This window comes from Hippopotamus amphibius, chromosome 4 (genome assembly GCF_030028045.1).
Source record: "Hippopotamus amphibius kiboko isolate mHipAmp2 chromosome 4, mHipAmp2.hap2, whole genome shotgun sequence".
Taxonomy (NCBI): Eukaryota; Metazoa; Chordata; class Mammalia; order Artiodactyla; family Hippopotamidae; genus Hippopotamus; species Hippopotamus amphibius.
The window spans coordinates 176,211,623-176,497,232 of NC_080189.1; the positions used below are offsets into that span (position 1 = coordinate 176,211,623).

Sequence of the window (285,610 nt, forward strand, 5' to 3'; positions counted from 1 at the left end):
TGTACAGGTGCATTGCTAGTAGCGAGGACTTAGACTGGGCAGCTTGCCAGGGTTTTCCCAAAGAGGGAAAAGCCCATAAAAATTTAAAATACAAAAGCAAAAGGTAGGACTACTCTGGTGGCACAGTGGTTAAGAATCCGCCTGCCAGTGCAGGGGACGAGGGTTTGATCCCTGGTCCGAGAAGATCCCACAGGCCGAGGAGCAACTAAGCCCCTGCGCCACAACTACTGAGCCCATGCACCACAACTACTGAAGCCCAAGGGCCTGGAGCCCATGCTCCGCAACAAGAGAAGCCACTGCAATGAGAAACCCGTGCACCGCAATGAAGAGTAGCCCCTGCTCACCACAACTAGGGAAAGCCCGCGCAGCAACGAAGACCTGATGCAGCCAATAATTAATAAATAAATAAATAAATAAATAAAGCAAAAGGTCACTTGAGGGTTTCGCTGGTCCTAGATGTTCTTAGTGAAGACCTTTAATCATCAGAGAAAATTCAGTCATGTTTAATGACTCTCCCAAAAGACAGGCAAGGCTGCCTTACAGTGGAGAAGACTTCTGAAAGCAATAAGGTATTTAGATTCAATTCTTGAAAGGTCAACAAAGCAACACGTAGATACAATCAGTTTCTTTACTAATGTCTTTACTAATGTCTCTACTCCACTGGACCTCTGCTCTTCACCCGATTAGCTTCTTGCGGTGCTAAACTGAGTTTACACAAAGTATATAATAAGGTTTATGCAAGTAAACTTATCAACTACTGACAATTTGCTTTACCTGATAAATATGGCTTAAGTCAACTGAACTCAAGAACTAATTAAAATAAATGTAATTGGGACTAGAACATGCATTCTCAACAAGGGCTGATACCTTCGAGGTGGTGACAATTGAGTTTTATTTTTTTATTTTGAAATTTTTTTTCTTAGTTGGAAAACCTTATTTATTTATTTTAATTAATTAATTGGCTGCGTTGGGTCTTTGTTGCTGCACACGTGGCAAGCAGGGGCTACTCTTCATTGCAGTGCTCAGGGAAGTTCCAATAATTGATTTTTAGGTGGGGAAAGATATCTTCCTGTTTTTGTATATAAAGCCCAAATATATACTCAGTACATAACCGTATATCTGTGACATTAAGATTTTATTGGGGTGGGGGACTTCCCTGGTAGTAGTACTGTGGTTAAGAATCTGCCTGCCAATGCAGGGGACACGGGTTAGATCCCTGCCCGTGTGCAGCAATTAAGACCCAGTGCAGCCAGCAAATAAATAAATTAATAAATAAATAAATACCTTGTCAAATTAAAAAAAAGATATTATTGGGGTGGGGAGTCATAATGGAAAAAAAAAAGTTGAGAAATACTGGGCTAGAAAGATAAAGCAACCTAGTCCCTGTCCTCGTGGAGCCTACATTCTAACTAAGGAAACTGGTTTTTAACATCACGCATGATCTGCCCTCACTACCTCATGAGCTTCAAGCCACCCTCCACATCTACTACACTCCAGTCCCTTGGACTGTCCTAGTCCATTGCTGTTCCAATTATTCACTGCCCCTTCCTACGGGAGGCTTTTACTTCCTGTCCTGCTGATGTCAGCCTTGGCCGTACAACCTGACTTGCTTTGGCGGGTGAAATGTGAGTGAAAGGGACATGAGCTATTCCCAGGCAGAAGCTTTAAGCATCGTCTTGTGGTTTTGCCCCCTAACTTGTTCCTCCGCTGTGAGCCCAACATGTTCTAGACAGGGGCTGCTCCTGGAACAAAGAGGACATGGAGCAGAGCCAAAACATGGCACACATCCACAATGGACACGTAGCTTGAAAAGTAAAACTATGCTTTCGTGAGCCCCTGAAATTTGGGAGGCTGGTTGTTACTGCATCATAACCCGGTGATAGATGACTAATGGACCCACCAATGCTCCTGCTTTCTCTCCACCAGACCACCCCTCTGCTTAGGACACTTCCCTTCTTGGTTTCTGGCTCCTCCTGCTGTCAGCTTAGATGGCTCTTTCACTATTAAGTCAGAATTCCTCCCTTCCCCTCCCCACCAAAAAAAAAACCAGACACCAGGCTAGGTGTCTCTAGTAGGCAGAATAATGCTCCCCCCCCGCAAAATATGTCCACATCCTAACCCCTGAAACATATATATATATATATATATATATATATATATATGTCATGTCTAAAAGGGACATTGCTGATGTGATTAAGGGTTGTAACAAAAGGAGATTATCCTAAATGAACCAGTTGTGCCCTGTGTAATCATGAGGGTTCTTAAAAGATGGACAAAGAAAGCAGCAGAGTCAGAGATGTCATGACAGAAGCAGAAGTCCGAATGATTGAATTGCTGGCCTTGAAGATGGAGGGAGGGGCCGCAGGCCAAGGAATGCAGGCAGCCTCTAGAAGCTGGAAAAGGCAAGGAAACATTCTCCCTTAGAGTCTCCACAAAGGAATACAGCCCTGCCAAGACCTTGATTTTAACTCAGTGAGACTCATTTCAGACTTCTGACCTCCACAACTGTAAGAGAATAAATTTGTGTTGTTTTTAGGCATGCAGTTTGTGGTAATTTGTTACAGCAGCAATAGGCGACTAATACAGTGTCCTTCCCTGGTTATGAACTACAATAACTCTAAATGTAATATTGATGCTGAATTGAATTGCCTCTTCACTTTCCATCACTCCATCATTCTGAATGAACAAACAACCAGGACTGATGAGGAACAGCGATGGGTGACAAAGTAGTATAAACCTGAGGCTGGATGCTACAACTTTCTGGCTTGCTTAAGCCAGCTGTGGTGCTAGGCAAGTCACTAAACATCTCTGAGCTTCAATTTCCACATCTTTAAGAATGGAGAAGCTAGAAAGAATTACAAAGAATTTCCCCCAGATAAAAAGAGCATTTTCTAAGTAGAAAGTGTTATCTGAATGTTAGTTTTTTATCGGGTGCTATGTTTTTATTTTAAAGCTGGATGGGACTGAGAAAGTGGAAAACGGCCCTTCTGACAACCAGTCAGCCATGTTCCCTGCAGAACATGAACAGTGCTCAGAACGAGACATTGACAAGGTGCTCTTGTGAGCCCCCAGATTACTAAACACCACCCCCTCCTCTGACATGCCTTCCTCCTTTCTGAGCAATTGCTGCTATTTCATCAATAACTCAAGCCCAGTTTTAACTCTCCTTCTAGATGGCAATCATGAAGTACTCAATCACCCAGTTGTCCCTGCTTCTTGACAGCATCCAACCCAGAATAGGCCCCCGATTCTCTAACGCCCCCCACAATCATCCAGTACAAACCCAAACCCTAGAAGAAGCCCTTCTCATCTCCTCTGCTGGGAAGCTCCTGAGGACACCTTCTCCTTGGCTGCAGCAAGCTTGGTAAACCTAAGTTGGAAAGTTTGTGTTTTGTTTATTTGTTCTGACTGCAGGTATGGTCTTTGGTCCAACAGAAGCTCCTCATATTTAATTCTAAATTCACAGACATGCAAACAGGTCAGGAGACCCATCCAGGTCCTCTAATTAGCTATAAAAATGAGATCAAACATGTCTTTTGTTTGTTTTCATTTAGCCATGGGTTTGCACTATTTGCTTACTGAACATGTCAGCTTATCAGTTCTGTTTGGCACCCAGTCTCCTATTTCCCATCTTGGCCAGAACCTTCCAGTAGCTTTTAGTCACTGGAGAAAACCTGCCATATTTTTTCAAATAACGCTTCGTTCTGGGCCAAAGCCACATACATTCTGATGAGAGTTACTTGTTCTTTATCAGCATGAGAGGAAGCAGGTGTGTGTTCCCCGCTGCCATCTGACTTCTTTCTTTGAACTCTAGAAACAGACAGTCCATCAGCCACCCAAGCAGGAAATTGCCTTTCTACCGAAGGTAAACAAGAGGGTTTGCTTTATTTTTAGCCATAATATTGGACCTAAAAAAACATTTCAAATCACTTGTGTTTAAATCTGATTATTAGATTAAAATATTCCTATTGTGAAAAACACAGAAAAGTGTAAAGAAGAAAGCATCATTCATCCACAGACCCACCACTCTAAACTAATAAATCTTCACATTTGGGCCTGTTTCCTTCCAGTCTTTTTTCCCTGTTGTGTATGTACATAGGAAGTTGCAGAAGTGGAGAAAAAACAGCTTACAGTGGAAGTCACACGGTATATTCAATTTTCAATTTTAATTGTATTTCTAAATTACATAATATATGCTGATTATAAAAATTCTAAGCAACACCATATGCAGAGCAAAAAGTTCTAGTGCCCTTTTAGCACCTCCCCATCCAGCCACTTCCCAGCGATAACTCCTCTTACAAATGAGAAAGAAATGAGCTCTAGCGCTCAATTGTAAATACTCAGGAAATAAATATTTAGAGGTGGTTAGGGGTAGGTGTGGACGTTGTAGAGTGGATTCTTCTCCTTTTGTGGCAGGCAGACCTTAAGTTGACCCCCAATGATTTCCTGCCTCCTGGTGTCCATGCCTTTGGGTAATTCCCTCCTCATGAGTGCAGATGGGATTCCATGACTTGCATCTAACTCACAGAATATGACCAATGTAATAGAATGTCAGTCTCTTGATTCAGTGACATTATAAGGCAAAGGCAGTAGGATGGCAGCCTCATGATTACATTATGTAAGAGTTCATCCTTGGGCTTCCCTGGTGGCGCAGTGGTTAAGAATCCACCTGCCAACTTCTTCAGTTCACATCCTCTCAGCTTGACAACCTCAGTGGAAAAGAGTACTGCCTCTTCTCCATAGGTCCAGCAAGAGCCCTGCGTTGATGTCATTGGCTCTGGTTGGACTAACTGAGACTTATGCCCACCAGTGTGGTTGCTGGGCGGCCCGATTGCGGAGAAGAGACGAGGAGTAGCGGGCCACTGAAGAAGCTTACAAAATGATGCCCACACCAGTTATCCTGTTGAAAGAGGGGACTGATAGCTCCCAAGGCATCCCCCAGCTTGTAAGCAACATCAGTGCCTGCCAGGTGACTGCTGACGCTGTGAGAACGACCCTGGGTCCCCGTGGTATGAACAAGCTCACTGTGGATGGCCAAGGCAAAGCAGCACTTTCTAATGACGGGGCCACAATTCTGAAACTCCTTGATGTTGTCCATCCTACAGCAAAGACTTTAGGGCACATTGCCAAATCCCAAGATGCTGAGGTCGGTGATGGCACCGCCTCAGTGACCCTGCTGGCTGCAGAGTTTCTGAAGCAGGTGAAACCCTACGTGGAGGAAAGTTTGCACCCACAGATCATCATCCGAGCTTTCCACACTGCCACTCAGTTGGCCATTAACAAGACCAAAGAAATCGCCATGACTGGAGAGAAGGACGATAAAGTGGATCAGAGGAAGCTACTAGAGAAATGTGCCATGACTGCTCTGAGCTCCAAGCTGATCTCCCAGCAGAAAGCCTTCTTCACAAAGATGGTGGTGGATGCGGTGATGATGCTTAAGGACTTGCTGCAGCTTAAAATTATTGGTATCAAGAAGGTTCAGGGTGGAGCCCTAGAGGAGTCCCAGCTTGTAGCTGGCATCGCATTCAAGAAGACTTTCTCTTATGCTGGGTTTGAAATGCAACCCCAAAAGTACCATCATCCAATGATTGCCCTTTTAAATGTTGAGCTCGAGCTGAAAGCTGAGAAAGATAAGGCAGAAATCAGAGTCCACACTGTTGAGGATTATCAGGCAATTGTTGATGCTGAGTGGAACATTCTTTATGACAAGTTAGAGAGGATCCATCACTCCAGAGCCAAAGTCGTCTTGTCCAAACTCCCCACTGGGGACGTGACCACCCCGTACTTTGCTGACAGGGACATGCTCTGTGCTGGCCGAGGGCTGGAGGAGGATCTGAAGAGGACAGTGATGGCTTTTGGAGGCTCCATCCAGACTAGTGTGATTGCTCTGTCATCAGATGTGCTGGGCCGCTGCCAGGTCTTTGAGGAGATGCGGATTAGAGGCAAGAGGTACAACTTCTTCGCTGGCTGCCCCAAGGCCAAGACTTGCACTATCATCCTCCTTGGTGGTGCTGAGCAGTTTATGGAGGAGACAGAGCGGTCCCTGCACGACACCATCAAGATTGTCAGGAGGGCCATCAAGAATGATTTAGTGGTGGCTGGTGGCAGATGGAGCTCTCCAAGTACCTGCAAGATTACTCAAGGACCATTCCAGGAAAACAGCAGCTATTGATCGGGGCCTATGCCAAGGCCTTGGAAATTATCCCACACCAGCTGTGTGACAATTCTGGCTTTGATGCTGCAAACATCCTCAACAAGCTGCGTGCTCGGCATGCCCAGGGGAACATGTGGTACAGGGTGGACATCAACAATGAGGACATTGCTGACAACTTTGAGGCACTTCGTGTGGGAGCCAGCTATGGTGGGGATCGATGCCCTGACTGCAGCCTCTGAGGCCGCGTGCCTTATTGCATCTGTAGATGAAACCATCAAGAACCCTCGCTCAACACTGGACGCTCCGCCAGCTGCTGGCCGGGACCAAGGTCGTGGCCGCCCTCAATGAGAGGCACCCCAGCTCTCACATGAGTGGCCAGCAGGCTGCCTGCAGGCTGTGCTTACTCTGTCTTGGTCAAATGGTATTACAAGGAAGGGGTAGTATTTGGCCCACTCTGTCCTCACTGGAGGTTATTTAAATAAATAAAACTTAAAAGAAGACTTATGCCCACCAATCCCTGGAGGCAGATGGATGTGAATGGACCCCACATCCAAATTCCATGAACCAAGAGAGGGAGGGTAAGCGTCAAAAGAAAGTAAGGGTGCTGCTAGTTGTAGAAGATGCAGATGGAATGATGACGAACAACAGCTGTCTGCTATGGGTACACGCATATTTGTACATCCAGATGTATGCACAACTTCATATCCTACTTTGATGACGTAATAGTACCCGACAATATTGTAGTATATACCGCCCATATTATTTTTTGCCAATGTTTTTAAAAATAAACATGGAAACTTTATACTCAGAGAAAAGTTGAAAAGATAACACAGTGAATGTCCACATGCCCTTCACCTAGATTCCCCCATTGCTAACATTTTGCACCATCTGTTCTCTTTTTTTCTGTCTCTCTCTCTCTCTGAATGGCCTAAAGTAAATTGCAGACCTCATGGCACTTCATCCCAGGATAGAGCCCAGCTTGGATCTGAGAAGAGAGGCAGTCTCCTATATAATAACAGTACCATTGACACAGCCAATCAATTTAACATTGTGCAAAGATATTACCTAATATCCAGTACATATACACATTTTTCTAATAGTCCAAAAATGTTCTTTGTAAGCTCTTTATTTTTTTTTTTTTTTGGGCACACGGGCTTAGTTGCTCCGCGGCATGTGGGATCTTCCTGGAGCTGGGATCGAACCCGTGACCTCTGCATTGACAGGCGGATTCTTAACCACTGCGCCACCTAGGAAGCCCGTAAGCTCTTTAAAATTGTTTTCTGCCCCAAGATCCAATCCACCTTTGCACTGAATTATCTCATTCCCCCCACCCCAGTCCCTTTAATCTAGAACAGCCCTCCATCCCCCTGCCCTTTTTTGGGTCCTTCTTGCTTTGATTTTTTTTTAAATTTTTTATTGGAGTATAGTTGATTTATGATGTTGTATTAGTTTCAGGTGTACCGCAAAGTGAATCAGTTATACATATACGTATATCCACTCTTTTTTTAAGATTCTTTTTCCATATAGGTCATTACAAAGTATTGAGTAGAGTTCCCTGTGCTATACAGTAGGTCCTTATTAGTTATCTATTTTATGTATAGTAGTGTGTATATGTCAATCCTAATCTCCCAATTTATCCCTCCCTGCCCCGATATTTTGAAGAGTGTGGTCTGGTTATCTTGTAGAAGGACCCACAACATGGATGTCTGTTTCCTCACAATTAGATTTAGGCTTAACATTTTGGGGAGGAATTCTTGTACAAGTGATGTCAGATCAATACATCAATCCAGGAGGCACAAAAATAATCCCACATCACCACGTCAGTGAGGCTAAGTTTGACCACTTAGTTAAAATGGTTCCTGCCAGGTCTCTCCATCATAAAAGCATATTTTTCCTTTTTTCTGTTAACAAGTATTTTGTGGAGTGAGACCATGCAAATATCCTATTCCCCAGCAAACTTTCAGTGGTTTTAGAATGCACTGGCAAAAAGAAAAAAGAAAACAGAAAGGAATGCACTGGTGATCCTTGCCTGAATTATTATGTTGATGGTTACAAAATGGTGATTTTATAAATATATCATCATTTTTTCTACCATTGTTAGCTTGCTTTTTTCTTTACCACCACTCTTTTTTTTAAAAAAATACTATCATTGTGTACTTATGAGTTCTTTTTAAAAAAATTGTTTATGTTAAAATCTAATGTTGTGGGCTTCCTAGGTGGAGGAGTGATTAAGAATCCGCCTGCCAATGCAGTGGACACGGGTTTGAGCCCTGCTCTGGGAAGATCCGCGGAGCCACTAAGCCCATGTGCCACAACTATTGAGCCTGTGCTTTAGAGCCCATGAGCTACAACTATTGAGCCCATGTGCTGCAGCTACTGAAGCCCATGCACTTAGAGCCTGTGCTCTGCAACAAGAGAAGCCACCGCAATGAGAAGCCCGCGCACCACAACAAAGAGCAGCCCCCGCGCACCGCAGCTAGGGAAAGCATGTGTGCAGAAATGAAGACCCAACACAGCTGATAAATAAATAAATAAATAAATAAATTTATTTTTTTAAAAATCCAATGTTGTCATTATTCTTATTGATATTTAAACTGTCCCAGAAGACTTCCCTGGCAGTCCAGTGGTTAAGACTTCACCTTCCAATGCAGGGGGTGTGGGTTCGATCCCTGATCAGGTAGCTAAGATCCCACAAGCCTCATGGCCAGAAAAACAAAACATAAAACAGAAGCAGGGACTTCCCTGGTGGCGCAGTGGTTAAGAATGAAGGGGACATGTGTTTGATCCCTGATCCGGGAAGATCCCACATGCCTCAGAGCAAGTAAGCCCATGCACCACAACTACTGAGCCTGCGCTCTAGAACTCGCGAGCCACAACTACTGAAGCCCATATGCCTAGAGCCCGTGCTGCACAGCAAGAGAAGCCACTCTACAACAAGAAGCCTGAGCACTGCAACAAAGAGTAGCCCCCACTTACCACAACTAGAGAAAGCCAGTGTGCAGCGATGAAGACCCAATGCAGCAAAAAAACAAACAACCCCCCAAAACCCAGAAGTGATATTGTAACAAATTCAATAAAGACTTCAAAAATGGTCCACATCCAAAAAAACAAAAAAAACAAAAACAAAAAAATAAACTGTGCCAGATTTGGCCAGCGGGAGCACTTTCAAGCCTGCTCCGGCATCCTTTCCACCTGTCCCCCTTCATTTTGGAACACATCTTTGTTTTCCAGCATACCAAGATGTTCCAGTCTAATCTGGAACATTCCCTGACCTGGATTTGGAATCAGCCATTTCTGCAAAAAAGGTTCCTTTTCGTGGAGAATGATAGAAACCAAGATCTCGACATTAGGACCTTCCAGAAAATTTTGCAATTTGCTAACCACATAATATTTCCAGTAACTGGTTGGACTACCACTTAACTCTTCCATTAATACTGGGTACTTTGGAGAGAAAGAATCTTTCACTGTTCAAAATAACACTGCGATGAAACTCCTTGCGCATAAACATATTTTTTGAACTGAGAATGAGTGCCTTACAGCACATCCCAGAGGGGAGTCACTGGGTTAAAGGTAGAGGCACTTTTCAGACTCAATTTGCAAATCACCCAACTGCCCTCCAGAGAAACAGTGGCCAGCTTGCCGCCCTTCGTTCCTGCTGAATAGACCTATAAGCCGCAAGTGGCGGCCTTCACCCTGAGCATGTCGTTTGGAGAGGTTAGGGCAACTGTCCGGAGGAAGCAGCATGCCACCTAGGGTTTGACTCACTTCCTTCGATGTACTGATCCACAGTCAACGATAGGGAAGGCTGGAAATCAAGGGAGAGGGCTGGTTAGCAACGTGAGAGGACGCAGTGCCACCATTTGTGGCTGAACGATTAAGTACATAGTCACCCAGCAAGAGGCCAGCTGCTTCCAACCAAGTGTCTGTAGACAGAAAGACTTGAATCATATGCAATCCAGTGGTAAGTTTAATACCACCATTGTTTCAAAGTAGTGAATGAGTGTAAACAGTAATTCAAGATCTCTGCAGCACCTGCAGTGTGATGTCCAAGTATCTGTGACTTCCATCCATTGGAAACAAATTCATAGGTATAAGATTGTCACAAGTACAAAGTTATCTATTTTCATAATTAAAGGAAAATGCTAAATTTTAGTTCAAGAATAAAGAAAATAATGATATAATTTTCCCCACTTAAGTTCATGGGCCCCCCTACAGACCTCTCAAGGGTCCAACAGTGGTTAACAACTTCTGCATGGATGAAAGGACCCTGGGTCCCTGCTAAGAAGGGCACCTGATGTCCACCCACTTGCTCTAACTGAACAATAAATGAACTGTCTTTCTACCAGGCCACTGAGATTTGAAAGCTGTCTGTGACCACAGCTAGCGTTACTTGTTCTACCTAATGTAGAAATTAAGCCTTAGATTCAAGAAGTCTAACAAACCCAGAAGGATGTAGCAGGATGAGAACGAGGCAGTGGTATCCCAGGGCCCATCTCTTACCCCCACGCCCACCCCATTGTCTTCCTGGCCGTGACCCTGGGAGTTTGAGGTCTGAGTGTGTGACTGTGTGTACATCACAATCTCTCTGGGCTTCAGACACTTCAGCCTTTTGTTTACTTAATAAGCGAATATGAGACAGAGACAAAGTAATATTTGGGAATGCTTTGGAGAAAGAAAAAACCACTCACAAGTTCAAGGTTAGAGTAAAAAATAATGTCATTAAGACCATTCCTCCAGGAACAGGTAGTGGGAATTATGGGCCTGCAACTCAGACAGACCTGGCTCTGCCAATGGTTTGGTGAGTCCCCAGGCCTCTCTGAGCCTCTGTTTCCTCATCTGTAAAATGGAGACGCAGCCCCTGCAGTGTTTGCAAAGATTAGTTTGAGATGATATAAGCAACTGTGTCTGATTCTGCCTGGCATACAGCAGGTGTTGGATAAATGCAGGCTCCCTTCTCTAGTGCCTCCTGTTCACTGGGAAAACCCCAGGGGCTTGGAAGGAAGACTTGGAGCGGTTTTGCCAGGCCACCTGATAAAAAGAGGGTGTCTTTGCAAGCTCCGTTTCCTCACTCAGCCTATCAGGATTGCTGTTTCCTGCCAAGGTTTAATTAAATCCTGGAGCAGTGAGCACAGATAATTAACGGTGAGGCTCGTTAGGCGTGACTTTGGTTAATGTCTATGACTGTGGAAGATCCTAGTCACGGGCAATTAGTATTTATTATGTAATTAGGATGCTCAGTTGGCAGGAAGGGGGGTGAGCAGCTTGGCTGTCTGGGGTGGCAGATGGAGGGCTGGCCTTGCCTGGGCATAGCAGGACAGGGGCAGGCATCCTGGGAGGGGTTGTGGCCGAGCTGCCCTCTGTGCCTGGAGGCCGTATGGACATCTCGAACTCTGAGCAGCTCTGCCTTCAGCCAGATGCTTTCAGCTCAGGGAGTCAACAGCAGAAGCCTGGATGGGGCATATATGAACTTTGATTTACAATAAAATGAAAAAAGAAACTATTTAAAATTTCACATTGTACTTATTTACATTCTGAATAGGTAATATAGTCACATAACATCAAAACGTATAAAAACACAAACTGTGGAAATCTTTTTCTGCCCTGACTCCATCTGCCCAGTTCTCACCCATCAGCACCCAAGGGTGAGACTGGTAACTACTGACCCTGGGTTTCTGTGGATCAGATGTGATGCTTCACACGTACAAGCAAAGCCAAATACGTACCCTGTCCCCACTTGGAGAAAAAAGTATTAGGATATAAATATGCTGTTTTGATTCTTGCTTTTTTTTCCCCAAACAATAAAGCTTTTCTCTCGGGCAGTGAAGCTGCTCTCTATGAAACTGTAACTGACGATACACGTTATTATAAACATGTCCAAACCATGGACAAGCGTGAACCCTGATGTGAACTATGGAGTTTGGGTGTTGATGCTGTGTCACTGTAGCTTCATCACCTGCAGCAAATGCACCGCTCTGTGTGAGTGCCGATGGTGGGGGAGGTTGTGCTTGTTGGGGCAGGTGGTATATGGGACATATCTGCCCCTTTGGCTCAATTTTGTTGTGAACCTAAACCTGCTCTAAAAAAACAGTCTATTACATTTTTTTAACTTCATTTTTTAAAAAATAGCTTTATGGCATTCCACTGGACACATGTGTCTCAATTTTTTAAACTATAGCCTCCTAGTGGACATTTAGGTCGTTTCCAGTCTTCTGTAATGACTACTTCAGTCTTTATATGGGGGTGTGTCCCTGTAGGCCAAGTGCTGTGACAGAGAGACCTTGGCTGGCAGGACAGGATGGTCCAGCATCCCTGGGGCCACTGTCCTGTGCTCTGTTTGCAGGAAAGAGAGAGAGAAACCCCAGGTAAACAAGCTCTTTAAAGAGTTGTGTGAATCACTTCTGTCCCCATTCTGCTGGTGAGGACACAGAGGCATGGCTGTAGCTGGCTACTGGTAAGTGTGTCCAGCTGAACGCATGCCCAGAAGAAGGGGGCACAGAACTGGGCAGACCGCCCAGCAGTCAGCCCCAAGGGAAATCCTCAGACCTGTGCAGATGGGCCAAAGGATTGAGACAGGAAAATAATGAGTTCTTGGTAAAACGTGTTTGATAGACAAACATCACTTGAAGCATGAGCTCAAAAGAAAGACATGAAATTTGGGAACCATTTTGACTAGATGATCCCTTCTGGGGCTTAAAAAGAAATCTCAAAAAAACCCCAAAAACCCACAAAAAACAAAAACCAACACCTAAAACCCAGAAAATAACAAGGGTTGGCAAGGATGTAGAGAAATTAGAACACTTTGTGCCCTGTTGGTAGGATCATAAAATGGTCTTACTGCTATGGAAAAACATGGAGGTTTCTCAAAAAATTAAAAATAGATGACCATATGGGGACTTCCTAGGTGGCGCTGTGGTTAAGAATCGCATGTCAATGCAGGGGACATGGGTTCAATCCCTGCTCCAGGAAGATCCCACATGCCATGGAGCAATAAAGCCCGTGCGCCACAACTATTGAGCTTGCACTTTAGAGCCCATGAGCCACAACTGTTGAGCTCATGTGCCACAACTACTGAAACTCACACGCCTAGAGCCCGTGCTCCGCAACAAGAGAAGCCACGGCAATGAGAAGCCCACGCACCACAATGAAGAGTAGCCCCCACTCGCCGCAACTAGAGAAAGCCCATGTGCAGCAACGAAGACCCAACACAGCCAATAAATAAATAAATAGATAAACAAATAAATAAATAAATAAATTTATTTAAAAAATAGATGACCATATGATCTATCAATCCCACTGCTAGACATTTATCCAAAAGAATTGAAAGCAGGGACTCAATTGTATGTTTGTTGCTATATGTTCATAGCAGCATGATTCACAATAGCTAAGAGGTAGAAGAGACCCAGATATGCATCAACACTGAATGGATAAACAAAATATGGTATAAAAATACGAAAGAATATTATTCAGCCTTAAAAAAGAAAGTCTGACACATGCCACAAGTTGGATGGATCTTGAGGATATTATGCTAAGTGAAACAAGCCAGTCACAAAAAAAACAAATACTGTATGATTCCACTTAAATATGGTATCTTAAAGAATCTAATTCTTAGAAACAGAAAGTAGAATGCTGGTTGCCAGAGGCTGAGGTGGGACAGGGGGATGAAGGAGGAATGGTGAGTTGATGTTCAACAGATACAGACTTTGATTTGCAAGATGTAAAAGTTCTGGAGCTCTGTTTCATGGTAATTAAATATGCTTAACAGTACTGAACTATACACTTAAAAGCAGTTAAGATGGGTAAATTTTTTTTTTTAGCTCTTTATTGGAATATAATTGCTTTACACTCTTGTACCAGTTTTTGAGGTACACCAAAGTCAATCAGCTGTATTTATACACATATCCCCAAGATGGGTAAAATTTATATGCTTTTTGCCACTATAAAAAATGCATGGGGCGTCCCTGGTGGCTCAGTGGTTAAGAATCCACCTGCCAACGAAAGGGGACACGGGTTCCATCTCTGGTCTGGGAAGAATGCACATACCACGGAGCAACTAAGCCCGTGCCCCACAACTACTGGGCCTGCGCTCTAGAGCCCTCAACTCACCATTACTGAGTCTGTGCCCCACAACTACTAAAGCCTGCACACCTAGAACCCGTGCTCCCCAACAAAGAGTAGCCCTGGCTCACCACAGCTAGAGAAAGCTGTACACAGCAACGAAGACCCAACACAGCTAAAAATAAGTAAATAAATAAATTTATTTTAAAAAATGCATGAAAGTACACCTGAAACTAATACAACATTGTAATTCGATAAAAAGTTGTTTGTTTTGAAAAAAAATTTAATGCATTTAGACAGAAAGAAAGAAATCTCTGGAATATATTTAAAATGTTCATACTTTCTGACTCAGCTACTCCACTTCTTAGCAAGTGGGGGCAGGGGAACCTATACAATTATTTAAGCATCAACAGTTCAAAGGGAACTTATTTATATTAGCATAAAATTGAAAACAACCCCAATGTCTAGAAATGGAGGCATAAAGAACTGTGACATCCCCAGTCACAGAAGAACGCTGCCGACATTTTAAAAATGCACAAGAAAAAATGCTTACAGAGAATTTGTGAACACGAAGAAAATAAAGCTATAATTAATGAAATTAATGAAAAAAGAGGAATCAAAATGTTATGTACCATGCTATGTCAAACCAAAAAAGATGTTCTTACACATACACACACACACACACACACACACACACACACACACACACACACGAAGGAAATGACAGCAAAATGTTCACAACATAATCTTCAGTCATAAGATTAAGGGGATTGTTTTTCTTCCTTTCCTCTTGGTTTCTCTGTTTCCAAAAGTTAGCATACAATTTTTTATCATGAAAAATCTCCCTATTGGGGATACACCAACTGTGGTACATCCAGACCATGGAATGTTTTTCAGCACTGAAAAGAAATGCCTCTTTAGGTCCTCAAATGACAGGGAGGATTCGGCAAGGCATATGCTAAGTGAAAGAACCCAGCTACAAAGGCCACAGCTTTTTCAGTTGTATGACTCCAACTACATGACATTCTGGAAAAGGCAAACAATGATGGAGACCAGAAAAGAATGAGCGGTTGCCAGGGGTTAGGAGGGAAGCAGGGAGTGAATCGGTGGGGCACAGCGGATGTTTAGGGCAGTGAAACTATTCTGTGTGAGCCTGTGATGGTGGCTACATGTCGATACATTTGTCCGAACCCGCAGAATGTGCAGCACCAGTGAGTCCTGTGCAGAGTCGCTGTTTGACAGGCACGGAGTTTCAGTTTGGGAGACGAACAGTGGTGATGGTTGCACAAGGGTGTGAAAGTACTTTATGCCGCTGAGCTGTACACTTGAAAATGGTTAGAGTGATAAATTCTATGTTATGTGTATTTTACCACAACTAAAAACAGTCGTGAAGATTCAGGAATAATAAATAACCCTAACAACACTGACTCACTGATTGTGACAAACGTGCCACACGAATGCAAGGGGTTCGTAGGGGAAACTGCAGGGTGGGGAGGCAGGGACTCTGTGGGAACTTTCTGTACTTTCTGCTCCATTTTCCTGTAAACTTAAAATTGCTCTAAAAAAATAAAGTCTATTCATTTTTTTAAAATCCTCACTTTGCTTTTCATTAAAAGCAAAGCCTGGATTTTGTCAACAGCCATCTCTCAGGCTGTGTGTCTTCCCGATGGATCTGGATGGGCTCTTGCGCCGGGAGAGCGGGGTCGGCTATGAATCACTCCGTGGGTCAGAGAGGTGATGCGTCTCAGCCTGGCCTTGAGAGCAGCCATTTCTCATCCTGGCGGGACACTGCTCTCTCCAGGGACGCTCACGGGACGGGCGACACTTGTGAGTGTCACCTCCTCTGGGGGAGGTCAGTTCTCAGGCCGTGTCAGAGCAGGGCTGGTGGGGGTGGGGGGTGGGGTGGTGTTCCGGGACATCAGGGGCAGGGCTGGAGGGACAGAGACCATGAACCCCCCTCCCCCCACACTGGGGTTCCAATTCCAGCCCCCGGACCTCAGTCACCTCTTCTGCAAACGGGACAATAACCTTCCTTTGCTCCCCACCCCCGCCAAATCTCCTGGGTCTGTGGGGTGCTTGGAGGGATACAGCCCTGTTCTGGGTGCTGCATACATCCTTGCCCTGCCCCACAGGGGAGAAGGCCAACGATTTGCTTTGGGGCACAGCTCCCTCTGCTGCGGTGGGACTGGGCTTTGGGAGAACCGATGTACTCTGAGGATTGGCTGGAGTTATTTTCGGGGGTTTAAGGTAACCTTGAACCTTTTTCCAGAAAGATCCTGTGCCCAAGGGCCCTGAGATTAAGGCTGCTTTTTTCCTGCTTTGTATTTATTCTTTTCCAATAATTTACCATTGTTTTAAGTAATTGCATTTGTTGTAAATAATTTACTAGAAAACGAATCAATGTTCTGAGTGGAACATTTAGACCATACAGATAGACAGAAAGAAGAAGATTAAGGTTACTGCTCTGGACACGGTGAAGGACACCCTTTTTCTATGGCTCTTTACTCATTCATTAAACTAACTCTTATAAACCCTTCCTGGTTGTCAGGCACTGTCAGGCTCTGGGAACACAGTATGACAAGTAAGATTTGGTTCCTGACCCCAAGGAGGTATAAATGGAGACATACACACACACACACACATACACACACACACACACACACACGCAGCCACACACGCACACGCTCTCTCTCTCTCAGTTGGTTTGGCTTTGCCTGGTACTCAACATAATGATCATCAGGAACAGGATGTCTTGGGACCTTTTCTCCCCCCACTTACTGTATTACAAGCACTTTCCCAGCTGATTAAACATGGTTTCACAGAATCATCTAAATGGCTACACAGTGTTCCGTTCTGCGAAGGTGCCATCTATTTAACGGAGCTATTGTTGAACATTCAGTGCTTCAGTGAAAAGCCTTGTAGCTGCAACTTTGTGAGCAGCAATGGTTCTTTCTTTAGGTAAACTACCTAGAAGAGGAATTGCTGGGGCAAAAGTCATGTTATTATTTATTGCCTAACTCGCCTCCAGAACCCAGAACTGGCTTCCTCTCCCTTCAGCAGGACACGAGTTCTCATGTCCTCCTGCCAGCACTGAGCACTGTCAAGCATTCTAAGCTTTTTTTTTTTTTTCACTTTTTGATATAGTTTCAAATTTACAGAAAGATTGTAAGAATAGTGCAAAGAACTCCCCCCTTACCCAGATTTAAAAAGTGTTAACACTTCTCCCATTTGTTCTTCTTCTCCCTTTTTTTGAACAAGTAGAGAGTATGTTGCAGGTATCATGACCCTTTACCCCCAAATATTTCACTGTGTGTTTCCTAACAACCTCTTACATAACCACTGGACAATGATAAAAATCAGTAATTTAGCCTTGATACAATACTACTATTTTCTAAGCCATATTCAAAATTTACCAATTATTCTAATAATGTCCCTCCTGTCCAGGATTCAAATGCAGGATTGATTAAACATTGGGTTTAGGTGTCATGTCTCTTTGGTCACCTGTAATCTGAAGCATTATACATTTTTAATACCTTTGCCAACATGACAGGTCCAAATAGTATCCTGTTGCGATATTCATGTCTTTGATTTCTGGTGAAGCTGTACTTTTCTTCTGGTGTGAAGTGTCCATTTGTCTATCTCATTTCTCCTGGTGGTATCTCTGTGCCCAGGAGCAGGGGCAGGGGCGGGGGTGGGGGGGGCGGGGATGTTCTCTTTCTCTCATGGATTTGTACCAGTACTTTAGGAATCAGACGTGATCTTTCACAAGCAGCCCCTGGCTTGGAAAAAGGGCTGACCTGTCACCCCCAGATCCTGCCAGCACCCTGTCTCCAGATCGGCCTTTCGCCAGGGTTTTGAAATAGTGCAGTTGTCTGATGGGAGCAAGGACACCCTATCCGTCCTTCCAAACTCTGGGGAGGACGAATGTGATTCCTGTTTGGGTTTGACATTTCCTGTGGGATCTGACCCTCTGCCAAGCCAGGCTCTGTTTCAGAGAGGCCACCTGCTGAGTGTCAGCGGCCCCCAAGGTTGCTATTGATCAATGGTTCCTGGCAACCAAGGCCGGTCTGTGTCGCGAGAGAAGGGATTATGCGCAATGGAAAGCCCCCCAGGGCGCCCCGCAGGGGCTGGACCTGGACCGGCAGGGCGCTGCACCTGCCTAAGATGGACAAGCCCTTAACCCAGCTGAGCCCTTTCCTCTTCCAGGAAGACAGAAAGTGCCAAGGTTCACGGACTCTGAGACACCAGCCGGGTTACAACCGCCAATGCCTGCATCACTCCATGTTATCACTTGTAGGTGTTACTTTGTATATAGATTTTATTAAATCAGTTATCACTCTTTTGTGCAGTCATAAAAAGCAAGATATAAAAACAAGAAGCTTCAATAGTCGCAATCTGACTCTTCTGAATCACATTGTTTTCTTTCTTTCATGTCTTAATTTTTTCTAATAAGGGAAAATTTAAATACACAAAAGTTAGAAGAAATAGGGTTAAGAATCCCCAGATAACTGTCATCTCTGGTCTCATCCACACTCCCCTCCCTCTCTAGTATACAACAGACTTCAAGATATCATACAATTTCCTCTGTGAACACTTCAGTTTTTGTCTGCAAAAGATAAGGTCCTTTCGTTTTCAACATCGTCCTAACATCATATCACACCTAAAAGGTAACAGTGATTTCTTAATACCATGAGAGTATCAAGTCAATGTTAAAAGTCCTTATTTTTCTATACTTGGTTTGTTCAAATCAGGATCCAAAAGACACTTACATCTCCATGTAAGCCTCTATTTTGTTGATATATCGCTTTAGTCTCTCTGTTATCCCTTGCTCATTTTTTCCCAATACAAATTTTTTGTGTGGAAGAAACTGGGTCATTTTTTCTTCAGAGATTTTGCATTTTGGATTTTTCGGATTGCATTTTACAGTGTCATTTGGCATTCCTCTGTCCCCTGTATTTCTTGGGAACTGGTAGTTAGAGGGGATATTTTTGTTTTTTGTTTGTTTTGACAATCGAGAGGGAGACTGTATCCCAGGTGCCTTTCTTGGTCAGTGTGAATTTCCCTTAAAGAGGGTTTGGAAAAGCATTAGAAATGACTGAAGATGTTGGGAGGGTGGATTGGGACCTGCTGGGTAAGGCTGATTCACCTGGTACCAGACAACCTCAGCTTCCTGTGCAGGCACCGTCAGACCCTTGAACACGATGCCCAGGAATGGGGGCTGGAAAGCCAGCCTGTTTGCAGACGTCCCAGTGGTGTGTAGAGCCACCAGCCTCCTGGTCACACTTACTGGAACATTTATTCCCGAGGCCCCCTGAGGGCTGCTCCTTCCTTAAAAAACCCAGAGAGGGCACCAGCGGGCCTCTTGTGCACAAGTCACAGCTAGAAACACTTCCAAAAGTTTCTTCCCTTCTGTTTTCTTTTCTCCCCCCCACCGCCCCCCTTGTCTTCCTTCCTTCTCTCCCCCTACCTCTTTCCTACTCTCTCTGGGTTTTTTTCCCTCACCTTTTTTAAAAATTAATTTTTTTGAAATATAGTTGATTTATATTGTGTTAGTTTCTGCTGTACAGCAGAGTGAGTCAGTTATACACAAATATGCATTCTTTTTTAGATTCTCTTCCCATATAGGCCATTACAGAGTATTGAGTAGAGTTCCCTGTGCTGTACAGTAGGTCCTTGTTCGTTACCCATTTTCTGTACAGTAGTGTGTATAAGGCAATCCCAATCTTCCAATTTATCCCTTCCTCCCCCCTCCCCCTTTTCCCTTCTTTCATAATCAACTCGGTCATTTTTCAGTGCACTAGGGGGAGCTGCTATTTCACAAAACCTGCAGCGGGGCAGGGACGCGTTTCGTGCAGTCGAGTTGCTGGAAGCAGGGCCACCGCATGGAATTGGCCTCAGTACCCACAAAACACAGATGAGGGGTCGGGAGGTCTGGGTTCAAGTCCTGCTTCTGTCGCCAGTGTGGAAGACCTCCCTTCGCTCCTCCTCCAGCGGTCCTACACCCTGACCCTGCCACTTGGCTGCTGTGTGAACTTGGGCAAGGTGCCTGACCTCTCTGAACTTTCTTCACAAGTAATATAAGGCAGATAGGAGATCCCTACATCACAGGATTAAATAAGGTGATGGTCTGAGCACAGAGCCTGGCACATAGTAAACGCTTCATAGCATTATTATTTATAAAGACAAGGTCCAGCTCAGGAATTGCTTTCCCTCTCAGGTCTGAGAGTCTGAGAAATGCTAGTCTATCAATGTTTACAACCTTTGAGCATTCATGGTTGGGGGATGTAGTTTTATCGTGGGTTGAAGTTGTATTTTCCCCCATAAAGTGACCTCCCCCTCCCCAGGTGACGCAGACCTAACTGGCCCCTGCAAGGTGGCTCTGATGTTCTGCTGGAGGCAGGATTATCTCAGGGCCTGCTCCCCACGTGGCTCCACGGGGCCACACTGGGTCACCGGCTGGTCCTTTCAGCAGCAGAGGGAGGCAGTGAGCAGAGTAAGTGATGGTCCCCAAGTCGAGGCCCGACCCCAAGTGTCTCATAGAAACAAGGGGTGGTTTCCAGGCAGCCTCGGAGTTCCTGGCTGTGGGGGTCTTCATGGGCTCCTGTGGGTGGGGGGGCGAGGGCTCGAGTTGGGGCAACAGCAGTGACAGCAAACAGTCCTGCGTGCTGGGGCCTGACTGCAGTAAACTGAGAGGAACCAGTCTGTATGGCAGGGCCTGTGCTTCACTTGGGGTCACGGCTAATTGATTCTGATGTTTCCATCAGTGTAGGAGGAATGGGGCTCAGGTGGCCTTTGTCACACCTCCAGAGGAACATTTCCCCCTGGTCTCCGTTGGGGCTGAGACCTTCTGAGCCCACCCTACAGGCCAGATTTGAGGCAGCTTGGAAGAAGAGTTCTCATCTCCTGCTTCTGGAGTCTTTCTGTGAACCCGGAGCAGCCTGGTGGCAGGATCCAGGCTACTCTGGAGCTGCTGGCGTATCGGGACTGGGCTTGGAGACCTTACCCTGCTTGATGCGGGTGACTGGGGAAGGTAGTTGGGGGCCAGGGAGGATGGTCATCTTCATATATCGAGAATATCTTCTCCATCAGGAAAAGGTGATGATGGGGGAGACATAATATTAGAAGAAATAACAGCTGAGAATTTTCCGTCGTAGAAGAAAGCTATAAATCCTTACGTTGGGGAAGCACCAGGAGTCTTGAGCAGGGTTAAAATAAATGATTCTGTGCAGAGAAACTTCAGGACCCTAAAGTAGAAGGAAAGATCTTAGAAGCTGGGAGAAAAAGACAAACTGCTTACAAAAAAACAGCAGACTGTTAACCACAGCAATGGAATCTAGAAGACAACGACATGCTAACTTAATAATAGTTGGAAATGCTGGGGGAACTATAAGCATCAGTTTAAGAATGAGGGAGATATAGAGACAGAGAGTTATCACTACCCTGTGTTGCAGGTTCCTAAAGAAGGAAGAAAACTCAGTCCCAGAGAAGAGTGGATTATAAGAAGGAATCTTGATCAAATCAGTTAGGAAACATGGACACATTTCTTGTTTGTTTTTGTTTGGTTGGTTTTTTTAAGAACTTTTATTGAGATACAATTGATATACAATAAACTGCATATATTTAAAGTGTACAATTTGATATTCTTTTTCTTATGAGTAATGTATATATGGCAATCTCAATCTCCCAATTCATCTCAACCCAACCCCCACCCCGCTTTCCCCACTTGGTGTCCATATGTTTGTCCTCTACATCTGTGTCTCTATTTCTGCCTTGCAAACTGGTTGATTTGTACCATTTTTCTATATTCCACATATATGTTAATATGCAATATTTGTTTTTCTCTTTCTGACTCACTTCACTCTGTATGACAGTCTCTAGGAAACATGGATACATTTAAACAAATATTCATGGTAGGAAACAACAATCATAAAAATGACTAATTTGAGGAAGCTAAAAAATGGGATACTAATCAATAAAGACACTTAAGGCAACATGTAGGGCAGAATTGGAGAAAAATACTTGAAGGTCTTTTTATTACTTGGGATAAAAGAGAAATTCTGACTCTCCTTAGACTTTATTAAATCAAGTAGGTTAAAAATTTAAGAGTAATCATTAAAGAAGGAAAATGGAATGCATGACTTCACACTGGTAGAAGGGCAAAGGAAAAAAAATCAGATCAATCCAATGAAAGACACTAAAGAAGGAAAAAATATGAAACAGCCAGGTAAATAGAACACTGGAAATAAAGGGTTATATATAGATATCTAAACCATCACTATTTGCAATAAATGTAAATGAGCTAAATTGCCATTTAAAAGATAAGGATTTTCAGACTGTGCTTCAGAAAAATCCACTACCTGCTGGTAATAAGAACTCAGACTCTTTTTAACCTCACAGACTCAGACTGACTCCAAGATATTTGTCATCTGTCATGAGTATTTTTTTCTTTTCCAACATTTAAAGTGTTTTTGTTATCTTCCAACAATCAGATATGACTATACCATTTATATAGATGAGGAAATCAAGGCTGCAATAAATTTCATAACAACCCAGTTTCCTCAGCTAGTGTGTCATAGGATTTCAACCCAGCTCAAGAGGAATCAAGTTTAATGCCCTTTAAAGCCCTAAATCTGTACTTCTTTCTTCTTTCCCCTGTTCGTCTCCCTTGGGTCCCTCATAGCTACAGATCATCCATTAGAGTCACTTTAGTAACATCTGTTCAGGCCATTGATCTGTTTACTCCCATGCACTGGTTCAACATTGTCTTAATTCTTGTCCTTTTATATTTTCATATAAGGTAAGGATCATTTCTCTTTCAACTTTTTAAAACTGTATTTTTATATTTATTTTTCCATGTTAACTTTAAAATAACTATGCCAAAATTTAAAGACACAAAACTCTACTGGTATTTCATTCAGTTTGTTCAATAATCACATTTTCTTTTATTTCCCTCATTCAGCATTCTTAAATGACATTTATTCTCCAGAGATTCTGCAATAACTTTCTAAGGAGGTCCCACCCCCAAAGAGATTCACTGAACTTAGGTTTTCTAAATAATTTAATTATATCTTCTTCAGGTAATGTTACTGTGTCTATTTCTTTCTGGAAGTTATAACTGTTATTACTGTTTTATGTCTTTTTGTATTGGCCAGAACCTCCAAAGCACTATCAAATAATAATGGTGATTGTGGCAGGCCTTGTGAGTTGTCTCCCCTACTGCCATTCTCTCTTTCCTGTTTAATTACAGAATCCTGATTTTTAGCTGGGTACATTGCTACTCGGTGTTCTTTGCAGCTACATGGGGCTATGTGTCTAAATTCTGATCAATGACATGTGTTAGTGTTGTGTTGGACTTCTGCAAAGTCACTGTCTTCTGTTCCCTTCTACCTCCTGCTGGCTGGAAATGTTGATATGATCGTTTTCTAGCTGCCATCTTGGGCCAGTTGGTAGACAGAATAATAACCCTTAAAGATGTCCATGTCCTAATCCTTAGAACTTGTGAATTTGTTAGTTACTTGGCAAAAAGAACTTTGCTGGTGTGATTAAGTTAAAGATCTTGAGATGGGAAGATTATCCTTGTTTATCAAGAGGCACTCAATTGTAATCACCAGGGTGCTTATAAAAGAAAAGAGGAAAGGGACTTCCCTGGGGTACAGTGATTAAGACTCTGTGCTTCCACTGCAGGGGGTGCAGGTTCCATTCCTGGTCAGGGAACTAAGATCTCACATGCGGTGTGGCATGGCCAAAAAAGAAAAAAAAGAAAAAGAAAAAGAAGGCAGGAGAGTCAGAAAGAGAGACAGCAATGAGAAAAAGGCAAGTTGGAATGATGCAGCCATGATCCAAATGCCTCTAGAAGCTGGAAAAGGAAAGGAAATGGATTCTCCCCTAAAGCCTCCAAAGGGAATGCAGCCCTGCTGACACACTGATTTGTGCCAGTGAGACTCTTTAGGACTTCTGACCTCCAGGACCGCAATATCATAAATTTGTATTGATGTAAGCCTCTGAGTTTGTGGCAATTTGTTAAAGCAGCAATAAGAGACTCATACAGACCTAAGGATAGAAGGCAAGCACTAGGATGGTGGGAAAATATACCAGAAATTTGTTCCCTAATGACAAGGGAGTTGCCCTGGATTTCCTACCTCCAGACTTCTTTTACCTGATAGAAAATTTTTTTCATCTGTAAGACATTATTTTTCAGATCTTTGTTAATTCATAAGATTAATACTTGATACAGGGGTAGAGATCACCTCATTTTAATCTTGATTTTAATGAGAACTACTCTAGTCTTCCATCATAAAAGGTGATACAAGCATGTAGGTTGAGATATTTATTGTTTATTGTGTTAAGACAATCTCCTTATACTTTTAACTTTTAGTTTCTAAAATAAAGACTAATTTTTATTGAATGCTTTTGGAGTATCTACTTAGATAATTGTATGATTTTCTTGTATAAATTTAATACCAATACACTTTATTAATATTAATAGATTTCCATTTTTGAGATAAATCCTACTTGGTTGTGTCATAGTATTCTTTTAACATATAATTGAATTCTGATTACTAAGAAATGTAGACATTTATTCCAGACATCAATGTGACCAGCTAGAAATCTATTAGTAAGAGGGGAGGGAAAATGAATACAGTTTTCTCTGTACTCATGACCAGTCTATAGGTTTTGCTCTGTCTACTTCAGATATCATCTAGGGTTGTGTTGGCTTTGTAAAATAAATTGGGTCTCTCTCTCTATTTTTCTATGTCTCCAACAAGTGTAAATATTCCTTGGGATTATTTGTTTCTTGAAACTTTGAAAGAATTCATCTATAAAAACATCTGAGCTGAAAGCATTTTTTTAAAAATAATAACTTGGGGAGAGGCGCCCTTCGCCAGCCCGCGACCCTGCGGGTTTCGGGGGCGCGGTCCGGGTGGGGGGCGCGGGCGGGGTTGGGGACGGAGCCCCAGGCCCGGCCAGGGCGACGCCTGCAGCCCCCCGCAGCCCCTGCCGCCGTCCGCCCAGACCCTTTTTGTTCGCGTCGGGTGAGCTCCGCGGGGCGGGCGGGGTGGGGGGACTGCCGGCGCTGGGTCGTCCCGTCGCGGTGCCGCGTCCCCGGCCGCGCCGAGTCGCCGTCCTCGGGGCCGCGTCGGAACGTCCGGGGCTGGAAGGAGGAAGGAGAAAAATCCTGCAAAAATGTCTCTGTACCCATCTCTTGAAGACTTGAAGGTAGACAAGGTGATTCAGGCACAAACGGCCTTTTCTGCAAACCCTGCGAATCCAGCGATTTTATCTGAAGCTTCTGCTCCCATCTCTCAAGATGGAAATCTCTGTCCTAAACTGTATCCGGAGCTCTCTGAGTACATGGGCCTGAGTTTAAATGAAGAAGAAATATGTGCAAATATGGCCGTGGTCCCCGGAGCACCAAGTCAGGGGCAGTTGGTAGCAAGACCTTCCAGCATGAACTATATGGTGGTTCCTATAACTGGTAATGATGCTGGCATCCACAGAGCAGAAATTAAGCAAGGGATTCGAGAGGTCATTTTGTGTAAGGATCAAGATGGGACGATTGGGCTCAGGCTTAAATCCATAGATAATGGTGTATTTGTTCAGCTAGTCCAGGCCAATTCTCCATCCTCATTGGTGGGTCTGCGATTAGGGGACCAGGTGCTGCAGATCAATGGGGAGAACTGTGCCGGCTGGAGCTCGGACCGGGCACACAAGGTGCTCAAACAGGGTTTCGGAGAGAGGATTACCATGACCATCCGTGACAGGCCCTTTGAACGGACAATTACCATGCATAAGGACAGCACTGGACACGTTGACTTTGTCTTTAAAAATGGGAAAATCACATCCATAGTGAAAGACAGTTCTGCAGCTAGAAACGGTCTTCTCACAGAGCACAACATCTGTGAGGTCAACGGACAGAATGTCATTGGACTGAAGGATTCTCAAATCGCAGACATACTGTCAACAGCTGGGAATGTAGTTACTATCACAATCATGCCTGCTTTTATCTTTGAACATATTATTAAACGGATGGCCCCAAGCATTATGAAGAGCTTGATGGACCATGCCATTCCTGAGGTTTAGAAGTCACGGAACCGTGGAAACTTCGCTGAAGTTCTTCCTTTTACGTCTTCTGCAACTTACCTTTCTCTTAAGCACATGGAGCTTCTTAGGAGCCAGCGAGCATATGCTGCAGGAGGACCTTTCTGTCTTACAGTCGGGATGGAAATCTTACTGTTTGATCTGATGTCTTGTTCAGACTTCAAGATAGTTGTAGCCTTATCCTGGTTTTACAGTTGAAAAGACTTACCCTCATAGACAAGTTTCTTTACTGGAAACCTGATGCTTTTACAAGCTGTGTGATGAGAATAACTGATACAGTAGGCTCAGCTTTCTGTTAGAACCAATCACCTTCATCTTGGGTATCAAGTAGTGCTGTTCATATCACTTTACTTCTATGGTATATTTGCATTTTTACTGTTTTACCATAGTACATTTAGAATTACTTTTTTTTTTCTTTCAGTTGTGTGTGTGTGTGTAAAACACCAATTAAGTAACACTGGTTTCATTCCATGTGAGCATTATTATACAGTGTATGTAGGCTGCAAGGGACTGTATTGATTATCATTACATTTTTAACTGCCTTCACTTAATGTGCTTGAACTGTCGCCTTAACTATGTTAAGCATCTAGAATAAAAGCCAAACTATAACTATTGCTGCCTTTCTAAAAGCCTGAATGCAGTTCTATATTAAACTGAAATGTACACTAGCCCAGAGCAGTGCAGTGGCACACACTGAGCGATAGCACAGCTGCTTAGTTGCATTGAGATTTTCTAGTCCTTGTGTAATGGAAACTTCTTTCCTCTAAAAGTTACTGGTATCACTTTCTGAGAAATGAATCACTATATATTTAATTAAAAATTCTTGTACTAAATAGGATAAACCTTGACTCCTTTTTCATGTGTAGATTAAGTGGGATGATACCTGATTTTGGCATTTACCTGTAACCTAGCTACTTTGGGATGGTCTTAGAATGCTGTCCTGGTAATTTGTTTCATTTCCTGACTCCTCCCTGCAAACAAAATGACAGAGACACGTCATCCTGAGTTTTTCCCCTTCTCTTTGGTTTATGCCTATTCTATTTTAATTAAAAATGTATAAATAAAAGAAAATAAAAAAAATAATAATAACTTGGCCAGTTTCTTTCCTGGCCATTCGTCCACTCAAATTTTCTATTTCTTGAGTGGGAAGAGTTGGGCTTGGAGTCCTGAATTTAAGTACAGGCTTTACTAGTGACTGGTTGTCTCTGTTCATTCATTCATTCCATTACTGCCTAACACTAATGTCAAGTACTGTGCTGAGTGCTGGACATATAATGATTGACAAAAGTTCAGGGTCTCTGCCCTCGAGGCCCTCAAGGTCTTTAAGGGGAAAGAAACCACAAACAGGCAAAGAAACAAGAAAATCAAATGCAGCAGTGAAAGAAAGAAAAAAGAAAGAAAGAAAGAAAGAAAGAAAGAAAGAAAGAAAGAAAGAGAGAAAGAAAAGAGAAAGAGAAAGAAAGAAAGAAAGAAGGGAGAGAGAAAAAAGAAAGAAAGTAAGTAAGAAAGAAAGAAAGTAAGAAAGAGAAAGAAAGAAAAGAAAGAAAGAAAGAAAGAGAGAGAGAAAGAAAGAAAGAGAAAGGAAGGCAGGCAGGCAGGAAGGAAGAAGGAAGGAAGGAAAGAAAGAAAGAAAGAAAGAAAGAAAGAAAGAGAAAGAAAGAAAGAAAGAAAGAAAGAAAGAAAGAAAGAAAGAAAGAAGAAAGAAAGAAAGGAAGGAAGAAAGAAAAGAGAGAGAGAAAGAAAGAAGGGAGAGAGAGAAAAGAGAGAGAGAAAGAAAGAAAGAAGGGAGAGAGAGAAAAGAAAGAAAGAAAGAAAAGAAAGAAAGAAAGAAAGAAAGAAAGAAAGAAAGAAAGAAAGAAAGAAAGAAAGAAAGAAAGAAAGGCAGGAAGGAAGAAGGAAAGAAACAAAGAAAAGGAAGGAAGAAGGAAAGAATCAAAGAAAAGAAAGGAAGAAAGAAAGGAAGGAAGGGAGGGGAAAAGGGGCTGAGACTATGAATAAGGGGAATGCCTCTGTCTGGATGGGTACTGAAGATGACCTCTTGGGCAGACACTGTGTCCAGATGCCCTCAGATCCCATCAGCTGGTTCTGTGGCCCATCCCCTTGCATGGGCTCTGCTTCTCAGTGCTCACACCTACTTTCTTTAGGGAAATGCCCTTGTGTTTTTGGAGTGGAAAGAGTCTGGGGTTTAGGTTTCTCCCCCACCTCCACCCCTGGGGACCCATAGCCACAGTCAACCAATGCAGGAGTACAAAGCCCAGGCCCCTTTCCTGGAGTGAAGGAAAACTCCAAGCAGTAATTTACTCTCCAGGGCTCCCTGTGGGGTCAGGCCTGAGGTCATGCACTTGTTCAGTGTCTCCCCTTTGCCTGTCCTGCATCCCAGCTCCCTTCAGTCTCCCTTCCCCACTCCAGCATCCCTCACCCATGCCTCCCCGTCTCAGGGTTTGCTTTACGTGAACCTGACCTATGGCAACCTCTATGAGATGATCCTGAGGCTGAGACAGAAAGTGTGAGAAGTAGCCAGTTAGGGGAAGAGCCAGAGAGGGTCAGGGTGAGAGAGGCTGGATTTGGGAGAGAAGGGAATAGCAGGTGCAAAGGCCCTGAGGTAATTAGAGGCTTGCTAAATTTGAGGCTTGAGAGTGAGTTTTTTGTTTGGGAAATTGTGAGTGAGTTGGAGAGAAGACAGGGCAGCATCCTGCACCAATGTCCTTAGATTTTATCCTGCAGGAAGTGGGGGCCAAGGGAAAATTCTGAGACAAGGACAGGCAGGATGAGGGCGGTGTGCTATGCTGTGAACCTGGGAACTGAGTAATGCAGCAGAAACGTAGAGGACATCAAGACTGGGGACAGAGAGATGATAGGGGCAGGTGGCAGTGGCAATGATTTTGACACAAAGTTATGCGGGCCTGAACTTGGTGGCTGGGGGATGGGGAGGGGAGAAAACTGCAGAGAGAGATTAGGAGATAAAATGGAAGAGACTCAGTAGGCTAGTAGTATGATGGAAAAAATTTCAATTACAAAAGTAACACGTAAAGAGATAGTTATTAAGAAATGATCCCAATGAATAGGAAGCAAAGGCTTGGGAATAAAGCCTTCTTGGATTTGAACTCAGGCGAGGAAGTTCACCTCTCTGGGCGGCAGTTTCAGCATCTGGGAGATGAAGGTGTACCTAGGCCCCGAGGATTGTTGGAAGGAATAGATGAGAAGCAGAATCCATCATGTTCCTGCTCGCTCATCCCTTCAAAAATGAAAGGGCTGAACCAGAAAGACATTCCCGGAGTTGCCTTTCGGCTCTGACATTCTGTAGTTTTTATCATCCTACAAACCTGGAGCTGAGAGTACAAAAGCCCAGTGTTTGAAGAAGTGTGCTTTCCAGGTGAGCAGAGCACGACTGCAGTCAAAGGCGTTAAGTGGTTTCTGAAGGGCTGCAGTGTGATTAAATTCACCACTTAACCAAATTGCTTTCTGTTGCCTTGATGGATGCAATTGCATGGAGATGAAGGGGCTTAATGTGCAAAGCTCGACTTACCTGCATGACTAATAAATTAACTGTCCTCCCTCCCCAACCCCGGCCCCGCAGCCTCCTGCCTGCTGGCACCCAGACTGCTAGCCTGCTGCTAGCTGGTCCCCTGGACAGAGGTCTCTGGTGTCATAGATCACTGTGTGGATGGCCAGCATGGTGTCCTCATTGCGTGAAGTCCTGGCCCTTGCATTCCACACCCCTCCCCCACAATTAGCATTTTTCTCCTCACAGCTGACAATGGTCAGGGTGGTAGTCTTTCAGGAAAGAGATGGCACGGTAGGGTAAGAAGACTACTTACTCAAAGTTGGGCTCTGGTGCCAGATCCTCCACTTACTAGTGTGGGACCTCCAGCAAGTTACTTAATCATGGAGAGACCTCCAGGTCCTAAGCACTTACTTGCACCAAAAGCCTTGCTGGATGCTTTCCCACACTATCCCTTTACACTTCCGCTTCCTCAAGGCTATCAGCAGCTCCAAGGGTGCATGTTCTGTTGATCTCTGTGGCCCCAGCTCCAAGTCCAGGGTCTGGTGTACAGCAGAGTCTAAGGAAATGATCTGTGTAAAGTAACAAATATAAGAAAGAATGAATAGTTGGGGAAATGGTTGGATGGATAGATGGATGAATGAAGGGATAGAAGATAAACAGATGAGTGGAAAGACGAATGGATTGACAGATGGAAAGAAGAAAGGATGAATGGATAGAGAGTGAAAGGATGGATGGATAAATGGATAGAAGGATGAATGATGGTTGGTTGGAAGGATAGATGGATGGAAGGAAGAATAAAAGGATGGATGGATGCAGAATGAAAGGATGGATGGATGGTTGGAAGAATTAGAGGATGGGTAGAAGGATGAAAGGATTGAAAGATGGTTGGATGCCGGCAGATTGTTCCTCACATGGAGGTACCAATCTGAGAAGTCAGCCCCCAATGTTTTTGTCCAAAGCCATTCAACATGTGCCTAGAAGTGACCAGGAGTCCTGAACTTAAGTATCTCTCATCCTCTTCTATAAAATAATGGGTTAGACTAGCTGATCTCTAAGGTCTTCATTTTAGTTTCTGCCCTTGGGACATTAATTCTTAAGAGAAGAGGAAAAATGATAATAGTCAACATTTACAGTTTGAAAGAACAATCACTCACAAACATCATTTCGTGTGAGCCTCAAAGAACCTGTGAGAACTGCAGGGCAGCTATATTATTATTTTCCCATTTGACAGATGGAGACACTGAGGCTCAGAATAGTAGCACCTGGTATTTAGAATGCATATCCTGGAGTCAAGCAGTCTAGATTCAAATCTCATACCGGAGTCACCATGGATGATTTACTTAACCTCTCTGTGCTTCTGCTTCCTCATCCAAAAAGTAAAGGGGAGGGCTTGGCAGGGATTAATAAAATTATTCATACGCACTTACAAGGAGACTATCACATGCTGTGTCTTGTTCTAGGCACCGAAGATGCAGCAGGGAACAAATTTTTCCAACCTCTACCCTAATGGAGCTAATATTCTAGTGGAGGGAGGAAACAACAAATAAACAGGTGAGTAAGTTATAAAGTGTGGCAGCTGCGGTAAGTGGTATGGAGAACAGTGGCGCAAGGAAGGGGAGGGAGTGTTGTCAGTAGGGCTGAGGCTGCAATTTTAAATTGGGTGACCAGGGAAGCCCTCACTAAGAAGGTGACATTTGAGTCCAGACCTAAGGAGGTGAAGGAATGAGCCAGGCGGGTATCTGGGAGCCCTGCGTTCCAGGCGGAAGGAACAGTGCACGCATGTGATCAGGAGCACAGCTGGCAAGTTTGAGGAGCAGCATGGAGGCAATAAGGGAGGACTAGCTGGGATGAGGTCAGAGAAGAAAGGAGGAAGGTGCATAGATCCCACAAGGCCTTGAGGCCATGGTGGAGACCTCAACCCTCAGAAGCCACTGGAAGGTTTGCACAGAGAAGTGACATGATCTGAATTGTTTTCAGTGGCTCACTCTGGCTGTTGGGTTGAGAATAAGCAGGAGGGGATTAGGGAGATAGTGAGAGGAATTGTTAGAGGGTGAGGGCTGGGGGGAGGGGCTTGAGTCAGAGCGGAAGCTGTGGAGGAGGTGAGAAGGGGCTGGACACTGAACACATGTTGAAGGCAGAGTCAGCGGGATACTGACAAGCTATGTGGGTGAAAAAGAAGTCACGGAGATGGACCTAGAGAAGATTCTGCTTAGTGAAATAAGTCAGACAAAGAGAGACAAATACTGTATGACATCACTTATATGTGGAATCTAAAAAATAATACAAGTGAATGTATATGCAAAACAAAAACAGATTCACAGATATTGTTGTTACCAAAGGGGAGGGGAACAAATTAGTGATACAGGATTAAGAGATACAAACTCTTATGCATAAAATAGATAACAAGGATATATGCATAACAGAGAGAATTATAGCCATTATCTTGTAAAAACTTATAATGGAGTATAATCTGCCAAAATACTGAATCACTATGCTGTACACCTAAAACTAACACAATATTGAAAAACAACTCTGTTTCAATAAAGAAATCTTTGGCCTGAGCACCTTGAAGGAGGCTGTTGCTGTGTTTTCAGATGGGGAGGTTGCAAGAGGATCACGTGTGGTCAGGGAGTTTGCCACGAAACTAATGCGATTATCAAGGGAATTATAGTAGCTGGAGGGGGTCCAAGGCCTGAGGTTGGAGAGATAAGAAGGAGCCAGCGGTGGAGGCTGTGAAGGAGTAGTCAGTGGAGTAAGAGGAAAACCAGGAGAGTAAGGTCCCTGGAAGTGTTTTAAAGAAAGGAGGTGTGTCAAGTGTTGTGAAAGGGCAATAAGCTGATGACTGAGAACTGACTCCTAGATTTAGCAACATGGAGGTCATTGGCAACCGTGTTCAACAGTAGAGCCATGAAAGCCTGATTGGAGTGGGTGCAAGAGAGCATGAGAGGTGAAGAAACAGAGGCTGGTACAGTGCATAAGTCTGAAGGAACTTTGATATAAAAGGAAGGAGGGGTGTGGGATTGAGGGAGGTTTTTGTTTTGTTTAAGATGGGAGAAATTACATGTTCATGTATTGAAAGGAACAATCCTCCATCCACTCATCCATCCATCCATCCAACCACTCATCCATCCATCCATCCACTCATCCATCCACTTATCCATCCATCCACCCACTCATCCATCCACCCACTCATCCATCCATCCATCCATCGTCCATCCATCCATCCATCCATCCATCGTCCATCCATCCATCCATCCAATCATCCACTCCTCCATCCATTCATCCATCCATCCATCCATCCATCCATCCATCCATCCATCCATCCACTCATCCATCCATTCATCCACTCATCCATCCATCCGTCCATCCAACCACTCATCCATCCATCCATTCATCCATCCATCCACCCACTCATCCATCCATCCATCCACTCATCCATCCATCCACTTAACCATCCATCCACCCACTCATCCATCCATCCATCCACTCATCCATCCATCCATCCATCCATCCTTCCATCCATCCATCCACTCATCCACTCATCCATCCATCCACTTAACCATCCATCCACCCACTCATCCATCCATCCATCCACTCATCCATCCATCCATCCATCCATCCATCCATCCATCCATCCACTCATCCATTCATCCATCCATTCATCCATCCATCCACTCACCCATCCATCCACCCTCCACCCACCCATCCATCCATCCACCCTCCACTCACCCATCCATCCCACCAACACTTCCTTAATGCTTCCATGCTCAGGCCCCGAGCTGGGAGCTGGGATAGATGAGCCACTTGCCCTTAAGACCTCAGAAGCTGAGAATGGGGTACAGTCAAAATCCGTAACTGTGGAGTATAACAAATGCTGTGACCAGGACTGTACAAAGGATTATGGGAGCAAAAAATATGGAATGCCTGGAGTATTTAGAAAGCTTCACAGTGGAGGTGATCTTTGGGCTGGGTCTTAAAGGAAAAATAGGAGTTTGTCGTGTAGACAAAGGAAGGGTAGTTTTGTGGACAGACACAGAAAGGAACCCCATGCATGGAAGTGGAGAGGGCTTGGAATGGAGCCAGATTTGAAGGGCCTTGCAGTCCTCCTTTGCAGACACAAGGAAGCCCATGAAAGATCTTGGGCGAGGGAGTGACTTGATGAAACATAGATTTTAGGAAGTGGGGCAGCCTGGAGGGTGGGCTCAGGTGTGGAGAGTACAGCATGGTCCGTGTCCAGGAGGGGGTTAAAGGCATGGGTGTGAATGAGACCACCCAGAAGGGCTTAGGGTGCAAAGCTAAGAGGGACCTAAGGGGATGCCAGCCTGGAGAGAGGAGGAGGAGGAAGAGTAGTCAAAGGAGGCTGGACCCTCTGCTGCCCCCAAACCTGGTCCAGCTCGTCTCAGGTCCATGCCCTGCCTCTCTCTCCCTCTCAGTGAATTGCTTCAATCTCCCCACTTCCTGGAACCCAGGAAGCACCTGGCTCAGCCGCCATCACTGCAGGGAAACCCCCTCCTCAGCATCCAGCTTCAGCCTGGGCCCCCCAGGGGACCAGAAAGGGGAACTCACTACCTGGGAAGGTCTCATTGCCCTGGGGTGGGGGGTGTCAATCCCCTTTCCCCTCTTGCTCCCCTGCTCCGCTCCGGCTCACACTTGCTGACCAAGGAGTCTCAACCCCCTTGGGCCTTCTAGGGCCCCTTGGCCCCAGAATGGGAATTCTTCACTTGTGAAAAGAAATGATATTCATTTTTGGTTTTCAGACTGAAAAACTAACAAATGCTTGTTTTATTTTTAAATCAGATAATCTAGAAAGATGGAAAGGAAATTTAAATTATGCACAATCTTATTCCCTGGAGGAAATCATTGTTACCATTTTGCTGTGTATCCTTCCAGAATGTTTTCATTGAGAGACCCACGTGGGCGCCCACACACACCTTTCTGTGAAAAAATAACAGGCAGCGCACCATACACTCTGTTCTGTCACCTGCTTGTTATTTTTCACTTACATCTTGAGACCCGTCGCCACACCTAGATCTCCATCATGATTTTTTCTTAGCTGAAGAATATTCTGTGGTGAGAAAGGGCCGTGGTTGAATCCCACCCCTCTGACATTTAGGGTCACCCCCTCCAAAACACATTTCCCGTATAAATAATGCTCTGTGTACACTCTTATTCACAAAGCGTTGAGCAATAACACGGAACTGTTCAAACTTGGGGGTTAGCATGGCCCCTCCGACACTGGCGTCATGAAGGAAATTGATTTTTATTTTCAAAGTCGGTGGTGATTAAATGCACAATGGTTGCCAGGCAACCTGTGAGCACAGGAGGGGGGGTGGGGGGTGCGGTGGCTCAGAGTGGAGGCCAGAGCAAACAGCAGCCTCCACCCCTGCCCTGGGGACCCAGAGCCTCTCAGGCTCTGCTTCTAGGTAATAAGCCCCCTCCCACCCTGTCCAGAGCCCCCAGCCCCAGCCATGGCCCCCTCCCCACATTTTCCTCTCCCAAAGCAACTCCAGTAGGTCACCAGACATTTGCTGAGAACATCCCATGCGGGGCTGTGTCGGGTAAGGCTGCTGGGGTGCACGTAGTATCCTATGTCCTGGTCAGAGGTAAACCTCACACACTTTTGAGATGCTTAGGAATTTGGACATGTTATCCTATATAGTCTACAGGGTACACCAGCCATTTTCAAGGTATTTCTTTTTTCTTGTTCTGTCTCAGGTTGCCTAGTGAGTAGGACCCACTCCCATCAGTAAGAAGGTGTCAAAAGGGCAGGTGGTGGGGGTGGGGTGGGGTGGGAAGATCGGTCTCTGAGGGGCCAAGTGGAGTTTGGAAAAGGCCCCTCCCTGACCCCCACCGCTGGCAGATCTGGTGGAGCTTCCCAGGGAAGGGGGCATGCCTTCGACCAGGAGGAGCCATTGAAGGATTTTGTGCAGGGGAGGAACAGAAAAAATTTATAATGTACTTCTCCCTCCATGAGGTAGGATCATTGGTAGGCCTGGAGGCCTGGCCTCCATCAGAAAGAGGGACCCCAAGGCCTGTGGACTCTGGGAGTGCCATGGGAAAGAGAAGAGAGAGCCAGGAGGCTGCAGGGACAGAGGGGGTGGACGGCACCCAGGGAAGGGTGTGGGGTGCTGGGGGAGGAGGAAAGGACCCCCCTGCAGCCTCAGGGGACCGTGTGGGAGAGGGAAGGAAGTGGGTCAGCAGAACCAAGTTCCAATCCTGTCCCTCCTACTCCATCCCTCTCTGCTGTGCAGGAATCCCTGCCTTTTTTTTTGCCCAGACAGAAGCTTAACAACCATCAGTACCAGGAAGTCACCTTCAGTGTCCGATGTGTGCTGGGACTTTACCCACGTTTTCTTATTCAGCACTAGAGTCGGGCACTCTTATTTCCTCCATTTCACAGACGCAGAAACTGAGAATCAGAACATTCGGTTGTCCTGGCCAAGGGAAAAGAGCCAGTGTCAGAACCTGTCTGGTCCACAGTCCCTGCTCCCTCCCACACCACTTTCTTTAGATGATATTTTTTTAAAAAACAGCTCTTGTGCCTGCACATTCGCTGTTAGAAGTAGCTTTGTGTTGAAAAGAGTATCTCTGGCCCACGTCCCATCACATGTGACTGCAACACTGCCCCTTTGGTCTGATACCTGTCATGGCTCGTGACACCCCTGACAGAGAAGAAAACGAAAGAATCCACCGCAGTTGTGGTGTTACCATCAAGTGGGCCATCACTGTGCCTTCTGCACCCAAGGCGGAGGGAGAAGCAGATGAGCCCATTGCCATGCTGTTAACCTTGGGCCTGAGGCTGTTCTCAGGGTCCTACCAGCTGTGGTTCTGGGGGAGGCAGCGACCTACAGGCGTGGGAGAGACGGTGCTACTTTCCTTCTGGATGAGATTCACTTATACAGGGTTGGGTGGGGCAAGCCTTTCTCTCCAGAATGGCAAGGGTGCTCGGAAGGTGCCCTAGTCACAGCCACCAGGTGGCACAGTTCTGCACCCCTGCAAAGTGGCCCCCAATAACCCTCATCTGTATGTGTAGACCTCCCTACACTGAGTAGGGCTGACCTCCGTGAACCACAGATATTGCAGAAGGGACAGTGAGTGGCTTGTGAGGACAGGTCATAATTGGAAGCCAGCTGCATGTCATGAACACATTCGAGCAGCGCTATGAGAAGCCCATGGAGCGAGGAACTGAGGTCTCCTGGCAACAACCAGCATCAATTTTCCATTTGTGCGAAGGGGCCACCTTGGGAGCAGATCCTCCAGCTCCCGTCAAGACTTCGGATGGGACTGCTGCCCTGGTCGCCATCTTGTCTGCAACCTCACGAGAGACCTTGAGCCAGAACCATTCCAGGATTCCTAAGCCTCAGACGCTGTGAGACAGTAAATGTTTGTTTTTTTTAAAATAAATTTATTTATTTATTTATTTATTTATTTATTTATTTATTTTATTGGCTGTGTTGGGTCTTCATTGCTGCACACGGGCTTTCTCTAGTTGCGGTGAGCGGGGGCTACTCTTCATTGTGGTGCGTGGACTTCTCATTGTGGTGGCCTCTCGTTGCAGAGCATGGGCTCTAGGCGCTTGGGCTTCAGTAGTTGCAGCACATGGGCTCAATAGTTGTGGCTCACGGGCTCTAGAGCACAGGCTCAACAGTTGTGGCGCACGGGCTTAGTTGCTCTGTGGCATGTGGTATCTTCCTGGAACAGGGATCGAACCCGTGTCCCCTGCATTGGCAGGTAGATTCTTACCCACTGTGCCACCTAGGAAGTCCCAGTAAATGTTTATTGTTGTTTTAAACCACTGCATGTTGAGATAATTAGTTACACAGTATTAGATGACTAATACTAACAGAATACCTTAGGGAAACTGGTGTAGCCTGAGGACTGTTTGGGTAACTCTGGAAAAAACTTTACTAATTTATTTATTAAAGATTTTATCTATCTATCTATATCTATCTATTTATTTATTTTTATTTTTATTTTTGGCTGTGCCATGTGCCACCAGGGATCGAACCTGTGCCCCTTGCATTGAAAAACTGGAGTCTCAACCACTGGACCGCCAGGGAAGTCCTTGGAAAAACCTTTAAAACAAAGTTTTCACATCAGGATTCAAGAATGGCACCCAAGAGACATTAGCCTTGGTAGATGTATTAGTGAAAATTCTTTCTCTTACAAAAGACAGAAACTTAACTCATGAGCTTAAGCAAATAAAAAAATATTAGGGAGGACTTATCCTATCATTAGATCATATAACTTGGAAGGATGGGGTGAAGTTAGCTGTGGGCATGGTGGGATTTGGATTTACACAATTCCTGGCTCCCAAAAGTGCAAGGGCAGGAGTCGGGAGTGGGCTGGAGAGACGGCTGAAGGTCAGCAGGGCTGGAATCTCCAGCATCCTCTAGACTCTGAATAGGATGGAATGCCGATGTCAGAGGGGCAGCTCCAAGGTCAGGAGAGCAGAGGGTTCCAACATACCTGTGGGCTGTTCCCCGTCTGTCCCTTATATCTCAATATCCTCAAGCTTCCTCTCTCCACCCTCCTGGGCCTCACTCCACTCCTCCTCCTTCAACATCAATACCTCCTGGGTCCAGTACCCCTGGACAGCACCACCTGGCCCAGGGCCACTGGTCCTTACCCTCACCACGGCCAACCCTGCCCTCATGTACCCCAAGCCTTCTGAATTGCAGCAATGGGCAGCACCATCCACCTGACCACCTGAGCCTGAATCCTCACTGCATCCCCTACTCCTTCCTCTCCCTCCATCGCCACCCCCAACACCCTCTAACAAGCCCCCAGATCCTTCCACAACCCTCTGTCCCACTGCCTCCATCCTGCTTCTCCCCCAGATTAGAGTAACCATCTCCCAGTCGGTCTCCGTGCTGCCAGCCTTACCTCCCCGCCTCTCCCCTCTCCCTGCCACCCAACCCTCTGCTGCCCCGCACTTCTACCTCCGGCACTTGGCCGGGGCTGTGCACTCCACTTGAAACTTAACATCCCACTCTCATCTGCCAGCTGAACTCCCCTTCATTCTTTAGATCTCTGCTCTGGTGTCCCCTCCCTCGAGACGTCCTTTTGGATGTCCCAGAGCTCCTCATTCCCTCCTCAGTGCTGTGGTACCTACCACACTCTGGTTTGTAGAGTGGTTATACAGTGTCCTGAGTCACAAACGGGACGTTGGCCCCACCACTCACCAGCTATAGGACAGCCTGGGCGGGGACACAGTGGGGTCAGCAGCCAGGGGAAGCCCTGGCAATAGGAAAAAGAAGGAGTCCCCCCCTTTAGGCAACAGAGAGGGAGAGAAGTGCAGGCAGGGTGTGGTGGAGAGTCAGGCTGGCCCAGAGCCGAAGGGGTGGGGGAGGAAGCTGACATTTGTGGGGCACCTGCCTGTGCCAGGCACTGGGTTGGACTCTACATTTCCTCACAGTCTATGCAATAAGAGGTGAGTATTATTGCCCAGATTCTTACATTTAGAAAGTGAAGCTCAGGAAGTTTGTGACTTGCTCCGTGTCACTTAGCCGTGAAGGATGGCGACAGAATCTGAATTCCAGGTCTGTCAGACTCCAAAGCCTTTCAGCTCTGACACACTGAGTCTGTGTAGGCCTGGCTGGAGGATCCTGGGCTTCTCAAGAGAGGAGCAAAGTGAGGGCTTAGTCAGCCTGGCCCACCGTGGAATATCCCCTCCCTTGGGTTGGGTGTTACAACCAAAGGTAGCCCTGGCTTTGAGGTGTCCGCTTCCCAGTTGTGGAATCATTGCAATCCTGCTTATCTCTACATCAGAATAGGGCAGCTTCCCCTACCCAGAGACTACTCTTCATAGTATACCTTGCAATTATCTTGTAATTGCAAAGTAAGCCCCAGTTTATCCTGCCCCCCGCCACCCCCAGCTGGTACAATATAAGGATTGGTATGGCCAAGAGCTCACAGCTCCTGGTGTTGGCTGAAGGGTGTGAAATGGAGTGGGGGTACTCTTTCCTGTCTGGGAATAATTGCCTTTTGTTTCTCTGCTCTGCTCAGCTCAGCTCGGCAGCCAGTCACCTTCAGCCTCCCCAGCTAATGAATCCCTCACTTTCCATCAGCTCTGTTTAGATTCATCTGAGCTGCCAGTCCGAGCAACAGGAAGTCTGGCTCAGCCTCCAACTCAGAGGGGAAGTGGCTGACTCAAGGAGGCGGAGGGGGTGCAGAGCTATTGGCAGCGGGGGAGGAAAAGAGAAATCAATGGACTCCCTGGAGCTTTCATCCCTTGGAAGCCACACAGGACAAGTTTAATCATTCAATAAATATTTAGTGAGCACCTACTGTGTACCACCTTTGTTCTTGACATGGCGAGGTCCCCACCTGTCCTCATGGAGCTGACGTTTTAGATAAACAAATAGAAAACATTGTTTGTGGTGATAATTGCAGTGATGAAAAATACTGACTGACCCATCGCCCTGTTAGAGTCTCATGGAGTTTTGAAGCCAGCTCTCACCCCTGCTCTGAATTTTTCCAGCAGGCAAAAGCCCCCACCCTTCCCTCTTCCACTCTTCATGTGGCGGGTTCTTTATGATGGCCTGTCACCTGCTTAGCATGGTGCTGGCCCAGGTCTCAACTGTTTGCTGTTATTCTTTTGCAGAAAAGAAAGCTGAGCCATAGAGGAAGAGAACGATGGAACTGAGGTTAGAGACCAGGTCTCCAGACAACTGGTTCCATGCTCTTCACCCTGCCCACGGAGGGGGTGAAACTGACAGCTGAAGGGGAGACTCCATGTTTCATTGACCCATCAGGAGCCACATGGGAATCTGGTGGCTCACACACCTGGGACATACCAGAGAAAATGTCCTCTTTGTACTATTTTCACTGGAGATCTGAGGATGGCTGGGAGTCAGGGATGTGGGCCCTGGAATTTCACATTTGGACACAGTTGGGTGGGAATAGATTAACTCAGGTGTTTACAGGTAAAATGCCCTCCTCTTGAAGTCACAGATCATCCAGCCCGCACTTATCAAACTGCTATCAATGGATCCTCTCTAATGTGAAAACCTCCAAATGCAAAACAGACACCAGAGGAGCTGCTTTGTTTGAAGCAGGAAGACAGAGCATGGCCATCATCCACCAGCCCTGACCCATGACACTTCTGTGCAGCCAGGGACTCTGCAGAGTACAGTATCAGAACTACCGAGCTCATACAACCTCTCCTTTGCAGAAATGGGTAACCCAAGGCCAGATGGTGGATTAGGAACAGAACCCTTAAGGAGCTCACTTGAGATTGGCCAAGTGGAATAGAATGGAAGTTGCTGCCCTTTTGGCCACACTGCCCTGCTTCTAGACCTAGGGAAGTGAGTAGAGACCTCAATCAGGGACAAGAGTTACCTGGAATGAGAAGAAATGCTTGGGTTCCAGGCTCCCAGCCCAGTTTTGAACTTGGTTTGTGTATCAGTCAGGATGACTGCAGGTTATGCTGCAGTAACAAGCATCCCCCCAAATCTCTGCTTGAAACAACAAAAGTTTCTCTCTCTCTCTCTCTCTCTCTCTCTCTCTCTCTCTCTGCCACACACACACACACACACACACACACACACACACACACACATACACACACACAAAATTCACTGCCAGTCTGGGCAACTCCAGGGTCACTGTCCCCTGTGAGGTGACTCAGCAATCAAACTGCTTTAATCTTCTGGCACTTACTTCTCAATACTTCAGGGTTGGCCAGGGCAGGGAAGGGAACAGGGAGTATCTGGCCCCAAACTGCTTTCATCCAGAAGTAAAACACATCACTTCTGCTCACATTTCTGTGGTCAAGGAAAGTCACATGGTCACATTTAATTCAAGAAAAGGGGATGGGATGATTGGAGGGTGACAGTATATGTCCAGAAATGGTTGGTGAACCCTAAACCTTTCCAAATCAGCAAAATAGGCAAAGTAATATCTACCATCATGCCTTCACTCATTCATAGATTTAAGTATTCAACACATTAATTTTTACTGTCCAAGGTGCAGGCGAAACATGATGTAGGACTGGAACTCAAGTCTCCTGGCTCCTAAGCCAGGGCTTCACCCTCTTCCTACTCATGCTCTCTGCCAGCCTGGTTCACATTTTGGTTTTAGTTTGGCTTCTTCCTAAAGCAGAGCCTGAGACAAGGATTTGGGGACAGGGAGGTGAGCCGGGGAGGCTACAGTGAGGGAGCAAAGAAGAGAGAGACAGGCAGGAGGGACACCAGCCACTTGTGCGTGAGTGAGCTGGTCACTGGTATGGGTAACTGGGGCTCCATTCTGCCAGGGGTCCTCTGAGGAACTGTATGAAACACACCTCAGAACTCTCCTGAGTGAGGGGAGGCTGGCGCTTGGAGACCCACTGACCGCCATCCCCCTCTGAGAGAGGGAGGATTGTCCTGGGAAAGTGAACCCCCCTGTTCACTGGGGGCAGTGCTGCTGCTGAAGTTTGATGGGGGCTGTGCGGACCAGGTGCAGGGTGCCAATAGCATCCACTATAGATGCTGACGGAAAAGCCATGCCTCTCATGAAGCCATATGGAAACCCAACACAAACATCCCTGCATTGGCCAAACAATGGGGGCGGTGAGCACATCTCAGACCAGATGCTGAGATAATTTCTTCTAGCCTCCTTTCCCGATTTGGAAGGAGGTAACTCCTCCATATGACAACAAGGGGAAACAACAGCACTGTGGTGCCAACTGACTTGGGTGCAGGGACAGGATGGGGGGCAGCCACAGGTGCCCAGGGGACAGGTTCCATGTTGGCTAGGACACAGCTTGTCCAAAAGTCAGGAAAATGTTAATGGGACACACACAAGGACACAGAAACAGGTGTGTTAGGGCACCTCCTGTGGCCAGCACGTCTGGGAGTTGGAAGACACTACCCCTGTGTTTGGAGCCTCCAGCCTCTTCGAGAACCTCCCGTGGCAAGAGGCTGCATGGTGCAGGTGGAAGAGTTCCAGCCTTGGAAGCAGATGCTCGACACCACCACTAACTGCACACCCACCAAGGCTGAGGGACAGATCAGAAGATTGTGTGTGAAGCACACAGTTGAGAGCAGCAATGGGAGTTGTCACTGACCCTCACGGCCAGAGCAAGGCTCAGTCCCCACTATACAGAGGAGGCAACTGAAATCAGCCCCAGGTCTTGTCCTTCAGAGCATCAGAGCAGGCCCCTCTGAGTCCCTCTGAATCCAAAGCTCTTCTGATCTCACATTTCTGGAATGAACCCAAAGGCAGCTCTCCAAGTAGGGATGCCACAGGAAAACCTCTACACTGGCGATATGACCCCAGGATAAGGTGAGGCAGGAGTGGTGATCACATGACCAGGCCATGTTCCTGGAAAAGTGCAGAAGACTCCTAGGGTCTCAGAAGGAGCCAGAAAGTGAAAATCAGGGCCACAAAAGGCATGAGGAGTTTGTTCCTGAGCTGGTCTTGGTTTTCCCATCAAAGTGGTCTTTAGGGCTCTTTTGGAGTCAATGATCTTATTGTTGACAAGGTCTGACAGGTCAGTGAGGGCGGGAGAGTCAGGGGAGGTTCCAAGGGAGCTGGGGTTGGATGGGTGGGGGGAAGGAAGGCATCCTTGTCCCCAGGGTTCTCGTGAAGCTAGAATAAATGAATAGAGCCCAGGTGCATTTCAGCAGTGGGGACCCACTGGCTCCTTCCTCTCACTTCCATCACATCTGGATGAGAAGTGGGCTTTCCTGGCATCCTGTCCTGCTCACATCCCGCGACCGTCTCATCCAGCTCAGCGTCTACCTTCCATAAGATTGTGTAGGAGGGAAGGGGTGTGGTGGGTGGTGAGATAAGACAGCAGGGGAAAAGAGTCACATGTCCACCTGAATATTTCTCAGAGACCTCCTCCCGTCCGGGGGCTGCTGGGTACATCCCACAATCCCACATACCTTGATCCTGAGCATTTAGTCCAGCTAAATCTGTGCCTTGGAGCCAGCCTAGAGGCCCCGGGCCTATGGGCCCATGCTTGTTTTCATGGACCCTTGTATAAAAAGCACGAGGATGTGAAAGATTGATGCTGGAATCCAGGACCAAGGAGAGGAAGAGGTGACCTGCCCTGGGGAAGGGTCTTACTTCTCAGATCAGATCGTATTTGGATCAGCCAGAGATCTGGTGATGACTGATAGGTGTCCAATTCCACCTTCAGGGCACAAAGTCCTCATCCTTTCTCTGTCTCCGTTTCTTCATCCTGTACAGGGAACAATCACAGTACCTTCCTCAAAAGGCTGTTGTGGGGTGAGTGAACAAGTACATGTGACGTGCTTAGAACAGTGGCTGGCACATAATAAATTCTCGATGAGCGCTAATTATTTTTTGGTGGTGGTTGCTGTAATGATGACTGACTATTCACGCATTCATTCCAGTCCAGAGGCTTATAGGGATTCAGTTTGTGTCGGATGAAGGACTGAAACAAATGCAAGTGGATAAAATGTTGGAAGCAAATGACATCGGAGATTGAAATAGACACTTGATTTGCACTTGATTTGGTCTGATTAGCTATTATGATCTGGTATCCATGGAAACTGCTGAATGGTGAAGCTCAGAATAGAGAGTTTTCCTCTGTACTGAGTACATCAAGGTATACGTGGGGCTTCTGCACTTTGCAACCCACAAAGCGGGCAGGTTCCTTACCTACCTTGCTCATCTCTCTCATTACCAGACAGTAAACGTTTCCAGCGCAGGGACCACGACTTACAGGCACTCTGAAACCAAGTGTCGACACCGTTGCTGGGACACAGCACATGCTTATGTATTTGTGTTGAGTGAATGAATGTTGTCTGATTGACTCAGAAAATGGCAGGACTAAACCTTCAATAAAGGACCACAGAGCCTAGCCCTGGGAGGGGCTGGGGGAGGCAGGGGTTAATTATCACCCCTTGAATTGGATTAGATTAGATGTTAGAATGATTAACGCCATTCACGGAAATCGGATTAGGCTATGTTCAAGTTCAATTCCGAAGTGGTGAAGAGCTTACCTCAGGAGTCTGTCAAATGTGGGAGGAAGTATTGTCTCAGCCATGCCCCAGCTTTATAAACTTAGGCAAATTATTTAATTTCTCTGGGCCTCAGTTTCAGCATCCATAACCCAGGCTTGATGATATTTACTTCTCAGGGATGCTGTGCAAACAAAATGGTCCCGTGTGTGTAAAGTCATTTTCCCCCTGGGACAGGAGCCATATCTCTTTTTTCCCCTTTAAAATTGTTAAATTCAATACAAATTAGGTTGGTAGTATAAGTGGTTAAAAGAAACAAGTTTTGAGTGAATTAGTCAGTTTGTCAAATTGGCTATTTGGCAAAATGATTCTTAGCAAGTTGATTTTCAGCAAAATAGACCTAGTGTTATCATACCTCCATCACCATCTCTGCCAGGGGTGGGGGCACAGAAACTTCATTATAGATTCTACGAAGTGGGGGTAATAGCAGCCCTCTCCTCTCTCAAAGGGTTTGGAACCACTTATGGTGTGATGGAAGAGTTCCTTGTAAACTGTAGAGTGAAGTGCACACATGAGGATCATGACGATGGCTTGAATAACAGAGAGAACCTGAACCTGGAGCCCAGCTGGAGCAAACCTCTCAGCCAGCAGGGACAGGACTCAGAAAAGACCCAGGAACCGAGTGGGGAGATCCATCCACAAGGCCATGGACTCAGGAGTCAGATGGCCCGGGTTCAAGGCCTGTCTCTGCCTCTCTCTACTGTCTGTGACCCTGGGCAGTGACTTAATCTCACAAGGCCTCAATGCCCTTGTTGGTGAGATGGAGTGACAGTAAATACTTCATGGGGCTGGGGTTGGGGTAAGCCTGTGAAGTGCTCAGTCCAGCTACTGGGACACAGTAGCAACCAGTAAATGTGGCTGCTCCCAGTTCTCCACAACCTCAATCTCCCTCCTGCCTCAGCTGGTCCAGTCTTGGGTTTGCACAGTTTGCACAGAAGGACAGCAAAGGAGGCAGAAGCAGGGTGACCCACATTACAGGGGAGGTCACTATTGCAGGAGGCAGGGACCATCGTGAGCCCCATTTCATAGATGGGGTCACTGAGGCCCTGCTGGCACCAGGCTTCACATCCAGGCCTGTTCATGCTCAAAGCTGGTGCTCATTCAACTCAACCAGGATCCTTCTTTGGCTCTGACTCCAAACACTGTGTGGGTCCGCAGGGTTGGAGGAGGACACACGGACAGAAACCAAGTGCGTGCTTGGCCCAGCCTGGTGCCCCCATCCCCACCCCAACTCCTACTCATCCCCTGTAACTTCCACCCCCCTAACTATGACCTCTTGCCCTGGGGTGCTCTCCTGGGCTGGTGTCCCTGTCAGCCTCTCCAGGATGCTGGGACAGGGACAGGAATCACCAGCTTGGCCTGTGTCCTTCTCTGCCACAGATAACAGCATCCTTAGGTAATTGCATTTGTCCCTTATCTCACTCTCACTCTTTATTGCTTCCCTGGGGAGATGCTGTAACCATGGCCTCTCTGCAAATTAAGCCAGTCTCCTGGCTGCAAGCACAAGCTGAGGGACCACTAGTCAAGAAGGAGTGTGTGCTGGAGGGGAGATTACATCTTCGGGTGGCAGGGACACCCTGTCCCTCGGCTCAGAACGTGCCGACAGGCCTTGGATGACTTCTGGGAGCATAGCCAGTGTCCTGCCCAAGAAGTGCCGGGTCCTAGGCTTGCTGTGGGACCTCAGGTCCAGCACTTAACCTCTCTGAGTTCTAGGTTTTTCTTGGGTCAGATGAGGGCAATAACTCTTTCCCCCATGAAAATCAAGCCAGCTTGGAACTGGGAGTATCATCAATCCCATGTATTCTCAGTGTTCTGGATTCTTGTGGGAGCTTCTTTCTTCAACACAGCTTTATGGACATACCTTCGCACATATTTAAAATGTACAATTTGGTAAGTGTTGACATATGTGTACCCTGGGAAGCCACCACCACACTCAAGATAGTGAGTACTTCCTTTCGCTCCCCACATTTCCTCTCGGCCCTCTGTGATCCCTCCTTCCCCTCCCCACCTCCACATCCCAGGCAACCCACCGCTCGTCTGCCTCCTGTCACTATAGATTCATTTGCATGTCCTAGAATTTTATTTAAACGGAATTATACGCTATGTACTTTTTTTGTCTGGCTTCTATTTTGAGATTCATCCATATTGTGTATTTCAACCGTTCATTTCTCTTTAGTGCTAAGTCATAACCCATTAATGGATATGTTACAACATTTTTATTCATTTATCTGTTGATAGATACTTGAGTTGTTTCCAGTTTGGGGTGATTACAAATAAAGCTGCTATGAATATTCATGTACAAGTGTTGAATGCTCTCATTTCTCTCGGGTAAATACCTAGGAGTGGAATGGCTAGTCATATGGTAGGTGTTTGTTTAGTTTTTCAAGAAATGACAAACTGTTTTCCAAAATAGTTGAACCATTTTACATTCCTACCAACAGTGTATGAGTTCGAGTTCCTCCACATCTTCACAAATGCTTGGCACAGTCAGTCTTTTTAATTTTAGATGTTCCAATAGTCACGTGGTTGTATCTCATTGCAGTGCTTCTTCCAGAGAAGCATGTGGGTGTCCACGCCCCCTGCCCAAGGCCAGGTTGTCTTTCTTAGGAGGAGAAGCAGGGTGTGGGGACCCCTGGAGTTCTCTGTGTGCATCTTTCATTCTTCCCTTCTGCTACCAGAGAGGCTGTTGGGGGACACAAGGTGACCTCCCAAGCACCTTTCCGGCCTTGGGATTTTGGGACAAATGCACTTGAGACCAAGCTTCACCTTTGGTAAAAAATCTCTGGCCTCTCAGTATCATTGTCCTGTGTCCACTTGGGCATTTATTATTTATTGACATTCAATGCCTCAGAAATAAGATCTCTCACTGGGATCCCAGGATGAGGTGGTGGATTAGCCTGAACCACCTGGCCTGGCACCTGGAGCCAAGAGTTTGGGTTTGGGGTGAGGCCTGTGGCTTCTTCAGAGCACTCTCATCAGGGGAATGACAGCCCCTGAAGATCTCTGAGGCCCTCCAAGCTGGGAGGCTCCCTGGTTCTGAGGCCAAGTCAGTAGGCTTTTATCCCCCAAACCTCCTGTCCAGGCACAGATCTTCTCTAGAAGAGCTAGCGTGCACGAAAAAAAAAGTCACCATTTACATTTAGGACCAAGTGCTTCTCACCATGTGACTTCCACCAGAGAAAGCTGAGATATTGTTAAAGTCCCCTGGAAATAAGAGCAGAAGAATGGGTGTTTCAAATGTCCTTCTAACATGCAGTGGGTATCACAGGCTGAGTCCTGCCATTATTCTTAGCAATCGGAAGTGAGGCCACCCACAAGAAACTGTCTTGAGTGTCATGTGGGAAATGTCCTAGATTTTCTTGTTTATTTTAAGGAATTTGGGAGGAAGGATTCATGGAGATGTGGGAGACACGGCCAGTGACTCAGGAGCCACCATTTCAGCAAAGAAAGGGATCGCTCAGAAAATCAGGTCCAAAGCCCTCCCTCCATAATTTCAACCATTTCTAAAGGAAAAAATTGAGGCCCAGATAGGTGAACACACCTGGCCAAGGTCATCCACTTGTTATGAGGTAGAGCTGGGGCAATGTCTCTAAAATGAGGCAAAACGAGGGAGTGCACTAGTTCTCATGAAGTAAGGAGGGTCCTTAACCACAAAAATATCATTGGGAGGGGCTTGATAGAGTATGCACGTGACTCCCCTACCACCCAGCTTCTCAGAGGTGGAAAATGTGTATTCAGAAATAAGATAAGACGTCATGAAATAAGCCAACTATGTCAACTGAGAAACAAAACCACGATTCTAATTATTCTATAATTATCAAAAAATTTCAAAAGTTTGAACAAGCTTGGGGGGAGAAAGGATCTTAAAAACTATGATCCGCCCCCGCCCTGGGGACCCGTCAGACAATAATCATTAACCAGTGTCCTGGGTTCCCTGAAGGGAGGTGATGGTTCAGGACCATAGACAGCGGCCCATGAGGCCACCCTTAACCTTGTTTCATCTGTGCCTCTAAGAGAGCATTGCCTTCCCTCCACAGCAGCAGAGTAAATCAGAGAGTTTGTGAAGCATCATTTGAACCCAATTGCCTCTACATGAAGAGCCAGGGAGAGTATATTCACAGGGTGACATAACATCTATGGGGTTCTGAGAGCACCCAGGCCCCCGAGACATCTCCCCAACCAGTATCCCCCCTTGTGAGAAATTCCACCATAGTCCTTGTATTAGGGTTAAGCTATTTTCCTCTCCATGAAAAAACACAGGTCATGTTCCTATGACTATAGGGTTGAGGATGATTTGAAGCAATGTTCTTCTCCTCCAAAGGCTTGAAATCTAGTTGAGCAGATAGAATATTTGCATATGAAGTTAATGCCCAGGCTAATATGGTAGCTGATGATGGTCAAATCATGGTAAGGGCTAAAAGATCTCTGAGGATAGTGAGATCTGAGTGGATTGAGCTGGCCAAAAATCCTACCTGGAGTGGAAGGTGTTGAGAGGAGCTGACCTGAGCCTTAAAGTTTGGGGAAAACAAGCAAGAGCACAAGGCTTTCTTGGCAGAGGAGTATGTAAAAAAGGTGTTTGTGTAGTGGGGGGACTTCCCTGGTGGTGCAGTCGTTAAGAATCCACCTGCCAATGCAGGGGACACGGGTTCGAGTCCTGGTCCGGGAAGATCCCACATGCTATGGAAGAACTAAGCCTGTGTGCCACAACTACTGAGCCTGTGCTCTAGAACCCTCAGGCCATGACTATTGAGCCCCCGTGCCGCAACTACTGAAGCCTGTGTGCCTAGAGCCCGTGCTCCGCAACAAGAGAAGCATTGCAATGAGAAGCTCACGCACCACGACAAAGAGTAGCCCCCACTCGCCACAACTAGAGAAAGTCCATGCAGAGCAACCAAGACCCAACACAGCCAAAATTTTTTTTTTTTAAATCTAAAACAAATTATAGGGGCAGGACTGTGTGTGACAATACATATGACACAGGGGAGGTGGGGAGGCACCAGGACAGTAATGAGAGCAGTGTGGCTGATGGGGGAGGGGAGTGGAATAATAAGAGAGAAAGCCAAAGAAATATGGGGGGGACCATTCTGAGGGTGAAATTCCTCCCTTTTCTGGAAGGTGAACCTGTGGCGCACCCTCGTATGCTTAGTCCCTCTTCCCCCGTGTAATACTTCCTCACCCCCCTGTGCTGGTGCCCCATCACCCCACCTCCATGGGTCCCCCATACTGTAGAGTAAATGCCTGACAGGTCCGAGAGTGTTGCACCTCCTCTTGGGGGTGTAGATGGGGGGAGAAGAGCTTTGACTGCAGGGAAGAAGCATGCAAGCAGAATCCAGTCTGAGAAGGAAGAGACGTGTTTGGGGGCAGGTAACAAAGCTGAGGATGCCAGGGTGGCACCTGGACTTAGGTCTCGGTCAGAAGGAAGGTCCGTGATGAAATCCCACCCGGTCCAGGATTCTCTGATGGCTCCTGCAGGGCGGGCACACAGGAGGAGAAGGGCAGCCCAGACTGCTCTTGGTCTCTGAGCCCAGGGGCTGAGGGAGGTGGGGAGAGAAAAGCCTGCTCTTCAGGGGAGAAGGCTGCTCAGCAAATTGTCTCTGAAATGGCATTTGGCAGCAGAGAAGAGGCTTGAGTGGCCTGCAGGCCCCTGCCGGCTAGGAGCTCTCCGTGTATCCACCCAGGCCAGCGCTCCCCGAAGCCCCTCTGCCTGTGCCCCTGGAGCCCAGCTGGGCTCCTGGGGAGGTGCAGGGCCTGACCCTGGGGAATCCGCTCACCACCTGTCTGTCTGTGGAGAGCAGAATCAGCACCACTCAGATCTCCAGCGCCCCCACCCCCAACATCCCTTTTCTGGGTACCACTTTGCAGGGCACTAGATGCAGCTGTGGGGAGCTTGAATACCAGAGATACTCAGTCACCTGAAGGAAAACCACCTCCTAAAGTTAAAACAATGACAGATAGAGTGACATGGCACTCACCGTGGGCAGACCCTGTGTCAAAACACACGATGCACAGCAACTCCGTGAGCCTCCCAAGAACCCCAGGAGGTAGGTGGTATCATCAATGCTCCCATTTTACAGATGAGGAAATGGAGGCCCTCCCAGACATTGAGCTGCCCAGCGCTGCTGATGTCAAAGAGTGAAGGATGTGGCTCATTTAGTCAGTCCAACGCAAAATGGAACCACACGAGCCAAATGCTCCACCAGGGGACAGAGCCTGAGGGAGAGAGGGAAGGGAGAGAGCTACGACAGCCACCTGGGCCACCCGGGAACTGTGCTGGGGCTTTCCTTCCTGTTATCAGCACCCCCGAGATGCTGTTGACTGAATTCTCTCAGTTCAATTCATAGAAATCATGCAAAAAATTATTTTGGCCATTTTGTGGAATAGGAACAGAGGCTCAGAAAGGTTAAGTGACTTTTGCAAGGCGACACAGTAGTACCAGGCAGAGCCAGGATTCAAACCTAGGCCTATTCCAAAGTGCAGCCCTTTTCACCATCCTAAGCAGCTTTTGCCAGATGGCCAGGGTCTCTGAGGACTAGGATGGCTCCGTAATCACCTGCAGACTCTTCCCCGGGAGACTCTAGAGGCCAGCCTTTTGGGGGGGCGTATAGAATTGAGAAGTTGGGGCCTGGGTGGCAGGGAGAGTCCTGTCTCCCTCAGCGTCATGGCTGCCTGGTCGCATCCTAGAAGCTCCCCTGTGTTACTTTGACCCCGTTGTTAGGGCAGGGGTACCTCCCACCTCCCTCCTTACTGCAATGCCTTGGCCAAGCAGTCCAGCCAACCCCTCTACTGTCCTCTGCCCTGAGCCTCCCCTCACCCATCCTGTCTCCCCGAGACCCCTGGTTTCCTGCGTCTGCTCTACTTGGCGTAACTCTGGGTTTGCACGTCACGAAGCAATTCTCTGTCGAGCCTCTGCAGACCCACCTCTCAGGTTATCTCCCCCTTGGATCCAGAAGTTTCTGACCCAGAGGCATCTCCCTAGAAAAGACATCCTGCTTGGGAGTGAGGCCAAGGCCATGGCCCCATGTGGGAGTATGGGCAGGAAGGATGAAAGGAGGTGGATTACGGAGAAGACCTCTCGTGTCTCAGCTTGCCCTAAGCCGGGTCCTTCTTTCCAACCTGCTGTGCGTCGAGCCCCCAGTGAGCTAGGCTCTGCGTCCAGGGCTTGGCACCCACGGCACCCTCCCCTCACCTCTCCCACCACCCTCCTGGGCCGGGACCCACCGAAGCCCTCATCCACCCGCTGAGGCCTGTAAACCGCTTTATTAGATTAAAACAAACATCTGCCGAAGAAGAAAAGCAAAACCTTAATTGGAGGCCCCTGGGGATGTTTGTGGAGACAGATGGGAGAGGATCTAATGAAATCACCTCGTACCAGCCTCTGTGCAGGCCTCGCAGATAAAACACCATTGCCCAGCAACAAAGCTTTGCTACCTCGAGGCCCGATAAGGGGCTTAGAGGAGCTGTGTGTTTGGAAAACATGATGTTGTAAGCAGGGCCAAGGGCGTGTTGACTCTGCCCAGTGCCCTGGGCTCCCCTCAGATGAGCAGCTGTCACTTTTCCTGGGGTAGAGGCAGAAAGCTGCTCCTAAAGACCCCTGGCAGGGACTCCGCATGTGGAGATGTCCTGAGCCCCAGCCAGAAGAGCCGCCGGTCACTTCCTGGGATCTGGTGCTCCCCAAAGGGGACATTTCAGGGCACCTGGGGCAGTGGTGGCAACGGCTTTCTCTTCTTTCTTTCTCTGCCTCCTGGTTCAGAAGCATCTCTGCAGGTCCCCCCAGAATGAAGTGGGGTGTTAGGGCTGCTGGGAGCCAGCTAGGCCCAATGGGCACATGTATACAGCGCCTTGTAGCCTCTGGGTACCTCCCACCTTCTGCTGCCCATCTTCTCCCAGTGATTCCCATTTTCCTCAAAGTAAAAGCCAAAATCCTCACCACAGCCCACGAGACCCTACGTGATCTGGCCCAATATTGTCTTTCTCTCCCTCACTCACTCTCTTCCAGCCACTTTGGCCTTTCTAATGTGCCTCAAACCTGCTAGGCGTACTCCTGCCCCAGGGCCTTTGCACAGACTGTTCATTCTGCCTGGAATGTTCTCCCAGATGTCCACATGACTCTCTCCCTTAACTCCTTCTCTATGGGGCCTACCCTGACCACCTGTTTAATGAGGCCACACCCTCCCACCCAGCTATTCTCAAGCCCGTTATTCTGCTCTGCTCTTTTTTCCCAACATTGCCACCTTCTAACCTACTGTATAATGTGCTTATTTATTATGTTTTATTGTTTTTTAACCATTTTTTAAATTGAAGTATAGTTAATTTACAATGTTGTGTTAGTTTCAGGCGTACAGCAAAATGATTCAATTATCTATTTTTTAGATTATTTTCCATTATAGGTTATTATAAGATATTGAATATAGTTCCCTGTACTATACAGTAGGTCCTTGTTGTTTATCTATTTTACACATAGTAGTGTGTATATGTAAAACTCCTAATTTATCTCTCCCCACCCCCACTACCTGCTTTGGTAACCGTAAGTTTGTTTTCTGCGTCTTTGAGTCTATTTCTGTTTTGTAAATAAGTTCATTTGTATCATGTTTTTTAGAGTCCACATATAAGTGATACCATGTGATACTTGTCTTTTTCTGTCTCATGTTTTTTTTTTAACCATTCCAGTCTTTTTATTGCAATATAATTGCTTTACACTCTTGTACCAGTTTTTGAGGTACACCAAAGTCAATCATCTGTATTTATACACATATCCCCGTATTCCCTCCCTCCCTCTGTCCTATGTGTTATTGTTTATTGCTTGCTGCTTCAGCCTCCAAGAAGGCAGCGGTCTTGCTTCTTTTCTTCACTAGCATATTCCAAGCATTGAGAACAAAGCCTGGAACACAGCAGGTGCTCAATAAATGTTTGTCGAATGAAGGTCTCCCCTTCCCAGTCCCCTAACAGCATTGGTAGAACTGGTGGAAAGAGGCTGGGTCCAGAGAGACCAGAGTGTGACCATCTCCAGAATGTACCTCCCTAGGTAGCTGTGCACCCCTGGGGAAGGCCTGGGGCAGCCCTCCCCCCACAGCCCCACCACTAGCAACTTTGTGGGGAGGTGAGGGCAGCCTTGTCCAGGAAGAAAAACCCAAAGCTGGGCACCAGGAGCACTTGGCTCCATTGCCTGAGACTCACTGGCTGAGGGCATGTTCTTGAGCGTTCAGCTTCCAGCAAATGCAAGCAGAGCGGCTTTCTGGGTTTCTGTGAAAAGCCTTGGGGCACCGAGATGTAGATCCTGGCCTTGGGAGGTGGCCCAGGACCCTGAGAGGCCCAAGAGACACGGGCAGAGCTCAGACTGCATCTGGTAGAGTTAGGCTCACTGGCTTGTGCTGAGCTGCTGGGTTCCGGCCAGCCCTGAGCCTGTCACTCCCCATGGGCATAGACAGCCCACGGGGTCTCTCTTGGTGTCAGTATTCTTGGGGGCTGCAGGTCTGTGAGGACCACCTCCAAAGACCTAGGAGACCAGCTCTGGTGGGGGCTCTGGTGCCCCTCCCTGGTGGGCACCTGCTGCAGGACTCCCACTCCCCCTGCTTAGAGCCTGGAGCACTTCCAGGGATGCCAGCCGGGTGGCAGCTTCTGCCCCACAGAGAGACTAGAACGCTGATTCTGTCCCTCTGCTCTCACCCTTCAGACCAGGAGGCAGTCACCTTCCTGTAACCAACATCCCTACACAGTAGCAGGCATACAGAGTGCTTTCAAATTTGTTATTGTGGTAAAATACACAGAACATAAAATTTACCACTTTAGCCATTTTTAGGTGCACAGCTCAGTGGCATTAAGTACATTCACACTGTTGCACAACCATCAGCATCTATCCCCATAATTTTTTCATCTTCCCCAATAGAAACACTGTTCCCATTATGCAAAAACTCCCCATCCCCTCCTCCCCCGCCCCTGCTCCTGGCAACCTCCATTCTATTTTCTGAATGAATTTGACTGAAGAGTGAGTTTTAAAAAGCATTTCAATGTAGTTCTTACTGCCCAAATCTGCTTTCTCTTCTCTCCTCCTCCACCCACCCCTAACCCCAGGTTGGCCTTGGACTCTGGAGTCAGGGGGTAGCATTTTGGCCACCAGTCCCATACCTCTTTCATCCATTTCTTCAACCTTTTTTCATTCACTGGAGCAGTGGAACAATTGAGGGCCAGGAGAACCAGTTCTGGCTCTTACAACTTGCTATGTGACCTTTGGTAAGTGCCTTTCCATCTCTGAACCTTAGGAACAGGACTAGAATCTTGGCAATACCAGTGTCGTTTACTGAGTTTCTTATAGATCTAGAAACTGATCACTTTAAAGCATTAATTCAGACAACTGCCCATTAACCAGGAGATTTCTATCCCCATGATCAAACCCTGAAATGTTGACATCCTTTATAAAGTCTGCATGGTTGGAATGAATTTGAATGGTGTTGCCTGGGATACAGAAGTAAATAGTGCCTGGCATTGAGTAGTTCTTTCCTTTTGACATAGTGACAAGGGGTCTATAAACACTCCCACCATCAGCGCTATATTCACCTGAACACCCTCCACCCCAGTGTTGCTGTTTGTTGTCAGAACTGCTCGCTGTTCTTACTGGCTATTTGCTTATTTCAGTTGGGGTTTGGTTGCAGAAAGGAAGATAGTAAATAGCTTACAGAGTCACTGGGAGGACTGAAGAAGTTGACTATAGTGTGTTGCCAGAAACAGCTCACAAAGCCACATCCCAGAACTGAGCTGCCACAGGAGCTGCTGCCCATATCAGGATCATGAAACTGCTTGCCAAGTCAGAACACTGCCACCACCTCTGACATGTCTACAGGAGCAACATATTGGCTCTGCATCTTGTCTCTCTCCACACAGTTCCTGAGCAAGTACCTCTGATTGGTGGAACCTAAATTACATCCAAGTCCTTAGCTGCAAGGAATTCTGGGAAATGTAGTTTTTCGTTTTCCTACTTCTGTCCACCTGGAGAGGGTTGGAATGGAGGTTGAACAATCTCATCCACAGTGTTCTCCATATACTCAAAAGGTAAAGAGCTCTCGACTTTGCTTTGCCCCCTGCCTCCTGCTTTCAGGGAGCTATGTTACAGCTCCCACCATCCACTCATCTCAATGTTTCATCTAACATACAAAATCAAGGCAGTGTATATATATATATACACTTAGCTATAATCCTAACACATTCTGTGCATGGATCAAAATTTGGCAGCAGATCTGGGAAACTGTCATGGGGAGCCATGAGCAATGGGTAGATTGAGAAATACTGGTTCCCTGGTGCTCCAACATGATCCTAAGATGGGTTGGTAAGCCCACCTTCAGAGCAGACCATCCTTCTCTCTGATTTCTCTCACTGCATAATTGATGGAGAGTTAACCACATCTTGGCTTTAGGTTTTTGCATTTCAGCAGGATGATTCACAGCAAGAACATTTGTCTTGGGCAAAAAAAAAAAAAGGACCTGACCATGGGCACTAGATGAAAGGTATTTGCTTTAAGCAGAGGCAGATCCAGAATGTCAAAACAAGAGGAGCTTGGGGGCAGTGACCTGATTAAAAACGGGTGCTAGAGAACTTGTTCGAAGGTTTATATATAAAGCTAGGACATGGCTTTTAATGGAGATTGCATGTATAGACTTGAAGCAATAAATAGAGACTTTCTTCACTCTTCATCCACCTAAAGCTGGAAAAACATCAATTGTCTTTCTTAAAGATGAGAAACCTTAGAAAACCTGAAGGCAGTAGTTTTGGATGAGGGTTACTGGTGGGGACCAGTTAAACATTAGGCTGGTAGAGGGTGTAAGGCATGGGAAAGGGAGGGTGGGATGACATAACACATGTGACTGGTCCCCACACTCCACTATTTCCTAGCTGTGTGACCTTGGAAGAGTTCCTCCATCTCTCTGAGCTTCAGCTTCTGCATATGAGAAGCAGAGATGTTGATAACTTAGCCACAGGTTTATTATAAAGATGAAATAAAATAACATGTATAAAGCCCAGTAGCAGATGTCAGTGTCCCACCTCTGTCCTCTTGCACCATCTTGGAGGTTACCTACAGACAGTTTCCATACATGCCAACAACTTTCAGTGTTTCTCTGTCTGAGGGTATTCTCTGGCAGTGGGTGTTTGCCTGGCCCTTTTGCAGAGCAGACACTAAGTGCCAGCACATCAATGTTTCCAGGAGAGACCCTCAATGAGGGAAAGGAATCAACAGGTAATATCTCAGTGTCCTTGCCCCAGTGGAAAAATCCTGAGGTGTGTCCTACAGTTTCTCAATGAGTCCCAGCTAGATTGAGTCTCCACTGCCCTCAGTGGTAACTCACTTTTCAACACACATTTCATTGGCTTTTTCTTTTCCGTGTCTCACTTTTCTACACCTGTGTTGATGAAATCACTTCCAAATGAAGTACTCCCAAATCCTTGCTTACAGTCTGCTTTTGGGGAAACCCAAACAAGGACAAGCATCAAGCCCAGTGCCTGGCTGCTTAAGAGAGACCCATCAACAGCACCATACAGGGTTGTTGTTGTTTTTTATCAGAACCACAGCACAGAAATTATTTGAGTGACTATTTTCTCCATTCTCCCAAGGATGGTGCGTAATTCATACCATTCTAGATGCATGCAAGAGACACCAATTCATGATGAATACCTTAGGGTATTTGGGCTTCATTTTCTTATAAAACTCCACCTGTAAACAAGTATGATAAAGGTGCCTACCTCATAGGGCTGTCATGTAAAACTCCTTGAACAGTACCTGGTTTTTAGTAAGTTTTCCACATGGGTTAGTTGTTGGCATCACCCCCATGGATTGTGTGGTAGAGAATGCACATTGTCCTCCAGTATCCCATCTTCCTTTAGTAATTAGAACCTCTCCCACGCCCCCCATGGCTGCCCAGCCTTCCTAGGTGTGTCCATGTGCCTGAGTCCTAGTCAATGGGTTGTTAGAAGTGATGCAGGCAAGGTCTGCATCAGAACCTTACGAAGAAGCTGCTTGGTCTCTAACTACCCTCTGCCCCCTTTGAGGTGGTTGAGAAACGGTGGCAACCAGAATAGCTGCCTCGATATCAAACATGGAAAACATATGATGAGGATGACAGAGCCACCCCACAAAGATTTCCCCAAATCTTTGTGGAAAAGATAAATAAAGCCGCATCTTATTTCACTGTATTTTAGGGTCTTTCATTCCAGTGGCTTATCCTCACCTAACCAATTCAGCCCAAAGCCAAAGATGGGATCAACGGAGGTGAGTTTTTTCCTTCTTTCAATTTTCCATTGTGCTGACCACGTGCCCAGCACTGTGCCAGAAACTGAAGTCAAAAGATGAGCAGGATGGAGACCAAATCCCGAGGAGCTCAAAGTGAAATGAGATAGAAGGATGTAGAGGCAAAAAATGCCAACCTTGTATGATAAATGCTCGCACAAATGTTGTGGAGGCAGAGGGGAGGGAGCAAGTACCTCAGGTTCTAAAAAGGATGGAAGCGTTTGCCAGGCTATAGGGGAGGGAGTGGGATGGTAATGGGAGGCATTCCAGGGAGTGGTACCAGCATGTGAGAAATCATGAGATGGGGGGGGAGTTGGGGGAAACATGGACATTTGAGCAAAACAAGCTCTAGGTCCAACTTTACCATTCACTGCCCATGTGGCATCTTGGAAGCTCACGTTAACGTCCTGGGTCTCAGTTTCCAAATCTGCAAAGTAGAATAAAAAAATCCTGCCCTAACGTAGGCTGAAGGGTACAATAAGGGCTCAATGATGGAACATTTTGAAGAGCTATGAAGCATGTTGTCAGTGCTAGTTACTGGCATCGTCACTTATAGAGCCTCGTTTGGGACATTTTTACTGGTGAGTTGCACTCAGCTTCACAGGGCAAAAAGGATCAGGCTCCCGGAGAACCAGTGCTCCTGAACTAGTGCTTCAGATCAGGCTTTCTGAAACTTCCCAGGAGAACAATCCACTCAGCTTGGAAAGTGGTTCGACTTTCTTCGTGGCAATTGGGCAACGCACATCAAAGTGTCCTAAAATGTCCATTTTCTTCGACTAAGGAGTTCACCTACTGTTACAGGAAATGACACGAAAGAATTGCAAATGCTACAGAGATTTGTGTACAAGGTTGCATGTTGCAAACCTTTGCACCATGTTCAGGATAACCCCACATCAGAAGGGCCCTTATGCTTTCAGTATTCAGCTCAAGTTTTTCACTTGGAACTGTCCTTTAAAAAGGGAGCCTAGAGAACATATACTTTAAAATGATCAGTGCTTCTCTCTGGGTCTTGTGAGTACAGGGGATGATGTGTATTTCTGTGCATTTCCAAGTTTTTGAGATGGACTCCGTGTTACTGTTCAGCTCTAGTCTCCAGGCCGTTTCCCCTCTGTCTCCTTGCTATTCCTTGAACACATCAAGCACATTCCTCCCTCTGGGCATTTGTTCTTGCCCTCCAGCTATGGAGCCCTCTGCCCCTGGACACCTGCAACTCCTCCCCCAGCAACTTCAGGACTTTGCTGAAAAGTCACTCCCTTAGTGAGGCCTCCTTAGCTCCACCCTATTTAAAATATAACCCAACCCCTCCCCCCAGCACACCCATCCTCCTTCCCTGCTTCATTTTTTTCTGTAGTACTTGTCCCCACCTGACATACCATGCATACTTACAACAGCTGAGCGCTGTTCTAAGGTGTTCTAAGCACACAGTAGGTGATTAACAAATAGTCATTAAATAAATGAGTAAATGCATGAATAGGACTGTTTTAGTCTCTTCTGAGCTTCTGCCAGGTTCTCCTTTAGGGGCGGGAGTGGGCACAGGTGTGGGGCAGGAGGTAGGAAGTAGCAGCAGCAGATGGGAGGGGAGGGTTACAGGAAGAAGGAGGGGCTCTTGGACGATGCCAGCCAATGCCAAACTGTTGCCCAGATACCAGCTTCACTGTGACAGTGGGGTCAGGTGGCAAAGGGCTCCCAATGTGGCCCGCAGGTTGAAAGCAGTGATGTGGCTGGGGCATAAGGGCTCCAGGGCAGAGAGAAACAAACCAGGAAACCAGCCTTACGCACAGATCATCCAGGTTTTGAGAACACTCAAGAGGAGGTGAGAGCTGTTCTCAAATGCACCAGTGGGTTACCAGCCACAAGAAGGTGATCCTAAGGGGTTGAACGAAGACTAATGAGAAGTTACAATGACTGGTATTTTGGTTTGATGTCAAGAACGGTCCCCTACTCCTCCCTTGCCACCCCACCCACGCCCCCCATGAGCGCTGTCCACCAATGGCCAGAGCCCAGGATTCACTCATCTGTGGGTTGAACTTTCAATCAGTACATTCAAAAGTCATCAATTAAGTGCATTACCTCTGGATCAGGTGCCCTGCTCAGGACTGTGAAAGCAATGAAGACTAAACGTTATTCAAATAAATTAATACATACATATACAACTAGAAATTGTGAAAGCACAAAACTGGGTTGCCAGAGAGGGGCCCGATTCAGACAAGGGGTGGGGAACCTCTCCGAGGCCTCCTAGATATGTGAGGAAACGCTGAATGGTGTGTATGCCTCCAGCCAGTGGGATGGAGGAAGCGAGCCCCTCCCTCCCTCTCCCAGAGGGACCCTCAGGAGCAAGGAGTGGTGCGCTAGAAGTGGCAGGGACCTCAGCGCACTTTCGAGGAACACGAGGTCCAGAGACTGGAAGAGACTTGCCCACGGACACACAGCAAATCGGTGGAGCCGTCGAGGGGTGGAATATCAGCTGAAACCCCCGTGCCACCTCCTGGAAGCCAGATATCCGCCTCACCGCTTCACCCAAGATCTGAGCGCCGCGGTGGCCATCGGCAACAGGGGTGAGGCTGAGGGTGGAGCGAGCTGCCGCCAGACCCCCGGAGGGATGGGAAAAGGGGGTAGGGGCGGGTCCGATGACGTCATTTCCGGGGTCCGGGGTATATAAGTGGGGCGCGAGGGTGCCACTGCTGCAGTGCCCGAGCCCAGTGCCGAGAGGCGGCGGGTGGGTCGACAGGCGGACGCACACAGAGACCTTGCCCCCCACCCCATCCCCGCGCCGGTGTCGCCGCAGCCCTCCCGGAGCGACCAGTCCAGCCACCCCTCGCCCGAGTGCGCGCTGTGCCCGGGCCCAGACCGCCCGCTGCTTGGCGCTCCGGGTTCGCCATGCGCTCCGCCGCGGTCCTGGCGCTTCTGCTCTGCGCCGGGCAAGGTGAGCGAGCGGGGGGCCTTGGGGGAGAGGGTCCCGGGCGCCCCTGCCTGCTCTTGCCCTGAGGTCCAGGCACCGCGCAGCGCCCTCGCCCCTCTATCCCTTCCCTCCGGCGCGGCGAGTTTTCAGCGCCACGGACAGCGCCTCGCCTCCCGCCTGACCCCGCGGAGTGGCCCCGGCGCAGAACCCGCAGACCTGCCTCTTTGACTCCGACTCCCGAAAACCCCCTGACGCCGCCCACCCCATGTCGTCTGGGCTGCTTCAGGGCCGGCGCCGGCTCTGCGCCGTGGCTGGCCAAGGTCACTGGGGGACATGGGAGGACCGCTGCTGGCTCCCCGCTCGCCTCTCTCCCCCTTCATCTTCCCGCTACCACCCCCGTCCCCCGCCCCGCCTCCGCCAGCTGTCTGCCCTTGACTTCTACCTCTCCCACCCCCTCTCACAATCCTCCTCTTCCATCTCTTTCCTTCACCTCACCCCCTTTTCCATCACCTCTGGGGTCTCTCTGCCTCTCCCACATCCTCCCCCAACCCGAATCCCACTCAGCCATTGGCCTGTGTCCATAGCTCTTGCCTTCAGCTCCCACACCCCTCCAGAGCATGAGCTTTCCCAAAGGGAAGTGTTAAGGCTCACAGTGCAGCCTCTGGGAGCCACCCCCATGGGGGCAGCCACCAGGGAAGGGAAATAAAATCAGCTCAGCATCTCATTTGGGTGGGGGTGGCCTTGAGGGGGAGCGCTGGGGTGATCGGGCCCCTGATGAACCCAGTCTGGAAGGACCGGATTCTCCCCTCGGAGCAGAGGAGTGACCCCAGCTCTCTCTTTTTCTTCCTAGTCATTGCCCTCCCTGTAAACAGCCCCATGAATAAAGGGGACACCGAGGTAAGAAGGGGTGCGGGGATGTCTTGGGGGGGGGCAGGAGGCTCCAGTGGACATCTCACAGTCAGTTGTTGGGCAGCTGCAGGAGTGAGTCTGGCATAAAGCCAAGAGCCAGCACTGCGGCTGCTGAACCTGGGGACAGCTTGCAAAAGAAGATATCAAAGTCTGCTAGATTTCCCTGCTCTCCTGCTGTGGGGCCTTCCCCAGTCTCCTCTGAGTTGAGCGTGCAGCCCAACGGGGCCTGTGTCTTACTCGCTGGGCCCAGGTGCCGGGCGTACTGTCTTGAACCCTCCAAATTACGTAGGCCCACCACGGGCTGATGGGGGTGACTCCTCTGAGGTTGTGGTTGCCCACAGACCTGCGAGAACAGGCTTCACCTGCCTGGCTCTGGTCTCCCCCTTTGCTCTTCCCCAAGGCTCTTCCAGCAGCACACCGGCCTCATTCCTTGGGCACTGAAGCCCTGGGTCTTCCAAAGGGCCACAATGAAAACATTCTTGATCATAGCTCCTGTACCCAGGGTCCCAGCCAGCTGGGGCTGCTGGTGGAGGTCACCCAAGAAAGGGCCTTAGAAGACACTGACTGGGGCTTCTGTGGCCAGCAAGAGACACTCCGCGTTGGGCGTATACTCAAAATTGATTCATGTCTGAGTTGGGGCTGTTTTTCCAGTCTCTGATGTTCCTAGATACCTCCACTTGGGAGTCAGAGAAATTTCTACTCCCTGGCTTTTCAGGAGCTGTTTTCTTCTACTCCAGAGAGGCTGTAGTTGAAACCCAAAGCATCAAAGAGATTTCAACCTCAATTTGCTCATGTATATTTCCTATTCATTAGTTACAGACAGGCCTAAATTCAGACCTCTACCACTCATTGTAGCTGTGCGATCTTGGGAAAATTCCTTAACGTCTCTGAGTTTCCCCTTCTCCCATCTATAATCATATTTCCTTTGAGGGGAGTTGTGAGGAATAGGAATCATGTGAAGTGCCTGGCACATAATTGGTCCTCAGTAAATAAGCATTTTTATTCCTAGAGCTTCCTTTCATGACCTCTCCATACCCAATTCCTCTCTCCCAGAATCTGTCCTCATGGACAGATTTTCCCAGGACAAGGTCTGTCATTGCAGGGAGATGCAGGGTGCAGGCTATAAGGCCCTCCTTGCCAGATCTCTTATGGAAGACCCTTTGGCCACCATATTGTGTTCAGCAGCCTGGGGTCAGGGGCACTGGAGCAGCTGCTTAAGACTTGTATGTTCTATCCTAGGATGCCATGCCTACTGTAGAGCCTGTTTGCCAGTTTACCATCCTGGATCCTTGGATGGGTTGCCTTGGCATCCCATAGACACAGCCTTCCACCCCCTCACTCCCGACTAGTGTTGCCTGATGCGTGTCTGACACCTCCTGCTCCTCTGCCCAGCTCTAGGCAGCTGAAGCAGGTTGGGAGCTGTGAAATCCCGCCCTGGATGTATGTGGCACTTCACGCATTAGAGAGTATTTTCCCATCTGTGCCTCATCACTCTGGGAGGGGAGTTGCGAAGGTCTTCTCACTCCCATTTTACAAATGAGGGAATTGAGGCTCAGAGAGGGCAAGTCGCTTGCCCAAGATCACACAGCTAGGATACCACACTACTGTTGGCACCATCTTCAGATATCATCCATTTTTCAGGTGCCGGATTAGCCAGAGCACTTTGCTGGGCACTAGATAAGACTTTCAGAGATAGGGCTGCTGTCGGCCTGGGATGAGCACCGGATGCAGCCGATGTGTTCCCACATCCAGCCCAGGGATTCACCCAGTGGGTGACTATGGAGCCAGACTGGAGGCTGTCACTCCCTGCTTGTGACACACCATGGATACCTAGAGACAGTTTTTCAAGTTTTGTTTCCAGACAGGGTAGAGCCAAGAAAGTTCTTTGTTCTCCTCTGGGTGGTCCAGAAAGGGTTCCTGGAGATAGCTGACCTTTTGGGCATCTGCAGGACTGAAGTACTTTGGCAAGACATACCTCTAATGCCCAGGAACAGCTTCCCCATCTTCAGAGAAACACTTGGGATGAGAGGGTACAGGCTACCCACCCCCACCTTAGAGGGGCTCCTGCTGGCCAGGTGATTGGAGTGCCTGGCACTTGGTAAGCACTGTATAAGGGTTTTTTAAAAAATTATTATTATTGCTGTTATTACCTAGCTAAGAAAGCAGAGCTGTGCCCCTGAGCTAGGTATCCATGGACTCCTAAAGATAAAAGCGAGTGTCCTTATGCCCTTCTTAGAAATTTACCCTGGAACTTGGGGGGACTGAACCCCACGCCCCAACAGCCCCCAACCTGCCCCACTCTCTTCCCAGGTGATGAAGTGCATTGTGGAGGTCATCTCTGACACGCTCTCCAAGCCCAGCCCCATGCCTGTCAGCCAGGAGTGTTTCGAGACACTCCGAGGAGGTAGGCTGGGGGTGAGGGGCTGCTGCCTGCTGGGCTGGGAGGCAAGGACATGGGTGTGTGGCTTTTGATGAAATTCAGTGATTTAATTCAGTCGTCACTGACCAAGTGCCTGCCTTAGCCAGGCCTGTGCTGGGTGGTATAGAGAGATGAAAGGCTCATAGCCCCTGTGCGCCCAGAGCTCACAGAGGAGCCGAAGGGACTGATACGAACACAATTAACTAGAATTCTGGGCAGGATGAAACCAGGGCTGGAACAGCAAGCCACCAGAATGTGAGCTCCCTGTGCACAAAGATTTTGTGTGCTAATCCCCAGTGCCGAGAACAGCTGTAGGCACCTGGTAGATACCCTATAGATGTGTGATGAATACAGAGACACTATGGGCGCACATGGAAGCACAAATCTTTTCCAAGCAGGCAGTCACTGTTGGATAGGTCCATTGGGGTTGGGCTTTAAGGGAAGGGTTGACAATCAATAGGTAGAAAAATGAAAAAAAAAGGGTACCCCAGGTGGCATGGACAACACAAGCAAAGGCATGGAGATGAGAAAACCTGTTGTGTTTAGATCCCTGCATCACCTGTCATCTCTTGGTGGCGGTCTGGATGCAGGGACAATGGCTGACCTTTCTGCTATAATAGCAAACTTGGAAAGGAGGTCATTTCAGAAGTGTCATCTCAAGACCCAATCTTGCTGCTGCCACCAGGTTTTGAGTTTTCCAAAATAAATCCCTAGTGCTCAGCTGAAAATATTGATGGCAATCTCTTTCTGGGCTGTTCTCTGGAAACCACCCATAACAACTCTCCTTCACTGCAGATGAACGGATCCTCTCAATCCTGCGACATCAGAATTTGCTGAAAGAGCTCCAAGACCTCGCTCTCCAAGGTATTTTCCAACCACTGCACACGAATCTGGGTAAATTCCAGTAACTGAGAGTCAGAAAATCATGGTGGAAGGTTGAGCAAGGTCTTGTTTCTGATACTCAGTTATTGCCTTTCCATTATAGGGTGGTAAGGTGGGGTCCTCTGTGCCACCTGGTCCAGTCTCTCATTAATGTAATTAAAGAGATCAAGGCCCAGAGAGGTTGAGCAACTTGTCCAAGGTCACACAGTAAGTTAAGGACATCCCAAGACCAGATGCAGCTCTTCTAATAACCCATGGTCACTGAGTTCAGCCATTTTAGAGGCGGCACTTTCAAGACTAGGCTCCAGAGAGGACCCCTTTCCTCTGTTAACAGAAAAGAAAATTGGTCCCCAGGAGAGAGGAGGGACCCCTTTGCCCTTGTGAGCTTCTGCTTGAGGGGTAGATGGGAGAAGCAGGGTCTTGCTTGCCCCAGAACACAAACCAGACTTTCAGTGTGCTTTCAGAGCAAGGTATGTCTTTCTCCAAGAGGTTAAGAAGATCCACCAATGCTCTTGGGAATGGAGTGATTTTGTGAGGTAGTGAGCTCCTTGTCACTGAGGATATTCAAGCAGAGCCTGGAAAGGATGCTGGGATGGAGGCTTAGGCTGATGTCATCCTACAGAGTCAGCTGTTCTGCCCAGCCCCAGGCTCCTTCCTGGGTTCATGTGAGGCACGAAGGCCTCCCTGGCAAATTGGAAAAAATGGGTTCTGGCCCTGCATCTGCCCCAGGCTGAGTCCCTGTGGGAAGTGGCTGTTTTTGTTTTTTTTTTTTTTGGGGGGGGTACACCAAGTTCAATCATCTGTTTTTATACACATATCCCCGTATTCCCTCCCTTCCTTGACTCCCCCCACTCAAGTCCCTCCCACCCTCCCTGCCCCAGTCCTCTAAGGCATCTTCCATCCTCGAGTTGGACTCCCTTTGTTATACAACTTCCCACTGACTATCTATTTTACAGTTGGTAGTATATATATGTCTGTGCTACTCTCTCGCTTCCTCTCAGTTTCCCCTTCACCCCCCCGCCCCCTCCCATACCTCGAGTTCTCCAGGAAGTGGCTGTTTATTCGGAGGCAGAGCCGCGGGCATCCTTGTGCCTCTCCCTGAGAATGGCCCTCAAGCGTGAATCTCGCATCTCCTTCCAAAGGAAGTGAGGGCCCATCTTCAGGGCTGGGCTTGTGTCTTGCGTGGGGTGGGGTGGAGGGCATGAAGGCTGCTCAGGCTGAGGGAAGGCCCCCACTCTGAGGCCTCTGGGGCAGACTGGGCCACGTGTGAAAATGGGGGGCAATTTGGGGAGGAGGCAAGTGAAAATAACCACAGCAGGAGGGCTCCCTGAGACCCTCTGCAAGTTAGCGTGCTGTTCTTTCTCTCACTCACTTACCTGGTCCTCCTGGAAGGCAAACAGCCACCACATGTGGTTGCTAGGAGTACAATATGATCATTTTTAAATTAAATATTGAATGACTGACTTATTACATTTAAATAATTAAATATAATGTCAACAGAGACTAACAGTAGGAACATGTGTCCTGAAACATCCATTTACACACACACACACTCACACACACACACACACGTGTGTGTGTATCTAATATAAACAGTGTCCAATACACAGGTACATTATTGTTTTCTATTAAAACAGTATGGGATAGATCTGTATGTCTGTCCATCCATCCATCCATCCACATATCTACTCACTCCCGCTTCTGTACTCTCATTATGTCTTCTGCACACTTCTGTCCTAGTGTTTACCATGCAGCAACCTTGTTTTATAGATGAACAGCCAAGTCTTGGATTGCCCGAGTCGCCCAAGGTCACAGAACGAGGAGTTAGTCAGGAGGTGTGAACCCTGGTCGGCCAAGGGCCAGATCTGGGCATACTCCCCCGTCCACGGCTGCCATGTCAGTTTCCTCTGGCCACCCCAGAAATTCTCATCATGGGCAAAAATCACCACCAGCTGCAGAGCTGGCCTGGCCTGGGCCACCACCAAGAACCAGGGACGAGTGGGGACAGTCAGAGGAGACAGCACAGCCTGGGGCTGATGTAGGGAGAAGGGTCTCTGGTGCTGACCCTGGGCTTGGATGCAGACAAGAGCTGTGGGGTCCAGGGGAACAAGGGTGGCCTGAATCAAGAGCCCCCATGAGGGGACAAGCAGTTACCATTACCTCCTGCGGCAGGGTCACCTTGCTGCCAGCCACGTCCCGAAGGCTCCCGGCTCTGTGCTGCTGCCCCTGGGACCCACTGCTCCATCGGAGCCATTATTGCTCCTTGAGGCAGTAGGCAGGGCTTGTTCTTATTTCCTAGGTGACAAATGGAGTCCGGAGAGGTGATGTGGCCACCTGATGGGCCCCGGCTAGGAGGAGGCAGCCAGCCCTCAGCACCCCCCCACCAGTTCCTGCCCCCTCAGTCTCTCACTGGGCAGGCCCAGAACATGATGTGTCCATTTTACAGATGAGCAAACAGAGGCCTTAACTCTCATAGACAAACATGCAGGGCTCAGACCAAATGGGATTTTTTTCTCCTTTTCTCATACAGGAGCCAAGGAGAGGGCACATCAGCAGAAGAAACACAGCAGTTACGAAGATGAACTCTCAGAGGCTCTTGAGAAGCAGAACAACCAGGCTGAGCGGAAGGGTGAGTGCTGACCAGTCTAGCCAGAGACCAGGGGAGGGAGGTTGAAAATAACAGCAGTTATGATAGATCGAGGGTTCCTGGGAGTCAGAAGCCCCTCCTTTAGGCCCTGTAAGGTAGCTCTTAGGTCCTTCTCTTTACAAATGGGGAAACTGAGTCCCAAGGAGGTTGAAGTACCTTTCCAAGGCATAACTGGAGATATGAATCTGGGTCTGTCTCACTCCAAAGCCCTTGATGGGTCTCATCTGCCCACCACAGGGGCTGACACTCTTGGGCAGGAAGTCTCTGGCCTGGCAGGTGGGCAGCTTCGACTCTTCCCAGTGGCCACTGAGGCGGGGCCCCTGCCCCTAGTGCCTGCCCTCCTGGGAACTAGTGGAGCCCTAGCTTAGCCTAGTGGCAGCAAGGTCCCAGAGGGGTAGGTTTGAAACATTCAATGAACCTGGATCATGTTTCTTGAAACCAGAGAGCTTTTCAGGGTCACAGAGATCACGGCTTAGGTCAAGGGGAGGCTCTGTTACCCACCTTTCTGCCTAGAAACAGCCACACACTTGCCCCCGCAGCCCTGTTCTTTGCATGTGGCAGGTGAGTGAATAGGGCTGGCTCCTGGGAGCGGGGATCTCAGTGGTCTTCCGTTGGGGCTGAGAGGGGAAGCCTGCTGGTGTGGCCGAGGTGCCCTCTCGTTGGCCAGGGCCGCCACCCTGGTGGCTGCTTGCGGCACAGCAGGGACTCCCACATTCTGGTTCCATGGAAATGAGAGTCTGGCTGACTCTAGACTGTCTGCCACGGGCTGTAGGAGGGGATAGTGCAGTGTTAACGGGGGAGGCAGCCACATGTCAATGCAAAGGGCACCCTGTACTTGGCATTTGGAGGCTTGGGTTCAAGGTTCAGCTCTGCTGACTGTGAGCACAGACAGGTCACCTTACCTTTCTGAGGATCAGTTTAAGTTTCTGTAAAATGGGCATGGGAGCACTTCCATCTGGAGTCAAATGGTGGCATGTACTTGGTAGTGTCTTGTTCAACAGTAATCATTCTAGCAATGGGAGGGGTTTTTAACTAGTTAAAAGGCTGTCTTCAAAGCAGCTATAAGAAAATATCTTTTAATGAAACCTGACAAATATTGAGGAATTGAGCACTTTCACAGGATGCTCGAGACTGAACGCCTTCACAGAGGGGAGAGTGAAGTTGCAGTAATGGTGCCTCTTAGAGAGGTTAAGGAACTTGCCCAAAATCACTCAGCAATTCAACTGCTGTCTTAATTTTAAATTCAGGGCTCTATCTTCTGGGGTCATTTTCAAGGTCTTTTTTTTTTTTTTTTAAGATTTTTTTTTTTTAATGTGGACCATTTTTAAAGTCTTTACTGAATTTGTTACAATATTGCTTCTGTTTTATGTTTTGGTTTTTTGGCCTCAAGGCATGTGGGATCTTAGCTCCCTGACCAGGGGTCGAACCTGCAGCCCCTGCATTGGAAGGCTAAGTCTTAACCACTGGACCACCAGGGAAGTCCCCTCAAGGTCTTTTTTTTTTTTTAAATCATATCCTGCTTCGAGAGGTAGCATTACAGAGAAATGAACACAATCCAGTTGTGCTCAGGTCAAACCCAGACACAGAGAGGGCAACCCTAATTCTCTCATGGGTGTCTTGGGCTGGGCTTGCTGCAAGCCAAGAGAGAGACAGTGACTAAGATCTGAAATTGGGCTCTGGGGAGATTCCAGGTGCAGCCTGGTCCTCAGGGCCTGACTTTGCTCTGTTGTTTCTGTAGAGGGGACAGACGAGGCGTCCTCCAAGGATGCTACGGAAAAAAGAGGCCATTCTAAAGAGGTGGAGAAGAACGGTGAAGATGCGGATGGAGCCAGGCCTCAGGCCTCCCCAGAGCTTGGGCAGGGGTCGAAGGTTGAGGAGGACAACCAGGCCCCAGGGGAGGAGGAGGCCCCCTCCAACACCCACCCCCTAGCCAGCCTCCCCAGCCAGAAACACCCAGGCCCACAGGCCAAGGAGGAGAGCAAGGGCCCCTCCCAGGGTCCAGTGGGCAGAGAGAAGGGCCTGAGTGCAGAGCAAGGGCAGCAGGCAAAGAGAGAAGAGGAAGAAGAGGAGAAGGAGGAGGAGGAGGCAGAGGCTGGAGAGAAGGCTGTCCCAGAGGAAGAAAGCCCCCCGACCGCAGCATTTAACCCCCACCCGAGCCTCGGCTACAAGGAGATGCAGAGGGGTGAGTATGTATGATGTCTGAGACTTCAACAAATGTGTTGGGGAGAGGGGGATGGGAAGGAGGGGGGTGGGCCTCATCCATCATCTCATTCCACCTTCACAACAACCCTGAAAGGTAGGTTTTATCTCCATTTGCCAGATGGGAAACCAAGGCTCAGAGAGGTTGAGTAATTTGCCCGTGGTCACACAGCTAATTTGTAGTAAAGGCTGAGCTGAGATTCCAGCCCAGGTTTGTCTGACTCCAAAACCCTGCATGTCCCACTATTCCACATGGCCCCTCCCCCCACCCCACCCAGGAGAGGAAGGGGACTTTGCAGGATGGGTGGGCGGGCTTTGGGAACAGAGGGACAGCATGACAGGTGGGAACAGGCTGGTCTGGGGACTCGGTTAGCTTCAGCCAGAGTTTAGGAAAGCTCTAAACCCTGGCTCCTCATGAGGGCCCGGTCAGGGTGTTTCCTCCCTCCCCAGTTGGGTGACCCCTGGGTCAGGGCTTCTGGGGTGAGAGGGCTAAAGGAAGAGGCAGGCTCTGGCCAACCCGCCCCTCGGAGCTTCAGAGGGTCTTATAAAGCATGGTGTCAAGATGGCTTTTCCCTCCAAGCGGAATCTGTTGTGAGGGGCTGAGCTGGACCTCGCATACGGGGTCTGTGGTCCCAACAGTGGCCACAGAGGGGCCCCGGGAGTGGTAGGGGCCACGAGAGTGGCTGTCCCTCCCTCATTCTCCTGCTTTTGTCCGCCTGCTTCAGGTTGGCCCGAGGCTCTGGCCGTGGATGGAGCCGGGAAGACTGGGGCTGAGGAGGCTCAGCCCCCCGAGGGGAAGGGGGAGCAGGAGCACTCCCGGCAGGAGGAGGAGGAGGAGGAGGAGACGGCAGGGGCCCCTCAAGGCCTCTTCCAGGGCTGGAAGAGTAGGGAGCCCGAGCAGCAGGAGGAGGAGGAGGAGCGGCTCTCCAAAGAGTGGGAGGATGCCAAGCGATGGAGCAAGATGGACCAGCTGGCCAAGGAGCTGACGGCCGAGAAGCGGCTGGAGGGGGAGGAGGAGGAGGAAGACCCTGACGGCTCCATGAAGCTCTCCTTCCGGGCCCGCGGCTACGGCTTCAGGGGTCCTGGGCTGCAGCTGCGACGAGGCTGGAGGCCGTCCTTCCGGGAGGAGAGCGTCGAGGCGGGCCTGCCCCTGCAGGTGCGCGGCTACCCGGAGGAGAAGAAAGAGGAGGAGGGCAGCGCCAACCGCAGACCAGAGGTTGGTACGGGCTGGGAGCCAGCCCTGGGCCGGGCCCCGGGAGTGTGGGCCCAGCTAGGGGGCAGCGGCACCCAGACATGTGGCCCCTGCACCACTGAGGGGACACTGTCCCCTTGGAGCCTGGGACTGGAGGGACGCTTGGACGGGGGCTCTCGGGAGACTGGGAAGGGGCAGGAGAAAGGGCGTGTCATGCAGAGGGGCGAGTGAACCCCAGGTCATGGGCGTGGGGGGGCACACAGGAAAACTGGTGGACAGGCAGACGGGAGACAGAAGGAAGCGTTCAGGTCAGCATGGAAGCGGGACAGCTGGTGAGTTAAGCCCATCCCCAGCGGTGCTGGGAGGGGACTTTGTCTTGAAGGCAAAAGGGAGCCTCGGCAGGTTTGGGAGCAGGACAAGGGAGTGACGGGTGGGGCTTGGAGCTTTGGATGGAGAGAGCCTGGAAACTAAAGGACCTGGCAGGGACTGGCCTGGGGAGGGCCTCTTGCTGCCTGGGGGATCCAGGCTCAGGGCACCATTGGCCCTGAGAACTGGGAGGACACGGCAGGAGGGGACACCAAGGGACGAGAGGCACCCTGGGAAGACCCTACCATTGGTCCAGCCGTGTCCTCTCCTGGCCCCCACGCAGCCCAACCAAACCCTCCTCCCAGGTTCAGGACCTGCCTCCTGCCCCGCTGGCAAAGGGGGCAGGGCCTGGTGGTGATGGTGGGGGAGGCAGGGCCCTGTGCCAGAAGGCCTGGCTTCTGCTTCCTCCTGGCTGGGTGACCTTAGGCCAGTCACTCCCCTTCTCTGAGCCTCACCGGCTCCCCCATTTGTGAAGAGGGGGTAAGAAGTCCTTTCTGCTCACCTCATCATCATGATCAGAACGCACACGAGCTTTGAAAACCCAGGGCTACGTCGGAAACTCAGTGGGGTTCAGCGACATGGCCATAGGAGGGGAGGGGATGGGACTTTGGGGCAGGCTGGTGACACCATCTTGGAGCTGGAGGAGGCCCTGGGGGTGTCTCTGGTCCAGGCCTCAGTGCCCAGGTGGGAACTGGGGCCTTAAGGGGGATGGGACACGTCCAAGGCTCTGGCCCCAGCGCTCTTCTTTGCCCACCCAGAAGAAGATGTCGTCCCTTCCTTGGGCCCCCAACCTCTTCTCGGGGTCTGGGACTAGCGTCCCAGCAGCCTGAGAGGAAGACAGCTCCTTCTCGGGGGCTGGCACTGAGAGAGGTCACCTGCCTGTGTCTCCAAGGACTGAGGGGACAGGGCTAAAGGAAGCAGCAGCTTGCCTCCCCACCCCTCCCCAAGGCTGGGCACCTTCGGTCCCTGCCTTCCCAACCCACGGAAGCCCGACAGAGCCAGGCGCCCTGAGGCACCCGCCAGCTTCCCTTCTCCACAGGCAGAGGGAGCCTTGGACCACAGGGTGGAGAAATGGGGACCCCCTGAGTCCTATGGACAGGACAGAGCAGAGTCCCCTCCGCTCAGCCCACAGGTCTTAGAAACGGCCCCAGAACCACAGAACCCCTGTCCGGGGACTGCTCCAAGAGGGGAGCCTCTAGGATCCCTATTTCCATGGCAACCATCGTTCTGACTGGGCCCCAGGTGGGTGCCCTCTGCTTGGCATGAGGCAGGGACCCCAGGAAGACCACCCCTCTCAGGTCAGAGCTGGGGCGTGGCCTTCCCTGACTCCTGCTCTGAGTCTGAGGGGCTGCTCTTGTGGACATCAGTCCCAGAGGGTCCCCTGCTCCCCTGGACCACCCTGGCAGCCAGAGCTTGGGGACCCAGTGACTGGGACCGAGGACACAGGCCCAGCCCTAGGCAGCTCTCACGTCCTGGAGCCTGTGCCGCAGACCCCTGACCCCTCAGGGTGGGAGGCCTGCAGCAGACAGGAAACCCAGGCATGGCCTCACCCAGGAAGCCACTGTCACAATCTAGGCCTTGGGGTCGGGGGACTGGAAGGAGCTCTGAAGGCCAGCAGAGGCTTCGTTTTCCGTGTGCTGCCCAGAGCTGTTCAGGAAGAGGTGGGCTTGCATAAGAGTCCACCAGGGCGGGTGTGGGGTCAGGGCACATGTCTGTACACAGTGCTCCTCAGAGCACCCAGCAGGTGGCATCACTGTCCCCAAGGAACAGATGAGGCCCTTGAGGTTCAGAGAGGCAAAGCCACCTGTCTGAGGCCACACCGCTAATCCAGGCACAATCCGTCTGGCTTCACACTCCACGCTGCTTGCACAGGCTCCTTGGACCAGTCCCTGTGTGACTCTTGACGTTCTCTCCTAGGACCAGGAGCTGGAGAGCCTGTCGGCCATTGAGGCGGAGCTGGAGAAGGTGGCCCACCAGCTGCAGGAGCTGCGGCGGGGCTGAGGCACCGGCTGGCCCCGCCGCCCAGGGCCCCAAGGCACCCTGTGGTCCTGGCTCTGTTGTTTCCTTTGCAGGTCCTGGCCAGACGGCCCGGGCGCTGCTTCCAGTAGGGAGGCCGCCCCCAGCCCGCCCAAGCCCAGGCCCCCCTGTTGCCCCCGTGCGCCTTTCCTCCTGCTCCTGATGCCTGCCCAGTGCGCCCCGCCCCTGCAGGGCGGACCCCGACTTTAAACAACATCCTCTCTCTGAACATGGGCAGCGTTCTCGAAGTTTCCCTTCCACCGTTAGAGCCACTGGGCACAACTGCAATAACTTCTGACCTTTCGGTGAAAGCTGAGAACTCCTGACGATAACATATCCTGTACGAAATTTATCTAAGGAAAAATAAATCTGCTCTGGGCTCTTTCCCGGTTCTTTGAATTCTCCCCTCTCTTGACTCCAAGTGGGGCTGGGATGGATTGGATTCAGGCAAAAGGACAAGGGGAGGTTCAGTCCCCTTGGGGGTGACCCTGGGGCACTTTCCCACCAGGGAATCATGGGCAAGTGACATTGCAGCGCAACGCATCAGTTTCCTCACCTGTAAAATGGGGGTGCTGCCCCAAAGTGCGTGTGAGGTTAAACAACACTCTTCCCCTATCTCCCAGCCACGTGTGAGCTGGGCCGTGCGGGGGCGGGGCCCGTTTGGGAACCAGCCTCTGCTCTCTGCTGGGTAGAGGCCCCGATGGCCCTGGGAGAGTGCCTGTCCCCAAGGCCACAGGCCCCAGCCAGCTTTGGACTTCCCTACCTGGCCTCGGAGCTGCAGCCCCTCCTTGGCATACATCTGTCATTCCCTCTGACCTGATACTTGCACAGGACTCTGGGGCGTCTGACGTTCCTGAACTTCACTGTTCACCACAGCACACAGTCTCGGTTTTGAGGGCGAGGAAACTGAGGCTCAGGTGGTGAGGTGACGCATCAAAATCACAGGCAGGAGTGATGCCCAAAACATTTAACCACAGGGGCTGCAGGATTCTGCAATCAGAACAGACAGGCTGGTGTGCCGGCCCAGCGTGGCCCCGCTGAATACCAGGGCCGATCATTCAGTCATTCATCAAACACGTGTGAGCAGCTGCTTTGGGCCCGGCACGCCTGGGCACACAAAAATGGCCCGGACAAGCCCTAACTTCAAGAAACCCACTGCCCAGAGAACGCGGGTTTTGACATCAGACTGGAGTTGGCATCCCCGGCCTAGCTAGAGAGCTTGGACAAGCATTCCTGGTGCTCCTGGAGCCTCAGTTTCCTCACCTATGAGATGGGGATAATACTTACGATCTCCTCACCAGTTAACAGTGAGGATTCGCGGGGTCTGGACAGCCTGGACCAGAAAACCATCGCAATGGTGATACAAGTTGTCTGAGGGGGTCTCGGCAAGTCTGGGCCTCTCCCGAATCTGGCGAGGGGGCTGCTGCCGACACGTGTCTCTGAAGCACAGAGGGACACCCTCCAAAGGGCTGGCACCATAAGGAGCTCATTCCCATTTCAAAGAGACAGGTTTGCACCCCACCTCCAGCAGCTACCAAAATAACAAACACGGGCTTCCCTGGTGGCACAGTGGTTAAGAATCTGCCTGCCAATGCAGGGGACACAGGTTCGAGCCCTGGTCTTGGAAGATCCCACATGCCGTGGAGCAGCTAAGCCCTTGAGCCACAACTACTTAGCCTGTACTCTAGAGCCCGCAAGCCACAACTATTGAGCCCGTGTGCCACAACTACTGAAGCCCAAGTGCCTAGATCCTGTGCTCTGCAACAAGTCAAGCCACCACAATGAGAAGCCAGCACACTGCAACGAAGAGTACCCCCCACCTTCCGCAACTAGAGAAAGCCCGAGTGCAGCGGTGAAGACCCAACGTAGCCAATAAATAAATGAATAAATTTATAAAAAAAAAAAAAAAAAACAAACACAACACTAACTATATTCCTCTAGTCGGCTATCAAAACATCCACCACCAAGACCAGTTAGCAAATAAAGAGAGCATGGGACACCTCGTGCCTGAAACACCCCACCCCAGAGACAGGCCACCTACGCTGTCATAAACACATGGGGCAAACACGCAACCCAATCAAAAGAGCCAGTGGTTCTTGGTTTCTACAGAAGCTGTGATTTTATATATAGTATATACAGATTCATATAAACATCACATATATGTATGTACACAAATTAAGCACAAGCCAGCTTGGGGTTCTGGCAAATGCGGCTCGTGAACAGGATTGAAACAAACAACATGTGTCACAAAGCGCAGGTGTCAGCACTGAAACTGGAGCTGCCAATGTCTTGGTGAAATCACCGTGGGAGAAGCTTTCCGAAAGAGAAAGCGAGCTTAAAGACGTGGGACGCACAGCCAGCCCCGGAAGCTGAGGTTGGTCCGGCTGTGGGAAAGAGACAGTCCCTCCAAGTCGTCAGGTCATGGGCAGCTCTGGAAGTAGAGGGGAGATGCTGCCAGGTGGTCGGGGTGGGGCCTGGTGGTCAGAAGCAGAAGGACGAGGGCCTGGGTGCTTCCACACTAACAGTTCTCTAGTAAACAGCGCGTGGGTGGAGGGCCATTCCAAGATCAAAGGCTGTGCAGAGAAGGGGCAGAGGCACAGAGCCTTTGTCACAGAGGGTAGGACCGACGGGAGAGCCGCCTGTCTGGCGGCCTTGACTGCAGCATCTCAGACTCAGGCTCAGACACAGGACTGGGCAGGGCGGTGTGTGCAGCATCAGGGCGCGGCCAGGCTCACCGAGGGAGCCAGGACCCTCAAAGGTGGATGCATCTCTCTGCCTCGTGGGGAGGCACCTGCAGGGGCCATGCTCCCGCAGGACAGCCGGCACCCTGCTCGAGCTCAGGGGTCCTGAGCCGTGGCCCGGGAAGGGAGAGGAGCTGAGTGAAGGCTCAGTTTCTAGCGGGGAGAGGACAGGGCAGATGCAAACCCCAGGGACATCAGGGAAGCCATTCAACAGTTCTCTGTGGCCAGCAGCGTGAGTCCCTAAGCCGAGGACCAGTCTCCCCGGCACGGACAGGGCTCGCGGTCCCCCTTCATCTTAGAGGAGCCGCCTGGCAGACAACAGCTGTCCTTCCCAGTTGGTTGAAAACTACAGCTTCCTGCCAGGGTCCTTCAGCCTTCCATAGAGAGCACTTGGCAGTCCTCTGGGTAGAGAGGAATCCTTTCTCAAGGTTGTTTTCTCCCTCATTGATGGGATTAACTTAGACAAAGCCCCCCTGTAACTCCCCAGGGACTCCAGCTGTGTCTGTCTCCTGCAGGTGATGCTGGGGGACCTCTGGCCCAGCCAGACCCAACCCGCGCTGCAAACCCAGGCACCTCCATGCTGCCAACAGCGAGCCCCACCAGGCTCTCTTGGAGAGGACAGACACCCATTGCCTACACTCAGCTGGGGCTTAGGGCTTATGGAACCACATCATGATATAACCTGCAAGCAGAAATTGGCCCATGGCCTCTGCTCCAGGCAGCCCAGGGCAGAGACCTTGCAAGGGACCCTCTGAACCTACCCAAGCGCTCAGGCAAAATGTGGTCCTGCCACCTGCTCTTGGACCTCTTCGGGTCAAGGAGCGCCTTCAGCAGCCCTGGCCAATGGCCACCACCCAGACAGATGCCGCAGGCCCACAGACCCCAACAGGCCTACCAGCCGGCAGACAGAAGTTGGGAGAGTCTCAGCTTCCCCCAGGGATGCCAGCAGGACCGGCTCCAGGTGCCACACGTGCACATCACAGCAGGCCCTTCCCACAGGCCCTTGGAGGTTCTGAGAGTGATCGGAGGAGCAGCACCAAGCTCGGGGAAGAAGAGGCCGCAAAGGCTGATAGGGGTTGCTCGGTGGTGCCTCACTGCTGCCCACAACCCCCCTCTTCGTCTCTGTGCCCTGACACAGCTCCCTCCACCCCTGCAGAGACGGCTGCTGTCTACTGGACGCTGCACGTGCCCTCGAGCGCGGCCAGTCCCTTCCCCAACGCCATGCAGCTCCTGGGCCTTTATGAAGCCAAACCCCAACCCTCGGTCTCCACTCCCGGGAAAAGCAGTCATCCAGCTGGCCACCCGCATCGGGGCTGGTGGAAAGCACCACGTCAAACTGGAAAAGTTACTTGATAGCTGGGCCCTGGACGCTAACATGCGAGACCCCGAGGGGAGGCATCAATGAAACAGGACAGGACATAGCCAGGGGCCCCACCTGGCGCTGGATCACACTGCACTCCTGACCTATCTTAACGTGGACAGCGACTGGAATTTTATTCAAAGAAGTAAAGCTGTTTTATTGAAAGACGGGAAGAGGACATTAACTTTTAGCAACATTTTATAAACACGCACGAAATGCAGTTTGATTTCAGTAGTTTATTTTGGAGACAAAGCAGTGCAAGAGGCCGGTCACGCTTTCCTGCTTCCCCAGGGCTCGGGGTTAGGCTAGGAAAGGCGACGTACAGACATTATAACCAGGGTTCAACACTCAAGTCGTGTAAACACGGTGGTCGGCAGACCCTTGGTTTCTAGGAAAGCCGGGCAGTTCTGACGGTGGCCGCCCCCCACCCCAGCCCTTCCTTTCCCAAAGGTAAGCGACCCCCACGTCCCTGCTGACCAGGCCTAAAGGTGTCTCCGAGCGTCCAGCTCAACAGCCTCTCTCCGTCCATCCTCCCTGGACCACGCAGGATGGCCCAGAGGCCTGTTCCTCTTCTTCTGAATGACTGATGTTTGAAGACACGAGAGCGTGCTAGGGGTCTATGCATCCCGCCAGGTGGTCACACTGTCCGAGGACTGACAAAGCTCCTCACCGGTCCCCTTCTCCACAAACGGGGCTGCCGGCCCGCCTGGACCACAGGAAAGGACTGAACAGCCTGTGGTCTGTCTGCTGCCATCAGGCGCTGCGGTGACTCTAATGGGAGAAGCGGGTAACGTGTTTCCTCACCCCTGGGGCTGCAGCCCCCTCGCACCTGGCTGGCTTAGTGCTTGGGGCTGGCAGTGAACACAGGAGGGGTGGACTGGGCCTTCTGGGCAGATATGGAGAAAATGGGCAGCCTCCTCCTGCCTGGGAAGAGGGCCCCAAGTCGCCTTGATGCCAAGGGGAGGCTCATCTGGGCTGACTTGACGGAGAAACAGGCGGCACCGCAGGGCCTAGGGTGTCAGGCTTGCCCTTGAGATCGTTGGTCGTGACTGCCCAGCAACTCTGCCCAGAGGTCACAGCACAAATCCTCGGCACAGGCAGGATCAGCCCAGAGGCTCCCATCAGGCGCCTCCTGCCGGGTCCGGGGCGCGCGGTCGGGGAGGGAGGCCCCTTTGCAGGGCCGCATGGGACATGTGTTGATGGGCTAGTGGACTCCAGGGAGCTGGACATGGAGAGAGGCAGCCAACCCAAGGCTGTGGCCTTCCCAGGGAAGCCTCCTTCGCTTTCGGCAGCGGGCAGCCGGTGGACCACAGGCCAGGCTCCCTGCGTGGAAGGAAACGGCAGCTGGGGCCTCTCGCCTGCTCTGGCGCGTGCTTTTGGAGGGGCAGCTGCACACCTGACGAGGCTTGAGGCCAGCAGTGAAGGAAACGGGGCCGGGCCCGGGCGTGGGGGCTTGGAGGGAAGACACGGGGAACTGTTCACTCGCTCTGTTCAGCCGCCGCCACCCTGACCAGGGACGGCCTGCTCCCGGGTCCCCGAGGCCTGGTCCACAGCAGCCATGGAGACGAACAGACGCGGACGTGCTCGGGCACTCACACACGCACGGCAACCACACACACGCACACACACGCACGCCCCACCTCACATTCAGACCTAGTGTTGAAAACACAGCGTGTGTAAACTCAGTGAAGAGATCTGCACAGCAGGAATCAGGTGGGATTGTCCCTTCTCCGCGAGGCTGGACCACTTGGGGTTCTTTTCCATCCCCACCCCCACCCCTCATTTCGATCACATCAGAAAATCAGGTTAAAAATTAAAAAAAAAAAAAAAAAAAAGAAGAAGAAGAATCAGACGGTTGGGAATTCTTAGTCGTAGCGTCCCCGTCGGGAGCCGCTCGCCCAGCGGATGTGCTCCGCAGCCCGCGCTGCCCCTCTGGGTCCCGGGCTCCGTGGCTACTGGGAGGAGGCCTTGGTGGCCAGCGAGGCCACGCAATGCTGCTGGAAGCTGGGCGACACGGCGGCGGTGCAGCCGAGTCTCTGGTGAGGCAGCTTGGCGGCGCCGCCCGCGTCGGCCTCGGCCGTCCAGGGCGGCTCCGGGCCCATCACGCTGCTGCAGCAGCCGGGGCTGGTGCTGCACGTCCGCTCGGCCGCCAGGCCGCCCGCCTGCTCCGCCAGGAGCCTGTGGTGCTTCAGCGGGGGCGCGTCCCCCGTGGCCACGCTCTGCGCCTGCAGCACGCTGGCGATGTGGTTCAGCAGGTCCGTGAAGAACTCGCTCACGCCCTCGTAGCCTGGGGTGGGAGAGACAGACGACACGCTTAGCCCGCTGCGCGCTTAGCCAGGAGGGTGCGCCCGGGACCCAAGGGGGGCTGGTCGAGCACCCACGGCCTGGACTCCCAGTCCGGGGTCTGCGGCCCCAAGGGGCCGGTCCTTGAATTCAGCTGCCCCTGGAGTGGGAGAAGCTGTAGAAACGGAGCTGATGAGAAAGCGCCCTGTGCCCTGTCCAGGCCAGAGGTGGCAGGACCGAAGGCCCACTCCTCCAGCTCTGAATCACCCCGCGCCTCCACATGGCCTGGCCCCAGCTTCCCGGTGTGTAGACTGAGGGTGGGGGCCCCGGTGGGCAGGACTGGGAGGGGCTGGGACGTGGGTGAGGCCTGACCCACAGCAGCTGCTCCTGGAACTGAAACCGTTTCCCTCTCACCTGCCGCCCCCCTTCCCCCTCCAGAGTATCAATACCTTCAAGGCGCCACGCCCACCCCTCACCCCGCGCTGCGTGCTCTGAGCAAAGCCAAGGACTAGAGACTGGGCACCCCCAACAAGGCCGCCACGCTGACCCTGCTCCCCCCAACAAGCGGGCCCAGGGCTCCTGAACAGAAACTTCCAGTGCCCGCCTGGGGCCTGCATTTTCCATCACAGACGCAATTTAGAATGTCAGCGAACAGTCCTCGGAGCCACCCATCGAGCAAGTCTTGGGTCTAGAAGGAGGATTTGCTGACTTCCAAAAACTGCTTTGAAAGATATTCAACATGGGGTGGGTGCCCCCTGCACCAGCAACCCCCCCCAGGCCGCCTGCCTGAAACAGTTTGCAGGGATGAGGACAGGGAAAACACCTGCAAGAACAATGATCGGGACAGGAAGCAGGTCCCCCAAAAAGGGACAGTGCACCCAGGTTGGGAGGGGCCCCAGCTGCGCCCACCCTCAGCTGTGACCCCATCGCTGACGCTGGGCCTGGTGCTGAGAGGTACTGACCCCTCACACGTCCTCCAGGATGGTGTTCACAGCTGTCGGCACACGCTGCAGGGGAATGAAGGTTGGGACACGGGCAGGTGCGTTATCTTGTACAGAAAAGGCTGCCCAGGGACCAGGCGAGTGGGGCTGCCTCACTGTCCACGCTCTAATGTGTTCAGTGAACAACGCTGTGGTTCTGAGGGAGCCTGAGGCCCAGAGGAGCAAGCAGAGGTGCCCAGAGTAAACATAAAAATGCATAAGATAGCTGGCATGCACAACCCCCCTGCTCAAACCACTTCCTTAATCACCGCAACCCTCTGTCCCCATTTTACAGATGAGGAAACGGAGGCACAGAGTTAAGTAACCAGCCCCAGACACCAAAAGAGCCATCAGCAGGTGGACACGTGTTCACTGTGAGGGTGAGTATGGGGACCATGTCCATGGCTGGTGCTCCTCCAGGCTCACCAAGCGCTGCCCCGGCTACAAGCTTCACGGTCCTTGCCTGTGGCATCCTTGCAAGGCGATGTCCCCATTTTACAGATGAGGACATGAAGCTCTAAGTGGCAGCACTGGGATCTGAACCAGGCCCTCTGGTGCCACCTGTGCCTTGAATCCACATGGTAGCGGGTGCCCTGCCCTAGGACTGGGCAATTCCTTGGACCTGGAGCTGAGGGTGAAGGGCAGGGCAGTCCCGGGCCATCCACAGACGTGCCGCTGGGTTTCCAGGGTAGAGATGCAAGCGGGGGAGGAGAGCTGAGATCCGCTGATAGGCCATCGGGGAACATAAGCTGTTCCCTCAGCAACAGCTCTGCCATCTCCAGACGAGGCCCGGCCCATAGCTCGCCGCAGCCTGGGGAGGGTGGACGGAGGCGTGAAGGAGGGGAGCACTGCTCCCACTGTGCACAAGCGAACGCTGAGGCGGCCCCGTCAGGAGGCTCGTCGCATCAGACGGCGCGGGCAGCCAGGATCTGAACCCGTGACTCAAGCTGAGAAGCAGGAATCCTCAGGTCAGGGACCTAGGCCCCAGGTCCAGCCCCACTCCTTGGTGGCCACATGACCTTGGACATGTCACCCAGCCCCCTGGCTCCACGTGCCCAGCAGGAAATGGCGATCCTGACGGTCCTTGGCGTGCTTGTGCTGGTGAGGATGAAATGAGGTCCTGGGGGTAAAGGTCCTCAGGCAGGCTGGGCACCCCAGGCGGCCACTGCTGTCACCACCACCCTGAGCCCAGCGCACGGACTGCCTGGTGGGGGTGCTACCAGGCACCCACGGCCCGGGGCACGGGGTGAGGGGGCCCAGCACCCCGAGCACTCTAGATCCAGGCTCGCAAATCAAGCAGGGAGAGAACAGGGCCCCAGGTGGCCATCTCCTGGACACCGTCTCCTCCGGGGCCCCGGCTGCCACGTGCTCCCCGGGGCCTAACTCAGCACCGCGCGCCCTCACACAGTCTCCGCGGGGCTCAACTCCATCACTCAGGCCTGGCCCGCCGGGGGACTCCCTCTTGGCTTCCCTGGAAGAAAACTCCTGCCCTGCTGGCTCCCAGTGACAGTCCCTCCTCTGAACACCTGGGACGCCCTCAGGAGGCCCAGCACCAGTCACACAGGTGCTGGCTGGGCAGGGCCGACTCAGGACCCCGCACAAACCCACAGCTCAGCTGCCGAGTTCCTCTCTCCCCGCTCCTTCTAGAATCTCCACCCCAACAGCCCGCACTGCCCCGCCCTGTCCCCCCAACTGCTGACGCGGCCACCTCTTCGCTGTCGTCCCCTCCATGTCCTCCCTGCTTTAGATCCTCTGATTTATTATAATTGCTCCCCTGACACAGCCTCGGTTCCCTTGTGCTCTCTTGCTCCGTCACCCGTGCTCATTGAAAACACACCTTTCCATCCAGGCTGCACCTAGGGTGACTACAGAAAAATAGGCCATTGTCCCAAAGGGCCTCCATCTCCATTCACGAACACAGACCTCAGAGGGCCGCCCCATCCCGCTCAGAGTGAACGGCCACACGGCGGGCTCCCCTCTGACCTCTGACCTCCGACCTCCCTGCTGCACACGAGGCCTTGGGCCACAGGCCCCTCCACAGGCCCTGCCTGGGACCCTTTAGGGGTGACTCCCTCTCAGTCCCATGCCCGCTTCACAGAGGGGCCCCTGGGCACCCCCATCTGCCAAGGGCAGGGCCCTGGCTGCCGTGTTCGTGCCGCCCCCGGTGTCTGCAGCAGCTGGGACACGCAGTGGGCCTTTGACAAACTGCATGACGGAGGGAGAGGGGCCTCCTCTGAGCCTGCGACTCCCTGGCGGTGACTCACGGTGCTGGCCAGGCCTGACCTGCGCGCTCTCAGCGCAGGGAGCACACATCAAGTTCCCCAAGCACGGGGCCTTCCTGCTTCCTGCCAACGGCCGCTGAGCAGCCCCCTCCTGCAAGCAGGGTTCCCACGGGAGATGCCAGCCTCCCGGAGGGTGGGAATCGCTCCCTGTCTTCATATCCCGAGCAGTGACGCAGGCCCTACCTCCAGGGCAGGTATTGAACAAAGGCAAGAGCCAAGGCCTTGAGACAGAGACGCCCGCTGAGGGTAAGCGCCCAGGCTGCTCCAGGCCAGGGCAGCGAAGCATCTCTCTGTCCCTGACCTGCTGGGAGGACGGCGAGTCGCTTGGCCTCAGCACGTGTCTCTGTGAAGTAGCTCAGCCTAGGTCCACCCTGCTGTGGCCAACGGTCCCACTGAGGGCTCTTTAGGTGATGTCTCTTGCTGAGCCCCTGGGTGACTGGGGATCTGAGGGGTGAGGGGCAGAGCCTGGTGGTGCCAGCAGGCCCAGAGGGCCCGGCAGTGCTTCCGGCCTCAGAGCTGCAGCAGTCGGCAGGGAGCAGATGCCCCAGCTGCGGGAAACTGGCTGGATCTGAGCGTGTCCCCAGCGTGGTGGCTCAGGGCGGGGGGAAGGAGCAAGGCCTTGCCACCACCCTACCGTGTGACCCGGGACAATTTCTCCCTCCCTCCCTCTGTGTAAAATGGGGTTTGCATTCCCTCCAGCGTCCTTTCAGCTCTTTAAATCTACACGGGCCCAAGAGGTCAGCTGAGATTTGGCCAAGAAAGTCTACTGATGGTGGCACCGGGTCAGGAGAGGCAGGTGTTTAGCTGCAGGCCCACTACGTGCCCTGCAAGCCCACTGGCCGGGGTGGGGGGGTGGCTGAGGCTTCGTGCGGGCTGCTCTGACCCCGGGGCCCAGACAGCGAGGGACGGAGCTGGTCAGCCCAACTCTCGCGGCCCCGCCCAAGGCCGCCTGTCCGCAGCCCTGCAGAGGCAGCGCCTGGCCCCGCTCACCTGGGAAGGCGTTGATGTCGATGACGGCGTGCTGCCCGGTCCGGTTGTTGATGATGATGTCGATCCCGAAGAGCGACACGCCCAGCGCCTGCCGCAGGGCCCGGGACAGCTCCCGGATGACCTCGTCGCTCGGCCGCTCGAACACGCCCTCGATCTTGTCCAGCTGCCGGCACACAGACACGGACGCACGGGAGTCAGGCCTCGGGTGCAGAGGCGCCACGCCATACACACAGACCCCCCCCCCCCACCGTGAGGTGCCGTGAGGCCGGGCCTCACCCCCGGGCAAGAGGCAGGACAGCCCCACCAGAGTCAGCACCAGGATGGCCATTTCCAGGTCCTGCCGCGGGCCGGGCAGGTGCTAGGGCAGGCACGGCGCACGTGACCTCTCGTCCTCATGACCACCAGGGAGGCGAGCACCACTGTCAGCATTTATACTCAGGGGAGCTGAAGGTCAGGGAAGGTCAGCGCCGGCCCAAGGCCCCACAGCTCAGGGCTGGATGTGGACCCAGGCATTCTAGTCTGTAAAAGCCAAGCCTCTCAGTGGGGAGGAAGGCGATGGAGAGTCTGTTGTGAACCCAGGAAGACTGTGGTTCAGGAAGCTTATGAGCTGGACCTTGAAGATGGGGAGGATAGGAGGGGGTGGGGTGAGGGAGCCAGGCGAGGGCACAGTGGGAGCAAAGGTGCAGAGGCAACAACCCACAGGAGAGAGCTGGCAGCGGCTGGGACAGTCAGCGCAGAGGCGGGCAGAGGTGGGCAGCGGGGGGATGTATGTCGGCATCACCGCACTGACCCCCCACCAGAGCCTCAAGGCTGGGAGGTGGTGGGTTCTGTGGACCAGCCTTTATTTATTGGCTGGTACTTGGGGGGAAGGGTAGTCAGAGGGCTCCCGAGTGGGGCTCACCATTCTCCCCTTCCGGACGGACGAGCGGCTAACTAGGGTGTTTCCACACTAACTCTCCCTGTGCTTACTGGGCCTCCCCAAAGAGCCTACCCTGCTGCTCCTGCCCAACTCCTGGGTCCGAGTTCAGCTTTTAGCGAAGCTTCCACGGGGTTTCTGGGGCCGTCCCCTGGACTCCCCCTGACACCACTCATTTTCTGCTCTAATCACAGCTGCCCTGGGACAGGCACACAAGTCTCCATGGGCTCAAGCCCGGCCCCTGGCCAGGGCCTCCAAGGAAGCAGAACATCGCCCTGGGCAGGACGGACGTCAGGCGGAGCTGGATTTGCACCCAGACCCTGGCTTCCCAGCTCCGTGGCCTTAGGGAAGATACTTGGCCTCTCTGTGCTTCAGTTGGCTCATCTGCAAAACAGGGCCAATGAGGCCTCCACGCCAGGCTGCTGGGAGGGATCACAGGGTCACTGGTGTGACGGCGACAGCACGTGCCTGGCTGGAGGGGCTGCTGCACTTGCGCTTCAGGGCACGGAGGGCAGCGTGTCACCCCTAACTCAGCCAGAGTAGGGCTCACACGTGGAGTTCAGTAGATCAGAGTCCTACAGATTGTGGGCTCGGGGCCAAAGGGGAAGCACAGGGGCTGATCCGTCAGAAACAAAAGAGGAGCTGGTCCAAAAGTTAAATGTAGAATTACCATGTGACCCAGCAATTCCACGCCAGGTGTGTAACTTGTGTGCCAATGTTCATAGCTGCATGACTCACAACAGGCAAAAGGCAGCAACAACCCAGAAGTCCGTCAACGGATGACTGGATGAACAAAGTGGGTTCCCACACGATGGAACCCTGTTCCGGCACACGGTGCTACAACCTGGGTGAACCCTGACACTCTCAGGCTAGGTGAGAAGAGCCGGACACAACAGGTCACGTACGGCATGAGTCCACTAAAAGGAAAGGTCCAGAACAGGTAATCCATAGAGACGAAAAGCAGATTAGTGGTTGCCGGGGGCTGGGAGGAGGGCGGGTGAGGAGTGACGCTGAGAGGGCACGGGATTCTCTTCCGGGTGATGAAAATGCTCCGGGACTAGACAGGGGTGGCGGCTGCACAACACTGCGATTGTACTTAATGCCACTGAATTGTTCACATCAAAAGAACGAATTGCATATTATGTGAATTTCACCTGGACTTAAAAAAAGAAGTGAGGCTGGGGACAGAGCCCTGGGCACTCAGGACACACAGCCCTCACCCCCACACCCAGCCTGCATGGCCGATGGGGAGCTTCCGGCTACGTGCAGAGCAGGGGACCCACAACTGGGCACCGTCGTGCTCGCCTGTAAAAGCCGCGCCCACCGGCTCTGCGCAGCAGGCAGGGCCCCTCCCGCCCACGACCACGCTGCCTCGGCACCTCACCCGGAGGAGACACTTCCCCAGGGGCAGTGTCAGCCTGGCTGTGACAGGCACCGGCCTGAGCCCGCGCAGACGCCCACCTTCTGGTCACTCTTACCAGTGAGGGGCCAGCAGCCTGGCCGCTGGTCCTGCGGCCCGGGACCCTCACCCAGTCGGATACCCAGGTGGACACCGGGTGCCACCCAGCCCCCGCTGCGTGCCCTGAGCCTAACAGGCCCCGCTGGGTCTTGTTTTCTCGCCCCTGTAAATGGGGGTGATAAAACCCCCCTGCCCCTGCTGCGGGACTGTGGCGAGGACCCACGAGGCCCACCCGTAAGGCCCGTGGTGCAGGCCTGGCCGCAAGGGGACCGACGGCTGCTGCTTTGTTACAAAGCCTGGCAACCCACTGTTTATAAAAGCACTTCCTCAGCTCAGCTAAGGAATCTCAGAAATCCTCCTGAAGCGCTTTGATTGTCTGAAACAAGGAGGCGATGGAGGCGGCGAGAGGTGATCAGGTGGACCCCCAGGGTCCCCAGTCACCAGTCACAGCTGACAATGACTAAGCACACCCAGCACTGCTGCAGGGGCTTTTCATCTAGGGACTCCCTGAATCCCACGACCACTCTACATGGCGAGATGGGGAAACCGAGGCGCAGAGAGGCAACGCGACTAGCCCAAGGCCACACAGCTAGAAGGCTGCACGGCTTGGGTCTGACCCCAGGCAGTCTCGTCAGTGGCATGTTCTTAAGTAATACCCTGTACCCGTGTCTGGGGGGCCTGCCAGCTGGGTGTGGGAGCTGTGCCCACCCTGGGGAGCATCCATCCGGGGAAGGAGGCAGGGCTTCAAGGCCTGGGCAGGGCTCCCTGGACTGGCACGAGGCCGAGATGGGGACTGGAGGGACCCCAGCAGGCAGGAGGATGCTAAGCTGTTCGTCTGGATGCCCGGACCTGGGAATGGACTTGTCTGTGCAGGCCAGCCTGACATCACGAGTGGGAAGGGGACGGCGGACTGCATTTCCCTTTTCTCTTTTCCACGTTGCCAGCCCTGGGGGATCCCTGCACAGCAGTCACGAGCTGAGGGGAAGGGAGAGAGGACGGCGGGGCCTAGAGATGGAGACAGGGCCCCGCAGCGTCTCCACGTGGCAGATGGAGACACAGGCTGAGTGGCAGGTGGGTGATTAGCCAGGAAGGGAACTTTGCTTCTGGCCCTCACAGTGAGCCTTTGGTACCAGTTAACAGCCCAGTGGTGACGAGAGCTGCAGTGTGTCAGGGGAAGGGCAGGGACAGCCTCTCGGCAAGTCCACAAAATGCCAACCCCCCTCCAAGAGTCCCTGGCCGAATAAGGTCTGAGAGCCTCACAGGGAAGATGCCCTGTGGAGCTGGGCCAGCCTGTTTCTGCAGCTTTTATGAGACCAGAACGTTTTCTTGCACAGAACACCTATTTACATCTTATAAGGTGCACAGCCAGGCGCCGAGGGGTTCTGTTGAGAATCTGGTTGTTTTCCAAGCGTCTTTGACCATAGAACTTGTTCCTGGGGAACGTCTATCAACATCTTGAGGGACGCTGGGTTCCCTCCAGGTCCCTCCCACGCCTGTGTGCTGTCAAACCCTCAGCACACAGCTGGCCCCTCAAAGGAACCAGAAACAAACAAGAAAAGGACAGGTGGCCTGGGTCGGGGGACAGGAGGACAGGGGCAAGCCCAGGCCCTAATGTGGAATGGGGGGGGGGGCGGGGTGAGGCCCAGAGGGGAGGGTCTGCTGTGGAGGGGACGGCCAGGAGGGCTGGGACGTAGAGCAGCAGGAGACCTGGCTCATTTCAGGGGTGGTGGCGGCAGAGACCACTGGCTGTCAGAACACGGAGGCAGTGCTGATTTCTAACTGCTCAGCAACTGCAGGGGAGGTAAGAAATCCTAAATTCCTGGAAGACCCAGCTCGGGCATCAGAGTAATCTGGGGTCAGATCTCACCTCTAACCCTGAGTGAGGAGCCCTGTGAATCTGGCCGTGCACAGCCCTCCCCCTCAGGCAAGCGGGGACGTCTGTCCACCCCCTGCAAGGCTGTTTCGGGCCGCAGGGCATCAAGGATGGAGCCTGACACACAGCCCATTCACTGAACCACCCCAGCAGCCCCAGAACGACACAGCAGGCTCTTAACAAATGCATCCTGGACTCACATGGACAAGGAAAGAAAAAGGAAAACTGAGGTGGTGCTGTCTCCTACCCCCTTTCTTTTTAAATCAGGAAAAAGGCAGATTAGAAAGCAGGTCTTCAAATTCTTCACGATTGGGGGGATTTTCTCACGTGGGAGGGGAGTTAGAAAATCGTCCACCTGGAGCAGCCTAGCGGCGTGCGGCCGTGGCTGTGATGGCCGTCGGCACGAAGGCGCAAAGCAAGCAAGGACGAGGGGTCTCTGGAACCGCCCTGGGTCCCTGGCCTGGGGGAAAGGTCCTGCCACCCTGCCCGGCCGGAGAGCCAACAGCACCCCACACCCAGGGCTCGGCGGCAGGGACGTACCGCGGTCAGAACTGATGACGACTCTGGCTTCGACACGTTGTGGCTGTTGAAGAAGATGGACTCGCGGTCTGAAACAGCAAAGACAGGAAGGAGCCAGAGTTAGATGCTCGAGGCAGGGGTGGCGATTCTTCCACCCGACACCAGGGGACAGCACCACCCCAGCCACAGGCCACAGTGGCCTTTGGGCTCAGCTTCCAGCGGCAGCCACCTGGGCCACCACCCCCACCCCACGGAGACACGACACCATCAGGGACACACGGCCAGTCAGGGCTCCTGTTTCACTTTTTCTTCCCGTATAAAAATGAATGGCTTGATGAGCTTACATCCGCCTCTGCTCCTGTCCTGCAGTACCATACCTGGTTTTCCCCAATGCCTGAGGCCCGCTCCCCAAAGCGTGTCTAGAGCATCTTAGGGACGTGGCACCAGAAAGGGGGCTAAGTGCAAAATGCCGCCTGTGCGAATATCAAAGGCCCAGAGTAACCCAGCATTCCCAGCCCCTCCTGGTTCTGCCCAAGGACCCTCGAGAAACGCTAGGCTGCCACTTGGCACGTGAGTGTTTAAAATACAAAGGGTTCTGCTGTTTCCTAACTATTTAGGGAAAAAATAGGAAATCAGAAAGTGGGCTTCTGTAGGATCCATGCAAGCATACAGAGTAATCTGTTTGGCTTTGGAAACTGGCGCAGCCCCCTGAAACACCCTCCACGTCTTTCCACCCCCTCCCTCCCTGCTCCCACTGCCCCCTGGGCCCCCTCAGTCCCATGGGGATACCCGGAGAGGCAGACCCATCCCAAGATTATCGAGCGCGATGAGCAGTTGGTTTGTTCATTCACCCCCCAGAAGGTAAAGGCAGGTCAGTTGGTCAGAAACATGTCCTCCAGCACTTGCACGTGTGGGCACACAGATGCACGAATCACAAAACCATGAGCCTTGGGGCTGAGATCTGGTAAAGGCCATCATTACACTATGATTCTCCCCTTCAACCCCAAGAATGGCACGGGCCATGAGCTCCCACGTGGCCCCAGCAGCCTCTGCTTTAGTCTTTCCGAGTGGGGCGTTGTGCCTCCCGCCCCCAGGACACACCGCTGATCCCTGGGACCCAGGCCCCTATGCACAGGACAGGAAGGGCCCTGGCTGAGCACCACCATGTGCCAGGGGCCAGACTGAGGGGGCACCTGCTCCGGCTACCAACACCCCCCCACCAGCTCCAGGATTACAGCGCCGCAACAATCATGCATGAGGAAGTGATTCGGGCGGAGGCCAAGCAGGCAGGCGCTGAGATGTACCTGGCGTCTTTCCCGCTAGCGGGGCACGCAGGCCCCCTGCCGCCCCGGTGTGCCCGACAGTCCTCCTACTGCTCCGACCAGAGCCAGTCCAGACAGGGGGCACGAGAGACGGTCCTGGGAAGGAGCCTGGGGAAAATAAACACCCTGCAGGACTTGTGCCAAGCAGCCCCACCAACCTCTACTCCTGGGCGCCGACAGCCAAGAAGAGTGAGCCTTCGGGGGTGGCAAGCCCCATGGGCCAGAAGCCAGAGCAGGGCTCAAGCAGCTGGGATGGGTGTTCCGGCCTCTCTGCAGGCGCTGCCCACCTTCTCAGCCTGTAGCCCAGCCTGGCCCAGTCCCACTGAGCTCAGGGTGCCTCCCACCCACCCTGTGGGACCCAAGGGCAATGGCCAGGGTGACAAAAAGTAGGCCTGGGGAGAGAAAGGCCACCCAGAGCAGGTGGACACAGCCAAGTTCAGGGAGGCTGAGAAGCCTGCAGGAGCCACAGGGAACACATGGTTGCTTAGCTATACCAGGACAGGAAGGAACTGGGTGTACCCAGTGCCCATTGAACCGGACAGACTATGTCACCCAACAGCTTCTTGTGGCAAGATCAAAAATGTGGACCATTTCAAAGGGGACTGGTTTCTCCTCCTGGCTAACGCTGACCTGGCAGCTCTGACCAGAGGACTGTTCCGCAGGGCGAGGAAAGCTGCCCTTTGCTCAGATCCTGCCCACGTGTGGCCTGAGCAGGGGCGGGACGGAGTGGGAGCAGCCTCCGGCCATTTGGTGACCCAGGAGACTGTGGAAGCCGAGACAGGTCAGAAAGGGTCAGAGTGTCCCCTTGGCGCCAGCTCCGTGGGCAGCTTCCAGATACTCAGTACCCTCAGGATAAACCTGGCGGGCCCCTGCACCTTCATCACAGGCGCACCCTGGACTGGAGGGCCCATCCCTTCTCTGTTTCCAGACCACTCTCGAGACACATGGAGCCCAGTGAAGAACCACCAAGAACACCCACAGGAGAGGGGAGGCGGTAGGACGTACATGGGTGTTCTTGTCCCCAATTTACAGATGAGAAAAAGAGGTTCAAAAGAAGAAGACTAAGTGACAAGTTTAGCCCCCAAATATTCCAGGGACGCTGCGTTGCAGCTGTGAACTGTGGCCACACCTTCTTCAGCTTCATTTGCTTAACCTTCGCGTCTCTCCTCGGGGGCGGGGGCATGTCCTGACGCTGCAGTCCGTGGCCCGGGTCTCCTCCCAGACGCCACACAAGCATCAGCTCTGCAGACGGGCCCACCCTGGCTGCCCTGCCCGAGTGGCTCCCCTCACCCAGAGGTGCCCCAGGACCCACTGTTTCCTCTGGGGCCCCTCATCTGTGCCGCAATTCATCCTTTCATTACTTCTTCCCCACTGTGCAGTCTCCCCCGCTGGAATGTGAGCACACGTGGGCAGGACACCTGGCTCATCATCTAGTTCTCTACCGGATCCCAGCCCCTGGCACAGGGCTGGGCACGTGGCAGGTTCAAGGAAACGTGGCCTTTGTTACACCTGACAGCCTCTCGATGTGAGATCACCAAATCTGGCCCGCCGCCTGCATTTGCAAATAAAGGTTTACTGGCACGCAGCCACGCCCACTGGTGTACACGTTGTCTACAGCAGCTCTCAGGCAGCAAGGGCAGCATCATACAATTATGATGGAGCTGGAAATACTCACTCTGGGCTTCTGCAGACCAAACCTGCTGACCCCTGCTCTATGTGGTAAGTGGTGTCACTCCTTTATGTACACACCCCTAAGGGAAAAAAGTCCCACATGCAGAGTGTAACAAAGGCTCTGTGCCCGCAGAGGAGAAGAAACAGAAATAAACCCGCTGCACAGAAAGGGGAGCAGAGGAAGATGCCCATTGCAACTCTGAACCTAGGAGAGAGGGGAGCAGTCTCCCCGAGACCATGAACCATAGGCAGAGAACACAGGCCAACCTCAACCCTCTCCGTAAGAATGCGACCTCAGTTCCAGCCGAGGCAACTGCAAGACGCCTGTGGCCGTGAGACACACCCGACCTCACAGACACTAACAGGTGAAAACCAGAAGTACATCTGAGAATCAAAAGAACACAGCAGGAAAGCTGGTGTCCTCATCACCCACCACAGGTCAAAAGAATCCCCCCCGAGGAGCCCCCACCTCCCTGCATGGACAGAGGAGGCCGGGGCCTGCCACAGAGCAATGGGAACCAGAAAGCTGGGAGGGTGCTGGAAAGAAGCCAGAGCCCCAAAGCCTGTTGCTCAACTGGTCCAGCTTAAAGGGCCACTGTCACACTGTGCTTCTCATCCTGAAAGAGAACACGTGTGTGAAAAGAACAAAGCCCACGCCAGCTTGTTGGAGTGATGCCCTGAAGACAGTGGACATGGAATCAGCTTTGCGGATGGAGGGATGGACACACTGAATATCCCTCAGCTTGCCTGAGCATCATAAACATTCCTCTGCTAGCTCTGTTTCTCCACTGACTTACTCGGCCCCGGTCTGCATTTTATGGTAAACTGACAAGCTGGAAACGGCCATGAGAAGATACAGATGCCGAGCCCTTGTCCTTAGACACAGAACAGAGCCCACGCCCTGTCAATAGTGGTTTCCAGACGGAGGCTGGTCCAGTGCTTTGCAACCAGGAGAAAAAGGGGGAAAAGGGGGAACACTTTGTGTGGAAAGGAAGGACACCAGGTGGTAAATTTCTTTTACAGATGGAGTGATTTTTGGTAAAATAAGAAAAAAGGAAGAAGACTAAATAAGGTATACCTACTCTTCCCTTAATACATTTTCCGTCGATTTAAAGAACATAGTTTTAAAAATCAGGAAACCTTATAAAGAGGATTAAAAAGCTATCAGCCTCATCCTGTCCACAACTGATAAGAGTGCCTCTTGCCAGCACACAGTCACATACAAAAAGACCCCTCCTGACATCGGTCCCCCACCCCCAGATCATTCCATCAGCCCAGTGGGTGGGGCAGGGACCAGAGTGAGGATGGGGATGCCCTGAAAGCCCCGCCTGGCTGGGAGAGCTGCCAGCACTCATAAGAGCAGTGCAAGGAGACACACATTTCCAAAGGGTCTGCTCTCTGAGTTGTGTTAACGGGAAGGACGGCTGAGAGAGGACAGGAACAGCTGGACTTCATTCAACAGGAGTGGCTTGAAGCCACGAGGAGCAGAGGGTGACAGGCAGTCCCGGCAGAGGGATTTTAGGAAGACACATCTGTTTACTCAGAGGGAGACAACATAGCCCGGGCATTTCATCTGGTGATGGTGGGTTTCCCATCCAGAGAGAAGCACACAGGGGGCGAGAGCAAACCACGCCAGGGCACCCCGATGTGTTCCGGGGGGTCCTCTTGGAAAACCGTGCTTATTCCACTGATGCTGCCACTGTTCCAAAGGCTTCTGGAACTTGCCTTAGCGGTGCCTCCAGAACCACTAGAACAGTCTTTTAAGTAGCCCCAATACCAGAAAATCCTTATCTTAGTGTCAGTTTTTGAAACGACCAAGGGTCACCTGGAGCCGGTGAGTGGCTGAAGAAAAGCTGACCACGTGGAGCCCCTCAGCGTCCCGAGAGGACCCCCTCGGACGCCCCGATGCTGGCAGCACCCTGCAATGCCACCACTGTGTGATACCTGAGGGACACTTAGGACCACCATCCGCTGCTCCAAAACATGCTCACCAATGTGTTCGTTCCTCACCCCTGTGGGGGGCCCGGCGGGGTGACTGTGCCCACTCGTGCCCTGCCCGGGGTCCCACAGCTGTGAAGTCCTGTGCCCTGTGCACTAACTCCTAAGCAGCTGCAGAAGCAGCAGGTAACTCAGTGTTTCCCAGCTAGAAAAAGGAGACACGATAAAGCAGCCAGAACTCTGGTCTTCAAAATAGGAGCAGCCCCTCCCTCCGCATCCTTCTCTGGCTTCCCTGAAGGGACCATCATCCATCCCAGCATCTTCCTGTGAGCCTCACAATTGCATGGGACCCTGGGAAGCGGCCTGGGTGCAGAAGGCTTTCAGATTCTTCCTGGAGTTTATGGTAGCTGAGACAGACCGAGCCCCTACAATGACCTGGCGGGACAGGAGTCTCTCACTCATGCCCCGAGACTTCTTTACCTACTGGACACAACTCCTCCAACCTTCTGATCACCTCTCCTCCCTCCAGAAATAACACAGGATGACCAGGGTCAGTGCTGAAGACAGGCAGTGGGTGCCAGGTCCCAGCCGTGCCCCTGAGCTCAGGGCATCCAGAGACGGCAGGAGGCTCAGTTACCTGACGTGCCCGCAGAGAAGTTCTTCAGCGAGGGCCTCTGGACCACGGTGTAGGACTCGCCGACCACAAACACCTTGTACAGGACGGCGTTGTGGTTGATGAAATTCTGGACCACGCAGGGTGGCTGGATGGCGCTCAGGCCCTCCTGGTTGAACACGATGGCCATCTGGGGAGACAGGAGGCCAATGGCTCGGTCAGAGTACACTACCTCCTCAGCCTCAGACACGGGGTGCAACACCGGTCCACAGCACTGCCACCTAGGCCCCTCCCTGGTCCTGTGGCATGAGGGCTCCCCAAGAAGAGTCTCATGCCAGGGTGAGAGGAGTGGGACCCGAGAAGAACACCTGGGGATGAATCCACTCTGGCTGTGGGGGTTTGGAAATCCTGCACCATCAGGCCCGCCATGTGAGGTCGAGCTGGCTGTGCACTGCACGATTCCACTACTCACACTGTGCTCAGGGAATGGGACCCCCTTGGCTGTGTACTACTCAACCCTTATGACCTCCTAGAGGTTCCTCTGCAAAGACGTTGGCGGTGGCAGTGCAGTGGGGGGTGGGGGGCAGCCGGGAAGCAGAAGACAATGGATCAGGGGTTGGGAGGCCTTGGGTCAAAGCCTGGAAAATGATGAGCGCTGCCTCCTGAGCGCTCACAACACACCTGGCCCTGTTGTAACCACTTCACGTGTGTCAACTGGTGCCGTCCGCACAACGCACCCCCGAGGTGGGCACTGACACCACGCCCCTTTCACAGATGGGGAAACAGGCCCCGAGACTATGGCTGCTGGAAAGTGACAGAACCCAGAATGGGATGGGACCCAGCAGCCCCCAGCCTTGCCGTCCCACACCAAGTGAGCCACACGAGTGCTTGAGGAATGGGAACATGCCGCTCCCTGTCCCCGACTCCTCTGGGGACAAAGGTGGCCAACAGGAGGGCCTGGCGGGGGACTGAGGTCAAGACAGGAAGAGGGGCGGCTGGAGAAAGCCTCCCACTTTGGCCAAGGCTGGGTCTACCCAAGAGCCCACTGCCCAGTGCCAGGGCCACGGCTAATGCTTCATTCAGTCCCCGGGGCCCCAGGAAGGAGGCACCAGGTGCCCAGGGCTGCTGGGAGGGGATAACAGGGCTGGACAGCCGGCCGCCTGCGCTGGCTGTCGCCTCTCATACCAACTGTCACAGAGCACCACCCCAACATGCCTGTGCCCAGCTGGGTGTGCAGAAGTAGGGACCCAGGCCACGTGGGCAAGTAAAACGTGTGCGTGTGTGCCCCTGCGTGTGTGCGCGCCACGTGAATATCTCCTCAGCCCTCAGATGAAACGTAAGAGAGCCAGACATGGGTTCAAGTCCCAGCCCGGGCACTTGCTCCATAAGCCCTGTTGAAGCTCCATTTTCCTCACCTGTAAAACAGCACCAGTAACCACCATGGGGTAGCCTTGGGGTCCTCTGAGCTTTTGGCTCAGCATTTTTTTTAAAGTGGGGATGGTGTTCCGCTATGGAAGCTCAGTGCTTAACCAGCTCACGTGCTTACAGACTCACGTGCTTACACCAGCTTAAAGCCAAAACAAGAAACCAAACCACTGTGTGAACGTAAAATGGAAACAAACTAGTCCTGATTTCGGGTGACCCAGGGACTGGGGAATCGGAGGCAGGGCTCGGGCAGGCTGGGGTCTGGGTGAGAACCCCAATCAGAAAGCCCCCTTTCCTGCATAAAGTTAATCGCACGCACAGGGGTGTCCTGTGTCCTCGCGGCACTCAGCACCCCTGGACACCCTGAGGTGGGTGAGGCGCCTTGGCCCCCCGGCCCCACGGTCATGCCATGGGGGGCGCCCCGCCAGAGGGGGCAGCACTCTGATGCTCACAGCCTCCCAGGAGGCAGGCAGCCCCCAGCACACACGAGCCCCCCGGGAACCTGCAACACTCTGGATCCCAACCTCAAAGCCCTGCTCCTGACCCCCGCCCAGCAGAGGAGCCCCTCCCGGAACCAGCACACGGTGGGCGGGGGGAGCCCCAGGGCGGGGGTGGGGGCCGGGCACACGGCACACACGTGCACATCTTGGAGCCAGACTTGGACAGCTGCACTGAGGGCTGGAACAGCCTCTCCTGAAGGCATGGACCCCATGGAGTCAAGACGCCTCCTCCGGAGGGAGGTCACCTCGATCTGGAAGCTCTGCCCCCTCTGCAATGACCCAGCGGGCTCCAGGGCCACTGGCTCCATGACAGCGCATCAAACACTCCCTGGGCCAGGCCTCTCGGCAGCACGTGTAGCAACCCCCTCCTCCTCCACAAAAGCCACCACGTCCCCAGTTACAAGTGTGGGACAGAAACTCAGGGAGGCTGAGTAATCCACCCAAAGTCACACAGCTGGCAGTGCACAGAACTAGATCTGGCCCCAGGTCGGCGTGATTCCAAAGTTCTTCTGACAACAGCCGAAGCAGTTCCCTCCTGGTAGGCTGACCTTTTCTGCATTAGGCTGTTCTGATCACACGAATGACTGCAGCTGTCCTTCTGTCCTGAAAACCCCGAGGCACTGACCAACAGAGGAACCGTCTGGGGGTGAAAAGGGCCAGGTGGAAGGTTGGGGAGCAGGTGCTGGTGCCAGCGAGGGGAGTGTGGGTTCCAGGGACATGACTCTGGCTGCTCTGAAGCCTTCCTGCTCCCTCCCGGGGCCCGGCCCAGGAGCACACTCCTGGCACAGAGCCCAGGCAGGCCTGGACAGGGAAGGCTCCACGAGGGCTCCTGACCTTAGGGGACAGCTGACCTGTGCTGCGGGCCAGGATTTCCTGCTCCCATGCTCCTTTCCACAAGCAAAGGGACCCCTTGGCTTTACTGCCCATCACAGCGTGCACCACACCATATGCACACATCTGTTTACAGACATTTCTCCCTAAATACATGCCAGGGATAAAGACACTACATAAATCTTCTACAGGGCTGCTGCCAGGGTTGTCCACGTTTAGTCATAAGGTCTTGGGGGAGCATTTCTGATGGTGGGGCTGCCCGGGACAGGCTCTCCCACAGGGCCTTCTGGGTGGGTCAAATGTCTACCACCCAGTGTGTCCTTCCACGCACCTAACGAGGGGGTCCCCAGGCTGGGCTGTGCCCCTGCAGGCAATGTCCCAGGCACGGTTCCCAAGGACAGCGACACACCCAGCAGAGCCCCTGCCTGGCCATCTGCTCCTCTTGCCCCCAAAAAGCCTCCTCCTCTGCTCAGTCCCCCATGCCACACCCCGCTGGCGCTCTCCCCCTCCGGGACTCTTGTCTTCCCCACTGGGGCAGGACTCATATCTCACGCATCCTTCCCTCTGCACTCGAGATGGGGCCGGGAATGGCCGCTGGGTGAATACAGAAATGAATGCGAGGGCGGGGGAATCACGTACACGGCAGGTAGGGCCCCCCTTCCTCCGCCCACCCCCTTCCCAAATTCACCAGGGCCGGCAGATCCCTGTGGGCAGTGACGGGATCTTTTCAGTGGGACCTAGGCCAGTGCCTGGCGCAGAGAAGGAAGTGACCGACACTTTCGGGCCAGAGGACAGGTCAGGGGGTGGCGTGGCAGGCACAGCCATCCCGGCCTTGGGGACCGGAAGGCACTGGGTGCGGGTGGAGACAGCGCACAAAGCCGCAGTCAGGAGCAGGACACGGAGCGGGATCCAGCAGCAGGCTTGGCGGGCTCCCAGGGAGACACCCAGAGCTGAAAGGATCGGAGGTGGGGGGATGGCGGGGGGGGGACGCGGGGGACGGGGCCATCAAGTCGTCACATCTTCCACTCACCTCGTGAGAGTTGGTGCCATGAGCCACCCTGGTTTTGCAAACTGGATGTGGGAGAGAAACACAGGAGTTAGCAAGGTGATTCACCCACAAAGTCCGGCCGGGCAGATACAGGGAGAAACTCTTAAAAACTCCTGCAGCCCCTGGGGGGATGGGGGGTGCTGGGGAGACGCGCTGCCTCGAGCAGGGCCAGCACCTGCCCTCGGGGGAGCTGGACGGGTGCTGCCAGGCCAGACCCTCAACACCCAGGGACCCAGGGCCACGTCCTCCCTCCACCCTCAGGGAGTTTAAGGCCCATCCAGTCCCTGCCCACCCGCCGTCCCGGTGCGCTCAGGGCCCTGCACGCACTGAATGGGAAGGCCAGGCCGTTCTCCTCCAGGAGCCGCATGGTGTCGTCTCCGCACAGGCTCGTGAGCTCCATGAAGGGCGGCGAGCAGATCCTGTCATCTGGGGGGAGGAGGAGCCCACGTCAGCACTGCCCGCTCCCCGGGGCCCCCTCAGCACCCCCGCCCGCCTCACCTGACACCCCACACTCCACAGTCACCGGGGAGCTTGGGCGTACACACACACACACCCCCGGGAACCAGAGCACAGTCTTTAATTACAGTTTCTAATAGCGATTCTGTAATGATGGAACCAGCACGTGATAATGGCAAAACCTGAAAATCAAAGAAAAGTGAAAACCAGACCCAGTCACAGATACGGCCACGACTCCCTCCCCCTCCTCAGCCTGCACTTGGGCCCGCGGCACTTACACCCACAGAGCTTCACAACACGACACCGTTTTGTGACTCAAATTTTCACTCCATCAACTACGAACACTTTTCTGGGGCAATGAAGCTCTCCCCCTCCATACACTGTACCGGCTTAGCTACAATCGCAGGAACAACACCGGCCTTCGGCCCTTACCCGGGCCTAGCACGGCCGAGGACTTTGCATACATCACCTCTGAAGTCTGCAAATAATGCCGTGGGCAGGATGAGGGTGGGGTGGAGGGATGAAAGAGCGGCTCGCGGTCACACAGGGACCCCCTCGCAGGGAGCCTCTCAGTACGTAACAGAGGCGGCTCCCCTGTCACACTGGTGGGCCACACGCGAGCACACACGCCACCCTCCTCCCGCTGTCACCCTCCAGCCCCAGCCTCGCCCCTGCCCCGGGCCTCTGCTCTCCGGCGTCCCCACTCTCGGATGGGCGCCTGCCTCCTCTGCGTGCCCACTCTGTGGGTTCCAGGCGTGTGTGGTTTTCTGAAAAGCTCTGGGAGCTGGGTGTGCTCGGTTTCTCAGGACGCTTCTGGTGCCATGCACCGAGTGAGGGCAAAACGGGTTATTCACGGGAAAACAAAGTGGATTCTGAATCTCTCTACTGACTGTTAAATGGCACAACGGGTCTGTTACTACTGCTTTGTCTACCTCCAAACCCAGTGAGGGCACCAGCTCCCAGGAGGTAAGACCACCCGGTGCTCCTGGGCATAGGAGCGGGGAAAGGCTGAGCATCTGGTGACCCCACCCCCACCCCCACCCAACCCACAAACTTGGAAACCAAACCAAAAGCAAACAATAAAGCAGCTTGTCTCCAACAGCTTCCAGCTACTTGGCTGGCTAGGAGGTCAGTACGTTAAAACATTAAAACCGAGGTAAGATCCAGCCTCCCATGTCTCATAAACACAAGTGCCAAGAATTACACGGGCTATGTTAAACGTGTTTTAATTTCCCTCCCCGCTCCCCATCAGCAAAGTCCAAACTCCAAGTAGGCGCAGAGTGATGGGAGAGTCTGGGGGCTGCAGAGTTTCTCGGGGACCCTGGGAGGGTTGGAGCCCTGGCAGACGGCGAAGCAGGCCCTCCGCACAGAGCAAGCATATTCCTCATGGATAGGTGCTGAAACAGAGGCCCGAAGTGGCAGTCTTTGCCCAGGTCACTTGACAGCCACATGCAGAGCCAGGACAAGGAGCCAGGCTCACATAGCAGGCCAGGAAAAGAGAAGCCAGGAAAATCCGAGCGGGGAGGTAGGATGGGGGTGGGGTGTCCTGGCTCTCAGCTATAAGCCATTATCTAAACGGGGCCCCATTTCTGCACCCCCTGCGCAGAGTCAGAGCTGGGATGGAAACACTGGTGAGGGGCTGGCAGGCTGGCAGGGGAGGTGGTGGTCTGTGCAAAGGTCCCTGCTGCAGCCCCTCCAAGCCCAGCCCTAACGGGGCATGACGCTCCAGGCCAAACAAACTGGAGAGCGTGGCGGCAGGCAGGCTTGCGGCAGGTGCCCCCCACCCCCGGGCCTGGCAGGGGGCTCACCCTGGACCCAGCCCCGCCATGGGAAGACTCAAAGATCCCCGAAGTCAAACAGACCACCTCCTGTTACAGCTGCTGATTTTTCAGAGCAGGTGAATCTGCCTGGCTTTGAGATTTGCCTTCGATGTCCTTCCCACCCCAGCCCACCAGAGCTTTCACACGTCACGGCTAATGGCCAACAGTCAATAAAGCCCACTTGTTATGTGCCAGACGCCGCTCCACATAGTCTGCAAAGCAATCGTCCACCCTCACAAGAACACCACAAGCAAATGCTGGGTCACCCCCATTTTATTTTATTTTTATTTTTATTATTTTGGGCTGCACCTCGGCTTGCAGGATCTCAGTTCCCCGACTAGGGATTGAACCTGCGCCCTCAGCAGTGAACGTGTCAAGTCCTAACCACTGGACGGCCAGGGAATTCCCAGCCCCATTTTACAAAGAAGGAAAACGGGGCACAGAGAGGTGAAGCTCCCTGTCCAGAGTCACACAGTGAGTAAGAAGGGGCTCATCCCCAGGCAGCTGGCTCCCAAGTCCATGCTACTGACCACGGTCTCCCTAGTGGAAGAAGTGCCCGCTCTACATCAACAGAATAAAGGACAAAACCCACGCAATCCTGTAAATAGATGCAGAAGAAGCATCTGAACTAAAACTATAAAACCCTTAGAAGAACACACAGGTGTAAATCTTTATGACCCTGGATTAGACATGGTTTCTTAGACAAAAGCACAAGCAACCGAAGTAAAAATCGACACATTTGACATCACCAAAACTTAAAACTTGTGTGCCTCAAAGGACACTACCGAGAAAGTGAAAAGACAACCCACTGAAGGGGGGAAAATATTTGCAAATCATATAACTGATATGGGTCTAGTATCCAAAATACGTAAAGAACTATTAACTAAAACACAAAAAGACCAATAACCCAGTTTAAAAACGGGCAAAGGGTCTGAAATGGAGAGTTCTCAAAATATCCAAATGGCCAATAAGCACAGGAAAGGATGCTCAACTTCATCAGTCGTCAGAGAAATGAAGATTAAAACCACACCTACTAGGCTGGCTACAACCAAAGAGACAGACAATGACAAGTGTCCTGACGTTGCCGGTGGGAATGTAAAATGGCCCAGGTGCTCTGAGAAACAGTCTGGCAGTTCTTCAAACAGTTAAACACAGTTCCAGTGTGACCCAGCAGTCCACTCCTAGATATACAACCAAGAGGACGGAAACATACGTCCACACAAAAGCCTGTCCGGGAATGTTCATAGCAGCGTAATTCATAACAGCCAAAAAGTGGCCACAACCCAAATGTCCATCACCTGATGAGCGGGTAAACAAAATGTGATACAGCCACGCAACAGAATATTATTCAGCTGTAAAAAGGAATGAAGCACTGATTCATGCTACAGCAGAGATGAACCTTGAAAATGTTATGCTAAGCGAAGAAAGCCAGTTAGAAAAGCCACAAAATAGATGACTTCATGTATCTGAAATGTCCGGAATAGGCAAATCCACAGAGACAGAAAGGAGACGGGTGGTTGCCAGGGCCTGGGGGGCAGGTGGAATGGGGAGTGACTGCAGATGCGTACATTTCTTTTTGGGGTGAGGAAAAGGTTCTGGGATTAGATCATTGTGATGGTTGCACAACTCTGTGAATATATTCAAAGCTACTGAACTGTAGCTACACTTTAAAAAGGTGGATTTTATGGTATGTGAATTATACCAATTAAAAAAAAAAATAAGGAAAAACCCTGGCAGCGGCAGCTGCCATTCATCGAGCACTTGCTCCCTGTGGGAAACTGGGCTAATAAATGCTTCAGGTACAGTGTCTCTGTCAATCCTCCGGCAAACCTGCAGAGTCCTGCCCCCTCCCCAAGTTCAGGGTGAATCAGAGAAGGACGAGGAGAGTGCTCCCCCAGAGATGTTTGGGGTCCAGGTGAAATGCAGAGACGAGACACTTCCAGTGAACGGGCCACACCCACCATTAGGCCAGACACCCCCACCTTTCCAAAATCTCAGGCCCTGGGGTCTCAGGTGGCAGGTGGCCTGGGTGGTGGCAGGACCCAGCAGAGGTGGCCAACGACTGAGCACGCCAAGAAAAAGGGGCCCACGCACACTGTTGTGCTCGTCTTCCTTTATCCTAACTTCGAGCTTGCCGGCTACACCCTGAGCAGCGGGCACCACCAGTTGCTCACCCCGTGCCCTCTCCAGGGTGGGCCCGGGACTGAGACCGCCCTGATCACGCTGCCTGAAAGGCCCACAGACCAAGCTCGGTCACCAACCGACGGGCCAGCCTTGGGGGAAGGCAGTGCTGTGCCCACAGGGCAGAGGCTGGAAAGGGACCCGTGGCCCTCGCTGGGCTGCAGGCTGCCCCGTGCCCGGGCCCTGTCTGCTGGACTCGGGTACAGTAGAGCACGATGACTCCACTGCTTGACCCAATTTCTGGCTGTCTGTAGCCAAAATCATCCCGCTGCGCCTGTGAAATCAGAGTAAGTGAGAAACTACTACTGCTCCTATTTTGGTTTCAACAACCAGTCACCAACAAAAAAAACGTGCTGTATCCCAGGAACTGGAGATCCTGCAGTGAAGGAACATAGGCGCCCATGGAGCTGACAGTCCAGGTGCAGGGACCAGACGATAAGCCAGATGGATGGTGCTGGCGGGTGACACAGGGAGCACGAGGGGGTGCCAGTGGGGGTGGCGGTGGGATCGGGATGTGCCTCGCTGAGCAGAGCGGTGGGGGGGGGGGGGGGGGGGACGGGACGTGACGGTGGCCTGAGGGCCCAGGCACCAGGCAGGCAGCCTGGAATGTGGGTCGGGATGCCCAGGCACAGGACGGCGAGAGGTCAGCTCAGGCATCTGGGAGAAGCATGCTTCCAGCAGACAGAGCGGCCGGTGCAAAAGTCCTGCTTGGGGACACAATGCCGTCTGCATGCATAAATAGACCCAGCCTCTGAGATGAGGACGGTGACATCAGTCTAGCCCGTGGACACAGAGGTCACCTGGCTCAGTGGGAGGGTCAAGGAAGGAGCCAGGCCCTGCAGCGGCGGAGCCAGCGCCTTGGTGGCAGCAGACGCCGGCCCCGCCCAATGAGAGAGACAGTGACAGCAGAGGCCCCTCCAGCTTCCCCTCTGGGAAAATCACAACAGTGCCAGCAGCTCCTCTCCCCCAAATAGAATAAGCCTCTTCCTACCAGTCAGCACTGGGCGCCCAAGAGGCTATTTCTGGTTCCCGGAAAAAGGCTACTGCTGCTTATTTATCTGTCGTCTTTATTTCTGGATGGGAGTTGGAAAGAGGCTTTATTTAGTTAAATGGTGGGTTGTATTCTTTAAGAGCTGAAACATCAGTCCCTGGGGACCCGAAACACCCACTCTTCCCTCTCTGTCACCCTCATCAGAGAACGTGAAGCCAGAGGTCCTCAGAGATGGCAAGTCCCATCTCGCCCAGAGAAGGGTAGAGAAAAGTTTAAGACCACACACGTGTCACAGGCTGGCCTAGGGTGAGAGTCCAGGCGTCCGAGTCACACCACTGCCCTGTCCACTCTGCCAGGCGGCTGCGCTCCCATGCAAATGGTGGCAGCTGCCACAGAACTAGCAACAGGACAATGACAAACCGGTGCTGTAAGAGGACAACTAGGGGTAGGGGAGGGGAGAAACAGCACTTTGAAGGTGCAGCTCTCAAGCCTGACTTTGAACCTGGGGTAAACTAGCTGTAACCTTTGGCAAATGACTGAACAATGCTGGGCCTTGCTCTTCCCATCTGTAAAATGGGAGCAATGCCTCCCTGGAGGCTTGTTGGGAGGCCTGGCAGCTAGCAGGCACACAGCAGCAGCTGCTATTTCTATTACCACACTGCATGAGGCCACCTGGGCCGCCCACAGGAGAGCGGGTAGATTCTGAATCGTGGCTACCGGTCCACATCTAGTTTCCAGGGACGTCGGGCGCCGGGCCTCACCTTCCTTGGCTTCCTGGCTGTGCCCAACATGGTTCCAGCAGAACAGGCCCTCTGCACACGGCTGCGAAGGAAGCCTTGGCGGGGCCCCAGCGGTGCAGGGCCTGGGGACAGCTGTGGCAAGACTCTGCCTCAGTTCTTTTCTCCTAGACAGGTGTAACTTCTTCACCCAGATGATACACAATGAAAACAAAACCTCGGGCAGGGACTGTCTGCAAGGACACGCAGTGCGGGGAGCCTCTGAAGCTTCTGTGAGAATGACACCCACGAGTGAGGGCTGTGTGAGGCAAAAGGAGCTGAAGACAGACCAGCGAAGGGGCCCCGGGGGCCTGGCGCCCGCCGTGTGCTCCTGGGTAGTGGGGAGGACTCACCTAGAACGTGCCGGGAGGGGGAGTCCCTACAGTCGAGGACTCCGTCTCCCTCTCTAGAACGTTGATTCCACGAGTGCAGGGGCCGGTAGGTTTATTCATCTCTGCGGGCCCAGGGCCTTGAGCACCAGAGGTACACAGTAGGTGCTCAACAAATACTTGCTGAGTGAAGGGACTGAACTTCAACAGCACCCTGTGCAGAAGGCCGGCTGCTCGGGCATCTAGGCCACATCTGGACAGATGTGGAGCCCACGGTCAGTGTGCCTGGGCACCCCGACCCACATTCCAGACTGCCTGTCTGCTGCCTGGGCCCTCAGGCTACTGTTTCGTCCTCATGCTCCGCTCCCCCAACCCCGCCAGGCCTGCCCGCCCCAGTTTGTCCCATCTGAAAACACGACCACTGTCACAGCCGTGCCCTCTCAGCATGGCCATTCGCTTCTCTGGAGGACTTTCCCCTGAAGAAGCATCTTGTTTTTATCTACTTTGCTGTGATTGTGACTGGACTTTCCTTTCTAATCATTTTTATGGAATGCTGTTGCCACCAGTATTTTCCCATGATTTTGCATTTCCTGGTGACCCGACTGGCGACATTTCCCCATAAATGTCTCAGGTCAGACATTTATGTCTGCGCCAGTTTTCCTCCTCCATAGACAGGGCTGAGCATCTCTCACGCGTGATAAGGCTCTGGGCGTGTGAGAAGTTATTTCCACAGGTCATGTTCCCAGGAGGGGGGGTCCATATTCCTGCCACAGAGTCATGCTTCCCAAAGGGACGGCAGGAGTTTCCTGGGGCACCAGCAATGCCTCCCCAGCCCCAGGCAGTCCCATTTTCAGAAACCTGGGCAGCACTTTCATGAGGGAGGATGACGGGTGACATGGAGAATGGTCCCACCCCCACACACAGGGTCACTCTGGGGCCAGCAGGCCTCCCAGCAGAGGGAACGCGGCACGGAGACACCGGCTGGTGTGTGTGTGTGTGGGGGGGCAAGGCCCGTGCCTGACCCAGTGAGCAAACGCCCTGGACGGGGGCCCCGAAACCGGCACACGCGTTCCAGCAGTGCCCCTGGGACCAGGCGAGCCACGTGGCCTTTCAGGTCTTGGGCTCCTGACGGGTAGACTGGGGCTCATAACTAACCGCGCCTGTCTACTCGCTGGAGCTGCAAGGACGAGGGAAAAGCGCTGTGGAACCTGCCAGCTAAAGAAGCCAGCTCCCCTGGGCGGGGGTGGCGGGCGAGGGGCGCGGCGGGCAAGGGCCTGGAGCTGCCATCTGTGCACACCCTCCTTGAACGACACAACAGGGGAGCCTCTGGGCTCCCAGGCGCCACCGTGAGCCGGGTGGCGGCGGAGGGCCCCTCAGCCAGCTGCCAGCAGGACCAGAAGTGGCGTCAGCAGGGGCACCCCAACCCCTGTGTGCTGGAGGCAGGGCCGACGGAGTGTGTGCCTCGGGCACGAGCCGGCAGACCGGGCTCCCCAGCCCCCCGGAGAGGGAGCTGCGCTCGGGAGCAGCCTGGAGACCCCAGGGAGGGCTCCCTGGGGGGAGGCGACATCCCAGTGGCCCTTGCTGAGGGCCAGAAATTTCAGTCCACACAAACCCTGTCTCCTCTGAGAGCGGCTGCCCCCACGTGCGGCTCCACCTTTCAGGCAGAAAGGCGGCTCCGCGAAGGCAGGGGCCTCGTCCACCGCATTCAGGGCCGCGTCCCCAGCGAACGAGTGCGTGAGTGAAGGAACGACACGCGAGCCTGGGCTCCCGCCTCTCCTGGCCGGAGGGAGGAAGCCCGTACCGACAAACAGCTTCCCCACAGCTCGGCCCAGCACCCCCAACGTTGGGGGCACCGCAGATGCTGCTCCTCGGAGCCGGGCTCGGCCCTGCTTCCCCAGCTCACACGCCGTTCCCTGCGGCCGTGCTGTGTGGCAGGAGAAAGCCTTACTCAGGAGGGGACGGAGGCGATCCACGGTGTCGCTGAGAGCAGGCATGGGAGGGGGAGGGGTGGGCAGGGTCCGGCTCTCGCTCCTTCTTCTGAGTTGAGAAGACGAGCACCCCGACTGCACAGGCCCTGGAGCCCCTGCCCACGCCGTTCCCCGGGTCCTGCAAGCCCCTTCTTCCGGCTCCTTCTTGGCCTGGGAAGCTCCTGCTCAACCTCCAAGCCCTGGGTCAGGCCACCTCCCTCCTCTGAGCATCCCCTCCCCCACACCTAGGAGGAGGCCCCTCCTGGGGGTTCACCAGGGCCCTATGTGCCTGGGTTTGAACCCCGACTCCACCTCATATCAACTGCGCAACCTGGGCCAAGTAACTGCACTTCTGCCTCAGCTTCCTCGCTGGAAAGAGGACAACAATAGCACCTTGTCACAGGCTTGTCCCCACTCCCCCACCTTTAGGAAATGTAGTTTAAAATGATGAAATAGCTCCTTAATACAGCTTCCTCTGGAAAGGGCGGCGTCCCCCCAGCATCTGGGTAGCTGCAGGGCCCCCGCCTGCCCAGTACCATCCCGGGCCCAACCTCAGCTGATTCCCCTGGGCCACACAGAACAAGGGCTTCTTCCCAGAAGTTGGAGTCTGTTAACCAAGGAACCCCCTTCTTGGTGCCCTCACCCCAGAACCATCTTCTCTCCACTGCGGCTGCTCCAACCACAAACCACCGGATTCCTGGCGTCCTGCCCACCTCACCTACCATCCAGCCCACACTACACACAGCAGCTGAATCTGGGGTCATTTTCCTAAAGCGCGCACCTCAGCTCAATAAATGTCCAAGGCCGACGTGAGGGAAGGTCCAAAGCCCTTCCGGGCCTCGCAACCTGTTCCTGTTTGCTTCCCTCTTATGGGCTGCACTGTGTGAAGGCCCAACCCTCAGTATCTCAGAATGTGCCTGTTATTTGGAGACAGGGCCTTTAAAGAGGGAATTAAGTGAAAACGAGGTCCTATGGGTGGACCCTAACCCAATCTGATTAATGCCCTTAAAAAGAGAAGACAGGACACAGGGGAGACCATGAGAAGACACAGGGAGGAGACAGTCACCTACAAGCCGAGGAGAAAGGCCTCAGAGGAAACCAGCCCTGGCCACACCTTGATCTTGGACTTCTAGCCTCTGGAAATGCGAGAAAATTAACTTCTGTGATGTAAGCTACCCGGTCTGTGGGGCTTTGTGGTGGCATCCCTGGCAAACTAACGCACTGCCCAGTTCCTCTCAGAACGCAGAACCGAGATCACTCCCAGCCAAACCCCGGCTCCAAGCGGAGTGATCTCATCATCACCCCCGCACACCTCTGGGACTCCCTCCTCCCAGCAGTCAGCAACCTGCTCAGCCGGCATCGCTCACGTTCCCCGAAGCCCTGAAGAACCAGCTGTCTCGTAACAATGGCGCCTCCCGACAGCACCTCTGCGGCATCTTCTACCGACAGTCTCGCCTGTTCCACTACCATCTCTCTCCTGCATCGCTACCTTGTTTGGTTTCTCATCTCTGATACCCTATTAAATTTCTACACGTTTGGGTTCTGACTCTGCAACCAGGTGGTATGTTCCTTGGGGGTCAGGACCTGGCCTGACCTCCGGCCCAGTGTTGCTCAGAGGAGGCAGCCATCCGTAAAAACTCTCTGACAAGTGCACATGTGTGAGATGAACTGAAGAGGAAATAAATGTGAGCTGTGAGCCTGGAAACAAAAGAAGGGGGAGCCGGGAAGAACACAACTGACCAGCACAGGGAAAGAAAGGAGGCTGCCTGCAACTCCTCGACTGGCCACCATGCGGCGCCGTTGGGCTGGCACAGCCCTGGTGACTGTGGCTGTGGGGCTGGCGCGCCGGCCTGACCTGCCAATCTGCAGACTGTTCATGACTCATCTGCCGCCTGACTGTCCAAAGTCACCTTCCCGCCCGCCATTATGCTGTCAGGGGGCAGGAGCCACGTGCTCTCGAATCCTAGACAGGGGAAGATGCTCTGCGCATCCTAGGGGAACCAAGTTTCAGCCTGACAGCAGCTCGGAAGACAACCAAGTGGCTTTTTGGCTCGTGGTGTTGGCAGCCACCCAGTAATTCAGGACAGACAGGTGGGGGAGGGAAGGCAGCCACAGGCCCGGGCCAGGAGGAGGCGGCCAGAAAGGGCCCAGATGACGGGCCAACGGACGACAGGGATGCAAGCGGGGACTGGGCTCTGGCGTGGAGCGGGGCCTGGGCCTGCAGAGGGCACGCCCCGTCCTCACCTCAAGTCTCCTGCTCCCACTACCCGCAGTATGATGTCCCGTGCACTCGGCCTGGCAAGGAAGGGCCCCAGCCTCCAGTCACCGCACACTGTGTGCCCTCCCCAAGGCAGGGCTCCACCCTCACTTCTTCACTCTCCTCAGGAGGCATCCTCCCTGGGGTGCCCCCACGCCACCCCTCAAGATAAACCAATCTCTGCTGATTCCCTCCAGGGACACTCAGGAACTGTCCCCTGCTCTGACCCCTCACGTCCCCCAGCACCTAACTCCAGTTCACTCTGCATCCCTTTCACCAAAGGTGACGCATCTCTCCCTGTGGCCTGAGGGCCCCTTGAGGTGCAGGGACTGGATTTGGGGTGTGGGATTTGTGTCAGACTTCAAAAGGGTGAAAACAATTGGATGACGGTGACATCATCGGGTCTCTTCATACCCATTCACAGCCCCAGATGAGATGAAACTGAAATGATGTTTTGTTTTGTTTAAGACATTGAAGTTAAAGCCCTTGAAGCCACGTGCCCTGGGGACGTCGGGACTGGGGAGCCTGACTCATGGAAACCATTTGGAAATCTGCCAGGGCTTTGGGTAGATCCCAGGAGGAGCCCATCCTCACCCTCGAAGCACCTTGTAGGCTATGGGCGTATGCTGTGGTGGGCTGGGTGCCTGGGTTCTGATCTCAGGTCCACTGTCTCACCCTGGGTTGGCCACCTCTCTGTGCCTGTTTCCACGTTCGCAAGATGGGGGTAACACCGGCATCCACTCCCTAGGCTCCCTGTGAGGACTGGATGAGTCATCCGTGAGTGCCCATGTGGGGGGCACCAGGTAAGGCTCGGCTGCCTTCAGTCGGTATTAGGTCTGCTCCTCCTTGCGCAACAAGCTGCGCGTCCATTCTGAACCCACAATGGGGTCAAGGGCTCCCCAGGAGCAAGGACTGTCTTGTGAGTATCAGGCTTAGGACACAGGTGCCCCTTGAGGTACCCCCTCTGAGAAAAGGGAGGAGAGGAGGCCCTGCCCGCTGGTCAGGCACCGAGGGGCTCAGACGGAGCCAGAGGGTGAGCGAGGCCGACGGTAGACGGTGTCGGGGAGTGGAGTCCTCACCACTGGGCACTCAGTGCTCACCGTCCAGTGCATCTGAGGGGAAGAAGGGCCTGACACCTCAGAAGGTCACGTGAGGATGGTGGGCGTGAGGAGAGGTCAGGGTTCCATCCACCCAGCCCCGGCCGCACAGACCAGGCAGTGACATGGAGGCCTCAGGGCCCAGGAGCCAGCCTGGATCGTGCTCCTCCCCAGGGCCCCCTGAGGGGAGGCAGAAAGAAGTGGCGCTTCCTGAGTGCGGATGGGGCAGAGGGGCAGGGGGTAAGGGAGGGCTCGGCAAGAGTGCCCTGCTTGAAGATGGAGGGGCCCATGAGAAGGCATATGGGGGCTTGCAAGAGCAGAAGGTGGCCACCTGATGACAGCCAGCAGGGAAACCTGGACCTCAGTCCTACAGCCACAAGGAAGTGATTCCTGCCAATAAGCGTGAGCCTAGCAGCAGGTTCTTCTTCAGGACCTTTGGATTAGAACTCAGCCCAGAGACTTCCCTGGTGGTGCAGTGGCTAAGAATCCACCTGCCAATGCAGGGGACATGGGTTCCATCCCTGCTTCAGGAAGATCCCCCATGCTGTGGAGCAACTAAGCCTATGCACCACAACTACTGAGCCCACGCTCTAGAGCCCGTGAGCCACAACTATTGAGCCCGTGTGCCACAACTACTGAAGCCCACGCGCCTAGAGCCCGTGCTCCGCAACAAGAGAAGCCACTGCAGTGAGGAGGCTGCGCACCAAAATGAAGAGTCGCCCCTGCTCTCTGTAACCAGAGAAAGCCTGTGTGCAGCAACGAAGACCCAATGCAGCCAATAAATAAATAAATAAATTTATTTATTTTTTAAAAAAAGAACTCAGCCCAGCTGACACCTTGATTCCCGTCTGTGACACCATGAGATCAGAAACCAGCCACACCAGGTAGACTTCTGACCTACAGAACTGTGAGATAACAACGGGGGGATGTTGAAAATCACTCAGTTTGTAGTTACCTGTTATGCAGCAATAGGAAACTAATTGGCTTGGTTACTGAGTTTTCAAAGGGGGACCCTGACTGTGTTATTTGGAGACACTGGGTAGTGGGGTGGGGGCATTTCAGCCATGGCTACAGCCCCTACCCTGCTCCTGGGAGGCTTCCAAGGGGTCCCCCCAAGGCCCTGCTGCAGCTGCTACCTCCCTGCTACCAGCCCTATCCTTGGCTCACTGGCTACAGGTGTGCTGTCAGGGGAAAGAGCAGAGGGTAGGGAACCAGCCTGAAACTGGGGGAGGGGGTGGCTTCTGGGCAGGGACAGAGAGGAACAAAGGCCACAGGTCTGACAGTCCCCAGGCTGACATAGCCCTGGTCAGCTGCAAGAGCAATTTCCCTCCCACATGACTCAGCTAATGACCTGTTTCATCTCAAGGGGACAGAGTGCTATCCACACCCGGCGTGCTCGGGGCCAGGAGTGGGGAAGACAGACACGGGCCCAGTGGAGACGGGGACATTCCCGAGTTCCGTTCCAGCCTGTGGAAACGGCTGCTGGAAACGCGGATTAACTCTGTGGCAGCTGTTTCCACTGATTTACGGCCACTTTCGGACCCAAAGGCTCGCTGCCCCACTCGGCTCCAACTCCCCAAAGGCAGCCACCATTTTTGGTTTCAAGACATTTTAAAAAAATAATATTTGAAGTGTTCTCTCTGGCTGTACATATTCTAAAAGCAGAATAGAAAACATTAGCTTAACCCAGTGCAAAGATGAAGCTTCCAGCAACAAAACAGTCCACGTTTTTAAACAATGAGACAATGTCCTTAACCCCAAAAGGGGCTCTAACCAATTGATGAGAAAAAGACCAACCACCCAACAGAAAAAAAGGCAACTAACGTGGAAAGATTCATACATGGAAGAAACGCAAAGGGCCAACAGACACATGAAGAAATGTGTAATCTTGTCAATAATGGGAGAGATGCAAAGGAAGGTAAGACAGTTATCATGTCTCCAGTGATGGAGTAAATGAGGAGTAAAATTTGTTCAAACTTTTTGAAGAACAACCCAGCAACATCTGCAAGGTGAGAAATGTTCATAATGATCTTTGGGAAATTCCACTTCTAGGGATTAATTTTATAGAACTGTGCAAAGACCCGTGTTTATTGCAGCTCAGTTTGTTAAAAGAAAAAAGTCCAAATCAAACTGGAATGACTTTATGAGCCCAGTATCACTGAGGAAATAATGGTTTTTTTCTCATTCACATGCTGAAATATTATGGGGCCATCAAAAAGGGCAGATCAGACCTAGTCTTCCTCATCTTCCTGGGTTGACATTAAAGAAGCCAAGATATATATTCAGTGGAGAAAAAGCAAGTTATAGGAGGGACTTCCCTGGTGGTGCAGTGGTTAAGAATCCGCCTGCCGATGCAGGGGACATGGGTTTGATCCCTGGCCTGGGAAGATCCCACATACTGTGGAGCAACTAAGCCTGCGAGCCACAACTACTGAAGCCCATGCACCTAGAGCCCATGCTCTGCAACAAGAGAAGCCACTGCAATGAGAAGTCCACACACTGCAATGAAGAGTAGCCCCGGCTCGCCACAACTAGAGAAAGCCCTCGCATAGCAATGAAGAGCCAACGCAGCCAATAAATAAACAAATAAATAAATAAATCTTTTTTTTTTAAGCAAGTTATAGGAGAACACAAGTAACAGGATGCTCTTTCTTTTCTTTTCTTTTTTTAAGCATACATGTATTTGCACGTCTATGCGAAGGGCCTCCTAGAAGGATGGATGCCACACTTAAGAGTGGCTGCCCCTGGGAAGAGAGGTGGGGGCTAAACAGGTCTGAGTCACTGGCAGTCAGGGCCCCGCCTGCTGACAGAGGGGATTTGAGAGCAGATCTGAGCAGGGCTGGGGGTGAGCCGTCCTCAGGAGGCCTGCAGTCCAGCCATTCCTGAGGTGTGTTGGGTGGACCAGGCCGCTCACCAGAAACGCGACAAAAACGAGGAGAGGGACCCATAGCTGATTAGGTGGAAAAGGCTAAATATTGCTGTATTCTATTGATTCTAGGATGTGGGTTTTGTTTTGCTTTGTTTTCATTTTCCATCTCTAAAGCTGAGATGCGGCTCATCACTAATGGTGTGTCACAATTTAATTAGCACTTTTTTCTTTATTAGTGACTATAAACTATCAGCGCAACTACCACCGGTGGTGAAATTCAGTTTAGCTGCCTCTGAGGGACTGAAGATTCATATTAGCACATTAAAGGCTCTGAAAAGTCCTGTAGCAAAGAAATGTGTCTATTCCCGATTTCTCCAACATAGCTGACACAACTTCCAACTTTTCCTTTTCCTTCTTAATTCTCATCTTTGCCTTTCCCTTTGTTTACAAATGAGATCATGCTGGGGCTCCCCCAGGTGCCTCCACCCCACCCCCACCACGGATGTCTGAGAAGGCAGAGAAGTCCCTGTCACTCTCCAGTGCAATTGGGGCGAAGGGAGGCACACTCACTCTTTAAAATCTGTATAAAGACCGTTTGGCAAAAACCACAACAGCAACAGTCGTCATCAAGAACCATCAATGGATGTTTAAAAAAAAAGGCAAGTAAAAGTCTGACCAAAAGAAAAAAGTCTGACAAAAAACAGGATGACTGCAAAGTATCTCCTTATGAGATAATTGCCAACTACAAAGAGAAAAAGAAATTTGCAGAGGAGAACCATGGCAGATACAACTCTAACCAAATAATCAGTTCGCTGGAGGGAAGGCACAGGGATGTCACTTCCTCCTGATCGGAGGCGAGAACAGCATCGCTGGTGTGGCGCTCCTGCCCCAAATGCAGAACCTCCACCTAAACGGGGAAACATGAGATACAACCAAACTGAGGGACACTCGGCAAAATAAACAGGAACAAGCTGCGGCCCCATCTAGGTGGAGGGAGTCCACAGGTGGCCAACCAGACCGGATCCTGAGCCGGGAACAGGGTAGCAGTGGGACAGCTGGTGAAATTGTTTAATAACCGTATTGCTATTGATGTGAATTTCCTGCCTTAAAGACCTATATTGTGGTCACACACAAGATGTTAACACTGGACACAGCTGTGCAAAGGGATTCTGATCAACCTGACCAACAGGTGTGTTTGAGCATCCGTCTGCCCGACCACATTCCGGGGAAGAGATATTGGGATTTCTCACCTGGGTGCCAGGAGACCGAGCATGAAGGGGGAAGAAGGCTCTGGGGAGGTGTCAAGTCTGCACGGGTCAATCATCTCAGCAAGGGGAAAGGGAGCCAGAGGTCTCAGAGACAGTGTCTGGCTCACCTACTGGCCCAGGCCAGCGTTGCAGAGGCAGGGGATGTAGGGACCGGCCTGCAGGAGCTGTCAGGGCCGGCGGGGTGTGTGTGCGGGGGAGCAGTCGGAAGTGTCCCTTGGGAGGGCGGGTCTGTGGGTTCCCTGCAGGGCCTGTGCGAGGTGCCAGGCCCTGAGCACCTCTGTGTGCCTGCACGTGAGCAGGAGTCTGGCGTCGCATCCACAGCCTCCGTTTTCTCAACTGAAAACAGGGAGCATGACAGCCGCCTCGAGAGGGTTGGCAACAAGGCGGGAGAAGCTGCCCACCCTGGGCCAGGCCGGCCCGACGTGCTCTCCTCACGACTCCCTGGGCGAGGGCGCCTCCTCCTCTGGGCAGGTGACAGACGGGAGACTCAGCAGGGCTCAGGACTTAGCCGGGCCCCGGGGCAGGGCCAGCTTCAGGACCAGCAGCCTCCCATGCTGACACCTCGGCCAGGCCCACAGGCGCGCTCCACCCACCACCCTGCTCTGCAGACCCCGCGCCTCCACCTGAACGCGGGGTCCCCGCCTGGGTGGCTGGAAGAGGCTGACGTAGAAACGAGGACAAGGTTGCTCCCAAATGCCCCAAAGTCCTGGAGGGGAATCAGGCACTGAGCACCCAGCCAACGGCCCCCGCCCCATCAGCCCGTGAGGCCCGTGCCTCTTCGAGGGCCACTGCCTCCGGGAGCTCGTCCGGGCCTGGCCTGGCGCCGTGTGCTCCCTCACACCAGACCCCTGGCCTGTGGGGTGGGCCAGCTGACACTTGGGGAGACAGGGGAGGCAGGTGCCACAGGGACCGACTCCTCACAAGCCCACTCGTTAGGTGTGTGAAGCGTTTTCCTGGCGGGCTGATCCAAAACGCTGGCCTCCTGCACAAAATCAGGGCTGGAAGCTGACCCTGACGCGGGAGCAACAGTCCTTGGTGGGCTACACCCCTCCCCTCTTTGTCCTCATGCCTCCCACCCGAACCCCGGGCGCCCTGTGGGACAAGGAGAGGAGCTGAGAGCGTCCGGGCATCCAACTCGGGGCCACACCTGCTGCGGTGGACAGGGCCAGACCTGCTGCACGTCTCCCCCCAACCCCCAGCCCGAGGTGACGGCAACCCCCCCTCACAGATGAGCAGAGGACTCAGAGAGGGCCAGTGAGTGCCCAGGCCACGGGAGCAGGGCTGAGATTTGAGCCCAGGCTTGTCAGTGCCTAAGCTGCTCTTTTCTACTACAATGTGTCACTGTCCTCAAAAAGGATGGGGCTTTTGTTTCCTTAATAACGGTACAGGGCAGAGAGACTCCACGACTGAAGCAGAGACCTTGTCTGGACAGTGTCATCGCCTGGGCACCAGAGGGCGCCCAGGGGCAGTGCCAGCTGGCAGTGCCAGAGCAGGAGAGCCAGAGCCCCCACTGCATCCATCGTGGGTGTGGGCGGAGGAGGCAGTCCTCACGGGGGCCTGGAGCTGGATTCAGGAGCCACTGGCGAAGAGGATACCCAGATGGTGTGGGTTCAAACCCCAGCTCTGCCCCTAGTAGCTTCAACCAACTAGACCCAATGGACATCAGTATTCTGATCGCTACCGGGTGGTAACAGCAGTGCCTCTCTCCCAGGGTCATTGGGAAGATTAAATTGGCTAATACAGTGCCTGGCATGTAGCTAGTGCTGCCGGGGTACTACCTGAGCGCTGACAAAGTGGCCCCAGAGGAACAGTGACCTGCAGGCTGCACAACACTGGGGACACAGGCAGGCCTCGACTCCAAGGCCCCTCCCGCTCTCTCTTCTCCCACCCACAGTCCTTTGCAGCTCACCAAGGGTGGCCCCCACCTCTGAGTGAGAGCCTCCCGACTCGACCACACATCCCCACCCCGAGGCAGCTGTTCCGCGGGGATCATTTCTCCCAGGCTCTACGGAATGTTATTTCTTCTTTGCTTGGTGTCTAGATGACTCCATTTCAATCCGGCCTCCAAACAGCTTCCAAGATGAGCCCTGATTAAATTCCCATAAAACCACAAGCAGAGATGCTCGATCTGCAGCGTGCAACCCCTCCCCAGGGAGGCTCGGCGTCCGGACGGCCATCTGTCACCCGCACAGCGCGCGTGTGGGAGCTGCCGGGGGAGCCGCACCTCACCGGCAGCCGTCTCGGAAGGGCCTCTGGGCCCTTCACCCTCCTTCGCCCTTCGCCTGAGACCCTCCACCACCTGCCACCCCTGGGGACAAGGACATAAACCCACATCATCCAATCACAGCCCAGCTTTCTCACCCATCACACCGGCCAGTTCAGGAGCAGAAGCCCAGGATCACCAGGCCTGGGGTGGCAGAGTCAGGCCTTGGCCTCGGGGCTTCCACCTCAAAACCCCAGCCCTGTGCGGCAAAGCAGGTGCCCACGAGAGAAGAGGCCTGCAGGTGTGTGTCCAGCAGTCTTGGCTGGTGACACAGCCTCTTCCCCCCCCAAAGCCTGCAGCAGGCAGCGTTCAACGTCTGGGAGCCTCCTGTGCTCGGTCTGAATTGGATCCAGGCTCTCAGTGCCCTCTGTGCCTCTGGCTAAAGGGTGTGGGTGCAGCCCTGACCAGAAGCGATCATCTGTTAGGGAAAGCTGCGGCCCAGGCACTCTGGGGTGGGTCACTCCGTCAGCCTACCGACCTCATGCTGTATGAGCTGTTACGTGGAAGGGGTGTGCTGCTGAGGCCACCCTCCCTGGCCAGCTGGCGGGGGAAGGTCATTCGAAGGGCCATCCACCCATGGATTCCGCAGGCAGGAACCCACTTCCTGGAGGGGAAGGCGGACGACTAGTTTTGCCCCAAAGTCATCCTTCCCGTCCTGCCATGGTGACCAGGCTCCCAAATGTTAGCTGGGCACATGGTTGCCCAGAATAAAGACCACATTCTCCGATCCCCTTGTAGCTCAGTATGTAATTCTGTTCTGGCCACTGAGGTGTGAAAGAGCATCACTGCAGCTTTCAGAACTTCTCCTTAAAAGATACCTAGGGCTGTTTCCCTTTGCCTCCTTTTCCTTAGTCCCCTCTCCAACCTAACGTCTAGAGTGCAGATGTGATGGTTGGAGTTTCAGCATCACCTTGGACCAGGAGGGGCACACCAGAAGAACAATGAGCTGGGGGAAGCTTGGGTCCCCACCGTCAAGCGCCAGCACTGGGCGGCCTTCCTCTGGGCTTTTACGTGAGAGAGAAATGAAGTCCATCTCACTTAACCCGCCATCCCCCAGGACTCTGCTGTGGCAGCAACTTTGTCAGCAGGTTCGAGACTGACAGGTCTGAGGCGGGAAGGACCCTGCTTTCCCTCCAGGCTCTGAATTAGGAAAAGATGAGCTTGCGGACCATGGAACTGAGATGGCGCCAGCGACACGGAGCCGCCCAGGTCCTCAGACAGGTAAGGCTGGGAGCGCTGGGCAGCAGGCCTCACCTGTCCCCCAGAGCTGATGCTCTGCGTGGAGACGGACGGCCCGCCTGGGCGTGGACCCTCAGTCCCAGTGCTGTGCCTGTCACCCCTGGGAGACCCTCCCCACGTGTCACAGCCCACTGGCCCACCCCCACTGCAGAGCAGGGAGCCTTGGTCACCTCCCCGTAGCAGCCTCCCGCACCCCCGCCCAGGCTCTCTGAGGACAGGCAAAGCCACCTTGGCATGGGGGTGGCGGCGACAACTCCAGGAGTCTTTGCCAGGCCCATTCTCCCAACACAACAGCGGTGTCACTTGGACAGCCGTAATTGAGGAACTGAAAGGGTAATTACGGCCCTTTACAGCAGGCCTAACAGGGCTGCGTGCCTCCAGGAATAGCAGGAGTGGGGCGGGGGAACACGAGGGATGCACTTCCCAGAGAAGGTTCTCTGCATCTGCGCCAGCAGCAGCCTCGCCTCCGCCTCCGGGAGGACGGGAGGTGGGAGCCAGCAGTGCTTCTGCATGAACTGCCCCGGGTGGGCAGGAAAAGGCTCCAGGAACTCCCAGCCTCTGCCTGCCCTCCTGGAAGAATACCAGCCCGGCTCGGCGTGCATGATAAGGGAAACCCAGGGTGCAGCGGTCACGGCCCACCCACACAATTCCTGCTGGCCCAGGACCAGGCCAGTCTTGAGAGTTTGGTCAACAAGTTCTTGCTGGGCCCCCTAGCAGGCAGCCCCTGAGCTGACCTCACCTGGGTTTGAGCTGAGTAGGGTCTGTCTGTGTCCCCACTGGGGGCCGGTCACCAGCCCCTCACACCTGTGGCTGGGCGGGGGTCACCCGCACCACAGGATACAGGTAACAGCCATTAGAATCTGTCTCTAGGTCACATCTGCACCGTCCGCCTAAAATGTACCCTCGCCTCCTCACTTAGCTGCTCACACACCTTCAAAGGCTGTTCACGAATGGAGTCCCCAAGTGCCCAAGGTGTTCCACGTCCCCCCTCTGACCAACGGTCTGCAAGTCCACACAGGCAACCCACTTCAGCTCCCCCCCAGCTTTGCTCACACCCCTGTCCTGTCACCCCCTCAGTGCTCACCTGCTTCCTGTGTGCCCTGCAGTCCACCCCCAAACAGCCATGCTCACACTCTAGGGGTGGGCTCACCCTTGAGCCCAGCCCCGAGTCCCTCTACCCATTTAAACGGAGACAGACTCCAAGATCCAGTCCAGATGCCTCACCCCTTTCCAGGGTAACAGGAGCGGGAATAGTGGCTCCCATTCCTGGGTGGCCCCACGGGCTGGGGCCTCTGCTAAGTGCTCTTCAGACATCATCCCAGGTATCCCAACCCCAGACTCTGTGGATAAACCACTTGGTATCCATCTTAGAGAAAACAGGCAAGGCCAGGTCAAGAGACCTGGCCAAGACCTCACGGCAGCAAAATTCAGACAAAACCTCCGTCTGTCTCCCCCAGAAGCCTTTGCATTTTGCTCTGAAAAAGCCCTCTGTAATCCCATCAGAAGGCATCGCTCTTCTAACAGACTTGTTGCGGCTGCTGACCTGCAACTCTGCCCATTAACCAGGCCTCCTTATCTTTTACTATCATCTCCTGTCCCTGCACAAACAGTTGGTATCTAACACACACTCTTCCTGGGAAGAGGCAGATTTCCTTTCCAGAACCAACTGTTCAGCCAAAACATCACTATAGATCCTCCCTCTCATCTGGGGGTTCTGGTTGGACCCAGGGAAGGAAGGCAAAGGGAACAGAGGTTGACACGGTCACTGACCACTCCAGACCCAAGGATGGGAGGATGCTAGCACGCTGAAAATCCCTGCCTGCTTTGGGGCCTCAGGATGTCATGGCCATGTTCTGTGTCTCCTGGTGAAGGCCAGGCCCCCAGGGCAAAAGGCCTCAAGACCTCGTCCAGAAGAGCCAGGTCCAGCAGCCAGCTCTTGCACAGGGCAGGTTCCTTAGAGAACCAGGCACTCACCGATCCTCCTGGCCAGGGCCCACGACTGCACCCATGCCAGGTGCTTGCTAGAGCCAGGGCCCTCTGACTATGGACGTGAAAGTCAAGCTTAGGGGTGAGGAGCTGGGGAACCTGAGTCAGAGAGACCTGGCTAGATTCTGGCTGTGGAGTTTACAGGCTGTGTGATGTTGGCATAGCTGTTAAGCTCTCAGAGCCTCCTCTGCAAAACAGGGAGGATGATCCAGCCCACCTTCACGAGCACCAGAAGAGAGAATGTAAGAAAAAGGCTTAGCTCAGTGCTGGGCACTCAGCATGTACCCAATAAATCCTGCTCTTGTTACTCCCACGCCGGTCCTGTGAGCCAAAGCACCCACTGATCCAACCATCACATGAACAACACCCAGGGCCAAGTCACCACCCAGGGCCGGGTTCAAGACAGCCCCTTTAGGCCTCACACACGTGGCCTGGACGGGTTGGTGGGAACAGGGGCTGATTTTCCTGCCTCCAAGATGAATCCTCATGCAGCCCCAGGGCCCAGGCAAAGCACTGTCTCTTCAAGTTAAACAAGAGCTCTCAGCCGGGACCACGTGGATCAGGTGGAGAACTAGGAGGTAAGTGTTAACATGAATCTTTCCAAAAAGCCCTTCTCACATAAACAAACACCTTGGGAAAGGCAGTCTGACTTCTCTGGAGCTGCCCTGCCCTGGGAGGTGGGGAGGATGAGTCCTCAGGGGCAGGAGCCTGCAGCTGGCAGGAGACGCTCTCGCGGCTAAGAGGCTTCCGCCTGTGAGAACAGAGCGTGCCCCGCGAGGTCCAGCCGCCACATTACAGATCTCCATGCGTTTGATTAAAGATCCTTTAATTTCTCTGTTTGCCTCTTTTGCCTGGCTACATAACGCCACTGGCCCACCTGCCGCTGAGCTAGTCTACACACACGCCTGCTCTCTAACCCCTGTGTTATCTGGATACTTCCTCACCACTCGTGGGTTTAAGACAAAACCATCTTGAAGTGGTTGGAGCCAGTCTCCCAAAGAGTGGCTCTCCCTAAGCCTTTTACTTTCTAACTTTGCTGGCTGTGGTGGGAGAAGGAAAGGCCCTCCCCAGAATGTACAACTGCTTCCTGTGTCAAAGCACACACAATGACCACCTTGTTCCACGAGGTGGGCTGACTGCCACGGATGCCGAGCCACTCGTGTCTGTACCTTTCATGTAGGCCTCGATCTTCCGGATGAGCTCGTAGGACTTGGACCGGTCAAGCAGGGTTCTGATGGCAGGAAGGGGGTCCAGGACAATGGTCTCAGGGTGGGCATCGATGTATTCCTGAAAGGAGAACACTCCTTCCAGTTAGAGAGGGAAGACTGATGCTGAAACAAGGGTGACAAGTAAGATTCCAGCCCGCGTGCCCTCCCCACACCCATCTCTCTGTTCTCCATCCCCCCCACCAGCCCCAACTTCTGGCTGAGGCATCACCTGGTCTCAGGAAACTGCCTCCACCCACTCTGCCCCAGTAGGATCACGTGACTTTCGTCAGACCAATCAGCATGTTCCACCTCCTGGGGCTGCTGGCTCAGGAGAGGACACGTGACCCGAGTCCATCCAATCAGAGGCAGGCTCAGTGCTCTTGTTGGAAATGCTAGGACAGGAGCACTCTCTCTCCCTGAAGACAAGAGGAAGCTGGGAGACTGGACAGCCGGGTGAAGTCATCCTGGGATCTGAAGGAGAGAGGTCTGATGCAGCCCAAACTCAAAATGGAGCCCAAACTGAGAACATGGAGCTGAGAAAAGGAGAACAACTGGGTTCTGGTCAGCTTGTTCAACTCCTGGATAAGGCCTCACCTGAAACCAGATCTGCTCCATGGGCGGATTATGCTCAATGAGAGTGGCCAGCACCCTGCACGGATAAGGGTTCTGAGGCAGGACTGGGGAGAGCAGGTTGCCAGGATTCAGTAGGTCTATGGGAAGGTGATGAGACACTTGCCACGGGGCGGCCACCCGGCCCGCAGGTGCTCACTCCAGTAAGTGCCTATTAATACCCAGCAGCTTCACGGTAGACCATGGAAATGCAAGCATAACTTTGATAAGATTAGTCTTTAAGGAAGTTACAATCTTCTTGGGGAATATGAAATCATTGTTTGCAATGGAATTCAACAGAAGACAGAGCAAGATGTTTCCGGGAAAAGAACTCAGGGATCTTGGCCCTGCCATGAGTCACCCCTGTGACTCCAAGAGCCCCAAGTCACTTCTGTGGGCTAGAGCAGCTTGTCAGGCAAAGTAAATGAGACGATCCCTCTGGCTTTAAAACACTACGATTCTAAGGACAAAAAATGGGGATGCTGGAGTAATAGGAGAGGGGCTCAGAGAGAAGGCTGGGTGTAAGAAAGGCCATTCACCAGATGCTGTTGTTACTGTTGGCTGAAGTGTGCACACCCAACCCCAGATCTGTTTAAGTCCTAACCCCTGGTCCCTGTGAACATGACCTTATTTAGAAATAATGTCTTTATAGATGGAATCGAGTTAACATGCGGTCATACTGGATTAGGATGGACCCTCATCCATTGACTGGTATCTTCAAGATAAGGAAAATTTGGACACGGAGACACACAGGGAGAAGGCCGTGTGAAGATGGAGACAGTGACCGAGGTCAGCTACAAGACAAGGATGGCCAAGGACCACTGGCCACCAGCGGATTCTCCCTCAGAGTCTCCAGAAGGAAGCAATTCTGCAGACACTCGAGTTCAGATGTCCAGCCTCCTTAACTATGATAGGATGAACATCTGTTGTTTTAGGCCACTCAGTTTGTGGCACTTTGTTACGGGAGCCCCAGGAAATAAATACACCAGCTTAATTCACCCCGCCCCCTCCACGGCACAAGATCCGTCTGTGAGATCAGCAGAGGCCAGGAGGAAAAGCCATCATGCTTCTTTTCTAGTAAACCTTATCAGCAAAAAGGACGCTCCATCTGGGATTATACTTTTTTTTTTAGTTTTTTTCAGTGAACCTGGTTTGGTTCCTACTAATCGTTTTTAAGAGTTCTCAACACAAAAGCCAGAGATTCATATCTACCTCTCTGAAATCTGCTCCCACCCTGCGTCTCATACCAGAGTAGCTGGCTATGGGCTCACTGGTGTCTTTTTCTCTGGATATTTTAAAAAAGTCTCTGTCCCTAAGGTGTGGCCAGTGCACACACTGAAGAGGCATTCTTCCCATCCTCACACCCGTGAACTCCACGGGGCCTACACGCTCTCGACCCCGGAAGGTCCTCTCCCAGCACACACATCTGCAGACCCAAATGCAGAACCGAACAGCCTTCAAGGCTTCCTCCTCCTCCAGAGAGCCTGGCCTGCTGCCCTGCTCATACGGAACAAGCCGGCGGCTGAGGCAGGAGGGCCCACGTCTGGCACCCACAGGGGATGTGGGAACGAGCTGAGAGATGTCCTTAAGGAAGGTCTATCCAAGAAACCGTTCTCTCTCCTACAGCCTCAGGCTCACCTGAGTGCCTGCACCTCTGCCGCAGGCTCCCCAGAGGCAACTCTCCCCGTCGGCACTGCTCTTTTACCAAAGCTTGTTCCTTTGAACCAGATCCACCCTGCCACAAGAGCATGTCATTCATGAGACACCAAGATTGACATATACAGTTGAAATCATATTAATGTCCTCATGTTAAAAGGTCATCCACTCAACAAACTTCACATCATCCACAGCGCTCAGGGCCTCGTGCAGGGTGAAAACAGCACTGGACGAATGACAGCCTTCTAGGTTTTCTCCTACCAGATCTGGCTGATGCATTCACGTTCTGGGCCATGAACTGAAAGCACTGTGATGCCCTCATCACCCTCTGCCAGGAAGCAGCCCGGTACAGAGGGAAGAGCAAAGGACCAAGAGTCAAGAAGCCCAGCCTCCCGCTGCGATCACGTCCCACTGTCGCCTTGGGCGAGCCACTTGGCTTCTCTCGTCTCGGTTTCCTGGTCTGTGTATTGCAAGTCTAAGAGGGAGAAACCTAGGAGTAGTGTTTATGAGTTGTGCTTCAAGGTCACACACGGCTGTTCTAGAACAGGACAGGCAACCACTTGGTAGAGGCACTGCAGGTAACATCAGGGACACACACACGCTCACTGCCATCCTTCAAAAGAGAGGCAGCATCAGAGAAGTTGCTTCGATGGGCTGGTCCAACTCTCCCCCAACCACTGAGGTCCAGAAAATCATGACCCCCCCCCCCCCCACAAAATACCCCCACTGCAGTACCAAGAAGAGTGTCTGCATAGTTGCCAGATAACACAAAGCTGGTTCTGGTTCCACTTTTGTGCATTAGGGCAGTGGCCTTTATAGAGAGAACTTGGACTCATTAAGATGTGAATTGAAGCCAAAGAAGCTAGAAGAAACCGAAGGGGGAAAGATCTGACAAGCAGGCACTGACAAGCTTTTGACCCGGGATGAAAGCATCAGAATTAACAGAAGAATTATTCCTAAACACGATCTCTTTCGGGACAAGGACAGAGAGGGCAAAGAAAGAGTTTTTCCAATCGCCCCACTATCCACAAGCGGATTTTCTTCCAAGCCTTTCAGCTTATCTATTGTATCACAGGATTCATGCATTTTTCACAAGTCTCTTAGAATTACCAAACAAATTGCTGGAAGGGCGAACGTCCCGTACGGTTTTATCACTAAGGCCCAAACCGTCTCCATGGCAAATGGTAAGCACGTGCTCTGTTAGAGGGCCTGCCTTGGAACACCTGGAAAGGGATCCTGGAAGTGAACAAGGAGGAGCCTGGCTTTAAGCAGCTACAGCAAGGGAAACGCAGAAATATCCAGCCCAGGGTCAGCAGGGTCAGGAGGAGGTCTAGAGAACACTGACAAAGGGGCACAGACCAGCTCCAAGGCCCATGGGGTGATGACACCAAGAGGGGCATCAGGCCGCCTGCTGGGCTGAGGTGGGGGGTGGGGGGCAGGCAGGGGTCAAGGTTTCCCCACTGAGAACCTGTGCTGAACGAGAAGACCAAGACAAACATGAGAGATACTACTTCCTCTGCAGTTCCATTTAAGGCCAGGAAAGGAGCAGGAGTGAGATACAAAGATTTGCTCTCATCTAATAGAAAATGCACGTGGGAGCCCCGAGTTCAAATCCTGCCTTGGTCACCTTATGTCTGTGAAGAAGGACTTGGAATTAACTTCTGACACTCCAATTTCCTGTGTGTAAATGTACATTTTGAATAAAACCTATCTCAGGAAGCTGCTGTGGACAACGGGGAGGTGACAGATATGAAAAAAGTTGGTGGGGGGGAGTTCCCTGTTGTCCAGTGGTTAGGACTCAGCTCTCTCACTGCCATGGCCTGGGTTCAATCCCTGGTCGGGGAACTGAGATCCCACAAGCCATGCTGCATGACCAAAATAAATTAAAAAGAAAAAAGAAAAGAAAAGAAAGTGGAGAAAAAGAAAGGAAGGAAGGAAGAAAGAAGGAAGGGAGGGAGGGAAGGAAGGAAAGAAGGAAGGAAAAGAGAGAGAAAGAAAAAGGAAGAAAGGGAGAGAGGGAGGGAAGGAGGGGGGAGGGAGGAAGGAAGGAAGGAAAAAAGAAAAAGAAAGAAAAAAAAGAGTTGGTAGATATAAAAGCAAAAAGGATTCTCGTGACTCTGTACCACATGCTCTCCTAGGGCCCCACCCGCCCTGGGGCCTCTGAGCTGGCAGTGCCCTGCCCCGTCCAGCAGACAGAGGGCCAGGCTGGCTCTGCACTAGGGCTGAGCCACTGGGCTGCTCTGCCCCAGGCTGGCCCTGCTGACGCCTACAGCACAACACGACCCCCCACCCACGGCGGCCCAGGCTGCGGGGAGCGACCCTCTGCGGCCAGCTCAGGTCCTGACAGAGCCCAGCTGCAGCCGGCCAGCCTGCTCCTCACAGAGAAGAAGGAGAGGCATACAGTACTCGCCCCCCGGATCCTCAGGAGGTAATGGGGCTCTGGTCCATGCCCCCCAAACACCAAAGGTCTCTTTTTAGAAAGTGGTAGCACGGGGAACTATATTCAATATCCTGTTATATGCCATAATGGAAAAGAATATTAAAAAAGAATGTTTATATATATACATATATACAGAAAACAGAATCGCTGCTGTACAGCAGAAATTAGCGCAACATTGTAAAGCAACTTACTTCAGTTAAGAAAAAAAGTGGTGACTCATTTTTTACAGATGTGTACTAAAACAATTTACAGATTAAACACAACGTCTGGGATTTGCTTCCCAATAACCAGGCGCTGGGGGTGAGGAGAGAAGCAGGTGAGGCACAGGTGAAAGCAAAGCAGCCACAAGCTGCTGACTCGTGAAGCTGGGTCATGTTCCAAGGAGTGCACTGCAGCATCCTCTCAAGCATTTAAAAATTTTCCACAACAAAAAGTTTGGGGGGAAATGGAGGGAGTGGGGGGAGTAATGAGGTCCTCCCTTTCTTCAACTCCCCGCACCCCCAGCTGTGCCAGAAAATGAGTTCAAACAGCAGCATCTTCCAGGAAGGAGAAGGACACTGCCACCCAGGTGGGAAACACAGTGAGAGATTACTCGTGGTAAAGATAATTAATAATAAATACTCATTATTGATAATAATTTAAAATAATAGCAGCTACAACTTACCCAGCACTGGCTACATGCATGTCACTGGATAAAGTGGTTTGCAAGTACTATTTCTTTTAATATAACAATCCTATGAGGTAAGAGCTAAAACTATAAATCTCTTAGAAGAACACACGGGTGTAAATCTTCGTGACCTTGGTGTCTTTAGCTATGATACCAAAAGTACAAGCCAGAAAAGAAAAAACAGATAAACCGGACACCATCTACCTCAGGAGCTTCTGCGGGTGCAGGATGCCACCGCCTGGGGCTTGGTGCTCTGGAGCGGGGGAGGGCCCAGGCACGGCCTCAGCTCATCACGCTCAGGACCCAGCGGCCGGAAGGCTGCTCGCTGGCCACAGCCCGGCCTCTAACCTCAAGGGCAGGACTGGGAATTCAGGCTTCGTGGATGGTTCTGGGGGCAGGGCAGCTAGGATGGAGGAAGGGCCACCACACAGAGTGCTGGGAGCCCCGTCTCCTCTCTAGGCCTGTTTCCTCCTCTCTCAAGCGAAGGCCAATGCTGGGAAGAGGTTACACGCGTGGCAGCTGGAGGCCGCCAGACCCGGGTAAAATCCTGCTTTCCCCACTTGCGACGCTGGGCCTCTGTAAGCCTCAGTCTGCATCTGTCCACAACTCAGTCGGACAGATGTAGAAGAGGAAACAGGGGACCGAAGCCTGGGGCCAGCGGTGGGCGGAGAATGCAGAGGCTAGGAGCTGCCCGGACCTCCCACGAACCAGCAGAATCTTGTCCTGGGTCTCTGGGTGGCCGGCTGTTTGAATGATGACTTCCTGGGCAGTCCACCCCGCAGACGCTCATGCCAGCCCCACAGCGGAGCGAGCCTGGTGCCCTGTTCTCAGGGTGCTCTCGACCTCCAGCCAAGGCAGCACAGGGAACAGCACGGTGCGTGCAGATGAGGTGTGCATGCAGAGCTGGTGAGCTACAGGCCGGCTCCCCTGCCAAGCATTCTGCGTGTTAACCTGCAGCCTGACAGGAAAGGCAGAGAAGCTTTTTAGGAGAATGTCAGAAAAATCCTGCTGGCCAGGACCAGTGGTGGCGGAAGGAGGGGTGGAACCAGGCTGGAAGCCATTCACGGAGCAGGGATTTGACAGCACCCAGTTGGCTGGAGAAAGTCCATCTCTTGGTTTGGTAACCTTTCCCTCCAGAGGCCCTGTCCCCGACCTGGGGAAGAGATGTCATGGGGGAGGATGGGAGCTCACTGCCCAAGGCTGAGGAAGGAGAGGAGAAGGTCAGGGCAGGGCAGAGCCAGGCAGGGCTGGGCTCAGGGGAGCGGCACTGCTCTACTGCTTCATCGGGGGCTAGGCACATGGTGTATCTGTGGGGCAGAAATCCATCGAGCTCCTCTCAATATGTACCCTCCTCTCTGTGTATGTTCTACTTCAATTAAAAGAAAAGGGGGGTGGGGGGGAGGCGGGGGAGAGAGAAAGCAAGCACTGGACTAAACAGCAAGGCCCTGGGTTGCAGTCCCTGCTCTGCCGTGTGGCCTGCCTTGTGCTTTACCTGGTCTGGGGACTCCAGCCTCCCATGTAGAGTGGATCAAAAATGGAAAATGGGGCCCAGTTCCACCATGACCATGCCCACAGCCCTGGGAGCCACCACCACCGATCACGGCAGCAATCACCTGGGAAAGACAACTACCTTTTGTGCTAAATAACCCCAATGGGACTTCAGAATCCAGATTATCACTGGGTTCTAGAAGCAGATAAGCATCGGTACTCAAGGCGAACCCCACATGCCAGGCACAGAAGAAACTCTCCAGGAAGCTTCCCAGGACCCCACGAGTCAGGGTCTGCGTTTCAATTAACACTCAGCCACCAAACGCGTGCTGGGGAAGAACTCAAATGACTTCCTTGTGGCTGTTAAGAATTACTCATGGGGGCTTTTACGGGAAAGGAGGTGACCTTGGGCTTACTCAGCATAATCTCACTCCTTCTGGCTCTTCCTGAGAGCACGATCAGAGCCCAGACCGTCCAGCTGATGGCACAAAGGCTGGCCTTTTAATGAGCTCCTTCCACACCAAGTGGTGGGTGAAGGCCAGGAAGCTTCTGGTTCCTCAAGTCTTGACACAATAACGGGGGTGTCCTGGCAAGATGCTAGGATGTCTTACTGTTGTTGATAATCACAACGGTAGTCATGACAGCAGCTAACTTTTCCCAAACACCCATCAAGTGCAGGACCATGTCCTACACCTGGCAAGAAATGACATGTTTATTCCTCGCAAGAACCCTATTCGAGGTCCTATTAGCAGCCCCATTTGATAGACAGAGAAACTGAGGCTCACAGTACCGCATTACCTGGACCAGGCTCTCCCAGCTAGGAAGTAGCCAAGATGGGATCTGAACCCACACCATCTGGCTCCAGAGCCCTCTAGTTCCTAGTCTGTGAAACAAGGCATGGCAAACCTGGGTAAACAAAAAGCATCTCAGTTCTAGCTATGGCAGGATTACTCAGGTTCATTCGTCAAAAAAATTTTTCTTTAATTTTCCATTATTTATGTATTTACATAAAACAAAAAAGACTGGGCACTTTTACACAAGCACACAGTTACCGTGTGGTGACGGTGAACCTTTCCTTAAGCATCAAGTCATGGAGGTTTAGTGGGATGAAAACTTCGCTGGGAATCAAAAGCCTTAGAATCAGCCTCTTGGTGTCACTAAATAATTTTGTGACGTGAAAAAAATTTACCACATTTTCTCAGATCTAGAAACCTAAGAACCTTCTTTTAAAACTTATGTTAAAAGGAAAAAAGTAAGCCTTTCTTATGTTCTGTCAGGTTATTAGCCTGGGGGCCTCTACCCTGCGGCGGGGTGGGGCGGGGTTCAGGCCGTGAGGCCAGGCACACTGCATCTGGTGTCAGCACAAGGAAAAGCAAAAAAAAAAGAGGAAAGTCTGTGGGCCCCTCCCACCATCTGCTCCTCCCACCACCCCAAGGTCTGCATCCTGGTTCACTCTTCTCCCAAAGACCCTCAAGGACCACCACACTCGGCCAGAGTCTGCATCTGTCCCCAACCCAGGATAAAGACAAACTAACACAACTGAAGACAGACAGTTCACAGGAAAGCAAACACAGGCACCGCGGCCTCTGGGAGGAGGATCCTCACGGCACCAAGGGAAGGACACGCGCCAGACCCACAGGAGGGCTGCTGTGGATGCTGCCGGGAGAAGGAACGGGTCCCGGAGGGCAGACTAGCACTGCAGCAGTGTCGCCAGCAAGCCTACCTTCAGAGGCACAGCATATGCTTCTGCAGAAAGCGAGACCTGTTGCTGGGAGGGAAGCTGCAGGTGAGGATGAGGTCATGGGCCGGGCTGGGCAGAGCTTCCTGGGAGGACAACTAACGAACCCTCTGGGTAGACCACTGAAGCCTGTAATCAGCCGAGGCCAGGGCCCAATGTCCCCAAGGCAAAGCCTTCCTGGAAGGCTTCCACTCAGAATACCTGCCTGTTCATCCGAGCTTCAGAAAACCACATACCATGGACAGGCCTGAAGAATCCACACTAGGCCCCAGTGCCTTGATGTCACACAATGTGCCAGGTAGCCACGGCCCTGGCTAAACCCTAGCACCCATGGCTGTTCAAGAATCATAGGCTGAGGGTCTAAAGAGGAGCCGGATCTGGCACAGGGCTGGGCCTGGAGATTCTTGCAGTTAAAGCTTGAGAGTGGGCTCCCAGGAGGCAAGAAAAGATTGTGGCAGTATCTAGTACATACTAGGGGCAGGACCGCCAAGTCCAGCCTTGCAGGGAGCCACCTGCAGTCTACTTGGCTGTGCAGTGCACAACCTGTGTAACTGTCCCTGACAGTCAGCCAAGGCTTTGCCTTCTAATCACCGGCAGACCACCTCTTTAAGGCCAGCCACGGCACCAGGGCAGTCTGGATCCCAGCACCACACCCTGTGAAAGTTAAGGTAAAGGCAGAATCTAGAAGTCTGTGTTCAAGTCCTGGAATCACCATTAACTTTATGTGTGCATCTGAAAGTCACAACTTATTTGCATCTCAGTTTTCTCCTCTATAAACAAGAGAGTCAGAATAACGTATTTATAACACCCTTTCTGACTTTCAGGTTCTAGGATTCTTTGATTTTTTGATGTGATGAACAAAAAAAGAAAGCTCTTCAGGCCCTGAATGGAGCCAGAATGCTACCCGGGAGCCCAGGGCCTGCTGCCCTCGAGCACGTGCACAGCAGTGACTGCACAGGACAACTTCGGCAGGGCGGTGGGACACAGCAGAGGGAAGAAGGTGAGCAGGACGTGCACACAAGCAACAGACAGATAATGGCTCTGTGTCAGGGACAGATGCCCACTCACCAGCTCAACCAAGCCCATACACACCCTGAGACCATCCTGTGCGGTCACCAGATGACTCTCCACCCCTCCCAGGCTCAGCCTGGCATGTAGACGGCATGTCCTCACCTACCACCACTTCTCTAACTCTTCTCAAATGGCAACCAGGGAGAGCTGAGCTTCCCCATCAGCAGACGCCTCGGTCTTAATCAACCCTCGTTTGTATTCCAGAGAGATCTCAAGTGTCTGAGCGCGCAGTCTGAGGCCTCCCAGGCAGCACGAGACCAGGGAGAGAGAGAACCCCCGGGGGTGGGGGGGTGCATGTGTGTGTGTGTGTGGGGGGGTGTGTGTGTGTCTGGGGGAGAAGGGGGGTCACCTCTTCAGCCACAGAGCAGCCACATCCCCCCCACCCTCACTGGGGGCTCGTAAGTGCACAGAGACTGGGGGGTGACTGGTGATAACAGAGTAGGGCAGTGTTGTCACAGGGGGGTGCAGCTGTGGGGGAGGGAACGAGGGGAGGAGAGGGGGTTTCTGGAAACCAGTGACGCTGAGCCACAAAGGCTCACAGGCATGGGACACATGAAAAGACATTCCAAGCAGAGGGGACAGCAAAAGCAGAGGCATGGGGTGAGGGGACCCATGTGGCGGGGGGACGGAGGTCTCAAAAGGGAGGTTACATGAAGACAGGCGGGAGAGGCAGCTGGAGACAGACCAGCCAAGAGGTTTGGACTTGATCCCAAAGCAACAGGGCCCTGAGCCGGGGAGTGACGAGCCAGCTTTGAGTCTGGTGGTGATCCGTTCAGCGGTGTGCAAGGTCAAGGGCCGAGCTCAGAGGGGACGAGGCCTGGGCAGCGTGTCAGGCACAGTGCTGGCCTTAGAAGCACATGCGTTGGGCTTCGCCGTTCAGGAAGGACTGAGATGCTGCCTGACCTTCGGCACAATATTGTGTCTGACCTGGCAGAGCTGCTGAAAGGCAAGCGACGATGTGATCTGCCCCTCAGCCTACCTTGCTCTTCAGACTCGTTATTTAAACCCACGAGCTCAGGCCCGGTGGTCAAGGCCTTCCAGCACAGGGGGTACAGAGCAGAAAGGCAGGCTGAGCACCAGGCAGGAGGAAGATAACCAGGTTCAAGGTCCAGACAGGCTGAGTGAGGCTGGCACAGACACTACCCTTCCCAGGGCCCGGAGTGCCTGGTGGCAAAAAACAGGATGAGGAGGTGATTGCCAGGGCTCAGTGCACTCCGATTCTCTGCAACTTGGTGCCAAATTAAACTGATTAGAAACACCTCCCAATGTGCTGGTGGAAAACGGGCCAGCACTTGCTTGGTGGGAGTGTTACTGGCTCAACTTTTTGGAAAGAAACTGGATAACAGCCAACATTAAGAGTACATTAACTCAGCATTTCTATTTCTAAGTATTTATCCCACATAGTTCCCCACATGTGCACACAAAGATATACATACAAAAATATTTAATCACTGCAGCATGTTTCCAAAACATGATCTATCAGTAGAGAACTGGTTAGGAAAAGGATTCAAAGCCATTTAATGGAACACTCTGCAGCCATTAAAAAGAATAAGGCAGCCTAAAGGAAGGACTGATATGAAATCATTTCCAAGACAGATCACACAGAATAATGGCTTTGTGTGACGACAGGAAGACTGTCCCTGCTCACGTACACAGGACTCCCCTGGAAAGGCCGCTGCAACCACGGCTGCTCCCAAGATGGGGACGGGCTGGCTGGGCAGCAGGGATGGGGAAAGACTCCTTGAATTTGCTGCATGTGCATGTGTTACCTGCGGCAGACGGCGGAGAGCCAGCCAGAGAGGACACAGGCAAGGTCACACCTATGGAACCCACCAGAACCACGGTGCACGAACAGACCGGTAAAACTCACTGTCCCAGCGCAGAAGGTGGGAGAAACACTGGAGCGTTTGGGAAGCTTCCTGGGAAGCAGAACGCCAGCAATAACCCCCACCTGTCCCTGCTGGTGAACAAAAGTCACAGAACAAGGGGTTCAGAAAGGACAAGAAGAGGTTGGAGCACCCAGGCCCCAGGCTCCAGAATGAACTGGATGTGACCTGAGCCACTCAGGGGGCCGAGGGAAACCCTTCCAGGTTTGCGGGTGGGGTGGGGAGCAGAGTGCCTGTGGGGGCAGGGCTGGGCCCGGGCACCCTGGGTGTGAGAGACACACCTGCCCCAGCGTGCCTGCCGGTGGCCTCCAGGTCACAGGCACCCCCATCCCACCCCGAGGATGGATGCCACCCACGACTGTCCACCCCCCGCTCATCTTCCCAGACAGGCTGCGGTGTCACACGCCTCACTCAGCCATCTGGGAGAGAAAACTGTGGTCCCCATGGGGGAGACACTGTCGTTCACAGAGCCAACAGAAAATCCATGACGAGAAGCAATCCCACCAAAGTATAAGCCCGAACACTGAGGAAGAGGGGTGGGGAGGAAACGGAACCCTTTACCATCTGAGACAACAAACACCTTCTCCCCCGCTTCCCAGGCCCCCGACGAGAACAATGCCTCCCTTTCTGTCCCCAGACCTCAGCACCAAACTTATAAGCGTTCTCCACCTTCCGTCAGCAGGAGGCTGGCAAGGTGCCTGGCCGGGCTCTGCACCTGACAAATGTCACATGCCCTGTCACAGCGCCAGGGCACTGCTTAGGTCCTCAGGCAAACAGAGAGAGACCTCGGCCACACACCATCTCCGGCACTGGGGAGGGACGTGCAGGGCTGGGGGCCGGCCAGGAGAAGGCCTCTCCTCCCGGGCTGACGCTAAACCAGGACAGGCTGGCGTTTCCACTCAGGGGTCACTGTCGGGCCTGGAGCGGGTCCCAGCGGTTATCTGGCCCAAGTGTCACAGCTGACAGCTGAGCAAAGTGAGAACCAGAGAGGGGCGGCCTGGTCGCAGGAGCTTGGTTCCAGCCCAGCTCAGCAGCGGCCCCTCACTCCTGAAGCACCTGTCTTAACCTTGTGTGCCTTCTCCACACACCTTTTCACATGGGCCTGCGGAGCAGCCCCTGCCCTCGGGCCACTTCCCAGGACCCAGGCCACAGGCTGGCTCTGCCTGCCCCACCCGGGCTGCAGCCCTCCAACCGGAGTCCGACTTTCAGTTCCCAGAACACGCGCAGGCTCCCCGAGGCCTGCAGGCCCCCTCTCCTGCTCTGCTGGGCGAGCGAGGTTACACCCAGGGCTTGGGGCACCCACACCGCTGTCGGCGGGGAGAGAGGAACTGTCTGGAACAGAGCAGAGTTCGCAGTGTGCCGCTGAACTCTGGGATCGGGGGCCACTGGGGCCAGGGGAGGCCTGGGCCCCTCGCCCCTGCACTCAGCCACCCCGCCCTCCCAGCCTCTGGCTGCAGAACAGAGAACAGAGAACAGAGACAGCTATTGCTGCCGACCGTGACCCTGGCAATGACCCCTGGTGCTGCAGTCAACAGTCTCACTTCCTGCCGCACACCTCAGCCCTCTTCTCAGCGGCAGCCATCGCACGCGTGGTCCACACACTCTCCCCCGGCCGCCGTGCTCGGCTGTACCAGCCTATTCCAGGTCCACAGGCCCCTGTGCCCATCCTGCCCTGCCGAAGGGCCTGGCAGACGTAGCCCCCTCGGCCTACTCCACTACGTTCCCCTGCTGACTGGGCCTTTTAGGCCCCGGCTCCAGTGTCACTTCCTCGGAGAGGTGATAAGAACCTCCCTGTTATCACAGGCCTTGCACGCGCGCGTGCATGCACACACACACACACACACCCCTCCGTGGGGACAGGGGCTGCATCCACTTGATTTGTCTTATTTTCTGTATCTGCGATGTCTTTTAGGATTCCTGGCACACAGTGAGTGCTCAATTAAGACCTGTGCAATGAGTGGTTATTTGATGAACGATCTCCGAGATCAATGGAGAGGCTGAGAGGTACGGGCCAGGTCAGGGGCTGGAAGCCAGCGGGGGTGTGAGGCCTGAGGCAGGGGGCGTGGCCCCCAGCCAGCGTGGGAGGGACTCACAGAGGGTCCTCGTGCCTCACTCTGTCCATCCCCAGAGGACTGAGGTCAGAGGAGGTCCAGCCCATGGCCCGCCAGAGCAGCTTTACTCCTGGCTGGTGAGAGGCTCTGATTTATTACCCAAAGTTGAAAGAAGCCTCATCACAGGCCTTTATCGTGCGCACACAGGCCACATGCGTAGCACAGAAGCAAGTCAGGAAGTCATGGCCCCACACAGGCCAGGAGGAGAGTGGAAGAGACCTTCCTGCCATAGAAGTTCCTGAAACAAAGAACCCACAAGACTACAAACCTCCTGATCGGAGTTCCCGATCTCCAAAACCCAGGTAGGAACCCTGAAATGATGTGTATACATAATTTCCCTACGACTTGGGGAAAATGTATTATTAGCAAAAGTCAGTATTTCTAAAACCCAGCAGACCTCAAACCCTGAGCTGTGAAACGGTGACTGACGGCATGCACACGGAGGGACCACAGCCAGCGCGCCGGGTGACCTGAGGCTTCCGGGTGGCTGTCCCTCCCACCGCCCCACCCAGGGCTGCACGAAGTCCAGTTCTGCTCCGAGCAGGGAACGGGGTCATAAAGTCGCGCGTCTTCCTGGGGGGCCGGCCTCCCTCTCCACAGGGAAAGCCCTGCAGACAATTAATGGCCCGAAATGGCACCAAGCTCCCTGGGGCGAAAGGAGTGATTCAGAGCCACTGCACGCTGGTCTGGCCTGGGCACACAATGGGCAGCTTGTGTGGCCACCTCCGCCATGGCAGGAAAGGCCTCGTGACCCAGGACAGCAGGCGTGGGGAGGCTGACCCCACGGCCACCCTGGGCCAGGATCTGTCCTCGGGCCAGGGCCACCAGATCCACCCAGCTCTGCCTCCCTTGACCTCTGCCGGCCAGCATTTCATCATCGTGTGACAGCAGCGATGTCGGAGGCGATGCTAGACAGTGACCGGGAGTCACCGGCCCTCAACCCTCCAGGGGTCCGTGAGCTGCTGGCCAAAGCCCCTCTGAAGCATATGTGAAAAGAGCGCAAGCTGCCTTCTTACGGACTGCAGGCAAGGGATTTAACTTCCTTGGGCCTCAGTTTTGTCACGTGAGAAATGGGGAAGCGATTCCACTTTTCCATGGATTGATACAAGTACCAAATGAGACACAAGACGCGGAGTGCCCAAGGCAGAGAGGGCCACTTGGGATGTGCTTGGGAAACGGTGGCCTCTCCCGCGGCTCCATGGAGACCGCCCGAATCGTCCACAGGTGCTCAGGGCTCTTACGCCGACCCCCACCTCCGGAAGGCCCACACGCCACCAGGCACTGCCCCCAAAATGGACAGAAACTCACTTAACTCTTGATAGGTTTAGACCTTACTTACCTTCTTATCAGATTAGGAGGTCGCCAACAACAAAAACTGTTGTTTCTTCTACTTCCACTCCATGCCTGCAGCATACAGGACAGAGCCCTGTGCCAGTGGCTGCTCTATAAACATCTGAGGTTGACAGGCCTGAGTCAGGGTCTGAGTCAACACAGCTGTGAAATCACTTCGGAGCCGTAGGGGTTGGAGTATAACGGAGCTGCGGTCTTTGGGGTGATCACCACTGGTCATAGCAACGGCCTTTCGGGTTGGGTACCACTGCTCTTCTGCTGCCATCCTGGCATGTTCCTGTGTGGCAGGTGGGGAAACTGAGGCCCAGGTGGGTGAGCTGGCGAGGAGTGGAGCCAGGCACAGTACCCAAGTGCCCCTGAAGCCCACCCGGCCTTGCCTCTAAGGATAGTCCATAGTTCTATTCTCTGGTCACAGAGCACAACTGTCACTGGGGGACACGTTCATAATCACTGTCTCACTGACTCCACTTACAACTAAGAACTCTCAAGTTGGCTGGGACCTTCAGTCACAGATAAGGCTGCTAGTGCAGCACTGAGATCATCATGGTATAAGAGTCAGTCAACACGACTGAGTGGTCACTACGTGCTCCACCTGGGCAGAGTGTTTCACGTGTGTTCTCACACGCCAGGCGCTAACAGTGAGAGTGGTGAACGCTTACACACACTCAGGGCTGAGGGCATCACGCGTGCTAACTGGTTGAAGCATCTTTTTTAATTTTTTAGAAGAAAGGGACCCTGTGTGCTGTTGTTCACCTTGTTCAGCTTCCGGGCTTGCAGGTGGCTCCTGCTTGCCTGGTCCCTGCAGGCAGTCACGGCCTGGAGGATCCACGTGGCCCCTGAAATGTTAAGAGTCCCTGGCACTTTGGGGCAGAAACTAAGAGCCAGGACGAGCTTCACTGTGGTCTCTTCCCTCGGCCACCACGACCCGTCAGCAGCTGCCCGTCATCGGGTCCCAGACAGGCAGCAGAGCTCAGCGGGCCTTCGTGGGGGGGGGTGTGGTACAGGGTAGAAGGAGGCCTGTGCTGGTCCCCACAGACTGGAGAGGGAGGGGCCTTGAAAGTCACCCCCTCCCATGTCCTCCAACATCTCAGGAGGAAACTGGTGGCTGCAGCTACACTGCCAGGGAGCGGCAGGCCACACGCGGGCCCACTTCCTGCCCCGGGGCCAGGGCCCAGCAGATGCTCAACTCATGCCTCAGGGATCATCAGTGCTCTGAGGGCTGGACACATGTTAAATACTCGGTCCACCCACAGCCCTGGGAGGTACGGACTACAGCTGTCCACTTTTTATAGATGAAGGAACTGAAGCACATGCCCAAGGCCAGCCAACAGGCAGTGGTGGGGCGAGCTCTGAACCCAGGCAAGTGCTCCAGTATGAGCGTTCCTAACCACCCTGCTGCAGGAGCCCAACAGTCTGGAGGAGGAAAAGGGCAAATGTGAGGGCTCTAGACATTCACACACAGAGTACCAGGAGGGCTCCAAGGAAGATACACAAGTAGTGAATACACACGCAGAAAGATGCTTGACACCATTAGCTACCAGGGAAATTTTAAACCACCTCAAAACCACAAGATACCACGGCACACCCACTAGGAAGGCTAAAATCAAAGTCAGAAAAGTGTTGGCAAGGATGTAGAGACACTGGAACCTTTATACGCAGTGGCAATCTAAAATGGTACAGCCACCAGGGAAAACAGTCTGGCGGTTCCTCCATCGACCACCTGCCCCAGCAATTCCACTCCTGGGTGATGACTCCTGACAAGTGAAAACACGTGCCATAAAAACATACGTGAATGTTTCCGACAGTGTCATTCATAACCGGCAAAAGATGGAAACCACCAAATGTCCACCAGCTGATGACTGGACAGAAACACTGTGGTCTGGCCAGACACTGGAATGGTATTCAGCCATGAAAAGGACAGAAGCACTGATTCACACAGTACACGTGGATGAACCTTAAAAACATTATGCTGTGTGAAAGAAACCAGTCACAAAAGATGGTGTTCTTCTGGTGGTGTTTTGGGGTTTTTTTTTTTTTTTTTTTTTTTTGGCCTTGACGCCTGGCTTGTGGGATCTTAGTTTCCCAACCAGGGATTGAACCGGTGCCCTTGGCAGTGAAAGTGTGGAGTCCTAACCATTAGACCGCCAGGGAATTCCCAAAGATGGTGTATTATATGATTCTATGCAGATTAAAGTGCAGAAGAGGGAAATGTATAAAGACAGAAAGGGGTGGCTGTCCACGGCTGGCAGGGGTGGGGTGGGGGTGACAACTGAAGGGTTAGGGCTTCTTCCTGAGGTGATGAAAATGTTCTAAAACGGACCGTAGTGATGGTTGCACATATCTGTGGACACATTACAAACCACTGGATGGTACACTTTACAAGAGTGAATTGTATGGTATGTGCGTTTATCTCAATAAACTTGCTTTTAAAAGGATGGTGGGGGGAGCTTTCCTGGTGGCGCAGTGGTTGAGAATCCGCCTGCCAACACAGGGGACACGGGTTCGAGTCCTGGTCTGGGAAGATCCCACATACTGTGGACAAATAAGCCCATGCGCCACAACTACTGAGCCTGCACTCTAGAACCTGTGAGCCACAACTACTGAGCCTGTGCACCATAACTACGGAAGCCCACGCGCCTAGAGCCCGTTTCCACAACAAAAGAAGCCACCGCAATGAGAAGCCTGCGCACCGCAATGAAGAGCAGCCCCTGCTCTCTGCAACTAGAGAAAGCCCGCAGAGCAACAAAGACCCAAGGCAGCCAATAAATAAGTAAATAAATTTATTTATTTTAATAAAATTAAATAAAATAAAAATAAAATAAAATAAAATAAAAATAAAGGATAAGGGGTAGGAGGTGGGGAACTGGGCTACTGAAGGTTGATTCAATGCTGTTTCCTTGCAGGTAATGATGACAAAGGATCCACGTGCAAAGCGTGCACTCTCTGCCCACATCCCCGGGGGTGGGGTAAGAACACCATCCCAGATCCACTTCCTACAATCAAACAGCTGACGGGACCGGAGAGGTGAGGGGGGCATCGTCCTGTAAGGGCCTAGGCGGGCCTGGCTGCTAAGAGGCTGGCCTGTCACGGCTGAGCAAGGGACACTCAGGACCACTGGGGCCCTGGGGTGAGGAGAGGGCACGGCTGAGCCTCCAATGGCGTGACTCCCTCTCCATCTCAGAAGACTGCCAGGTTTCAATGACTACAGTGTCCCCACTGCTCGAAGTTCATCCTGCACTGGCAATTCCCCCTCCTAAGTAAGGCCTCTCGTTCCAGTTAAATCTGATCTTATCACCCCCACCCTCAGCCTGCAGGATAAAGTCCAAGCCCCACAGCCTGGTGTGAAAAGTGCTCTCTCCACTCTCACGGTCCTGCAGGTACCCACACCGGAAGGTATGTCCACATACACCCAACAGGCGGCGCTGTCTGCCTTGTGAGTCCTCCCAGCCCCCTCCCAGTTGCCCACTGGAGCCAGTTTCTCCCTCCCCTGACCTGCCTGGGTACCCTGCACCAGCCCAGCACCCACGACGCTCTTCCACTTCACAGACACGTAGGCAGGACTCCTACGTATGAGGCACCATGTGTGGCAAAGGGGAGCTTGAAGCAGACACGATCCCTGCCCCTAACCCCCAAATGCAGAGACTGGCGGTAGCAACCGATAAACAATTACAAACTGCCAAATGGAGGGAAGGAAAGGTGCAAAGCTTTAAGCGCTTAGGATGGGGAATGTGTCCTAAGTCAGATAATCAGAGACATCCCTGACGAAGGGACACCTGAGCTGAGAGCTGGGGGTGGGGACAAATTCCATTTAAGGGAACTGCTTGTGCAAAGGCACTGAGGTGGAAAAGAGCTCAGACCAGGAGCAGCTGCTGTTGGGGGGGTGGGAGGGGGGTGGGCAGGCAAGGAAGGGGCAGATGGGACACGATGAGGCTGGGGAGGGAGGGAGGGAAGCCACAGGTGGGCCATGTCAGAGGCCACCGTCTTCATCACCATCACAAAGGGGAGGTGTGAGAGTTTTGAGCCAGGACAGCAGGGATCAGGTCTGCACGCCTCCTAGCTCATCACTCTGGGGGCTGTGAGGCAGTGCCTGGTCTCCCCAGGCCTGTCCTCCAGGCTGGGAGCTCCCACGGATGGTGCTCTGCAGGCAGAGGGCCACTGCAGAGGAAGCTGTCCTGCGTTCACACTGGGGGTCCAGGGGCCATCTGGGGCACACTTAACACACACCCTTCCAGCTCGTGAAGCTGGGAGAAGAGGTGACACTTTAGACTCAAACCGCCGCCTTCCAAACTCATTCAGGGAAAACTCCGGGAAGCTCCACCTAGACGGCGCCGCCTGCCTCGTGGAACTAGATCCCCGTAACGTTTCTGGCAATTCTGGGCCAGCAGCACGAGGACCACCTCCCCGGGCCACACCTGACGGCTGGCTCTGGATGCCACAGTGAGAAGGTTCTCGTTGCTCCCCTGAAGAAGCAGCTCTAGAGGCCGGGAGACCCCTGAGCACTGGGACAGGGACCGTCCCACCACCCCAGCCCCACTCGCCCACATGGACTTGGGCCCCAGGGGACCTTTGCCCAGGTCTGTTCATGATAACTGAATCTCGGGCAGAGCCCTGGCGGCACCAGGCTGCCGGCTCCACAAGAACCTTGGCGCAGAAAAACAACTGAATCATCCTGATGGTTCTCCAAGCCAAGCCCTCTCGAGGCCAATATTTTTTTAAAGGGCGGGGAGGGGGGTAGGCAGCAGCTTGGGAGCTGGTTTCTATGGCAACTAGCTCCAGTGCTCTGCATAAGCCCCAGACCCCCAACCCCCAACCTGTCCACAAGGGCGGCCAGAAAAAAAGATTAACCTCTCAGCTCTGAGAATTCCTTTCCATCCCTGGGCCCTGGGGGCTTGATGGAAGCAGCCCACGGGCAGAATGCTCTAGTGCTGTCAGAAACATCTCAGAAACTCATCCATCTTGACCCACACGGCCTCAAGCCACTTCCCCAGGGACCGGAATATTGCCTTTGGAGAAGGCCCTTTGAGCTGAGCCCCTTCTGGGGAAAACCACCTTCCTCTGTTTCCTTACGACAAAACTCAGAAAAGTCAGCTTTGCAAACCCAAGCCCAGAGCCCTGCTTCCCAGTCTCTGAAATCTGAACATCCCTCTGCCTCTACTGACCCTGGGCCCCGCCCCCGACCTAAGCCCACGCCTCCTTGTTCATGTCCCAAGAATAAATATTAAAACAGGAATCTGAAAACAACAGCATGGGCAAGATCAAGTGTCAGTGTATGGCCTGGCTTTGAACTTGAATCTCGTATCTTGCTCAGGGTGGGATGACCAGGTCAGCGCCAACAGTACCGGGCCCGGTGGCAGGAAGACAGCCTGCGAGCCGCTGAGCGGGCCTCGCCTGGCACCTTTCAGGCCCTCTCTCCACGGGCCCCACCCGTCCCCTCTCTTCTCGGGGCCTGTGCAAAGTGCAGCCTGTCACCCTTCTCCTCAAAGGATAGGTCTCTTCACAGAAGAGGAAACGTCCCGGCCTTATCAGATATCCACTTCATGCCCAAGCACAGACGACAGTGAAAATTTATCCCAGAGATACTGAGGCTGGAAGGTTACCCTGAGGTCAGCTCAGGCATCCGAGGGCCAGCTGCTGTGTGTGCCCTGGGTGGGACAGACTCCTGGGACCCCGCCGAGACCTCCCTGGGAAACACAGGCGGTGGCTGAAACCCTTGACGCTGCACGTCCCCACATCCCTCCTGACATGCTCTCTAACCTTCCTTGTGCAAGAACGGGAACACAGGGAACCCAGCTCCCCTGTACTGTTCGGCCACACCTGCCCTGCGCTGCAGACTGTGTGTGTGCTCGGGGGGAGCAGGGGATGGGAGGTCCCCGGGGTTGGCTGTTCTATAACTCCCAGGGCAATGGGATGGGCTGAGGCCTGCAGTCCCTTACCTAAGAAAGTGGTGAATGACACAAGCAGTAGTGGTGGAGCAGCTGTAAGAACTCAGCAAACAGATACTGCTGCGTACTCCGACATTCACCTCTCATAGCAACCTGCCCGTCCTAAGGAGGAGGAACTAGCAGCAACCCCCTTTTACAGAAGAGGAGACTAAGGCTCGAGGGGGTCAGGTGATCTCACGGGCATCGACCTGCGACTAAGCCCTCGCTGGGGCCTGAGCGCCACGGGAAGCACTCTATACGCACCGTGCTGTTTGCCCCTCTCAACACGGCGTGAGGCTTTCCTGGTACTAAAGCCACTCTACAGATAAGAAAACTGAGGCCTGGCGGGCTCAGAGAGGAGCCCAAACACACCTTTCCCCACGGTCCCCAGCCCTGTGGAAGCAGGAGGGACTTCACGTTGCTGGCCAGGCAAAGGCCCTGCAGGGCACCACGTGTGGACAGCACACGTCCCCAGGTGCATGGGGGAGGGGAGGGGACCCCAACAGGGCCATGAACAGGCCAGCACCAGGGATCAAGGAGCCACCTGCTCAAAAAGGAGGGGGCGAGGGTCACAGGCAAGCGAGGGAGGCCGAGGTCACGGGCCCTGGACACACGGGGGAGAGAAGATGCTGTCAGCAGGAGGGCTCCCATGTGGCGATGAGAGTCCCCTTTGTCCTGATAAAGAAAGACAGGACGTCAACCCTCCAGTTATCACACACTGAAAAGTGCTGGCTCCAGCATCCCTCCCACTAGGGAGGCCCTCTCTCCCGGCTGCATTTTCACTGATAATATGACCTTGTTTTTCATGACCCCTGAGCCGCTTTCCTGAGGAATGAATCACGTTCTTGTCCACAACGGAGAAAACAGGGCAAGTCAGTGGGGGCGACAGCAGCACCCCCCAAGGTGGCGGGCAGGTCACCGTGGGGTCAGGACCCACACCACTGGGGAAACGGGGAAGGGAGGAGGGAAGAGCCAAGAAGACCTGGTCCGAGCTCAGAGATGGGCACACGGGGCCAACGCCATGAGCACAGAGAGGGAATTCTCCACCAAGGAAGCACGCGGGGGCCTAGCGCGGCCGTTCCAGTTCATAGGTCCTTGGGGTTCCTTTCTCCAAGAGTGGCAAGAGGGTTCTCAGCACCTGTGGCTGTGGCTGTGTGTGCGCTGAGGACGCAGAGGCCACACCTGGACTCGGCAGTGCTCTGATCAGTAAATCACGTCTCTAAGGGTAGAGGGCAGAAAGGCTGCCAGCCATGTCCCTGGTTCAATCCCTTCTCACCTCCGCCGAGACAGAGGCCCCGGCAGGGACGCGCCCGACCCCAAGCCCATGTCTTCTTGGCAGGGGCAGAGCCGCGTCTACACAGCGCACAGCCAGACAGCTCCAGGCTTTAGAGATGCACAGAGCCATTCCCAGCCTCCCCCGCCTCACCTCCACCTCCTCCCCCACACACCTGGAACCTGTGCACCAGCTCCAGGGACTGGCTGTCGTTCTGGTCGGCTTCGAGGATGACATCGGTCAGCTTGTGGATGATGACGTCCAGGGGGCCCTGCTCCTCGATCGGCCGGCTGAGGTTCAGCTGCGAGTGGGAGACACAGAGAAAAAGAACAACTTCAGCTCTTGAGCCGCCGCCCTGTCTATCCCACCCCCTCTGCACATCCTTGAGGCACGGAGAGGGGGCAGGAGGGCCGGCACTCGTGGGACAGGACGGGATGAAACAGGATGCACCCGCTGAGGGCCCGGAACCCCTCCAGGACAGGCCCTGTGTTGGTACTTCTGTCCCCGAGCCCCAAGGGGCCCAGGACACAGAAGACACACACATGGAATCAGGGTGACAAAGTATCTATGGGTCAAGGGAGAGTCCCTGTGAAAGCATTTACTGGCCACGTTGCAGCTGCCCTACCACCAGGTCTTTCAGGTGGGGACATCAGGGTTCAGGAAGGTCAAGTCCAATGACTGAAGTCACATGGCCACACCTGAACTAGATCCAAGCAGACACTCTCTCCATGAAACTACACACAGTCCTGGCAAAGCTGTGATCTGCGTGAATCTAAGAGCCGCTGCTTTGAGAGGCCAGAAGCTGGCACGTCACACTGAGATCGGGGCCTGTGATGACAAAGTGAGGGGGTGCAGGGCTGCCTGGAGTCCCCGAGGCACAGCTTGCCCTGCTCCAGTGGGGGACGTGTTTATTTTTTCAAGAGCATGGGGTTAGGAAGATCGGAGCCGGAGCTGCTGGCTGACAGACAGTCGGCATCACCTGACCCCCAAGACAGGGGCACCTGCCAACAGCCAGGGCCGCCTGACACGGCGCTTCCTGACCCGCCAGATGTCCGCCATCCGGCACGCGGCCACCACCACCTGCACGGCCCGCTCCCTCGGAGCCGGTGGCGCCAGCCCGGCACCTGGCTGACCCCCTGGATGGCCTCAGCAGAGGCCAGAGAAGGCCACCAGCCCCACCCCTGCCCTCAGCCCCACCCCCAGGTGGGGCTCCCTCCGGGATTCCAGGCTGTTTGTTTCAAAGTCATTAGGAAAGAAATCACGATGACAGCTCTATGGAGGCACCATGATAAAAATGTATGTCCATTTGTTTCTTTTTATTTTCCAACCACACAGTGAGAAGCAACTGCACAAACACAGACTTCTGAGACCCGCCTAGGACCTCACAGTGAGAAAGAGGCAGAAGCTGGGCCCGTCATCCAGCCCCCATCCTGTGCCCCGTGCCACGCTGTGCCCTGGGAGGCGATCCTCTAGAGCCACGACCACCCGGCTGCCTTGTCCTCGGGCTGCTGGCTGAGTCTGGCCATTCAGTGGCATCAGCAGAAGATGGGAGAAGGAAGGGAGAGGAGTCTGGGTGTTTGTTCTCACCGTCCTCACGCCCCACCGTCCCCATCGAGCAGGGAGGCCCCTCTCCCAAGACCATCACTGCCTCCAGGCTCTTCCCTCCCCTCGTCCCCTGGGGCCTGGGGTGGTGACACCCCGCCACTCTCCGAGTGCCTCACCACCTCCCGCTGGCTCCTCTGACCCTGCCCACAACCTTGTCATCCTCCCTTATTTAAACTCTTTTTCTGTGAAACCTTCGGAATGTGCCAGCTCTTTTCTGCTGATACTCTTAACTCCTCTTTTTTATTGTCTGCCAGGAAAGATGTTAAGGGATTTTCCCTATTAAAAAAAAAAAAAAAATCCCATGGACTTCAAAAAAAGAAAATACTGGAGCACATTCTTCCCTCCCCGTGATGGCTAGCCTGTGTACAAAACAAAACAGCAAAAAATCAGACCAGCTAAGAAGCTGTGCATCTTCTGGGACTCCTGGATAGGGAAGGGAGGTGGCACTTGTCCTCACAGCATGGCCAGGAGCCGGGCGTGATGGTCCCACCTTCACAGACCAGGACACCTAGAGCCTACGAGGGAAAATGACGGGGCACGTCCTTGTGGCTCAGAGTTGGCCCAGCCAGGGCCTGGAGAGAGGCAAAGAGCAACACTGCTGGGCTCAGCCCACGGCCAAGCTGCTGGGTGTCCCGGGGCCTGTGCAAAAGCCTAGCATCTTCCCCGGGCCTCAGTTTCCCCGTTGATAAAAACAAGGACCTTTCCAGTTCTGTCCACAAATTCGTTATTACATTCCCATCCAACTCCACTTTCCAAAAAAAACCAGAATTGGAAGGAAGGCAGAGCGGCCAGTGGGAAATGGGAACTCGGGCAAAGAACAGCCCATCCTCAGAGGGGCCTCAGACACAAGCCCATTTGTGCTGTAACCCACAGCTCCACTGTGACAGGCACCGAATCAAGAGGCCGACATTTTCAGAGCAAGACAGCCATGGACGGAAGAGAACGGGGTCACACGGTGGTGCTGGGCAGGGCGCCCCAGGCCTCAGAAACCCCATCCCAGAGAGAACATTTCCCATGCAGCAAGAGGGGACAGAAGTCAGCCCCTGAGAGGAACCTGGGTCCCAGTGCTTTTGGAAGGAGATGGGCAGGGGATGCTCGCCTGGCATCACCCAAGGCCTGTAGACCTGACAACCGTGGGCTGTTTGGAAAATAAGCTCCCTGCATCCCCGGCTGCTCCACGAAAGGTAAACAGTTGAGTTCTGGAAGCCGGCCACCTTCCTTTGTGTATTTTCCAAGCATTTTTGTGCCAGTGAAACCCTTTCACGAGAACAGCAATCGGGACACACGTCAGGCCAGGACGGCCCACTCAGCCCTGCTGCAGCATCCTTGCTGAGGTCCAAGCAGAGCTGTCAGCCGCTCCAAAAGGCCCTCCAGCACCACCTTTGCTCAAGGGACCAGACAGGCCTCGGTCGCCCTGGGGGGGTCTACCCCAAGGAGCCGGCAGTCTCTCCTCACGGGCTGGGAAGCGGGAGAAGGCCCTCTGGGGCCGCGTCCTCAGGAGTGGTGCTCAGCAGGCTCCGGGCCCACGTGGGAGAGAACCCAGGACCCTGCAGAGCAGGGGACCCTCAGAGGAGGGGATGACCCAGGCGGGACCCTCAGGAGAGGGGAGGCAGTGCCACAGAGGAGCGGACACCACAGAGGAGGGACCCTCAGGTGAGGGGTGCTGCAGAGAAGGAACCCCGGGACCAGGAGCGGCACCTCAGAGGCTGCGTTTCCCAGATGGGGTGGGGATGGGGGCTCAGGTGGAAGCGAACTCACTTCAATTGTGTCATTTTGTTTTTCGGACCACACTCTGTTCGCAGAAAAGGGAACTTTCCCAGGGACCTGTTCTCTTCCTCAGAAAGGGCCCAACTGGTCCCTCTCAGCCAGTCACAAGGTGTCCTGATGAAAGGGCTGCCCGCTGTGGCCAGAGGAGGTCTGTGGGCGCCACGTTTCCAAGTCACGCCATCCCGTGAGCCAACGCTGGATGCCATTCCGTGAGCGCTCAGAGCTTGGAGAAAACAAGGGCCCACTGTTTCTTCAGCGAGGAAGGCAATGAGGCCGGCTAGGGTGGAGGGAGGGCCGGGAGGAGATGCAACAAAGGCCTGCGGACCCCAGGGGCCTAACAGTCACCTCTGACCTCTGGAATAAGCAACCCCATCAGGCCGAGGCCTGGATCCGCGGTCAGCTGGGCGCTGCCTACCCCCACCTCACCCACCACCTGGTCGAGGAGGATAGGATGGGACGGTGGGCACAGCAGGTGCCTGAAAACTCCTCCTGGCTCAGCTGCCTCTGGGTTGGAGCAGGTCATTTAACTTCTCTGTGCCTCAGTTTCCCCATTCATAAAATGAGAATGTCATAACTACACCTCCCAGGGCTGTGGGTTAGAACGTTCTATTTATAGACATGGCACACGGGGCCCTCCAGACAGCTCCCTGCTTCTGCTTGATCACTTGTTAATTCGACAAGTTATTTTCTGGGCCCCTCCTGCCCTCTCAGTTCAGGGCCTCAGGCGGCCATAAGAGCATCTCCATTCACTCCAGATGCAGTCCCCACTGCCCCGATCCTGCCCAGGGCGGTGCTCTGCTCCCCCACCGGAGAGAGCCCTCTGCCTGCAATGTCACCCCACCCCAAAGCCCCTTGTTCACACAGTGAGCTCGCACTCATTTTCCAAGTTCCACTGCAGAAGTTCAATCCTTTCCCAGACTTCTGAACTCACCCCTTCCCAAACAGGAAGAACTCATGGTTCCCTCGTCTCACCCACGTCCCCAGGACCCTCTGCACAACCCTCTACGATTGCACCATAACTTCCAACTATAAAGTCATTTCTTTAACCCTCTGTCTCCTCCACAAGACCCTGAGATCTCCATTGACCAGGGCTACAGCCTGGCATCCCCAGGACGTAGAACCCAGGCTCCAAGCGAGAGCTCAGTACGTGTTTGCTAAATGCACTGGCAACTTTAAAGAACAGCATGAACTGGGACTTCCCTCCTGGTGCAGTGCTTAAGACTCTGCACTCCCAATGCAGGGGGCCCGGGCTCAATGCCTGGTCAGGGAACTAGATCCTACGTGCATGCTGCAACTGAGCAGCCCACATGCCGCAACTAAGAACGAGCGCAACCAAAATAAACTTTTTTTTGAAAAAAAGGACTTCCCTGGTGGCGCAGTGGTTAAGAATCCACCTGACAATGCAGGGGACATGGGTTCAAACCCTGGTCTGGGAAGATCCCATGTGCCGCGGAGCAACTAAGCCCGTATGCCACAACTACTGAGCCCGTGTGCCACAACTATTGAAACTCTCGCGCCTGGAGCCCGTGCTCCGTAACAAGAGAAGCCACCGCAGTAAGAAGCCCATGCACCACAATGAAGAGTAGCCCCTGCTCACTGCAACTAGAGAAAGCCCATGAACAGCAACAAAGACCCAATGCAGCCAATAAATAAATAAATAAATAAATCTTTAAAAAAAGAAGAAGAATAGCATGAATGACACAGACCAAGGAGAAGGGACCTTCCATGGAGCAGCGTGTCTCTTTCCTGCTAAAGGGGATGAAACAGCCTCCCAGAAGAGGTATCCAGACCAAGCCATGGAGGGGAGAGGGAAGAATAGGACCTCCAGAGATGGGGAGGGGAAGGAAGGTGTAATTCAAGGGGCAGCTGCAAAGATCAAGGACTTATCTGCATTAAACCCTCTCTCGTATCTATCAATTCCAAATGCCTCAGGTGCCCTAAGCTTCCACCTCTGCAGAAAGAGCTTTTCCTACAGCACTGACTGCTGACTGGCACATTGCAAGGGGTGGCCCTTGACCACCCCTCTCTCATGCCTGATGTGCAGGCTGGAAGCAGAGGACCCAGTAGAAAATTCCAATGCCTAGGGGACCAGAATTCAGCTGTGATATGAACAGCTAATAAATCTTCACTGCATTAAGCCACTAAGAATTTGGGGCTGTCTGCCACAGCAGTTAGCCTACCCTAACACAGTCCCCACAGGGGAGAGTGTGGACGAGGGAAGGGCAGGGGTGGTGCCAAGATGTGATCAACGGCAATCATTCCAGCTCTCTGGAGGGTTCTCTGGGCTGTACTTCCAGCTCTCGCTTCTCTCCCAAACTCCCACATGTGCTTCCCTGACGTGATCAGTAACCAGCTAGATAGGAAAGAGGCAGGTTCATCAGGGAGGCTGGGGACTTGGGAAAACCGGCTCGTACCCCCCACGCTGGGGACCACACATCTTCTGTGGATGTAACATGCAAGGTGTTCTAGCAGAGGCCTGGCCTGCTGAAAAACATCTATACCTCTCTGAACACCCACACAGGCTGTAACTGACCTCTCAACTGGAAAGGCTGCAAGTGAAGCCAGCCAGGACGTCAGGCAGGTGTGGTTACCATTTCACAACCATGCTGGTTAGGTGGCTGTGAAGTTGTGAGGCCGGGTACATTATTTAAGCTCTGTGCCTCTCCCATGAGTCCCTCCCTCAGGCTATTGCGAGAATAGAATGAGTTAATGTGTGTAAATTACTTAGGACAGAGCCTGATACACAGCAAGTGTGCAAGAGCAGTGCACTAGTGCCAGGACAATGAGGCTTCTGGTCTGAAAACTTAGGTTCCAAGGGTGGGAGTGACCACACAGGCCTGTCCTCAGATGGGGTCTTCCTGGATGACAGAAGTGTCTTTTATTCTAATAAGGCAACACTTGGTGGGCTGGATCGGGGCGGGTGACCAGAAAGATCAAGGTATGATTAGAAGCTTGGAACTTTCAGCCCAACTCCTTTCAGCCCTTCCCCATGGCGGGGTTGGAAAATGAATTAGTGACAGATCATGCCTTCACGATGAAGCCTTCACAAAAATCCCACCGGTACAGGGTTCAGGGAGCATCCCCACTGGCGAGCACGTGGAGGAGCTGGGAGAGTGGGGTCGCTAGGAGGGCACAGAAGCCCCTTCCCAGACACCTTGCCCGACGCACCTCTTCCATCTGGATGTTCAACGGTATCCTTTCCCAGAGCCCTTTATAATAAGCTGGTAAATAGTAAGTCAACTGTCTTCCTGAGTTCTGGAAGCCACTCCAGCAAATTTATCAAAGTAGATGAGGGGGTCATGGGAACCTGTGATTTACAGCTGCGGGGTCAGGAGCACAGGTAACAACCTAAATTTGCAATCAGCATCTGATAAATCCACAAGGACTCATCTTGTGGGACTGAGTCCTTAACCTGTGGGATCTGACATTCATCTCCAGGTGGTTAGTGTCAAAACTGAGTTAAACTGTAGGACACCCAGTTGGTGTCACAGGATTGCATGGTGTGGGGAAAGCACCCCCACACCTGCTATCAGACGTGGTGAGTGTGTTGATACGTGAGAGTGAAGAAGAACTGCCGGTGTGTTTTTCCTACTCAGTCGTGCACTCAAAAAAGTCAGCTATTCCATTTCCCTATTCTTACTCTTCACATTATTACTGACCAGTGGAAATTTCCCCTGTGTGCTGTTAACTAGAGCTCAGGTACAGACAAGAATTTGAACTCCGCAAACCTAGGTCGCTTGTCCAATCTCTAGTAGACTCCTCAGAGCATTTGCTGCCACGTTAAAACGGACAGTCATTGGTAATGATAAGTAACACAGAGTTCTGACTTTGGGCCACATAGCAGCTAACAAGCACTGACTGCAGGAGGTGCAGGTGAGGACACCAGGTCACAGACAGGTCAAGTAGCCTGCCCAAGGTCATCCCCTTACTTACAGCTGCATGGGAACTGGTCTCTCCCCTGCCAAAGCCAGACAATTAGCCACTAAGCCAAAGGGTGTCCCGGGCACCTGAGGCTTTCCTTCCATCCCCTTCCTCCCTCCGTTTACCCCTGTGGATGGTGTGTTATCAGCTGTGACTTCCAATGCAAGTCACAGAGGAAAAGCTTTTGTCTCAACCAAGGTCTAGACTCAATGGCCCTCTGAGGAGCAGGGACAGAACTGCCATCTCCAACACTAAAAGGCCTTGCCGGGCGGAAGCAGGGCTCTCCTAAAGGAAAAGTCAGGTCTGGTACTTCAGGGACAGACTGCACAGGGCGCCTGGCCTCGGAGGATGCAGCCCCTGTCCCGTGCTTCTCGGCGCGGTTGATTCCAAAAGATGCTGGGGGAGGGCAGCCCGAAGGCCCTTCCTGGCAAGAGCGATGCTCCCTCCCAAAGGAGCTCAAAGTGGCCCTCAGAGAGGTCAGGAGCTGGGGGTCACGTGGGGCTGGCTGCCCAGATCTGCAGGCTGGGCCAAGCGCGGCATGGCTCACCCCGGCGGCCTCTGCCTCACCACTCCCTGACCCAATGCCCCAATTTCTCAGTAACTGGTTTCCAATTACTAGCATAACAAACAACAATTTGGTTTAGGCAGAAGCGTGGGTAACCTTTCTCCCCCAGAAGATGAAGGCCAACTCATTTCAACGGCCTGATGATGAAGGTCCCTTGCGTGCAACTCCAACGTTCTGGGAATTTGCAAGCCAACTTTATTTCGAAGAGCCGGAAAGGTCACAGCCTCCAGCATTTTCCGACACAGTGTTGGTGAAGCCTTAGCGCCGGGCCGGGCCCACCGCAGGCCCTCCCCCGGGCACGGTCCCGAGGAGCAGTGTCAGCTCTCCCTTCCTGGAGACATCTCTGCTCTCGGTCCCTCCAGACGCTCAGCAGTCACAGCTGTTGCTGGGTCCTCTTCCTCTGAGAGCAACCAGTAACTGCCCTGCAGGTTCAGATGGGATTCCTCTGGGTCTCAGGCGTGAGCTTACACCAACGGTGAGGTGCAGAAAAAGAGCTCCCCTTGGCCTGTGCACCCTCGCTGAGGTCTGGGACTGTGTCCTGTTCCTCCCTGTGGCCCCTGCATAGCTTGGCACAGTGCCCAGCTGTGCCAGCGACCAGCTAACACGTGCTGACATGCTTCCCTGAGGCCAGAGACTCACACGGTCCAACAACCCACCTGCCCATCTATTCACACAATGTTTACTGAGCACTTACCCAACCACCCCTCCAAGTAAATGTTGTCCCCATTCTGCACAGAGAATAGGAAGACAGAGGGACAATGTAACTTGCCCAAGGGCACTGCCAGTGGGGGGCAGGCCCAAGGGATTTCTAACCCCAAATTCTCACCTGCTCCTTTCCCCACAGCCACCACCCTCATTCTGTTTTCAGCACACGGTCCCCCCTCCCAGGGGTCAGGACCCCCAAGGCCCTCAAGCTTATTTTGCCTATGTTGGATTCAGGCAGGGGGGCTCCACGGGCCCACTACAACCCACCATCAAAGTCTTCTGCAGAAGTCCCAAGCGGCCCCAGGAACAAGCTGCAGACACCCTGAGACTGGCAGGGTGAGAAAGTCGAGGGTGCCTCCGGGCCACAGAGCAAAAAAAGACACACGCCCAGGGGACAAGCAGGGTGATGTGGATGCCCCCGTTCCAGTGCTAGCTTGTGCACTCTGCAAAGAGGAGGCCTGGCCTCCACGGGGAGCCCGAGAGGCCCGAGGTCTTCCAGCAGCCATGTTCTCAGCCAAGCTAGCAGGCCGTGAACTTCCGGGGGCTACAAAGGCCGGGTTCCAACCACAACACAAAAGAGCAAAGGAGGAACCACCCCTCGGTCACTCACTTGGCTTCCTGGGCTTGAGTCTTGCCCCCTGAAGCAGACCATAAGCATCTTGAGGGCCCCTGCCTCTGGGTGTCTGTCCACAACCAAGTATAATGCAGGATCGGAGAGTCACCAGACGCTGACCCTCAAGGACCCAAGAGGGTGGACGAGGAAAAGAGGCACAGGGACGACAACCCCCACACAAAAGCTTCTGTTCACCTCATCTGACCATCCCAAAGCTAAATGCCTGGGGCTTCCTAGGTGGTGCAGTGGTTAAGAATCCGCCTGCCAATGCAGAGGTCACGGGTTCGATCCCAGCTCCAGGAAGATCCCACATGCCGCGGAGCAACTAAGCCCGTGTGCCAAAAAAAAAAAAAGCTAAATGCCTGAGCTGAGATGAGGTGAGGCTCTCCACCTGAGCTCCAAGCCAGCTGAATTCAAATGCCACCACCCCTCTTTCCAGACACCCCCACCCACCCTGCACTGACTCTCACCTTTCCCCCTGCATTTCCCACCTAGGATTTCAGATTGAACACTGACTGACCTGGATCCCAACTTCCCTCCTAGATGGTAAACGTGAAGTTGGTACCCAATGAGTGCTGCATCCTCCATTCAAATGACACGTGCAGCCAACACGGTGATGGAGGCGTGAGAGAACGGCACCCCATGGGCCACAGGTCTGAGCATCTACAGGGAGCAGGACGTGACTACAGGATGTGCAAAAACAAACGGGGTGAGATGCGTCTCATTGGACAAGCTCTCAAAACATCAAGAACACAATAATAGCAATCCTTGCTTCTGCTCTTTAAGATTTGAATAAAAGAGAAACCGCCACTGCTTCATGAATCAGACACAAAAGGCTGTTCTTTATTCTGGTCTTGTTTTCTGGAAATCTCAGTGTGCGGGGGTGGGGGGTGGGGATGACGAGAGAACCTGCTTTGTAGGGCTTCATTTTCAGCCATTCGCTCATCCTTCCCCCCCCCCCCCCCACCGCCCATGCAACCAGCCATGCATTCATTCACTCACTCAGCAGTTCCTGTAAGTGAACACTCTGTGCCTGGCTTTGCTCAAGCGCTGAGGATACAACGGTGGATAGGACAGCCAAGGTCCCTGTCTCAGGACCTCATAGTCTAATGGGGGAAGATGGACAATAAACAAACAAAAAAATATAATTTCAGGCGGCCATCAAGCACCACAACACGCACAAAATCCGTGTAACGAGTGTGGTGGGGGGCACTCATCAGAGAAGGCCTGTTATGAGTTGGATTCTGTCCCCGTCAAAAACGTTATGTTGAAGTCCTAACCCCCCGTACCGCAGAACGGGACCTTATTGGGGAACCGGCATGTTGCAGATAAAATTCATTAAGCTGAGGTCACACTGGAGTAGGGTGGGCCCCTAACCCCATGTGCCTGGCGTCCTTATAGAAAGGAGAAACTTGGGTGCTGAAGCACATCAGGCAGAATGTCATGTGAAGATGAAGGTGGAGACCAGGGTGATGCATCCACAAGCCAAGGACACCCATGGTCACCCGTAACACCAGAAGCTGGGAGAGAGGCCTGGCACATGTCCTCCCGCACGGCCTCAGGAGGAACCAACCCAGCTGACAGCCTGATCTCGACTTCCAGCCTCTGGAGCTGCGAGACAATATATTTGTTGTTTAAAGCGCACAGTGTCTCTCTCTTTTTTTTTTAATATTCATTTATTTGATTGCACTGGCTCTTAGATGCAGCAGGCAGGCTCATTACTTGCAGCAGGCAGGCTCTTTAGTTACAGCTCATGGGCTCCTTAGTTGCAGCAGGCAGGCTCCTTAGTTGTGGCATGCAAACTCTTAGTTGCAGCATGCATGTGGGATCTAGTTCCCTGACCAGGGATCGAACCTGGGCCCCCTGCATAGGGAGCATGGAGTCTTAACCACTGCACCACCAGGGAAGTCCCTAAGCCGCACAGTCTTGAATTCATTACAGCAGTCCAGGGAACTAATGCGAGGCCTCCCCAAGGACGCACCATTTGAGCTGAGACGTGAACAAGGAGAAGGACCCAGGAATGATGGAGGGGAATGGGGAAAGCTAGGTGGGGCCCTGAGCACAGGCTGTGTTCAGTGAGTCTCAGGGGGAGGGGGACAAGGACATGGGGCAGGTTGTGTAGAGCCTCCAAGGGCGGGACCAGGAGTTGGGAAGGTGTCCCCAGTGGGAGGGGAAGCCCCAGGAGGGCACTGGGCAGGGAGTGACCTCTCGGTTCTCTCTGAAGAGACCATTCTGGAAGTTAACACACTTGAGGCGTCAGCACCCGGCCTCATACACGCTGTAAGCACTTAACATGCACAGTTGTCATTTTTATGGCCTCACAGGACAGGGGGCTTAAGAAAGAACTTCAAAAGCCAGGATGCCCTGTAGAAGGCAGGTCAGGAGCCTGGCACGGCCTGGCCCAGTGACGGGGAGCCATCACTATCCTTGTCTGTAATATGAGGCCCCCTGGGGCACCCAGAGCTGGTGGGATGAGAATAGCTTGTCCACCCCCAGCTGGGATCCCCAAACCATGCCCCCTTCCTCCCTGCCCAGCCCTGGCTCCTGGCCCAGGATGGTTTTTTTCCTGCTGACAACGGAAAACACATCTCAATGTTGCCTTTATCTACATGATCCTCCCAGAATGGCAACTGGCAGCCCGGATCACGAGCGGCTAAGAATTCTCCAGGCCCAAAATACACACCCTTTGTGTATCCTCTTTAACAATAAGGAAGGAAAACTTTGAGTCAAACTTCTACAAAGCCTGCAAAGATTATTTTTCAAGCTCTGAAGCAGTGTCCTTTCTATAGCCATTTATTTCCAGTCCAAAGAGAGCATCCCTTGAGGCAGTTTCCAAACTGGTATTTGATACAATGTTAATGAAGGAGTTTTTAAAAAATTAAACACATCCCATGAAAAAGAGAAGTTCAGCGCTCTCCAAATTGCTTGAAAAGGCGCTGGGTAGCATCAAGTCAAACTGGCGTCTTTAGCGCAGGGCTCAGGTATTCTAAAATGCTCGTGCGCACTGGCCACTGACAAAGGGAGAGACATTGGCGCTGGAACCATTCCCGAACTCGCTGGGGAGATTTCTAGAGAATAATGCCAGGTCACAGAAATGTAGAAACTTGACTAAACCACCATGGGAAATCCTAGACAATGCATCTTCCCAGCCCTGCTCTGCAATGGGAGGAAGTCCCCCGAGGGTCACCACGCACCACATGGGAGGGGACAGCTTGACGCACTTCTGGTCCGCATCTTCCCAGAGCGGCACGTGGTGACCCTGATGGGTTGCTAAGACCCGTGACGGGGAGACTGCAAGGCACTCAATGGCTCTGAGCAGCTGTTTCTAAGCTCAGGTCAACGGGTGACAGTGGTGACAGGACAGCTCACGCACCCCACAAGGCCAGCCCTTCAGTCTGGGGGTGGGCCTGGGCCTTCTGCAGAGGGCCCGGCATTTCCATCTCACTGCGGCAACAGCTGCTCAGAGGCGCTTAGGAGGCCTCGACACAGAGACGCCCAGAAGAGACTCAGAGCGAAAGCAGAGAGCTGAAAACGCCCGCGAGCACAGGGAAGGCGCCGCTTTCTAAAGCAGGGTGGAGGAATGAAATCAGCCGTGGGTTTTTCCCAGGGTCTACAAGTTAAATCAGCAAATGCAAATGTGTTCTCACAGGTTCTGCTCAGAGGCCCATGACTAAGTGGAATTTGGTATTACTGCAGTCCTATAGGGGAGAGGAAGACCCGAGGGTCGCCCACACTAAGTCTGGGGGCAGGGGGGCCAGGTTCAGGAAGGTCCTGGGGGAGGTGACATCAAGTATAACCTAACTGCATTAGCACAGCTGCCCTCAGAGGAACTCGAAGAGACAGCCATTGTATCAACTCACAGGGTTACCAAGCCTAGCGCGCAGTTACTTTTTCGCATCTTAGCCTTTATCAACATCCCACGCAGGGGGCACTCTTGCCCATCAAACCTCCCCCAGCACCTCCTCTGGGCCTGGCCCCTTGCTGGGGCATAAGGACCAGGGCTGAGGGCAGAGAGAAAAACCAACGAGGAATCTGGATATAGTGACCACAGGGGCGGCCAGGGCAGGAGCACAGGACCATGCAAGGGGTTAGGACAGCCAGGGTGGGGGTGGGGGGTGTAGCCAAAAGAGAGCACGCTTCATCAGGGAAGGGGCCATGTCGGAACTGATCCTGAGCAGGGAGCAATGAGGCTGGCTCGTGTGAAGGGGCTCAGGTCAGAGAAGAAGAGCCTGGGGACAGAGGAGGAGCCAGACAGAGGGTCACACAGGTCCCCGGGGGCCCAGGAGCCAAGGAAGGTTTGTAATGGGAGAGAATGGTAGAGAGAGAGAGTGTGTGTGTGTGAGTGTGTGTGTGTGTGTGTGTGCGCACGTGTGCATGTGTAGCAGGATAAGACCAGGGCACAGGAGGGCTCCTGGGCAGCACAGGAGGGCTCCTGGGCAGCACAGGGGCAAAAAGAAAGGTGTAGAACTAGGGCAGTAATGGGGGTACGGAGGGAAGAAGCACGAACATACAGTGACCGAATGGCTGGGGACCGAGGATGGGGTCGAGTGTGTACACAGGACAGACTCCCGTCGAGCAGTGGGGGTAGTGGGTGCTGGCCACAGCCTTTCTCCAAAGTCAGGAGAGGGGAGAAAAGAGCCAGGGTCCCAGGTGCCCAAAGTGTGAGCCCCCAAAAGTGATCAAGTATTTTTCCCCCAAGTCCCTCCTAACCTCTCATCTGACACCCTGGTCGCAGTGCCCTCCCTCAGCATCCTGCCCCAGCCAGTCCCTCAGAGGCTGGCTGATTTAGGAGGGAGATCCTGCAGCATCCAGCAGTTCCCATGGCAACCACCCCTCCCTCCCTGTCTCGGCAGGAGGGGGAGGTCGGAAAACCCAAAAGCAAAGCAGCAGGATGTACTGGAAGGCAAGGAGACTCCGGAGTTCCTTGATCCTGACCCAGAAAACTCTCCTTCCCTCTGGGGAGCCTACAAGCGTCTGCAGACGGTGACTCCAGCCCCTCTGCCCGGTTATGCCTACGCTCACTTATTTGTGCACATTTCCAGACTCTTCCACCAGGAACGGACAGGGGAGACGGGCTCTGCCACAGCTCTGACCATCCTGGGCTGGGATGATCTGTCTGCTCTGCATCCCCCCTCAGACGGTGGGGCATGTCCTCGTCACCCGTGTGAGGTGGGGACTCGGCGAATGTCCGTGCTGGCTGAATGGACGTGCGCTGACCCGCCCAGCAAGGCCAGGTCAGAAACTGAGATGAGAGCTGCGGGAGTGAACTCACGGGGACAAGGACGAGTCACACCTGCAGCAGAGAGGCTGCACGACCCCAGCACATGGGGCAGTGGGCCCCCACGGCTGGGCCCAGCCTTCAGTGGGCCCCTCCGCCTGGACACCCCCACCCTCCAGCAAACCCCTCACCTCTCAAGGCCTGGCAGCTCCTCCGCTGGCCTTTCCCTACCTGCCCCCCCATCCCAGGCAGCACGGAGGGGCTGGTTCTCTGGGCGCCCACGCCTCTCCCCCCAGGGCCTTGGAGTCTCCCAGGACGATGTCCTGCTCACCCCTGAGCACCATCCCTCGTCTCATCCCCTCACTGACCCCTGGGACCTGGTCAAGCCACTTCACAGTCGTTCATTCAACACACAGGGACCGAGCGCTCACTGTGTGTGCACCTGACCCCACGCCAGGACAGCAGGGAGGGCCCTCGGGGGCAGACGCAGGTGCCACAGGGCAGTGAGGCAGAGGAGAACAGAAGCTCTTCCAGAATGACCAAGAGGGCAGCAAAGACACAAACGAAGGTGCAGTTGTTCAACGGGCGGTCAAGAAGTCCACTCAGAGGAGGTGGCCGGTGAGCTGAGTTGTGAAGGTATATCTGGGGGTGCACACCTGCACACACTTACCAGGGAGTCGCAGACCAGTAGTGCACACCAAAGCACTATGGAAATCCTACATCTCAAATCCAGGGGGAATGGGAGGTCAGGAGATGGCCAAAGAGGCTGCGTTGCCCCAGACATGGGGCTTGGAGAGCAGAGTTGCCAGAAGGGGGATGGCTTCAGGGCAGGAGAAACCAGCGTGGCTAATTCTGACACCCAAAATGGGAAGCAGTGATCCACCAGGCACCACTGAGGCCACCCAGGACAGCAATAACCACTGGCTGTGCCCTGCAGCACCGCACCACCTATCTAACCCTCCTCGGTAGTACGAGTACAAGACAGCAGAGCCTGGGTTCAACCAAACCCAGGTTGGCCTGGGATTTGAAGGCCAGAACCCTGAGCATGGCCCGGTGAGGGGTCCATAAGGGTCTGGGGCCCATGGTGTTGAACCACGGGCCTGGATGTCCCAGACAAAACTTGATGGGAAGGGGTATGTGGTGCCAGGTGGCTGCCCCTTTCCAGCCTTGACCTGAGCACTTTGATGACTATTTCATGGTCCTCTAATTCCCAAAAGAGAGAATGGAAACAGGTGGGAGGGGGTGTTCACCAAGGCCACCCCTTCCCCAGGCCTCGATTACAAAATCAGTGAAATCTGCCCCCTTCCCAAGGAGCTCATAATCGGCAACCTGGAGGGCCACGGGAGCAGACGAGGACACGAGACCGACACTGTCCCCATCCTGCTGGGAGCCCTGCCCCAGGATGCCTGCGGGGTGCAGAGGACGGCAATGTCCGAAGGGTGTACAGTCAAGGCCACAATGAGAAAAACGGCAAACATCTCGTGGAGGTTTAAGATAAAAACTCAAAGACAGGGAGAGAACACACAGAAGAAGGACTTAGGCTCCTCTCATAAGCAGCTGATTACACATTCTTCCGACATCACCAACAATGAACAAGCATGACGTCCTCCGAGACGCCGCCGGGGGCAGACGGCCCATCTGACCCTCACGTCTTGCTCCGTTTGCTGGCGGCCCCCTCCCCACTGCCCTCCGACAGGTCTCGGCGCCCCCACCACCTGGAGAGGGAGCGGTGTGACTCCTCAGGTTCAGCCCCCGCCCTGGGGGTGGAGGGTTTCCCTGACCCGCTCCATATTTTCTTCCCCCTGCCCCCACCCCCAAGTTCAGACCCGTCGCCTGGGACACGGACCCTATTCTCTCTGCTCCGGGATCACAACCAAACACATGAGCTGCCTTGTCTCCCACTCATCTCAGTACCGGGGGGGCAGGGGGAGGGTGCCTCTCGGAACTGGGAAATGCTAAGGAAAATCTCCCTGGAGCACAGTGGGGGTGGGGGGTGGGGTGGAGGTGGGGGAGCCGGGCAGCTACCAAAGCAAGGCCACCGCAAAGGAAGACAAAGGCTGTACCTGCCAGGGGTGTAGCCCAGACCGCAGTGGAGGTGGCTGGGGAGCTGGGGAAACCCCAGAACAGAGCCCCAGGCTAGGGATCACCCCTCTGCTCTCCCCACCCGCATCCACTCAACAATGCTCCTTTTTTCCTGGGCGGTGACCCCGCTTGTCAGGGCTGCCCTTGGACAAGGCTGGCCCTGAGGGCTGCTCCCTGGGTGGCTCCCTGCTCTGGGGCAGAGTCCAGCCGAGTCAGTCCCGATCTCTGGGGGCCGCAAGGCAACCCCCTGACCAGAGCACACCTCCCTGCTCCCCCGGACAAAGCCACCTCTGTGTTCCTTGCATGGTCAGCAGGGCAAGAATGCCAGGAAAAGAGATGGAGAGGACTTCTTCACCCAGAGGTCAGACCCCACCTGCTTGCAAGGGTGGAGAGGGGGTGTCTGCCTTTATCCCAGACATGGCTGGGGGTCAAACTCACACTGACTCTTAACAAAAATTCAAAATTTAGCCAGGATTCTTTACAGTATTTCAAGCAACGTGAAGGTTGGGTCTCACTGTTGGAATGAAATGGCAGCCGCAGACGAAGGCCCAGCCCAGGCTTCCACCTAAGCCCAGAGCGGAGCAGCCTGAACTTCACAGCCCCTGCAGGCTCGGTCCCTTCACGTCAGGGATTTGGGCCCGGGACTCAGCAACTGGAGATGGTGGGGCTGGAACACAGACACAGCTTCCAGAAGGGTGCGGTCTGAAAGCCCAAGGCAGTAATGCCACCTGGCACCCCATGAAGCCCAAATGGGGTGCGGGCTGCCTCTGCTTGCCAGGAGCTCAGATCCCAGAGTGTTCCACAGTGGAGGCAGAGAAACTCAGGCCGGCTGGAAAGATGCCAGATGTGGTTCTAAAGTGATGCAACTTCCTGATCAAATTGATATCTGCTCATTGTAAGAGATGTTTAAATTCCAAGTTACTTATTCACACCAGATAATTCTTCCTTGATTTCAGAGGGAACCGATAATATTTTGGTATACATCCCCCCAATTAGATATACTTTCCCCAAATTGGAATCATACTGCATAAACAGATTTGGATCCTACTTTTTAAGTAAGCATGCTACAATGAACATTTTCCTATGGCATTACCTGTTCTTCTAAATCAGTCATTTAAACACCAATAAAGCATAATGTATTTCACCAACTCCCTGCCATTTAACATTTGTTTCTAATTGTACAATAATAACATAACAAAAGGGATTAAATTGCATCCCATATACTCGTTTTTAAAAGGGAAAGAGGAATGGAATATACTTAAACCTGTAAAACCACTTTTTGGAAGACAAAGAGGTAAGCGCCAAGCAACTACCTAAAAAGTACCTTTAGTGGAAAACCTCATTTCTTGGTCCTGCCAGAAAACAAGATGTTCCACAACTATTCTTAATACCTGTGACCTATTTCTAGCTCAACTCCTCTCTGAACGGGGCCCCAAAAGATGTTCCCCAAGTTCTGCAGTAAGTTCCCTGTGCCACTGATCTGTGCGCACCCACCTCAGCTGCCAGGGAATCTTCCTACCCCTAGCTCCCGTGGGGGCACCGCCGTGACAAAAGCCCACTAATGACTCCCCTTGTCCTACTGAACAAAGCGCCAGCCCGCAGCTCCTGAGTGCCTGCCTCCAGCTGGGATCCCGCCCCAACCTGCCTTCCCCATGCTCCCCACTCCATGCTCCTGCCAGCCAAGCAAGACTCCTGCTCACTGCTCCCCCCAAACCCCCTACCCCCCCTCCTCCTTGTCTGGAACAGGATTTCTTCCATCAATCAATCTAACAACTTCTGTAAGAATCTTCCTTCGCTCTGAGCCTACTTCTTTATAAACCTAAGACCCACAGACCTTGTCTGGGCGGCCAGTCAACCCGCCTGTGCTTCAGCTACCACTGAAGCAGGGAGAGGAGGCATCAACCTCTGAAAGGGTCGCTTGAAGTGGCTCCTGACACTTGGTGGCCTCTCAGGGACCCACCCTGCCCTCCCGGCTCGGCACCTCCAGCAGGCCGGCAGTGCCCAGGCTGGTGTGTGGCCTCAGAACCACTGGAGGGACTGACCCCAGCCCCTGGCTGGCGCCGTTGCCATCCACAAAGCCAGGGGTGGGAGGGAAAGCAGTGTTTTCACTTCTCCTCCAGGACCTCCTCTGCCCTCAGCAACTCCACTGGAGGGGGCCCTGCTCTGCAGACCCACCACCTTTCCATCCGACCCCCCAGACCCCCAACGGAACCCTCTCTGGATGGGGTGAGAGCATACACTGGTGCCCTCCCACCCCCCCCCCCCCCCCCACACACACACACACACACACTGGCAGGCACCTCACCTCCAGCACAAGCTACCCAAGGAATGCCCGGTGCATCTTCCATTGGTTCAGGAAATATTTTTTTTCCTCTTTGGGTAAAACTGCCTTAATTTTAAAAACTACCTCTTCACACATCTGGCAGGCTCTTCATCCTGACCATTTCCCTGGGAGGAGAGAACGGTCAGGTGATTCCACACCCACTTTACAGACCAGAGAACTGAATACTTTGAGGGTCTGTGTGAGGGCAGACGGGTGAGTCTGGGGTCCATCCTTGGGGCTTCACAAAACAAGGTTTGCTTCCTGCCATCAGCAGGGCCTGTGCCAGGGTCCTGGGCCATGGCCCTAAGGTACAAGGACAGAGTAGGGGGGGAGGGGAGGAAGCAGGTCTCTGCCCACGAAGCCACCCCCAGCTGCACCAGCTCCCACCAAGGAAAGAGTGAGGTCCGAGCCCCGGCCAGAGCACACAGGGACCCCGTCACACTGCGCGTGCCCAGCTCCTCCGCCCCTGAACACCGTCGAGGCCAAAGGCCAGCGCTGGGTCAGGCCCCGGGGGCTCGTCCCTCCCCTCGTCCACCTGGTGAGCTCCCAGCCTTTCCCAAAGGGGCTGTGCAAGTGCTCTCCCCTCGGGAGGCCGCCCTGCAGCCCAAGCCATGGCTCTGCAGCCACCCTGGTGTGTCTCCCCGGGGGGTGGGGGTGGGGTCACATGGGGTTGTGGAAACAGCCAAGCTCGCGAGGCAGAGGGACTCGGTGCCACGTCCTGGCCCACCTGCTGGAGGGCCTTGGGGCGGAGCAACTCACTTCTCCTCACCTGCTGGAAAGGAAGGCTGGCACCTACTTCACAAGGTGTCGTGTGGACCGAAGGGGACAGGCCGCGCTGCAGGGAGCGCAGGGCAGACGCCCACCGTGCACGTCTCCTCCCCGTCACGCAGAGTCGGGGCAGCAGGCATCAGCTGAGCCTGCACAGCTGCCACGGACTAACCCCGGGCCGGAGCCCGAGGGGCACAGCGCTCTGGGCCTTTCTCACCACTGCCGACGGCAGGCCTGAGGACAGGCTATCTGCTTACCAACGGTCCCGGCTTTCAGCATGACCGGTGGTGAACACGACTCACTTTACTTACAAGGGCCACTGTCCTCGACTCTGTACTCTTCAGAGACCCCAGCAGGCGAGCATTACTGTCATATACATCTTATGGGTGAGGAAAGAGATTCAAAGAGGCAACGAGGTCAGGGCCAGGCTGTACTGGCAAGTGGCAGAGCTGGGCTTTGAATGAGGCAGGCTGACCAGAAGGGAGGGAGGGAGGGAGGGAGGGAGGAAGGAGGAATCCCCTGCATAACTGGATTCCATGTTCTCTCCTCACAGTCACACTCTGTCCAAACCTTGCCCACAACCTCCTCTCTCCAGGCCTTTTATCCCACAAAGTTCCCTCTGAATGCCCCCTCCTCCAAGAAGTCTTCCTTGACCCTTCCCTACAGGTAGGCATGGCAATCCTTCCCCCTCTCCCTGCTCTCAGAGTGTATTACTCCAAGTCCCAGAGACCAGTGGGTTCTGCGGTGTGAGCACAGAACTGCCTCAAGGCTGCCGCGAACAGGGCGGCACTAAAAAGGCCACGGTGCACCTCAGAGTCCGCGGCCAGGAGAGCCACGCCCGGAAACCGGACCCCAGCAAGGGAGGCTGCAGCCAGAAGCACGAGGAAAATGAGCCCTGCAGCAGTCAGAACAGGATGCACTATGCCACACAAACCCGGGCACACGCACGCCCCATCCAGCTGGCACCTGCCTCTGCAGCCAAGCCACCACGACGGGCGCTCCCTGTCCCTGCTTCTCGGACACCAGGGCCAGGCGGTGGTCTGGCTAGCGGGTCCCCGGGCGTGTGCCCACACCCAGTGTGTGTGTGTCCACGTTCGTGTGCAGGATGGCCTGGTTTCCATGACCCATGGGAAGAGAATTCCTCGGATGTAAGTTGGGAAGTTCAGATGCTGGAAACCCCCAAAACACAGCAAAGCTCTACTGTGGCCCCGTGCCGGCCCTGAGCTCTGACCATGAGCTCCAGCAGCAAGGACCCCATCTCACCCAATCTGTGTCCCCCACGGTGTCTAATACTGCACACCACCTACAAAATGACAACAGCAGAGTGGGGACAGCCTACCACACACCTGCCATGTGCCGGCACCTTCATGCCCGTCTCAACCCTCAGGACACCCACTGCAGTGGGGGCGGCTCATGTCATTGAAGTTAAGGACATTAACCTTCTAGAGCACAGATAACATAAATGTCCCAGGTCTCACAGGAACAGACCCAGGATTCAAGCACAGATCTAACACACTCGAAACACGTTTGTCCCCTACGGCTGCCCCAATGTGTTAATAAACATCCACTGAATGAACGACAGCCATAAATGAACAGAAAGTGTAGCTATGAATCAAAACAGCCCCTCTCTCCTCAGCCATGTAGCTTCGATCCCAGTCCTGGGTGGGCTTAGACACTGGAGGTTTTGGAAAACGCCTGATACTCTTTCAGGTCACCAACCCCTATCTCCACCTCGCCGCCCCCCACCCCTGACATATAGCCATTTGGCAAAAGGATTTGTTTGAGGTTGTGACCTCACTGTTTTAAGGTTGTTGATCAAACATCCTTTCCACAGACAGGGCTGGAACTGGGCCAGGAGAGCTGGGCCCTAACAGGGCTTTGAAGAAAAGTCCCTTTTCTGTCTGCCTTGTCTGCATCTGGGGGGGGAACTGGGACTGGGGGGGTGACCCAGGTCCTGGCTTCAGGATGCTGGGGGCTCAGGAACAGAAGGAGGTGCTAGTGGACAGAGAAAGGGGAAGGGGCCTCAGACAAGGAGAAGAAAGTCCAAGTTTCAGCCTTGTCCCTAAAACTCTTCTCACCCAGCTACTCCCTGGATAAGAAAGTCAGGCTGCCCACCGAGGCCCACACTTCATGTAAAGTCTTAAAAATGACTTGGTATTGGCATAAAATACTGACCCAGGTCAGCCACCTGGGCCACGGGTGGGCTCAGGGCACACACAGCTGTAAAGCTGGGGCTCAGAGAGGTGAAATGACTTGCCCGAGATCACACAGCTAAGAGAGGCCGGGATTCAAATCCACCCCGGTGTGTGCGGAGAGGCGAGGGAACAGGGGAGAGGTAAGGAAGGGTTCCCTGGGGGAGGCAGGTAAAAGGCAGGCCAGGTGGGCTTCTGAAGACAGGAATACCAGTGGGAAAACACAAGTGAGGATGGAGGTGACAAAAGCCCACGTGCTCTGTGGGGTCACTGCAGGAAATATTTAACACACGTGTGGGTCAACCCACCGACCACTCTTCCCTTTGGGGCTGTTCCCAACAGGAAATTCCCCGTGGACCTGTCAAGCAGGGGCCATGCCATCCTGGGTCCACACCAGCAGGCAGCCCCACCCACCCAGCCCTACCCACCTGGAAGAGCAAAGTACAAAACACGCCAGTGGGGAATGTGCACCCCGGCCTGGGCCAGCCCCAGCCAGGCTGGGAGGAGGCGAGCTCTTATCGGCAGCCTGATTAAAGCCAGACTGGATTTCCAAGATCTTCAAGCCTAAGGCCAGGGGAGCTATAATCAGGCGCCTCTTCCTGGAGTGTACTGGGGTTCTGGGGGCCACGCTCGAACCACAATCTCTTCGTGACCTGCCAGGAGCAGCCCTGGCACCTGCCCAGCACCCTGCAGGGAGCTGCCCCCAGCCCTTCCTACACCACTGCCCACCCACGCCTTCCTACAGCTCTGGTCTCAACTCTGCCCCTGAGACAGCTACTGTCTGAGAATCCAGTGTGCAGACACCAATCCCATCCTGAGTTCTAAGCCCATGGAGAACCTTCTCCCCTCCCCCCAGAGCTCTCTGCTTACGTCATTCTGGAATCTGGCTTGTGAAGGACCAGCCCCTTGACTCTCTCCCCTTTGGCCCCGTCACCCAGGAAGGCCAGAGCCAGCAGCTGCAGGGGGATTCCAGCAGGGAAAAGCCTAGGAGCAAATGCAGGAGCGCAGATGAAATACCCAACCGAGGAGCTGTAAACCACGAGGCGGCCGGTGCAAGACAACAGGGAGCGGCAGGAACTGTGGGCAAGTTGTTTAAACAAATTCCAAGAAAAGAATGTAAAAGTCCTGTGTGGGCCAAGTGTGTCACCTGCGGGCCAGGTACTGTCCAAGTCTCCAAGTCCACCCGCTCTGCACAGATGGCGAGGCCGAGGCCCAGCCACAAGGGGTGAAGAGGACGAAGGTCAGGCAGTAATTACTGAGAGTCCAGGATAACGCTGAGCATGAAGCCTGGGCCAGCACTAATTAACCACCTGCCTGTATCCGCCGAGCTGTGGACCTGGTGAGGGATGCCGCATGAGGCCGGCAGCAGGTGGAAACTCTGCAATGTGGGTGACCCCCAGGGCCTCCAGGTAAAGGACTGAAAGCTGCCCACACAGGGCCTGGGGTTCATTATAGGTGATAACAGACCAACGCGGACCATCCCGCAATTCCATGGGGATCTCAGATTCTGAGAAAAGCAGGGGGTGGGGGTGAGGGGACCAAAGCTGCAGGGTACGGTCTCACACCAGTTGGAAGGGCCACCTCAGGCACCCAGGCTGGTTAAGAAGGAAGACTCTGCCGACCGGGTCCTGCCTGGGGGACCCCAGCTGGGGTGGGGTGCAGGGCTGCAGGGCTCCAAGGCCAAAAGCAGTCTGGCTGTGAAGCTGGAGACGTGGACGGAAGGTACCTTTAGGCCCCCATCCCTGTAAGGTGTCCCCTAAAGAACCCTGACTTCACAGCCCAGGCCACGCGGCCCTCCAGCCTGAGATGAAAGTCTGCGTCTGAAGCTCCAGGTCTGATGACGATGGTTCCCCAGGCACCGGGTCCTCGCCCCTGCATGCACGGCATCTCAAGATCATATCACATCTTCAAGCCTCGCCTCTCAGAAATAAGCAGAAGGGTCAGGCACGTCGCTGGGCAAACCCTCGGGCTCCTCTGTCTTTGCCGGCCAACTCCCGCCTCCTGTAGCTCCTGACGAGGCTGGGCCAGTCGGCCAGCCACACACAAGGGGGTGTGGGGGAGGGCGCGGGGGGGGAGGGGGGTGTTGCAGGGGTGGGGATTTCAGTGCAGCCTTTGAATTCAACTCCTCTAATGGCCCCAAAGAGCCCAGCTGCAGACCACAAGGCCTGAAGTATGCTACGCTGCCTTGTAACAAAAGCTCTTCAACGAATCACCAGGATGAGGGGAAAGGTTAGAGGAGGTAGATGGTGTGTCTTCTTGAAAGGTTTCACAGCACTTAAGAGCCAATGAGAGACCCTGGTTACAGGCAAATCAGGGAACTGATGAACAAGAACCAGTAATTAAAATTAAATTATATTTTCACGACATTTCATTGAACTCTCTAATTCAGACATTTTACTGCTTTGGAACTAATTTCTGAGTCCAGTCTCTAGCCTGGGAGAAACCCAGTCCACCCTGGGCCAGAACTGCCAGAGTCCCCTTCCTGCAAGTGCTCTTCTCACCCATTCAAAACCCTTCCAGGGCTCCTCAGCAACCCTAAACAAAGACCCGCACTGCCTCCAGCTTCCCTTCCACACTCCCAGCTCACTGCCTCCCAAAGCAGCTCACGACTCTGGTTGGACTGGCCCTCTCCTGGTCCTTGAACGTGGCCCCAAGCCCTGGCCTGCACACACACAGCCTCTTTGACCCCCTCCCTGCCACCAGGCTCTTTTCTGCCTGTGTGTGGTCTGAACACAACTCAGTCTTAACTCTGAGGCCATCGCGAGCTCACCTCCCAAGCTGACCATAAGCTCAACTTAAGACCTTTTTGTGGGCTGTGCTCAGGGTCCCAGACATGCACAAACTTGCTTACAGGAAGCTGCTTACAGGAAAGCCACAACCATAGAGCAAGCCTCAGGCTAGTTCCTTTCCAATTTTGTACAGGAGGAATCATGCTAGCCCAGGGCCCAGGGCGGGGCACCAGGATCTGTGCTGGGTCCGCCTGGCTCAAATTTCCTTCCCCACGTGTCTCCCACCGGGTGCCCTCGATAAAAGAAAACCATGAACCATGTCCCTCTCATAAAAGAGATAAGACCAGCGTACAGGAAGTGGTGAAACGGCTGGACACAATTTAATGCCCAGAGGCTCCCGGGTGTTCTGCAGCTTCAGGACCTTTGGGGAAGGGCCAGGTAGGGAGGAACGGCCCAACAGATGAGGAAAAGAGAGCAAAACAAAGTATCACCAAGTGAGTGGTCACCTGGAAAGCAAGGGCCAGAATCAGGGAATTGGTACTTCTCCATTTCTCCGTGGACGGAACATTCCAACCACCTTCTCCTGCCCCGTGACACTGCCTCTCACAGCAGCTGAGAAACTCCCCAGCAAACAAAAACAGCAAACGGATCGTTCATTAAAGTCAAAGCTCAACTGCTAAGGAACCCATGCAGACAGGTCCCCACTATCAGTAACTCCCGTCAGTGGAATCACCCAAAGGGTGGACAGGCGAGCAGCGTACACGGCCCGGCGTCCAGCCATCTGACGACATCAGACGTCTACTGTAAGCCTCGGTCCAGGGTCAACAGTGAGGAGGGAAATTACCACTCGAGTGATTTCCGAGTGGGAGATCACAAGTAGGAAATCACAGCCTCTGTGCAGTTGCTCGGCCTTCTCTCTCCATTCTCCTCCCAACTGAACTGCCCCCTCCCGAAGTCAGAAAATGGAAGGGCAGGGGCGGGCACTGAAGTGGCTGAGAAAGTGCAAACCACAGAGTCCTGGTCCTTGAGCAAGGCAGGCTGCTGGTGAGCCACCGACTGTTTCTGCCAGCCTTGCATCTGTGGCCCGCCCTCCGTACAGTTCCAGGGGAGAACCTTTCTCTCCCACTTTTGAGCCACTCAGTTCCAGGGGGTTGACCCCTACTCACTGTCAGGATGGGCATGGGACTCAGGCCTGGCCAATGAGAACATCACATTATCCAGACCTAAGTGTCTGATTCAGGAACAGGTGGTACAGGTTGAACTGTGTCCCTCAACAAGATCGGTTGAGTCCTAAGCCCCATACCTGTGAATGTGGCCTTCTTTGGAAATAGGGTCTTTGTAGACGTAATCAAGTTGAGATGAGGTCATTAGGGTGGGCCCCGATCCAATATGCTGGAATTCTTATAAGAAGAGGAAAAGTGCCACGCAAAGGTGCAGACACACAGGGAGAGGAAGTCCACGTGGAGATGGGGGCAGAGATTGGAGTGGTGCTGCCGTAAGACAGGGAACTCCTGGGGCCGCCAGAAGCTGGAAGAGGCAAGGAGGAGTCAGAGGGCATGTGGTCCTGCCAGCAGCTTGATTTCCACCTCCTCACCTCCAGAACTGAGAATAAATTTCTGCTGTTTTCATTTGTTACGGTAGCCCCAGGTAATTAATATAATAGGCACGTGACCCAAGTCAGACCAATCAGAACCAGCAAGCATCGGCCAGCCCTGCGACTTTTGCTGGAACTCAGGGCAAAAGGAAAAGTCATACTTGCTTCCTATGAGGCTGCTGAGCTTATGGTGCTGGCAACCTTTTTCACACGACTTGGCCAAGCCTGTCCCAAGGGAACCTGCACAAGGAGCCTGAAAAGTGAAGAAATACTTCTGATGGCATAAATAGGAGTCCTTGATGGCCTAAAACCCATCACACCTGGACTTTTTGAGACATACATGCTAATAATATATTCTATTTATTCACATTTCCTCAAGTCTCCTTTCTAGTTGAAAATCTGTTGCTTAACAACCTAAAGAGCCTTTAAGTTTTATCACACAGAAAGTACAATTTGTAAACTAATGAACATGAGCCCCAATAGTCAGCCTTGGGCATCTAAACTTTCAACACTAGCAGCACTGGTGTCCTTCTCCTTGGCACATGGCATCAGCCTTCAAAGTTTTGTTTCAGTGACGGCCAGGACTTATCCCAAAGGTGCGCGTGATCTTTGAAAACAAAATACAGCTTAGCCAAGTTCGGAATGATCAGTGAAGATGTGTTTGATTTTAAGAAAGGCTGACTGAAAATGGCTTGAATCCTGAGGATGGGAAGTTTAGAGGGAGGTGGGTCCCTGGAGGGTTTCAACAGCTTGATGTCAGCAAGAGCCCAGGCTCTTTTCAGGTTTTTATTCTGCCATGCTTCCTATGGTAGATGTCTATTGTCATGCCCTTCACCTCATGGTGACAAAATAGCTGCCATAACTCCAGATACCCTGTCCCAAAGGGTATCTGGAAGGCAAGAAAAGGGAGACAAAGGTCAAATAGCTATCCTTTTGTAAAACAGGAAATTCTCTTCCCCCTTACATCTTACTGGTCAGAACTGCAAGACATGGGTGCCTCTAGCTGCAAGGGAGGCTTGGGCTGTAAGTCTTGGGCAAAGGGAACTGTGTTGCCGTGACAGGCCTAGGTCAATCACCAATGCCACCTGGAGCAAAAGTAAAACTGTGGAAGATGGAGAGTGAAGATGTGCCTGCAAGGAAACCTCCCAGATGCTAAAGAAAAATGGAGTCCACATGCCCCTTACAAGTCCTAAAAAAGCATCTCTCTGCCTTCTAAGTGACCTTAGGGTAAAGTCAACAAACAGGAAGAATCAATTATCAAGTCCCCCCACTCCCCACATGTGCCAGGTTCTCTGCTAAGTGCTGAAGTGAACGCCCTCAAGGACCTCACAGGTAAGGAGGAGTGGGGGGGCGGGAGCTAGTCAACCTTAGAAGACTGAGGGTCTGGAGAGAGACGGGGGAGCCTGGGCCAGGCCCGCGGCAGCCCCCAGGAGTTAGTGGTCTCCGGGGAGGGGCAAAGGGGAACTTGGGGCAGGCTGCCACTAGGAAGTGACACCTGACCTGCATCTGAAGGATGAAAACAGGTGTGCCAAGGTGGTTCACGATGGGCATGTGCAGGCACAGAGATGGGGCAGTTGTTTGCTGTGTTTGACTTGTTTGCTGTGTTTTGGCAGAGGCAAAACTGGGAAGAGCATGGTAAGTGGCTCTCGAGGGCTAGACTTTCACCTGAAGACAAGGAAAGCAGGGGAGTGACTCAGGTAGTCTTGATGAGAGACGACTCCACAAGTAGGGGCTGGGCCAAGAGGCAGGGACACCTGTCAGAAGTGTGGCAGTGCCACGTAAGGGGCGACGGGGGACCTACAACCGAAGGATGGAGGTGGGGATGGGCAAGGAAACATCCAAAGGGAGAATCAACAGGGCCCGAAACTGATGAGCTGTGGATGTGGAGGGACACAGAGACCTGGGCTGCTGCCTGGGTGGGAGATGGGAGGCAGTGCTTTCTCTATGACACAAGAAAACAGGAAAGGAAGCAGGTCTGGAGGGGATGGTGGTGAGTCAAGGTAAGGACCATGGTGCCTCCAGGCAGAGATGCTTCCCAGACATTCCAGGCCTGCTGGGGGAGGGGGTAGACAAGTGCACCCCTACTCAGCTTCACCCTCACTTCATGGGTGCAAAAGACCGTGTGAGGATCAGCCTTCCTGGGGCAAAGCAAAAGCCAGGGAACAGCAGGCTGCAGGAGAGCTCCTCACTGCCTTAAATAGAAGTAAACTGCTCCGGCTGATCTGCAAGTTTACACAAGGAGGGCTGGGTTGCACTGGCGCCCCCACGAAGCACATTTTAAAGAAAGCCCAGTGGTTATGCTAGTTCTCCCGTCTGTGCTGCCAGTGCGTAAAATCAAAACTGAACTTGTGTTTGTAAAAGCCTTGTCTTCGAAGAGCCTCGAGCGCGTGAGAGAGGGCCCCTCTTATCTCGACCACGTCTGTGCAGTGGGGAGGCAGGTCCTTCCCCTCCACTTGCCCTGTAATCCACCAGGTCCCTGTCCTGCACACGGAGCCCTGCGCTCTTGAGCACCACACCTTCCAGATGGTTCTCCAAGATTCCCGAGTAGCTACTTCGGCCAGGTCCACCGCAAGAGAGAAAAGAACAAAGGCCAACACCAGGAATCAGGGGTCTCAGGTGGGCGTCTCTTGCAGCTGGTCTCTGAAAGCATCCCCTCCATCCACACTGCAAGGTCCTACTTGGCTCCCGTGCCCCTCCTCACATGACTCACACGTCCTCCTTTTATTCCCTCACCCTCTCAGAAAGGTGGCAAATCAAAGTCCTGGAGAGGTCTGGCAAGCGTAATTCTTGAAAGATGGGGTCAGGCGGGGGGCAGGTTAGACCTCACAGCCAACTCACTGCAGAGCCCGCCATGACCAGCAGTGTCCGGTAGGTGGCGCCACCATGGGCCTGGGAGGAACTGGGTGATGCTGACCCGTCAAAGTCCCTGCGCAGGAGATTGAAACGCTCCGCTCTTGGATACTGGTGCCCAGAGGGTGCTGAAAGAGATTCAGGGTCTCCCAAAGACAGGTTCTCTCTTCACACTGACAGGAAGCTCCTCGGGGACGGGGACAGTTTTGCTCTCAGCTATATCCCAGGGCTTGGCACAGCACCCGCCTGGCCCAGCACACAGATGAGTGAGTGTCTGATGAGTGGATCAAGCCAACAATGGCCAGCCTCTACCGCCAGAGCCTCAGCGCCCTGGCCATCCCGCTCCCCTCTCTGTGGAACAGCACTCTGCACACACAGTACCTGAATGACTGAGGCTGCCAGGTCCCAGGGCCCTGGCTCTGTGGCACCCCAACCCCCATCTCCCAGCTCTGCTCCCTGTACCAGTAGTTTTCAAACCTTCTCTGACTTGTGATGTCTTATTTGAAAGGAAATCCCACCCCTCTCAAGTCAAAAAGAGATAAAAGAGTTGCAGCTAAGGTTGAAGCAAGCCTGGTGTGTGTGTGGCGGGGCGGGGGGGGGGGGGCATGTTGGGGGGTCAGCAATGCCACCCTCAAAAAGCAGCTGCTCCTCCCTCAAGGAACCCCTAAGTTCTTGAGGTTTCTGCTCTGACTGCAGTGCCAGCCCCTCTTGCTGGCCCTAAGCTCATGAGCTTGGGAAGCCACCCTGTGCCTCACAATTCCTTAGCGTGGGAAACGGAAAACAGCAGATGCAGCAGAAGTCTTTCAATCTGAAAGCTGAGTAATTTGCCAATCCCTGCCACTGTAGCACATGTGGGGTGGTTTCTATACCTTGTGAGTGAGGACTGCCAAGAGCAACTCTGTTATGAGAAATTCTAGCACATTCCACTCCTGAGAGCACCAGTCTCTTCAGTTCACCCTTCTGGTGATGGGAGCTTGCTGGGGAGGAGCCTTAATCTCTGCCTGAGGGTTCACGTGGGGGTAGGGGAGGACTGAGAGAGGAGAGCAGAACCGTGGGTTCAAATCCCAGCTCTGCCAATTAGTAGCTCTGTGACCCTAAAGTTTCCACATCTTAAAAGACAGGATAATTAATCATCTCTACAGCTCATAGGACTGTCTTGGGGTTTACATGAGGGATTTTTTCAAGTGCTTTATAAACCACTCCCAAATGTTAGCTATATTTACATTGATTTTATTGCTGGGCTTCCAGAAGGCCAAGCAGAGCAGACTGAGTCTCTCCTGAAGGTCTTTTACTAGATGTCAGGAAGATTTATGGCAGCCTGCTTCTCCCACCAGGATCCCAGGATCCTGGACTCTGTGCAAAGTCTATGTCAGCCAGAGGCTGACACCCCCACCCAGGGAGGCTTGGTCTGGGTTGTCCTTACCCTGGGGGTCCCATGCGTCCTGGGAGGAGTACAAAAGAAAACAAAACAAAAAACCCAGAGCCTGCCTGAGCGTGATCCAGGGGCTGGAAGTCACCAGCATCCCGGTTCATGAGCAACCCACCCCTCCCCGTGGTCCACCCTGCCCTCAACATAATACCTGCCTGCCCCTCCACCCTCCTCCCAAAGCCAGGATCCCCAAGGGGCTGATGACTGGAGCACGTGAGCTCAGGCACAGAGGAGATATGCCTGATCTCCCCTCCCAGGTTCAGTCCCCCACTCTGACAGCAGGCAGTGCAATCTAGGAAAGGGCCCTGGGCACGGTCCCCCAGACACCCCCAAAGGACTCAGAAAGCACTTCTGTGGCCCCACACATCCTTTGCCACCCTTGCTTAAAACCAGTGGTTCTCAGACGGGGGGTCCTCAGACCAGTAGCATCGACATCACCTGGAAGTTTATCAGAGAGGCAAATTGTCAGCCCCCTCAGACCTGCTGGTTCAGAGACTCTGGAGTGTGGCTGGCCACCTGGTGGAAGATGCTCTTCTGGGGATTTTGGTGACACTCGAGTTTGAGAACCATGGCTTTAATCCAATGAGCCTCACCCTGGCTGCCTGTCAGAATCACCTGGGGAACGTTAACATAAGCCAATGCTCAGGACCCAACCCCAGAGATCTTGATTTAATTAACGCTGCCCCATCAGTATGCTGGAATTTTTTCCCTTAAATAATTGGCCAACCCAATATTTTAAAAGGAATACAAGGAACACAGAGGGTTCTCAGGGCAGAGACATGACATGACACCATATGGTGTATGATACTATGACACAACACTATAATGGCAGGTACATGTCACTATACTTTTGTCAAAACCCACAGAACGTGCCACATCGAGAGGGGACCCCAGTGTAAACTGTGGACTTTGGGAGATGATGATGTGTCCGTGTAGGTTCATCAGCTGTAAGAAGGGCAGCACTCCGGTGGGGGACAGTAATGAGGGAGGCTGTGTGTGTGCGGGGGGGGGGGGACTGAGTACATAAGAACTCTGTACCCTCAACTTAACTTTGTGAACCTAAAACCACTCTAAATAATAAAATCAGAAGAAGAAGGAGAAGGAGAAGGGGAAGGCAGGGGGAGGGGCAGGGGAGGGAGAGGGAGATAGAGAGGGAGATGGAGAGGGAGAAGGGAAAGGAGAGGACAGGACAGGACAGGACAGGACAGGAAAGGGATTGTGATTCAGGTGGTCTGTGGAGCCTGGGGTGATGTTCGGGAGGCAGGCAGGACAGCCAGGTTTCAGAGTTGGCAGGTAAGACCACAACAGCTCTGGAGCTCAGGCAAGACGCCGGAAGGAGGGAACTAACACTCACAACTTAAGGAGGGAAAGATGGGGTGTGGACGGGCAGGCTTTCTTGAAAGCACTTTCTTGAAAGCACCATCCAACGGCTCATTCATTCCAACTGAGCTTTCCCTCCATCTTCCCTCCCCACATCCACCTTAAGCCCTCCCTCTGGTGTAATCAGTACATCAAGTGCTGACCTGAGTCACTTCACTTGGAGTCAACCACAGTTCCCACTTTCTAGGCGGTGAACTTGAGCAAGTCACCACATGTACCTGCTTTGACCTCGGTTTCCTCATCTGCATATGGAGGGTACTGAGAGGCCGGGGTGGGATACGGCACGGGGCAGAGGGTAGGCACACAACGCAATGAATGCAAGTTGTCATATGCAGCTGCTGCAGCCTGGGGCCCACGTCCACTACTTGGAAAACAGCATCCAGACAGTGGATGTTATTGCCTCTCCGGCTTGGAGGCCAGAGTTGGAGAACAGAGCACGGTGCCCGTGGTCCCAAAGTCGGGCTGGTACCACTGGGACAGAAACACCCTTCACTCCAGAAATGCTCACTGGTGCCTGCTCCGGGCCAGAGGCTAGGGGTACAGAATCTGCACCCCTTTGACTCTAGGGAGGCTCGAGTCCCGTGAAGGGCAAGGAAGACCTCCCAGGGGCTGCTGGCTTCCCACCAGGCAGCCTCTCCTTGGAGTCTGCCACCCATGGCGAGGGGAGCCTCTTCCCCAGAGGGAGCCTCTGGAAGGACACCCATATCCCAACAGGCACTGCTGCTTAAGAACCAATGTTCCAGAGAGAGCCCAAGGGCACATGTTACAGAAAACAGCACACCTTCTGCTTCTCATTGCCTTTTTTTTTTTTTTTTTGCCTTTTGTGTTTTATAAGCCTTTCACTGAAGTACAACATACGATAAGAAAAAAAAGCGTGTATCATAAGTTAGCAGCCTGATGAATATTCACAGGATGTCCAAGATCAAGATTGAGAAGAGCAGGACCTCCCTGGTGGCGCAGTGGTTAAGAATCTGCCTGCCAATGCAGGGGACACAGGCTCGATCCCTGGGCCGGGAAGATCCCACATGCTGCGGAGCAACTAAGCCTGTGGGCCACAAGTACTGAGCCTGTGCTCTAGAGCCCGACAGCCACAACTATTTAGCCCGTGGGCCACAAATACTGAAGCCCGCACGCCTAGGACCTGTGCTCCGCAACAAGATAAGCCACCGCAATGAGAAGCCAGCACACCACAACAAAGACCCAACACTGTCAATAAATAAATAAATAAATAAATTTAAAAAAAAAAAAAAAAGACTGAGAGGAGAACATCTACAGGACCCCAAGAGGCCCCGTCAGGTCCCCACCCGGTTCCTGTCCCCAGAAGTAACCACTAGCCTGCCTTCCCACCCCTGCCCCTGCCCCCTGGAGCAGTTTCGCCTGTTCAGGAACTTGACTGGCGGTGGTCTTCTGGGTCTGGGCAGCACGTCAGCAGGACATCTGTGTTTTGCATGTGGCGGCCATGGTTCATCATCGTCGCTGCACAGAATTCCGTTATGTGGCTAGACACCCTGACGTACCCATTCTCCAGCAGATGGACATTAGGGCTGTTTCCACTTTGAGGCTATTATGATTACTGCTGCTTTGAACATTCTGTGCCTGTCTTTTGGTGGATACAGCGCTCCTCTCTCCGGTAGATATCTGGGGTGAAGTGTGGGCTCAAAGGGCAGGCATAGCTCAGCTTTAACCAAGCCATGTTCCAAAACCCCACCCCAACGCACAGCCCTCTACCTGCTTCCCTTCTCCCCCATCACTCTGCACCATCTCACGCCCTTCACATGTTTATCTGTTTTTAATCTCTTACCGTTTTAGACGGACACTGCACGAGGGCAGAGATTTCTGTTCACTGCTCAGTCGCCAGAGCCTCAGGGGACACTGCCTGGCCCAGAGCAACATACTCAACAAACGCCTGCTGGCCAGGCTCTGAGCTTCTGCGTTCTCACTTGCACGCAGGAGTCGGGACACCTCTCAGCGGTCCCTCTGTCTTTCCTCCCACAGGTGCCTTCCTATTCTCACCCAGTCCCCAGCCCAGATGTCAATCAGGCCTCGACTGAAGGCCAACAGCCTCTGGCAATTCCTGCCATGCCACATCCCTTCCTCAGGACGGAGCCTCCAGCCTCCTAGGAAAAGTCCAGCCTCAAGTCTCGGCCCTGTGAAGGCCGGCAGACTGCAGTGCATTTTTGGGTGCCGGCTGCAGGCCAAGCTCCCAGGAGTCAGAGGGGCAGTTAGAGAACCGAGCGCTGAGGGGAAAGAGCCGGGAACACGGGGCTGGGGCAGGTGAGGTCTCTGGATCACAGGGGTGCTCCAGAGAAGCTGTACCTGATCCAGTCGAGGGAAAGCAGAGGGGGCTTCAAGGAGGAGCTGTCTCAGGAGCTGCCTGTTCTGAGATGCCTATAATTCCCTGGAAAGAGGAGGCGGGGGCAGGCATGGCAAGTGGAGATGGGCATGTGCAGAGCTGGGGGGTGGGGGGGATGGATGCAGCAGAGCCTAGGGGAGTGGAGGAGACAGAGCTGGAGAGCTCTCAGGGTAGGATGGTGGTGGAGACAAAGACCTGCCAGCCAAGGCCTCTGGGCTCTGTCCTAAGGACGACTGGGAGCCCCAGGGATGTCCCGAAGAGTTCACCCAATGGCCGCGCAGCAGGTACAGGTGAGCGGGCACCTGCCATCTTGCTGAACTGCAGGCTGCGACCCAGCAGGTCTGAGAAGTGTGTGCATTTCCCAGAGGTGCCCCACGGTGCAGGCGCTGCCCGTCCCCAGACCCACTTGGAGCAGCAAGGCTTGGAGAGACAGAGCTAGGAGGCTAGAGCAGTGCACCCCCCACAGGAAGAGGGGGGCCAGCAGGGGTGAGGTAAAGGTGCCGTGGAATCCAGTCTTCAACACCTCACCTGACCCAAGGCTGGCCCCCCATGCAGCAGCCGCGGCTCTACCTCACCCTGCCAGCTCTTCCAGAACCTTCCACGCCGTCTTGGGGCAGGGCCTTCCCTCTGGAGCCTCAGACCCTGGTGTCACCATGGCAACAGCCCACAAACATGGGGGCCCAGGCCTCAGCACCATAAACAACCGTGACAGATTCAATAAATAGAGATGTACTACAGCAATTTGTGGGGAATTTATGAGAAATTAAAAATTCAACTTGGACAATAAACAACCCATTTCAGAATCTGCCCCCACTTAAAGCTGAATAAACCACGTGCGAGCATTTTTCGAGCATGACGTGATGAGGCTGAAAACTGGGCTTTGCCAGGAATGTTCCCTGAGTCTCCGAAGCTGGGTGCTGCTGGGGAGAGGGCATCCACACGTCTGCTCCCTTCAGAGGGCACTTTACAGTTTACAGCGGCTGCAGTCACCCTCCTGGCCCTCCCAAAGGGGCGAGTTTGATTCACACCATTACGATGCTGAGCCCTGCAGTCGGCACAGAGCCTGAAGCACTGTGACTTGCCCAAGGTCACACAGCTGGTCAAAGTCAGAGAGGATGCAAACCCAGGTCAGCTGACTCCAAAGCACTGTGCGCACAGAGGCAGCCACGTGTGCCTTTGCTACACACACAGCAAGTGCACCTGAGTGAGGTCTGATGTGGGGAGCTGGCTGAATTCTCTAGAAATCTGCCCTATTTAAAGAGCATCAAAGGGGCCTGCTTCAAACGAATCAACACAGCCTCACTCACACACTCAGGCGCCACCCAGGAGGGCGGGAGGGCTCAGATCTCCAACTCTGCAGTGCAAGCGTGGCAACCTCACTAGGCTGTCTTCAAGATGAAAGGCTAAGAAATAAGGAGACAGAGATGGAGAGTATGACTGGGAGGTTTTCTACTGCCACTTTCTGAAGAGTCAGAGATTCACAGGAGGGCAGAGTGAGATGGGACCCCAGAGATCCCCTCATGGCCAGCAGCCCGTTTCACAGAGAAGGAACCACAGCCGGCCCGGCTACAGGAAGGCAATGAGCCCGGGGCTCCTACTACCCAGGCCTGGGGCCTCCAGCTCCAGCCACCTTGACTCAATGCATCACACAACTTGGGAATGCCCGCGGGTGCCGCCTGGTCAGACTCTCCAGGTCACCGGACATTATAAGATTAGAACAATGGGAACAAACTTGGGTGGGAGATATGAGTGCAGAAGCACCAAGCAGGGCAGGCAGGTGTGGGCCTTCTCCCAGGAAGGGGTCACAGGCTAGAACAGGCGAACATCAGCATGGGGGACAGTGGAGCGAGCTCAGGAATGGGGGTGACTCTGCTCTGCTGCAAAGGCTCATGCAAGACACTGGGGCTGGGTCTGTGGCACCCTCGGAAAATTCACGAAGAGCACAACTGGTTTTTATGGGAAACCAGGGAGGTCCAGTTAGCACTGGGGCAGGTAGGGAGTGTGGTTAGAGTAGCAAGAGCCCAGGCCTACGGGGGTCAGGTCTATCTGGATTCAAAGACCCCAGTGGTTGGTACTTTCTAAGCTCCATGACCTTAGATATGTCCTTAAGCAAGTGACACATTTGAGCCTCAGTTTCCTCATCTGCAAAATGGGGAGAATGATAAGTAGACCCTACCTCACGGAACTACCAAGATGAAACTATAAATGTCCAAAAAAGATGGGGACCCAGGTTCAGCAATGACAAGGAACTGGTTCAAAGTCACGTAGTCAGGGTTCCCTAGGACAGTGACCCATATTCACACGGGAAATTCTCTTCCAAAGTCTGGGCTGGGCCCTTTCCACCGGGGAAACACTGCAGGGTTTGACTCAGGGCTGCACCCAACTCTCCCACCCTGAAGGGAATCTGACATGCAGGATGGTGTTTGATATTCTTTTTCAAAAACTAACATTCCAGTCCTCAGTTCCCCGAAAATAAACTGGCAGCCAGAGGACAGGGGTGAATCTGTGACACACCACCACCAGCTACAGATTTCTGCACACGGCTTTCATGCCAGGCTTTGCAGTAGATGTTCTGACTCCATCTCAATGAATCTTCTCAACCTCAGGTGTAGGTGCCAGGAAAACCCCCTTCCACAGAAGAAGGCTGGAGCTAGAGGGCAAATAACTTACCCACAGCCCTGCTGCTAAAGAGGCCACCAGCCCTTGTGAGGATAAGGCTGGTCCCTTGACCGTGAGGCTCGCTTCCTCTGAAGGGGGTGGGGTTAGGAAGACGGGAGCTCTCTGCTCTCAGAAGTGGTCTGAACTTCCCCTTGGCCAGCAAACCGCAGGTATGTGCAAAGAGAAGCAAAGCACCTGTGAACAGGAGGGGCCACAGAAAGGGTGGGAAGACCATGGTGCAGACAGATGGACCCAGAGTAGCAGCCTGCAGCCGGGCGGTGCTGGAGACCCCCCACCCAGGGACCAACGCCTCCGCATCGGTCCACACTCTCCATCCCTTTCCCCAGGTCAGGAACACACACAGGCAAAATGCCTGAGGGCAGGGCTGCAGCCAGGCCCCAGCCTCTGGCCGTGAAGGGCAGAGAGGGGGCCTCTGGGGCAAAGGAGGGGAGACGGGATGTGTGAGAGAGAAATAGAACCTGGGTGCAGAAGTCCAGAAGGATAAACTCCAAAAACAATGTCCCTTTCTACAATTCCTTATAATGTTTGGCTTTTGTTCCCCCCAAGGAGTACATACTGCTTTTCATAAACTGTAAAAATAATAAATATGATTTATTATTCATGTAGCCCACGGAAATAATCACCAACATGCCCCGACAATATCAGATCCAGATGTTCATCCTGGCACTATTTACAACAGTGACAAACCAGAAGCACAGCCAACATCCACCAAGAGAATCCAGTGACCTCGCCGACAGAGAATACTACACAGCCATTAAGAAAACCAGCCCAAGTAGGACCTTTAACAAAAGGAGAAACATCAACAGCAATGGTACGTGTATTTGAAGGGAGAAGGTACAAACAAAATAATTTTGTTTAAAATACATAAACATGTTCCATTTCTACAAAGAGACAAAAAACTCAAAGGACGTTTGTGAAGGGTGACTGCTGGTTATCCCTGGGCCACAGGTAAACACATTTTGCTCCTACCAGCCACAAAGGAGGCTCTTCTGGACATTTTCAAACCACTTCTGGAGGGTCAGAGAATCACACGGGATGGAGGTGCTGCCCTGGCAGGTGGCCGGGTCCCATGGCAGCCACATGCCATTTGAGGCCGCAAACGGGTCCAGGACGGCCCGGCTAGAGGGTTCCTGGGTTGTGCTGTGGACAGACTGGCCTGGCCTCATCACACCTCACGGTGTTTCATCTTCTCCCCATCAGGGGTCCTTGTAAACATCAGACAATGACAGCGCTGAGGCCTCAGACAACAAAGTAAGAAGGCTGAGGCCCACCCAAAGCTGGCTTGGGGATACCCTTGTCTTCACTGAATGGTCAGCCTGGGGTATTCACTCAGTACATAATCTTATTAAGCTCTGGGCTCAGGGGAGCACTGGGCCTCTAATTTATCAAGTTCAATAAATGGGTACCCCCACCCCCCACTGTGTATCTCCCCCCTCCTCTCGTGTCAGGCTCTATTCCCCGCCGGCCACACTCCCAGGCCATTAGCTCAGTCCCAAAGGCAGCCCTTCTCATCCAGGCTTTTGATGCTCCTGTCAAAACACTGTAAATAATGAATTTCCACTTGGCAGGGCCTGCAGCAAAAATATTGCCCAGGCAGGGAGAAGGGAGTGAGCCAAGGGCCGCTTCCACGCCAGGAAACCCACGCCCTGCCTGCCCAGGGGCCCAGGGCCCCACCCACCAGGGAGAGACTCGCGGCCAAATTTCTGTCCCATCAGACAAAGGGATGGGCTTCCAAAGACCCCTCACGTGATCTCAGGAGCAAGAAAACCACTGAGCCGCTGAAAGGTCCTTCCCAGCCCCCAATCTGGCCTCAGGCTTCTCGTGGCTCCCCTTCAGGAAGGCCTTCCTACCTGCCCTGGTCTCATCACACTCTTCAGTCTTGTCACTACCTGGCAGATGAGCCTCAGAGAGGTTTTGCCACTTGCCTAGGGCTGCATGGCTACAAAGGGGAGGAGCTGGACGGGGGGGCCAGTCACTGAATTCTCAGTCCAGGAGGCGGGGAGGGGCAGAGCGGGCACTGGCTTTGCTATTGCACACCCTGGAATCCAAGCCCAGCTCTGCTGCTCACCCTCCGGGCGGCACAGGGCAAAGACACTCCACCCGCCTGAACCTCAGCGCTCTTGCCTGGCAAGTGGGAACGTGGGCCAGGCCCGGACTATCACGGCTGCAGCCTGGGCTGGTTCACAGAAGCCCAGCCCAAAGACATCACCGCAGTGTGGAATCATCACATGGGAATTTCAGAGCTCCAAAGCACTCTCACTAGGTGATCGCTGCCCAGGTGTACAGGCTGGTTACCTTCTTTTGAGAACCAGGGAGCCCTAAATGTTCCTCCAGGACACCTCATGAAAGCCTCCCTCCATTCCCATAGGACCGCTGAGCGCCTCCCAAGTGGCTTCTGTGGAAGTGATGAGCGAGCCCTGCTCCACGCCAAGTTCCTGGGACACAGCGTGAGCCGGGATCTCCTTATAGGGTATGCTCTGAGGGCACTACAGAACATTCAACAAGAGAAAGACTCAGACTGCTGGTCGGTCTGGAAAACCAGCCTGCAGGGAAGGGGGACAAGGCAGCCAGGCCGACTGGGCCCCTGAAAGGGCTGCCCCTGCCTGTCACTCATACAGAACATCAGAGAACTTGGGAGAAAGGCGGGGGCGGGGGACCGTGGGGGTTCCCAGGGGAGTTCTCAAGATGGGGGTGGCTGAAGGAGAGCCAAGCTACAGCTCTGCATTCACAAACTTTTGGGAAAGCCATGAAATCTCAGCTGTGCACATGCCTCCTGGGGCTTCCCCCAGCCAATGGGAAGCTAGCACGCCAGGTGGGAGGGGGAGGGGGAGGCTTATGCAGCCAGCACCCCTCACAGGTGACACCTTCACCCGATTACGGCTGGACGCAGGGAGATCTAGGAACAGGAAGTAAACCAGCCTGCCCCCAGCCAGGGCAAACTCAGCTCCCATCCCAGAGGGCCCCCACAAACCAGGCTGCCCACATCCCAGCGCCTAGAAGAGGCCTCGGACTGCCACGTCCAGGAAGGCACCCCTGAGTGGGGACCCCACAGGGCCACAGCAGGAAAATCGTCCCTGTCAGCCCTGCTCAAAGCAAACCAGACGGATGTGACTTACACTGTAGACATCTCTGGCTTCTTTTCTTTTTCTTTACTTGTGATAACAGATCAAACAAGAGAGAACTTTTTTTTTTAATTAGTTAATTTTACTGGCTGTGTTGGGTCTTTTTTGCTGTGCACGGGCTTTCTTTTTAGTTGCAGTGAGTGGGGGCTACCCTTCATTGCAGTGCGCGGGCTCCTCATTGCCGTGGCTTCCCCTGTTGTGGAGCACAGGCTCCAGGCACGTGGGCCTCAGCAGTTGCAGCACATGGGCTCAACAGTTGTGGCTCGCGGGCCCAGCCGCTCCGCGGCATGTGGGATCTTCCTGGAGCAGGGATAGAACCCATGTCCCCTGCACTGGCAGGTGGATTCTCAACCACTGCGCCACCTAGGAAGCCCAAGAGAGAACATTTTATTCTGGCTCATCTACCGCTCCAGTTGTCACCTGCACAACACTCCAGACTCTCATTAACTTCTGTGTGCTGCAAGGACGACGAGGATGGTGGCTCCGGTAGATAATAACAAACAGCCGCTTCTGAGGATGCGGTACGCACCCGGCTCTACGCTGTCCCTTCGCTGCACCAGTTCAACCTCACAACAACCCTGCGAGGCTGGTTCCAGTATCACTGCCTTTTTGTCAATGTCTCTTTGGAGGTAACTTATCCAGTTGTAAGTCCAGAGCCCGAATGTGCTGGCAGAGCTAGCTGCAGCCCAGCACCCATGCCCGCTCTCTCCTCCAAGTTCATGTGAGGTGACAGCGTGCCCAGCAAGAAGACTGCGCTTCCCAGCCTGCTAGCCGCCAGGATCGAGTGCCTGTTAGGACGCTTCTGACCAAGGCGACGTAGGCAGCAGTGTAACATGGGACTCCTGGGGAGGCCACCTAGGGAGAACCGACTCAGGTGCAAGGCGGGGTGCCCCTCTCCCTGACCTCTTTCCTACAGCCTGGAATGTAAACACGATGGCTGAAGCCCCAGCAGCTGTCTTCCACAAGGAGGGGATCTGGCGCCTAGGAGCCAGAGCGAAGGATGGTGCGGTACAGAGAGAAAAGGGTTCTGTGCCACTTTATGTAGTGCCCTCCCCCCACCCCCCCACCCCCCCCACCCCACCCCCCCCCCCCCCCCCCCCCCCGCCCTAGGTTCCTGCATCCAGCTTCTTTCACACAGAGAGAAATAAACATAGTATTTCTTTTAAGCCACGTTATTTCCAATCTGCCACTGCAATGCAAATCCTGAGGGCTCCAGAGTAAAGCCTGCGGGGGGGGGGGGGGGGAGAGGGGGCGGTGGCAGGAGATCTCCCCCTCCCCCACCAAAAGGAATATGTCCTTGCACCACAGGCTCATGGAGGATGTACTCAGGCCACCATACTTCTGCTTTTCTTGTAATTCTCCCTTTTTTGTCCACGTCAAGAGAAGAATTTCCTATTTGTGACACTGACAACATTCTTCAACATTTTAGGAGGGAAGGTTCAATCCTCTCTGTGGTTTTTACTCCTCCTCCTGGGAACTTAGAGTTTTTCTCCTCCAGGGCAGCTAATGTCATTTCCCTGCACGCTTTGGCTACCAGGAAGCTCAGAACTACCCTGGTGTGCCCTCTCAGCAGGGGGCCTGACAGTTAATATTAATCCTCCTCTGTTCCTCCACCTTGATTTAATCTTTTCTTACTAACCTTTCCTTCAAGGAAAGAGACAGAGTGTAAAGCATACGGGACACTAAAAGGTAGGAACATCCCTAAACTACGAAAGTAATGAAAGTAACTCAGTTTTCTCTTTCTGCGAATAGCTAAAATGGCAAACTAACAAGTTAGCACTGCATAAGCATAAGGGAAATTCTCCGGTTCACGTATACTTTCTGACCTTTCAAAGTGGTGCTACATGACGTATCCCCCTGTTGCTGGGAAAAAAATAAACGCCAAGACGTCTCACCCGGCCGCAGCCTTCACACACCATCAAGCACAGGTTAAGAGCCATTCACAGTATACAAATATGTTATTACTCTACTTCCTCCACTCAAAGGCACATTAAATGTTCACATACCAATTTCGAAAGTATTAAAAGATTTTTAAATAGGTGTTAGAAAACCAAAAGAGAAGGGGGAAAAAAAAAAGATATGTTAGTACAGGCACAGGAGAAAAAAAATGGAAAAGTTAAGCCATGGTTATTTCTGGAGAATAAAATGATACGGAACTTTTCTAATTCATGTATTTCTATGATATTTATTTTCCACTAATTTCCAAAGATTCCGTGATAAGATGCGCCCATAAGCCAGAATGCATGCCAGGCTGGCACAGCCCCAGAGGGACACATGGTCCTCAGCCTTAAGGAGCCTCTAGAGAAGAGGAAAGGCTGCCAGCATATGTGATTATGCCTTGAAATGGGAGCTTCTGTGCCTACGAAGGTGGGGGCACAAGGCATGGCAGGGAGGGGGGCCAGGCACGCAGGGAGGGGGGCAGATGAGGGAGAGGCTCTCTGGACCTGGGGGGTCCAGGAAGGCTTTGAGGAGCTGGTGGCGGTGCGCCCAGTCACACAGATGAATGAGTGTCCACCTGAAGGAGCGAGAGGAGGGCATGGCAGGCTGCCGGGACGGGACACGTGGAGGAGCGGGCTGGGGCTCTGCACAGGGCGCTCTGGGGTGCATATGAGGGTGTGGCCCAGGCGGGGCTTCCAGAGGAACAACCAACTGCTAAAGGCTCTGTGGACCCCTCCAAGGGAGGGTCTTCCTCCTATACCCTGGGCCCTGTAGCTACGCTGTGACAAGATGGGGCTTGTCTGAGAAAGAGCACTGGGGCAGCAGACAGGCCAGTCCAGGAGAGAGGTCTAGACACCTGGGCACAGGAACTGCAAGGAAGCGCTGGTTTCAGAAATGATGCACGGGGCGGGGCGCCAGGATGAATTGGGAGATTGGGATTGTCATACACATATTACTAGTAAGAAAAAAGATATCAAATTGTACACTTTAAATATATGCAGTTTACTGTATGTCAAAAATAAGTAAATAAATAACACTGCAATGAAAAAAAGAGAGAAATGATGTACAAGCGGCTGTGGAGTGTTGAGGTGAAGGGACGGGCCAGAGCCAGCGTGCTGGGCTCGGCGCTGCCTCACGCCGGCTGAGGGGCTGGGGCAAGTGCTCTCTGACTCAGTTTCCTCATCTGTACAGTACGGATAGTAAGAATTTATCCACCGGGACTTCCCTGGTGGTCCAGGAGTTAGGGCTCAGCGCTCTCACTGCCAAGGGCCCAGGTTCCATCCCTGGTCAGGGAACTAAGGTCCCGCAAGCCACACAGTGTGGTCAAAAACAAACAAAAAGTTTACCCCTCAAGCAGAGCTAATAATTACACTAATAACAGTCCTCCTCTGGATTGTTGTGGGGATGAAGTTAGCTAACGCACGTAAGCACTTAGAGAAGTTCCCAGAACACAGTGAGGCTGCGCCCACGCTGCTCTGATCCCCTCTCCCACCCCGTTACAATGACCACTCCTAGGGCGGTGCCTTGCGACCCAATCAATGCATGCACATCCCGGGTTTCTAACAGCCACCCGCAGCCCAGAAGTCAGCAGGAAGACTGCAGGACCCCAAGGACCTGCCCCAGCCCTGCCCCTCGCTCGCCTCCCAGAGGCTGGGACCTGCTCCAGCACAGGGGCTGGACCCAGGAGGCCAGGCCCACCACCTGGCAGTGCCCCAAGCCACCCCTGAATGGCCCACCCAGAGGTTAAGAACAAGGGCTGGTCCTTACTTTACAGAGACACATTCATGGATGAATTGACAGAATGGTGAGACTGGCCTCAGACTCCAGTGGCGAACGAGGTCTCCAGAAAGTGACACTGGCCAGGTGGTTGTGGGCACCAAGCCGAGTGATGCCCTATACTGCCCTCCCTAATCTCCTACGTCGTGTGAGTTTTCCATAATAGAAAGTTCCTGGCTCAGTCCTTCACTCACTCGCCCAGCAAACACACAGCACACACAGGGCCAGGTGCTACCTTCCTCAAAGACAGGAGGGTTCTGGCCCAGGAGGATGCATCCCAAGGCAGCTCCAGCTTGTGGAGGTGGGAGTCTGCTGGGGGACCAGAGAAGGTGTCACCGGCATGGTGACGTCTGAACAGGTCTAACAGCACAAATAGAAACATGAGAGTCGGCAGGGGGATGGAGAGGGAGATGCCAGTTTCTAAGCCACCAAAAGATTCAAGGATGCTTCATGGTTCATGAAACAGCAGAAGGCAGTGCCCGTCTCCACTCTTGCTTTCCCAGCGTCGGCTAGGCAGCCGGGGTCTTCACGTCAACTCACCGTCTCACACGGTCTCGGCCCCGGGAGGTGCCCCCTCCCCAACTCAAATGGGCACCAACTGTTTGCACCGGCGCTTCTGCAACTGTAAGTGTGCACCCAGCTCAGCTGGGGACGTGGATTTGGCAGCTTGGCGATGGCAGCTCCCGGGCGATGGCTGGCGGACCACACTTTCAGTAACACTCTAGACAATTTCACCCCAGAACAACCTCGAAACAGGTACTTTCAAAGCGGAATCTTTGCTTCTGGCCCTTTCTAACCTTTTAACCCCTTCCTGTTTCCTCATGTTCCTTCTTCCTTCTCTTTGCTTTAACATGCTAACTTGTTACACCCCCGATGTGGCCAGTGAAATCGGAAGGCCAACCAACGGCAGAGGAACCCCAACTGGGCATGGAACGGTGTGGCGGGTGCGGTGCCTGGCTCCCGCAGAATTCGCCCAGGCGCCTGGAGCCCGGCTTCGCTGGCCGGGGTGCTTTCTCTTTAAGGACTTACTCAATTTGACTCAGCAAGTCAAAGGCCAGGATAGAACCCCCCAGAACTGAGGTTCACAGCCCTCTGAAGCCACGCAGGACTGCGCTGACGCTGAAGATGGTTTCTATTTGTAACAGCAAGCCTAAAAAGCTCAAGAATAAAAATAAAACTGGCAGAACCGAAACCATTCAGTCGACGCTGACAGCACTGACGTAGTCTCGTGAGCATTTTCCCACACTGTCCTCCAAAATGTGATCTCTTTTTAATGGCTACTAAAAACATTCACTACGTTCATACCCCAACACATAACGCTTCCCCAGCCCCATGTACCATTATTACAAAAACACTTTGATGATTATGCTTACAGATAAATGTGTCTAACTCCATTCGTTAAACATACGTTAAGTAAATGAGAATAGAAACAATTTTCACTCTTGAAAATAATATAATTATCTGTGTTTCAAATTTTAAAAATAAAATCTATCTTTAAAAAATGAATTAAGGGGGAAAAAATGGAATTAAGGGACTTCCTAGGTGGCGCAGTGGTGGGGAGTCTGCCTGCCAACGCAGGGGACACAGGGGCGATCCGTGGTCCAGGAAGATCCCACATGCCGTGGAGGAACTAGGCCCGTGAGCTACAACCATGGAGCCCACCCTGCTCACGGCAACTAGAGGAAGCCCACCTCAGCAACGAAGACCCAACACAGCCAAAAATAAACAAATAAGTGAATAAATAAATTCAAAAACAATAAAAATAAAAAGAAATTAAGTTAAACCCCACAATAGTTAGAAACCCAAAAGTGTCACTTGGGGGGTGGGGGGAGGGCAACAAAAAGATCATATTCTTTGCACAAGACAACATATTTTTCTAAGCGGCACAGGTTCACCTGTAGCTGTATCCCTTGTCACACACAAATATAAACCACGCCATTGATAACAAAGGATGAGGGAAGATAAGCCCATAATCCTTGAGCTTCTAGTAGGCGTCTTAGGTCCTGTGTGCGAAGTGTCATCCCATTTTAAAGATGAGGAAAGTGAGATCACACACAGTCAGAAAACAGACTAAACGGAAACTCAAACCCAGACCCCCGGGTTCCACGAGGAGGTCGAGCTCAGTCAAGAAAAATCTATATCCCAATTATGGACCCAAACAGCCACGCAGAGACATTTTTTGCAGAGTCAACTTCCCGGTCCCATGGCCACCCTCCCCGGATGTGCTGGGGTCTGCAGTCGGAGGTCAGCAACAGAGTCACACTCAGGCGGCCTTCAGAAAGCCCCTGCCCATAAGGAAGCGGCCAGCTGGCTGCCCTGGGTTCTTCCAGCTGCAAAGATGTCAGGGCCCCAAGAAACACCAAGGCAACCGATATTCCCCAAGCCTCTCAGTCTGGGCTCCAGAGCACCCAGCGGAGGGAGCAGATGGAAGGAAGAATGTTCACAGGTGTCCAACCCTACCTGGGCCCCAATCACCTGGAAATAAAATCCAGGAGGCACCAAGGTCAGCCAGCTGGGTCACCCTGGAGAGAGAGTGAGGCGTGGAGGGAACCCAGCTGGGGATTAATCATTTGATACCTTTAACTCTGACTTTTCAAAACAATTTTTGAATCGTGAAAATATTAACTAAATAACATACATTTTTTAAAGGTGAATGGAGAACTGAGCATCTATAATCCTTGAAGGAAGGCATACCACTCACTCAGCCACATGACTCTCCTTCCAGCTCTCAGTGAGTAAGCCAGCTACTGAACTTAGCTGCCTGCATTCAACACACTTGTCTGAACCAGCGCCCCTCCCCGCTGCTCCTCCTCCTGCACCCCACAGTCTGAGGACTGACCCCTCACTCTCTGTTGCTCCCCCGCCACCCCAGGCACCATACCCCGCCACCCATCGCCCTGCCACCCACTACTGCGTCCATTCCAGCCAGACCCCAGTGCCCCTGCTAGGCCCTGGCCCCAGCCTCCGGCCAGAAGACCCAGCTCTTCACCCTCCAGTCTGCCCTTGTCTAATCCCCCACCATGTGCCCTCCCCGTGGGGCCGTCCCCCATCACATCTCACTGGCACGCACACCTCTCCCACAGAGAAGCCCTTTGATGCTCCCTGACCCAGCGCCCCATGGACAGCCCACCCGGCCCTCCCGTGGTCTGGCCCTGCTGCCCCCTCCGGCCTGGCTGCTTGCTGACTCCTTCACGGCCAAGGCCCCGGGGCTTCCAAACCACTCCACTAGCAGTCAAAAGCCCCCCTTTCCCAGCCCCTGGGTCCTTGTACACGCTGTTCCTGCCTGAAATGACATTCAAACACCTCACCTCCCCACCCATACCTACACCTCGTTTATCCTGTTGTTTATCCTGTCAAGAGGCATCAATGTCCCCATAAGGCCTTCCGCACCCCCTGGCCACTCCCCTCTTTACATGCCCGCTGCCCCTGCGTCTTGACAGGCCCCGACAAAGGCACAGACAAGCCCTCCCACCCTCCAGGCTTGCCCACGAGCTCGGGGCCCCTGTCACTGCACCCGTTCAACTCCAGATGCCCAGCACCCTGTCCTCCATCAGCCCTGGGCATGTAGCCTGCTTTCGGCGTCTTTCTGTCTGTCTCTTTCTTAGCCTTTCCTCTTCTGTCTGGTCCTCTGCCACCCAGCCTCCTGTCCTGAATGCACTATGCAAAAAGGGGGAAATGAACACACAAAGAACTCCAACATCTCGAGCAGCAACAACTCTGGAGAAACCCCCAGGAAAAGCCTGCAGCCGCCCCTTCACTCTTTTGCAAGCTGGGGAAATGTATTTACTTCCTCACCCGCCTGAGAAACAGTGGCTGCTCCTCCAGAGACTGGGGTTTTGTAATTAATGAATTCTCAAGGAATCTGGAAGGAGGACGATGAAATCTAGAATCTGTGACTGTACTTCTCACGCTTCCAGCTCACTCATTTGCATTTTAAACTGACTCCAACCCCTCTCCTGCTAACAGCCATCTCCCTCTCACCCAGTGCTTTGAAAATAACTGGTGAAAGACAGCCCGTGGAACCTGGCAGGGCAGGGGGTGGGATGCGAAACACATTTTCCTGAGATGCCAAGGCTGGAGGCGGGCAGGGCAGTAGGCACGTTGTTCTCTCCAGATCTTCTTCCACTAAATTCAGGGCTGCCCTAGAAAGGAACCATGGGGTCCAGGGATGGAGAACTCACAGGCTTCCCTCCCAAGCCTTCCCCACAGATCAGGTCAGAGTGGAAAACGCTCCCAGGGGAAGGCGTCCTGCAAGACTGACGCAGGCATCCTGCCCGGCCCTCAGCAGAGCCCCAGGCCACAGATGACCCAAGTGGCTAAGGAATGTCTTCTCCCAACAAAGGTTCACTGGGTGGAGGGGCAGTGATGGCTGTGCCGTGCTCAGCACTTGGTCACTTCCGCATTTAGTTGTTTCGGGAGCAGAAGGGCCTCGGGAGTAGGTCCAGCCATGGTCAGGGCTGTGGGCTTGAACCTGATTCTCATCCAGGCTCTGTCAGGTGGACGAGGCTCAGGGCCACTACCCAGGCTCACCCTGCCCTCCTCCAGGAAGCCTTCCTGACTCACCAGGCAGGGTAAGGACCCTCCTCCGTGCCTGTGCCCACGATCCCCACCCACTTTGCCCTGTGGCTGACAGCTGCAGACTTCAGAGAGCTCCAGGGATGTGGCCTGGGCCCATGTGAGTCCCCAGCACCTGCAGCCTGGTACACAACAGGCACCCAGGAAAGATGTGCTGAATCCTGCTGCAAAGGGGGGCCCAGTCTTCCCAATCCTCACCTGCCGGCTGCGAGGGGCCCTCACCTCATCGGCTCCGCAAGGCCAACGGAGGAGTCAAGGGGTCCTGTGCGTCCAGCACGGCACCCCCCTCACAATAACGCAGAGGAGAAAACTGAGGCAAACAGTTACCTGCAACCATCACCGTCAGGACAGGTAGCCCCTGAGGACACGGGGGTGGAGGGTCCGTTTGTGCTCTAGTCGAGCCCCAGCCCTGATCACTGAGCAGGACTTCCACTCCTCCCAGCCCGACTGGACTCGGGCTCACTGGGGGCTTCTCACGCTACCTGAGCAGGTAACAGCAGGTGTTCATTATTACCCAGCATCACTTGGCCTAACAGACCCATGTTAGGGGAGGCCAGCTGGCCTGCAGACAAGCCCACTGCCAAGGCCTTTCTGGGTCTTGGCAGATGCACAAGCCCAAGAGACCGAGTGGCCCAGCCCCAGCAGGGCCTCTGACGGCCTGAGAGCCCGGCTGCTTGTCCCCTCTGAGGTGCTGTCTGCCTCACAGCCTGGTTCTGGGAAGCAAACGAGGTAAAGCGGTGGCCTTCAAACCAAACCCCCCAGAATAAATGTTTATGTATCTATTTGCACATCTTCAAGCTGACATCTAAAACTTCTCATCCTAAGTTTAAATACTTGTAGAGGATGTAATTTCCAACATATTGTAAATATTAACATTTCAAAATAAAACTGTTACTGTTTCTCTTTTAAATGGATCCAGTGGAATCTAAATACCATAGCAATTTGAGATCCACCATCATCCATCTGAAAATTACAGAATCGGATACTTTTTACACATTTGGGAAGAGAGCAAGGCTCCTTCTGCCTCCTCAAACTCCAACTTCCAATCCACACCCCTCAGAGATGTTTCTACTAACAGTGTATTTCATGTTTGAAGGCCTTCCGTTGATTATTCCATCACACTATCAGGCAAAAAAAAAAAGAAAAAGTATATAAATGTCTTAATTTTTTAATTTCATGTGACCATAAAGCTCTATGTGTCAAAATTTTTCCTCTGGGTTGAATTATTATTACAATCACTATTAGTACATAACTGATCGATACAACAGAAACATATTATAAATCTGTGTAAGTAATCATCATAAAAATTAAACCTTACTAGAATTGCATCTCGGAAGAGATGAATGGCAATTTTTAAAAATTATTTCACATATGCAGAGATGACTATTACCTATTGCTAAAATAGAGCAGAGTTTATTATCAATCCTATCTCCATTTTTCAATTATTACAGTGCTGAAACCACCTATTCAAATAAATTTAAAAAATGGAAAGGAAAGAGGTACCACAGCAAATTCTCTGAATCCCTTTAGAATTATATGGCAAGAACTAGAGTAATTTATTATCAAAGCTCATTTTCAACGTTCTATCAGCTGACAACTCCATCAGGCCCTCTTTCAGTTCTGTTGCAAGCAAAGGACTGGAACAACTTCACCTGCCCAGGACCCTAACAACAAGCCATGTGGCACCCAGGAAGGATGCACGCCCCAGGGTCATCACACCAGGTAATGAGAGTGTGTGCCTCTCCTGTAGATAACCAGCTTCCTGTGCCAGGCACAGTGCCAACTGCTTTACCCAAATTAATGCAATTCAGCCTCACAACAATCCCAGAGGACAGGCATCACTATCATCCCCATTTTACAGACGGGGAGCCTGAGGCACCTGGTGGTTAGGCAATTGGCCCAAGGTCATACAGCCAGAAACATGAACCCAGGCAGTCTGGCTCCCCCCACTACGCGCACTGCCTCTGCAGAGATGGGCAGAGGGCTGAGGGGAGGGTTTACAAGCTCCTTCCCAAGCAGATCATTTGTGGGAACACGAGGAAGCTGAGGATCTGCAAGACTTACTTTCTTAAATGCGCCCCCAACAGGGAACTCTGCTCCTTGGAGAGGTTACACACAAATGCTTCCTTCCAGTAAATGCTATTATTGCCTGATACACAGTAGTGCCCAATAAATGTTAGCACTCACAGCGTTACTCCTGCCATTCAAGGGCAGGAAGAAAAACTGCGACCAGGACACACTGCAGGTCTCACCACCATTTTACAGTCTTGGCTCCTGGCCCTATGTCCCAGCACCCTTTTTTTAAATAGTAGCCAAAGCCTAGGTAATAACAGTCATGGAAGCATTTAGTAAACAGAGCAGTCTATTAACATGCAGGGGAGACCCAGTGGTCAGAAAAACCATGGGCTTTAGAGACAAACCAACCACACTCAAATCCAACTCTATTGCTGACAAGCTGAGTTCCCTGAGGGAAGTCACAACACTCTGAGCCTCAGTTTCCTAATCTCTAAAATGGACGTGAAACCACCACTCACATCACCGGGTGGCTGCACAAAATGGGACAATGCCCTCTAGAGCATGTGACACAGGAAATACTGGGTAGCAGCTGGTGGCATGCGTACTCTCATCCTCTTCAATCACTGCCTCCCAGTGACTGGCAAACGCCCGTCTCCAGCATCTGGTGGCCCACCAGCCTGGGGTCTGGTGCACAGAGGCTCAGCTGATTTTGAAAAAATCCAGCTAAGTGCTTGGTTTCCAAGTTTTGCAAAGAGCCTCTACGTCTTGAAATTTCAAGTTCTCCAAACACTCGGGGATGCCAGGAGGAGGTGAACAGAGAGGCGTCGTGGTGGGTTTTATTTTTAGATGCCGGCATGAAAAGCGTCCAGCCTGCCTTCATGCTGGTCCCCAGCCACCACTTCCTCCCCCAAGTCATCACCAAAATGAACAGCAGACCCATCAAGAAAGATTTCATAACTTTTCTGCCTGGTACATTCTAAAACAATGGCTCCAGTTTCCCGTTCTACCCACAGACTAAGTGGATTAAAGGTTTTGTTCTTCCCGGGAAGCCATGTAAACCGAACATACTGACCCCTGGGTTGTCCCTCACATCCTGAAGTTCGAAGGCCCCCTCCCTCCACCCCCTCCTTCCCTTCCCGTGGTAGGGGTGGCATCCCACTGTGTTATAGTCTAGGACCTGGTGTGAACAGGAATTACATATTGGGGGTAGAACATACTTCTTCACCTTTTAAGCAGTGGTTGTTTGTGTGCATGTGAATTCATTTCCTCTAGAAACAGCTCCCAACAGAAATTTCCTCACAGACCCTGACGGGAGGCTGTAGCTAACCTCAGGGAAGCACCTGGCCCTTCACCCGTGACCTCCAACTATAGCTCCGACTGTGGGTCTAGACTTTGGTGGTGGGTACAACAGTATCTGCAAAGGACCTGGGGGCTTCCAAGGCAACCACCAAAAAGGACTAAAAAACAAAACTAAGCCAAAGCACCCTGGAGCAGGAGACACCTAGCTCCAGAATGATACAACTGCACTTCCTCTGCCCACTGCTGGACCCCTAGCAGGCATTACCAATCAATCCCTGTCCTCAGCCATTCACGGCTTTTAGAATCCTCCAGGCACCCACTACTAATCAATCAGAAACAGCGCTGAAAGCATACTTTTTAGCACACTTCAGACTTGCCCCTTTTGCTGGATGGAGAAACTGAGGTTCACAGAAAAGCTTAGCGCAGATCATGAAACTGCAGAGCCAAGATGAAGCAGGATGAAAAATACGCAGCTGCTCAGAGGCTTCTAGAAACTACCTCCTCTCCCAAAACAAACTGCAGCCTCGGGATAACAAGTTCAACCTACAAGTTATGAAGAGGGAGGCCTGGAGTAAGAATTCAGCAGCTGGCCACCACAGTGGCTGGACAGAGGCGCGCAGCCCCACCCCGGTCCTAGGAGCAGAGTGGCTTGAGACTGCCACCCGCTGAACCTGCCAGGTGTGGGGAGGGGGACTGGGGCCGAAGTTAACAAGGAGGGCTCTGAGAGCTTCTCAGCAGGCTTTATAAAGCCCTCCCTCAGATATACTAGCGGAAGGCCAGGCTCCCCATCGGCCCTGATGCAGCCCTGGCCTGGGTTACCCTCTCTGCAGGTACAGGTGCAAGAAGGGTGACCAGCCAAGCTGCACAGACAGGCAGACTCCCCTGGACAGGGACATTGAGGGTGACAGCAAGCGCAACCAGGCCGCCCTCAGGTCTCACCAAGCACCCGCCGGGTAGCAAGCGTAACCTCTGGTGCACACATCACAGCCTGCCCCTCACAAAGGGCTGAGGGAATCTTCATGTCTACAGGGAGAGAAGTGGCCCCCTTCCCATCCCCCATGCATCGTAACTACCAGGACGAATGTAGCCGGGCAGAGGGCGCCCCTGGGGTGACCCCCCGCCCCTCCCCACTCTCAGGCACATCCAACCTTCCAGAACTACTGCTGCTGTCCAAGCTTGTCATCTATTTCGGGCCCACGGGGCAAGCCCCACGCCCTGGGAGAGCTTCCTCTCCAACCATCCTTCCATCCCCAGCCAATGAGCTCCTAACCCAAGTCCAATCCAGGGTGAGGCAACACAGGGGTCAGGAGCCCCCACGAACTCAGTCCATGCTCCAGGGGGCAGGGGCACATCGGGAAGATCAGATGTGGTCACTGTGAGCAGAAAGGGGGGAGCGGGACGCACCATGGGGCAGGGGGGAGCCGTGGTCTGTGCAGGAGAGGACACCACATTAGCCATAGCACAAGAACGGCCCGTGGCAGGAGAAGGCGCGTCCCCAGAGGGTTAACGGCTGAGGCAGAGGCCCAGGGGGCCGGAGCTCCCTCATCAGAGCCTGAGGACAGCAGAGACGACCACGGCAGCATCCAGGAGCAGGACGTGTGGCTGGGTGGCCACGCCCCCTCACCCTGCCCACCCCCACCCCTATTCCCATCAAGGGCTCCCCCACCGACACAGCGCAACAATCCCTCAACCCCGACAGACCATCAGCCCCAACTCAGGTCCTGCAATCGTGCTGATTCCACAGGGAGAAAAGTTAAAAACAAGAGCAGGTGAAGAGAGACCAAGCGCCCAGACTCTTCAGCGCCGTGGGAAAGGTGAACGCTAAGGCCCCTCCAGCTGAGCCGTGGCGAGGGTGTGGTCTGTACTCACCTGCACGACTTCTATCCCTCGCTTCCTGTGGAGAAAAACAAAGAAAACACAGGTTACTCCTGCAGGCAGGAAGCATCCTTCCAGAAACTTCATTGCAGCCAACTGGAGGCAGGGCAGCAAGGAGACTGCAGCTGTACCTCTCAGGCCACGGTCCCAGAATGGCCTTCTTTTCAAGGGGGAGGTTTATGACCTCCGAGCCAGTCCTCAAAGCCACCTTCTGGCTGAAAGAGAGAGCTGGGTGCCTAGAGGAAGTTGGCTGGAGCCTGCATACCTTGCGCACAGCCAGCAGGCCCCCACGCCAATCCCAGGGCCAAGGCTTCGTGGGCACAGCTCCAGCCTGGATCACCCCAAGACCCTCCCATCACCGATGGCCTTAATCCAACCACCCAACCCCATTCCCTCCCGGGTCAGGTCTGACACCTTGGCCCGACCCCCAGGTCTGCCTCAGCCCGTCTCACTGCAGCCCATCCACATTCCCACATGCACGAGACCCCAGGCCCTTCAGTCCTGCCCAGCTGCTTGTCCACTGCTGGCCATCTCTGCCCCTGCTGACACCCTGCCTACCCTCTGATCCTGGTCCAACTACCACGGTCCTCGCCAGTACCCTTCCAGGCCTGGACCCTGTCTCCCCCGTGGCTCCCCCACAAGCCCAGGGCCGCCGTGGTCCCACACGCGTGCCCTGACGCATCCCACCCCACACAGCCTGGGACTGGGGTCCGGGTCTCCACAGAAGCACACGAGGGCTCCCTGCCGACTGCCCCACTCACATTCCTTACTGCAAGCAGTTCGGGGCACACAGGGTTGCCTGGCATCTCTAAACCTCAGTCCCCACCAACCATCCCAGCCTTCAGGATTCGGCTCCAACAGACTCTCTCTCAGGAAGCCTTCCCTGACTTACAACATCCTCTCCCCACCCGCTCACACAGGGTGAACTTGGGGCACCACTTCCCAGCCCATGGTTCCCAAGCGACAAAGGGCTGTCACCTGGGGCTGGAGTGCGTGTGGACAGCAGATGGCACACCAACAGCCAGGTCCGTGTGCACTTTGCTGAGAAGGGAGGCGGGGCTCCAGCGGATGCTCAGAGGAGGCTGTGACCAGGCGTGGTCAGGACCCGGTTGTTCCCTCGCCCATGCTCCCTCCTTGCAGCAGGGTCTGGGGCAAGTTCGCTAACTGTGTGCCCGCCTGGCATCCAGACGCCCCGAACGCCAATACACGAGCTGCAGCTCAGTTCCTAAGCCCGGCCTGGCCCTCAGGGGACAATACGAATGAAACAGCCAAGGCTCGAGCCCCCAAGGGGCTCACCACCTAGGGGAGGAGGTAACACAAAGCCCCGGGGTAACCTCCGGGACACGGTGAGCGGGCCCGGCACCTCCCACGGCACAGCGGAGGTGACACCTGCCAATCCTCACACCTGTCGCTTAGCTCCTCCAGCAAGCGTTTCCCAGCACCTTCCCAGCACCGCGGCACAGAACGGAAACTCACAAGGAGGCCGCCCCGTGACACAGCAAGACACAGCAGAGGGGTGACTAGGCCATACTGCGGGATGTGCCCGGCCGCCCGCCCCTCAACCCCCAACACCTCCCAAGACCCCAGGCCCCAAGGAACCCAATCTGAAAACCACGGTGGCTGATGCTTTCAGGGTCCTCACCGTCACCCAGCTACTCTGCAGTTCTGGAAAGAATGGCAGTCGATACTCATCTGCTTCCATGATTTCATGAGGGGAAGGGCTGGGCACGACAGCACAGCCCATGACAGCACAGAGCCCACGGCAGGGGGACAGACGACGTCACTAGGAACCCGTGCCACGTCCAGGCATCAGCTCACAACCCACACCATCCATTTCTGAGCCCTGTGGACGCCCCAGAGCCCCTGCCTCATTACGAGCCCGGCCCGGCCCCGCAGGAGCATCGGTGACGGTGGCCTGCCATGGTCACTTGGCACGTGACTGCGCCTGGCCATGTGAGGCTCAGCCTGTCTCCTCGCCCTGACCGGCCCCCGCCCCAGCCCCGCATGGAAACCTTCAACGGCTGAGGGGGAAGCCTCAGTGCCGAGACTCGGGACAGACAGACGGCCTGCAGGAGACAGGCCCATGTGTACGTGACCCACTCCAGGTGGAGAGGACTTGTGCCAGGCGCCGGGCCGGGCCTGGCTTCTCCCTGCGAGTTAACTCTCTCGGCACCCAGATCACCCCGGCGTGTGGCTCTCATGTCCTGAGGAAGCCGGCTGCAGTCACTTCTACTCCGTCCACATCAGACAGCCCAGACAGTTCCCACCCTCCTCCCCCCACTCTAAAAAACAAACAGGACTCAAACTTGGAAAACAGATGGAACACGTAAAATAAAAGAAACAAAAAAAGTGGTCTTGAGAACAGACTGAAAACCTCAAGTGGGGCTGGGCTCCCAGGAGCCAGCGCCGTTTCTCTGCAGCTCAGAGCACCAAGAACAGGATAAACTGAGCCTCTGGCAGAAAAGAGGGGGCTCGGCTCCCCGTCCACGCACATCCAGCCACACGCACACCAGACACCCTTGTGGTGAGCAGAGCTAAGGCCAGCGGAGCACTCTCGGCCCTTCTGCGGGGATCGCCCGTTACTCTGACCGGCAAGCTGAGGCCCGGCAGCCTCAGGATAGCGGGCGCTGTCTCTGCTGCCGGGCTCCCCATACCACACAGTCACAGCGCAGCTGACTCAGGAGGCACCAGAGGGAAAGCCCGCTCTCCGTGCCCCAGGGCCACGACGTAACGGGGAGCCTAGAGGGGCGGGTGGAAAACCACGTTCCCTATGGTGGTGGGATGCCACGCACCCCACCACCACTCACTCAGGAAAATAAGGTATAAGGCTGCCGGGGCTCCCCCTGCACCTGGAAGTTCTGCAGAACAAAGGTACCAACAACCTTCATTTCCCAAGCAGCAGGCTCCTGAAACCTGGCCCTAACCAGAAAGTTCAGAAACTGAATCATGACATCAAAGGAGAAGCGGGAGGTGGGGGTGAAGGAGGGAGAGATGGGAGTGGGAGAAGGGAAGAGAAACCAAACCCGACATCAACTGAGTAAACTGCTCCCAAAAACCCCAGCTCCTCGACCCCAACCCACAGACATACTTGGACGGGCCATGTGTTTCAGGCTACGGGTGTTAACGGACACACTGCCCAAGACAGCAAAAGCCAGGCAGTGCCGAAACCCCCCAAAAGAGGCCACTAACGAACTACATGCGCTCAAAAGAATACTATGCAGCAGTGTAAAAGAACGATGACGTGCTCCAGGCTCCATGAGGCATTCATTATCTCCAAGACACTGCTACAGGAAAGCAAGGTCCAAACCCTATCGGGAACAGACAGTTATCTGGGTTAAGAACAACATCCAGGACACAAAAGGCATGCCTGTACAAATGCAGAATGAATCTGAGTATACCACTGGAAAATAGCTGTGGCCCAGCCTCTGGTCAAGGGCAAGGGCAAAAACAGCTGGGAGGTGGGGTGAGGAGACTTGCTTTTCACTGTACACCCTCACGCATTTCTTGAATTTTGTGCCAGATGCCTCTAATGCATGCCCCAAAACTAGGGAAATTTATTATTTAAAAAAAAATAACAGTTGCGGGCTTCCCTGGTGGTGCAGTGGTTAAAAATCTGCCTGCCAATGTGAGGACACGGGTTCGAGCCATGGGCCGGGAAGACCCCACATGCCATGGAGCAGCTAAGCCCATGCGCCACAACTACTGAGCTTGTGTGCTAGAGCCCTCGAGTCACAACTACTGAGCCCACATGCCACAATTACTGAAGCCCACGTGCCTAGAGCCTGTGCTCTGAAACGAGAAGCCACCGCAATGAGAAGCCCGTGTACCACAACGAAGAGTAGCCCCCGCTCACCGCAATGAGAGAAAGCCCAAGTGCAGCAACAAACACCCAACGCAGCCAATAAATAAATAAATAAATAAAATTTAAATAAGTAAATAAATAAATAACAGTTGAGAGCATTCCCAGGGTCTGGCATCAAGTAGATGCCTGATGCAGGCATGGGTCAATTGACCAGTTGATGAAATGAAGCAGAGGAGCTCAGGATTTACCTAGAAAAGCTTCCCAGTGCTGCTTAAAGAGGAGCTGCTGGACTGTCACGCATCAGAGCACCCACTTGGGATTCTAAGTCCATTTAACCCAGGGTACCTGGGAAACAGATTAGGAGGGAACACACTGCAGTGCTAACTGTAGCTGCAGCAGCAAAGTGATGTGCGGTTCTTTTCATTTTCTGGTGGTTTCTAAGTTTTCGACAACGAGCATAGATACTACTTCTAAAATTACAGAAAAAGTAACAATAAAAGTTAATTAAAGAATTTTACTTAAAACCAGCACCTTAAGAAAATACAGGCTCTAAAACTGTCACTTCCTTGATGAACGTTGGATTCATAAGTTTTGGACAGAGGTCTACCTCACAACTCGTAATATAAACCTGCTTTTCCAAAAGCTAGATATCCGATGAAGGGAGGATCCGTTTTGCATAAGGGACCTCCCTCTCCAGACATCCAAGGAGAGCATCCTCTTAGGGAATTTTAAATGCTTATTTACAAAACGGAGCATCTTTTCAGGGGAGAAGAGAGAGCAATCAGAGAAGGCTTCAAGAAGGAGGTGACATTTGCCATTTGAACAAAAACTGAAGGGTAACTATAGACAGACATTGGGGAGAAGTTAAAGAGGAATAACACAAGGCGTGTCCCCCTTCCCAGAAGTCGTCTGGGAGTGTGGGAGCATAAGCGCCACTGGGAGGGCAGGCGGGGGCGATGAGAAGTGGATAGAAGATGCAGGCTTGGCACAGCCCAGGGGCCCAGCATGTCACCCCACGGGCCAGTGCGTTCCAAATGCCAGAACAGATGACTAAGAATCACCCCTGGAACTTGTCAAAGATACTAAATTCAAGGTTCAGTCCCAAAGACTCTGATTCAGGAGGCGAAGGGCAGGGTCTAAGAGGGACTCGGGGCTCGTCCGGCTCCCAGGTGTCCTCAGGAGCAGCCAGGTGTGGAACAGCTGCTCATCCACAAGGAGCAACTCCTGCCACTTGAGGAGCAGCAGGACCAGATATGCCCGGGGAGGGGCAGGGGCTTGTCCATTCAGGGGCAGCCCCTCCAGGTCTTGGTGCCAGGAGTAAAGGTCACAAAAGAACCAGAACTAGCTGTGATGCTCACAGTCTGGGCACAGCAGGCTGAGAACACACCCCAGCACCAGGGAGGGTGCATCACAGCAAGACGGTAACTTCATTTTTTTTTTTACCGTAGTGGTGCTAGGAGGTGGTTAGAAGCCCCACTGAGCTGAGCAAACAGTTCAGGAACCACGTGGGAGGCAGGCAGATGTGGAAGAGGTGGGAGGCATCCCCAAGAGGAGAACGTGGAACCAGACCCAACTGTACCTCGTGCCTCAGTTTCCTCACCTGTCAGGACCCCACCACACAGGGCTGCTGGGCCCACGCTGGAGCGGAGGGCCTGTTACTTTTGCTCTGCCCTGTCTTCCGGCCTCTCTGAACTGCCCCTCCTCTATCCCACATGATTCTGATGGGCAAACAGAGAACTGAGGGGCTGCAGCCCCTCCAGGGGTGGGCACGTGGCCTGGCACCTCCCTTAGCTGCGGGATGCGTGCTGGACCCGAGCCAGGCCAGCCCGGGGCCTTTCAGGACAGGTCCTGGGGCACTGTCAGCAGCACAAAGGGCACATCCCGGAAACATCAGAGGACACCATGGCCAAGCTCTTGAGAAGAAGGCCACACCAGGAGAAAAGGCCAGCGCTCTCCTGCCAGAGGTCAAGGCCACAATCCAGTCGGCCTAGAACCCGCCCCCTCTGGACTTTCAGTTGTGGATTTTGAGTTTCTGTCACTGGCCACTGTCTTGCTTAATACAGAAGGTGCTCAGTAAGTGAGAGCAGCCCCCATTTCCTGAAGATGACAAAAATTACCCCTAATGACCCGGTGTGGAGACAGGCCGGACAACAATGGAGTCCAGCGAAGAAGACTGGAAGCAAGAGGGCTAGAAAAGAGCAAGGTCCCCAGAAGCCAGGGAGGCAGGACCATCCAGAGGCACCAGCCCAAACCACGAGGAGGCCACATAAGACCTGAGGCTCAGTCACTGGACGTGGCATCAGGAAGGGTAACGAGGGACACCTTGGGACACCGGCAGGCCTGCCTCTCAGCAGAGCAGGGCCCGCGAAAACCAGCAGCAGGCACAGGACATGTGGCTGAGCTGCCCTGGGCCTCAGCTTTCACATCTGTTAAATGGGTGTGACCTTTCCAGACCTTCCAGGGCAGGTATGAGACCCCAGGGCTGCGGGCAAGTGAGGCAACAGTGAATCAGCAGGGGAGAGGGGATTATGCCGAGACAGATGTACCCTCTGACCAACAAGGAAAGAAAGGTCCCGTGACAGCTGGGAGAATTCCAGGAACTCCGAGAGCAGAGACCAAAGAAGAGTGAAGTTTGCCAAAGGCAGGGCCCTCGGGTTCATCAAGAACTGCTTTCTTACAATATGCAAAGCCACAGCCACTTACCTCCCACCCAGGCACAGCAGAGGGCTGGCCACAGCAGAGGCAGGATAACCCCGCTGTGGAGGGAGGCCAGCCAGGCCGCCTCGGAGCAATTTCACAGCAGAGGGGATCGACCCGGAAACACTGGCGTCCCCCTGCCAATGGGCAAGAAGAAAGAAGCTGCACCTGCACCAGAGCTAAAAACCACTTAGAGACGGGAAGTGTGCAATTACACAAGGGGAAAGCCAGGCACGTTCGCATCCCAGCCATTTGAAGCGCAGCTTGGTAATTACCAGATTTCAGGAGCCGGGGAATAACAGGCCCTTTAGCACCACGACGCCTGCGGGCAAACCCCCCGCCCCCGCCCCTCCCCAGCCTGCAGAAGCCAGGGCCCTCGCACCGTCTCCCGAGGACTCGGGGTTCCTCGAACAGGCGGCCAGGCCTCCTCTCTCACCAGCGCAAGCAGAGGGACACACTGTTCCCACCGCCCCAAATGCCATACCGGCATCACCACCTAACCCACACTCGAGGCCAGCTCCTTAGAAGCCCTCCTTGGCCCCCACCCTCCAGCACGGAACACAGATGTGGAAGGTGCCTGGCTCTGTGCTGCTGACCCCGACTGAGCTAAGGCCTTGTAAAGTGGACATTAATGGTGACCACCAATACGACAGTTCTCCGCCTCCTGGGCACACACACACACACACACACACACACACACACACACACTTATCAGGCTAGGCACAGCCACGTGGCTTGCTTTGACCAAGGAAAAGTGCACGGAAGTGACCCACGTCACTCCCAAGTAGAAGCATTCCACGGCCAGTGGTCAGCCCTCCAGCTAGTCGTTCTGGGCCTCAGTGACTGTGGGAGCATGGGGGCACTCCTGGAAAGAAACCTGGCTGGATGGCTATGAAGCCAGGCTGGGAACCAGAAAAAAACTATTAAGAGGACCTTCAGGGCTTCCCTGGTGGTGAAGAATCTGCCTGCCAACACAGGGGACACAGGTTCGAGCCCTGGGCTGGGAAGATCCCACATGCTGTGGAGCAACTAAGCCCGTGTGCCACAACTGCTGAGCCTGCGCTCTAGAGCCCGCAAGCCACAACTATTGAGCCCACGCACTGAAACTACAGAAGCCTGTGCACCTAGAGCCCGTACTCTGCAACAAGAGAAGCCACCACAATAAGAAGCCTGCGCACCACAATGAAGAGTAGCCCCTGCTCTCCACAACTACAGAAAGCCTGCGCAGCAACAAAGACCCAATGCAGCCAATAAATAATAAAAATAAAATACATAAATAAAATTTTTAAAAAAAGAGGACCTTCAGCTTAGCAGCGGTTCTCAACCAGAGCAAGTTTGCCCCCAGGGGACATTGAGCAACATCTAAAGACATTTTTGATTATCACACCTGGGGGAAGTGCTCCTGGCATCCAGAAGGCAGAGGCCCTACAATGCACAGGACAGCCCCTAAAACAAAGAATGATCTCAAACACAGTGCCGAGAGTATGAGAAATGCCGCGAGGCAGAGGACCAGCGCTGAGCCACCCAGGGAGGCCGCCAGCCCCAGAGAGTCGTGCAGGCCCAGAGTGGACTCTGCATGAGCTATAAATAAACCTGCTGTTGCAAACCTCTCAGGGATGCTTGTTATTGCAGCCCAACCAGGCCTATCCTAACTGATAAACACTCCTTGAGGAAACAGGGCTTGTGCCCTCTGCCGACACCCCCAAATTCCTAGCACAATACCTAGCACAAGGCATTTGGAGGCACAGCACACAAGGCGTCAGGGGTGGGGGGAGTAGCACAAGTCCCTTCTTTCCTCAAACTCCCCCAAGACAGACGCTGTGCTATAAAAACACACAGGCCTGCCCTAACTCTGTGCCTTTGCACAAAGCTGTTTCCTCTGCCGGGATGCCTGCCTGCTCTGGTAAACTCCTGCTGAGCCGGCAAGGGAAGCTCAAACATCGTACTTGCTGAGAGGCTGTTCCCTGCCCCCTCCCTGGGCAGACATGATGGCTCTTTAGCCACACAGCCATGGGACACGAAGACTGCTCTGTGCTCAGCTTCGGGCCATGAGCCCCTGAGGTTTGAGGGTCTGTTCTTGATTCCAGTGACCCGTGCCCACCGCCAACACCCCCCCCCCCCCAAACCTGACAGGTGCTCACAGGCACTTCCTGAATGAGGGTACCAGCCTCCACTCCATTCCTGAGTGCCCCTGCCGGTCTGCTTCCTCGGCAGCCTGGTGTACTCGCCTTTCGTAATTTGGATTTTCCTTCCCTTAGCAGTACCAGAAACCGAAATGGCCCAACACAAAGGCAACATACGATGAGAATTTTAAAGCCAGTACAAACATTTGAACTGTCTGGAGAGCTCCAAGAAAGAACCAGATAAACTAGAAGCTGGCACTTGTCTTTTCTTTTCTTGGGGGGTGGGTGGTAAGGGAGAGTGTAAAATCCTTCCCCTGATCGGACAGTCACCGACTCCAGTAACTGAAGACCTTCCCCCATATTAGATGCCCCACCCGGCGGAGGCAGGTGAGCCAGAGGGTCCCTGCAGTGGCGTGAGTCAGCATGTTCCTTCAGACCCAGAACAAGCCCATGGGATCCCTGGAAGTGGCTTTTCCTCATGAACCCAGGATGTGGGCGAGAGGCAGAGCTAGTGACTCACCTTCCCAGCACCTCCAGGAGGAAAGCTGAACCGCCACGGTCCAAAGGCCTTCGCTACAGAGGCACATGAAAACACGGGGGCCCAGGCACTTTAAAACCCCACCCCTCAACGTTCAGGGTGGGGAAACTGAGGCAGGGGTGGAGATTACCCAAGAATGTGTTCTGCTGCATCCAAAGCACCACTATTTCAGACTGGAAACCGCCCTGACTTTTCATCTGAAAACAAACGTTGAAATTCCCTTAATGGCGCTTGACACGCCTCCACTTTTCAATATAAAAATTCTCTACTTTAAATTCTTTTTAGGTCTTTTACTACCCCCTTGCATGTGCTAAAATTTTTCCCTCTCATAATTACAAATGGGCCCTGAATTGCAGGGGAGAGGGTGTTAGTAGGAGCGGAAGACCCACAGGGGCATCAGGAAGGGTTGGTTCCAGCGCTTTCCCCCACCCTCAGCCCCAGGAGTCAGTCGGCCTGCCTCAGGGCTAATGACTCAGTCGGTTCTCTTCAGAGCAGTTTTTTATTTCCAAGAATGCCAAATCATTTTAACATCAGCCCAATGAATAAGGTAAGCTCCAGCAGGAAGGGAGACAGGAATCCCTGGGCTGATATTTCTGTCCTTTGGACCCACTGGGAGAAGGAGAAGCCTGCCCAAGAAGGTCTGACTTGTTTTTAGCACCTACCCTCAAAGTACCATACGCTCTCAAAATAACTGCACAAGTGTGTGTCCCAGGCCTGCTTCTGGGGTGCCAACACTCTTTTACAGGCTGCATTCCAGAGCAGATTAAATATCTCCATCCACCCAGATCTGCTGCTAGCACTCCCTTACAATTGAAAGCTCCCTCCTGGCCTGAGGGCTGGAATCCAAGGCCAACTGAAGGGTCCTTGGAGCCACGGTGGGGGGGTGGCGGGGCGGGGGGTGGTCTCTGCCCTGCTGCTGTGCTGGGCCTCCAACCACAGGAGCGCAGGGCTCCCCTTCTGACTGTCGTCAAACATTTGCCGGCCTCTCCCATCCAGCTCAGGGCTGGCCTGGGAACAGAGGGACCCCCCACACCACAAGCCCAGCCTAGAGGTGCTGGTGGCCCTTGAACACAGCAAGCCTCTGGGGGATGGCAGTGAGCACGGGATGGTTTCTGAAGACTGCTGCTTGAGCTGAGCCCCAGGGGTGGCCAGGAGGGGCGCTGCCGGAGTCAGTTGCTGGAGCAACGCCAGGGCCTCTGGGCACGGGGGTTCCCTGGGCCCCTCTGCCACAAGCACCAAGGCTGCTGTCACATCAAAGCAAAGGTGAGGTTAGCCCCACCTCCAATCTCTGAAAACTTAAACCATAAGCATGTTATTCAAATACCTCCCCAACCCCCAATGACTTGCAGGATCAGGATGGGACGGCAGGCCCAGGGAGTCAAGTAACAGCCTTATCCATTAGTCTGTGATTAAGGGTAGGCAGGCAGAGCCTGGCTCTGACCTTGACCTAGTCCCTTCCAATAGGTTCCGGAAAAGGGGTGTATCTATCAGAACACTGTATTCATTTCCTATTGCTGTTGTAACAAATTACTACAAAGTAGGGCTGAAAACAACACAAATGTATTCTCTTGCAGCTCTGGAGGTCAGGAGTCTAAGATGGGTCACCAGGGCTGCACTCCTTCTGGAGGCTCTCGGGAGAAACCATGCCTTTGCCGTTTCCAGTTCTAGAGGCTGCCTGCATTCCTTGGCTTGTGGCCACATCATTTTGACCTCTGCTTCCACTGTCACATCTTCCTCTCACCCTCCTCTTACAAGGACCCTTGTGATGACACTGGGCCCTCCCAGGACAGTCTCCCATCTCTAGACACTCAACCTTAATCACATCTGCGAAGTCCTTTTGCTATGTAAGGGACCATATTCACAGGTTCTGATGACACCTGGGGGGAGGGATTCTATTGCAGCATCAAGGCTCTTGCTGCCCTGACATTCCTGGAATCTCAGACACTCCCTCCACGTGTCCACGTGTGGGCTGGGGGCAGAATAAGATCTGTCCAGAGGTTCGTTGGGGGTCTTGACAGTCACCAAGGAGGAAGCTGGGGCTCAGCCCCCACGGTACCCGCAGGACTCCAAAAGGGCGTTGGGTATAACCAAACACCGGCACAGGGGTCCCTGCTGGGAAGAGGTACCCAGGCCTGGAGCCTTGGTTGTAAATTGGGGGAAAGGTGATATTCCTGACCCATGGGGCCACCTCAAGGCCTATGAGATGCCCAGACCACCTGCAGCTTCCCACCGTCCACTCCAAGGCCACCTGGCTCCAGGGAAGGCCACGGCTCCAAGCCACCAAGTAGCTGCAAGAGACACTCCCCAAACAGAGGCATTTAGAGCCTGAGCTCAGCAGCTAGGCACACCGGGGCCAGGAGGGGCTGCAGAAACCCCATTTCCAGGCCCAGGGGTACCCGGCCCTGGTCCCTGCCCACTTCAGACACACTGAGCACCCAACTCTAGAAACAGGCAGTGGCTTCATCGGGTGCCTCTGAGACCCTCAAAGTTCAGAGAAGGCTCCCAAGGCCTGGACACAACCCAAACAAATGAGTGGCGCCACCAGTAATCCCTGAGCGCCTCACTCCCCACTCAAGGAAAAAGGGGATGAAGGAAGACGCAGGGGTAGGAGGTGGGGGCCAGGAGGGGCCTATGAGATGTGCAAAAAGCGCCACGTAGCTTTCATTTCAAAGGCTGCATCGGGGTGCGACTGTCCTTTTTCTCAAGTGAGGACATTTAGGGAGGTTAAGAAACTCACCCAAACACTATGCTAAGTGAAAAACCCAGAGAGAGAAGGACAGATACTTCATGGTATCACTTCTAAATGGAACCTTTAAAAAAAAATCAAACTCAAAGAAACAGAATAGAATGGTGATTTCCAAGGACTGGGGGGTGGGGCGGTGGGGGGGTGGGGGGAGGAAATGTGGAGAGGTTGCTAAAAGAGACAGACTTTCAGTTGTAAGAAGAATATGGTCTGAGGCTCTAATGTACAACACAGTGACTGTATTATATAACTGAAATGTGCTGAGTGGAACTTAACTGTTTTCACCAAAAAAAGGAAGGGAAGGAGTAAACATGTGAGGGGATGTGTTAATTAACTCGATTAATCCTTCCACAATGTAGAATATTGAATCACCACACTATACACCGTACATTTTAAATATATACAATTTTATTTGTCAACCATACCTCAATAAAGATGAAAAAAATACATGTGTATTGAGAAAGCAGGAAAGCAGGAAAGCAGGAAAGGAGGAAGGGAAGGAAGGGGAGAGAGAGGGAGGGAGGGCAGGGGAGGGGAGGGAGGGGAGGGAAAAGAAAAGAAAACTCACCCAACGACTCACAGCAAACAAGCCACAGCAGAACCACAGTCTGAAGTCTGGTCTGTCAGCAAAGACCATCCTCGGCCCTGTGACCTGTGAGGGTGGGGGTCCAGCCAGGTCTATTTGGGGTAAAGCTTCTGGGATTTCCAGAGGAGGAGTTGCTCTGGACAGACCTGCCTCTCCTCCCCACCGCCAAACCACTGCCCCAAGTCTGGACGGAAATCCTTCCTCAGACCCCTGACCCCCAGAGGCTGGAGCAGGGGTGCCATGGCCCCTGGGAGGCCTGCAGGTCAACAGCCCAGAAGGGGCTTCCTGAGGAGCTGTGACTGGCCGCAGGGGTCCCGAAACCATTGTGGGGTGGAGACAGGACACGCCTGGGTCACCCAAGGCCCAGAAGCAAAGGGAGCCGGCACACCTGTTTTCCCCTCTCCACGGGGTTGACAGCTCCTTCTGACCACAATGTAACCTCACATCCTCACTTTCCAAGCAGGAGGAACATTCTTCCTACAAAGCGGAGAGACAAGTAAGCAGATTTCGGCTCAACCGCAGAAGAGGCTGCCAGCTCCCCAAGGAAGGCTATCCAGGCAGGTGGGGACTGCCCCGTGGTGGGAGGGATTCAAGCAGAGGCCGGCTGCCCGCGTCACTGAGAGGAGGCAGGTGCATGGGGAAGGGGGTCGTGCTGATGTCTTAGGAGGCCTTCCCCACCTCTAAAGGTTTCTGACCCCAATGAGAAGGAGCCATCGGCCCTCTGGGCTTCCCGAGGAGGAACGAAGGAGCCCGGGGCCTCACAGGGCCCCGCCGCCGAACGCTGAAGCCCCAGCGCCCGCTCCCAGCAGGCAGACACGAGCCCCACCTCCTTCCTGCCCAGCCTCCCATCCTGCCAGGCTCTGCAGTTGGAAGCCATGGCAACAGGCCCCAACCAGCCCAAGAAATCCCTCCAAGAGCCCCACGCATGGTGTCACAGCAGCCGCCAACCTGAAGCCAAGAGCCGGGGCCCCAGGCAGAAGTGAGAAACACCAGAAAGAGGAAGCCCCGAGTCCAGCCAGAGGGGACGAACGCTTCAGTGCCGGCAAAGCGCAGCCTCCCCGCCCGAGACACACAGGCCACCGTCCCGAGGGCTCCAGGACCACAGCTCGCCAACCTGCCGAACTGCCCACCCCTCAGGGGTCCGGCCTGTGACCCTGGACACCGAAGGCATGACTCATCCCCCTGTCCCCCACTCCTGCAGGCTCCCTCACCGCCCCCGCCCCACCTCCCAGCGCTCAAGACCTCTGCAGCAGGGGCCCACCTCCTCATCCACCCGTCTGCTCCTAGCACACCTGGCTCCGTGCCCTCCCCCGACCTGCCCACGCTGGAACGCCCCCACCCCTGCCCACCATCCCCAGTACTGGAAGCCTCTTGCTCGAACAGCCCCTCTCAGAAGGCAGCCCAAGAGGAAGGCGGCCGAGGAGCCCAAGGAGACAACTGGAAGACAGCTGGCCCAACTGGAAGGGCCAGCAAATAGTGCCTTCTCCTGAACCGGGTGCCCTCTTACCTAAGAACAATGCACACACCCCACTCTGTTCCAATCCTTGTTGGGGGGCGGGGGGGACATTTCCCTGACTCAGGACATTAGCCTGCTGGACGACTCTCCAGGAATGTCCCTAACTGCCAGGATAAGAACTCAAGATAGAGAGGAATGGGCCCAATTTGCAGGAGGCGGGGACAGGAGGTTGTTTTTCTTTTTCTTTTTTCTGCCAAGGTTTTCTTAAGTCAAATTCCTCCTGATGGCTTGCTTTCCATCCAAGGCATTCTTTTACTCATTCATTTCTTTCATGCCTATTTCTTGAGCACCTACCATTGCCCAGCATGGTGGGCACACAACAGTGAAGACAACAGAAAGGTCTCCTGTCCTCAAGGAGCTTACAGCATAGATGGGAGGGTGAACAAGTGAACAGCTGAAGTGAGTACAAGGTGTGATATGTTCTGAAAGGAACACTTGAGGGACTGACAGAGAAGCGGGGACTGTGCCGAGATCAAAAGGCTGAGGAACAGCCAGGGGGTGGGGGATGAAGAGTCTGAGAAGCAGCAGGAACAGCATATGCAAAGGTCCTGAGGCAGAAAGGAGTTTAGAGCAGTTGAAGAACTCAGTAAAGATCACGGAGGCTGATCCAAGGTGAGGAGCGAGAGGGGCAGGAGGCATGTCTGGGGCCCTGGGGGGCTGATTTTGTGCCATTTGGTCCCCTGAGCCAAGAAATTTTCTTTTTGCTTAAGCTCATCTGAATTGGGTTTTCTGTCACTTGCATCCAGAGAATCCTGGCTCCTACAACATCCAAACCAAAGCGTCATATTCTGTCACCTTCTCCACCAACCTGGGCCTCAATCTGAAAAGCAAACACCCCCACCCATCCAGTTGCCCAGGCCAGAGCCTGGACCACCCTCCACCTCTCTCCCCCTGCCCCACCAGTCACCAAAGAAAGGTTTCATTTGGGCCTCCGGGCAGCCAAGGGCTGGTGGTCCCTCTCCCAGGGAGGTGGCCTACTGCATGCTGGAAGGAGGGGCAGGAATAGAAAAGCAGATGGTCTCTTGGCTGAGGGAAAAAGAGAACCCCCAATAACACTGGCTGCTGATTGCATATAATTATGAATGAAAAACGTTCTTTAAAATTAGCTTCCCAAATGCTAATATAATTTCAAGTGTCCCTTGCAGTGTGATTAAAGCATCAGCCCGAGGAACGTTTTATCGCCAGCATAGATCATTCAGGACCCTGCAGACAAAAGAAAACAAAGCCAAAAAGGGCACCAGGGCCAGGCAGCTCCCCAAGAAGCAGTTGCAGCTGCCCAGGGAAAGCACCAGCCCAGGAAACGCAACGCAGAACCAGCCTAGTTCCCCTCCACGTCTGGCTCTGGGCCTTCCCCAAGAAGGCAAGAGGCACATCTTTCTTCTTTCTTTCTCTATCTTTAGGGTCTTTGATGTTCACACTCAAATCCCAAGAGTAGCCAGTTAATAATAACAAGGACAGTCTCAGTCTCTGTATGCCTCCTACAGCCAGGTGCTCTACTCTGTGCCTCAGTGTTCCCATCTGTAAATCAGGCATGACAATGGAGTGTAACTCACAGCGTGCTGAGGACTGAATGACCACTCGGGCAGCCAGTCAACAAGCTTTCCCCTTCCATTTAAAGCTCAGGACAGCACTGCCAGCTCCTCAGACGTGGAAACTGACCTTCAGGAAGGCTACACGAGCCCTTCGGCTAGTGGCTGAGGAGCAGGGATGCAAACCCAGCTTGGCCTGATTCCAAACTCCACACTCTTGCTACCTGGGTGCTTTCTGGGCTTGGGCGGGGGGAGGGGGTGGGAGGAGAGGGGGCCGCTGCGAACTTCTCAGTGTGCCCCTCCTGGCAAAGCTGCCAAGCCAGCGTGCACTCTAACCTCAGCCCACAGCCCGGCCCTCCCCAGCCTTGGCACACAACCCTCTTCAGGACTCTGGGTTTTAAAATGCCATAACATTAAAGAATAGACAGTTTTATTTAGGAGAAAGGTATAATCAGATTTGTGTTTTAGAAAATCACTCATTCTCAGATGGATCACGGAGGGACCAAAAATGGGAAGCACTATAGAATGGATGCTGAGAGCGCAGAAAAGAGACACTAGATAACAGTCTGCAGAACAGTGGGCAGCAAAATAAATGGCTGTTATTAAAAAGCAAAAAAAACAAACAAACGCCATAGGCTCTGGCTGAGTAGCTGGCTTCCACTATTCCCCTCTTCCCTCAAGGGGTGCCTTCCAGCTCTCACCCCTCTGCCTCCTAGGGTGCCCCCTTCTTATACACAAGAACCAAGGGCCAGAGCTGAGAGAGGCTTGAGGTCAAGGGGAGGTCTCACCCAGGATAAGCCCGGCACTAGGAAGTGGGGGGCACCACACCAGCATTCCCAGTCGGCACCAGCACCCAAGGAAGGGAAAGGCTATAACAGCCCCATTTCATAGATGAGAAAATCGAGGTTTGGAGAAGTACAAAAGGACAGATTCAGGGTCTCCAAACAAGGGAACAGGAAGCCATGACCGCCAGGGCGGATAACTAGGCACGTGGAGTGCCCACAAGCACACCGCCATGGGGGCCTCGACTGGTATGTGAGGACAATGAGCCATCAGAGTGGCCACCAGAGCCAGAGCAGGCCAGAGCTGCGCCCGCTGGCTGGGTGGCATCAAGGCCAGCCTAGTGGCGGTTCTCACTGGAAGCGGATTTTGCCCCAGGGTACACGTGGCAATGCCTGGAGACATGTTGGGTTGTCACAATGGGGGAAAGGGTAGCACCCAGAGGGTGGAGGCCAGGGATGCTGCTACATCCCACAATGCACAGGACAGCCCCGAGCGAGCAGAAGGGTCCAGCCCAAGCTGCCAACGGTGCCGAGGCTGAGGACCCTGAGCTGCAGAAATCTGTGAACAAGGATTCGGATCTGCCCGGACCTGGGGATGGGTCAAAACAACGAGACTTTCAAATAAATAACTATGCGTGTGTGTATGCATGTATATATATTCAGGTAAATATGGATATAGGTAGGCACAAGTGTTTGCCTGCATTTGCTAGAATAGCGTGGAAACATAAAAAACTAGGAACAATTTCAAGGGGGAAGCTAGGGGTGAAGGGGCACAGCGAAGATGAGACCCTTCTCTCTGTAAGTCCCTTCTTGCCTTTTGATTTGAATCGTGGGACTATATTGTCTATATCAATATATTTACATTCTCTGAAAATAAAAAAAGAACACTTTCCTGCATGTATAGCCTCTCCCTCAGCCACCCAAACTCTGGTCTAAAAGCCTCTGGAGCAGGATCACCAAGGTCAGCCTTCCCGGACGTCTTCCTGACAATGCTGTGATTAGATCCTGTGATTAGATTCGGATGCCCGCACAGGCACAAGGACAAACCCCAGAGAGTTCCACACACCCCCTGACCTGCCCCCCAAGCCTGCCCCCACAAGGCGGAGCCCCCCCCCCCCCAGCTCTCTCCTCTTCATACTCGCCACCACCTGCCCCCCCAAAATGATGCTCATAAAATCAGGACTCTTTACTCCTACGACCCATGGCCACGCACCTATGGACTCAATGCCCACTTCCTGACGAGGTAAGCAAATGAACAAGCACCCAAGTCTGGGGGACAGGTCGGACCCTCACTCACAGAGGACAGGTCCACTGGTTCCGAAGCCCCAGGAGCAGAGCTGCCCACTGCTTTCGGCCCTTCACAGAAACTCCTCTGGGCCTCCAACTCCACCTGGGGGGCCCCAGTGAGGAATCTGAGTACACCGAACACCCCGAATCCAACACGACCTCCTCCCCCACTGCCCCCACACGTTCAGGCCTTGGCCTCATCCCCCTTCCCTCCCACAGCCCCGCACCCAGGAGTCAGTAGGTTCCCACCCAGTGCTTCTCAGACACGAGCGTGTACCGCGCACAGGCACCTCCCGAGGATCCCACCGAAACGTGGATGCTGTTCCGTGGGTCTGGGGCAGGTGGGGTTCCCGCCTTTCTCTTGAGCTCCGGGGGTGCCGCAGCCACCTGTCGCACCCTGAGCGTGAGGTCCTCACACGTGCCCAGCCACCAGTGCAGTTCCTCTCCACTGCCCCTACACCCTCTGGACCCCCGCCACCTCCCGCCTGGACAACCATGGGCGCCCCGCACACACACACCCCCGAGCCCACCTCTGACCTGTCCTCCACGCGAGCTGGCCAGTGTCCCGGGCCTGCCCAGCTCTCACGCCTGCCGGGGCCCCCACAGCCTTCGGGACAAGCCCAAACTCCCACAGGGATGGCTCGCAGGCTCCTGTGCTACCTGCCCTTGCCTCTCCTGCCCCACAGGCCAAGGTCCAGATGGACCGGACTGCGCTGGGCTCCTGCGACGCTCCCTCCAGCATCCACAGCCTCGCTCCACGCCTCCCAGGAGGGAGGCCCTGGGGTCACCCAGCTCTAACCCTGAGGGGACCGGCAGGGGTCACTTCACCTCGGAGAGGGCCTCCATCTCCTCCTTGGTTCAGGCCTGAGGGCCTGTGGGGTCTCTTCCTCCCCCCACTGTGGGTCACAGTCCTGGGGGCGGGGAGGAGGAGCTGGAGGAGGGCACTGCCAGGCAGGGGGCTGAGGCAGACAGAGGAAGGCAGCTGCTCTGAGGCCGCTTCAGAAAGAGAGAGGAAACAGCAGCAGGGCTGTATCTGTTGGTCTGCTCTGGAAACTCATCTGTGCCCACAGCTCAGAGGAGGCTGAGAGGGACGTCCCCCCGCCCCCGCACACCACCCCTCGCCTAAATCAAAAGAGGCTGTCAGGATGGGCTCAGCCTCAAGGACCCAGTTTAAAAGCCACCATTTCACCATCAAGTGCTTGTCGTGTGCTAAGTGCCATCCATGGACCTCTCGTCCCCTCACTGGCCCTGCAAGGGGGGGACTGTCACCATCCCCAAGTGAAGCTTAGAGATTTCCAATGACCTCCCAGCAGGGCAGCCGGAATTCGAGGTTGGGGGGGGGTCAGGGAACAGGGGACCTCCAGGCTCCTCACCACACCTATACACCTGCACAGCCATACCTGCCGCTCACAGAGCGGGGATGAGAATCAGGGGAGCTCCTTCGCCTGGACCCCACCTCACTGCTTCCAGTGGCTCCCTGCAGCCCCCACCTCCCCCCCACCCGACACGTTCAGCATCCCTGCTTGAGGACCCCTGACCTCACAGCTCACACCTTCCCAGGTGCCAGCTCGCTAAATGGATGTCCTTAGACCCACGGGCACCTGTCCAATGAGCGCTTCCTGACCCTCAAAGACCCAGCAGAAGGTCATGTGATGTGTGAAGCCTTCCTGGATCTTTCCTAGATGGAGAAAGCTACGCACACCACCACCACGATCACCACCACTGTTCCAAACTTGAGCATAACTGGTCTAACCCTTCAACGCTTCTATCTCCCCCGACCCAACTGAGTTCCTGAACACTCCCAGCGCTTGGTACGGGCTCTCACCCAGGCGCACAGCACCGCCTGATAACACCACCCCCACAATTTAATACCATCCACCTCCCATTCATCAAGGACCTGTGAGGGGGGTACTTCTAACATTTATAAATAAATAAATGTGGCAGGCAGCGAAGAACGACAGGGCTTTACATTCATTATTTCAACTGGCACATCAACCGTGAATGTTACAAAGTGCTTCGCTTATCCTACAGATGTGGCAACGGAGGCTCAGAGAAGCTCAACAACTTGCCCCAAACCACAGAGCTGAACAGTGACAGAAGCAAGGTTGAAACCCAGGTCCCTCCTTCCAAAGCCAGCTCTGGGCACTTTGTTATTCAGCTGGAGGGAGGGGAGACCAAGCTGTCCCGAGTGTACAGAGGTGTCCCTGTGATCACCCAGCCAGGAGGGCGGCCTGCTCTAGGACACAGTACACACACAGGCCGTCACCCACCTGAGGGCTGAGCACGGCCCCAGGGGTGATGCTTCTCAGCTGACATTTAACATCCTCAAGGATAACAAGCACAGACAGCCTGGACACCTTGGCCTGGGGCTCTGAACACTGCCCAAAGCTTTTAAAGGGGCCATCGATGCTCAAGGACTATTTTGTGGCGTGATTTGATAGGAGCCTTTGCCCTCCCCTCTGGCGTAAATAAAACAAACTGTACACCATGACCTGAGACGCCCTGAAGAAGGCCCGCCTCCCTCTCTATTACTCTCTCCCTCACACCTCCAGCCACACCCTCCTCCCTGCTGCTCCACAAACACACCAAGCTCCTGGCCCTGAGGCACCCCAAGGCCTTTGCACGTGCCCCTCCCCCTGCCTGAGATGCTCCAGCCTCTCCGCAGCTTACTTCTTTCTGACCACTCAGGTCACAGGAGTCTGTCCTTTAGAAAGGCCTTCTCTGTCCACCCTGGGGACAGTCCCCAGACCCCTTCACATCACTGCTATCACTTCATTTCCTGTTCCCTCCTGAAATTATCCCTTTAACTCACTGGTTGACATATCTGTTACCCACACACACCTCCCCCCAGAGACCAGAGCTCCTAAGGATGGGCCCTTGTCCATCCTGGCCACAGACAGACTCTCACATTCACAGTCTCTCACGAGGCCTGGTATGTCTGCAAACAAACACTCTACTCGGGGGACACAGGAGCTGTGCTAGTGGAAATACACAGAAGCAGACTAACAACAGGAAACTGGGTCTGGAAGTAATCTGGAAGTGATATGGCCCCCAGAAGCACGAGGCAGGGGGGAGAGAGCAATGGTCAGATTCACTCCAGTTTCTCCTCTGAACATCCCAAGGGCTCTCCCAGTTGGAATGTTCTAGAACTTGAGGCTCCTCTGCTCTAACCTTCTCTTCTTCCAGCTGAGGAAAATAAAGTTCATCAAGGGGGCGTGCAGAGGGGATTGCCACACAGGTAACACCAGGCTCCAAACTGGGCCAAAACTCCCCACCCTACACTCCACAATCACTCCTGCAGAGTTCCCTGGGTCAGTCAGCCGCTCGAGCTTTCGTCTCCTTACACAGGTGCCAAGTTCCCAGAAGACCAAGCGTTAAAACGCCTGGCTTGAGCTGGGCATAAAGTGGGCACTCAGAAAGGCTTTCTGAAGGATGGATGGACTTTCATTCCTTAGGGAGTCCACTCCAGAATGAGTACCCCGAGGGTGCCCAAGCTAGGACCTGACTTTGCCACCCCTCACCATGCCAAGCGCAGCACAGCTGACACCTGCCAGGTCCTAAAGAAGGGTCCATGGCTTGCCTGGCTGATGCTGGAGCCAGATCACACTCTCGTGTGCAGAAATGTTCCCAGTCCTTGACCCCTCCCGGTATCCGCACCCTTTGCAATGACTTTGCCGTTGCGACCAAGCCAACAGAGTGGCATTAGTATCACTGTTCCAGTTTCACAGACGAGAAAACCGACATGCACACAGTTTAAGCTCTTTGCCAAAGGCCACAAAGCTAATAAGTCACGGAGTGGATACTGGGCCAAGTTGTGTCTCCCAAAATGTCTTCTCTGAGATGCTAACGTCAAACGCAAAACGCTAAGTCAAACAAAGATAATAAGGTTTCTCTCTGGCAAGACGTCCTAGGATTTCTAATATGCCTTGTGTGTTTTAAATCTGCAAGTATGCATGGCTCCCTGAATTTACAGGACCATGCAGCCGCTCGTTGGTGGATTATCTTGTAGAAAGCATGTTCTAGAGAACACTTATATACCGCCTCTCCTGAAAATCTAGCTTTCACCTGGGATCCATAGAACCTTTGCTTCAGAGAGCCCGTGGCATCCTCTGTGTTTTGGTATACGTGCATTGTTTCGTGTCATTTCTTCAGAACAGGATCTATGACTTTCATCAGAATCTCAAAGGTCTCCACAACCTCCAAGAAAGGTTAAGAAGCAACTGTTCTACAAAAACAGGTGATTTATGTGACAGCCTCGATACTCCCCTAAGTAAATTCTATTTCTGTATTAAAAAAAAAAAAGAGGTGAAGTTCATTTTTCTCACCACTTGAGTTGAATCTGGGTGGGCCCTTGAGCCTTGTTTTGGCCAACAGACTGCGGTGGAGTGACCAGGCCTCCAGAGGCCCCGGAAACGCCCACTGTCGTGGACCCCTATCCCCTGGATAAGAGCACACCCAGGCAGCCTGCTGGAGGATCAGACACATGTGGCCTGGTCACCCCCATCGCCCTGGCAGACCCGAGGCCAAGCCCCAGAAGCACAGACTCTGCCTGACCGGCTGCTGGCCGCAGATACAAGAGGAAGCCCAGCCCAAACCGCTGCCCCAGAGCAGTGAGCTCACAAGTGGTTACTGCTTAAACACGCTACGCTGGGGGTGGTTTGTTATTCAACAATAACTGATAAAAGTCTTACTTACATGTAATGGAATCAGAAAGGGAAGGAGGGCAATGATACTGCAATATATCACAGCACAGACACCCAACAGAGCTCGCAATGGAAAAGGACCATCCTTTATTGTACTTTATTTGCAGGTGGGATAATGTCATCGGGATTATGTCCTTAGCTTTCTTCCTGGCAGGCGGGGGGAGGGGAGGGGATAATGACACTTTTATTACCTTTTAAGATATGTGATTTATGAAAAGGAAAATTAAACTATAAATACATGATCACATTGATCACGTAAGTCCTCAGCTTTTAAAGATCACACTAAATTATTTACATATGAACCACATCTGAGATTTTCTTCAAAATGATATGGGGGAAATAAATAAAACAAGATAAGCCATAAGTTAATAGTGGTTAACACTTGGTATTGGGGCGGGGGTTCACTGTATTATTCTTTTTTTATACATGTTGAGAATGTTCATAATAAAAGTTCATAAAAATTTTTAGAAGATCACTCTGAAAACTGTAACAACATGGAATCTGTTTACACTACAAGGCTGTGTGCAGAAAGCAAAAATCAAAGTGCTACCCATGCAATGTTTTCAACTCTGCGACTTTAGATACAAAAAGGAACTAAAGGTGGTCAGGTGAAGAGTAAAGGAATGATTTGTCTCTTCAAATTTTACTTTCATGACGTTACACTGTAAGTGTAACAGGACCAAAAATTTTAAGAAAAAAGATGGCATTCTTTCATTTCCTTCAGCACGAGTAAGGGGCTGGCTGGTGGGGGGGCCCTTCCCAGAAGCGCACGGGGCTGGGTCGGGGGGAGGACTCGGATGGAAGCGGCTCAGGAAATCCAGAATTCACCGGGCTGTAGAGATGACCCCCACCCGCCCTCAGCAGGTCCCAGCAAGAGTGCTGGGTTGGGAGGTTATCAACCAAGATTGGGCCTTCCCAGTTTAAGGGACCACACCAGCGACCCCTTCCTTGGACCAGTTTTGAGATCAGAGATGATATTCAGCTCTCTAAATGTTTACCTCTAAGCAGAAAAAAAAAGTTATTTGGGGAATAGGGTAAATTATAATCAGATCCCCCATTATGTGTCAGAGACCACCTCCACCAATTCAGTCATCACCTCCTCTGATCCCCCAAACTGCCCAATTGGGTGCTAACGTCCCCATTTTACAGACGAGGAAAGGGAGGCCCATCACCTGCCCCAGGTGAGTCATGCCCTGGGCCCTGGGGCTGGGTTCAGAAGCCAGCTGGCAGGCCTGGGCCAGCACACCGGTCGGCTTCCCTCCCAGGCAGCACCACATGCAGGCGGGGCGGGAGGTAGAGACCCGCACACACTGAGGACCCCCAGCCTCCAATGGATGGCAACTCCTGTACAACCCCTGCCAGCAGAGATGCTACTGACTGAATGTTTATGTTCCCCCAAAATTCATGCTCAAGCCCTAACCGCCAGTGTGATGCTATCTGGATAAGGGACTTTGGGGAGGTACTTAATGTTAGATGAGGTCATGAGGGAGAGACCCTACAATGGGATTACTGCCCCTACACGATGAAAAGACCAGAGCTCTCTTCCCACTACGTGAGGACACAGGGAGAAGGTGGCCGTCTACGAACCAGGAAGTGAACCCTCATCGGGAACTGAATCAGCAGGTACCTTGATCTCGGACTTCCAGCCTCCAGAACTGTGAGAAATCAATGCCTGTTGTTTAAGCCGCCCAGCCTGTGACATTTGTTACGGCAGCCCAAGCTGACTGAGGGAGAAGGTAAACCATGAGCCCTGGGGCAAGCCTAGAACCCCCAGAAGAAACTGACAAGGGGTCTTTCTCAAGCCTGAGGTTGTACTAGAACAGAAAAGTAAACCTAACCTATATTCATATATTATTTCCTAGACAATGAGAATTCAATGTCTGTACAAGTACAGACTCATCCATAAGCTATATCAAACGAAAAAAAAGTTAGTGTATGAGAGCATAGATAATGGGCCATCACTGTTTCAGAAACAAAAAGGGGGGCTGTGCATGTGTGTACACAAGGGCTTGTACAGACACAACACGTGTCTGAGAGAACAGGTGAGAACGTGGCAACGCGGCATCCTCCAGGGCCTGGCGTGAAGTGTGAGGGAAACCAACTTTTCAATGCATGCTCTTCGGTGTGGTTTACATTTTGATCATGTACATTATTCCTTTTTAACAAAAGTTTTTTAGTGGTATTCACAAGTCAGATGTAAACCTGCCCAAGAGAGATTATGGAATTTCATGCAGACAAGTCACTTACCTTCTCCAGCCTGGTTTCTGATTTCAAGTGCTGTTTTTAATGAAAGGATCCCTCCTCGCAGCCTCACATGACAGACCCGCCAAGCGGACAACTCGGGCCCAAATGGCGGTTCCACCAACTAAATCGGAAGTTGAGGGCCATAAATTCAAATGCTCCCCAGGGCCTCTGAGCTGCAGGCCCTCAAATAGAGACACTGATGAAGGCTGCATGGCTCACCAGTGAGAATAAACGAGACCTGAGCTTCCTGACCCTGCTCCCTCATCACACACACACATACATCATACATACGTACAATATACATACAGGCCAAAGAAGCCCCAAGAAGCTACTGTGGGGCTGACAGAGGTCAGGCCAGGCCTGTCGTCCATGGTGGCCAAGCTACTGTGGAGATGACAGGGGCCCATGGTGGCCACAGCAAAGGGGGAGGCCCGGGACAGCCTTCCCTTCCACTGTTTTCCCACCAGCACTATCTCTATCTACCCGCCACCAAAGGCCACACCACTAACACAAACCACTGGCCTACGAGAATTCGGGAACTCCCAAGCAGAGGCACCTGGCAGGCAGGGCAAGGGCTCTGAGCAGGGCAGCCGTTGGCTTCTCAAGGGTCCTTGCTAGGGGCTTCCTAGGTGGCGCAGTGGTTAAGAATCTGCCTGCCAATGCAGAGGTCACGGGTTCAATCCCAGCTCCAGGAAGATCCCACATGCCGCGGAGCAACTAAGCCCGTGTGCCAAAAAAAAAAAAAAGGGGTCCTTGCTTCCCCACTGGCTCCAGAAAGGAGTTCTGAGGAATCAAAACCCCTAAGCAGGCCCCACACCCTGAGCCTTCTCCCGGCCTCCAGCCCAGCCCCTTCGCCAGGGGTCCCCACGACGGGGGCTCTGAGGTGTGCGGGGCCTGGGTGTGGGGCCACCAGCCACCCACCAGTCACTTCCTTCCCTTCCAGGCGGAACTAGCCCCACCAGGCCTGCTCGGATGTGGGAGGGCTCGCAGGAGAGCCCCGCATCCTGCACTAACACTCCCCTCGGCAGGAGGACGGAGCCCCCCAGCCTCAAAGTTCACAGCTATGAAATCCTGCAGGCTGCCGGGGGAAAGTCACCTGCACATTACAACAGGGCGACAGCGTGTTTACGCAACACAAGACTCTTTCACCCCAAACACTGGGTGTCAAAAATCCACAGTTCCGCACAGCAGGGCAGGGAAGACCTCAGCCCTCACCCTGGATTCCAGGCAGCCTTTGCCCAAGGCCCCAGACCCCATCCCTCAAGGCAGGGTTACATTCGTCCTTCCTCCAGGATGCCCCTGCGTGACCTCTGGGCCCAGGGCCCTCAGAATCTGCCTGTGTCCAACCCGCTGGGGGAACAACCCAGGCTCGGGTTTATCTGAGGGGAAAGAGGAAGCCAGGGACCCAGCCTCAGGCTCTCACGTGTGGGGATACCTGTCACCCCCCTCTTGGGAACAGCGCCCTGGCCCTAGAGCCTGGGTGCAAACTCTCAGGCTGGCAGAAAGCAGCCCCCACCCTCACCCCAGCCGGCCCTAGAGCCCAGAAACAGGGGGCACCCCCGCCTCCCCCTGGCTGTCCAATGGCCATCCCACTGTCTTCAGGGACGTCCCCAGCTTCCTGTGTGGGGTCCACCCTGCCCACACGCAGACCACGTGGTAGGGAAGGGGGGCACTACCCGGCCCCAGCAACTGGCTCAGCGACAGGCGTGCGGAACAGGCTGACCTATGCCCAAGATGGAGTGAGGCCACGGAGCCACCAGCCGGGGTCGGCATCCCAGCCCTGCCCTCCACTAGCTGTGGCCCGGGGCTAGTTACTTCACCCCTCTGTGCCTCCACTCCTTCTGTTAGGAAACGGGTACTAAAAGCCCACACCCTCACGGGGTGTAACACAGATCGAAGGCGATAACACACAAGGAACTCGGCGCTCAGAATAAAGGTCAGTTGTGAGAACTCACCTTGCATCACATGGCCCTGAGGATGAAGCCACATGAGGGAGACCAGGGACACAGAGAGACCAGGTCCCGAGGACACCATGAGAGCCCCTGAATCCACCCCTACCTGAAGCCAGACCTCTCCATGGAGTTAACACTTACAGGAGCCCCTTTATTACTGAACCCAGTTGGCACTGAGGCATCTGCTGAAACCAAGACCCTGCTGCGAGCTGTAGAAATCAGTCTTACGATCACTGCTCAGATCATGAACTCCATCCCAACAGCTCTCCACATCTGTTGGCTGACTGACAGAAAGAAGCCTGGAGGACATGGCTGCCCTGTGGTGGCCTCCAGCCATGAAGACAGATTTACAGGCACCTGGCCAGTCCTCAGGTCTCACTCTAGGGGACTCCCAATCCCCCACCCCAGAACTGTCCGTGTCCCAAATGGCTACCCGTCCACTCCCCCACCCTTCCCGGGGAGTATCCCAAATGCAAAGAGCTTGCCCCTTTGGCACACTGGCAAGGCCGGAGGAAAAGATAGGAAAGATAGGATGGGGTTGGGGGACACCAACTACCTGGGCCTGTGGACCAGAAGAATTCACCCCGGACGAGGCCGGGTCTGCCAACAATGGCCCAGAACGGAACAGACCCTGGCCTCGTGCTTGACCTGCAGTTCCCTGGAGGCCAAAGGAGGAGCACTTGTGGGCTCCAGGGCTGAGGCCCAGCCCGTCGGGCCGATTCCCTCTGTGCACGAACCTCCAAGGCCGGACACTCTGAGCTGCAAATTCTCACCTGCAAAGACCCCTTCTGGCTCCAAGGTTTTGGGCAATTATTCCTCTAAGATGGTGAACCTCTGCATCTCAGCAGCAGGGGCAGTTTACTCTCCATCACTCACCAACACACACGGTGTGACTACCGGTTAGGGGAGTGAAGGGCAGTCCTCCCTGCTTCCGTCAGAGACAGCCTCTGCCTTGAACAAGATATGAGGAAGTTTGTGTGCTGAGTCCCTCCTGCGCACAGGCACGAGGCTGACTCTTATCAAGGAGGAAATTAAGGCCCAGAGAGGGACCAAAATACACCCAGGGTCACCCATCCAGTAAGAGGTTGAGTCAGCATTCACATCCCATCATTGACCAAGATACACACCGTCCCTGGGACATTGTAAGGAATCCAGCGCAGCCTACCTAAGAGGCTTCTGAAACTCGCCGTGCTCATCTTCTTCCCAGATATGAGGGCTGCTCAAACATAAGCTCCTAGTACCTATGGCTGACTCAAACATGAATGACAGGGATTTCCCTGGTGGCGCAGTGGTTACGAATTCACCTGCCAATGCAGGGGACATGCGTTCGATCCGTGGTCTGGGAAGATCCCACACGCTGTGGAGCAACTAAGCCTATGCGCCACAACTATTGAGCCCATGTGCTGCAACTACTGAAGCCCACGCACCTAGAGCCCATGGTCCTCAACAAGAGAAGCCATCACAATGAGAAGCCCAGGCACTGCAACGAAGAGTAGCCCCCGCTCGCCATGCATAGCAACGAAAACCTAATGCAGCCAAAAAATAATAAAAATAACGTTCTTTAAAAAAAAACAACAAACCATGAATGACAGAATTACCATTTGCCCACCAAGGGCCAGGTTCTGTGCTAAAAAAGACTCAAGCTGCCTCAGCTCACCCAATCTGCAAAACTATTTGGCTGTAGGCTGGTCCTAAAATTCCCATTTCAGGTATAGACAAAAGGCTCAGAGAGGCTAAGTGGCTTGGCCCAAAGTCACACAGCCAGAACCCAACACCCCTGCCTCCAAGTTCCTGCTCTTGATCTTGAAGCTCTTTCACAAGCATCCCCCTGCCTTCTGAAGCTGAGGACTGGCTCCAACGAGAATGTTTCTAAGAGCCTTCCAGGTTTTGGGGGTCTTTCCAAGGTGCTTCCAAAACCCTCTAGCTTCAGTACAAAAAGCACTGAGGTTCCCCAAGGTGACCCCAGAAAGGGACACGCATGGCACTCTGAACAGAAGAGTAGGCCCTGGGGCCTCATCCACATTGGCTCAGAGAATTTCAAGGAAGGAGCATGTGAGGCGGGAATGGCAGGATCCTGGGAAGCTGAGTGATGCTGTCTGGACAGAGCACATCACAAACTGGGCAGCCCAGGCTTAACATCCACAGGACGGATGGCAATGCTGCTGGAAGGTGACTCAGTTGATACTCAGCCCAAGTGGACATCAACTGAGTCAGCACCTAAACTTCATGATTCCAGGCAAGCAATACATCAAATTTAAATTGAAAATGAAAAGAGAAAAGTTAAAAACTGTAAGGGCACTGAGGACGGGTCATTAGAAAAGAGCTCAGGGACTTCCCTGGTGGCACAGTGGTTAAGACTCCGAGCTCCCAATGCAGGAGGCTCTGGTTCGATCCCTGGTCAGGGAACTAGATCCCACATGCATGCCGCAACTAAGAGTTCACATGCCACAACTAAGGAGCCCACATGCTGCAACTAAGGAGCCCAAGAGCCACAACTAAGTAGCCTGCCTGCCACAACTAAGACCTGGCACAATTAAATAAATAAATAAATAAGTGGGAAACTAAAAATGTTCAAAAAAAAAGAAAGAAAAAGAAAAGAGCTCAGACAAAAGGAAAGCCATCCTCTCATCCTCCGCCTTCATTTACAAAGAAAAAAGACTCTTAATGGTCAAGGGTCTGGGCTTTAGATTCACAGAAGGTGCTGTTCAAATCGCACCCGCAGGAGTGACCAGCTATGAAACCCTGGGAAGGTCACTTACCCTCCCTAAGCCTGTTTCCGTGTGTGGGCTGAGAGCCTTAAAGCAGGGGGTCAGCCCACAGCTGGAGCTCCAGAATCGGGAGCTACTGTTACTCCCCGGGATCAGCTGTTCACTTAACACTGGAAATAACACCACGACGTCCACAGCCTTAAGCAAAGGATCCCGCTGCCCCCTCCACACCAGGGAAGCCACAGCAGCTGCCCCAAGGGAATAAGCACATTCCTCACCAACAAGGGGCACTGAGGCCCAGAGGCTCAGGCAGGGAGGATCTGAGCCCCCAAATCTCCTCAGGCACAGGTCACAATGCACCTGCACCCAGGTCAAGGTGAGGGTGGGGCTGATTCCACAAGAAGCAGAACCTCTTCCCCACAGGACTCGGGAGCCCCTGCCCAGACCTGCCCATAGGGAGGCGGGAACAGATCTCTGATAGAATGGTCAGAATTCCTCTGCTTTTCAAGGATTCCATAATGAATGTTAGGACTTTCAGAATTAAATCATAAAGAATATAGCTTCCGTGTCATCAAGGCCAGGTTCAAATCCAAGCTGCCCCACCTACTAGCTCTGCAACTTGGGGCTCACTCTGCATCTTCCTTCTCAGCTTTCATAACACAGGCTGGGGGACAAAGAGGAAACTGCATCCAGAAAGAAACTAAGAGCCCCACAGCACCACACATTCCTCAGAAAGAGCCCAGGCTCCTGAGAGGACGGCAGCCAGCCCCACGGCCTCTGGCGACTCACAAATACCCCAACATGTACCAACATGCCCCCCTTCTCTCCTCTCTAAGGGTGCCCCCACCCCCCCGGGAGAACAGAAGAGAACCCCACACAACCTGCCCCCGCCCCGCTACCACCCTCCCCCCCGGGGGACCCAGCCCAGTGCTCTGCAAGAAAGAGCTTCCCGCAGCCCCAGGCTGCCCCGGGGTGCTCCCTGCTGCATGAGTCCCCAGCACCCAAGAGTGTCCAGCATTCAGCAGGCACTCAATAAACACATACCACGTGACTGCACAAAGGAATGAATGGGGTGCTCTGTAAACAGAATGGCTGGGCCACCCCAGCTTCATCCACTGGGAAGGGGCGCCCCAGGAACCTGCACTGAGACTTTGAGTACCCCAGGCAGAGGCCCGGAGGTTTCCACACCCCAGCCCTCGACTGTTGGATGGATAAAGAGTGTGAGGCAGAAATGAAAGCGAAACTCCCAAAGAGGGCTCCACTCTGCACCCACCTACCACCCCCAGCCCCTCCCAGGAAGCAGGGAGTTGAGAGACTGGGGGCATGTCCTGGTCACTGGTGCTGGAGGTCCCCCACACCAGAAAAGAATAGGGAAGCAGGGCAGGGAGGCTACTTGTCTGCCCTGGTCTAGAGGCACCCACCAGGGATGTGTCAAAGGCCCCAGACCCTGGCCTGGTCGGGTAGCAGGGCATGGGAGGTGGCCCGCGGGGGAGGGGGAGTCCTATCACGTATGAAGCACCTGCCATGCTGAGTAGCCCTAGAGGTGCGTGTACTACACCCACTTCACAGATGGAGGAGCAAAGGCTCAGGGAGGCAGAATGGCTTGCCAGTCATCTACAGCCAACCGGGAGAGTCTTGTGCCCCAAGTTTACAGTCATCACACCACCCACCACCCCTTTGGGCCCAACAACTGCACACAGAAGATGCTCAGAAAAGAACACCTTGATTTTCTTCTGAAACTGGGTATCACGCCAACGGTACCCGGGTGTTATGTTCCAGACGGAGACAAAGGCCACCTGGCAGGGTGGAAATAGCATGGTTTCAGGAGTCAATGAGCCTGAGGGAGAATCCCAGCTCTGCCACTCGCAGCTGAGTGAACAGGCAAGTCATCGCACCTCTCCCCAAGTCTCAGTGTTCTCTCCAGCAAATGGAGATACACAGTCTTGGCGAGTAGATTCCCCATCTGCAATAATGCCCGGCCTGTGGCAGGTTCCTCCTATGCTCTGAAATCTGGTGTGAGCCACTGGGAGCAGGGGGGGAACTTCAACGAAGCCCTCCTGAAGCATGGAGGGCCTCCTGGACGAGCCCCCACTTCTGGTTTCATGGCTCAGGCTCTAAGACCCAAGCAGGCAGAAGGCTGATGAGGGGCCAGTGGGTTTGCAGAGTGAACTGCAGAGTAAGGCACCACGGGCCGTGCTCCCGCCTGTGCTCCCGGCCCTGGCCTGATAATCAGCGGGCACCTGGCCGAGCCAGTCCCCAGGAATGTCTCCTATGCAAAAGCTAGCTCCTCCCCAGCCTCAGGATCCACCTCTAAGTAACTTCAGTGCAAACCAGCAGCCAGAGGCAACAAATTTTTGAAAGGGGAGAGAGGACTGCCCAAAAGGGAGCAGCCAGCGCTGGGCAGGCCGCCTGGGGCCCCTGCCCTGCCCCCTCCCATGCAGGCTCAAAGGAGGCAGCGGGTGGCAGGTGCCACACCAGAGTTTCCCAGGGTGGGTTCCGTGGAACATGAGTCCCGCATAGGGGATCTGGGGACAGACAAGCCTGGGAACCTTTACGTCCCAGACACCCTCCTGGAGAGTCCCTGTCCCAGAAAAGCCCCACAGCAAAGAGGCTGCTTTAGCCTGTTTAACTCAGCGTCAAACTTGCTTGACGGTTCAGGGTGAGGCCTACTAACAGTCTTCGGAAAATGACTGTCGGTTTCCCGGGAGAATCATCAGAGCACTTGTTAAGAGAAGGCTCCCAGACCATTTCCCTGGAGAACTTTAAGGGGAGGGGGTGGGCTCAAGGATGCATTTTTCACTGGTGCCCCCAGTGCTTCTTCTGTTGGGCAAGTTCAGCAAACACTGGCCTGGAGGAAGGTAAATGAGTGTAAACAAGAACAAGCAGGACTTCCCTGGTGGCGCAGTGGTTAAGAATCCTCCTGCCAATGCAAGGGACACAGATTCGATCCCTGGTCCAGGAAGATCCCACATGCCGCAGAGCAACTAAGCCAGTGCACCACAATTACTAAGCCTGCGCTCTAGAGCCTGCGAGCCACAACTATTGAACCCGTGTGCCACAACTAGTGAAGCCCGCACGCCTAGAGCTCGTGCTCTGAAACAAGAGAAGCCATCGCAATGAGAAGCCCGCACATTACAATGAAGAGTACACCCTGCTTGCTGCAACTAGAGAAAGCCCGGGTGCAGCAACAAAGACCCAACACAGCCAATAAATAAATAAAAAAAATTCTTTTAAAAAGAGAGAACAAGCATCCTTCCCCTCACTCCCTGGGCAACTGAGGTCTAACCTGAGCTTTAGGAAAGGTCAGCTGGCCTAGGGCCTGTCAGAGCCAAAGGGTCTCCCATCCATCCCCCACCCCAGCCCCCCAAGGCCCAGAACTGCTCCTCATTCCTGAACACAAAGGCTGGACTGAACCAGGCCAGAGTGGAGCATCTGTCCTCCTGTCTGGCCCCCCGGAGCACAGCTGCAGCTCAGGTGGAGGAAGGTTCCAGGGCCATCCACCCAGTCCCTTTTCATACTGTCAGGGAACAAGGATACCCAAGGACACTCTGCTTTCTCCTTTGACCACCATCTGTCTGATGTGGAAACCAGCCTACTCTTCCCTAGACAGCTGCCCTCAGTCCCCAGGGAACCCAGGGCCATGGCAGAGGCAGGCCAGGGCGTATGAGCTCCAGGCAGCAGACTCCACCCACCCTGTAGCTCTTTAGCTCCTAGAGGAATAGGCACTAGCCCCTCATTAAACGTCACCTCCTCAGAGAGGCCTTCTCTGACCACATAGTGCTGAAGTGGCTGCAGCTAGTCCTGCCACAGCTCTCCCATCTGCAGGCTTCCTGGCTCCAGTTCCACCTTGCAGCATTTTAAATGTACCTGTGTGCTGGCTTCCCTTCAGCTCCTTACCAAGCATCTAGGCGCAGGAGGGCAGGGACCAGCACCAGCACAGGGAAGGCCAGGTGGATGCTGGGGACTTGCTGAGTAAATGCAAGCGTGAAGGAATGAAGCTGACCGGCTCCTCCCTGACTTGGGACCCACCACCTTCACCCTGGGGTTTCCTTCCCAGCCCAGAGCACTCCAGAGTTACCAGCAGCTTTGGCTGAGTCACAGGGACACAGAAAAGGCTTCCAAAACCCACCCGTCAGTTCCTTCATCCACTAACAGATACTCTCTTGAGCCCCTACTGTGTGCACTGGCACAGGCACTGGGCTGCAGCAGGGAACAGAACTGCCAAAGTCTCAACCTTCATGGAACCAACTTTCCAAAGGAGAGACAGTGAGGGAGAGAAAGAGCACGGGCGGCCGGGGGCACTAAGGGCTTAAGCTCCTGAGCAAAAGGAAAGGAAAAAAGGCCTCTCCCAGGAACTGTCCTCAGGAGGGACTCTGGCCTGCGTGTCCCGCTTCTTCCTCCGGGGCAGCCAGCGGCTGAGCGGAGTCTCCCCAGTGGGCTCTGACAGCAGAGCTGTCGGAAACACCACGGACAATTAACAGGGGAGCACCCTGCACCCGCGGGCCTGGAAGGGAAGTGGGGCAGGAGTCCAGGGGTCCTTCGTGGGAGCGAGTCTCAAATCTGCACAGCCAGTGACAGATCCACCCCCTGAGCCCTAAAAGTGGGGGGCGGGGGGCACCCCCAGGAACTGCCACCACCCTCAGCCCGGCACCATGACAGGCCAACAGGATCCTGCCCAAGAGGCCCAGCCAGGGAGGCGCAGGCCACAAGGGCAGCTGCTTTCTGAGGGCGGCTGGGAGCAGGCAAGACAAAGCTTCAGGCGGAATTCAAACAGCCCAATGGGAATGGCCTCATTCACAGCTCCCAAGGAAGGGCTGTCTGAACGCAGGCTTTAGCAGGCGGCGGGGAAGGGGCACTGGTCTTGGAGTGGGGAATGGGGCGAGCCCCCCATCCCCGCCACATCCTGCTGTGTCACCTTGGACAAGCCACCACCCCCTGCCTGGGCTTCCCTGGGGAGCATGACACCCTTCCCTAAGAGGCCACACACCCTGGCCGGCTCTCCGAGGGCCAGTGGACAGGAGAAGGCTGGGGTGGGCCCGATTCATGCACCAGGAGGAACGGTGCTTAAGACTGTGGCTTTGCCAGGAAAGGAGTAGGTGCTCAGCTCCTGAATGATGATTTGCTTTCTAAATGAATCTTACTTTTTAAAAAGGAGGTACCAGAACATCCCCTCAAAAAGCTAGCTTGCCGCTGAATTCAAAATACAAGTGGGAACAGAAACCCCATTTACATCCAACTCTTAAGGAACTGCACTCCTGCCGCACTCCGCTAAGCATTTACTGGGTGCCCCAAATCTGCTGAACCACGTGGGAGAAATAACCCGTGGAGGAGGGGGGCCCAGGGGTTAGGACTCGAGGCCCCCGCCCGACGCGCAAGTGAGCCCAGCCCTGCCCCGTGCCTGCCCAAGCACAGCCACCCCCGACTACGTGAACTCAATCTCACTGCCATGACAGGAATGCAAAGCCAAAGTGCCATTTCTCACCCATGTGTGTGGCCAAGATCAAAAATATCTGTCCACACGCTGTGCTGGGGAGGGTGTGGGTGACACCGGCTGTCATCTGTGAGCAGTGCCCTGTCCTGGTGAGTGGTTTCAGAACTGCCACGAGAAAGTAAAACGCCTATGCCCTTTGACCCAGGGCTCACTCATCTAGCGATGAGCACTCAGGCGATGGGGCAGAGCACTCCCTGCCCCACCGTCTACACCGGCAGAAGCCAACCACACGGCAAGAAATACGGTCCGTTGTTTTAAGACCCGGACCCCACAGCCGTTAAAGAAATGATGCAAGTGATACAGACCTGTCTCCAAAGAAGCAGTGATGTGCAATTTCTCTAAGACACGGTGTTCTGTGAAAAGAACCGAGGGCAGAACAATATGTGTGGAAGAGACCCACACACGCGTGACCTGCGTTTTGCATAAAACACGGGGGGGGGCAATATAGGAGTAGGGGATTTTAAAAAAAGGTTATTATTGGATTATATAAAATCACAAGTGTGAAACTTCTGAAAAGTGTAAAGCACTACAGAATTTCAAGAATCTTTCATTCAATTTAAAAAAAAGTTAAAAAAAAAAAACCCAAAACACCCTTGAGAGAAAGAGACTGCCAACAGCACATGTCCCTGACTGACCAGAACTCAAGCACAACAAGGAAACGGACTGACTTTTCATTGTGTATTTTGAGTTCTTTTCACTGTGTATTTTGAGTCCTCTGGGTTTTATTTTAACATATGCACGCATTTAATATTCAAAAAGATAAAACAACAAATGTTAGCGGACAAGAGCATCATGATTGCTCATGGAGACTCTCGGCATTTTCAGGAAACCCAGCACAAACTCCTCTTGACTCTCCAAACTTAAAAAAATGAAAGCATCATCTGGCATCAACATAACTGTCTCCAGCTCCCCATCCATAAAAGAGGTGAGGACAGCAGCCCTGCCTCCCAGGGGGCTGTAAGAGTCCCACGGGTGGGGAGTGAAGGGAGATGCTGGGAAGGCACCAGGCAGGGTAGGCGCCCCCTCAGCCGTGCCCGCCAGCCCCACACATCCCACACCCAGGCAGGATGAACAGTCAGCATCCCTCCCGGACTGCAGGGTCGCTCAAAACTGCCCAGATCAGGAACACTCGATCTGCAGACGCCAAAGATCCAGGACTAGGAAGACAACCGAGGGCAGAAGCCCACTCACTCACTCCCCAAGGTCAGTAACCGAAAAGTAACAGCAGCAACCACCATTTACTGAGCTCCAGGCACGGTACGTGTCCCACATAACCCTGAGCTAATACTGTCATCATCCTCACTTCATAGATGAGGACACTGAGGCACGTGCCCAGGGTCACATGGGTGGCCCATTGCAGAGCCAGGCCTGGGACCCAGGCAGGCCCATCAACAGAGGGCAGCGCCCAGATGGCCTGCCACCTTCTCTTGCGGGAAGCCCAGCTCACACCCTCAGAGGCAGGGGGAACGTGTTTATTTGCAAGGCTGGGTATGGACAGTCCCCGTGCACAGCTACAAAGGAAACCTAAGTCAATACCTCCTCCCACCCCCACACCCCCCAAACAGTGCCAGATCCAGACGTTAAGACAAACAGAAAAATACCCACTCACAGAAGAAAAGATTCTCCTTCCTTCTCCCCACCACGAATCTCCCAAAAGAATCCTAGCACAGAATACTACTAAACCATCCCAGCAAAAATGAATCTTCTAGATTCCTTCATTTAAAGAAAGGAATGGGGACTCCCCTGGTTGTCCAGTGGTTAAGACAGCACTTCCACTGCAGGGGGCTCAGATTCACTTCCTGGTCAAGGAACTAAGATCCCACATGCCTCCCAGTGTACAGCCAAAAAGTAAAAACAACATTAAAAATTTAAATAAAAATTAAAAAGGAATGTAGGCCCTGAGGGGCCCTGAGGGGACAGATGGCCTGGGGGCACTCCAGGGGCCAAGTTACTGTTAACTCCCAGCTCCCTCCTTCTGGAGCCTCCAAGAGCCCTGGCCTAACCTGGGCAAAGAACTAATTAATAAACAAGGCAGCCACATTCTCAGGTGTAGAGGCCTGGGCTCTGGGCTCAGGGAAGCTCTCTACTCCAAATGCAAGTCCCTCAAAAGCCCCAGCCTCAGTTTCCCCATCCCGCCACCCTGGGCTGCTGGGAGGATGACGTGAGATGAGGTTCCTTGAAGGACAGCATCAAAAAGTCAGCTAGGACTTCCTAGGTGGCGCAGTGCTTAAGAATCCTCCTGCCAGTGCAGGGGACACAGGTTTGAGCCCTGCTCTGGGAAGATTCCACATGCCACAGAGCAACTAAGCCCATGCGCCACAACTACTGAGCCTGTGCTCTAGAGCCCATGTGCCGCAGCTACTGAAGTCCACACACCTAGAGCCCGTGCTCCACAACAAGAGAAGCCATTACAATGAGGAGCCCGCGCACCACAATGAAGAGTAGCCCCCGCCTGCATCAGCTAGAGAAAGCCCGTGTGCAGCAATGAAGACCCAGCGCAGTCAATAAATAAATAAATAAATATATTAAAAAAAAAAAAAAGCCAGCTAATAGGACAGTAAAGAGACAGAGGTTCACCCACATTTTATATCAAAATGCTTTGTGATGTCACAGGTGAGGCTTAAAAAAAGGGTGGGGAGGGGCCTGGGTGAGATGATCTCCCACATCCCTTCCTGCTCTTAAGATTTTTACAAGGCCTGGCTGACATTCAACTAAGCAACTCATCACGATCAGTTCAGGTCATCCTCTCTGCGGCTGACACTGCCCCAAACATTCAGAGCAGAGCCTCAAGCCATTTTCAAACATCCTCTAGACTTTTTTACTACGGAACTCACAGACAATTCATCACCCATCCGAAGGGGAGCGCTGCACCCCCAGATTGTGACAGTCAAAAACATGACTACGTCCATGCACATCCCCCCTCGACCACTGAAACTGCACTAGCATTCACATCAAACACAAGAGCAACAAAGGACTCTGGCCGCTCTCTAGAGGGCCGGAGTGTTTTGCACCCAGTACAGAAATACGGCCACCAGGGGGCACTGCCCTGAAAGTAATAAAGGAGAGAAGAAACAGAAAAATTCTTTTTGGTGTTTTCTTTTCCTTCCTAAGCTTAAGTGACAAAATATCTAAAGCTCCCCTGATGAAAACACAAAGTGGGTTTCCTGAGGTTCTAGAATGACCCAGATGTTTCCCTTCCTCTTTTTGAAGCCAATATTTTAGCCAGAAGAAGGCAATTAGACTTTGAACGCAGCAATCCCTTCAGAGAAATTAACACTCCATGTTGGATTTCCCCCAGAATGGTTGACATCGGAGCTTGCCCTGAACCCCCCTGTTTAAAGGCAGCAGGGTCTACGGGGAGGGAAAGCCAATCTGCAAGTCCAGCCTAAGGACGCAGTCGTGAGTCTGGACTGGAACTGTTTTGCGAGAGCCTCCTAATTACCAAGCAAAACATACCAACCAGATGACAAGCCTCGTGCTAAGCTGCAGACACAGGATGACACAAATACAGTGATACCTCAGAAAAAGGGGTGCAAGGTATCAGTAGGGTCTTCCCAAGTCTTAGATGACTGCAGGGGGAGCTCGGGCACCTAACACCAGAACCAGACTTCAAGAACACGTCAAAGGGGCTTCTTTCACATTTCTTCAGTGTCCAGGGCACATTTTCCACAAGTGTGTGCATCTGCAATGCAATGTTCAAGTGCCCTTTTTTAATGTTGCAGAAGTCCTCAGACCCACTTTCAAAGCTCTGGCTGCAAGTTCCTCCTGGTTTCCTTGTGAATTCCCCGGCCACTTGGCATGCCCTACTGACCATGAAAAGCTTGCTTTCTCCCGGGGAAGCCAGCATGAGAGAACACAGCCAACTCCATCCCCAGACCAAGGGATGCAGAACCAGGAGCTGTTTTATACAAGGTGCGGCCCTCTGGCTGCGGGGAGAAGAGCGCCTGCGGGGCTGGAACAAGGCAAAGAAGCAGCAGGCCCTGGGCACAGGCACCAGGGGCACAGAGGTGCTGCCAGGCCAGCCTGCATGCGCCAGCTCAGACGGGCCACTTGCTCCGCACACCAGGAGATAAGCAAATCCAATTGTTCAATGCATCATTATGTCTGATGACCCAACAAGGGACAAAAATGCAAGTGGGGCCCATTTTCAAGAATCCAATTTACCAAGCGGAGATACTGCATAACAAAAGGTTTTCCACCTAGAGTTTGCAAAAGGCCTGGGGAGCCTGGTTCTCTCAGGCTTTCACTGAGAACAGGATTTAACTACCAGCTTCTCAGAGGCAAAGCCACCGTGGTAGAACAAGGTGAAGCATACCCAAGACTGGATGCATCTGTAATGGACTAAGAATGTGATCATCTTTAAACGCTCAGAGTCTCCACCACTGAGGACCAGCATGGGGCGGGGGGGGGGGGGGGGGGGGGGGGGCGGGGGCAGGAGCCCAGAGGGAGGAAGGCCATTCTACACCACAAGTATTTACCCCCCGGGCACCTCCTCTGCAGCTGCCACTCCCTAGCTGTGGGACCCCGGGCCAGGTACCCCACCTCTCTGCGGATGGATCCCCTTTCTCAGACACGTGGCCCAGAATCACCAACCCAGCCAATTCTCAAGGCTGGTGCGAGGCTCTAATGAGACAGCAAATCACATACACGCCAAGTATTGCTACTCGCTTCAAAGACGCTTAATCCAGTGACATGCAATGACAGCTTCTTGCAAAGAGAGCTGCCCTGGCGGGGCACACAGGAGGTGGTCCGCGAACATACGAACACTGGCGCCCTTCTCCATGAAGGGAAGGGGACGAAGGAAGAAAAACACTCCAGCTCAAAAGTAACCTCCAGCCACAGGCAGACAGCGTGGATGCCCCGATTTCCCGGGTCCCTCTGCTACCTTCAGCAGCGCTCCCACCGCGCCCTGGCGAGCCAGGGGTCTCCCCACCCGGGGTCCCGGTGCACCTGAGAGCCCTGGTCCGTGCCACAGCGCCCATTCTGGCCCCCGCTTCCCTCGAACACAGCCGGCCGCCACCCCGGCCACCTGGCTACGCGGACTCCGCGTCCCCGCGCACCGCTCCTTCCCGTTTCGCTCCCACCTCCCCAAACAGCCGCTGAGGCTGAGCCGGGCTCAGGCCAGGGGTCCCCGGGCGCCGGAGCCCCGTCCCTCCTCACCTGCACAGCTCGGCGAAGGCCTGGAAATTCAGCTTCTTGATTTTCTTCTCGCTCAGCCAGTAGCCAACTCTCTTCCCTTTCAGAAAGGTCTGCATCTTCCTCTTCGGCCGGGGAGCCGGGGTCCGGAGGAAATCGCCCACAGGCCGAGTCTGGCGGCCCGGCGCGCGCCGCGAGCGTGCGGGCACCTCCTCCCGGCGGCGGGGACGCGGAACGGGGCTCCGGGCGCGCAGTCCTGCCGGGAGGGGCGGGCCGGGGCGGGGCGGGCGCCCGGGCGGAGGGAGCGGCGCTCAGCGCGGCATTCCACTGGCCGCCGCCGCCGCCCACGCCCCCGCCGCCCGCGGGGCTCCCCGCGCGCAAGTTCGCGAGCGCCAGGCCGGGCCGGGCCCGGGAGGGGAGGAGGCGGGCCCCGCCTCGCCGGCGCCGCCCTCCCGGCGCTCGCGACCGAGCAGCACGCCCCCCAGCGGCGGCCGCGGAGGCCCGGCCCCGGCGCTCGGGCTGCGCGCCGCCCCCAGGTCCCGCCCGCCCTCTAGCTCTCGCCCGCGGTCCCCCCTCCGAGCCCCCGGCGGCGCGTTCGGCCGGTCCGAGCCGGGCGCGTGCTCCTCCCGGCGCGCTCGGGCCCCCGTGCGGCGCCCCCGGTCGTCCCGCTGTCCTCACCCGCTGCCGCTGCCGCGCTGACCCGGCCGGCAGGCCCCCTGGACCCCGCCGGGGCGGAGGAAGCGCCGCCGCGCCGGCCGCCAGGGGGCAGCACCGCCCGCCGCCTCTTAAAGGCGCCGCGCCTTCCCCCGTCTGGTCCTATGGTGCGTGCCTGTGTGGAGTCTCTGGCTGTTGAGCTTGGGGACGGAGGGCGCGGGACTGGATTTAGGGCAGCCCTTGCCAAGTGCTTTTACTTTTTAAAGGAGCGAGAGGAGCCGTGGTGTAAGCATTTCCTGCCTGTCCTTTGGCAGTGATCGAGCCACTGAGTTTCATTCATCAAAAGCATCTCTGTAACCCCAGCCGTATTCAGCCCCAGCTCCGGGGGTGGGGGGAGTACGGCGGATGCAGACACTCGGTGAGATCATCTGTCTTCCCCGAGGGGAGACAGACCCAGGCCCAGGCCCAGGATGGGGGCTCCTGGGGTGGACACATGAACACCCAGGGCCTTCTCAGGCTTAGGAAGTTAACCTCCAGTCACACTCTGGGTCCCTTCCGACGGAGGGGCGGGGGAGGGGAGAGAGTAGAAGCGTCAAGGATCAGGGTGGAACACTGCCAGAATACACTGCCCTTTCGGGGTGCAGGGCGGCCACAGTCCCAGCACCCTTGATCCACTAACCCCACCCTGCCTGCCCAAGCCCTGTGGGGCGGTAGGGGAGCAACCTGCCTTCGAAGAGTCTGGGAGAAGTGCGCATCTCGCCCCAAGCCCCGGCAGGAAAAATGAATGGGGGATGGGAGGGGTCTTAGATTTGCAGGGAAGACCTTTAAGCTGACCTTAGAAAATAAGGAGGATGTTGACGGCCTGAGAAGGGGAAATAGCTTGAATAGAGGCAGGGAGAAATGGAAGAACCAACTTGTTAGGGGTGACAGACTCTCCTTGACCAAACTGGAGCTCATTCTTTAAGGCCCAGCCCCAGGGGCCTGCCTTCTTCCCTTAATTACAGCTTCCCCCATCCTTCTTCCTGCGGGGCTTCTCAGTTGCAGCTCGGTGAAGCTTGTCCACACCAGACTCCGGGAGTGAGCACACAGGTCCTCTGTCTCCACTTCTCAGCTAGCTCCACCCTTTACCCATCTCCTCTCCCCTTGCACCCTTGCTGGGTGACCTTGCGGGTCACTTAGCCTCGCTGGGCCCCAGGTACTCCCTCTTCCCTTAGGAGGTAAGCCCTGCCTCATGAGAACACGTCAAACTATAAAAGAGCAGTGGCTACGAGGTGTAAACTTATGGTGTTATGAGGAGGCGTGATGCTGAGTGGGGACAGAAGGAGAGGAGAGGTGTCTCCCGTTTTAATGGGAAGAACAGTCTTTGGCTTCAGAAAGACCTGGCTTGGGGGTCCTAGTTCAGTTCCTCCCAGCTTGGACAAGGCACTTAAGTTCTGCCTCTGAGCTCCGGGTGGAGAAAGTAATGCTTGCCTTAAAGGATTGCGGGGAGGATTAGGACAGGGTATTAGACTGGTCCTCAGCAGGTCATCAGAAGTGGGGCCTGTTACTGTATCACCTAAGGGCTCTTTTTTTTTTCTTAATTGAAGTATAATTGACTTGTAATATTATATTAGCTGCAGGTGTACAACATAATGATTCAATGCATTACGAAATGGTCAGGGCCATAAGTCTGGTTACCATCTGTCACCATACAAAGTGATTACAATGTTATTGACTGTATTACTGACTATATCCCTGTGCTGTTCATTGCAGCCCTGTTATTTATTTTATAACTGAAAGTTCCTCCCTCTTAACCTCCCTCACCTATATGCCCATCCTCCGCCCCCCCCACAGCTACAAGTTTGTTTTCTGTATCTATGAGTCTGTTTCTGTCTTATTGTTTGTTCATTTGTTGTGTTTTTTTAGATTCAACATGTAAGTAAAATCATACGGTGTTTGCTTTTCTCTGTCTGACTTATTTCACTTACATAATAACCTTTACGTTCACCCATGTTGTCACAAAGGGTAGAGTTCTTCTTTATGGCTGAGTAATATTCCTGTGTGTGAGTGTGTGTGTGTGTGTGTGTGTGTCTGTATCACATCTTTATCCATTCATCTGTAAATGGACTCTTAGGTTGCATCCATAAAAAGATTCTTTTTTTTAATTTAATTTTAATTTTATATTAGAGTATAATTGATTTACAATGTTGCGTTCGTTTCAGGTGTACAGCAAAGTGATTCAGTTATACTGTACATATATCCATTCTGTTTCAGATTCTTTTCCCATATAGGTTATTAGAGTATTGAGTAGAGTTCCCTGTGTTATACAGTAGGTCCTTGTTGATTATCTATTTTATGCATAGTAGTGTATATATGTAAGGATTAACTTGAGGCACAATTAAGTCCCTTCCTTGCCCCACCCCCAGACTTCAGGAACCCCTGCAGCTGCCAGAAATTATATACATAATGACCATAGCTTTCAGCAAACTCTCAAAGTCTGAGTCACTGATTATTCCAACTTCCTGTCTTACCAGTGAAGCAATGGACGCAGAGAGGGAATGGGATTTGCCCAAGGTCACAGAGCAGATAAGTGGGAAAGCTAGAACCAGCATCCCAGGGTCAAGAGGCCCCACTGTGATTCAGGATCATTCTGGAGGTGGGAGGGAAGTGAGAGGAGAGGGACAGGTTCTGAGGGCTGGGAGCCCTGCCCAGGGCAAATCAGGATCCTCCCATGCATTGTAAGACCAGAGACCCACCTACACATCTCTAGAACTCTGGGCAGGTCCTGCCCTCAAACCTCCTCTCCACTGAGAATGGGAAATTAAACATTTTTACCTGTGATTTAAGATCCCGGTCATCCCCCAGGGAGCGCCAGGACTAGACCCACCCTTCAGAGCTATCCCTGCCTGCCCTGCCCCCTGCTCAGTCAACCCAAGGGAGGGGCATGATCTTGGGTCAACTATATCTCAGATTCACTACGTCCTCCTTTTTTCCAGTGCCTCAGAGCCATCAACCCTTCCCCAGGACACTTGCCCACTTGACTTTCCCCTCTATTTCACCTAGTCTATTCTCCACCCTTCAGCCAGAACAGCCTTCAGAATGCAAGTCGGATTTCATCAGTCCAATCAGGCTGCACCACTGCCCTCCCCCCACCCCACCCTGCTGAAATGGCTTCCTACTGTACGCGGGATAAACCAAAATTCCTTGATAAGAACAAGGCCTCTCACCCTCATCTCCCACCACCTTCCTCTCACCCTGCCTCCCCCATCCTGGCCTCTTGTGGGCCTTGCTACCTCCAGAGCCTTTAGGTATGCAGTCCTTTTTCCTGGAATGGTCTTCCCTCTCTTTGCTTATTGACTCACCCACCAGCTCTCAGCCCAGGTGTCCCTTCCCAGCATCTCAGCCATCTAGCTCCCTGTACCTCCAATGAGGATGGTCATCCCACTTGCCCCCTTGAGTGGAGTGCTTGACTTATGTCTGTCTCCCCACCAGACTGCAAGCCCCTTGAGGGCAGGGGCTGTGCTTCTCTCTGCTCACCGTTGTTCCCATCACACACAGTAGCTGGTACTGGCTGGATGCTGTCTGGATTCCAGAGGAAGCCATACTGCCTCTAACAGTGCCCTACCTGCAGACATGCTCAAGAAAAGTGCGTCCCTGCAGGTGGTCCCTGACTTCTCCGAGGTGGGATGGGCAAAGGTGGGAAACTCCTGAATGGAAGCCTGGAGACATGCACGTTCCCTCCGGGAGGCAGATGGACCATGAAGGGATTAAATGGGCTTGTGCGTGTCCATGGCCTAGGGCCATCAGGGAGAGGATTCCAGAGCTGGAAGAGGAACTGCAGTAGAGGGAGGGCCTTAGTGAGGAAGGGCACTGTCAAGGGGCAGAAGCTGGCCACCTGAGAAGCCTTCCTAACCCCAGTCCTTCTCCTGAGAGAGGAGGAAACTTTGGGAGGTGAGACGATGGAGCGATTGAGAATTCAGACCTAGGGTTCAGCTGATGGACTTGAATTCTTGCTGTGTGACCTTGTGCAAGCTTCTTAATCTCTCTGAGTCTTGCTTGCCTCATCTGTGAACCATGAGATAGTGTCCATTTGTAGGAAACTGGTTAGGTAAACCAATTCTGCAATAGTCTGGCACAGAAGTTAAATGTGCTAGTTCAAGACAGCTAGACCGGCATGACCACTTATTTATTTTTTTCTAAAGCCATTTTAAAAAATTTGTTTATTTATTTGGTTGCGCTGGATCATAGTTGCAGCAGCTGGGCTCCTTAGTTGTGGCATGTGAACTCTTAGTTGCAGCACACATTTGGGATCTAGTTCCCTGGCCAAAGATCAAACCGGGGCCCCTTCATTGGGAGCACAGAATCTTAACCACTGCGGCACCAACGAAGTCCCCTGACATGACCATTTATTATCTGCATGACTGGGGGCAAGTTAATACATCTATCTAAACCTCAGTTTTTTCATCTGTTAAGTAGGAGTGATGATCAAACCTAGCTCACAAGGTTGGTGAGAAGTTTAAATGAGTCTAAATTCATAAAGGACTGGGACTTCCCTGACGGTCCAGTGGTTAAGACATCACGCTTCCATTGCAGGGGCCACAGGTTCAATCACTGGTCAGGGAACTAAAGATCCCACATGACCTACCACGTGGCCAAAAAAAGTAAATAAATTCATCAAGGACTGTATCAGATATGCCTTACGAGTGTTAGCCACTACTGTGCTGTTATCATCCACACAGTGCTTCCCTGCAGCCATTTAAGCAATCAAACAGGATAATACCTGTTCATTCACTCAATCACTAAATATTTATTAAGCATCTACTATGTGCCAGGAACTATTCTAGGCACTAGAGATACTGCAATGATGAAAACAGTGCAAAAATGGGAGGCAGGTGGGCCCACCCCACCACCACCTGTCCTTGTGGAGCTTATATTCTCATAAATGACCTAGTATATTAGTAAGTGACACATGCTACAAAGAAATACTAATAAAACATATGAGGGGGACTTCTCTGGCAGTCCAGTGGTTAAGACTTAGCCTTCCAATGCAGGGGATGTGGGTTTGGTCGCTGGTTGGGGAGCTAAGATCCCACGTGCCTCGCAGCCAAAAGACAAAAACATAAAACAGAAGAAATATTGTAACAAATTCAATAAAGACTTTAAAAAAATGGAAAAAAAATTTTTTTAAAAAGCATAGGATTTCCTAGGTGGAGCAGTGGTTAAGAATCCACCTGCCAATGCAGGGGACACGGGTTCGAGCCCTGCTCTGGGAAGATGCCACACGCCATGGAGCAACTAAGCCCGTGCGCCACAACTATTGAGCCTGTGCTCTAGAGCCCGTGAGCCACAACTATTGAGCTTGTGTGCCACAACTATTGAAGCCCACGTGCCTAAGGCCCGTGCTCCACAGCAAGAGAAACCACTACGTGAGGAGCCTGTGCACCACAATGAAGAGTAGCCCCCGCTCGCAGCAACTAGAGAAAGCCTGTGCGCAGCAAGGAAGACCCAACACAGCCAATAAATAAATACATTAAATAAATAAATAAAATTTTTTAAAAAAAGCATGCAAGGGAGATGGGAAGTGGCAGATCACCATCTTAATCCAGCAGTCAGGGTAAATCCCACTGGCAGATGACATTTAGCAAAAATGAGACAAAGGTGAGCAAGCAGTCACGCAAATATCTGGGGTGAGAGCTCTCGGGCAAAGGAAGAGCAAATGCTCTAAGATGGCCTTGGCGTGACAGGGACAGTCAGCAGGCAAGATGAGCTGGTGCAGAATGGGCAACAGAAGAGGAATATGAAGGGAGTCCACGGAGAGATCACACAGGGCTCCTGGGCCACTGCAAGGATGGTGCCTTTCACTCTAAGCAAAACAGGATTCCTTGGAGGAATACAGGACCTCGTCTGGTTTAACCTGGACCACTCTGCTACTGTGTGGAGGAGGGACCAGGCGGCAGAGCAAGGATGGAGGAGAGAGGGACCAGTTAGGGTTCTCTTGTAATTATCTGCGTAAGGAATGATGGTGGCTCAGACCTAGGTAGCAGCGAAGATGGTGAGAGTCAGTCAGATTCTGGATATTGCTTGAAGGAAGAGTCAAAGGGACTTGCTGGTGGAGGGATATGGGGTTTGAGAGCAAGAGAGAACTCATGGATGTCTGAGGTTTGGGGTCTGAGCAACTGGAAGAATGGAGTTGAAATGGGGAAGACTGCAGGAGGGGAAGGGTTAGGGGCTTAAGTCAGGAGTTCCGTTTTGGACAGTTTCAGTTTGAGACATCAGTTCAAACATCTGACGGAGATGTCAAACAGGCAATTTGATAAGAAATCTGGAGTTCAAGGGCATGACTCAAGCCAGAGATATAAAACCAGGAGTTGTCAGTAGAGGGGTTGTATCAAGCCTGGGTGAGATCACCGAGGGTGTGAGTGTAGACAGAGAAAAGTACAAGGACAGGGCAAGGGGCAAATGTTTAGAGGTCAGGGAGGAGTGGAGGTGCCAGCAAAAGAGTTGAAGAGATAGGAAGAAGCCCAGGAGAGGACTAGCCCTGGAAGCCGCATGCATGCAGAACGCGTGCCTGGGAGGCAGAGCAATCAGCTGGTGGAGGAAGCAGACGACTGACAGGTGGCCTTGGATCAGACCACAGGGAGATCATCGGTGGCCTTCACAAGAGCAAATATGGAAGAGTCTCTCGGATATGTTAAGTCAAAGCATCAGGTGTAATACAGTGTGGATGGTAGGCTGCCACTAAGTATAAAACTTAGGGGACCCTATATCCATATATATATTTGTGTGGGCAGAGCACATCCGTTTTCCGAAAAGATACACAGAAAACCATGAACAGTGGCTGCCTTTCAGGAGAGGAACTGGGAAAAGGAGGTTCCTGCAGTGAGAGGAGTCATACCTCATTGCATATTTGTTAAGTGATTAAAATATTTTTCATCAAATTTATATTTTTTCAACTAAACATAGTTATAAAAAGGAAAAGCACATCACAATTATGAAATGAGAAAATATAGAAAGTGCTGGCCTATAACAGAAGTCCAGTAAATGTCCATTTCCTGTTGGAAGGTTTGTTTACAGAAAGGGAAACTTCCAAGGCAGTCCTGTGGGTTGGCTTGTCTTCACCAAACTGAAAATGAATCCGAATTTTTTGCCAGTATGCATAATTTTTTTTTTTGGCTGCGTTGCGTCTTCGTTGCTGTGCACGGGCTTTCTCTAGTTGTGGCGAGTGGGGGCTACTCTTCGTTGTGGTGCACAGGCTTCTCATTGCAGTGGCTACTCTTGCTGTGGAGCACAGGCTCTAGAGCACAGGTTCAGTAGTTGTGGCTCACGGGCTTAGTTGCTCTGCGGCATGTGGGATCTTCCCAGATCAGGGCTCGAACCCACGTCCCCTGCATTGGCAGGCAGATTCTTAACCATTGCACCACCAGGAAAGTCCCAGTATGCATCTTTTGAAAGTAACATTTTCCAGTAGAACTAGATTAGCATTATCATACTTTAAAACATGAAAAACAAAACAAAACAAAAAGCGGAAAAACAATTCCTTAACATCATCTAAAACTTGATCTCTATTTAAATACCCCTAATTGCCTCTAAAAGTTTCCTTTACACCTGGGATCCAGACCAAGGTTTTACGTTGCCTTTGGTTGTGATTTCTCTTGAGCTCTTCTGACCTCAACCAACTCCCCTCGTGAAAGACACTGCTTTGACTGTCCTGCGGAAGGACCAACCTTCTGGAATTCTCCAGTGTCTTCCTCGTGGTAGCATTTAGCTTGTCCATCTATCCCTACATTTCTTGGAAACTAGAAGTTAGATTTAAAGTCTTGATTAGATTCGAGTTAAAAGCTTTTGGCTGAAATACATTATAGATGGTATTATGTTTACCAGAAAATGCATAAGGTCCTGTTGTGCTAAGATGTTTACATATGTTTCCACCCACATAACCACGGCCCACATCAAGACTGAGACCATTCCTAGCTCCCCAGCTGGCTCCACTCACACCCCCTCCCAGATAATAGCCCCCGCACAAAGGAAACCTCTATTCTGACCTTCTCCACACAGATGAGCTTTGCCTGCTTCTGTACTTCACAGAAGAGGAATCTTATAGTATGAACTCTTTCACTCAACATTATCTGCACTCTGCAAGGTGCACACATATTGTTGTGGGTATCAAGGTTTTTTCCCCATTATTGTCTTACTTCATTAGCTGAATATGCCAGCATTTTGTTGTCCATTCCCTTGCTGATAGACTTCCTCCTAATAGTTTCAACACCAGTAGATAATCTTGCCTGAATTGATGATTTCCCTGAAGATTTCAGAACTGGTCAGACTCTAAAGTCAGCTGTCATTCCCAGAAAAAAGTGGCATGGGAGATGTATTTATTTATTTATTTATTTATTTATTTATTTATATTTGGTTGCACTGGGTCTTAGTTGCAGCAGGCTGCCTCTTTAGTTGTGGCTTGCATGTGGGTTCTAGTTCCCTGACCAGGGATGGAATCTGGGCCCCCTGCATTGGGAGCATGGAGTCTTATCCACTGCGCCACCAGGGAAGTCCCCATGGGAGAAATTTAAACTGACATTGCGGGTCTAGTGGGAGAGAAGTGATTCAATTCAAGAGACGTTCATTTAGAGTATACACAGCTACCTGATGCATTGATTTACGGACTTCTACAGTCACCTGCACAGAGCGTGTTCTCCCCGTCTTGATACCGAACGAGGACCCTGATGGGCGAAGTGCCCAGCTGACGGTCACATGGTGATGACAGCGTGGGACCTGCCGCCTCCTTCTGGGCTTTCCCCACCATTCCCTGTTGCTGTGGGAAGAGGCAGAGAGGTCTAGGACAAGAACCCTCTTCTCAAGACCTCTGGTGGAAAGAAGGAAGGAGAACGCTCAGAGAAACAAGGCAGCGCAATCGAGTTTTGCAACGCGTCTGGCTGTAGCAATGTGCCCTTTGTACAGGCCAATAAACCAAGGCAGAGGGAGAAAGCCAGGGGCATCCAGCTCCGCCTGTGACCTGAGCAAGGCCAAGTTCCAAGGATTGCGAGGCCCAGTCTCCTTGGGCAATGCCCGCTCTCTGCTCACACCATCACATTCATGCCCAAAGCCAAAGGGGTGAAAAAGCAGGGACCAGGCCTGCACATGGGGGTTTGCCTCCATGATGACCTCCTTCTATGACATCTGTTCTCCTTCCAAGGCCTGGGAAATGTCCCTCTCAAAGCCATCAGTAACCTCCATGCCAAACACTTAACGACATTCCTTTAGTCCTCTGTGGCACTTAGAAAACACGACTCTCGACTCACTATATTAAGAAATGCCATCCTCAGCCCACCCCTGGCAGCCCCGCGAGCCCCAGTGACGTCCACCCTCTGGGGTCATGGGGAAAGAGGCCCCTGGTGGCCTCTCGGGTCCCAAATTGCTTTTCCTGGCACAGTCCCGCCCTCTGCGCTCTGCCAGACAGAGGACTGCAAAGGGACCTCGCTTTACGAGAACCCGAGATTTTAAAAGGAAAGAAATAAACAACCTCATAAGCATATGCCTCAGCACTCGATGCTTTCCCAGCCCCATATCGAGTCTAGAACAGGAGTCCATCTACAGCGCTGTGTCTCAAACACCACTTCCAAGCCCAGGTCGATTGCAGAAAGGGAAGCATACACACACGACACAAGAGCTGTGTGCTTCTTCAACTTAAATTAGCACACGATCACCTGGAATCTTGTTCAAGCGCATGTTCTGATTCAGTGGGCCTGGGGCGGGGCCTGAGACCCTGCATTTCTAGCCAGGGATGTTTATACTGCTGGTGCCCGGGCCACTGGGAACAGCAAGACACTAGAAACTGTACTGAAACACAGATCAGTGGTTCCCTGGCTATACTTAGAATCACTGAAGAGCTTTTAAAAACAAATGCTTTTGTCTGTGCCCCACCCCAGACCAATGGATCAGAATTCTTGATGCGGGGAGGGGAACATGAAGAGAGAGATTCAAAAATACATGCATGGCACCTCGCATGGACCACGATGATAATGTCCAATGAAATGAAGCGTGTAATTTTAAAACCATCTGCTTCTAAGACCAATATAAAGAAGTGCCAGAAATGAGTCTTCCCGAGAGACAGAGAGAGAGAGAGAGTCTCCCCCAAGATATTTGGATCCACGTGGGGCTTGAGCACTATACCAAGATATGGAGAGAAATGAATCACAAAATTATGATCACCGTTTATAGTCGGGCACCCAATATTCTTCACAGTCTAAAAGAATAACAGCTACCACGTATGCATTTACAAAGCTCCTACAGTGTGCACGCAGGATCACAGTCAGTGCTCACAACAGCCTGATGTTGGGGTCACACTTCTTTCCTCCCATTTTACACCCAGGGAAGCTGAGGGGTGGAGAGGTTAAGGAATTGCCCCAAGGTCAGTGTAAGTGACTGGTGAGGCTGGAGCTGAACTCGGGGCCAGCTGCCCCCAGAGCCCATGATGTAAACCCACCACTGGTTTTTGTACAGCCCATGAGCTGAGAATGGTTCTTCCATTTTTAAACGGTTGGGAGAAAAAATCCAAAGAAGAATTCATGACGTGAAAACTACACAAAATTCCGATTTCCACGTGCACGAATCGGGGTTTATTGGCACACAGCCACACCCGTTCTTTTCTGTCTCGCCCGTGGCTGCTTTCCTGCAGCAACAGAGTTGAGTGGTTGTGACAGAGACCGTATGGCCAGCAAAGCCGAAAATGTTTACATCTGGCCTTTTCCAGAAAAGGTTTACCGACCCCTGCTCTAAATGGTTACGCTGTTTATAAATTCCCTACTTGTCTTCATTTATATTTAAATGAGCACTGTTTTTATCCCAAAACTGCTGAATTTGAGCATGTATAAAGTTGCTTTTATAGAGTCATATAACAATAAACTAATCATCTGAGATTTCTAGCGGATGAATTCAAGCGCATGAATGCAAACGTATTGAGTGTTCAGATGTGCGAGGCCATAAAAACATTTACAAGGAAAGGAAATCTTAACCTTCCTCATTTATGGATATATAGCAACTGGAGGCTGAACCAGGCCTGGAAGAGGCAAGCAGCTGACTAAGAAAATCAAACTGACAAACTAAAGAGGGTGAAGTACCCTCCAAGTTATTTCCATGCGTTTGTAGGATATATGAAACATCATGTAGCAAACATCTCTTGAGGCCAATTACAGACTCTGGGGAATCAGAAGAAAGAGACACAGTCTTTGGCCTTAAGAAGCTCATGATCTAGTGGGAAAATCAGATGAGTGCATAGAGCTGTATGAGACCATGAGAAGAGGGTATCCTGGCAGGCATCCTGGAGGAGGTGAGTATAGAATAGTTAATTAGCAGATGCTACATAAAGGTGTTGCAGCTGTATGACCCTCAATGGCAGGCTTTGTGTTTTCCAGCTCCGTGTTCCAACTGCACTGGTGCAGGGCTATGTCTGGCACCTGAGAGGCATTTCTTAAATATTTTTAATTCCTTGGAAGGTAGGGAGGGAAGATGAGGGAATCACAGAGTAGGCCTCTGGGAGATAACCTGGGGTAGATCCTGGATTCTGCCTGGCTACCTGGGAAGACAGGGAGGAACCTGGAAGACTTTTCAGTTTTGTTTTGTTTTAATGATAACAATTACTAGACACTCATTAAAGGACATTTGGAAAAAAGAAACTATGGAAGAAAAAATTACCTAACAGTCACAGTTAGCATTTATTTCCTTCCAGTGTCTTTTCTCTCAACGGGTAACAAGTTTGATTTTAATTTCATGTCCTGCTTTTACTCCTCTCATCATCAGACTTTAAGCATCCTCTGTGTTGTAACAGCCTTAATAATCATTGCTTTTAATGACTGCCTAATTGTCTAGTGACTAGGCCATCAATTCACATAAATAGTCTCCTGATATTGGACCTGAATTATTCTCTGGTTTTCAATCTTATTGTGAGGATTCAGCAATTCTCTTACATACAGCACTGCCATGAATGTGTTCGCAATTATTATAGATAGTGCTGGATGAATATCTTAACCCCTAAAGCTTACTTACGATTTTGTCCTTGGAAATGACTCCTCAGAGGGGAATGATGGGTTCAAACTCCTTCAGTAACAAAAAGTCTAATGTATTTCCCAAAGGCTGAAACTGACTTCAAACTTCCTGGGCAGCTTTTAAAATGGTGATACCTACTCAGAAGCAGCCTTCTCAGTCTGTCCACTGTTTTTAGTGCAAAGGGGCTGAGTTTTCATATGTAAATGATGTCAGGTGTCAAATCTCTGAGTTACCTGCCCTAAGTCCTTCTTTGACAGGTGCTCACTCCCTTTAAAGACCCCCATTGTTTACCACATTTACATGCAGCCCCCAGATGTTGCCGGATCAAGCAAATCAAAATACTGGAGGTCAGTTAGATTTCAATCTCTGATAAACATTGAATAGTTTTTTGGTATAAGTGTGTCTCAAATGGGCGGTGAGGTATACTTACACTTTTTAAAGGTATTTGTTGTTAAGGGAGATCAACTCGATGATGGATGATGCAGAGGGAGGGTGGGGGGGAGTCGCGGGAGGGAGGGAATATGGGGATATATGTATAAATACAGCTGATTGACTTTGGTGTACCTCAAAAGCTGGTACAAGAGTGTAAAGCAATTATATTCCAATAAAAAGAAAAGAAGTATTTGTTGTTGAGATTCAAATTTAACTAGGCCGTGGGACTTCGCTGGTGGCTCAGTGGTTAAGACTCCAAGCTCCCAATGCAGGGAGCCCAGGTTTGATCCCAGGTACTAGATCCCACACGCATGCCACAACTAAGGAGCCTGTGTGCCGCAACCAAGCCCTGGCACAACCAAATGAATATATACATAGCAAACAAAAAAACCCAAAAAACAAATTTAACTAGGCCTCTTGTATTTTATCCAGGTGTGTTGAACACTACCCACGAAGAGCCCATCCAGGGACTTCCCTGGTGGCGCAGCGGTTAAGAATCTGCCTGCCAATGCAGGGGACACAGTTTCAATTCCTGGTCTGGGAAGACCCCACATTCTGCGGAGGAACTAAGCCCGTGCACCACAACTACTGAAGCCAGTGTGCTCTACAGCCTGTGCTCCGCAACAAGAGAAGCCACTGCAGTGAGAAGACCGTGCACCGCAATGAAGAGTAGCCACTGCGCACCACAACTAGAGAAAGCCAGTGTGCAGCAACAAAGACCCAACACAGCCAATAAATTAATTAATTAATTTTAACAAAAAAGGGCCCATCCAACCTTTGAAGCCACCTCAGTGTGACCGTGACCTTTATCTGCCACCTGGGGTTAGTTCCTTCTCTTCTCCTGGGAGTGGGACGACCCGAGTTGATCGGATGCCAGGGTCCTCTCCCTGACGCCAGATTAGGAAAGCTGGGCATGGCCTAGAGGAGCTGGGTTTGTTTGTGTTGTTGGGTAAAGATTTTGTCTGCTTATATTAATGGGTAAAAGTTTGTTTTCTTTTGGGAGAGCCAGAAATATCCAGGCAGGCCTGGCCCCAGAAGGCTTGATGGAATAGGTCAGAGCAGCTTCTTCCACAGTGTCCTTGAGGAAAGCCCCTCATGGATTTTCAAGGCCCAGTGGGAAGAGAAAAGAGCACTTTAGCCTTAAGAAGCAGAGAGTTGGGGGCGGAGAGACAGTGGGGGTGGGCGGGTATTCAAGCTTAAAGAGACGTCAGGGACCATCTCCCCAACATGTTGGTGTGACAGGACTCTAAAAACCTGCTGGAAGGGACTTCCCTGGTGGTGCAGTGGTTAAGAATCCACCTGCCAACGCAAGGGACACAGGTTCAATTCCTGGTCCGGGAAGATAGCACATGCTGCAGAAAAACTAAGCCTGTGCTCTACAACTACTGAGCCCACATGCTGCAACTACTGAAGCCCATGAGCTCTAGGGCCCACACTCCTCAACAAGAGAAGCCACCGCAATGAGAACCCCACACACTGCAATGAAGAGTAGCCCCTGCTCCCCGCAACTAGAGAAAGCCTGCGCGCAGCAATGAAGAGCCAACGCAGCCAAAAATTTTTTTAAAAAAGATTTTTAAAAAACCAACAAAAAACACCTGCTGGAAGCTCTCTGGACCCCTTTCCTGACTGGGCTCTGCTCACCCACAGCGCTCTCCTCTGCCAGGGCAGCCCATTTTGCATCTAAGCCCCTACTTCCAGAAAGCTCTTCTGTCTTTTGTACCCAACCCAGACTCCCTTTGACTCCCTCCCTAGAACTTTTCATCTTCTAACCTAAGCCTGAAGTCACCCTGAGGAGTCCTTGTCTTCTGACCACTGCTGTGTGAACATCGACCTCCCTCCTGGACCCTGACACTTGGTGGGGAGTATCAGGCATTGCTGGGACACCCAAGGAGACTCCGTGTGCCAGGCGCTGTTCTGGGCGCTGGGGATGCAGCATCCAAAAAAAAAAAAGCCTTGCCCTCCTGCAGTTCATATCCTAGTCTCAGAAACAAGCAACACACACACAAAAATTGTAGACCACTGTACAAAGTCCTGGAGTGGTGGGTGCGGAGAGGAAAAATCAAAACGAGGGCCTTCCTATGGGTCTCACCCTGGACTCTAGCGCCACCTGGTGGACATTTTAATAATTTCCGGGGCTTTTTCTGCTTGTCATAATAATGGGGAAATGCGGGGGTGGGGGGGTGCGTACACCAGGTGTTTAGCTGGCCAGTGCAGGCACACCACACGTCCTGCAACGCACAAGACACATGAAGGGATGAGGGCTTGAAAACTGACCTCCTTCATGCAACTCTGGAATATCCCAGCTGACATCTATGCGGGTGAAAAATCTGCTTATAATTATATGAGCCTAGACGATAACTTGGTTTTGTAAATAAGCAGAAAGTATTTTGTACACAGATTTATCGCTCACTGCATCTTCAGGAATTCAAGAACTGTGTATACAGAGGGAAGCTTACACTTTGTTTTGTTTGGGACTCCACCAACAGTTGCTCACTGTTTTAAGAAATCACATCTCTGTGGAATTTGAGTCAACACGTTGCATCTTTGTGGCTGTCACATTTATAACAATATGAGGTATAAGTGCAGAGAGCTGCCAGAACATCTACTTGTTAAAATACATATTAAATTATTAAACATTCATTGCCTTTTATTTCTCTCTTCAATTATAGTATGCCCTATTGATTTTTTTTTTAAAGTATGTGCTTAGGTAGATTTTATTATCTGTGAATTTATCTTATGCTTATAAAATGTGATAAGGGGGGCATATGTGCTAATGAGCAGGAACCCCACAGGAGGAAGGAAGGAGCCATGAGCATATCTGGGGAAGAGTGTTCCAGCCAGAAGGAACAGGGTGTGTGCAGACATGGGGGTGGGGGAGGGGAGAGGAGACCCATGGAAGGGAGCCTTGTTAGCCATGGCAAAGACCGTGGACTCTGGCCCTGCCCTTAGGTCAGTGCTGAGGATTCAGGATTGAGCTGGCAGGACGAGCATGTCCCAGGGGCCAGGACCAAGCAGGAAAGGGACATAATCTAATTCCTTTTTTTTTTTTTAAAGTTCACACTGTGGTTGCCTGATGGACAGTGGCTAGAAGGTTACAGCAGGGGTCCAGCCTTGACAGTGGCTTGGATTAGGGGAGGAAGCTAGAGGTTGTCGGATTTGTGATGTATTTTGAAGGTAAAACCCACAGGATTTGTTGACGGAAATGTGATTGAAACACACACACACACACACACACACACACACACACACAGAGTAGTCAAGGACTTGCCCCTCAGAGAGAGGGAGACAGAGGGAGGGAGCCAGCTAATCCACAGAGGGTATTCAGCTTTAAAAATCAGATTAAACTGAGAGAGGTTTTGCATTTTGAAAACACAAAGGATCTCTAAAAATATAAAAAATTAAGCCTAATTTAAAAGCATTTGTCAGGGTATGTTTAAGTTGGGCAGTAGGTTTGGGGGCATGGGAATTATTTTATTACTATGTCTTATGACTTACATGTGTATGTTACTTTTTTTTTTTTTGGCACGTGTTAACTATCGCACAGTGGTACTTTTTAAAAAGCTTGGCACTGGTATCTCCTGTGTGCTCAGGACTCTCTTTCCTGGGCAAAGCCAGAAGTAGCCAGAGTATGGGTAGCGTTAGACCGACAGGTGGAGGTCAAGAGAACACTGAAGTCAGAGGTCAAGGGCTCAGAGCAGGAGAGTGGAGCCAGTGGAGCAGGACTTCAAGGACTCAAGTTCTAGCCTTGATGTTTGTCACCTGACCTTGGGCAGGTTCACCCACTTCTCTAAGACTCAGTATCCTCATCTGTAAAATGGGAACCATCACAGTGCCTCCCCTAATATTACTGTGAGGACTAAAAAGAGATAGTACGTGTAAAGCTGCCCACACAACACCTGGCAGGGATGCTGCTTCTGTGGTTGTGGTTGTACTTGAGGATGGGATCAGATGATGAGAAGGGTGTTAGCTGGATGCTCTTGAAGAGAAGTTACCTGAGCGCTGGGCTCCCCAGGAGGGCTCATGCTGGAGAAGCATCCAGGTTTTGTGCTTCCAGCATCCTCCTTCACAGGTGTCCTGCAGTCCAGTCCCTTTGATTAGCACCTTCTTTCTTCAAGCAGAAGGCAAATCCAATCTCAGCTTCCCTGTGGCCCAGGCATAAGAGGGAAAGGTTTTCTCCAGAAGGTCACTTTATTCTGTACCTGTACGCAAGCTAAACAGGGGGCCAAATTGTAATGAGGAGGCTCTTTGATGAGCTGAGGGAAAGTAAAGGGATTGATAATATCTTAAGATGTGCATCTGGTCTCTTCCCCTTTCCCTTGGTCAGGCTGGGGACGTGGCAGGGCCAGGCTTGAGGAGGGACCTGAGTGGTGAAGGGATTGGTACATACAGGGGGACCAAACAAACATGGAAACAGAGATAATGAGATCCAGTTTCTCACCATCAGAGAAGAGAGTAACATCCCGTGGAAAAGAGGGAGTGCTCGCTTCGGCAGCACAGACACTAAAATTGGAACAATACAGAGATTAGCAGGGCCCCTGCGCAAGGATGACATGCAAATTTGTGGCGGTTTCCATATTTTAAAAAAGAAAGAAAGAAGAAAGGGGAAGACTAGAGTGAACCCTGAGTGTTGAATTGGAAGTGGTGTAAACTAAGGAGTGTTGGTGTAAACTTATAGTTATTATTTATTTATTTTTTATTTCTTAAGCTGTGCCACCGTGCGGCATCTTAGTTCCCCGACCAGGGATCGGTAAAACCCAGGCCCCTCCTTTAAGGACACGACCTAGAAGTTGTACATATCACGTCTGGTCACATCACGTCCTCTAGCTAACACTGTCACCAGGTCATGCCAATCTGCAAGGGACGCTGGGGGAAAAATGTACTACTTAGTCAAGCAACTATGCACCTAGCTAAAAATTACTTTACCATGGAAGAAAGGGATAACAGGAATTGGGGGACAGTTAGCAGTCTCTGCCACTCTTACAGATTAATTCCTTGTTTTGCTTTAGTTAAACATTGGATTTCTGCTGCATATGACCCACAGGAAAGGAATACAGGAAAAGGGAACAATAACTTTTATTGACCAACCCCTGTGTCCCAGGCAGATCATATAGATCGCCTCTTTTATCTTAGCAGTGACTCAGTAGAGTAGGATTTGACCGGTGAGAAAACTGAGGCTCAGAGAGACCAAGTAATCTGCTCACAGTCACAAACCACGGGTGACAGAGTTAGAATCTGAACCTAGATCCTTGAGACCCAGAGTTCAGGCTCTTTCCTTGGTACCACACTTGGGGTACTCCTCCTTTGCCCAAGAACACCCCCCAGGCCCCTGACCACCCCTCGCCCCACTGGTGCTGGGACTACACCAGCCACAGCGATGCCTGCTTCGCACTTTCCATAAGTGTCTCGGTCCATCTATGGTTGGCACGTTCTCCCTTGAGCAATGCTGACACCAGCCTCCATGAGGCACATTTGTGCTGAGACGGGGGCTGTGTCCACAGCTACACCCTGATCTCACGATTAGAGCTCGGGTTAACTTAGGACACAACTCAGGTGTCCCTTGGTCACTCATGTACTCCAAATAAGACAATGACAGATGCTTCCCTGAGGAGCAGCCATTGTAGCACAAGACTCAAAAATAAAGCTAAGTTTAAGAGTGCTGAAGGTGCTGAGATAGAGCTATGTTTGGGGTGAAGCGGGGCACACGAAGTATAGGTTTCAGGAAGGGCTTCAGAGAAAAGAAGCCATGAATCCCCTGAAACTGCACACAACTCTCTGTGTGTATGTGTGTTTCCTCCAGGGTGAAGGTCCACGGTCTTTATCATATCCTCCAAATGATTGACAACTCGTGGGGTAGAGACTCTGGGTTAGAGATTGAGCAGGCTGGGGAGGCCAGGGTGTGGCGATGGGGTGGGCAGGAAAAGGATGTGGGGAGGGCAAGGGCCACTGATCAGAGGGCCAGCCTGCCATGCTGAGGAGCCTGGACTTCACTCCAAAGGCAATAGGCGATTATTGCCTAGGTGGGGTATCTGTCTTACGCCTGGCCTATGTCACGTAGCCCTCAGAGTTCTAGATTGTCTCATAATATCTCCTAGGTTCTTGAGTACACAGAGAACCAGTTTCTGACAAACATCTCATGGGAGATGCCTTGGGTCACGAAACATGAGTAGGAGTTTACCCAGCAGATGTTTAAGTCAGATTGTTTGAAGGACTTCCCTGGTGTCGCAGTGGTTAAGAATCCGCCTGCCAATGCAGGGGACATGGGTTCGATCCTTGGTCTGGGAAGATCCCACATGCTGCAGAGCAACTAAGCCCCTGTGCCACAACTACTGAGCCTGCACACCGCAACTGCTGAAGCCCACGCACCTAGAGCCCACACTCCTCAACAAGAGAAGCCACTGCAGTGAGAAGCCCAGGCCCAGGCATCGCGACGAACCCACTCACCGCCGCTAGAGAAAGCCCATGAGCAGCAATGAATAGCTAACGCAGCAAAAAAATAAATTTAAAAAAGAAAAGAAAGAGGTTGTTTGGGCTGTACCTTACAGAAACCACCTGGAATTATCTTAAACCGAGTGATGTGTTTCTTAATGTTTAATAACCCGTTTTTATTACTGGCAGATACTGATTTGTAGCATTTGCCGGTTTCTGTGGTATAAATGCTGCAGCTGTGGCCTACGTCAAGCTTCCGGTGTGATGTCACGGAGAAAGATGTACAATTAGCTTTCAGGAGCCAGTGTGACAAGCTCCAGCACACCATTGCTTTAAACCCCATTTATTATAAGAATATAGGTGAGGGGGAGGGGCAATGTAGGGCTGAGAGGGTGGGAAGTATAAACTATTGGGTGTAAGACAGGCTCAAGGATGCATTTACAATACGGGGGACACAGCCAATATTTTGTAATAACTGTAAATGGAAAGTAACCTTTAAAAACTGCATAAAAATAAAAAATTGAAAAAAAAAGAAAACATATATGTGTATCTCATGGGGACCAAGCTGGAGCTGTAGCCGGGTTTCAGATAGGACTGTTAGCAGGAACTGAGACCTTTTGCAACCTCGGCTACCCTTCCCCTCGCTCTTCCTTCTCACTCCTCTGTTTGCACTCCTCTCTCCTGTTGGGGCAGACTGGCTTTCTCTGCTCCCCAGACCATGGATCAAACAACTGCTACTGCCAACAGTTTCTAGATTTTTCTGTGCCTCTTGACAGGATTGCGGCCAGACTGAAGCTTGGCCTCTCTTAGTCCAATTTCAAATTCCTTGGCGTCCATTGGCCCAGCTCGGATCAGGTGCTCGGGGCCCTGGTCCAATCAGCTGTGATGAGGGGGTGGGATGTCCTTATGCCAAGATGGAGAGCAAGCCCTCTGATGCTGCAACGCCAGGGTGTTGGGGAAGGAGAAGTAACCAGAGGAAAAGGAAGCGTGCTCTAGGCAACCACCTCCTAGGTATCTTGAGGCAGCAAATGGGGGGGAAATAATCATATAATAGTTCGTGCTCTCTCCTCTAGTCTTTTGAACTATCCACCCAGAGAGTCACTGTTGCATTCATTTATGTGCTCATTTATTCATGCATTCAGCATTAATTTGACATTTACTGAATATATACTCTATATTACATGATAGGTGGGGCTAAAAAGAAAGGGGAAGGTGAATAAGATTTAGTAACTGCCCTTCAAGAGTTTGCCATCTGGGAGTGAGACAAAGCACCCACAACACAAGCTTCGCAGACGTGCATTCAAAGCACCGACCCCAAGACTTCCCTGGTGGCCAGTGGCTAAGAATCCGTCTGCCAATGCAGGGGACACAGGTTTGATCCCTGGTCTGGGAAGATCCCACATGCTGCAGAGCAACTAAGCCCGTGCACCACAGCAACTGAGCCTGCGCTCTAGAGCCTGTGCTCCACAACAAAAAAAAAGCCGCCACGATGAGAAGCCCACGCACCACAACGAAGCGTAGCCCCTCTCGCTGCAACTAGAGAAAGCCCGGGGGCAGCAACAAAAACCCAATGAAGCCAAAAAACAAAAACCAAAAAAAACAAAGTGCCCATCCCTTGAGGACCGCATGGAGGCGCTGTGGCAGGCAGCCTCTCAGAGAGACCCAGGGATCTTGCCTCCTGGTATTCACGTCCTTGTGTAATTCCCTTCCACACTGCACTAGAGTTGATCTGTGTGGTCAACAGAATAAAGTAGAAGTGATGATAGGAAACTTCCGAGCACAGGTTATGAAAGACTGTGGCTTCCGGGTTGGATCCCTTCTGTCTTGCTTTCTTGGGTCACTCACTCTGCCAGGGCATGAGCAGTCCTATGGAAGAGGCCCAGCGGGTCAGAAACTGAAGCATGGTAGGTAGTCAAGCCTTCAGAGGAGACTGCAGCCCTGTCAACAGCTTGACTACAACCTCATGAGAGACCCTGAGCCCGAACCACTCAGCTAAGCCACTCTCAGATCCCTGACCCTCACAAACAATGGGAGATAATAACGTTGTTGATTCAAGCTGCAAAGTTTTGGGGTGATTTGCTACACAGGAATAGAAGACTAACACTGGAGGCGATATTTGAAGTGGATCTTAAAGGATGAACTCACCAAGCAGAAACGAAGAGGGGCAAACAAAAAAAGTCATTCTAGCAATGCCATGTGTGAAGCTGTAGACAAGAAAGTGCAGGACAGGAATGGGGAACAGTAGCTTGCTGTGGCCAGAACCTGGGAATTGTGAAATTCTTAGATGGTTCCTGGTGTGGTAAGTGCTCTGTGAGTGTTGACAGCCTCACTAGGCATAGGGGCTGAGAGCTAGGGGCCCCAGGACCCATGGAACTGCAGACACGCCCTATGACAGTGGGAATAAGAGTGTCAAAAGAAGCAGCACTGAGGCCCAGAAGGCCCGCGTGGTGTGGGGTGGTGACCCCATGACTGAGCAGACGCCCAGAGGGGGCCTCTGGCCTGGCCTCTGGGTAAATCCTGGCCGCCCTCTAGAAGGTGACTTCCCTAAGGTATTGGGGGGCGGGGCTCTACCTGGCTGAAAGCTTGTAGCGAAGGAGGAACCTCCAGGCTGCTTCTACCTGGGGTCCCCAGCTCTGCGTGAACTCAGCACTGGGCCCTGGGAAGGCTCCGGTCTGAGAGCTTTAGGGTAGACAGGCCCCGATGGTGCTGTGGAATAGAGATGGCCAGCGCCAGCTCGGACATCAGGTTTGGAGGGGCCTGAGCTTTGCTCCTGGGTTCTTCACCGCAGAGCCTGCTCTAGGGACAGCCCGTTGTGGAAGTGAGCCTGGCCAGCCCCAGCTCTGGCCTCCCACCCTGACTGCTTGGAGAGCTGGCCGCAGCGATGTCTCCTCGTCCTGCCCCCGGGTCTGTACCGGATGGGGGTGGGTGGGGGGGAGGGGTCTGTACTGGATGGGGGAGGGGGAGGAGGTCATAGACTTCCTGCGGTCTGCATCTGTGTTGCTCCCTACCCGACACCACATCCAATTTGGCATTTCCTGGGCCTCATCTTGCCTCTTCGCCCCCATTATCACTGCTCCTGAAACTGGAAAGGAGAGAACACCTGGAGATGGAGCTTGGTCCTCACCCGCCCACAGTGATTGGGTCAGAGAAAAACACGTGACCCTACCTGGGCCAGTCAGAGACCATGAGGGTCAGCTCCCAGCATCAGGGTGAAGCCAGGAGGCGAGAAGCATTCTTTTCATGAGAACAAGCTGCAGCTGCAGGTGGCAACCTCCCTCCATTCAGAGGAGGCTTGAATGAGAAACCCAAGGAGTGCCCTGGTGGTCCAGTGGTTAGGACCTTGAGCGTCCAGCACAGGGGGTACAGGTTCAATCCCAGGTCAGGGAGTTAAGATCCCATAAGACACGATGCACGGGGGGAAAGAAAAGAGCCTAGCAATGGAGAAAGTGGACTGGGATTTCTTTTCTTTCTTTCTCTTAGTATTTATTTAGCTGTGATGGGTCTCAGTTGCCACATGCCAGGGATCGAACCCGGCCCCCTGCCTTGGGAGCGTGGAGTCTTAGCCACTGGACCACCAGGGAAGTCCTGAGAGTGGGATTTCTGATCCATTGTTTAAGTACTGTGCTAAGCAAAAGCCAATACACTTAACTTTTCGTGTATGCCAGCTAGCGTTAGCTACTTAGCCTGGGTTCCCCAGAAAGCAGAGCCTGAGGCAAAGGCATTTGCTACTAGTTTATAAGGGAGTGCAGTTCCAGAGAGCAGGAATCCTTGTCCCTCGACAAGAGAGGTGGGTGAGAAGGAGGCACTGTCAGTATGAGGTGCTTCACCTTCCAGGACCTTCCTCTCAAAAGCTACATAAATTTCATCTCAGGACAGTCCATTGAGGGGGGAAAGGGATAAGAATTTATCCACTTCTCCCGCCTCCTGTTTGTCAAAGTTTTGCCTAATGGGGCATTAATGCTCCTGCTGCCCCCACCTCCAAGCTGTAAGGCTGTCCTTTGAGCTGGGAGCGCTTGGGGCCTCTGGGAACACTGGAACTTACAGTGTTTGTGGCGTAGGAGGGAGGCAGGAATTAAACAGGTAACTGCAAGGCAGTGAGTGTTGTGAAGACAAAGAGCAGGATATTCTGGGCGGGGTCAGGAGAGGCCCTGTGATGAGGAGGTGGCAGTTCAAATGCAGATCCGAAGGAGGAGCTGGAATTAGCCAGGCCACCAGGACGATGGTGAGGAAGAGCCATCCGGAAGCCCAAAGTCCAGAAAGAGCTTGATGGCTTGGGGAACTAATAGAAGGCCAGCATTCTGTAGCATTTAGAGCCAGGCAAATCAGTAAGCATGTATAGCGCATCAAGTACATACGAAGACAGGCTCCCTTTTGTTTGGGCTGCCCTGCCCCTTTGCACTTTTTTCTGGGAACTGTGCCTTGTTCCTTCCGGCCCCCACCAGGTGCTTACCATAGGAACCACCTCCATCCCAGATTGGACCACACCCCTCTGACCACAGTTGATTGGACTAGAGGTGAACATCTTACTGGAGGCTGGACCAATCAGAGTCTTGACTCTTGGAGACTGGGTTGGTTGGGACAGAGAGAGTGATAAGGTTCTTGGCTCTGGGCTGGACAAGTTATACCTTTCCTCAGGAGATGCTGGCAGCCAGGTTCTTAGCCGAGGGGACCAGGAAAGAGTGAAAGATACTTCTTCAGAGAGGAGGTTTTAATGAGGCAGATGAAAGGGATGAGGAAACCCCAGAGAGCCTGGTTCCTCTTCTGCCGAGCAGTGGCTGCACCCCTACCCTGGGGCTCCTTGAAACAAAGCCCCCTTTTTTGCTTAAATTGCATCCAGTATGTTTCTGTCTTTTGCAATGAAACCGTCCCTAACTAATACTTTGCCAAGTGCTTGAGCTTTATAGATGCATAAATCCAGCGGGGTCTCTGCCCTGAAGAAGGTCATAAACCAGAGGGAAAGACGGACGTATACACTAAACATTAACTACGGGGCGATAAGTGCTATAATAAAAGTTTGTTTAAGGCAAGAAAGCTGTGCAGAGGTAAATTAAGATAGATGTAAAAGCATTTTGAAAAGAAAACTGTGTTATGTACATCTCCTATAATCATACTAAGGCGATTCAATTGCATTTCTACTTTCAATTTCATCAAGAACACAGGCACCCAACTTTCAGAATGAGGCTGTTTTTATAAGGCAGGTGCTGGCGTGTTATCTGGCAATGACTAAATTCTCCAGGACCTCATGCTTTGCTTTTCCTCATCTGTGTTTGGTGAGCAGATGGAAAAAAAAATTACAATTTTTTTAGGAAGCATTTGCAGCTTCTGCCCTTGCTGCTGTGTCACAATTTTCTACCCTTTCTGCCCTGCCTACATCAACCTCTCCTTGACTCCAGGAAACTAAAAGGCTGCTGACTCAACTAAAATAAAATCTCACAAGTGAATCACTGATTGAGAAGTTTGCTGATAGACATGCCATTGCTATGTTAACTACAGATGGTGGCATTACGTCTGGAGAAAAGGAATGCCTGCTTCCATCTAAACAATCTTCAAAACGATCCCGTCCAAGGGCGCTTTGAACATTGACATAGTTACGAAAGAGCAATTGCATCTTATTGAGAAATACCTTCCCTCCACCTCCATCACAGACAGACATCTGTTTATTCCTGCTGAATTTTTCCTCGTGGAGCACAAGCATAGTTTAGGGTCACCCTGCTGTACAGGAACAAAGCAGGCTTTGGTTTCACCTGACCTAGGTTCACATTCCAGTCTACTGATTGCCAGCTGTGGGATCTTGGGCAAATTATTTAACCTCTCTGAGCCTTGGTTTCCTCCTTATCAAAGGAAGAAAAAGACACTGACAAAAGATCAGCCGGGGAGTGGAAGGGTGGGTAATAGAACCATGTAGAGCTGTAAGGATTAAATAAGAGAAGGGGGATACACAGAACCTAACATGAAATGGAGCTAAAAAGTCTTTGTTTTTTCACTTGTATCCTGGAGGGAATTAGGTTTTCCAGGACAGATTGGGAGAGCAGCGCTTCCTTTCTAGCTGAGCTGATCTACTCTTAGGGATCAAAATCTGATCAATCACATTTCATGAGAATGATGGGTTTCTAGACTCGCATCATTTAAAACTCAGTAGTCTAAGAATAATTTCCCCACACAAATAATTCTAAAGCCAGGCACATGATCCTCAGAGCACAGATTTTACAACCATTGTAGTCTTTGCTTTCATTGGAGTTTGCGCTCTGCACCGTCTATTATTTTGCAGAACGCTCACACATAAATGAATAGCAAGAGGTCACAGTGACTGGCTTTCTTCACAGCACTTTGTCTCAGCTAACCTTTCTGCAGAAGTGATTACAACATTCATGCATTGTTCAGCCTCAGCCCTCCCAAGACCACTTGAATTCAAAGTCCCAGTACACAGCTATGGTTCCCGCACTGTTGACGGTCTGTGTATTTGTTTACCTGTTGAAGTGGCGCCACCCTGTGGCAATGTCATGAATGATGGACCATCTCCAGTCTCCCCAGTTTTGAAATGGATTGTTGACTACTATTTTCATTGGGTGGGGTTCTGTATTTGAATTATGGGGCATAGTATCAGGCTTTATTTATATTCTTCCATTACTTCTGATTTCCACAATTCAAATTCACATCACATGGAAGTATACTATAATCAATTTACTTAAAACTTTTAACTCTGGATTCAGGAGTTTCCATTAAAGTTCCCCATCCAGAACATTTTTAGGAGGGCTACTAAATTTGGGGATTAAAATAACAATGTGTGTGTGTACGTGTGTGTGTGTGTGTGAGATGTACTTGTCTTTCTGTGGGAATTAGTGTCTATCTTAGAACAGCCCTAGGAGGAGGGTACTGTGTGTGTGTTGGGGGGGAGGGGGCCATTCCCATTTTATGACCAGGACCCTGAAGCCAATAGAAATTTAAAAGTTTTCCCAACATCTTATGGGGGTTAGTGGTAGAACCATGCCTGGATCTCCTGCATTCCAAAACCAATCCTCAGACAATGTTTAAGTTTTCAATGTTTCAGCTGCCTTTTTTTCTTAAATTTATTTATTTTATTTTTTATTTATTGGCTGCACTGGGTCTTAGTTGCTGTGCGGACTTTCTGTAGTTGAGGATAGCAGGGGCTACTCTTCATTGCGGTCTGTGGGCTCCTTATTGCGGTGGCTTCTCTTGTTGCAGAGCACAGGCTCTACATGCTGTTGTGGAGCACAGGCTCTACATGCACGGGCTTCAGCAGCTGCGGCTTGTGGGCTCAATAGTTGTGGCTCGAGGGCTCTAGAGTGCAGGCTCAGTAGCTGTGACGCACGGGCTTAGTTGCTCTGCAGCATGTAGGATCTTCCCCGACCAGGGGTCAAACCCATGTCCCCTGCATTGGCAGGCGGATTCTTAAGCACTGCGCCACCAGGGAAGCCTTTTAAAATTTGGGGGGTGGCACCTCCCTGGTGGTCCAATGTGCAGGACTCTGTGCTCCCAATGCAGGGGGCCCAGGTTAGATCGCTGGTCGGGAAACTGGATCCCACATGCTGCAACTAAGAGTTCACATGCTGCAACAAAGACTCTGCATGCTGCAATGAAAATCCCTTGTGCCACAACTAAAATCCAATGCAGCCTAAATAAATAAATAAATAAATAAATAAATAAATAAATAAATAAATAAAAATAAAAATTTTTGTCTCCTGATGCTCCTTCCACCCCTTAGCATAAGTGACAAGTATGCAGGCTTCAAATCAGGCAGACCTAGGTTTCTACGCCAGCTTTAGCAGCAGTGCAGCTTGGGCAGATGCTAATCCCATCTGAGCCTTAGGTTTCTCCACCTTTACAAATAAAATTGAGGTAAAAATACACACGTGCACACACAAGCACGTGAAAAAATTGGTGAAATATGAATAAGTTCTGTAGATTGTACCAATGTCAGTTTCCTGGTTTTGGTATTGTACTGTAGGTGTGTAAGGCATCACCATTAGGGGAAGCTAGTTAAGAGTACATGGAACACCCTATACTATTTTTCAACTTCCTGTGAGACTATGATTATTTTTCTTTTCTTTTTTTTAATAAATTTATTTATTTATTTATTTATTGGCTGGGTTGGGTCTTTGCTGCTGCTCATGGGCTTTCTGTAGTTGTGGCAAGCAGGGGCTACTCTTCCTGGTGGTGCACATGCTTCTCGTTGTGGTGGCTTCTCTTGTTGCGGAGCACAGGCTCCAGGCACGTGGGCTTCAGTAGTTGTGGCACTCGGACTCAGGAGTTGTGACTCTCAGGTTCTAGAGCACAGGCTCAGTAGTTGTGGCACATGGGCTTCGTTGCTCCGTGGCATGTGGGATCTTCCTGGACCAGTGCTCAAACCCGTGTCTCCTGCATTGGCAGGCAGATTCTTAACCACTGCACCACCAGGGAAGTCCCTGTGATTATTTTTCAATGAAAACATTTTTTTTCAATTTAGGCAATGAATTGATAAAGACAGAATCTCCAAAATATATTTTCAAATGTTAGTGATCTCCTGGTCTTTACTGAACCATGGGAGAAATGCTTATGTCATAATATTGCTTGGGGGAAAAATAAGTCTACTGAGCTGCTCTCACAGTGTGATTACAACTATATTCAATGAAAGGAAATTTTTACCACAGAGAAGTGGAGGAAAATACTTTGAAAAGTTAGTGCTATCCACAAAACCTATGGTCAATTAATCTTTGACAAAGGCGGCAAGAATATACAATGGAGAAAAGACAGTCTCTTCAGCAAGTGGTGTTGGGAAAGCTGGACAGCTACATGTAAATCAATGAAGTTAGAGCACACCCTCACATCACAGACAAAAACAAACTCAAAATGGCTTAAAGACTTTAACATGACACCACAAAACTCCTAGAAGAGTGCATAGACAAAACATTCTCTGACATAAACCATAGTAATTTTTTTTAGGTCAGCCTCCCAAAGCAATAGAAATAAAAGCAAAAATAAACAAATGGGAGCTAATCAAACTTATAAACTTTTGCACAGTGAAGGAAACCATGAACAAAATGAAAAGATGACCTACAGACTGGGAGAAAACATATGCGAATGATGCGACCAACAAGGGCTTAATTACCAAAATATACAAACAGCTCATAGAATTCAATAACAAAAAAACAAACAACCCAATTGAAAAATGGGCAGAAGACCTAATTAGACATTTCTCTGAAGAAGACATGCAGATGGCCAACAGGCACATGAAAAGATGCTCAACATCACTAATTATTAGAGAAATGCAAATCAAAACTACCATGAGGTACCACATCAGAATGGTCATAATTGCCATCATCAAAAAAGTCTACAAATAATAAATGCTGGAGAGGGTGAAGAGAAAAGGGAACCCTCCTACACTGTTGGTGGGAATGTAAATTGGTGCAGTCACTATGGAAAACAGTATGGAGGTTCCTTAAAAAGCTAAAAATAGAGTTATCAAGTGATTCAGCACTCCCATCCCTGGGCATATGCCTGGAGAAAACTCTAATTTGAAAAGATACATGCACCCCAATGTATCCCGGGCACCAGGGATTGAACCTGGGCCCCATGCATTGGGAGCATGGAGTCTTAACCACTGGACCACCAGGGAAGTCCCTTAACTGTTTATTTCCTTTTTTTTTTTTTCAGACTATAGTCATTTCAGACTTCCTGGGGAAATTTGCAGCTCAAGTTTCAAGGAAGCACAGTGGAAAGGCAATCATATATTTTATGTTGTTTACTTCCAGAAGGAACCTCACTCTGGCCAGGATTGCATCAGGCTTCCTGGAGGGGGCTGCCTTCTTCTTGAATGTATGGGAGGTGTCTGCATTTGTTGTTGGAAATGACACCCCCATGTCTTTCCATCTATTGGAGGCTTCCCAAGATGTTTCTGCAGGTCAACAGAGGACATCTTCAAGGCCCATGCAGGTGTCCACTGAACAATCTCTCTTTTCTTCTCCCCACAGGACTCTGAGTATTACTTTTCAACTTGGGGTCTGGAGGCATATTCCTGGGGGTCTATGGGTTCTACCAAAAGTTTTGAATGTTGTATTTTCAATTTTGGATCATCTAGATGACTACTCCAGAACCAAGTGCCGCTTCACCATTTAATTTAATTAATTAATTATTTTTTATAAATTTAATGTATTTATTTATTGGCTGCATTGGGTCTTTGTTGTTGTGCACGGGCTTTCTCTAGTTGCGGCGAGGGGGGGCTACTCTTCACTGTGGTGCGCAGGCTCATTGTGGTGGCTTCTCTTGTTGCAGAGCACAGGCTCAGTAGTTGTGGCGCACAGGCTTAGTTGCTTCATGGCATGTGGAATCTTCCCGGACCCAGGATGGAACCTGGGATCGAACCCATGTCCCGTGCATTGGCAGGCAGATTCTTAACCACTGTGCCACCTAGAAAGTTTCCCGCTTCACTCTTTTAAACCTACTTTTCAATTTGGCTTAAGGTCATATTCTTGGCAGATGAATCAGTGTGCTATATCACTGAAGGCGAATATTTCACCAGAGTTCAAAGAGAGAAAGGTGACAAGAGAACTGTGTGGTCCTATGAGATGGATTTCGCAACCCTCGTCTCCTTCCCATCCAACTTGTGACAATATGCATTAGCGGTTAAGTGTGGCACAAATAAACAATGAAAGAATTTCACTAACTGCTTTAAAAAGGTTTTCTGTATCATGTTTGGCGAGGTGCACAATTAAATTGGTTGGCTCATTAAAATAATGGATAGGAGGTTAAAAAGGAGTTGACTATTCAAAACCCCTCCAAAAAATTGACAGTGATAAGTCAGTGACTCAAATAATGGTCCATTACACCCTCCCACCCCCCAAAAAAAGTCAAGTTGAAAATACATCTTTCTTTCATCAAACCACACACCAGTGATTCACAGTGATCAAGTGTCAGTAAAACATCATCTATCACGTTGATTTAATGTTAATTTGAAGTTCATGATTTTTTGTTTGTATTTTTAAGTTTATTTTTGTTCAAAACCCAGGGCAGTATATGAACTTTCTAAATATGAAAAATTTAACGGTTTTGTTTTTCTTCCCTGCCTTGCAAGGATTCAACAGAGTTTAGGAAGGGAGTCTCCCCCTACCCACACCCCAAGCATGTACCCCCTGGGCAAATATTTCTGAATATTTCTCTTCCCTTTCCAGTAGTAGATGAGTCCTTCCAGCCCTCGGGGCAAGGGAAACCAGTTTTTCAATGGGTAATGATTTAGTGTCCAGTTTTATTGGCCCATCAGGCTCTACCAGGAAAGACGAAAGAGACTAGGGCTTTTGTGTGAAGGGATTAAGTGGGACGGGCTGCCTGTGAAGCACTGTTGCGTCCCTGCCCAGGACTCACCAGCTGGAAATTCACCAGCTTCTCCCCGGAGGCTCTGAATACAGACGCCTGTGTGGTCTGCAGGCAGGACGGATTAGGTTCCCGGCAGAGACAACAACCAGTGATGCCACATGACTGTGTTCTGTCCCCGTGTGACTATGCACAGCACATGCCTCCTTGAAATGCTCTAGGGGACTTCCCTAGCGGCGCAACTGCTGGTGGAGGCCCGCACTCCTCGGCAGTCCCTGCCTATAGACACATCACTCAAACTCTGCCTGTGTCATCACATGGCCTGCTCCCTGTGTATCTCTCTGTATCTCAGTTTTCTCTTCTTATAAAGGTACCAGGGACTTCCCTGGGGGCGCAGGGGTTAAGAATCTGCCTGCCAATGCAGGGGACACAGGTTCCATCCCTGGGCCAGGAAGATCCCACATGCCGCAGAGCAACTAAGGTTGTGCACCACAACTACTGAGCCTCCGTGCTGCAACTACTGAAGCCCGGGTGCCTAGAGCCTGTGCTCCACAACAAGAGAAGCCACCGCAATGAGAAGCCCAAGCACTTCGACGAAGAGTAGCCCCTGCTTGCCACAACTAGAGAAAGCCCCTGAGCAGCAACGAAGATCCAACACAGCCAATAAATAAATAAATAAGTAAATTTAAAAAGTAAATAAATAAAACAAGCAGATTTTATGAAAGGGAGGGAGGGAGGAAGGAAGAAAGGAAGAAAGGAAGAAAAGAAGAGAGAAAGGAAGAAAAGAAAAGAAATGCTCCAGGACCCCAGAGGCCCCAAGGGCACACCCAGCCACCCAGAGGTAGGGATGGGAGGAGGCCCCACAGCTGTACTTAGTTGGAGGATGAGAAACTCGAGCTCGAGGCCCCCAACCTGGGGCAATGATTGGAGTTGATCTTGGCACCAATCAACTGTGTCAGAAAACATCCCCAAGGAGGGGGCACTGCCCCACCACCACTGGTACACGGGATAGGGCGCAAGGGAGCAGGCTTGGAGGTACTGAAGGAGTCTGGAGGCTGGGACCAACCATGGCTCCAAGACAATGTGGACAAGAGCTTCAATCAGCAGGAAAGAAGTCCTTTCTCCCTTCCTCCTTCCCAGCCTTTCTTTAGTTGGGCTGGACCCTTCAGAAAGCCAGCTGGCAGGGTCTGGAATGTGGTTTTCAGTCCCATCCCCAGAGCAGGCAGATGGGTGGGCTTGGGGCTGAGAGAAGACATTAGGCCAGTGACCACCAAGCCACGTTTAAGGCCAAGGAGGAGTTAATAGAAGCCACTCTGGCTGATGGAAGCTAAAAAGGAACTGACCAAAGGCTCACAGAACTAGCTTGAGAACTGAGATTAGAAATTGGGCCAGAAACACCGGCAGGATCACAGCCCAGAACCAGACCAGAAAGGACACCGCTGCCATCTAGCATCTGATGTTGCTGCCCTGGTGTGATTGATTCTGTTATTTTCCAGGAAGGGTTCCTTCTCCCCTCTTCTGCCCCACTCCTTCCTGCCCCATTGACTTTGGCTTAGCCATGTGACCTGCACTGATCCTTGGAATGTGGGCAACTTGACTGTGTGCCGTTTCTGAGCAGTGTTTCTGCCCCTCTCTTGTGCTCCTGCCATCTTGCGCGAGAAGAAGATACTCCAGAGACCTGCTGTTCCTCCAGCCTGAGCTCCGGAAAGACATGGAGCCCTCCTGATCCCAGCTGACAGCCTGGAGCCCAGCCTGTGGGCACCCAGGAGAAACCAGCCAAGGCACAGTCCACCAACAACCCATCCACAGAACCATGAATGAGAAACACACGTTTGCTGTTGAAAGTCACTGAGATTTGGGGGATATTTGTTACCACAGTAGAAGCTGACAAATACATATGACCAGCTAGAAGAATCTCTCCTCCCCTGCTTCTTTCCAAAAGAGATCCAGGGCTTCCTAGGTGGCGCAGTGGTTAAGAATCTGCCTGCCAATGCAGGGGACACAGTTTCGATCCCTGCTCCAGGAAGATCCCACATGCCACGGAGCAACTAAGTCCGTGTGCCAAAAAAACAAAACAAACAAAAAAAAAGAGCTCCAACTCCAGCTCCAGAATCCTCTGTGGGGGTGTCCACTGGCAAAGCCCAAGTCACACACCTGCGCGTACCTGACAAGGAGACGGGGAAAGTATGTGTTGGGTGTTAACTTTTTCTGTAGAAATAAGTGCGCTCTGTATCTTTTGTATTCTAATCACACGTAGGGTGCGGGCTCTGCATTGAACAGTGTCTTCCAAGAATGCATGTCCACCTGAAAAGTCAGAATGTGATCTTATTTGAAATAGGGATTTTGCAGATGTAATTGGTTAGGGTAAGGTCAAACTGGATTAAGGTGGGCCCTAATCCATTGACTGGTATCTTGAAATTTTATTGATTTAAAAAAATTTTTTTTGGCTGCGTTCAGTCTTCATTGCTGTGCAATGGCTTTCTCTAATTGTGGCGAGTGGGGGCTACTCTTCGTTGAAGTTCATGGCTTCTCATTGAGGTGACTTCCCTCCTTGCAGAGCACTTGCTCTAGGTGGTTGGGCTTCAGTAGTTGCAGCGCATGGGTTCAGTAGTTGTGGCTCACGGGCTTAGTTGCTCCACAGTGTGTGGAATCTTCTCTGCCCAGGGCTCAAACCCCTGTTCCCTGCATTGGCAGGCAGATTCTTAACCACTGTGCCACCAGGGAAGTCCCTGGTATCTTTATAAGAAGAGAAAACTGAGACACAGAGAGATACACAGGGAGGAGTCCATGTGATGACACAGGCAGAGTTTGGGTGATGTGTCTACAAGCAGGGACCGCCTCCACCAGAAGCTGAAAAAGAGCTCGGAACTGGGCTTCCAGAGACAGCACAACACTACCAACAGCTTGCTTTTGACTTATAGCTTCCAGAACCGTGAGCGAATACATTTCTGTTGTTTTAAGCCACCCAGTTTGTGGAACATTGTTACAGGGACCCCAGGAAACTAACACAGTGGACACATCCCCAAATATAGGAAGAAGGTATGAAGGCCACCCCCCCCACAACAACAAAAAAGGTGAATTCCCTTTTCTCATACTTATTTCAGTAATATTCTCAAACAGTAATTCAAGGGGAGGATTCTTCAATGTTTTTTCCTTAAAGGAGTTTGCACATCAGCTTAAGGGAGTATCGTAAGGACGTCCCCTGGGCACTATGGCCCCTGCAGAAGGGATTTGGTATTTGGGTTCCTTCCTTCTCCTGGATCCCATTTGATCCAAAGATAACTTTGCTTGGATGGGATTACTCAAGACTCTTGGAGGAGAACAGATGCCTGTTCAAAAATCTGTACTTCAGAGTACAGGGGCTACTGTGAGGACAAAATGTCTAGGACTGGAGTCTGATATCTGAGGACAACCTAAGCTGATTCTACTAGACTCCAAGTCACATCCACGGCCTTTCTAGCAAAGACTAGTGCCATCTGTTAGACTCTCTCCAAGCCATTTTGAAATAGTATGGGGAGTATAATGGTTTTCCTTATGTGCCTTTTTTTTTTTTTTTTTTTTTTTTGTGGCTTTGTTGGGTCTTCATTGCTATGCACAGGCTTTCTCTAGTTGCGGTGAGTGAGAGCTAGCCTTCATTACAGTGCATGGGCTTCTCAGTGCAGTGGCTTCTCTTGTTGCCGAACATGGGCAGGGCCCTAGCGCGCACGTGCTTCGTTGCTCCGCGACATGGTGAATCTTCCCAGACCAGGGATCAAACCTGTGGCCCCTGCATTGGCAAGCAGATTCTTAACCACGGCGCCACCAGGGAAGTCCCTCTTATGTGTCTTTTTAACACTGGAGATTCAACAAGGCCATGGCATGGAGAAAAGGGGGGGGGCATTTTAAGAGAATTCAGGGACTTCCCTGGTGGCGCCGTGGTTAAGAATCTGCCTGCCAATGCAGGGGACACAGGTTCAATGCCTGGTCTGGGAAGATTCACCATGTCGCGGAGCAACTAAGCCCATGCACCACAACTACTGAAGCCCGAGCACCTAGATCCCATGCTCCACGAGGAGAGAAGCCACTGCACCGAGAAGCCCGCACACTGCAATGAAGAGTAGCCCCCGCTTGCTACAACTAGAGAAAGCCCTCGCGCAGCAGTGAAGACCCAAGGTAGCCAAATAATAAATAAATAAATAAATAAATAATAAATAGTGATAAATTGATGCAACTATTAATAAAAAAGAATTCGGAGGCAGAACAACCAAGGGTCGTGTGTGGTGCTTGTTTGGGTCCTGATTCCCATAAATCAACTGTAAGAAGACATTTTTGAGATAATCAGGGAAATTTGAATATGAACTGGGTATTAGATGATACCAAGTCATTAGCGACACTTTTGTCAGGTGTGATATTGGCATTGTAAGAAAAGGTCTGTTTTTTCACAGGTACATGTTGAAGTATGTAAGGACAAAATTCCATCATGTCTGGGATATGCTTTAAAAACATTACAATGGTGGACTCATATTTTGACCATTGCTTTTAGGTAAGAGGTATGATTTCTAGCAGCCTGTGTATTTGCTTTTAGTATGAGACTATTTTGAAAACAAACATAATATTGTAACAAATGGAAGAAGCAATAAAGCTATTTGTAAAAATATGTAAAACCATATTTGGTTAAAAGCCGTATATATATATATATTGGCCACACCGTGCGGCATGTGGGATCCCAGTTCCCCAACCAGGGATCGAACCTGTGCCCGCTGCATTGGAAGCATGGAGTCCCAACCACTGAACCGCCAGGGAGGTCCCTAAACACTGTATGTTAAACACACATGTTTATCGCTATTTCCACCTGAAACTCATCCAAGGACTAACACAAGGATAAGCCTAGAGAACGAGGAGAAGGGGGTGTGTCTGCTGCTGAGGAGAGCTGTGTCTCAGTCCACTCATCCAGGATGGCAAAATAGCACAGACCAGGTGGCTTATAAACAACACATTTATTTCTCAGGGTCTGGAGGCTGGAAGTCAGCAATTAGGGGGCTGGCAAGATCAAGTGGGGATTTTCTTCTGGGTCGAAGACTTGTCGTTGTATCCTCACATGATGAAGGCGCAAGAGAGCTCTCTGGAGCCTCTTTTTATAAGGATACTAATCCCACTCACGAGGGCTCCATCTTCACTAATCACCTCCCAAATGTCCCACCTCCTAATAATATCATCTTTGGGGGTTAGGATATCAGCATACACTTTTTTAAAATTTTATTTATTTAATTTATTTTTTATTTATTGGCTGTGTTGGGTCTTCGTTGCTGTGCTCAGTTTCTCCACTTGTGGCGAGTGGGGGCTGCTCTTCTGTGTGCAGGCTTCTCGTTGTGGTGGCTTCTATTGTGGAGCACGGGCTCTAGGCGCACAGGCTTCAGTAGTTGCAGCACGTGGGCTCAGTAGTTGTGGCTTGCAGGCTCTAGAGCACAGGCTCAGTAGTTGTGGCACATGGGCTTAGCTGCTCCGGAGCATGTGGGATCTTCCCAGATCAGGGATCGAACCCATGTCCTCTGCATTGGCAGGCGGATTCTTCACCACTGCACCACGAGGGAAGCCCAACCTACACATTTTGAGGGGGATACAAACATTCAGACCATAGCAAGACATTAACACATTTTTGGAATAAGGACAGTTTTGAAGGAATGGTACTGACCTAGGAGAACAGAGGAAGCAACAGAAGAAGAGGAAGTCCCTGCAGAGGGGGGCCAATTGAAAACAGATCTTCAGCCCTCCCAGAACTTCCAAAGACATTAAAGGCACTAGGGACAGAAGCAGGCACTGTCAGGACATGGGACTGAAGACAGAGTGTAGCAGGTTAAATAATCCTGAGATGGAGAGAGTTTCCTGGATTATCCAGGTGACCTTAAACGTAATCACAGATGTAATTATAAGAGGAAGTAGAGAGGGATTTGATACAGACACAGAGGAGAAGGCCATGTGAAGATGGAGAGGTGTAAAGATGGTGTCCTTAAAGTTTGGAATGATGTGAGCACAAACCAAGGCGTGCCGGCCACCAGCAAAGCTCAGGAGGCAAGGAATGGCCTCTGGACTTGTGAGAGAATAAATTTCCATTGTTTTAAGCCACCAGGTTTGTGGTAATTTGTTACAGCAGCCACAGGAAACATTCAGAGAGTTTGGCTGAAAGTCAGATAAAGGAACAGTAGGGCACCCAAAGCCCGACCCTACTCTCTGCTGCCTTGTCTTGTCAAGGAGATGGAGGTCTATTCTCTGGACAAGTTGAACATGAACGAGCGATGCTTCTGACTCAGGGATGCCAGATACAAGGTAGGGTGAGGTGAGGCTCCTGATGGAAAAAGAAGAGAGTGATGAGGGTCTGCATTCCCAACAGGGAGACCCAGGGCCTCCGTGGCCCATCTGGCTCCTGCAATGTAAGTAGTCAGGCTTGTCCCCCTTGTGCAGGAGATTAAAGGATCGGTCCCTAGAGAAACTGAACAGCCTGAGAGGAAAGACCCTTAGCTACTGACGTTTGGGGCTTCCCCTAGCCAAGAAGCTGGCCTCCTCTCCTATCACCCCGTGGTGACGCCTCGAGCCCCACGTGTGAAAACAGTGCTTATAAATCAGACACTATATTCATTGCCCCACTTTGAGGTGAGACAACAAAGGAGCATCACCCAGTTAAGAACCCACCACACATTTTCTCAGACTTATTTGAGAAAAGCTTCCAACAGAAAAGAGAACAAAACAAACACAGAAAAGAAACTCAGGGGCTTCCCTGGTGGCGCAGTGGCTAAGAATCCACCTGCCAATGCAGGGGACACAGGTTCGATCCCTGGTCCAGGAAGATCCCACATGCCGTGGAGCAACTAAGCCTGTGCACCACAACTACTGAGCCCACGTGCCACAACTACTGAAGCCTGTGCGCCTAGAGCCCATGTTCTGCAACAAAAGAAGCCACCACAATGAGAAGCCCACAAACTGCAATGAAGAGAAGCCCCCACTCACTGCAACTAGAGAAAGCCTGCATGCAGCAACGAGGACCCAACATAGCCAATAAATAAATAAATATTAAAAAGAAAGAAAGAAAGAAAGAAAGAAAGAAAGAAAGAAAGAAAGAAAGAAAGAAAGCAAGCTAGCTCAGATGCAGGGCTGCCCATAAATGGGACATAAACATCATAAGATGCAGCCCCTGGTGACTTCCACCCAAGTGAGGGGCTCAGGACAGCTGCTCCCAGGTTCTTACCCAAGGGAGGGATCTGTTTGGGGGAAACAGGAACAAGGTAGGGAATGGTAGAAAACTAAAAATATAAACGCAAACAAACCAAAGAACTGGAATAAAAATCCTGAGTGATGATAAAGGACAATAAGCCATTGACGTTATCTGCAGATAATAATGCACTTCATTATAATAAACAGACTGCACTTTCCAATTATATACAGTATTTATCCTGTTCCACATGCTCTTCTCACAATGGGAATGGAGTGGGATCTGTGCTCTTTCCTTGAATCCTTAAATCTGGGTGGAAGAGGAGCCTTGATTCCCCAATCAGGAACCAGTGAGTCCAGCAGAAGGGATGCTATTGGACTTCTGGGGCTGGGTGATAAAGAGGATGTAGCCTCTGCCTGACGCTGGGGATGTCTCCCCAGGGAACCCAAGCACTACGTTGTGAGGAAGCCCAGGCCACATGGAAAGTCCTGGCAGACAAAATCCTGTGTTCTGGCGGATAGCACCCATGCCCTCCCCAGCTGGCCCCAGCATCAATGGCCAGATAAGGGAGTGAGTGAGGAGACCTCAGATGATTCTAGGTCCCTCACCTCATCGTCTTCTAGCTGAGGCCCCAGACACCACGTAAGAGAGACAAGCCCTGCTCAGCCCTGTCTGAATTCCCGACCCAAGGAAACTGTGAGAGATAATATGATTTTTGTTGTCTAAGTTCTGAGGTAATTAGTTAGTCAGTAATAGATCACTGGTAGTAAAAGTAATACAGCCATGACATAAGAATAGAAAATGAAAAGAAATGGAATAATCCCACAATATAGATGAGTGAGAAGGAATGCTATAATTGAATTTAAAATTCAATAGGCACAACATTGTAAATCAACTATACTTCAATTTAGAAAATTAATGTTTACAGTAAAAGAAAAGAAAAAGAAAAAAAAACCAACAGAAAGCCTGGCAGAGGGCACTGAGGAGATGCAGTTCATCTTCAACAGGTTTGTTTCGCGTCACATGCTCACCTTGCAGGAATGTCACTCGCTGATTAGTTCAGGTCTGGGTCACGCATCCACCCCTAAACTACTTCGAAGCTACAGTGGAGAGAATCCCCAAACAAAGACGGGGATATTGCCAGAAGAAGAAAGAGCAAACTCGGGGTCTAACACAGAGGTCCTGAGGGATGGGCACATTTCTTCAGTCGCTCTGCTCTCAACTAAACTCAAAACCGGGAGCAGTCACTTAGAGAAAAGCATCCCAGGCTTGGTCATTCTCCCAGCGCAGGAGGAATCCCCCTCCCTCTGGCTGGGACTGACATGTCTGCTCCCTACGGAGAAGTTGCTTAGCCTCTGCTTTGCTTAATGCATGCTCAATTACTATGAAAAATGAGAGAATAGGGCTGGCCTTTTGGAGTTTATCTCTTACGCTTTTTTGGGTTTTACTTTACTTATTTTAGAATCTGTAATCATTACACCAATAGCAAGTATTCATTGGGGAAAAAAAAGCAGAAACTTCATTTTTAAAAAAAGGATAAAATTGCACATAATTCTGCCAATCAAGGATAATTACTACTAACATTTTGATGTATGCCAGATTTTTTTCTTTACAAATATATTTATGTTTGTCAACACAAAAATAGACTGTTCCACAAATACTGTTGTACTCGACTTTTTTCACTCAGTAGGTTGTAAATCTATTTGTATGCAAAAAAATATCCTTCTATTAGGCTCAACCTTATGAAATTACCAAAATTTAACCAGTTTTGAATTACGAAAACAACAATTGCACTTGGTTCCACCCAGTACAATTTTATTTTAAACACTGCAGAATTTACAGACCTTTGGGCATTGGCAAAATTTATTCAACCTGTCAGTTATTGTTGACCTCTTAGTTTCCAATTTTTTTCACAATGATAAAAAATATTGCAATGGAAAACTTTTAGCTCATTCTTTGCAGCCTTTCGCAGGATACATTTCTATAAATGGAATACATTAAAGAAATGTACATTTTAAAAACTTTTGTTGTGGGACTTCCCTGGTGGTGCAGTGGTTAAGAATCCGCCTTCCAATGCAGGGGACCCAGGTTCGATCCCTGGTCAGGGAACTAAGAACCCACGTGCCACAGGGCAACTAAGTCTGAGCACTCTAGAACCTGCGTACCACAACTAGAGAGCCCGCATGCTGCAACTAAGACCCAACACAGCCAAGTAAATAAATAAATATTTTAATAAATAAAAGCTTTTGTTGCACGTTGAAGGAATAGTTTCTGAGAAGCCAGAGCTGGTTGGGACAAGGTAAGTCTTCTCCCCACTCCCAGGAGGATGGGAGTGTCAGGGGCCCTGGGGGTTATTACTTCTTCCTAAAGGGCAGGCAAAAGGGAAGGAGGTGAGATCAGAAGGGACTTAGAAACTGGGAAGCAGCTGGGCATTTACTGCTTGGAGTAGAGAGAGTTTGAGGAGGTAATTATGCCTGTAACTCTAAAAAGCTGAACACATGCTGGTTGTAAAGCCTAAGAGGGCCCACCACAGCCTTCAGAAGGGACAAAGAACAAATCTGTGTTTATTACTCTGATACATGAAAGAGTTAAATTAGAGAAAAGGAATGTAATGGAGGATTTTTTTTCTTTTAACCTGGATCTAATAGAGGCATTGTATCACTTAAAGAGAAAGTACAAAGTAGAAGTAACAAAAGTATAGACTTTGTAAACAAACAAACAAACAAAAACCAACCAGTAGCTGTCATAGCCTCCACGATGGTCCCCAGTATTCTCACCTTCTGGAATTCACACTTTTGTGCAATCTCCTCTCCTTGAGTAGGGGCTGGATGTATTGCCTTGCTTCTAACAATAGACTATGACAGAAGCAATGGGATGCCACTTTTGAGATAAGATTATGGAAAGACTGTGGCTTCCATCCTGGGTGTTCTCTCCAATTGCTTGCTTCTGGTGGAAATGGTGGAAATCAGCTACTGTATCACGAGGCAGCCATGTGGCGAGCCCGTTCCCCCTCTCCCCGCAATGGCCATGGGTGAGTTTCAAAGATTCCCCAAGCGACAGCCACAGCTCTGGCTGACAACTCTGTCCGAGAGCCAGAACCTCCCAGCTAAGTCACTCCCAGGTTTTTGATCCACAGATCAACTGTTTCCCGCCTCTAAATTTGGGGGCAATTAGTTGTGCAGCCACAGAGAACAAATACAATAGCTGTTTGTTGAGAACTTACTATGCAGCAGGTACAGTTCCCTGCACTTTACGTTATGAATTCATTGGGTTTTCACAATGGCCCTGTAAGTGCCATTACTGTCCCCATTTTCAGTAGAAGAGACTGAAATCCAGGAGGGGTAGATAAATTTGCCCAAAGCCATAGAATCAGAAAATGGTGAAGCTGGAATCTGAATTGAGGTATTCTGACACAGAGTCACACTTACACACATAAAGATTTTAAAAGAGCTGCTCATATTTCACTGGATAGAACTGCATTATTTGCCCACGTTTAAAACAAGCAGTTTGGCAAAGGGTACAAAACCATCTTCAATGAATCAAGATTTACCACCGCCACTGCCTGCAGGGGCTAGGGAAAGCCTAGGTTTCACAGTTCTGTAAAGTGGGTGAACAAATCTGGCTTTAGATACAAAGGAGGAAGGGTTCATGGTTGCAGGGTGATAACTAACCATTGTTTCTTTTGCAGCCTAAGCTGGGTTGCATTACTATTGTTTTTTTTTTTTTTTTTTGGAGGGAGAGAACAGGGAGTGGTGATGGATAGGGCTTCAGGGTATATGGTCAGAACCTGGTTTACCAATGATTATATTCACGTTCTCACACCCACTCGAAGTGGTGCTAGTTTGGTTCAGAGTCAGGATACTCTTGGAGGCGCTAGAACAGGCAGATCTTGGTAGCTTCTACCCATGTGACTTTGGGCAAGCCACTTCACTTCCAAAAGTCTGTTTCCTTTGAAATTAGGGATAGAAATATATCAACAGGGTTATGATCAGAATTAAATGAGGTAACAGATGTAAAGCCTTTAGCACCATGCTTGGCACACAGGAAGAGCTTAACAAATGATAGCCGTGATTATTATTATTATATATCATATTAATTATATATCATTATATATTATATCTATACATATAATTATGTTTATATATATTATTACATAGAGCACTACTGATCAGTTAAGAAATATTTATTACCTTCCAAGTGTGAAACACCATGTTGGGCTTACATGGGGATAAAATATGCCTTGATATCAGGGCAAGTACAGAATCTAGTTAGGGAGTCAGTACACTCATCAAAAGAGATGCTGAAAATGTTTGGAAACACATGTTAATGACAAATATTAGGCATGTTAAGAATTTAGAGCCCGTTTTTTCATTAAGGATATTCAAATAAAGATAACTGATCTTTTGAGTCACACAGTTTTAGAGTTATAAGGGATCATAGAGTTTGTAGGAAAGTAAACTGAAGTCCAAGAGGAATTCAGTGCCTTTACTTCAGGCCATAGAGCAAGCAGTTCAGATTTGGGTTCAAGTTTGGGCTCTGCCACTAACTAGCTGTGTGTCCTTGAGCAAACCAATAGCCTTCTCTGAGCCTCAGCTGCCTCACTGGCAATATTCTATTCTTTTAGACCCCAGCCTTTCAACTTCCAACCCACCTCTCAGGGTGGTGACTAAGAGCCTTACTATCCTACTTTACACTGAATTATTTAACATACTGGTCCAATTTATATGGTAATCCATGTGCATGTAAGAAAACTAGCACCTCTGAAAGCAGAGTTAGGCTTGCTGGTAGCAGAGGCAGGAGAATGTACGGGAAACCTATGATAGCTAAAGATCAGTACTGTCGACCGAAATGTCATTCTCTTCAAAATAAGAGCCTTTCAGAAGTTGATCTCTAAAACCATCTAGTTTCCAGTTTTGTGAAATGCTCTGGCTGGGAGTAAAGTGGAATCACTAAGGATGTTTTTCATTTGTACAGATGGATAAGTCCATTTGTCACGGCCAGGCCTCTCTGCCAAGGTAGTTAGAAGATTCTCTAAACCACATGGTCTTACTGTATAGCACAGGGATCTATATTCAATATCCTGAGATAGGGAATTCCCTGGCAGTCCAGTGGTTAGGACTTGGAGCTTTCACAGTGGTGGCCCAGGTTCAATCCCTGGTCAGGGAAATAAGATTCTGCAAGCTGGACGGCAGGGCCAAAAAGAAAAAAAAAAGAAAGAAAAATCTATGATAAATCATATGGAAAAGAATATATTAAAAAAAGATGATGTATATATATGTATAATTGTATCACTTTGCTGTACAGCAGAAATTAACACAACATTGTAAATCAACTATACTTCAATTAAAAAAAATTCTAGAAGGGTCATGGACCTAGAGAGGAAGTCACTGTTCCAGATTGAGTATTTACATATTTTCCCACATAAAGCCTTGAGAAATTTCTCAGCTTTTGAAAGGGGCAGGTATGACGCCACTTATATGAGAATAATCCCTTTCCCTGCTTTGGCCTGGCCAAGGCCTAACCTGAGTGCTTACCACCACCTGGTGGTGATCAGATGAATAACCATTTTGGGGAAGGGCCAGGCACCTCAGTTACTCACTCCCTAGAGACTTAATTCCCAGCTCGTTTGTTATCTGCTTGCATATGTATGTATGTAAGTATCTATGTATATATTTCAACAAAAATCTTATTTTAGAATAGTTTTATACTTACAGAAAAGTTACAAAAATAGTACAGTTTGTTTTGTTTAGAATTTTATCCTTTTTATTTGCATTTCTTCAGTTACTAGAGTAGCCAAATAGCTGTTGACGTCTTTTGGCTATCAGTATTTTTCTTTCCCCTGTGCTATACAGTAGGTCCTTGTTAGTTATCCATTTTACATACAGCAGTGTGTACATGCCAATTCCAAACTCCCTGTCCCTCCCCCATCCCCTCATCCCCCCACCCCCGTAACCATAAGTTTGTTCTCTAAGTCTGTGAGTCTGTTTCTGCTTTGTAAATAAGTTCATTTGTATCTTTTTTTTTTGGTTTCAGATATAAGTGATATCATACGGTATTTTTTTAATTCATTAATTTATTTTATTGGCTGTGTTGGGTCTTTTTTTGCTGTGCACGGGCTTTCTTTAGTTGTGCTGAGTGGGGTCTACTCCTCACTGTAGTGCGCGGGCTCCTCATTGCCATGGCTTCTCTTGTTGCGGAGCACAGGCTATAGGCGCGTGGGCTTCAGTAGCTGCAGCACATGGGCTCAATAGTTGTGGCTCACGGGCTCTAAAGCGCAGGCTCAATAGCTGTGGCGCACGGGCTTAGTTGCTCCGCAGCATGTGGGATCTTCCTGGAGCAGGGCTTGAACCTGTGTCCCCCGCATTGGCAGGCAGATTCTTAACCACTGCGCCACCTAGGAAGCTTGGTATTTTTTTTTAATTAATTGATATTGGAGTATAGCTGCTTTACAATGTTGTGATAATTTCTGCTGCACAGCAAAGTGTATCAGCTATACATATACATATATTCACTCTTTTTTAGATTCCTTTCCCATCTAGGTCACCACAGAACACGGAGTAGAGTTCCCTCTGCTATACAGTAGGTTCTCATTAGTTCTCTATTTTATATATGTGTATATATGTCAATCCCAAACTCCCAGTTCATCCCACCCACCCCCTTCCCCCCTTGGTAACCGTAAGTTTTTCTACATCTGTGACATACCGTATCTGTCTTTCTCAGCACAGAGAGTCTGTGTAGACTCACAGTTTCCCCTTAACCTCTTTCATTACCGTGGTAATTTGTCACCTCCAAGAAACCAACATTGATACGTTACTAGTAACTAAACTCCAGACCATATTCGGATTTCATTTCTCTACTAAGGTCCTTTGTTCCAAAATACCACATTACCTTTAGTTCCCAGGTCTCCTTACTCTTCTCTGGTCTGTAAGTTTCTCAGTCTTGTTTTTCATGATCTTGACAGTTTTGAGGAGCATTGGTTAGGTATTTCATGGAATGTCCCTCAATGTGGGTCTGTCTCATGTTTTTCTCATGACTTGACCAGGTTATGGGTTCTGAGGAAGTGAAGTGCCCTTGTCATTGTATCGTATCAAGGATACATGCCGTCAACGTGACTGACCGCTGATATTAACCTTGACCTGGCAAGGTAGTTCTTGCCACATTTCTTCACTGAAAAGTTATTATTTTTCCTTTCCATATTCAGGGTCTAAAGGGGGACGGGAATCAACTCCACCTCCTAAAGGGGGAAACAGCCACACAAATGATTTGAAATTCTTCTGTAAGGAGAACTGGACGCTTCTCCCACATTTATTTATATCAGAATGAACTCATGGATATTCATTTCATATTTTGGGTTATAACCCAATACTACACTGTTCACTTTGTTCCTCAAATTGTAGCTTTTGCCAGCGGCAGCTCTTTCAGGCCAGCTCCTGTGTTCCTTTGACATGCCAGCTGATTTCTGATTTATGAGCACTTCTTTTGCATATTTATTTTTCATATAAAAAAACAACACATTTCCAGGACGTCCCTGGTGGTGCAGCAGTTAAGACTCCGAGCTCCCACTAGATCCCATGTGCATCCCGCAACTAAGAGTTTGCATGCCACAACTAAGGAGGCCACGAGCTGCAACTAAGGAGCTGGCAAGCAGCAACTAAGACCCAGCGCAACTGAGTAAATAAATTTCTAAAAATAAAACACATTTAGGAAACAAAAGAAAACTAAATTACCCTTATAGTCCCATCATCCCAATAAAATTGGTTAGTATTTGTGTTCTCTTGTCATTTACATTTTTGAAACATAGCTTTTAAAGAACATATATTTTATTACTTCACATGATTTCATAAACATAACTGCCAGTTTTTACAATTATATAGTGTTTACCAGATGCATATGTCAGAACACCTTAAGAGAAGCTCTCTGGAGTCAGACTCTGTGCCCCCACCCCCCGGGGGCACTGAATCTTTGAGCAGCAATCCTCTCATTCATAAAAGGGAGGAATTGATGGTGTGTTTTTCACAGAATTTAACAAAGCAGCATACAGCAGATTAAGAGCAAGGGCTCTGGAAATAGATGGTCTGAGTATAATTTCTGACCCTGCTGCTTATTAGTTAGGAAACCCCGAGGAAGTTACTTAACTTCTCTGTGCCTCAGTTTCATCTGTAAAATGAGAAAACCAAAGGCCTTGCTTCTCAGTATTGTTGGAGGACCAAATGCATTCAGTGGTGCTCAGCACTTAGTCCACAGCAAGTGTTCAATGTCAGCTATTATTATTGACTCTGGGTAGATCTCCATGGCAGGGCTTATAACTTAAATTTAATTCTAAAATCTACTCCTCCCCTCCTCCCTCATCTCAGCACCTCACATACAGGAGAGGTGCAACATTTATTAACACCTATTCACAATGTCTGTTTATCAGCAAAATGCAGCTTATAACACTTGCCACTACTAAGGTGGCAAATAAATGACTATACACATACAAACAAGAAAGGAATTGCACCTTTGAATTTATCCAGAGTCCACATGTCACCTAGCATTTAGCTTCTTTTTCATCACCTATATTGAAGTGTAACTTACAAGTTAAAATTATATACATTTAAGGGGTACAACATGATGGTCTGATGTATATTTAACCTTCCATAGTGGGATCTTATAAAGAATAAAACCGTGACATTTAGTCTTAACAGAAACATTATACTATGCCTTAGAATCGAAACCAAAAATGTATATCCAAAATTGGTTCTTTTGGGGTATTTTTATTAAAGACTTCCAGTCTAATCTTTCAGCAATTTTCAATTTTTCTTCATGTTTTCTTTTTTTTTTTTGAGACCAAATCACTAACCCATGTCCACCCTCCCTGCTGCCCGTGGGTCTTACAGGTTCTCATACTCCCCACTGCTTACAGTGTCGTTTGCAGTGGCTATGAAGAAAGATGCAGTCCACACTAGTGCATACTAACAGTTCACCTATGAAATGTCATTAACCATCTGCCCTGCTTCCCTTGTGAGGCTGGGTCCAGACACTCTGAGGACTGCTTCTCTTTCGTAAGGCAGAAGACAGAATTCTGAAACTAGGCATTTTCTTACACTGCAGGATTTTTAAGAGGATTAAGTGCGGAAGTACATGGAACATTTAGTCCAGTCTGCCGTGCAGGTATGCAATGTTCCTGTCTTTCCACCCTCCAGATTCAATGCACTGATGCCTCTGAACCTGCTATTCGCACTAATTTGTGCAGTCTCATTTCACTCCATCGTGCTTCAGGAGAAGGTCCCGCCAGCACTCTCACTTAGAAAACTAGTCCCTACCCTGCTGGGCACCAGGAGGAAAGTGTCCAAGGGACTAAGACTGTGCAAATTCAGTTGTTTTCAGATTCATGCTCTTGGGACACTTTGTTCCAGTGAAATCTCTCTTGGAACGGTGATATAAACGAAATAGGTAAAAAGGTAATTGTATTCACATTATTTTATAAGTTCGCGCTTATAGTTTTGTAACCTATTAAAATGATATCCAGAACTAGATGCTTTGATGACACACATCAGAAATCTGGGGTTAGAGACGGCAGCTGCAAACTTACCAACTGCAGCATTTAATTCTGCCTCTTGTTTTCATGGCACAGAATCAATAAAATTCTGATTCACACAGAAAATAACCTCAACACCTGCTCACCATCTTCATGATTAACGTAGGGCAACACATAACTAGAAACTATCTATTAACACACTACCACATCTGACAGCTACATTTGCACCTATTACCACACATGCTGACATCTGAACAAGATCTAATCAGCATGTACACTGGAGCCTTGCCTGTCTGCTCAGAGTATCACACATGTGTAGTGATGAGACTTTGTGTACAACTGTGTGATAAAAAAAATTTACGGGGTGAATTTAAATATATAAATTCCAGTGCACAACTACATCCTTCTAGTCAATGACACATTTAGGAGACATTAAATGCGCCCAGAAATGACAAAGGATTACACTGAGAACTGTACAAAAATGAGTTACCTGGCAGCACAAGATGGGGACTGGTTAGTGTCGACCACTGAGCATACTGACTCTTGTACCTCCATGCTTTGCTCACTGCCAGAGAGCCCTTCCTGACTTCCCAAGATTCAGGTGAAAGCCTCTCTAATCCTGCCTGGAGGAGGGCCTCCTCCTTCTCCTCAGCTGCCTCTTCCTCCTTTTTTAGTGTCAGTAACTGCAAAAAGCCAGGGGCTGAGCCCTCTTCTGACAGAGCAAATTTCCTGCGCGGTGTTCTGTGGACTGTTTCAGCAACCATCTGCTCCAGGCGGGCCTGATTCACAACTTCTCGCTCAACAGCTCCTCTCTCCACCAGTTTCTGTAGTAAAGGCTCCAGCCTCAGCATGTAAGCAGACAATTTTTCTTCATCCTTCTGGTAAGCGGTCAGACACTTGCCCTGCAACTCCCTAGGGTTACTGGTAACCCCAAATACCTGCTCCAGAGCATGCAGGCATTCGGGGACTGTAAATAAAGGATTATTTATCTTGAGGACACGAATGATATCAGATGCTGGGCCTCTAAGGCTCTCTAGCAATCGCCTTCTTTTTTTGGCATCTGACACCTGCCATGTCACCATCATTTGAGTGGTATGAAACAGCCAGGATTCAAACTCTTCTTCTTCTGGCTCTGGAGGATCACTGCCTGAGAATACTCTCAGCTTTCGGTATTTCAGGTCTTGCAGGGCAGGCTAAAGAGCCGCATCTAACGCCTGTGCCAACATAGGGGCCCGCATTTCTGGGACCATGTCCTGCTCTAGGTCAAAAGGGTCGTTTTCATAGCCAAGAACTCTGGTAAACTCGCCCAATGTCACGCCCTCTCCCTCTCAGAATTCATTTAATATGCTTAAAAATTCACTGTCTGGGTCAGGGGGCTTAAAGATCACACTCCAGGCACACCCACCCCACACCCCCTTTCCGGGTATCTCTTTAGGGGCCAGGGCATGACTCGTCTCCTCAGTAAGTCCATTAAGGCTACACTCCTGTTCCCGTCCCCCCGGAACATCCTCCCGAGCAGTCGGTGCTCGCCCCAGGGAGCTACACCAGCTCGCAAAGCCTCCTCGATTTCCGCCACGTTACGGTCTGGGGGATGACGGCAATCCACA

General features: G+C 52.2%; 4 protein-coding genes and 1 non-coding gene across 7 annotated transcripts; 4 read left to right on the forward strand and 1 right to left on the reverse strand.

The window, feature by feature from the left end:
* The first annotated feature begins 4,879 nt into the window (after positions 1 to 4,879).
* Positions 4,880 to 6,502, forward strand: LOC130851989 (T-complex protein 1 subunit eta-like). The gene is given in 3 exon segments (XM_057732639.1): positions 4,880 to 6,104; positions 6,107 to 6,339; positions 6,341 to 6,502. Coding segments are annotated over 3 exon segments (1,620 nt in total).
* Positions 6,503 to 25,393: 18,891 nt separating this feature from the next.
* Positions 25,394 to 26,291, forward strand: LOC130852203 (syntenin-1-like). Of its 2 annotated transcripts, none has more exons than XM_057733016.1 (2): positions 25,394 to 25,639; positions 25,811 to 26,291. In XM_057733016.1, the coding sequence occupies exons 1-2, from the start codon at positions 25,394 to 25,396 to the stop codon at positions 26,288 to 26,290; spliced, it is 726 nt and encodes a 241-aa protein (XP_057588999.1). In that variant the 3' UTR covers position 26,291. The 2 variants fall into 2 exon arrangements, with proteins under 2 accessions (XP_057588999.1, XP_057588998.1); XM_057733015.1 differs by having other exon boundaries at positions 25,394 to 25,571; positions 25,644 to 26,291.
* Positions 26,292 to 60,732: 34,441 nt separating this feature from the next.
* CHGA (chromogranin A) lies at positions 60,733 to 73,970 on the forward strand. Of its 2 annotated transcripts, XM_057732301.1 has the most exons (8): positions 60,733 to 60,984; positions 61,811 to 61,857; positions 64,180 to 64,273; positions 65,084 to 65,152; positions 67,701 to 67,799; positions 69,556 to 69,999; positions 70,742 to 71,232; positions 73,492 to 73,970. In XM_057732301.1, exons 1-8 carry the CDS (start codon positions 60,939 to 60,941, stop codon positions 73,573 to 73,575), a joined length of 1,374 nt encoding a protein of 457 aa, XP_057588284.1. In that variant the 5' UTR covers positions 60,733 to 60,938; the 3' UTR covers positions 73,576 to 73,970. The 2 variants fall into 2 exon arrangements, with proteins under 2 accessions (XP_057588284.1, XP_057588285.1); XM_057732302.1 differs by lacking the exon at positions 69,556 to 69,999 and having other exon boundaries at positions 60,939 to 60,984; positions 73,492 to 73,626.
* A 3,943-nt stretch (positions 73,971 to 77,913) lies between these two features.
* ITPK1 (inositol-tetrakisphosphate 1-kinase) lies at positions 77,914 to 237,265 on the reverse strand. Its single transcript, XM_057732469.1, has 11 exons — positions 237,148 to 237,265; positions 236,494 to 236,725; positions 196,627 to 196,651; positions 143,434 to 143,559; positions 121,010 to 121,127; positions 98,669 to 98,767; positions 98,324 to 98,364; positions 94,562 to 94,727; positions 89,015 to 89,082; positions 84,227 to 84,389; positions 77,914 to 79,978 (listed from the first exon to the last, which is right to left on the reverse strand). Exons 2-11 carry the CDS (start codon positions 236,586 to 236,588, stop codon positions 79,644 to 79,646), a joined length of 1,236 nt encoding a protein of 411 aa, XP_057588452.1. The 5' UTR covers positions 236,589 to 236,725; positions 237,148 to 237,265; the 3' UTR covers positions 77,914 to 79,643.
* Positions 237,266 to 254,049: 16,784 nt separating this feature from the next.
* LOC130852722 (U6 spliceosomal RNA) lies at positions 254,050 to 254,153 on the forward strand. Its single transcript, XR_009053449.1, has one exon. It is a non-coding gene; the product is annotated as a U6 spliceosomal RNA (small nuclear RNA).
* The last annotated feature ends 31,457 nt before the right edge of the window (positions 254,154 to 285,610 follow it).

Bases quoted from the DNA above. Each gene is read 5' to 3' on its own strand.
- LOC130852203 (XM_057733015.1), top strand. From the start codon at position 25,394: ATGTCTCTGTACCCATCTCTTGAAGACTTGAAGGTAGACAAGGTGATT. The intron at 25,572-25,643 runs GTTTAAATGAAG...GGCAGTTGGTAG, and splicing joins CTCTGAGTACATGGGCCTGA to CAAGACCTTCCAGCATGAAC.
- CHGA (XM_057732301.1), top strand. From the start codon at position 60,939: ATGCGCTCCGCCGCGGTCCTGGCGCTTCTGCTCTGCGCCGGGCAAG. The intron at 64,274-65,083 runs GTAGGCTGGGGG...CCTTCACTGCAG, and splicing joins TTTCGAGACACTCCGAGGAG to ATGAACGGATCCTCTCAATC. The intron at 70,000-70,741 runs GTGAGTATGTAT...CGCCTGCTTCAG, and splicing joins CTACAAGGAGATGCAGAGGG to GTTGGCCCGAGGCTCTGGCC.
- ITPK1 (XM_057732469.1), bottom strand. From the start codon at position 236,588: ATGCAGACCTTTCTGAAAGGGAAGAGAGTTGGCTACTGGCTGAGCGAG. The intron at 98,768-121,009 runs GTACAGACACGA...TCCTCCCCCCAG, and splicing joins GATCGAGGCCTACATGAAAG to ATGACAGGATCTGCTCGCCG. The intron at 98,365-98,668 runs GTGCGTGCAGGG...TCCCACATCCAG, and splicing joins CGGCCTGGCCTTCCCATTCA to TTTGCAAAACCAGGGTGGCT.